Source organism: Lissotriton helveticus, chromosome 1_1 (assembly GCF_964261635.1).
Source record: "Lissotriton helveticus chromosome 1_1, aLisHel1.1, whole genome shotgun sequence".
NCBI classification, from domain to species: Eukaryota; Metazoa; Chordata; class Amphibia; order Caudata; family Salamandridae; genus Lissotriton; species Lissotriton helveticus.
In genome coordinates this window covers 72,665,666-72,923,437 of record NC_136057.1, presented here as the reverse complement: position 1 = coordinate 72,923,437, position 257,772 = coordinate 72,665,666, and the positions used below count along the sequence as shown (strand labels likewise).

The window sequence follows — 257,772 nt, the reverse complement described above, 5'->3', positions numbered from 1 at the left end:
AGAGCCCAAGACCCCGCCAAGTAGTCGCTGCTGCTCTGGGGGAGGAACAGATCTCAGAGGAACAAGAAGAATATGAACAGGACCACCAAGAATGGGAGCCAGCCGCCATGGCTCTCGCCTGCCTAGGGGGGAGAGACATGGTCCCGCGGGTCCCCCTACCCGCTAATACCCAGAAGTACAGCCAATGGGTGGGCATCAATGGACGCCGGGCTGAAGCCCTTCGTGACACTGGGGCCAGTATAACAGCCGTCCGCTGTCACCTGGTGACCCCCGAACAATACTTACCAAACATTCTCTGCCCTGTACGTTCAGCCGATAACTCAGAAAGCCTGTGTCGGATGGCCTGCGTCCCCTTCGAATGGGGAGGGGTCTCCGGCATGTTGAAGGTGACGGTCCGAGATGATGCCCCCGTAGACTGCCTCCTGGGTAATGACCTGGAAAGCTCTCCATGGGCAGCAGTCGAACGAAAAGAGCACCTGGGGATGCTGGGCGTCCCGGACTGGGCGTGCGTCACCACCCGGTCCATGACCGCCCGTGCCAACACCCGCCCAGAGGAACTCGAATGGCCGGCGCCACCGCCTCCGGTCGCCCCCGCCGAAACCACTGACCGTGACGTCCCCCCCGAACCAGCTCAACCTCCAGACCTCGCTAACCTCGACCAGTGGCCTCAAGAGGGGGGGCCCACGCAAGAACAATTTCGCCAAGAACAAAAGACCTGTCCCTCCCTCGAGGGACTCCGCCAGCAAGCGCTAGCCCAAAGCGCAGGGGATACCTCCGGAACTCACTGGGTCTACTGGGACAATGATCTGCTGTACAGTGAGCAAAGAATCGCGGAGCTGGGGGCCAGCCGAGTCCTAGTGGTACCCCTCCGTTTTAGAGACTTTCTGCTAAACCTGGCCCACGATGTCCCCCTGGCAGGACACTTGGGTCAAGACAAAACCTATAGCCGCCTGGTGACCCACTTCTTCTGGCCCAAAATGAGGGACAATGTACACCAGCATTGCCGATCTTGCCCCACGTGCCAAGCCAGTGGGAAGAGCGGCCGCAAACTGAAAGCCCCCCTGCAACCGTTTCCCGTGGTCACCACCCCGTTCGAGAGGGTCGGAATCGATATCGTAGGGCCCCTGGACCCGCGCACAAAACAAGGCCATCGATTCATCCTGGTGCTAGTGGACCACGCCACCCGCTACCCGGAGGCTGTTCCCCTGCGGACTGTGACAGCCCCGGTAGTCGGCCGGGCTCTGATGGGGATCTTCTCCCGGGTGGGCTTCCCCCGGGAGGTCGTCAGTGACAGGGGCACGAACTTTATTTCGAAATATATGAAATCTCTCTGGCAACAGTGCGGGGTTACCTACCGGTTCACGACCCCCTATCACCCTCAAGGAAACGGCCTCGTTGAGCGGTTCAACCGCACGCTCAAAGGGATGATCGGGGGGTTGGAAGAGCCCCTCCGTCGCCAGTGGGATGTGCTGCTGCCGTGCCTCCTCTTCGCATATCGAGAGGTTCCCCAGAAGTCCCTGGGCTTCAGCCCATTTGAACTGCTCTATGGACACCCCGTGCGCGGGCCGCTCAGCCTAGTTAAGGAAGGCTGGGAGATGCCCCCTCTAAAGAACCCACCAGATGTTTTCCGCTACCTCCTAACACTCCGCAACCAGACCCGGCGATTCCGAGAACTAGCAAAAGCCAACCTAGAGGCCAGTCAAGAGGACATGAAAAGGTGGTATGACCGGAATGCCTCCTCCATCGAATTTGAACCTGGGCAACAGGTATGGGTGATGTCCCCCACCGAACCCTGCGCCCTACAAGACAAGTGGACCGGGCCCTTCAAAGTGGTTGAGCGCAAGGGTCCGGCTACCTATCTCATCGACTTGGAATCTTCCCGGAACCCCCTCCGGGTCCTCCACGCTAACAGACTGAAACCGCACTTTGTACGGACAGAACTCAGCCTCCTGATGGCCACAGACAATGGGGCTGAAGAGGACTCCGAGCCCCTCCCGGACCTCCTACGAACGCGGGAGAAAGATGGTTCCGTAGAGGGGGTCCGACTCTCAGAGGCCCTCACCCGAGAGCAACGCCAGGAGTGCCAAGTTCTCCTGTCACAATTCGCCAGCCTGTTCTCCCTCACCCCAGGTGTCACTTCCTGGTGTACGCACGATGTGGACACGGGGGACAGCCCCCCTATCCGCCACCGGGCCTACCGCGTGCCAGATCGGGTACGGGCCTGCATCCAGGAGGAAGTAGCCAAAATGCTCACGCTCGGGGTCATCGAGCCCTCAGACAGCCCCTGGGCCAGCCCTGTAGTACTGGTCCCCAAAGCAGCTGCCCCCGGCACCACACCAGAACTCCGGTTCTGCGTCGACTACCGGGGCTTGAATGCGGTCACCAGGACAGACGCACATCCCATCCCCCGGGCAGATGAACTAATCGACCGCATGGGAGCTGCCCGCTACCTCAGTATCTTCGACCTAACGGCGGGCTACTGGCAAATCGGCCTCACACCCCGGGCACAAGAACGTTCTGCCTTCTCCACTCCCGATGGCCATTTCCATTTCACAGTCATGCCCTTCGGCATGAAGAATGCCCCAGCAACATTCCAACGACTCGTCAATCGGGTCCTGGCGGGGCTCGAAGGATTCAGCGCCGCCTACCTAGACGACATCGCTGTATACAGCAACCAGTGGTCCGAGCACCTCCGCCACCTCCGAGCAGTGCTGCACGCCCTTCAGCAAGCTGGCCTCACGATCAAGGCCAGCAAATGTCAAATTGGGCAAGGGTCTGTAACCTACCTCGGGCACCAGGTGGGAAGCGGCCTGGTGGCCCCTCTGCAGCTAAAAATTGCCGCCATCCAGTCCTGGCAGCCCCCCATTACCCAGACCGAGGTACGGGCCTTCCTGGGCCTCACGGGCTATTACCGAAGGTTCGTGAAAGACTATGGTACTATCGTGAGGCCCCTCACAGAGCTCACGTCAAAAAATCAGCCCCAGAAAGTCAACTGGACCCCAGAGTGTCAAGCTGCATTTGAACAATTGAAAGCCGCCATGTGCTCCGCCCCTGTGCTCCAGGCCCCCGACTACAGCCGGGAGTTCATCGTCCAGACGGATGCCTCCGACCATGGCATTGGGGCAGTCCTGTCTCAAGTGAACACCGAAGGCCGTGATCAGCCGGTGGCCTTCATCAGCCGGCGACTCCTACCACGGGAACAACGCTGGAGCACCATAGAGAGGGAGGCCTTTGCAGTGGTATGGGCCCTCAAGAAGCTCCGGCCCTACCTTTTTGGCACACCCTTTCGGGTACAGACCGACCACCGACCCCTGCAGTGGCTGATGCAGATGCGGGGGGAAAACCCGAAGTTACTACGCTGGTCCATCTCCCTACAAGGGATGGACTTCACCGTTGAGCATCGGCCTGGGCCAGATCACGCCAACGCAGATGGCCTGTCCCGGTTCTTCCGCCTCGACGAAAAGAGTCCCCAAGAGAATGGGTAACTCTCCCCGCCTTCAGCTGGGGGGGACGCATGTTGGACAGGCCACATGAAGGGCCGCTCTCCCCCGGCCCAACCAGGCCCGAACCAGCCACGCAAGTACCACACACCACCATTACACGTCCACCGTCCCCGCAGGGACCCCTACACTCGAACCTGTGGACCGCGTAGGCCGACCCACTACCGGCCTGCGCGCCCATCCTGGGCGCCATCTTGGACACTCCACCACGAGGCCGCCTGGCCCCCGATCGACCTCAACCCTGGGCCCGGCCAGGCCTCAGACATTCCGGCACCAACATCCACCCAGGAGGTGAGCGGGCTACTTGGTCAGTCAATGGGAGCAAGAGGTGTCGATGGCTCCCCCCCGCCAAGTACCGCTCGCCCATCGCCTCCCCGGGCGCTGGCTCCACCCCCCTGCTGGGTGTCTGAACCCTCTCATCCCGGACCTCCCGACCTCCAAGTGCGAGGGTCCGGACATCAAAGCACACCAGCCCTATAACTGGGGCAGCTCCAGAGCCGGACGGGAGTTGTATCTTGGAGTCGAGAGACGCAAAGAAGAACTCATCCTTGACGGACTACTGGCGCTGCCGTAGCTCTGTCTTGTGCACCTTCGTCTTGCCTGCTGGCGCTGCCGCGGCTTTGGGAACCACCCTATCCTTCGTAGTCGTCGGGACCTGCTGGCGTGGCCGCGGACCGTTTGTAACCACCACCTTCATCGGGACCTGCTGGCTCTGCCGCGGACTGTCGTCTTCCTTCATCCATCTCGGGCCCTGCTGGCTCCGCCGCGGCCCGTTCATCTACACCACCGAGCTCGAGGATTGAGAGCTATTTCCATCTCTTTGGTAACAAGACTGTCCCGCTACCCTTTTCCTAAACAGAGACCAGAATAGAGGGGACCCCTGAGTCCAGACCTCCTTGTACCATTCTACCGTACTTGAAGAATTACCTATAAAGTATCGTTGAACGTTATCATTGTGTGGTGTCCGTCTGTGGGGGGGGGAGTTACTTGTCTGTACGATTCACTGGAGACGGCTCTCCCCGGAGACCTCTCCCCTTATCCTCGGCCGACCCTCCCGGTCCGTCTAACAGTGCCTATAGCACATGTGTCAGTAATTTAGTGAGAGAACAGCAGGCTGGGGGTCTGATCAGCAGGCCCACAGCCTCAGTAGTCGAAAACCAGTGAAGCAAAAAGCAAAAATTTGGGGTGACCATAGGATAGCAGACCCTACTCTCCTACACAACCCCCCCCCAAACGCAGGGACATTAAACTAACCTTGACCAGATAAGTCTTCATGTTCTAAGTGGAAGTACCGGGAGAGACCATCTGCATTACCATGGTCAGTCCCTGGGCGGTGCTCCACTGTACAGTCCATCCCCTGTAGGGAAATGGACCACCTGAGCAGTTTGGGATTTTCACCCTTCATCTGATTAAGCCACAAGAGGGGCTTATGGTCTGTTTGCACCAGGAAGTGAGTTCCAAACAAGTAGGACCTCAACTTCTTTAATGCCCAAACCACAGCAAAGGCCTCCCTCTCAATGGCTGACGTTTTTCTCTTGGGGTCAGCCTCCTGCTAATGAAAGCAATAGGCTGGTCTTGACCATCTTGATTAAGTTGTGAGAGCACAGCTCCCACCCCCAACTCAGAAGCATCTGTCTGTACAATGAACTGTTTGGAGTAGTCAGGACTCTTTAGGATAGGTGCAGAGCACATGGCCTTCTTCAGGTCTTCAAATGCCTTCTGACAGCTAACTGTCCACTGAACCTTCTTTGGCATCTTCTTGGATGTCAAGTCATTTAATGGTGTCACTATAGACCCATAGTTCTTCACAAACTTCCTGTAATACCCAGTCAGGCCCAAGAAGGCTCTGACTTGTGTCTGGGTAACTGGAGGAGCCCAGTCCTGTATGGCCTGGATTTTGCTCTCCAGTGGCTGAACCTGGCCTCCACCTACTAGATGGCCCAGGTATACAACCTTACTCTGCCCTATCTGGCACTTAGTGGCCTTGATAGTTAGGCCTGCTTTCTGCAGGGCCTCCAAAACTCTCTTCAGGTGGATCAGGTGATCCTCCCAGGTGGAGCTAAAGACAGCAATATCATCCAGATAAGCTGCACAAAAGTCATCCAACCCAGTAAGGACTTGGTTCACCAACCTTTGGAAAGTGGCAGGTGCATTCTTCAAACCAAAGGGCATTACCACAAACTGATAATGTCCACTAGGGGTAGAGAATGCTGTTTTGGCTTTTGACTCCTCAGCTAGTCTGATTTGCCAGTAGCCAGCTGTCAGATCGAATGTGCTCAGAAACTTGGCAGAAGCCAATCTGTCAATGAGCTCATCTGCTCTTGGAATGGGGTGAGCATCTGTCCTAGTGACAGCATTGAGACCCCTGTAATCCACGCAAAACCTCATTTCTCTCTTTCCATCTTGGGTATGAGGTTTTGGCACCAGGACTACTGGGCTGGCCCATGGGCTCTCTGATGGCTCAATCACTCCAAGCTCTAACATCTTTTGCACCTCAGCCTTGATGCAATCCCTGACAGGGTCAGGTTGCCTGTAGATCTTATTCTTGACAGGCAGACTGTCACCAGTGTCCACTACATGGGTACACCAGTCAGTCTGGCTGGGTGTGAGTGAAAACAAATGCCTGTGGGCCTGCAAAACTTGTCTGCAGTCCAACTGTTGCTGGTCAGTGAGGCTGCCTGCCAAGGCTACTCCATCAACTGAACCATCATCAGGGTTCTGAGAAAGCAGGTCTGGGAGAGGGTCACTCTCTTCCTCCTGTTCCCCATCTGTGGCCATGAGCAAGCTCATGTCCTCCCTGTCCACAAATGCTTTCAAGCGATTCACATGGATTACCCTGTGAGGGCTCCTGGGTGTTCCAAAGTCCACCAAGTATGTGACTTCTCCCTTCTTTGCAATAATAGGATAGGGTCCACTCCATTTGTCTTGGAGTGCTGCTGGAGCCACTGGCTCCAGCACCCATACCTTCTGTCCTGGTTGGAACTCTACCAGCACAGCCTTTTGGTCATGCCAAGCTTTCTGTAATTCTTGGCTGGCCTCCAGGTTTTTAGATGCTCTTTCCATGTACTCAGCCATCCTGGAGCGGAGACCAAGTACATAGTCCACTATGTCTAGTTTGGGTTGTTTGAGAGGTAACTCCCATCCTTCTTTCACCAAACACAATGGACCTCTCACAGGGTGGCCAAACAAAAGTTCAAAAGGGCTGTAGCCAACCCCCTTCTGTGGGACCTCTCTGTAAGCAAAGAGCAGGCAGGGTAAAAGAATGTCCCATTTCCGCCTGAGCTTCTCTGGTAATCCTTTTATCATGCCTTTAAGGGTCTTGTTAAATCTCTCCACAAGCCCATTGCACTGTGGATGATATGGGGTGGTAAACTTATAGTTTACTCCACATTCCTTCCACATTGCTTTCAGATAGCTAGACATAAAATTCGTGCCTCTATCTGATAGTACCTCCTTAGGAAAGCCCACTCTTGAGAAAACTGCAATGAGGGCCTTTGCCACCACAGGTGCTGTGGTGGTCCTTAGGGGAATAGCCTCTGGATACCTGGTGGCATGATCCACTACCACCAGTATGAATCTGTTCCCAGATGCTGTTTGGGGGTCCATTGGACCCACAATATCAATTCCAACTCTCTCAAAGGGGACCCCCACCACAGGTAGTGGTATTAGGGGGGCCTTTGTTGTGCCACCTGACTTACCACTGGCTTGGCAAGTGACACAGGAGCGACAAAACTCCTTGACATTCTCTGACATGTGAGGCCAGTGAAAGTGTGAGACAAGCCTGTCCCACGTCTTGTTCTGGCCTAAGTGTCCTGCAAGGGGAATATCATGGGCCAAGGTAAGAAGGAACCCCCTAAACTGCAGAGGTATAACCAACCTCCTGGTCATGCCAGGCTTGGGGTCTCTAGCCTCTGAGTAAAGGAGTCCATCATCCCAATACACAGTATGGGTACCTTGGGCATCCCCAGCAGCCTCAGCAGCAGCCTGCTGTCTGAGGGGTTCAAGGGAAGGGCAATCTAATTGAGCCTGCCTCAGGTCTGCCCTTGAGGGTCCCCCTGTCCCCAGAAACTCAACCTGGTCAGGTTCAAGCTCCTCAGAGACAGTCTCCTCTTGGACTGCAGAATCAGTTTCCTCTGAAACTTGATCCTCAACCTGGGGCAAGGTGGAAGGCTCAGCCTTTCCTCTCTTGCTCCTTCTCTTGGGTTGTGGATGGTCTATTGTTCCAAGATCCACCACTGGTTCAGGAAGGCACTTCTTAGCCTGAGCCCTTGTCATGGCAAGGACATGCTCTGAAATCCCTAGCATTTCTGCATGAGTCCTGTACTCCACTTCTGACCATGCTGAGCTTTCAAGGTCATTGCCTAACAGACAGTCTACTGGTAGGTCTGCACTCACCACAACCTTCTTTAGGCCATCAACTCCTCCCCTGGAGAAGTTCACAACTGCCACACTATGGGAAGTAGTGGAGTTGCTTGCATTGGTTACTAGGTAGCTCTCTCCTAGTACAATCTGTCCAGGGTCCACAAAGTCAGGTGTCACCATTGTGACACTGGCACATGTGTCCCTGTAGGCTTGAGCCAGTTTCTCATTAATTAAGGGAGTCTGCCTGTATTTGCCCAGGTTAGTGGGGCTTACTGCAGTGGGCAACTCAATGTCCACATCATACAGGAGAACTGCCTGTGTAGGGATTCTGACTAGGCCAGATCCTACTTCAATACCCAGGGTCAACCCAGCTACACCCTTGGACTGTGTTCCACCACTGCTTACTGTACTTGGGGTTGCAGTTGCTTTAGGAGCTGTAGTGGTGGGAACTGGATTTGCCTTGGTGCACTCACTGCCCCAGTGTGAAACTGATTTGCAGGTATTACACCAAGGTGTCTTTGGACCTTTGTTCTTCTTCTTCTTGTTACCATTTTGGGAACCACCCTCCTTACTATTAGTTTGGGGGCCTGAAGACTTCTGGTCTTTTTCTTTATCTTTCTGATTCTGATTACCACCCTTCTGGTCTGTTTTCTTCTGGTCACCACCTTGGTTCTGGGGTTTCTGCTTAATCCTTGTTCTGACCCATTTGTCTGCCTTCTTTCCCAATTCTTGGGGAGAGGTCAGATCAGAGTCAATAAGGTATTGATGCAACAGCTGGTTTTGTACAGTTATTAAGGATCTGTTCTCTCATTATAAGATTGTACAATCCTGTATAGTCTGAAACTTTACTTCCCTGCAACCAACCCTCCAAAGCCTTAGTGGCACACTCAACGAAATCAGTCCAGTCTTGAGTCTGTGCTTTTTGGGTGTCTCTGAACAACAACCTGTATTGCTCAGTGGTTAGGCCATACCCTTCAATAAGAGCACTCTTCAAAACAGAGTAGTTTTTGGCATCCTCAGGTCTAAGAAGACAATTTCTTTACCTCCAGTGGACATTTAAGCATTCTAGTTCCTGGTATATATATGTAACTTTGTATCAGTACATTTTTGTCATTCTACATTGAAACATATTATTTGTAGTTGCAGTAGCCTAGGTTTTACCATAGGTCCTGAAGAAAGCTGGCTAGATGCCTCTAAAGCTGAAACATGTCGACCACACTACGCAGCGCCATAGAGTAGTAACACTACTCGGCGTGTTTTTTAATCTTTGACACTTGGACTTCTATTCTAATGCTCTTTGGAGTCCAGGTAGCCAATTTTACTTATCACACATTCTTTTGAGCACTGCACTGTTTTCATCTACACAACTTGAGGGTGTCACATTGAGACTATGTCACTGACAACCTTTCCCACATCGACACTACATGGTCGGAATTGGGAAGGTAAGATCAGTAATTCCCACGTGACGTGAAATCCACCACATGGGTGGTCTGATGGGAATTTCTACAGCCCTTTGTGACCTATAGTCTCTACAACTTTGCAACCCTATGTCTTATGCACTCACCGTCAGTACCTCACGGTCGCCTTTGCAGTTACACACCATTCAGAGACCTGGTCTGCTCCTTTGTGTGTTTTGTACTTTGGTATAGGGGAGCGAGCAGAAAGGTCGTTAAATATTCCCCCCCGACCCTCCACACACCCGTTGTTTTTCTAGTATTCAGTGCAGCTTTCGAGTTGCGGGTCGTTTTTGAATAGGATGCAAACGTAGTCAGGTTTGCTCCACATAGCTCATCCAACATAATTGTGTTTGTTGCTTCCGTCCACCCTCACTGACACCCAAAGACCATCAGACCCCCCTCCATTACTGTTGAACAATAATTACTCCCTTAATGAGGTCCTGTAACTTGGTGATTACACAGTACCTATGGAGGCGCTCATGCCCCCTAATTAAACTCAGTCTTCTTTTCTGCTTCAGACACGCCTGTCTGCCTACCGATAATTGGAGAGCTGAGAAGTTATTTTTTAGGGTATGTTCCATCTTGTATCATACCTATACTCCACCCCCCTCCCCCTTTATTTGTTGTAGCCCTCCATCTAGGATAAATATCTCTTATGCGGAGGTCACTACTTTATACTGAAGAGATGGAGGATATCTCCTTTATTTCCATCTAACATCAGGTTCTCAACCACGAGAGCCCGGGGTTATTAGTCTCTCCGGTCCGTTATTAGGGAAACAGTGCCTTCCGTGAAGGTATATGATCCGGATCCTGAGATGTCTGAGCCCTACCCCCGCATCAGCTCTCATTCTTATGTGGGAATGTTGATCGGTGTCGCCTTCACTGTTTGGTGACGCCGGGATACCACGCATGCGTCAGTAAGCAGCGCTCGGAACTCTGTAAACATGCGCAATAACAGAGGAGCCTTCTCCATTCTACACGCATGCGCCAGAAAGTAGTACCTTTCCTCACGCGTTTGTTCGCGACTATGTGGATTCAGCACTTTATGGCAGATCTACCTATTTAAAGAGGAGGGGCGGCATTAATTTCACCTCCACTTCCGCTCGTGTCAGAAGCATAGGTACCGACGGACAGGTGAGTTGCAGAATACCTGTACTTCATTTTAATATGGGCCTGTTTAAGATACTGGATTATCTATCCCTCGTGGAGGTAGACAGCTCAGAAGGAATCGGTATGATCCCGAGTTTCTGCCTCTTTCCATTTTCACTCAGTGCCAGAATAGCTCTTCTGTTGCTATTTAAATACAGGGTGGGAGCCTTTGAACATGGTGACTTGGGTAACAATCCAGGGGTTTGATTTACCGACTCCCCACCATTGCATAAGCGCTGCAGCCTATATTAGGTCTTCAGTGTACCCTCCCTAGAAATACACCTAGCCTTTAAAGAAAGCCTCTAGGTAAAGATTTAGGATATACGTTATCCCTCATAAAGTCATTGAGAGACACACAGTAATGTCAGTAACCAGGGCATGTTTAGGATCGCAAGCCATGGGATTTCTAAGTACCCTGTATGAATCTTTGTGGTGACCGGTGTTGGGTGTTACGGTTTGCTAGCTACCACACGTCTGTTGGATTAAATGTGTAGAACCATTGGGTCAGGCACAGGGAAGTTGTGTGCTCACTGTGCCTTTTATTTTTATTTCTACACTCTAGAGCGGGGCCTTACACTCCCGAGCGGTCGCCGGGTGAGGTGAGGCCATCACCCACACAAAGCTGGGTGAGTATCACTTAGAGGAAATGCCTCAATGTGATCAAGCTATTATGCTTTTCAGAATGCAGAATGTAAATTATTCTTGCAGGTGTGTCTGCACGGTCTCTGTGTGTGCACGTAGGTGGGTGTGTTTGACAGTGGTATTGTTTGACCTATTGCTTTTCTGTTTTTGTCTCTTGATAGGAAGAAGACAATTTCTTTACCTCCAGTGGACATTTAAGCATTCTAGTTCCTGGTATATATATGTAACTTTGTATCAGTACATTTTTGTCATTCTACATTGAAACATATTATTTGTAGTTGCAGTAGCCTAGGTTTTACCATAGGTCCTGAAGAAAGCTGGCTAGATGCCTCTAAAGCTGAAACATGTCGACCACACTACGCAGCGCCATAGAGTAGTAACACTACTCGGCGTGTTTTTTAATCTTTGACACTTGGACTTCTATTCTAATGCTCTTTGGAGTCCAGGTAGCCAATTTTACTTATCACACATTCTTTTGAGCACTGCACTGTTTTCATCTACACAACTTGAGGGTGTCACATTGAGACTATGTCACTGACAACCTTTCCCACATCGACACTACATGGTCGGAATTGGGAAGGTAAGATCAGTAATTCCCACGTGACGTGAAATCCACCACATGGGTGGTCTGATGGGAATTTCTACAGCCCTTTGTGACCTATAGTCTCTACAACTTTGCAACCCTATGTCTTATGCACTCACCGTCAGTACCTCACGGTCGCCTTTGCAGTTACACACCATTCAGAGACCTGGTCTGCTCCTTTGTGTGTTTTGTACTTTGGTATAGGGGAGCGAGCAGAAAGGTCGTTAAATATTCCCCCCCGACCCTCCACACACCCGTTGTTTTTCTAGTATTCAGTGCAGCTTTCGAGTTGCGGGTCGTTTTTAAATAGGATGCAAACGTAGTCAGGTTTGCTCCACATAGCTCATCCAACATAATTGTGTTTGTTGCTTCCGTCCACCCTCACTGACACCCAAAGACCATCAGACCCCCCTCCATTACTGTTGAACAATAATTACTCCCTTAATGAGGTCCTGTAACTTGGTGATTACACAGTACCTATGGAGGCGCTCATGCCCCCTAATTAAACTCAGTCTTCTTTTCTGCTTCAGACACGCCTGTCTGCCTACCGATAATTGGAGAGCTGAGAAGTTATTTTTTAGGGTATGTTCCATCTTGTATCATACCTATACTCCACCCCCCTCCCCCTTTATTTGTTGTAGCCCTCCATCTAGGATAAATATCTCTTATGCGGAGGTCACTACTTTATACTGAAGAGATGGAGGATATCTCCTTTATTTCCATCTAACATCAGGTTCTCAACCACGAGAGCCCGGGGTTATTAGTCTCTCCGGTCCGTTATTAGGGAAACAGTGCCTTCCGTGAAGGTATATGATCCGGATCCTGAGATGTCTGAGCCCTACCCCCGCATCAGCTCTCATTCTTATGTGGGAATGTTGATCGGTGTCGCCTTCACTGTTTGGTGACGCCGGGATACCACGCATGCGTCAGTAAGCAGCGCTCGGAACTCTGTAAACATGCGCAATAACAGAGGAGCCTTCTCCATTCTACACGCATGCGCCAGAAAGTAGTACCTTTCCTCACGCGTTTGTTCGCGACTATGTGGATTCAGCACTTTATGGCAGATCTACCTATTTAAAGAGGAGGGGCGGCATTAATTTCACCTCCACTTCCGCTCGTGTCAGAAGCATAGGTACCGACGGACAGGTGAGTTGCAGAATACCTGTACTTCATTTTAATATGGGCCTGTTTAAGATACTGGATTATCTATCCCTCGTGGAGGTAGACAGCTCAGAAGGAATCGGTATGATCCCGAGTTTCTGCCTCTTTCCATTTTCACTCAGTGCCAGAATAGCTCTTCTGTTGCTATTTAAATACAGGGTGGGAGCCTTTGAACATGGTGACTTGGGTAACAATCCAGGGGTTTGATTTACCGACTCCCCACCATTGCATAAGCGCTGCAGCCTATATTAGGTCTTCAGTGTACCCTCCCTAGAAATACACCTAGCCTTTAAAGAAAGCCTCTAGGTAAAGATTTAGGATATACGTTATCCCTCATAAAGTCATTGAGAGACACACAGTAATGTCAGTAACCAGGGCATGTTTAGGATCGCAAGCCATGGGATTTCTAAGTACCCTGTATGAATCTTTGTGGTGACCGGTGTTGGGTGTTACGGTTTGCTAGCTACCACACGTCTGTTGGATTAAATGTGTAGAACCATTGGGTCAGGCACAGGGAAGTTGTGTGCTCACTGTGCCTTTTATTTTTATTTTTATTTCTACACTCTAGAGCGGGGCCTTACACTCCCGAGCGGTCGCCGGGTGAGGTGAGGCCATCACCCACACAAAGCTGGGTGAGTATCACTTAGAGGAAATGCCTCAATGTGATCAAGCTATTATGCTTTTCAGAATGCAGAATGTAAATTATTCTTGCAGGTGTGTCTGCACGGTCTCTGTGTGTGCACGTAGGTGGGTGTGTTTGACAGTGGTATTGTTTGACCTATTGCTTTTCTGTTTTTGTCTCTTGATAGGAAGAAGACAATTTCTTTACCTCCAGTGGACATTTAAGCATTCTAGTTCCTGGTATATATATGTAACTTTGTATCAGTACATTTTTGTCATTCTACATTGAAACATATTATTTGTAGTTGCAGTAGCCTAGGTTTTACCATAGGTCCTGAAGAAAGCTGGCTAGATGCCTCTAAAGCTGAAACATGTCGACCACACTACGCAGCGCCATAGAGTAGTAACACTACTCGGCGTGTTTTTTAATCTTTGACACTTGGACTTCTATTCTAATGCTCTTTGGAGTCCAGGTAGCCAATTTTACTTATCACACATTCTTTTGAGCACTGCACTGTTTTCATCTACACAACTTGAGGGTGTCACATTGAGACTATGTCACTGACAACCTTTCCCACATCGACACTACATGGTCGGAATTGGGAAGGTAAGATCAGTAATTCCCACGTGACGTGAAATCCACCACATGGGTGGTCTGATGGGAATTTCTACAGCCCTTTGTGACCTATAGTCTCTACAACTTTGCAACCCTATGTCTTATGCACTCACCGTCAGTACCTCACGGTCGCCTTTGCAGTTACACACCATTCAGAGACCTGGTCTGCTCCTTTGTGTGTTTTGTCTCTGAACAACAACCTGTATTGCTCAGTGGTTAGGCCAAACCCTTCAATAAGAGCACTCTTCAAAACAGAGTAGTTTTTGGCATCCTCAGGTCTAACTGTGAGGAGCCTGTCCCTCCCTTTCTCAGAAAAGGAGTACCATAAAATTGCAGCCCACTGATCTTGAGGAACCTGCTGTACCATGCAGGCTCTCTCCAGAGCAGTCATCCATTTGTGGATGTCATCCCCTTCTTTAAAGGGGGGCACAATTTTTGTCAGGTTTCTATTGTCATAGCCCCTGTCTTTTTCTCTTGGAAAATTGCTGCCACCAGTGGCATCTAAGCCACTTAATTTCTGCTCTCTTGCCAAGGTAAGTCTAGCTTGAGCCAAGGTAAGTTTAGCTTGAGCCAGGGCTACCTCCTCCCTCTCTATTTGGAGTCTGACAGCCCTCATTCTGGCCCTATGCTCAGTCTTTTGAGAGGCAGTCATAGCTCTCTCAGATTCTCTGGAGGCACTAGAAATATGAGAGTCCCCTGAGGGAGATCTCACTCTTCTGTTGCCTGGGAGAATAAGACTGTGGGATCTGGGGAGGTGCTGGCCCTCTCCATTTCCCAGTAGGTTTAAATTGGCCTGGCTAAGCCTGGCAAATCCAACCTGGCTACCCTCCTGTCCCTGGCCTTCTGTGTCCTCAATCTCTGAGTCCTCATCCACCTCTTCTCCTTCTTCCTCCTGAGGGGTACCAGTTACAGGGGGTTTCTCTCCACTTCCTGACTGTAAGGGAATTCCATTCACCTTGTCTAAGTCATCCTGTTCTAGGATATCTATCAGGATTTGGCAGGTGGGACTTCTGCCCCTTTTTAACCCTCTTGATTTGCACAAGGCAATCAAGTCCCTTCGGGTTAGTTTGTCATAGCTGGAAGTTGCCTGGGTAAGGTCAACTGTCACAGGAGCAGACCCTGAGGCTTTTCCTGTGTCAGACATGACTCTAGTGTGGTGTAAGTGATGCACCTACCTACACTAAGTGTTTTCCTACTGTACCTTACTAGTGAGTTGTAGTCAGGGTGTGCTAATCCCTTCAACCTACAACTACTAAGTTCAGTAGAACTTAATATGCTAAGCTTTTGATTTATATGTACCTAGAGGTACTTGATGTGATCTTTCAATTTGATACAAAGATTGCAATGGTAAAACAACAGCAAGCTCAAATCCGCACCGCTGCTCACCAATGTGAGAAGTTGGCCTGATAGGTGATGTTTCCAATTCTGGAACCACCTATTATCAGACCAAACAATCCCTTATGGTGTCTGGTTGTAAGTCAACCTTATTAGACAAGCTATCCTAGGGGTAGCATGGACTAAGCAGCCTAAAGGCTTAACTTAAGAGGTCGTGTTAAGCGAGCTGTTTTACCACATACAATCCTGTAATACCAAATGAAAGGACACCACACAAGTATATATTATAAAAATATATGTATTTATTACTAAAAACAATCCCCAGTATTCTTTATGAATAAAGGGGCACAAGCGTTAAATCAAAAGCACTGTTTAAACATACAAAGTTGCACAATTATGGATGAGGGCAGGGGGCCACTCAAACCATATACTAAACAAGTGGTATAAGAGATGCCACTCGAGCAGTGGTTAGGCCTAGGGCCTAGGGAATCGCTGGGAGCAGTCAGGACAAGCAATGCTGAAGTCGGGAATGGCCCTCGGGATTCGGGAGATGTGCGGAAAGCGCACGCACGCACCAATGTTAACCAATGGTGCGTAAAAGTCATAAAGTTAAAGTTAAAGGACACTTCCGCTGAACCTAGAGGAACAAAACTTAACACACAGACCCTAGAGGTGTGCACCAGTGTGGGAACACCGGCGGAGCAAAGTTACCTCACCCACAGGAAGTGGGTGCACAGGGTCGAAGTGGCGTCGGGTTCTGACACGCAGGCTCTTGGTGCTTGAAGCTGAAAGGGCTGCAGGCGGGTTAAAGATGAAGTGTCCGGTGGAGTCCAAGGGTGGACTCAAGTTGTAGAGTACCTGAAAGCAGAGGGGACAGAGTCTGGGTCACTCAGCAGTGACCAGGGTGGAACCAGGACGGAACCAGGCAATGTCGGGCGCAATCAGGTGGTCGTCGAGGAGCTTCTCTCCGCTGTCACGTGGGCTCTGGGGCATCTGCGACGTCCAGGAGCAGATCACGATCTGTCCCACGCAGGCTCTCACCGTCGGTGCAGTCGGCTTCAAGTTTGGAGCAAACAAGCCTTGGCAAGAGCAATCCACGCGGGATCGGAAGATTGCTTCTCACTCGGACCAGGAAGGTCAGAGTCGGGGCTCCTTTTCAGGGGAGCTGATGTGGATCTGGAGCAACCAGATTCACGAGTCTTCTTAGTCGTTTCGTCGGCACAGGGACCACTAGCCAGCTGGCAAGTGACCGGGCCAACGCGTTGAGCCAAATAGAGCAGAAGGGCCCCACGCAGCACTCGTCGAGTGTGGAGGGCTCAACTTCGGCTCAGGAGTAGCTCAGGGTGGGGGCTTCTCAAACCCCGGTGCACAGCTTCGAGGATCACTCGTGGGCTGCACGGTCAGCGTCTCGTGGTCAATTCAAGACGGCGTGTTCCACGCTTCCGGTCGCCTCCACGGGTCTCAGCTTTGCAGGGACTGTGGATCGGGCTGTTAGAAGGCAGGCAGGCTTGATCTCGTCGATCTCAGTCGCTCGAGTTCCGGCGGGAACTGCAACTAAGTAGACGTTGAGGGCTGGATGGTGCCTGCTGCTGCAGGGTGGTCACTCCTTGACCACAAGGGAGATTCTTCGGGCTTCCACATTGAGATGGAGGGCGAAGGGTCCAGAATTTCGTTTCAAATGTTTCTTCCAGGAAATCTGATGTGCATTGGCACTGCTCCCACTCTTATTCGAATCTGGGGGGCGTGATTACCTGCTAGGTCCTCCCCTATGGGTGGGACCCAGGAAGTGGGTGGATACACCCCCTTCCTTTGATCCAGGCCGCCCTGGCACGAGGGCTGGAGTGCCCCAGAACCGGTTTGGCCGGATTATGCAAGGGGCAGCCTTGTGCGCCCCAGGCAGTGTCTGGTTTCTTTCAAACCTCCCTGCTACAATCCACTATCTCCTGTCTGGAGGGCGGTGACACCCTCCTGTGACAGGAAACCCTTTGTCCAGGACCCCTTTGGCTGAGTTTCGGTCAGCTACAGGGGTCCAGACATTTGTCTGTGGCAGAGGCATCCATTTTGTGGATCTAAGGTCTTTGGAGAAATTAACCGCGTTTCAGTAAAGCAACATGTCTTACCCCTCTAGAGGGGTGGAATGCCATCCCCGTCGCCAGAACTGGTGAGGGGATGGTATTCCAAATCGTATGACACCTTACACGACATGTTTTGATAAAGCCAAACCAAAGTTGCTATTTAACCGCGAGGATTATAAGGCACTTAAGAGTATATGGTATGGCATTATCCTGAAACAGCTTAGGGAGTGGTTCCCGACAGCTGCAGACAGGCTCAGCTCATGCTAGAGCTCCATCTCACATAAAACCACGCACTCTGCCTCCAGGATTGATGAGGCCTTCCATAGGAGTGGCTCACAGGTTTACATGTGTCCAGATATAGGTTTAGATATAGGTATACTATATCTAAGCAAGGGGTGTTTACACCACCTTACCCCAGCTGAGTGATCAGCCAGTTGTGTCAATTTAAGAACCAGCCAGGGGTGGCAAAAGATATGCTGCAGCCCCTGGTAGGCCTTGGTGGCCCCTATGCCCTGTGCACCTATAGTGCATTATACAGGGGCTGACAAGGAGTCCATTTCCAATTGGTATGTGCCTATAGCACATGTGTCAGTAATTTAGTGAGAGAACAGCAGGCTGGGGGTCTGATCAGCAGGCCCACAGCCTCAGTAGTCGAAAACCAGAGAAGCAAAAAGCAAAAATTTGGGGTGACCATAGGATAGCAGACCCTACTCTCCTACACTGTGCTAGACTCGCTCTCTCCTGTCAGCACTGAGTGTGCGGGCCTGGTGCTAGACTCAATTTCTCCCGTCACGTTTGAGTGTACGTGCCCGATGCTAGACTCGCTCTCATCCATCAACACTGATTGTGTGGGCCTGGTGATAGACTTGCACTCTCCTGTCAGCACTGAGTGTGCGTGCCTGATGCTAGAATAGATTTCTCCCATCAGGATTGAGTGTGCGTGCCTGGTGATAGACTCGCTCTCTCCCGCCAATGGTGAGTATGCGTGCCTGGTGATAGACTCGCTCTCTCCCATCAGCACTGAACGTGCGTGCCTGGTGCTAGACTACTTCTCTCCCATCAGCACTGAGTGTGTGTGCCCGGAGCCTGACTTGCTCTCTCCTGCCAGTGCTCAGTGTGCATGCCTGGTGCTAGACTCGCTCTTTCCCGCCAGCGCTGAGTGTGCGTGCCTGGTGCTAGACTCGCTCTTTCCCGTCAGCATTGAGTGTGCGTGCCTGGTGCTAGACTTGCTCTCTCCCGTCAGCGCTGAGTGTGCGTGCCTGGTTCTAGACTCGATACCACCTGCCAGCGCTGAGTGTGCGTGCCTGGTGCTAGACTCGCTCTTTCCCGCCAGCGCTGAGTGTGCGTGCCTGGTGCTAGACTCGCTCTTTCCCGTCAGCATTGAGTGTGCGTGCCTGGTGCTAGACTTGCTCTCTCCCGTCAGCGCTGAGTGTGCGTGCCTGGTTCTAGACTCGATACCACCTGCCAGCGCTGAGTGTGCGTGCCTGGTGCTAGACTCGCTCTCTCCCGCCAGCAATGAGTGTGAGTGCCTGGTGCTAGACTTGCTCTCTCCCACTACTGCTGAGTGTGCATGTCTGGTGCTAGACTCTATCTCCTATCAGCACTGAGTGTGCGTGTCTGGTGCTAGACTCGCTCTCTCCCATCAGCGCTGAGTGCGCATGCCTGGTGCTAGACTCACTCTCCCATCAGCACTGAGTGTGCGTGCCTGGTGCTAGACTCGCTCTCGCCCGTCAGCACTGAATGTGCAGGCCTGGCACTAGACTCACTCTCGCCCATCAGCACTGAGTGTGCGTCCCTGGTGCTAGACTGGCTCTCTCCTGCCAGCACTGAGTGTGCATGCCTAGTGCTAGACTCGCTCTCTCCCGCCAGCACTGAGTGTGCGTCCCTGGTGCTAGACTGGCTCTCTCCTGCCAGCACTGAGTGTGCGTCCCTGGTGCTAGACTGGCTCTCTCCTGCCAGCACTGAGTGTGCATGCCTGGTGCTAGACTCGCTCTCTCCCGCCAGCACTGAGTGTGCATGCCTGGTGCTAGACTCGCTCTCTCCCGCCAGCACTGAGTGTGCATGCCTGGTGCTAGACTCGCTCTCTCCCGCCAGCACTGAGTGTGCTTGCCTGGTGCTAGAACCACTCTCTCCCGCCAGCACTGAGTGTGAATGCCTGCTTCTAGACCCGCTCTCTGCCTTCAGCACTGAGTATGCGTGCCTGGTGCTAGACCCGCTCTCTCCCGCCAGTACTCAGTGTGCGTGCCTGGTGCTAGACTCGCTGTCTCCAATCAGCGCTGAGTGTGCGTGCCTGATGCTAGACTCGCTGTCTCTCATCAGCACTGAGTGTGCGTGCCTGGTGCTAGACTCGCTTTCCGGTCAGTGCTGAGTGTGCGTGCCCCATGCTAGACTCTATCTCTCCTGTCTGCACTGAGTTTGCGGGCTTGGTGCTAGACCCGCTCTCTCCGTTAGCGCTGAGGTAGGGGCAAAAATGACGTATTGCTGGAGTGTGTCACGAAAGTGATGCAACTCCAGCAATGGGTCATTTCACATGGGGCAAGCGCTATGTTAAAGGGCCTGCGTCAGTCTTACGCCTGCTGAGAGGCAGGCGTAAGATATTGACACATTGCGTCCTAAAAGTGGCACAGTGAAATCTTTTAGATTTCACTGCGTCACTTCTATGACCCTTTCTTGCATCAGAACGCTCCCTCCTGCATACATTATACCCGGCGTAGGTATAATGTCGCACAGGGGTTTACAAAGTGACTCATCTATCGGATTTTGTTTTTGATTAATGTATATTTCAAACATTGCCTCACCATATGTACTAAAATACAGTAACATAAAATGTAACATTCACTTCAATATACAGTTTTACGAGTTTTCAGTTGGAATATCACCCTCATCATGTCTTAACTAAAAAGTGCGTTATTAAAAGTAGCCAGCATTGTTTCCACCCTCCCCCCTATACTTTTTAAAGCATTGGTGGCGCAGACATTATCCCATGAGTGTGATGGATATAAAGTCACACGTGCACAGTATGTGTCTTCTGTGCTCATGCTTTGCTATAACATGCAGCTGCCTGAACAACTGCTCACCCCCCCCCCCCATCCCTGCCCGAGAGAGCCTTGCCCTGGCACCATCACACTCAGTACAATATACCCAGGGCATCCCGGGCCCGAGGGAGCCTCGCCTGGCACCATCACACACAGTACAATATACCCAGGCATCCCGGGCCAGAGGGAGCCTCGCCTGGCACCATCACACTCAGTACAATATACCCAGGGCATCCCAGCCAGAGGGAGCCTCGTCTGGCACCATCACACTCAGTACAATATACCCAGGCATCCCGAGCCAGAGGGAGCCTCGCCTGGCACCATCACACTCAGTACAATATACCCAGGCATCCCGAGCCAGAGGGAGCCTCGTCTGGCACCATCACACTCAGTACAATATACCCATGGCATCCCAGCCAGAGGGAGCCTCGTCTGGCACCATCACACTCAGTACAATATACCCAGGGCATCCCTGCCCGAGGGAGCCTCGCCTGGCACCATCACACTCAGTACAATATACCCAGGGCATCCCAGCCAGAGGGAGCCTCGTCTGGCACCATCACACTCAGTACAATATACCCAGGGCATCCCAGGCCAGAGGGAGCCTCGTCTGGCACCATCACACTCAGTACAATATACCCAGGGCATCCCAGCCAGAGGGAGCCTCGCCTGGCACCACCACACTCAGTACAATATACCCAGGGCATCCCGGGCCAGAGGGAGCCTCGCCTCTCGCCTGGCACCATCACACTCAGTACAATATACCCAGGCATCCTGGGCCAGAGGGAGCCTCGCCTGGCACCATCACACTCACTACAATATACCCAGGCATCCCGGGCCAGAGGGAGCCTCGCCTGGCACCATCACAGTCAGTACAATATACCCAGGTCATCCCGGGCCAGAGGGAGCCTCGCCTGGCACCATCACACTCAGTACAATATACCCAGGGCATCCCGGGCCAGTGGGAGCCTCGCCAGTCACCATCACACTCAGTACAATATACCCAGGGCATCCCTGCCCGAGGGAGCCTCACCTGGTACCATCACACTCAGTACAATATACCCAGGGCATCCCGGGTCAGAGGGAGCCTCGCCTACCACCATCACACTCAGTATAATATACCCAGGGCATCCTAGGTCCGAGGGAGCCTCGCCTGGCACCATCACACTCAGTACAATATACCCACGTCATTTCCGGACCCTTTATTCTCAGACATCTGTTGTTCCTCATTTTACTCACATCAAGAGGCGGTTGTGATATCCTCAGCTCTGCTGAAGTTGTGGCTCTAACAGCAGATCTCCCTTCATCCCATCATTCCCTCCACGCTGCAGCGCCTCGAGGTCCATCAGCATCCCTCCCTCCTTGAGGATGAAAGGCAGAGACTTCTCTAAACGCCACTTCCGGTGCAGACCCACTTCACCGCAGCAGATGCTCCACCAACCGTCCGAGGGAAGTGACACTTCTGCCTTTCTGAGGCCTTCCTTCCTCTGCTTCAAACATTAAGAACAGCTGCCTCACTCACTTAGTTTGTTTCTGGTCTTTAGAAATATTGGAATGGACGAATGATAGATAATGACTTGAACCTCAAGGCATGTCTTACCGTCCCCCTGGCAGCAAGCAGTGAAGTCGATTTGGAAACCTTTCAAACAAGTTTTGTGATTCTTTATAGATTGCCGAGTTTGGTCGGTGTGAAGTCTTGTGAGCAGTTGAATATGCAGATGAGTCAGTGTTTGGATGAACAGATGTGTGAGTGAGAGGATAGATGAGTAATGAATGGGTGCATAACTGCATGTGGATATGGATGAATGAGTGATTGCATAGATGGGCAAGTGCATGGGTGCTGAGGTGAGTGGATGCATGGTTGAATGAGTCATTGCATAGAGGGGCGAGAGCGTGGGTGCTGAGGTGAGTGGATACATGGTTGAATGAGTCATTGCATAGAGGGGCGAGTGCATGGGTGCTGAGGTGAGTGGATGGATGGTTGAATGAGTCATTGCATAGATGAGCGAGTGCATGGGTGCTGAGGTGAGTGGATGGATGGTTGAATGAGTCATTGCATAGAGGGGTGAGTGCATGGGTGCTGAGGTGAGTGGATGCATGGTTGAATGAGTCATTGCATAAATGGCCAAGTGCATGGGTGGTTAGGTGAGTGGATGCATGGTTGTATGAGTCATTGCATAGATGGACAAGTGCATGGGTGGTGAGATGAGTGGATGCATGGTTGAAAGAGTCATTGAATAGATGGGCGAGAGCATGGGGGTTAGGTGAGTGGATGCATGGTTGAATGAGTCATTGCATAGATGAGCGAGTGCATGGGTGCTGAGGTGAGTGGATGCATGGTTGAATGAGTCATTGCATAGATGGGCGAGTGCATGGGTGCTGAGGTGAGTGGATGCATGGTTGAATGAGCCATTGCATAGATGGGCGAGTGCATGGGTGCTGAGGTGAGTGCATGCATGGTTGAATGAGCCATTGCATAGATGGGCGAGTGCATGGGTGGTGAGGTGAGTGGATGGATGGTTGAATGAGTCATTGCATAGATGAGCGAGTGCATGGGTGCTGAGGTGAGTGGATGGATGGTTGAATGAGTCATTGCATAGATGAGCGAGTGCATGGGTGCTGAGGTGAGTGGATGCATGGTTGAATGAGTCATTGCATAGATGGGCGAGTGCATGGGTGCTGAGGTGAGTGGATGCATGGTTGAATGAGTCATTGCATAGAGGGGCGAGTGCATGGGTGCTGAGGTGAGGGGATGCATGGTTGAATGAGTCATTGCATAGAGGGGTGAGTGCATGGGTGCTGAGGTGAGTGGATGCATGGTTGAATGAGTCATTGCATAAATGGGCGAGTGCATGGGTGCTGAGGTGAGTGGGTGCATGGTTGAATGAGTCATTGCATAGAGGGGTGAGTGCATGGGTGCTGAGGTGAGTGGATGCATGGTTGAATGAGTCATTGCATAGAGGGGCGAGTGCATGGGTGCTGAGGTGAGTGGATGCATGGTTGAATGAGTCATTGCATAGATGGGCGAGTGCATGGGTGGTGAGGTGAGTGGATGCATGGTTGAATGAGTCATTGCATGGATGGACGAGTGCATGGGTGCTGAGGTGAGTGGATGCATGATTGAATGAGTCATTGCATAGAGGGGTGAGTGCATGGGTGCTGAGGTGAGTGGATGCATGGTTGAATGAGTCATTTCATAGATGAGGGAGTGCATGGGTGCTGAGGTGAGTGGATGCATGGTTGAATGAGTCATTGCATAGAAGAGCGAGTGCATGGGTGCTGAGGTGAGTGAATGCATGGTTGAATGAGTCATTGCATAGAGGGGCGAGTGCATGGGTGCTGAGGTGAGTGGATGCATGGTTGAATGAGTCATTGCATAGAGGGGTGAGTGCATGGGTGCTGAGGCGAGTGGATGCATGGTTGAATGAGTCATTGCATAGAGGGGCGAGTGCATGGGTGGTTAGGTGAGTGGATGCATGGTTGAATGAGTCATTGCATAGAGGGGCGAGTGCATGGGTGCTGAGGTGAGTGGATGCATGGTTGAATCAGTCATTGCATAGATGGGTGAGTGCATGGGTGCTGAGGTGAGTGGATGCATGGTTGAATGAGTCATTGCATAGAGGGCTGAGTGCATGGGTGCTGACGTGAGTGGATGCATGGTTGAATGAGTCATTGCATAGAGGGGTGAGTGCATGGGTGCTGAGGTGAGTGGATGCATGGTTGAATGAGTCATTGCATAGATGGGCGAGTGCATAGGTGCTGAGGTGAGTGGATGCATGGTTGAATGAGTCATTGCATAGAGGGGCGAGTGCATGGGTGCTGAGGTGAGTGGATGCATGGTTGAATGAGTCATTGCATAGATGGGCGAGTGCATGGGTGCTGAGGTGAGTGGATGCATGGTTGAATGAGTCATTGCATAGATGGGCGAGTGCATGGGTGCTGAAGTGAGTGGATGCATGGTTGAATGAGACATGTAGACCATGCATTGATGGCTGAATGGGAGAGTGCATTAATGCTTGAATAGCAAGTGAGTACAGGGAGGGCTGGGGAAGGGGTTAACCATATACCCACACCTATCACTCATCACCCAGTTGATCTGATCATCCACTTACACTCATCCTTTCATCTACCCATACATTCTTCTATTCATCCGTGTGTCCCACTGTACCATTCATTTAAGCATTCATTTATCCACCTGCAGCTACATTCATCCAGCCATCCTTGCATTTATGCACTCATTGATCATTCACCCATTCATGCATTACCTGCCTTCCTGTGTGAGCAAGGAGCCCTTGTACACTCTGTATATGTGTCTGCAAGTGTGTGTTCTGTTTGCATGGGTGTCTGTATGTCTATTAGTAGTAGTGTACTTGACACTTGTTGCTGGGTAACCAAACAAGCATTGGCATAGCCAATAGGTCTTGCCTTTGGGACTTTATAAGTATTTAGTTATCCAGCGCAATATCCTTGGTGCAACAACATCAAGTGTTGCATGGCTAAACACTTATAAGGTCCCAAAGGCGAGACCTATTGGCTGTGCCAATGCTTGTTCTTTTTTAAATGCATCCCATTTTCCTTTAAAGAAAACAGGCTGCATTTTTTTAAAAAACAGCTTTATTTAAAAAGCAGTCCCAGACATGGAGGTCTGCTGAGAGTGACGGCCATTCCCAATGGGGTCACAAATCGCACTTGCCTCATAAATATCAGTGAGGTATGCATTTTGCGACCCTATTGGGAGTCTGAGACACTGTTGTACATTGCATTTTACGAGTTATGGGTCGAAAATGCAAGCGTCGTACATCTGGCCCTTCGTCTTAAATTTTGGATCAACTCGCTGTCATGTTTCATTTGAAACTTTCAGCTAATAGTCTTCATTCCATCGTCCCGCTATCTTGGATATACTACTGACCTTGACATAAGAGCGACTCTCATTTGTTAGAAACATCCTTAGTCAAATCAAATCCTCAAACTAATGCGGATCTAATCACAGCTACCAGTAATTACCATCCGTGGATTGACTCCAACCGTAAACCGTCTTGCCCCGCTTAAAGTATATACAAATCATAGAGCCTTGCCCTAAGAACCTTGGTTCAATGAAAACTTAGACTATAAGGACAAAGCTGCTGAAGGCTAGATAGGAAATGGCGCATCAACTAGACCCCATAGAGAAAGAATTCTACAGATGGGCCATTTCAGTGAAAGAGGTGTGGCTCAGCGGCCAGGGAGCCTGACTCCAGACCACTGGGTTCACGGTTCGATCCCCGGCAGCAATTTAGCCCAGCACCCAGCTGGGCTAACCTGCCGCCGGGATCGAACCGTGAACCCAGTGGTCCGGAGTTAGGCTCCCTGGCCCAGCTTAATCTTACCAACGGCCCCCAGCGCCAGGACACCTCTCCGGAGGTAGCTGTGTGCTTTACAACTGATGGTATTTCATTTCATTTCAGCCTATAAAGTAACAATCTTAGAAGCAACATCTGACAACCTTTTCTCCTTTAACCACAGATTTTGATCAAACTCTACTTAGGCACCCTTAGATGGGAAACATCCTATACCACGCAACCATTACAACGTGCTATGGTTACCTCGTGGTTTTCACAACGCAAGTCCTTACATCGACTTGCACTGGAGGGCGCTCTAGACTAAGGAATAGTCTGGCACATGCATCAACTTAGGCTTTTACTATTCCTAAATAGCGATTTTTAAGGAATCGCTATTTAGGAATCGCAAAAGCCTATGCCTGTAGGAATCGCTATAAAAATAGCAATTCCTAAACATTCCTTAATTGCTACTCGCACATTGCAAGTCGCAATTAAGGAATGCTGTCCCATTAATTCCTATGGGCCTGCAGGCCCATAGGAATCAATTGGAGATTGCATGTGCAATTTGCGAGTACCAGTAGGTATTCGCAAATTGCTCATGCAATTTCAAGGGTGCAAGGGTGACACCCTGTTCAACCCCTGAAATTGATCTGTGCACATATGTTGCACACACACATGCCCTAAGGCTGGCGTAAACATGTCAGGAAGTGTCAGGTAGGCGTGAACAAGTCAATAATCACACCAATGCTTGGTAGGTTTCTGGAACCCTCTAAAGGGTCTCCTGTGTGAATGTATTAATACAACCGCCACCGCCATCAATGAGGATTTATTAAGAGCGGATATTTGTTACTGTGTACTCTCCATGGCTTCCTTCGGCAATTACAATATCTCAGAAAGGACTGGAGCTTGTAGAGGCATATCCGCTCATGAAGGTATGCCCACACATTGAATATGTGCACCCAGCCTCAGGGTTAAAGGCCTGCAGTAGGGGTGACTTACCGATACCTCGTGCAGTGTATGGAAGGCATGGCACACAAGACTGTCTGTTGGACCCGGCCTCGTGGTGTGGTCCTACCCCTCCCGCATGGTAGAACATCGCCCTGGCAACGACCACGCCAACGCTGATGGCCTGTCCCGCTTCTTCCGCCTCGGCGAGGAGAACCCCCAAGGAGATGGGTGACTCTCCCTGCCTTCAGCTGGAGGGGACGTGTGTTGGACCCGGCCTCGTGGCGTGGTCCTACCCCTCCCGCATAGCGGGCCCGGGATGACATCGGCCCTCCATCAACCCGCTGTCGCCCCCCCTGACACGAACCTTCACGAACACTCGACGAGAGCAACCCCCCTTGACAACCCACGGCTCTCCCCCCTGAAACCCAGCGGACCCTGCTCGCCCCAACTCTGCCGGCCCGGCTGCCATGCCAGGCCACCATCTCCGGCCCGACTCCATCTTGGGCCCATCACGCCCCGAGCACGTGGCCTCAGCCCGGCCCCAGCAAAACCCCGACATCGAGGCACCAAGGTCCCCCCAGGTGGTAGAGTGGCCACTTGATGGATCCCGGAGGAGGGGAGTTTCGATGGCCCTCCAGCCGTCCCCGGACGCCTGGTATCGATCGCCCTCCTGCCTCCCTGGGCGCTGGCTCCACCCCCCTGCTGGGTGTCTGGACACCTTCATCCCGGCCCCTCTGACCCCCAGGCGCGAGGGTCCGGACATCAAAGGACTCCAGACCTATATCTGGGCCAGCCCTGGATTAGGACTCTAGTTGTATCTTGGAGTCGAAGCCCTGCTGACCTCGTCGCGGCTGATCCTGATCCGAACTCTTGTACCCGGAACCTTCGAGGCCCTGCTGACGCTGTCGCGGCCTGGCCAAGCTGAACTATCTTCGAGGCCCTGCTGACGCTGTCGCGGCCTGACCGAGCTGAACCATCTTCGAGGCCCTGCTGACGCTGTCGCGGCCTGACCGAGCTGAACCATCTTCGAGGCCCTGCTGACGCTGTCGCGGCCTGACCGAGCTGAACCATCTTCGAGGCCCTGCTGATGCTGTCGCAGCCTGACCAAGCTGAACTATCTTCGAGGCCCTGCTGACGCTGTCGCGGCCTGACCGAGCTGAACCATCTTCGAGGCCCTGCTGACGCTGTCGCGGCCTGACCAAGCTGAACTATCTACGAGGCCCTGCTGACGCTGTCGCGGCCTGACCGAGCTGAACCATCTTCGAGGCCCTGCTGACGCTGTCGCGGCCTGACCGAGCGGAACCATCTTCGAGGCCCTGCTGACGCTGTCGCGGCCTGACCGAGCGGAACCATCTTCGAGGCCCTGCTGACGCTGTCGCGGCCTGACCAAACTGAACTATCTTCGAGGCCCTGCTGACGCTGTCGCGGCCCACCTCCTCGAACTACCTACACGCCAGTTGGCGCTAAGACTGTCCCGCTAGCCACTTTTGCCCGAGACCAAGACTTTAAGGATCCCTCGATCCCTTTGTATGTACTGCTACGAGAACGTTCCTTCATTCCGTATATAAAGATTCTTGAGAATACCTTCGTGTGGTGTCCGTCTGTGGTAGTGTGATTGCTCGGCTGTTACGATTGTAAGAGAGGAGCCTCGCCCAGGAGGCCTCTCGACGGCGCTCGGCCTATTCCATAAAGAGAGGTGGGTCTCGGGGAGAGCAGCCAGACATCTTCTGTCTCCCCTTGGATCGCCTTTCTAACATTGGTGGCAGGCAACGGGATCCGAGCCGACGCGAATCGTACAGCTAGTAACTCGCCACTACTAACAGAGACCCGCAACAACCATGACTACTAAAGAAGCCGGAACGACCGCAGAATTCCAGAAGGAACTATTAGAGGATTACACCCATAAAGAACTTAAACAATTTTGCAAAGCCTTAGGTATCGCTACCACTGGACTAAGCACCAAAGAAGATTTTAAAGAAGCACTGCAAACGTGGGTGGAGACCTGAACGACCCCACCCCAAACTAACGGTGACATTGTCCTCGAAGCACCCCCGAGATCAGTCATAGCCCCAGTGGAAGAAAGAACTGCCAACAGAGAACCGGGCCTCTCCCACGAGGATGCCCGGGAGCGAGAGAAAAACCGACTCCATGAACTGGAGCTCGCCCGACTCCGGCTGGACGAAGAACTCCAATTAGCAGAAAAGAAAATGGCTATTGAGCAACTACGATTACAGGGAGATCTGGAGGAGAGGCGGAGACAAAGAGAATTGGAAGAAAAGAAGCTCACGTACGAACACGAGCGTGGCCTCAAAGAACTAGAGATCAAAGCCAAGAGCGAAGAGGCCGGCGCCGCGGTAACCCGGGACCCCCCACCTCCTGCCGACCTGAAGGTCCACATTCCCAAGGATATCGTCAAGGAATACTATAAGAATGACGACATCCAGCAATGGTTTAAGGCCTATGAAGTTGCCAAGACCACGCACCGCATACCACGGAAAGATTGGGGTGCCAGCTTATGGGGGAGGTTTGTCAGCGAAGGAAGAGACACCCTGCTAGAACTGGCCGAAGACGTAATGTCCTCCTATGACCACATGAAGGACACCCTGCTCAACCGTTATGGTCTCACCCCTGAGATGTACCCGCAGAGATTCAGAGACTGCAAAAAGATCCCCGGTACCACATGGATGGAGTACGTGAACTTTTATAGCCGGGCCCTGGAAGGGTGGATCAAGGGCAGCAAGGTGTCCACCTACGAGCAGCTGTTCGACCTCATCATTTGGGAGCACCTCTCCAACAACTGCTTTGTCGAGCTCAGGCAGCATCTCCTCAACAGCAAGCTGACCGAGCCCCAAAAACTCGCCGTCGAGGCTGATCGATGGGTGAGCACCCGGGTCCCCCGGACCCCGAACCCCGATAGGAGAAGCAGGACGGAACGGCCAGGGTCACCCCCGCCAGCGAGGCGGCGGAGGAGGCCAGAACAGGAGCCAAGACTTCCCATCAGCTCCGCCCCGGGGGTCACCCCAGAATAACACTTTGCCATCCCTGACCAGAAGAGGGCCCCCCCAGCACGGCCGGGGCCCCGCCCGAACATTACTTGCCACAGATGCCAGCGGCCCGGTCACTTTGCCAGTGACCCCTTCTGCCCCATGAACCAGCGTCCCGGCACCACCGGGCCTCCGAACCGCCAGATCGCTGCCGCAGCCCTGGAGGAAGGAGGAGAGGAAGACGAGGAGGCCTACAACGAGGATCAGACCGAATGGGAGCCGGCTGCCATGGCCCTAGTCTGTCTGGGTGAAAGAGACATGGTCCCCCAGACTCCACTCCCGAGCAACACCCAAAAATACCGTCAGTGGGTCAACATTAATGGGCGACGGGCCGAAGCACTCCGTGACACTGGAGCCAGTGTGACGGCCGTCCGCTGCCACTTGGTGACTCCCGAACAGATCATACCGAACGTACGATGCCCGGTGCGGGCCGCCGACAATTCCGAGACCCTGTGCCAGATGGCCCTAACCCCTTAGAGTGGGGGGGGGGGGTCGGGCACCCTCAAAGTGACCGTCCGGGACGACGCTCCCGTGGACTGCCTCCTCGGAAACGACCTCGAGAGTTCCCCCTGGGCCCAAGTCGAGCGAAGAGAACATCTGGGGATGATGGGACTTCCCGAGTGGGTCTGCGCGACAACCAGATCTATGACAGCCCGGGCCCCGGCGGCGACCGAGGCCGCCCCGACCGAAGAGCCGGAATGGCCCGCGCCACCACCGCCCGCCATCAGTGAAGAATACGACCCTGAACCCGGGCCAGCGGAGCCCGACCGCGCAGACAGTGCCGAGCTCAGCGACATCCCCGAACTAGCCCAATGGCGCCAGGAGGGTGGTCCCACCCGAGAACAATTCCGGCAGGAGCAGAAGGCCTGCCCCTCCCTCGAGGGGACCCGTCAGCAAGCCACAACCCAAGCTGCCGGGGACACCTCGGGGTCCCACTGGGTCTACTGGGACCACGGCCTCCTATACAGCGAACATAAAGTTGCCGAACTAGGGGCCAGCCGAGTGTTGGGAGTCCCCCTACGATTCAGGGACTTCCTCTTGAACCTGGCACACGACGTGCCCCTAGCCGGGCACCTGGGGCAGGACAAAACGTACAGCCGCCTGGTGACCCATTTCTACTGGCCGAAAATGAGAAACGATGTGCACAACCACTGCCGCACCTGCCCGACCTGTCAAGCCAGCGGGAAGAGCGGGGGGAAAGTCAAGGCCCCGCTTCAACCCTTTCCCGTAGTGACCACCCCCTTTGAGCGAGTGGGGATCGACATCGTGGAGCCCCTGGACCCCCGAACCTCGCAAGGACATCGCTTCATACTCGTCCTGGTGGACCATGCCACCCGCTACCCAGAAGCTATCCCCCTCCGGACCATAACGGCCCCCGTGGTGGGCCGAGCGCTAATGGGGATCTTCTCCAGAGTGGGGTTCCCCCGAGAGGTCGTGAGTGATCGGGGCACAAACTTTATATCGAAATATATGCGGTCCCTGTGGCAACAGTGCGGGGTCACGTATAAGTTCACGACCCCGTATCACCCCCAAGGGAATGGACTTGTGGAGCGGTTTAACCGAATACTCAAGGGGATGATCAAGGGCTTGGAAGAGCCCCTCCGCCGCAAATGGGATGTCCTGCTGCCCTGCCTCCTGTTCGCCTATCGAGAAGTACCACAAAAGTCCCTGGGCTTCAGCCCTTTTGAATTCTTGTACGGGCACCCTGTCCGAGGTCCCCTCAGCCTGGTCAAAGAAGGTTGGGAAACTACAGTCCAAGTCGCACCGCCGGATGTCTACCGGTACCTCCTGGCCCTCCGAAACCAGACCCGGAAGTTCCGGGCCCTTGCCAAGACCAACCTTGAGGCCAGTCAGGAGGAGATGAAGCGCTGGTATGACCAGAACACCTCGTCCATCGAATTCAAGGCGGGCCAGCAGGTCTGGGTCATGTCCCCGGTCGAACCTTGTGCCCTCAAGGACACATGGACGGGCCCCTTCAAAGTGGTAGAGTGCAAGAGCCCCGTCACCTATCTGATAGTCATGGAGTCCCCCCGAAACCCCCTCCGGGTTCTGCACGCCAACCGGCTCAAGCCTCACTTTGCCCGCACGGAGCTGAGCCTGCTGTTAGCTACGGATGATGGGGCCGAAGACGACTCCGAGCCCCTGCCCGACCTCCTGAAGTGCTCTGAGAAAGACGGCTCCATCGAGGGAATCTCCCTCTCCTTCGACCTGACCCCCGCACAGCGCCAGGACTGCCAAGAGCTGTTGGGGCAGTTTGCGGACCTGTTTTAACTCACCCCCGGGGTCACCCAGTGGTGTGTCCATGATGTAGACACCGGGGACAGCCCACCAGTACGACACCGGGCCTACCGAGTTCCCGACCGAGTTCGGGCCTGCATCCAGTCCGAAGTTGCCAAGATGTTGGCCCTGGGGGTGGTCGAGCCCTCCGACAGTCCCTGGGCCAGCCCAGTTGTCCTGGTCCCTAAAACCGCCGCACCTGGCGCCCCTACAGAACTCAGGTTTTGTGTCGACTACCGGGGATTGAATGCCGTCACCAGGACCGACGCCCATCCCATCCCCCGGGCTGATGAACTAATCGACCGCCTGGGAGCCGCCAGGTACCTCAGCACCTTTGACCTCACGGCCGGGTACTGGCAGATCGGCCTCACCCCTGGTGCCCAAGAGCGATCTGCCTTCTCGACCCCTGATGGCCACTACCATTTCAAAGTGATGCCCTTCGGCATGAAAAACGCCCCAGCCACCTTCCAGAGACTAGTGAACAAAGTGCTGGCGGGGCTAGAATCCCCCAGGAAGTGGGAGCACACCCAGGAATCTGGGTGGGTTTACTTTTGGAGCTCAGGTGGACCCTGGCCTATCCAGGTCCCCATCACCAAATAATCTTGTTTATGAGACTGGCATGGGGTTTGCCAACTTCTCTGATTGCCCAAATACCTTGAGCAAGTATAGACAAGAGCCCATCATCAATGGTTTGAAAGTTGAAGCTTTTAGAGACACAGGGGCTAGCATCACCATGGTGGCTGACTGTATAGTCCCCTCTAAACAACTTTTACCTGGTGCCACATACCAGGTGACAAACATTGATGGCCTCAAAACAAATCATCCCATGGCAGTAGTGAGTCTCAGCTGGGGAGGTGTCATTGGCCCAAAGAGAGTGGCAGTGTCATCAAACTTGCCTGTAGACTGCCTACTTGGTAGTGATTTGGAAATCTCAGCCTGGGCTGAGGTTGAACAGGAAACCCATTCTAGAATGGTAAATTCCAATGGAAAGGTTAGGGGGGCTGTAATGGCTACAGCCCCAATCCAAGATGTCCTTCCTGAAAAGGTTGGTAGGGCTGAGAAACTCTCTGCCCCATCTTTAGCAAAAGCTCTTCCTGAACAGAATAGCAAAGCTGTTATGATAACAGCAGAAACCCAAACTGAGTCTCCTCCTGAAAAGGTTGGTGGGGCTGTGATGGCCACAGCCCAAACTCAAACTGATATGTGTGTTGTGAAGCCTGAAATGATGGATAACTCCACACAAACTGAGAGCATGGAGGAGGAAAAGAAATCTCCCCCTCACCAGACTTTAGGACAGGATCAGCCTCCTCAGGGAACTGATCTTACCCCTGATGAAGGAACTGCCCCAGAGGTGGTTGGGCCTAGCCTGACAGAACCCCTGATGTCAGTGGACCCTTCTCAGGTGGGACCCAGTCTGGAGCAGGTAACCTGCCCCTCTCCACCTTGCCTTAGTCAGCCCAGGGCTGCAGAGGACAAGAAGGACAGTGAGACCCAGAGGGCCCCCTGTCAAATAAAGCACCCCCATCAACAGATTAGGGGCACCAAAACTAGTAGCCCTAGTGAGGGAGCCCCCTTAAAAACAGTTAGGGACCTCCCACAGATGGATTCTGTTGGGCGCAGCCAAACCTGGGACCCAAAGGGCCCAAACCTGAACTGTCCCTCCAGCAAGCCAAACAGAGGGACCCAGCCTCCAGCTTTAGGTAGCCAGAGGCTGACCCTGAGAGCACAGTGCAACTCAGTTAAAGAAAGAAAGGCACACATGGTAGAAGATAATTGGAGGAATCTGAGCCCTAAATTAGTGGAGCCTCACTTCAATACTCCATATCCAAACCAGCCTTTAACTTTGCATAAACACACCCAAGGTAGTGATTCCCTATGGTGGAGACCCTCTAATAACCCGAAGGTGAGGGACTGCTTAGTGGACCATGAGACAGGGGGTACCCATGCTAGTGCAGGTACTTCCTTATATGGCCACTCAGGCAATATAGGCTTACCTGGCCAAGGATAGCCTTATCTCCTTTCGTTTGGGGGGGGGGGGGGGGGGGTTATGTAGGAAGGTGGCTACCTGACTATGGTTACCCCAGATTTTTTGCCTGTGTTTAGCTGGTTTTTTGACTTAGTTGACCTGGTTTCCTGCTAATCAGGGCCCCAGGCCATCTGCTCTCTCTGTAAAATGGATTCCATGTACCCTAGGTACATACCACAATTGGAAATGGACTCCTTGTCAGCCCCTGTATAATGCACTATAGGTGCCCAGGGCATAGGAACAACCAAGGCCTCCCAGGGGCTGCAGCATATCTTTTGCCACTCCTGGCTGGTTCTTAAATTGACACAACTGGCTGATCACTCAGCTGGGGTAAGGTGGTGTAAACACCCCTTACTTAGATATAGTATACCTATATCTAAACCTATATCTGGACACATATAAACCTGTGAGCCACTCCTATGGAAGGCCTCATCAATCCTGGAGGCAGAGTGCGTGGTTTAATGTGTGATGGAGCTCTAGCATGAGCTGAGCCTGTCTGCAGCCGTCGGGAACAACTCCCTAAGCTGTTTCAGGATAAGGCCATACCATATACTCTTAAGTGCCTTATAATCCTCGCGGTTATATAGCAACTTTGGTTTGGCTTTATCAAAACATGTCGTGTAAGGTGTCATACGATTTGGAATACTATCCCCTCGCCAGTTCTGGCGACGGGGATAGAATTCCACCCCTCTAGAGGGGTAAGACATGTTACTTTACTTAAATGCGGTTAATTTCTAAGAAGGCCTTAGATCCACAAAATGGATGCCTCTGCCACAGACAAGAGTCTGACCCCCTGCAGCTGACCGAAACTCAGCCAAATGGGGCCTGGACAAAGGGTTTCCTGTCGCAGGAGGGTGTTACCACCCTCCAGACAGGAGATAGTGGATTGTAGCAGGGAGGTTTGAAAGAAACCAGACACTGCTTGGGGCGCACAAGGCTGCCCCTTGCATAACCCGGCCAAACCGGTTCTGGGGCACTCCAGCCCTCGTGCCAGGGCAGCCTGGATCAAAGGAAAGGGGTCTATCCACCCCCTTCCTGGGTCCCACCCATAGGAGGGGACATAGCAGGTAATCCAGCCCCCCGATTCGAATAAGAGTGGGAGCAGTGCCAAGACACTTCAGATTATCCTGATGAAACATAAGAAACGAAACTCTGGACCCTTCGACATCCTACTCGACGTAGAAGCCCGAAGAATCTCCCTTGTGGTCAAGGAGTGACCACCCTGTGCAAACAGGCACCATCCAGCCATCGACGTCTGCTTTGTCGCAGTTCCCGCCGGAACTCGAGCGACTGAGATCGACGAGATCAAGCTTGCCTACCTTCCAACAGCCCGATCCACAGTCCCTGCAGAGCTGAGACCCGAGGAGGCGACCGGAAGCGTTGGGCACGCCATCTTGAAAAGACCACGAGACGCTGACCGTGCAGCCCCCGAGTGACCCTCGAAGCTGTACACCGGGGTTTGAGAAGCCCCAACCCTGAGCCACTCTTGCACCGAAGCTCACCCCTCTACACTCATCGAGTGCTGCGTGGAGCCCTTCTGCTACTTTTGGCTCAACGTGTTGGCCCGGTCACTTGCCAGCCGGCTAGTGGCCCCTGTGCCGACGAACTTTGAAATTCGACCTGTGAATCTGGTTGCTCCAGATCTGCACCAGCTCCCCTGAAAAGGAGCCCCCACTCTGACCCTCCTGGTTCGAGTGAGAAGCAATCTCCCAGTTCCGCGTGGATTGCTTTTGCCAAGTGTTGTTCACTCCAATCTTGAAGCCGACAGCGCCGACGGCGAGAGCCTGCGTGGGACAGATCGTGACCCGCTCCTGGACATCGTAGATGCCCCAGAGCCCACGTGACAGCGGAGAGAAGCTCCTCGACGACCACCTGATTGCGCCCGACATTGCCTGGTTCCATCCTGGTTCCACCCTGGTCACTGCTGAGTGACCCAGACTCTGTCCCCTCTGCTTTCAGGTACTTTTCGACTTGAGTCCACCCTTGGACTCCACCGGACACTTCTCCTTCACCCCGCCTGCAGCCCTTTCAGCTTCAAGCACCAAGAGCCTGCGTGACGAAACCCGACTCAACTTCGACCCTGTGCACCCGCTTCCTGTGGGTGAGGTAACTTTGCTCCGCCGGTGTTCCCACACTGGTACACATCTCTAGGGTCTGTGTCTTAAGTTTTGTTCCTCTAGGTTCAGCGGAAGTGTCCTTAAACTTTAACTTTACAACTTTTACGCACCATTGGTTAACATTGGTGCATGCGTGCGCTTTCCGCACTGCTCCCGAATCCCGTGGGCCTCTCCCGACTTCAGCATTGCTTGTCCCGACTGCTCCCAGCGATTCCCTAGGCCCTAGGCCTAACCACTGTTCGATTGGTATCTCTTATACCACTTGTTTAGTATATGGTTTGAGTGGCCCCCCGCCCTCATCCATAATTGTGCAACTTTGTATGTTTAAACTGTGCTTTTGATTTAACGCTTGTGCCCCTTTATTCATAAAGAATACTGGGGATTGTTTTTAGTAATAAATACATATATTTTTATAATATATACTTGTGTGGTGTCCTTTCATTTGATATTACAGGATTGTATGTGGTAAAACAGCTCGCTTAACACGACCTCTTAAGTTAAGCCTTTAGGCTGCTTAGTCCATGCTACCCCTAGGATAGCTTGTCTAATAAGGTTGACTTACAACCAGACACCATAAGGGATTGTTTGGTCTGATAACAGGTGGTTCCAGAATTGGAAACATCACCTATCAGGCCAACTTCTCACACTGGGGCTCACTGGATATTATCGGCGCTTCGTAAAAGACTATGGGAGCATTCTGGGGCCCCTCACTGAACTGACCTCCAAAAAACACCCACAGAAGGTGCACTGGACCCCCGAGTGTCAGACGGCCTTCGAGACTTTGAAAACAGCCATGTGCACCGCCCCTGTGCTCCAGGCCCCCGACTACAGCCGGGAGTTCGTGGTCCAGACCGATGCCTCGGAGCACGGCATTGGGGCGGTCCTATCGCAAGTTGACCCTGAGGGGATTAACCACCCTGTGGCCTTCATCAGCCGGCGGCTGCTGGCCAGAGAACAGCAATGGAGCACCATCGAAAGAGAGGCCTTTGCCGTCGTGTGGGCCCTCAAGAAACTCCGGCCCTACCTCTTCGGCACCCACTTCCGGGTGCAGACCGACCACCGGCCCCTACGGTGGCTGATGCAGATGCGTGGCGAGAACCCGAAGCTGATGCGATGGTCCATCTCCCTGCAAGGGATGGACTTCACTGTAGAACATCGCCCTGGCAACGACCACGCCAACGCTGATGGCCTGTCCCGCTTCTTCCGCCTCGGCGAGGAGAACCCCCAAGGAGATGGGTGACTCTCCCTGCCTTCAGCTGGAGGGGACGTGTGGGACCCGGCCTCGTGGCGTGGTCCTACCCCTCCCGCATAGCGGGCCCGGGATGACATCGGCCCTCCATCAACCCACTGTCGCCCCCCCCTGACACGAACCTTCACGAACACTCGATGAGAGCAACCCCCCTTGACAACCCACGGCTCTCCCCCCTGAAACCCGGCGGACCCTGCTCGCCCCAACTCTGCCAGCCCGGCTGCCATGCCAGGCCACCATCTCCGGCCCGACTCCATCTTGGGCCCATCACGCCCAGAGCACGTGGCCTCAGCCCGGCCCCGGCCCCAGCAAAACCCCGACATCGAGGCACCAAGGTCCCCCCAGGTGGTAGAGTGGCCACTCGACGGATCCCGGAGGAGGGGAGTTTCGATGGCCCTCCAGCCATCCCCGGACGCCTGGTATTGATCGCACTCCTGCCTCCCTGGGCGCTGGCTCCACCCCCCTGCTGGGTGTCTGGACACCTTCATCCCGGCCCCTCTGACCCCCAGGCGCGAGGGTCCGGACATCAAAGGACTCCAGACCTATATCTGGGCCAGCCCTGGATTAGGACTCTAGTTGTATCTCGGAGTCGAAGCCCTGCTGACCTCGTCGCGGCTGATCATGTTCCGAACTCTTGCACCCGGAACCTTCGAGGCCCTGCTGACGCTGTCGCGGCCTGACCAAGCTGAACTATCTTCAAGGCCCTGCTGACGCTGTCGCGGCCTGACCGAGCTGAACCATCTTCGAGGCCCTGCTGACGCTGTCGCGGCCTGACCAAGCTGAACTATCTTCGAGGCCCTGCTGACGCTGTCGCGGCCTGACCGAGCTGAACCATCTTCGAGGCCCTGCTGACGCTGTCGCGGCCTGACCGAGCGGAACCATCTTCGAGGCCCTGCTGACGCTGTCGCGCCCTGACCAAACTGAACTATCTTCGAGGCCCTGCTGACGCTGTCGCGGCCCACCTCCTCGAACTACCTACACGCCAGTTGGCGCTAAGACTGTCCCGCTACCCCCTTTTGCCCGAGACCAAGACTTTAAGGATCCCTCGATCCCTTTGTATGTACTGCTACGAGAACGTGCCTTCATTCCGTATATAAAGATTCTTGAGAATACCTTCGTGTGGTGTTCGTCTGTGGTAGTGTGATTGCTCGGCTGTTACGGTTGTAAGAGAGGAGCCTCGCCCAGGAGGCCTCTCGACGGCGCTCGGCCTATTCCATAAAGAGAGGTGGGTCTCGGGGAGAGCAGTCAGACATCTTCTGTCTCCCCTGGGATCGCCTTCTAACACTGTCTGCCATGTTGACTCTTAAGATTTCTCTTCACAAAGTCACACAGCCTGCAATGGCAGAGGGCATGGTCTTGGTGAGGGGTCCCAGGGGTGGCACAGTCAGTGCTGCAGCCAGAGGACCCTCTTCAATACCCATGCCCCAGGCACCAGGGGTACCATTTATTATCAGGGACCTACAGGGGCTACTGAAGTGGTGTCAATAGTGGTGCAGTTTTATGGAAAGAAGACGGAAGAGAAGGTAGTTGTGTGAGAGTCAAGGAGGAACAAACCCTGAGGTCAATAGAACTCCCGAATCAGGGGGAGAAAAGTGTAAATACCATAGACCCATCAGCAACGGGTGAGGCCAGAGTAAATGAGCCTACTTCAGTAAGAGGGAAAGAGAATATGGCTGGATTGGCTGTGTTATCTTGGAATATAGCAGGCCTGGAAGCGAAACTTAAAAACAAGGAGTGGGAAGAATTCATAAGGTGCTTTCATGTTATAGCTCTCCAAGAAACATGGGCACGTAATTCTGACCTCTGCCAATTGGATGGCTATAAGTGTTTTTTCAGACCTGCCCAAAAGACAAATTCTGGGAGAGCAAAAGGAGGCTTAGCAATATATGTAGATTTAGATCTAAAGGGCACCTGGTCACAGTCAGACTGGGCGTCAGATACCCTACAGGCAGTCTCACTACAGCACAAGGGGCAGAGATTATTATTGCTAAACTTCTATAACTCTGGGCCGGTTGATGGGAATCTCCCTATAATATTAGAGCTGGAGAGTAGGATAAATGAGGAGTTGGTCTGGAGGATGAAGGGATCTGAACCAACTGTTTTATTGATGGGGGATTTTCATTGTCATTTGTGCCCCAAATTGATTCCTACTTCTGTTGACTGGTCTTCCTGCCCGCTAGAAAAGGGACCACATTTTGAACATAATAAAGAAGGCACAGCCCTGATGAAGCTCTTAGATAACTTTGCGCTCACCCATGTTATGGATTTAGCTGCTATGGAACCAGGGGAGACCCCTATACCCACATTTAAAGGGAGAGGTGGTGGGTCGATAATAGATTTCATAATGATTTCTGCGTGCTCTAAAGAGCAGATCATTAGAACAAGTACGGAATGGAGTCCATTCAGTGATCACAACCCCATTTCCCTAGAAATTAATTATAATGTTTTACCGGGAGAAAACTTAGGGGGAGCCTCTGAGACCCAAATCCAAGCAACAGATCAAGGGAGACGCATAAAGTGGACAATGATTAACCCACAAGATTTTTACACTAAGCTAGTGGGTGAAGGGAAAGAGCACATAGAGACCTGTCTAGACCCCACAATAGAGGGCAGAGGAGTGGTTGTGGCATTCGAAATTTTAACTAAAATAATAGAAGGGTTACTGATAACTAAGAAGCCTGTAAAGCAATCTTCTTCCCCTAGATGGTTCGACACCAATTGCTCAAGAGCACTAAGAGATCTAAAACAGAGTCTAAAAAAGGTGCCGAGGGATAAATTGGAAATTTCCCGATGCAGATTGAATTACAAAACCCAGATTAAGAGAAGAAAGAGTGCTCTTCAAAAAGAAGTTTGGGCAGATCTTAGGGAAGCAGGAGAAAACAGGGACTATGCCCAGTTTTGGAGAATCATAAACAGACCCTGCTTTCATGACTCAAGTTCCCAAGTTATTAGCTCCAATATATTACCAGAACAGTGGACTAACCACTTTAAATCTCTGTATAATCAGCAGGAGGTAGAGATTGGAGACGGAATCTGGAAGGGGCCCAGGGCAGAACAACTAGAATTATCTCTGGAGGAAGTTCTAAAAGCAATTCTAGGGCTGACACGAAATAAAGCCCCTGGCCCCGATGGTACCCCACCAGATTTATTTTTAAGTAACACTGACCTATGGGCACCAATAGTAACAAGAGCACTTAACGCAGCAATCAAAACGGGTCTCCCGCGTTCTTGGTCCACTGCAGTGATTGTCCCAATTTATAAGAAAGGTTGTAGGGACAGCCCGCAGTGTTACAGACCAATCTCGCTGATTGATGTCTCTGCTAAAGTACTAGGGAGGGCACTGCTCAACCGCCTAATAGAGTGGACTGATACTCATAACATCTTGGTGGCCACCCAGTACGGGTTTCGAACAGGCAGGTCAACTAGTGACCAATGCCTCAATCTATACCTCCTCGCTGCTAAATATACTAAGACGGCTGATGGGACCATGTACATGGGATTTATGGACCTAGCAGCAGCTTTTGACAACGTTAATAGAGACAAATTGTGGTCGCTTATGTACAATTTGGGAATTGACTCAGATCTTATTAACATTCTTAGGGAACTGCACTCGAACACCACTGCCAAGGTCCGCTATAGCACGGGGGGGTGAGCACTGATCCCTTCCCGTGCTCTGGCGGGGTGAGGCAGGGGTATATCTTGGCGCCTTTTTTGTTTTCTCTCTACATAAACGGCCTGGAGAATGCCTTATTGGCACTTGGGACTGACTGCCCAAAGGTAGGACCGCGTCATATTCCGGTACTTTTGTACGCGGATGACGCGGTCCTCCTCGCACGAACTGCAGTCAGTCTCCAACGCCTAATTAGAGGTTTTGCTGACTTTATGAAGAATTTGGACCTTTCCGTCAATTTGACAAAATCTTTCATCATGGTAGTAGGAAAGAAATCGAATAGGAGATTTGTGTTCAAATTGGGGGAACATGTTTTGGACACTGTGACCACTTTCCCGTACTTGGATCTCCTGTTCGATGAAAAAATTAATTTTGCCCCAGTGATTGAGGAGAGGTCCAGGAAACTAGTCTCAGCAAATGGGGCTATACTAAATTTTGCCCGGCGAATGGGACGTTGGTCCCCCGAGCAGGTGATGACATTATATAGATCGGTCAGTACTTCGAAGGCTATCTATGGAGCAGAGGTGTGGGGTTTTAGGGATGCACTACAGATACAAAGTGAGGAAGACAAATTCTTTAAAAAACTCTTAAAGCTTCCCCCGAGCATCCCAGCAGCAATAACACACAAAGAGCTGGGTACCCCGTACATATCTGACCTGATTAGAATGAGACCAATACTGACCTGGTTCAAGATCTGGTTAAACCCTAATGCGGAATTATCCAGACAGATCATACAGGATTGCTTACAGAGAGATAGATGGCCCCAAATTCCTTGGTTGAAATATATTAAAGAAACACTAGGGGCTATTGAACAGCAAAGCTTATTCTTGGACCCCTCAAAAGTGGATAGCCTTTGTAAAAACCTTGTACAAAAGCAACTACAGGAAAAATTTGATTGTAGAAGAATGGAACTCGACTCTATTAAATCCTCTGTAGTTGCTCACTCGCTGGTGTGCAATGAAATGGGCATGGAACCGTATCTCTTTTTATTGTATAGTCAACATGAGAGGTTTTTAATGACTCGTTTTAGGCTCAATTTGTTGCACAATCTTTTAGCTGATCCTCCTGGTTTCACGCAAACAATTGAGCAGAAGGGTGCCTGCGGCTGCGACAATAGGTCTCCGCAGGACACCCTTCATTTTGTATTGCTTTGGCCCTATTTTAAAATTCCGCGCCAGAGATTTCTGGTGGACATTTTAAAGGATTCAAAAATTGTCCATGCCAAATCTGCTTTATTATTTCTGCAAAGAGCAACTGAAATACGGACCTTGTGTGCTATTATGAGTTTTCTAAAAATTGTTATTAAATTAAGAAATACAAGGGGTTGACGGTTGAAGAAAGGGGGGGAAATGCTAAGGGGCTGTTGGTGGTTGCAAGGGGTGGAAATGAAATGAAATTTGCTGCTCACTTTTTGCACATATTTACTGTAAAATTGTTTTTTTTAACTCGTTCCTCTTTTTAAAATTATCTCTTGATGTTCAGTACGTTTTTATATGGATATGTATTAATATGCATTTTTTTATGATGGTTTTTAACCTTCGAAACAAATAAAGAACTGAACTGAACTGAACACTGGTACTGGGGACCTGATTAGCAGGGGCCCAGTACACCGCAGTCAAAGTTGCATCAAAAACCAGGCTAAAAGTGTCTGTGTGTGGGGGGGGAGTACTGCAACAACACCCAGGTTTTCACACAAGAGTAGGGAGAGTGAGGGAAAGAGACATTTCTCAAACTTCACTTTATACAACAGCTTTTACCTGAGTCCCCCACAGGGCCTTTAGCCCACCGAATTTGACTGAAAATAGACAACCTGTTTTTTTGCATTGTGTGCATTTATTATTACACTTCATCTAAATAACATGTTTTGTTGGACACAATTATTTTCATCAGCATGGCATCAATAAATTAATGCCAAGCCAGGGACAATAATGCAATCAAATAATACATTTTTTAGAGCAACTGTACCCAAAAACACTTGCAAATTTCATATTACATGTCATTACGCACAATATGACACAATTTACATAAGAAAACACCAGTTTACTGAATCACAGATGTTATAATGACTTTCAGAAGGGAAACACATCTTTGACACTTCAGTGTTATTGTAGCTCATTGCTTCAAAGAGAAAGAAATATCATTTTCTGAACTCAAAGTGGCACTTTGCATCAATTTCTTAACCCCCAGGGCCCACTTATGAAATATCCAAAGGTCACATGCGAAGGGCATCAGAGGAGACATCCTGTACCCTCACCCGCCCTCCCCCAACTCATCAAAAATACGAGGAAAAAAGCAATTGAAGACAGAATCTCCACTCATGCACACAACAGCAAAGAACTCTTCAACATGATCAAAGAGTTTTCACAACCCACCAGTGAGTCCACCAACATCCCTCTACACAAGACCTCTATGACAAACTCAGCACCTTTTTCCACCACAAAATCAAGAGCATCTATGACAACTTCGACGAAGATAACCAACACACTGAACACTCACCAACCACCCCTGACACCCTGAATCCAGCGATCGACAACTGGACAGCCCTCCACTGAAGACACACTGAAGACAATGAAGTAAATCCACTCCGGGGCCCCCACTGACCCCTGCCACCACCACATTTTCAACAGAGCCACCGACACCATCGTACCCATGCTCTGCCACACCATCAACCACTCCCTGGCAACAGCATTGTTGCCTGATGACTGGAAACAGGCTGGGATCAACCCCCTTCTGAATAAACCCTCAGCAGACCCCATTGACCTCAATAACTACAGACCCATCTCCCTGCTCCCCTTTCCCAGCGATAGAGAAAGCCATCAGCCAACTTGCCACATTCATCGAAGAGCACAACATCCTTGACTCCTCCCTATCCGGATTCAGAAAAAAACACAGTACACACACTGCCCTCCAGACGACATCTGCACCCTACTGGACAAAGGAGAAACAGCAGACCTCATCCTCCACAATCTCTCAGCTGTTCGACACAGTCTCTTAACGTACCCTAATATGCAGAGTCCACGACGAAGGGATCCAAGACAAGGCTTTCAACTGGATCTGCTCCTTCCTCTCCAGCAGAACACAGAGGGTCAGACTCCCCCCTTTACTCTCAGATCCTACACCAACCACCTGCAGAGTCCCCTAGGGGTCCTCCCTCAGCCCTACACTCTTCAACATCTATATGGCTCTGCTGGCCCCCATCACCAGAACCTACTAACTCAACATTGTGTCAAACGCAGACGACACCCAACTCATCGTCTCCCTATGCAACGAACCCAACACCGCCAGACACAACTTTCGAGAAGGCATGGAAGCCGTCGCCAAATGGATAAAAAACAGCTACCTACAACTAAGCACCATCAAAACAGAAGTACTCATCATGTACCCTCACCTGCTATCCCATACGAAGGACATCAGAAGAAGACATCATGTACCCTCACCTGTTGCCACAAGAGTAGGGCATTCAAAGGGCACATCCTGTACCCTCACCTGCTGTCAGATGCGAAGGGCATCAGAATAAGAAATCCTGTACCCTCACCCGCTGTCAACTGAGAAGAGTAAGGAGAGTCAGTAGGAAACCCAAATGCGGAAGGCGTAATTGGCATATCGCACTTAGACTGAGTTACTGGCGCATAAGTGTCTCCCGTTAGATATACAGAATAAAGAGAAACAGACAGGAGTGTGGGGAAAATGTGCTCTTCCCTGGGGCCTGCAAGTCCCAAGTCAAATGATCAGGTAAGAAGAACGGGCTGAGCTATGTTGGAGTCGTGTATGTTTATGTCCATTTAATATGACTCATACAATTTTGTGCTAAATCTCAGGGTTTTGTCTGGATTTCACTTGTACTTTCTCTTACTATTACTTTATTAATAACTATCTGTTCTCAGTCATCTGGCGGTGAAGCCTCACAACACAAGACAGAGAACACAAAACACAAATAGGAACTTCTCTTCCCACAATTATTCCTATTCCCTGAAAATCTTTCTCTCAAGTCAGGACCAAGACTTAAGATCCCAATATTTTTTTGCCGCTTCCCATTGTCCCCAAATGTGACTCTCAAACGGGCTGCGTCATTGAGAGGATGCACAATGCGGCCACATTTTTGCCTTTATCCTGGTTCCATGGACAGAAGAACGGGCGCAGGACAGGGGGAAAGGAGCACCCAGAGAAGGTGAAGAGCAGAGATCTATCCTGCACATTGTACATCAAGAGCTTGCCAGCCTCATAGTCCACAAAGATGCCTACTGCCCTGAGAGGCTGGCATGGCCTCAGTGTGGTCCAGAGGGGGGCGGTGGAAGCCAAGTATACACCATCCAGAAGAGACACCATCCAGTATCCCTGGTCCAGTGATGCTGTTTCCTCACTCTTCCGTCTCACAGACTCATCGCACACCCCCAGACTCCAGCGGGTCTTGTCACCAACCCTGACTTCCCAGTAATGTCTGCCTGAGTTGAGTCTCTGTCTCCCCAGCACAAAGGGGAAAAACTCAAATGCTTGTAGATTATAGGACAGATCCTGAGCGGTGCCTCCATAGCTGACGCTTCTTCCATCAGCCGACACGATGAGATGGGGATTGGCAGTGCCAGGATCCAGAGTCACCGGACCTGAAACAGGGAAGTACAGCTGAGAAGTCGTCCAATCACAGCACCACCAACAGCACATCACCCAATCATTGAGGTCTACAGCCAGCCAATCATAGCAGCTGGAAAACATTAAACGAATTGTAAAACAGTAACACCCAGCCATTAACAGTGGCATTACCTCCTTGCCCAGTCTCTGAGCGTGCTAGTCCCATTTCACATGTGATTTAATTTAGAGGGATGAACGTCCTTGGGTGGCAAATAAAGCTTTTCCTCTTACATCTTTTTCAAACTTTTAGCACCTTTCAATTCCATAAAACCCTATGGGTATAAATGAGTTCAACAAATGATAAATAACATAACAGAATGAGGCTTAATGGCATCTAAATCCATAGGTCAAAGATTGTATGGTTCTGAGGACATATGAGATGGATGGATGTATGATTTTGCTTATGGCGATGCATGATGTAAATTGTGTGGACATATGATGGTTGGTGTGTTGCCATATTATATTTGTTAGACTGGTCAGTCTTCCTTTCACTTTGTTTGCTGAAGAGCCCTTTTCATCTTTGAAGTCTTCCACGTTCCTCCTGAGACAGCAGGGCCAACCTGGCCTTTGGAAGGTGAGTTTATCATTCACCATATTTGTGCAATAGTATTAGTCAAGATATTAGTTACATATTTCTTGTTTGAAGCCGTCCTGTGTATCACCAAACTCTCTAATGCTTTCCTCGCCATGCGGTTCTTGCAGAGACTACAAGTAGAACGGCAGTTCTGGTTTGTATACCCTCCTTGCTGGCTTCTTCGCAATTAGCTTCGGAGAGTTATTACTTTCTCACAAAACAGCCAGACCTATTATCTTTGCCTATGGTTGTTTGATTTTATTGTCTTTCGAAGATCCTTGTATGTTATATTTTAGATTTCAGTTGTGTTAGACGTGACATAATTGGTGTGGTATTCCCCCAAACATGTTGCCTTTACCCCTCGGATTTTTCAAACTTTGTTTGGTTAGGCCTCAGCACTCTGTGCACTTTGCCACTGCTAACAAGTGCTAAAGTGACTGTGCTCACTCCCTAAAACATAGTAACATTGGCTTACACCTGATTGGCATATTTAATTTAATTATAAGTTCCTAGTAAAGTGGTATACAATTAAGCATGGGCGAAATTTGCGAATTAGCATTCCACGAATTCGTGGATTTCCCAGCGAAATCGCAGAAAAAAATCTGCGAATTTTCCCGCGAAATCGCAGATTTTTTGGGGATTTGCCCTGGAGTACTTTCTACTGGCTAATCCAGTAAGTGCTCTCTCATTGAGTAAATGTATAGTGCTTTTACTACACTGCAGCTGCGTAAAGGGCCAGAAGATGTGTCTCCAGTGACCATGTGTGCCTGTAACACAGGCACAGGCACACATGGTCACTGGAGACACATCTTCTGGCCCTTTACGCAGCTACAGTGTAGTAAAAGCACTATGGGGCAGATTTACAAGCCGATTGCGCCTCTTTTGCGCCACAGATGCGTCACTTTTGTGACACAGCGGCAGCACAAAAGATGCGCCATGGTGCTGGGTATTAACAACGTGACGCATCTGAGAGATGCGTCACGTTGTAAAGCCCTGCGCCATCAGGAGGCGTTCTGGCGCAGGGGAGGGCGTTCCTGCGCAGGAACGCCTCCTAAAAGTGGCTGAGTGAAATCTACAAGATTTCACTCAGTCACTTTTAGGCCAATGCTGCGTCAAAACCCTGCGCCTGCTTGAAGCAGACGCAAGGCTTGACGCAGCATTGGGGAGATAGGGCCCCCCAGAGCATTGCTGGAGCTGCATCGCGCTTGTGATGCAGCTCCAGCAATGCTCTGCTTTTACGGCACAGATGCGTGATGCATCTGTGCCGTTTTTGCCACATGGTGCGCCGCATTGTAAATGCGGCACACCATGGGTGGCGGAGCTGCGACGCACAATAACTGGCGCATCCCTGAGGATGCGCCAGTTATTGTAAATCGGCCCCTATACATTTAGCCAACGAGGGAGCACTTACTGATTAGACAGTAGAAAGTACTCCAGTTGAGTAGAGGTATTGCACAAAAAGGTGGCATCTTCGGGGACAAACACGCAGGGCGGGATTCATTCTGCCCCCTGTTAGACTCGTTTTTTCTGCCCTTCTGCCCTGTGTTAGACTCGTTTTTCCCTTGTTTTTCTGCCCTTCTGCCCCGTTAGACTAGTTTTTGTGCCCTTCTGCCCTCTGTTAGACTCATTTTTCCCTTGTTTTTCTGCCCTTCTGCCCTTTGTTAGACTCGTTTTTTGTGCCCTTCTGCCCTCTGTTATTCCCTTGTTTTTTGTGCCCTTCTGCCCTGTTAGACTCGTTTTTGTGCCTTTCTGCCCCCTGTTAGACTAGTTTTTTGTGCCCTTCTGCCCTCTGTTAAACTCGTTTTTCCCTTGTTTTTCTGCCCTTCTGTCCTCTGTTAGACTGGTTTTTTGTGCCCTTCTACCCTCTGTTAGACTCGTTTTTCCCTTGTTTTTCTGCCCTTTGTTAGACTGCTTTTTGTGCCTTTCTGCCCTCTGCATCACCACATCATCACTCAGCGCTACCCCAGCATCACTCAGCATCACCCCTTTATCACTCAGCACCACCACATTATCACTCAGCACCACCACAGCACCACTCAGCACCACCACAGCATCACTCAGTACCACCACAGCATCACTCAGCACCACCACAGCATCACTTAGCACCACCACAGCACCACTCAGCACCACCACAGCATCACTCAGCACCACCACAGCATCACTCAGCACCACCACAGCATCACTCAGCACCACAACAGGACCACTCAGCACCACCACAGCACCACTCAGCGCCACCACAGCATCACTCAGCGCCACCACATTATCACTCAGCGCCACCACAGCACCACTCAGCACCACCACAGCATCACTCAGCACCACCACAGCACAAATCAGCAACACCACAGCACCACTCAGCGCCACCACAGCATCACTCAGCACCACCACAGCATCACTCAGTACCCCCACAGCATCACTCAGCACCACCACAGCATCACTCAGCACTACCACAGCACCACTCAGCACCACCACAGCATCACTCAGCACCACAACAGCACCACTCAGCACCACCACAGCACCACTCAGCGCCACTACAGCACCACTTAGCGCCACCACAGCATCACTCAGCACCACCACATTATCACTCAGCACCACCACAGCACCACTCAGCACCACCACAGCACCACTCAGCACCACCACAGCACCACTCAGCACCACCCCAGCATCACTCCGCAACATCCCAGTATCACTCAGCACCACCACAGCACCGCTCAGCATCACCACAGCACCACTCAGCACCACCACAGCACCACTCATCGCCACCCCAGCATCAATCTGCGCAACCATTCAACAACAACTGGTTCAAATATGTTCTCTCAATGTTTCAAGCTTTATTACAAATGTCACAAAAAGATGTTCATATTTCACTTCTGTTCTTGGATTTTCGTCACAATAAAATACACTGAACATAATCTTCACAAATGTTATTTACAAAAGTTTAAGCTATTGCCATTATAAATTAAAATCACTTTTATTTAAGTATTAATTATTTAAAAAAATTAAAAGCCATTGTAATTTGTAATATCAATATATCTAAGTCACGTAAATACAAAACATGTTGCATTACAAATGCTATAGGTGTCACATTTGCGAAAGTTATAACTATTGGCATTGTAAATGACAAAGCTATTAATTTAGCTATTTTCAAAACCAACACATAAATTAAAAAAATTGTCATTTACAAGACCAATAGCTCAAACTTTCCTAATGCGAGACCTATTGCATTGCAAATGCTTGTTTTTATATCTGGCAGTGCTTCCTGTTGATGTTTAATTTTCGGGACAGGCGCCTCATTGCCTACTTGTAACTATTCTCTGACCCTGCTTCAAGGGTCAGAGCAGGGTCAGAGAATAGTTGCAAGTAGGCAACGAGGCGCCAGGAAGCACTTACAGCAGCAGGTGCCCAAGTTGAAGTTAATTTCTTTGTAACCCTTTTGTAAAAGGTTACAAAAAATTAGCTTCAACTTTTGCACCTGCTGCTGTAACCCTGTAAGTGCTTGGCTGAAAATTCGACCCCCCTGATTAGCGGATTTTACCGCGATTTCACGAGCTCCGCAGATCGCAAAATCGCGGAAAATCCGCAAATTCCGCGAGCGGAACAAATTTTCAGCCCATGCTTATAATCCAGGGCTGGTAATTTAAATGCTGTAAGTGGGCCAGCAGCACCTATTGTGCCATCTACTTAAGTAGCCCCATGAAAAACTTCCCAGGGCTGACATTGCAGTCTGATGTTAGTGTTGAACTACCAATTTGACTTGGCAAAATAACCCTCTTGCCAGGCCTAAAACTCCCTTTTTATTAAGTATTAGTCATCGCAAGAGTAGACCCTAGACAGCCTATAGGGTAGGGTGTATTGTAATTAAAGACTTGGCCATGCACTTTTAAGTTTTACATGTCCTGGTAGTGAAAAACAAACCAACTCATTTGTTCCTGTGAGGCCTGCCTCGCCCATACAATAATACTGGATTTCTTTATTAGATTTAATGAGTGATAACGTTTTGATTGGGGGCAGATAGAAAAGTCATTTTTGGTATCTGCGGAATTGTAATCCTCTTTAATGGTAAAGTCAGATATGAAGTCACAATTATGAAAATGTCACTTTTAGAAAGTTGGCATTTTCCTATCCTAAACATTTGGTGCCTGCAGCCTGTTAATGGGTCACGGGACTGCATGTAGATGTCAATTGTCCTTTGTGAATTCTTCTCAGACAGCCACACAGTAGAGGGACTACGAATGTCTGGATGATCCATCACAGGCAGGATGGGAGGGCGGAGGTGTGCACAGCCCCATTTACATCTGAATAGCTTGTGCTCTGCCTCCACACAAAGGACCTAACAGCCCTGTATTGTCACTGCAGGCAGCTTGGAGCCAAAGGGTAATCAGGAAATTCCATGCACTTAAAAGAACCTTACCAGAACCTTCTCTACATTCCAGAAGGACACCAGGGTATATAAATAGGACCTTCAGACCCACTCTTTTGTTCATTACTAGACCTGCAGAAGAACTCTTAAAGAACTGCCTGCTGCTGTGACATGCTGTGTACTCTGCCAGACTGCTGCTGTACCTGGAAGTACTGCTTTGTTGCCGGAGTCTGCCTTGAACCCTCAGAGGCCAGCCCTGCTATTGAGCCCTGAATCTTCACCTGTACCCAGCACTACACGAAGTGACTCAAAGGGATAGTTTGCTGGCCTCCTGTTCAAAGCCACAGGACATAAAAGGCTCTCACCATTTTGAACCCAGACCTGAGCCCTTAGCCCCCAAGAGGTGTCCCACCAGCCCTGGATCATTGGTTGTGGTGCTCAAGGTGCCTAGATGATCAGTTCCCTAAACTGAGGACTTTAGACAAAATTTGGCCAAAAAGCTGCTTTGAGAACCAGGAGAAGACTTGGACCCATCTGCTTGCTTATCCGCCCAAGGTGCATTGTCAGTCTGATTGACTTCACAGTTTCCCCGCTGTGTTCTTCTCCAAAGCAGCAAATCCTCTTTAGCAGTCCCTATTCAGAGGGGTATTCAACTTATTGGAACAGACTTTGGCTACAGCTCTCTGCCTTGTCCTGCTGGAGTTTTTTTACTCCTGTGGGAATTGGAACTTCCTGGTTGGCTGGGCCGATGCCCTAGCCAGGCAGACCCTACCACTCTTATCAAGAGTGTGTGATTACATTCGTTCTATAACCTGTGCTCGCCCTAGGGTAGCTTGGCACTGAGCAATCAAGCTTATCACAGAGGCAATGTGTAAAGCAACGGCATACCACTCACAATAAATATATGAGGTAAGGCCAATGTCATAAGCAATGTTCTTCTGGCAAGTAAGCAACATGTAACACAACACTGCTGGCCAGTGTCAAGAATCACAGGCAGTCTGCTGACTGTCACTCCCACACACACACTCACTCAACATAAATACATGGTGCAACGGATAGCAGGAAATTTTGAATAGAGTGAGCTTGCACACATACATACACAGCACCGTAACATGGTGCAACTGATATCCACCCGGTCAATTGGTAACACACTGCTTACGTTATGGTCCCAAGCCTCCCTCCACCCTCCAACTCACCCCGGCTACCCTAAGCCCACAGATTGAAGCTAACCAGACCTCCCACAGGTACTAGGGCGCATGTAGCCAAAGTCACACTTAGTCAGGGTCACTGGGAAGAAGTTGGGGGTACAAAGTAGGACTAAATAGCTGGCAAATGTCAAATATGGGGTTTGGTCACCATTTGAGAAGTTCACCCACAGGATGTGGTGCAGAAGTGGGCTGAGAGTAATAGTCGACCACTCAAAAGGATTCCACCAAGGGCCTTCTAGCACCGACCCAGTTCTACGAAGCACAGTCGGGAGGAGTTATGGAGTCTCTTGACCCGCTTCCGATCATTCTCAGAAGCATACCTTTGATCTCGTCAGTCACTCTCAATACTCAGGCCGGTTAAGGGAACAATACCTGGCCACACAATGTTATGTGGGCCTAGTGGAGGAGAGCGCAGTTGGTACGCCTAACTGATGGCCAAAAGGGAGCAAGCAATGGATGGGGAATTTAGCTGGGAAGCCTCTCGGAAGGATGAGGCACCACACCCAGCACACGTCGATCAGAGTCGCACCCAGGAAATCTGGGCACAACGTCTCATGCGCAGTGATATGAACTTCACCAGGCAATTCTGGTCTCACACAATGGAGAGTTGCAAATTCCCTACCTCACTGGAAATGAGGCAAAGCATCCGGTGCACGTTGATATGGGGTGCACAAGATGATACCATCAACACACAACAAAGAGTTGCAAATTTCGTATCTCCCTGGAAATTAGGCACAAGACCTGGTGCACGTTGAAACTGGCCAATCAGACAATACCGGTAATGCACAATAAAGAGTTGTAAATTTTGTACCTCCATGGAAAACAGGCACAACTCCTGGTGTGCGTTGATACTGGTTGCACTGTGCAATTCCGAACACACACACAGATGCAAGTTCAGCAGTGCCACACGAGGTAGAATGCAGCAATTGTAGAGGCACACCCTCACTTCCGAGGGTTGCACCATGTGAATTGGACACTACATGCAATGAGCATGCAGTTGGTGTGTCACACGAGAGAGATGCAGCACGATTGATGAGCAGGCCACCCTGGATCCCACAACAGGATCCACTCATCACCAACAAAACTGTTGTGTGTTGAGGTCCCTACGATGCTGGGGCCCCACTCCTTAGAAGCTGGCAATGCTTTTCGGGCTCTGCACAAGGTAATCCGGTCTCCAAATCCAATTTTTAGTTCCACACTCACACCGCACTATCAGCTGGGATACAACAGAGGATGTAGGCAATTAAGAGGGCACCTCTATCCAGGTGACATAAGTGGACAGTGTGGGTCCCTCATGGGAGGACTTTGATGTCCATGAGAAATTCACAAGAGAACAGGGTGCAAACCAACAAGGCCCTTGGACAGCACTCTTTGGGGTGCCACACAGCAACAGGTAGTCAGCCCAGGCCAGTTACTATTCAGGAAGGGCACACGGTCCCTTTCAATGGCAGTAATCCTCTTTGTGCACCACACAGGTCCAGGTTATCAGGTCCCACATCGCCACAGGTGTATCTCTGCCCTGCTGAAGTATTGCACTAGCAGTTGTACTGTATTGTGCCTTTGAATTTGGATTTGGGGGTGGTTGAGAGTAGGCCTGTGTGGAGCTCTCGGAGTTTCACTCTGTGGAATTCCGCAGAGTCCCTGAAATACTCCAACAAATTCAGAGAAGAAAATCTTTACCAAGGAAAATCCTGTACAATGCATATTACCCTCACCAACACCTTACTGAATCCCCCATGCCAGCCAGGTGCAAGTTTAGAAACATTGTTGTCAAGCCACAAAAAATAATTTAAATGCATATCTCCAAATCAGTTAATATCTAAGCCTTAGGTAGTTGGCAATGCATACAATATCTTGAACTTACTCTAAAGAACTGTGAGAAACTGGGTTCTTGTTGCAGTCCCCCCTTCACAACTTTTGCTGGCTTCTGATGCCACTTTGTCTGAGGTGAACTGGGGCCCTGCTAACCAGGTTCCTAGTACCATACTCTTACCCTAAAAATATAAACAATTAGCGCAACTTCAGGCACCTCTGGTAGACCTTAATAAAAGGCACCCCCGGTACCTAGAGCATGTATACTGAAGAGGGTCCCCTGGGGATGCAGTACTGGTTGTGCTATCCCTAGTACGCCTCACCAAGGCTATGCCCGCTGCCACTGCAGGCTGTGCGTCCTGCTGCAGAGAAATCTGAAGAGTCAATAGGGCACACAACCCAGTGTGCCATGGAACTGATATACTGTAGGAGATGTAAATTAAATTGAATGAAATAAAACGATAATTTGTAATGTGCACTAATACACAAGGGTGTCTAGGCGCAGAAGATCTGAGTTTTGAAAGGGACTAACAGGAAATGGAAAAGGTTAGTTGAGGGCCTCATTCTATTTGTTAAACAGCCAGGTCTTTAAAAGTTTGCATAAATCGAGAAGATTGTTTTCTTTCTTACGTGCCAAAGGCAAAGAATTCCACAAGCTGACTGTGCCTGCCACACAACCTCTTCTTTCCCCAAGATGCAGCTTTTACCCTTGAAGTTACAAGATTAAAAGATGTTGCCAAATGACGCTTGTAGGAGAGTAGGGTCTGCTATCCTATGGTCACCCCAATTTTTGCTTTTTGCTTCACTGGTTTTCGACTTAATGTGGCTGTGGGCCTGCTAATCAGACCCACAGCCTGCTGTTCTCTCTCTAAATTCACATACATGTACTATAGGTACATCACCAATTTGGTACTGGACACCTTGTCAGCCCCTGTACAGTGCACTATAGGTGCCCAGGGCATAGGTGCATCCAAAGCCTACCAGGGGCTGCAGCATATCTTTTGCCACCCCTGGCTGGTACTTAAATCGACACAACTGGCTGATCACTCAGCTGGGGCAAGGTGGTGTACTCACCCCTTGCTTAGATATAGTATACCTATGTCTAAACCTATATCTGGACACATATATACCTATAAGTCACTCCTATGGCAGGCCTTAACAATCCTGGAGGCAGAGTGCTTGGTTTTATGTGAGATGGTGCTCTAGCATGAGCTGAGCCTGTCTGCAGTGGTCGGAACCATTTCCGTACTGCTGTTCCAGTGATACTGCCATACCATATACTCTTAAGTGCATTATAATCCTCACGGTTAATGCTAACTTTGGTTTGGCTTTATCAAAACATGTCGTGTTTGGTGTCATACACTTTGGAATACTACCCCCTCGCCAGTTCTGGCGACGGGGGTAGCATTCCACCCTTCTAGAGGGAGAAGACATGTTACTTTACTTAAAACGCGGTTAATCCTAACCAGAGCCCCAGCATCACAAAATGGATGCTGCTGCCACAGACACATGTCTGACCTCCTGCTGCTGACCGAAACTTGGCAGGGGAGGCCTGGACAAAGGGTTTCCTGTCACAGGGAGGTGTCACACCACCCCAGACAGGAGATAGTGGATTGTAGCAGGGAGGGATGAAAGAAACTAGACACTGCCTGGGGCGCACAAGGTGTCCCCAGGCAAAAGCCAGTCAAACCGGATCTGGGGCACTCCAGCCCCAGCTCTGGCGCGAAACTGGACAAAGGAAAAGGGGTGTAACCACCCCCTTCCTGGGTCCCACCCATAGGAGGGACCTAGCAGGTAATCCAGCCCCTTGATTTGGAATAAAGGTAGGAGCTGTGAAGATGCACATCAGATTATCCTGACTGAAACTTATGAAACGAAACTCTGGACCCTTTGGCATCCCACTCGACATGGAAGACTGAAGAATCTCCCTTGTGGTCAAGGAGTGACCACCCTGTGCAAACAGGCACCATCCAGCACCTCAACGTTTGCTTTGTTGCAGTTCCCGCCAGAACTCGAGCAACAGAGATCAACAAGAGCCAGCGTTCCTGCCTTCCAACAGCCAGATCCACAGTCTATGCAGAGCTGAGACTATGGAGGTGACCTGAAGCGTGGGGCCGGCCATCTTGGAAAAACTACGAAGCGCTGACCGTGCAGCATCCGAGGCTCCCTTGAAACTGTGCATTGAAATTTGAGAAGGTCCAGCCCGAGCAGTTTTTGCACCGAAGCTCACCCCTCCACACTCATCGAGTGCTGCGTGGGGCTTTTTTGCATTTTCTTGCTTGACGCATTGGTCCAGTCGCTTGCCCATTGGCTAGCGGCCCCAGTACTGACGAACCTTTAAATTTGCTCTGCTAGTCTGGTTGCTCCAGACTGGCCCTCGCTCCCCTGAAAAGGAGCACCTGCTCAGACCTTGCTGGTCCGAGTAAGAAGCGATCTTTGAATCCTGCGTGGGTTGCACTTGCCAAGGCTTGTTAACTCTGATCCAGAAGTCGACACCGCCGACAGCGAGAGCCTTTGTGGGACAGCTCGTGATCCACTCCAGGACATCCTCGGTGCCCCAGAGTCCACGTGGCAGCGGAGACAAGCTTCACGACAAGCACCTGATTGCGCCCGACATTGCCTGGTTCCTTCCTGGTCACTGGCTAGTGACCCAGACTCTGTCCCCTCTGCTTACAGGTACTCTACATCTTCGATCCACCCTTGGATCACACCGGACACTTCTCTTCTGGACGCCTGCAGCATCTTCATCTCCAGGCACCATAGAACTGCGTGACAAAACTCGACACATCTTTGCACCTGTGCACCCGCTTCCTGTGGGTGAGGTATCTCTTGAACGCCGGTACTCCTGTAGTGGTTTACACCTCTAGTGTCTAAGTCTAAAGTTTTGTCCTTCTAGGCCAGTCGGAAGACTCTTGAAACTGTTACTCGATAACTTTTACGCACCATTGACTTTGCATTGGTGCATTCGTGCGCTTTAAGCGCTGCACCCGAATCCCGCGGGCTACTCCCATCCTAACTGCCAACTTGGACCTACATGGAAATGGAGAGGGCCAGCCCCTTCCCAGAGTACATAACAGAGTTCTCCCAGGCAATAGAAGGGAGAGATCTCTTTCAAGAGATTCTCACATTTCTAGTGCCTCAAGAGAATCTCAGAGGAGAATGACTTCTCCCCAGAGAAAAGAGCATAAGGCCAGGATGAGAGCTGTTAATCTCCAAATAGAGAGGGAGGAAGTAGCCCTGGCCCAAGCTAGACTTGCTTTAGCAAAAGAACAGAAGTTGAGTGGGGAGATACCCACTGGCGGCAGCACTATCCCTAAGGATAAAGATAGGTCCTATGAACATAGAAACCTGAGTAAGATTGTGCCCCCCTACAGAGATGGGGGATGATATCCACAAATGGATAACTGCTCTGGAGAGGGCCTGCATGGTACAGCAGGTCCCTCAAGATCAGTGGGCAGCAATCTTGTGGCTCTCCTTTTCTGATAAAGGGAGCGATAAGCTCCTCACTGTTAGACCTGAGGATGCTTAAAACTACTCTGTCTTGAAGAGTGCTCTTATTGAAGGGTTTGGCCTAACCACTGAGCAATACAGGTTGTTGTTCAGAGACACCCAAAAAGCACAGATTCAAGACTGGACTGATTTTGTTGATTGTGCCACTAAGGCTCTGGAGGGTTGGCTGCAGGAAAGTAAAGTCTCAAACTATACAGGATTGTACAATTTTATAATGAGAGAACAGATCCTTAATAACTGTCAGAACCTGCAATTGCATCAACACCTTATTGACTCAGATCTGACCTCTCCCCAAGAATTGGGAAAGAAGGCAGACAAATGGGTCAGAACAAGGGTTAAGCAGAAACCCCAGAACCAAGGAAGTGATCAGAAGAAAACAGACCAGAAGGGTGGAGATAAGAAAGAAAAAGATCAGAAGTCTTCTACAGGCCCCCAAAATAGTAATAAGGAGGGTGGTTCCCAAAATGGTAACAAGAAAAAGAAGAATGATGGCCCAAAGAAACCTTGGTGCAATACTTGTAAGTCCACTTCCCACTGGGGGAGTGAATGCACCAAGAAAAATCCAGTTCCTACCACTGCAGCCCCTAAGGCAACTGCACCCCCTAGTACAGTCAGCAGTGATGGTACACAACCCAAGGCTATAGTGGGGTTAACCCTGGGTACTGAGATGGAGTCTGGCTTAGACAAATCATACTAGGTGAGAACCACCTAGTGACCAATGCTAGCAATGCCACTACTACACATAGTGTGGCTGTTGTTAAATTCTCCTGGGGAGGGGTAACTGGCCTCAGGAAAGTTGTTGTTAGTGCAGACCTCCCAGTAGACTGACTTTTGAGCAATGATCTAGAGGAATCATTATGGTCAGAAGTGGAGTACAGGACTCATGCAGAAATGCTAGGGATTTCAGCCCATGTCCTTGCTGTAACCAGGTCCCAGGCCAAGAAGTGCCTACCTGAACCTGTGGTGGATCTTGAAACAATAGACCATCCACAACCCAAGAGAAGGAGCAAGAGGGGTAAGGCAGAGCCTTCCCACTTGCCCCAGGTTGAGGATCAGAACTCACAGGAGGGTGATTCTGTGATCCAAGAGGAGACTATCCTGGAAGAGCTTGAACCTGATCAGGTTGAGTTTCTGGGGACATGGGGACCCTCAAGGGCAGACCTGGGGCAGGCTCAGTTGACGTGCCCTTCACTTGAACCCCTCAGACAGCAAGCTGTTGCTGAGGCTGCTGGGAATGCTCAAGGTACCCATAAACTGTATTGGGATGATGGGCTCCTTTATTCAGAGGCTAGAGACCCCAAGCCTGGTGCAACCAGGAGGTTGGTTATACCTCTGCAATTTAGGGGCTTCCTTCTAACCTTGGCCCATGATATTCCCCTTGCAGGACACTTAGGCCAGAACAAGACATTGGACAGGCTTGTCCCTCACTTTCACTGGCCTCATATGTCAGAAGATACCAAGGAGTTTTGTCGCTCCTGTGTCACCTGCCAAGCCAGTGGCAAATCAGGTGGCACCACAAAGGCCCCCCTTATACCTCTACCTGTGGTGGGGGTGCCCTTTGAGAGAGTTGGGATTGACATTGTTGGACCAATGGATCCCCAAACAGCATCTGGGCACAGATTTATCCTGGTGATAGTGGATCATGCCACCAGGTACCCAGAGGCGATTCCCCTGAGGACCACAACAGCGCCTGTTGTGGCAAAGGCCCTACTTGGAGTTTTCTCCAGAGTGGGCTTTCCAAAGGAGGTACTTTCAGACAGGGGTACAAACTTTATGTCTGGATACTTAAAGGCAATGTGGAAGGAGTATGGAGTGAATACAAGTTCACCACACCCTATCACCCACAGTGCAATGGGCTTGTGGAGAGATTTAACAAGACCCTAAAGGGAATGATAAAAGGGTTACCAGAAAAGCTTAGGCGAAGATGGGACATCCTTTTACCCTGCTTGCTCTTTGCTTACAGAGAGGTCCCACAGAAGGGGGCTGGCTACAGCCCTTTTGAACTTTTGTTTGGCCACCCTGTGAGGGGTCTTTGTGTCTTGTGAAGGAAGGATGGGAGTTACCTCTCAAAAAGCCTAAGCTTGATATTGTGGACTATGTACTTGGTCTCCGCTCCAGGATGGCTCTGTACATGGAGAGAGCATCCAAAAACCTGGAGCCAGCCAAGAATTACAGAAAGCTTGGCATGACCATAAGGCTAACCTGACTGAGTACCAGCCAGGGCAGAAGGTGTGGGTGTTGGAGCCAGCGGCCCCAGCAGCTCTCCAAGACAAATGGTCTGGACCCTACACCATACTTGAAAAGAAGAGAGAGGTCTCCTACTTGGTGGACCTTGGCACCCCTAGGAGCCACCACAGGGTGCTCCATGTAAACAGGTTGAAAGCATTTGTTGACAGGGAAGACATGGGCTTGCTCATGGCTACAGATGGGGAACAGGAGAAAGAGAGTGACCCTCTCCCAGACCTGCTTTCCCAAAACCCTGATGATGGCTCAGTAGATGGAGTAGCCTTGGCAGGCAGCCTCACTGACCAGCAACAGATGGACTGCAGACAGGTTTTGCAAGCCCGTAGACACATGTTTTCACTTACACCCAGTCAAACTAATTGGTGCACCCCTGAGGTGGACACTGGTGACAGTCTGCCTGTGAAGAATAAAATCTACAGGCAACCTGACCATGTCAGGGATTGTATAAAGGCTGAGGTGCAGAAAATTTTAGAACTTGGAGTGATTGAGCCATCAGAGAGCCCCTGGGCCAGCCCAGTAGTCCTTGTGCCAAATCCTCATACCCAATATGGAAAGAGAGAAATTAGATTTTGTGTGGACTATAGAGGTCTCAATGCTGTCACTAGGACAGATGCTCATCCCATTCCAAGGGCAGATGAGCTCATTGATAAGTTGGCTTCATTTGATTTGACAGCTGGCTATTGGCAAATCAGACTAGCTGAAGAGTCTAAAGCCAAAACAGCATTCTCTACCCCCAGTGGACATTATCAGTTTGTGGTAATGCCCTTTGGTTTGAAGAATGTACCTGCCACTTTCCAAAGGTTGGTGAACCAAGTCCTTGCTGGGTTGGATGACTTTTGTGCAGCATATCTAGATGATATTGCTGTCTTCAGCTCCACCTGGGAGGATCACCTGATCCACCTGAAGAAGGTTCTGGAGGCCCTGAAAAAGGCAGGCCTGACTATCAAGGCTACCAAGTGCCAGATAGGGCAGAGTAAGGTTGTGTACCTGGGCCACCTAGTAGGTGAGGGTCAGGTTCAACCATTGGAGAGCAAAATCCAGGCCATACAGGACTGGGCTCCTCCAACTACCCAGACACAAGTCAGAGCCTTCTTGCGCCTGACTGGGTATTACAGGAAATTTGTAAAGAATTATGGATCCATTGTGACTCCATTAAATGATTTGACATCCAAGAAGATGCCCAAAAAGGTTCAGTGGACAGTTAGCTGTCAAAAGGCATTTGATGACCTGAAGAAGGCCATGTGCTCTGCACCTATCCTGAAGAGTCCTGACTACTCCAAAGAGTTCATTGTCCAAACAGATGCTTCTGAGTTGGGGGTGGGAGCTGTGCTTTCACAACTTAACGTAGATGGTCAAGACCAGCCCATTGCTTTCATTAGGAGAAGGCTGACCCCTAGAGAGAAACGTTGGTCAGCCATTGAGAGGGAGGCCTTTGCTGTGGTTTGGGCCCTGAAGAACATGAAGACTTATCTGGTCAAGGTTAAGTTTAATGTCCCTGCGTTTGGGGGGGGGTTGTGTAGGAGAGTAGGGTCTGCTATCCTATGGTCACCCCAATTTTTTGCTTTTGTTTCACTGGTTTTCGACTTAATGTGGCTGTGGGCCTGCTAATCAGACCCACAGCCTGCTGTTCTCTCTCTAAATTCACATACATGTACTATAGGTACATCACCAATTTGGTACTGGACACCTGGTCAGCCCCTGTACAGTGCACTATAGGTGCCCAGGGCATAGGTGCATCCAAGGCCTACCAGGGGCTGCAGCATATCTTTTGCCACCCCTGGCTGGTACTTAAATCGACACAACTGGCTGATCACTCAGCTGGGGCAAGGTGGTGTACTCACCCCTTGCTTAGATATAGTATACCTATGTCTAAACCTATATCTGGACACATATATACCTATAAGTCACTCCTATGGCAGGCCTTAACAATCCTGGAGGCAGAGTGCTTGGTTTTATGTGAGATGGTGCTCTAGCATGAGCTGAGCCTGTCTGCAGTGGTCGGAACCATTTCCGTACTGCTGTTCCAGTGATACTGCCATACCATATACTCTTAAGTGCATTATAACCCTCGCGGTTAATGCTAACTTTGGTTTGGCTTTATCAAAACATGTCGTGTTTGGTGTCATACACTTTGGAATACTACCCCCTCGCCAGTTCTGGTGACGGGGGTAGCATTCCACCCTTCTAGAGGGAGAAGACATGTTACTTTACTTAAAACGCGGTTAATCCTAACCGGAGCCCCAGCATCACAAAATGGATGCTGCTGCCACAGACACATGTCTGACCTCTTGCTGCTGACCGAAACTTGGCAGGGGAGGCCTGGACAAAGGGTTTTCTGTCACAGGGAGGTGTCACACCACCCCAGACAGGAGATAGTGGATTGTAGCAGGGAGGGTTGAAAGAAACTAGACACTGCCTGGGGCGCACAAGGTGTCCCCAGGCAAAAGCCAGTCAAACCGGTTCTGGGGCACTCCAGCCCCAGCTCTGGCGCGAAACTGGACAAAGGAAAAGGGGTGTAACCACCCCCTTCCTGGGTCCCACCCATAGGAGGGACCGAGCAGGTAATCCAGCCCCTTGATTTGGAATAAAGGTAGGAGCTGTGAAGATGCACATCAGATTATCCTGACTGAAACTTATGAAATGAAACTCTGGACCCTTTGACATCCCACTCGACGTGGAAGACTGAAGAATCTCCCTTGTGGTCAAGGAGTGACCACCCTGTGCAAACAGGCACCATCCAGCACCTCGACGTTTGCTTTGTTGCAGTTCCCGCCAGAACTCGAGCAACAGAGATCAACAAGAGCCAGCGTTCCTGCCTTCCAACAGCCCGATCCACAGTCTATGCAGAGCTGAGACCCGTGGAGGTCACCTGAAGCGTGGGGCCGGCCATCTTGGAAAAACTACAAAGCGCTGACCGTACAGCATCCGAGGCTCCCTCGAAGCTGTGCATTGGAGTTTGAGAAGGTCCAGCCCCGAGCAGCTTTTGCACCGAAGCTCACCCCTCCACACTCATTGAGTGCTGCGTGGGGCCCTTTTGCATTTTCCTGCTTGACGCATTGGTCCAGTCGCTTGCCCGTTGGCTAGCGGCCCCAGTACTGACGAACCTTTGAATTTGCTCTGCTAGTCTAGTTGCTCCAGACTGGCCCTCGCTCCCCTGAAAAGGAGCACCTGCTCAGACCTTGCTGGTCCGAGTAAGAAGCGATCTTCGAATCCTGCGTGGGTTGCACTTGCCAAGGCTTGTTAACTCTGATCCGGAAGCCGACACCGCCGCCAGCGAGAGCCTTTGTGGGACTGCTCGTGATCCACTCCAGGACATCCTCGGTGCCCCAGAGTCTACGTGGCAGCGGAGACAAGCTTCATGACAAGCACCTGATTGCGCCCGACATTGCCTGGTTCCTTCCTGGTCACTGGCTAGTGACCCAGACCCTGTCCCCTCTGCTTTCAGGTACTCTACATCTTCGATCCACCTTGGATCACACCGGACACTTCTCTTCTGGACGCCTGCAGCATCTTCATCTCCAGGCACCATAGAACTGTGTGACGAAACCCGACACATCTTTGCACCTGTGCACCCGCTTCCTGTGGGTGAGGTAACTCTTGAACGCCGGTGCTCCTGTAGTGATTTACACCTCTAGTGTCTAAGTCTAAAGTTTTGTCCTTCTAGTCTAGTCAAAAGACTCTTAAAACTGTAACTCGATAACTTTTACGCACCATTGACTTTGCATTGGTGCATGCGTGCGCTTTAAGCGCTGCACCCGAATCCCGCGGGCTACTCCCGTCCTAACTGCTGTCAGTCCAGTGTAGTCCAAGCGATTCCCAAGGCCCTAGGCCCTACCACTGATCGATTAGTGATTGTTACACCACTTTTTTGATAAATGGTTTCAGTGGCCACCGGCCTCATCCATAATTGTGCAACTTTCATATGTTATATTGTGCTTTTGTTTAAACGCTTGTGCTTCATTGCTCATAAAGAGTAGTGGGGAATATTCTGAGAATAAATACATATATTTTTATAATATATAACTTCTGTGGTGTCCTTTCATTTGGTATTACAGGATTGCATATGGTAAAACAGATGGCTTCACATGCCCTCTTGAGTTAAGCCTTTAAGGCTGCTTAGTCCATGCTACCCCAGGATAGCTTGTCTATAAGGTTGACTTACAACCACCACCATAAGGGATTGTTTGGACTGATACAAGGTGCCCACAGAACTGTGGACATCATATACCAGGCCAACTTCTCACAACGCTGCCTTTCTAGAACATACCACATAAATCTATATGTAAAATAATCAGGACCAAGCCCATGTAGTTCTTTAAAGGCAATGCAGAGGGGCTTAAATTCAATTTGCCTTCTAACTGGCAGCCAATACAATATTGGCGGGGCTATTAGCCACCAATTGATATTTAGGGATGTGTCACGCCCAAATAGAAGCATATCAGTTTTTCCTACATTCAGCTTGAGACAGTTTTTGGACATCCATTTTCCAACTTCCTGTATACAGCCAAGAAATCTAGTGGCAGTGGAAACTTCAAGAAAACATGGAGCCTGGCTGCAGAGGGTTAGCACCGCTTGCCCGTACACTACCTCCAGATGCAAGCTTCAAGTACTCAAGGGACCTTTCTGTGGAGAGGATAGTACTGCCTGCCTGGTACTCCACCATTGGGTGCAAGGTTCATGCACTCAGGGTCTGGGTTCGGAGGGGGTTGTACCGCCCCAGTACACTACCATTAGCAATAAGCTTCACACACTCAAGCGTTCTTAGTGCAGTGGGCTAGTACTGCAGCCCATTGCAACACCACCAGGTGCAAGTTGTTATAGTTATCCATAGTCCTTAGGTGCAGTCTAAGGCAAATATTGCACGTTACTACATGTGCTTTTATTATGCGTTATTTAACAACGCAGTTGTTACAATGACCACTTTGTTACAACGTGATGCCATTACTAAGCAAGTCATTAAATCGACTTGCAGTAGACGGCGCCATAACATTAGGAATGTATAATTTACTATTCCAACTCCAGCCTACATAACAGTAGGGAAGGTGTTGGAATAGTAAATTATACTATTCCTTATGTTAGAGCGCCATCTACTGCAAGTCAATGTATTGACTTGCATAGTAATGACATCGCATTGTAACAACGCGGTCGTTGTAATCACCACCCTGTACAGGCATCGCGGTCTAATGACCGCGATGTAAGGAAAATGCTACTTACCAGTATGCATCTGTTCTTGGCATGTAGGGCTGCTGACATTCATATCTTAGCATAGATCGCCGCCTAGTGTTGGGTCCGGATGATTGCACCCTGTTGTCCTGGAAGAGTCTTCGAAGTATCACGAGATAGGTGACTCCTCCCCTGGATTACAGTGCGCATGGGCATCTTCTCCATCCTTAGATCGTTTTTCGCCATTGTGGCAAAGATGGAGTATAGTAAAGTAAGAGATGGCCATGCAAAAAAGAATCCTGCAGCTGAGACAGGCACCGGGGAGGAGGGTGGGCGATATGAATGTCAGCAGCCCTACATGCCAAGAACAGATGCATACTGGTAAGTAGCATTTTCCGTTCGAGGCATGTGGGCTGCTGAATTGATATCTTAGCATAGACTGTATAGCAGTATCTCCTCTAGCGGTGGTCACCTGGTCCAGCTGCAGCAGTCTGAAAACGAGTTTTAAGAACAGCCTGGCCTACAGCAGCTTGCTGCTTTGTTTGCACGTTTACACAATAGTGTTTAGTGAAAGTGTGTATGGTAGACCATTTAGCTGCCCTACATATGTCTTCAAGAGGAATATTCCCTAGGAAAGCCATGGATGCCCCCAGTTTACGCGTAGAGTGTGCTTTTGGGGGAACTGTTAGAGTGCGTTTAGCTTTTTGATAGCATATTTGAATGCATTTAACTATCATCTGGCTATTCCGGATTTTGAGATGGGATTACCTTTATATTGTGGGGAAAAAGCAACAAACAGTTGCTTTGTTTTCCTAAATGATTTTGTCCTGTCAACGTAATATAGCAGAGCTCTCCTTACATCTAGTGTGTGCAGGGCTCTTTCAGCCACTGACTGTGGGTTTTGGAAGAAAACTGGCAATTCTATGGATTGATTGATATGGAAAGTGGATATGACTTTTGGCATGAACTTAGGTTTAGTCCGAAGTGCTACCTTATTTGCATGTATTTGCATGAAAGGTTCTTGAATGGTTAGTGCCTGTAGCTCACTCACTCGCCTGAGGGAGGTAATGGCAATCAAGAATGCCACCTTCCATGTTAGAAATTGTAATTCACATGAATGGAGTAGTTCGAAAGGAGGTCCCATAAGTCTGGTAAGTACTATATTTAGGTTCCAGACTGGTGAAGGTGGGTGCTTTGGAGGGATTATCCTTTTAAGACCTTCCATAAACGCTTTGATTGGGGGTACTCTAAACAGGGACAGGTGTTGTCTGTTCTGGAGATATGCTGCTATAGCAGCAAGATGTAGCCTTATGGAGGAGTATGCTAGATTGCATCTTTGGAGATGCAAGAGGTAACAGATAATGTTTTGGATGGAAGCATTTAATGGATTGATTTGGTTATTATTGCAATAAATTACAAATCTTTTCCATTTAGCTGCATAGCATGCTCTAGTAGTTGACCGTCTTGCCTCCATGATAATGTTCATGCAATCAGGAGGCAAGTTAAGGTATCCGAACTCTAAGACTTCAGGAGCCAGATCGCTAGGTTAATCTGATTGGGATCTGGATGCCTGATTTCTCCATGGTTCCGAGTTAAAAGATGGGACGAGAGGCGCAGTCTTTGGTGGGGAACTACTGAAAATTCTAGGAACGTTGTGTACCATGGCTGTCTTGCCCATGTGGGAGCAACCAGGATCATTGTGAGTGACTGCTGGCGTAGTTTGTGTGCCACCAGCGGGATCAGTGGGGCTGGTGGAAAAGCGTACGCAAATCTGCCTGACCAGTTCATCCATATCGCATTGCCCTGTGACAACGGATGTGGGAACCTGCCGGCAAAGTACTGGCATTTTGAGGTTTTATTTGTGGCAAACAGATCTATCTCTGGATGCCCCCATTCTTGGAAGAATGGTTGGAGAACTTGAGGGTGAATCTCCCATTCGTGTAGCTGTTGGCTGTATCTGCTTAGTAGATCTGCCATTTGATTGTCTATTCCTGGGAGGCGTTCTGCTAGAAGAAAGATGTTTTTTGGAATTGCCCACCTCCATGTGCTCTGTGCTAGGTGAGACAGCTGAGGAGAGTGTGTCCCTCCCTGTTTCTGGATGTAGTACGTGGCTGTCATGTTGTCCGTCCGAATCAACACAGCCTTGTTGTACAAGTATTTCTGGAATGCTTTCAGTGTCAGAAATATTGCTAGCAACTCCAAGTGGTTGATATGCAGTGTCTTTTGTTTGATTGTCCAGAGCCCTTGGACTGTGTATTGAAGTAAGTGGGCTCCCCAACCTGTTAGTGATGCGTCCGCTGTTAGTACTACTTGTGGAACCGGCTCTTGGAACAGTCGCCCCTTGGAAAAGTTGTGTGGGTTCCACCACTGTAGAGAGTTGTAAGCGCGACTGTTTACCAACACTAGGTATTTTGGTTGTCCTTGAGTTTGGTTCCACTGTCGTGCTAGGCATTCTTTGAATGGACGAATTTGAAGTCGGGAATGAGGGACAATGAATATGCAGGAGGCCATCATGCCTATGAGCTGCATGAACACTCCAGCTGGCAAAGAGTGTTGTGGCTGAAACTTTTGAATGAGAGTCTGCATGTTGGCTATCCTGGCTGGATTTGGATATGCCTTTGCTACTGAGGTATCTATTGTAGCTCCCAGATATTGCTGTATGTGGGAGGGCTGTAGATGTGATTTGGGGTAATTTATTGAAAAACCCAGACTGTGCAGCAGCTGAAGTGCCTGAGCCGTATGGCTTGCACACTGCGCATACGAGTTGGCCTTTATGAGCCAATCGTCGAGGTATGGTAACACGTGGATGTGTTGCCTTCTGAGGTGTGCTGCTGCTACCGCTAGAAAGTTTGTGAAAACCCTTGGGGCTGTAGTCACCCCAAAGGGGAGAACTTTGAATTGATAATGTTGACCTTCTATTGTGAACCGGAGGTATTTCCTGTGAGCTGGATGTATAGGTATGTGAAAATATGCATCTTTGAGGTTTAATGTAGCAAGGAAGTCGCCTTGCTGGAGAAACGGGAGTACTTGTTGTAGAGTAATCATATGGAAATGCTCTGACAGTATGTACTGATTTAGCGTTCTGAGGTCTAGTATGGGTCTGAGGGATCCATGGGAATTAGGAACTATAGAGAGTATACCCCTGTTCCCTGGTGTTGAAAAGGGACTGGTTCTATTGCTCCTTTTTGTAGCATGGACGCGACCTCTTGTTGTAACAGTGTGATGTGTTCTTTGGACATAGGACGGTGTTTGGGTGGTATGTTGGGAGGAGTAGAAGTGAGTTCAGGTGATAACCATACTGGATAATTTGCCTCACCCACCTGTCTGTGGTAATGGAGTTCCAGACTGGTAGGAACTGTTTGACTCTGCCTCCGACTGGTGTTGGATGGTCTGGAGGGAGTGTGATGAAGTCACTGCTTGGCGGCAGTGGAGGCTCTGATGTTATTGCCGCCACAAGCACTGCCCTTGTTATTGTTGCCCCTATAACCTCCTCTGTTGGAGTCTTTATTAAAGTAACTTTGGGTGTTGCTTTTGTATGTAGAGGAAGTTTGTGATGTGTTGCCTCTTGCGGAGTCTCTGTAGGAGGAGCGATGAAAGGAACCTCTATGTTGTTGAAACTGAAGTGCGCCCATAGACTTAGCAGTTTCGGTATCTTTTTTCATTTTGTCTAAGATGGTATCTACTGCAGGGCCAAACAGGAAGTCTTGGTTAACTGGTTGGTTGAGGATGGTGAATTGCACCTCATTTTTAAAACCAGAGATGCGTAGCCACGCATGTCTGCGTAGTAATACGCTAGTATTAATGGACTTGGCTGATGTGTCAGCTGCGTCAAGCGGACATTTAATGGAAGCATTGGTTATGAATTTGCCTTCCTGTATGAGGTCGTTAGCCTGAGATTTAAAAGGTTCTGGCAGGTGTTACAGTAAACTTTCAAGTTGATTGTAATGTGCTCTATCATAGCGTGCTAGTAGAGCTTGTGTGTTCGCAATCCTCCATGAATTAGCAGCTTGTGAGGCTACTCTTTTGCCTGAGGCTTCTAATATCTTAGACTCTTTGTCAGGAGGGGAGCATCACCTGTGGTTTTTGAGTTAGCTCTCTTTCGAGCGTTCGCTACTACTAGTGACTCTAAAGGCAAATGGGATTTAATATAAGTAGGGTCTGTAGGGGCCGCTTTATATTTCTTCTCAATCGTGGGATTGAGTACACATGCTCTGGTTGTATCTTTGAATATGTCTGGTGCGTGTTTTAGTACCCCTTTTAACATAGGAAGTGTCCTGACAATTTTCTCAGAAGTAGGAAAAGTGTCAAATAGAAAATCTTCTTCTATTGGGTCAGTGTGCATGTCGACATTGTGGTATTTTGCTGCCCTATCCAGCAGTTGGTTACAAACAATGGTGTTGTCAGTAGGCGACGGCTTTGTAGAGTATGGGGGGGGTGTCTGTGATGGTTTGTGGGTCAAATGAATCAAAATGGTCATCCCATGTGTCATCCTGTGCATCAGGATCCTCTGGTTCATTAAAATTATCCTGAGGCTCTTCCCCCATGTTATCTCCATCATTATAATCTGAATGTGTAGGAGAGTAGGGCACAAAAGACATATTAGGAAAGAAAGGAGGAGGAGTAAAAGGCCTTAAGGGAGATGTCCCGGAGTCTTTTTTCTTTGGAGAAACCGGGGAAGGAGTGTCCGTGTCCAATGGTCTCTTTTTCAGGTGGCAAACTGTAACGTGTCCTGTTTCAGGGTCTATATACAGTTTAGGTTGTTCCTCACTCACTGGATCAGGATGGAAGAATTCTTCCTCGACTGTCCATGGCTTTGGTGCCGATGTTTTTGGCTTAGTGACTTGTTTGTGAGTCTTTGACTCGAGGGCCTTTGGTTGTGGAGCTTTTTTCGGCTCGGCAGTTGCTTTCGGGTCGGTAACCTTTCTCGGTTCGACTTCCTTTGTTGGTTTAACAGTCTATTTAGGTTCGGCGACCTTTTTTGGCTGGACAACCTGTTTTGGATCGACCGGAGCTGTTGGTTCGATATGTTTTTTATGCTAGACGGCCTTTTTCGGCTCAGTGTTTTTGGTCGAGTTAATGGCTTTTTTCGGCTCGCGGGCTTTGTAGTGTGATCCTGTTTTTGTTGATCAACACTCTTTTTAGGATCGACGTCCTTCTTTGTGTCGGGTGTTCTTTTTGGATCGATGACCCATTTTGGTTCGAGGCTCTTCTTTGGCTTGATAGCTTTCGGCTCGAGAACCTTTTTGGGTTGGACGACTTTCTTTGGTTCGACCACCTTCTTCGGTTCGACGACCTTTGGTTCAACAACCTTCGTCGGTTCGACGACCTTTGGTTCGTCGACCTTTTTTGGTTCGACGACCTTTGGTTCGACAACCATCTTGGGGTCAACAACCTTCTCGGGGAAAGTGGTCCTCGGTCCTGGGCTATCAGAAGGCCTGGTTTTGGGCTTCGGAGCCGAGCCGGAAGGTGGGGCTTCTGAAGGAGCTTGTCGATCTCGGCTAAGGCCTTTAGGCGATGCTTCGAACGGAGCCTTATCTTGTGGGATAAGCGGTGTTGGGGGCTGGGCACTCACGTTTTGCCCCGGCGTGATCTGGTCATCGGAGTCCGACTGGTCCTCAACGGTGACAATTTCTAGATCCGAGTCTGCCGCTTCTGGGAGGTCGTGTTCATCATCAAAGATGTTCTCCGGTTCCGGTGCTGGCCGCTGCATCTCTTGCCTAGCGCCCCGTCGATTCCGGATGGTCTTCTTCGAACAGAATTGGGTACACGCTGGGCAATTTTCTACATTGTGCTCCCTTGATAAGCACTTGTTGCATACTGTATGTTTGTCAGTATGCGAGAATTTGGAGTGGCATTGTGGGCACCTTTTGAACCGGCTCCTTTCCATTGACAGCAGACCCACGTGGCATCGAAAGGCCCAACGGCCCGGATCGAGATGGAAAGTTTGGTCGAGTCAAGAAGTACCAAACGAGAACAATTCCGTCGAAGTAGAAGGCCTTTTGGCCTTAGAAAGTAGTTTAGTTTCGGTTCCAAAGTAGGAGTAGAGGAATAACATCCGAACCCAATGGCGGAAAAAAACAATCTAAGGATGGAGAAGATGCCCAAGCTCACTGTAGTCCAGGGGAGGAGTCACCTATCTCGTGATACTTTGAAGACTCTTCCAGGACAACAAGGTGCAATCATCCGGACCCAACACTAGGCGGCGATCTATGCTAAGATATGAATTCAGCAGCCCACATGCCTCGAACAGTTTGTTTCCCGTCTAAGGCAGTACCGCCAAGTTACTATCCACCCAGCATTTCAACAGTTGGGAAAGCTTCACGTACTGAGCATGTACAGTTGAAGGCAGTGAATAATGGTGGTCAAACACCTTTGGAGGGTGGGGCACTAAACCTGCCAGAATCCAGGCACTGCACCGCACTCATGCCTTAGACAACTTTTAGACAAGTTATCTAACCCCTACTGAAGACAATGAAAGGTTGTCCACTGTGAAGGTTAAACACTCATGAAAGATGGTTGGAAGGGACAGGCAAAAGGTGACACCCTTCACCCCACCGTCTACTGTGGTAAACCAAAGACTGCCCGTGGAAGCTGGTGCTGAGAGCCTGGCCTGTGAGGCCCTGCAGGCTGTCTCTACTATGTGCAGCCAAAGGAAATACACAGTGCAGATTATCTGTTGTGGTAGGTTTGAGAACAGCTTCTGTATAGAAAACACCTAGAGAGTTGGGTTTCAGGGGCTTGCCATGGAAACATGAAATGGAGTCGGCCCTGATACTTACAAGCTATGTCCTGTAATGGTGAAGTTGTTTACAAAGGTTTTCCACTGAGTCATCATCAATGATGTCATTAGTTTTGTCATCAATGATGTCATATTACATGCCATGAGTGATGTACTATTTGAGGCCATAAGCAGTGGGAGTGCAAGTTGTGGTTCGTTCGTTGCACCATAAGTGGCAAAATTTCAAGACTTGCATTTGTGAAGACATATGGATTTTCCTAAACCTACTAAAAATATATGTGTAATATACTGATTTAAAAGGGGCTTTAAGACTTCTTTCTTCATCCATTGGTCTGTTGTTGTGTCATTCCTATTTTGCTTCCACTCACTACAGCACAGAGCACGGAGCAATTAGCCTACTTCAGTCCCCGGCAAACTTCACTTTGAGGGACCACATTTTGCTCCTTCAGACGGAGCACCTCCGCACTCAAGGTAGTTCCCTTCGATGCCAGTGTTTTTGGTTTTACTTTATTATAATGAAGTGGATAAAAACAGGTCTCTAATTTCTCTATAATTTGCGATACGTGACTCAACCTGTCGCCGATTATAAAGAAATAATATCAGCACAAAGCTGTAATAACTTATTACAGTTGAGTTCTGATCTCAATATGGCTGCTGCCAGATTCAGCAGTCGAGGGCAAAGGCAGGTTGGCTCATGAAGCATAATTAAGGCAGCTGTTTAAAGACATATAAAATGTTGTTGTTTTTCTAGCTTGCAGTGACAAGCAGAAAGGAGATATTTATGGCAACATATTTGTTTTTTGTACTCCTTATATAATCATAAAAAAGTTAGAATTTTATTGCATGTTTCTACACATTCCGAGCTACTACTGTTTTTTTTTTATCGTTTTAAGACTTGTAACAAACCGATTTTAATGTCTTTTCCAACAAATATCTAATAGCTTTTCTAGTGAGTATAATTTTGCACTAGAGATTCAGGGCTAGATTTCCTACCATTGTGTGTCGTGGAAGGGCCACTTTTTAGGCGCAGCCATGGCGCAAAATGCTATTTATGATGTACAAAGCCACGCAAATCAGATTTCCATTGCGTGGGATTTTCCTAAAGAAGTCACAGGCTGCCGATCATAGCACGGTCGTGTGGTACTTTGCATCAGAGAGGCGTTCGATTGGTCAAACCTCGGCGCTCCTACACAAACTCATGGATTTTGACGTAATTCCAGATTTACTAAGGTGAGGAAACCTGGGATTGTACCAAAATGCTACGCGTCCCTGAAATAGGCATAATGAGGAGAAATATCTTTAAGGAGTGTTTTTGAGCAGGAAAGTGTCTCTTCCTGCACAAAAAACAATCCTGCCGGTGATGGCGTAGGGCAGGATTGCAGCAGCACTAGGGGATATCATAAATGTGTCATATTTGAGTTAATATGGGGCATTTCTGCTGTCTCCCTTTTAGGCAACTTTGCATTGCATTACAAATTAGTAAATATCCCCCTCTAATTTGTATTCTGTATATTTGCAAACATACTCTCTCTTTTATATGAGAGAGCTATGCTATAAGTATTTATGTAGTTTGTGAGAAAGGAGATGGTGTGACAGTGTATTATATAGATAATGTACCCCTTTGCATATATGAAAGGATATTGCAAGTCATATCTTGTTCCATACCCTTATAAAGGTACTGGGTCTTCGGCCTCATTCCTCTATATAGTCATCAAACTCCTTCGTGAATTATAGTATCCTTATAAAGTAAGGCAGGGTGTACTTTATCCCATATATTACTTAAATGTTGACTTTGAGATAGAAGGACACTTTCTATCAGCTCTTCATGTGAGCACAGTGCATGCTCTAGCTTTATCGTTCATGTCTTTATCGCTAATGGTGTAGTACATTCCTTTTGGATTGGCCTTTGTTTATTTGCTTGCTGCTATTTCACAGCAAACCAAGTTGTGTCCATTTGAAACTGTTCTTTATAAAGTTATATTTTCATCTTGCAAGCAATGATGTGTATTTATAACTGCACTCATGTATGTCATGCTGGTATGTATTTTAATTGGGTTCTACCGTTATAATTATAAACCAATTTATTCTGTATCCTGTTTGTATAGCTTTCTAGTTTGCTTTCAATGCTCTTGTATGTCATGCTTATATAGCCATTTAATTATTATATTTTTTAGGTGAAATTATCTATCTATTTTTCTATCCAATCCTCTCTATTTATTAATGCAACCATCTCTATCTATGCAACCGTCTATCTATCTATGCAATACTATCTATTTAAACAAACCTCTCTATCAATCTAACTTTGCAAGCCTCTCTATTCATCTATTCAACCTAGATAAAACATTATAGCAAAAAGCTTTGGCAAAGGCAAGACGCTGGCAGCCAATGCCAGAGCAGTTAGCTTTTTTAGGTCTTGCGGTGGCCAAGACCTTTTGGTTTTAATAACGTTTTTTGAATAGCACAATTGTTTTTAGAGATATTCGGCCAGACTACATCCATTCGACCGATGTTGTCATTTACATTTGTCTTCCACCCACTCCAGCAGGCATCATTTGTCGATAGGCCAGCCCACATAAGCAACTGGGTAACTTCACTGTAAGTTACAAGTAGAACAGATGATGGACGAAATGCTCAGCAAAGTAAACATTCACCCCCAATCACAGATCTGGGTTTAATCCATTGTTTGTTTGCTCACTGCACCACTCCAGTTTGGACCCACCCATATGCAAATCAGTCTTGACCCTGTGTCCAATGGGAACAGTCCAGACCGAACTGCCAGGCAATGTCCTCCATTGACCGGAAACAAATATCTTGGGACCAGTTTCGGGGTAACAACCTTCATCAGCCTGGATAGCTTGAATTCAGTGGCACGGTGTGCCCAGGACCCATTTTTGGTCATACCTTTCCCACTTAGGGAAACAAAAGAAAAAAGAACAGATGATGAATGGAATGCTGGACATTCAATCCAAGTCACAGATCTGAGGTTTAATCCATCGTTTTTATGCTCACCACGCTACCCAGTTTGGACCCAGCCATATGAAAATCAGTCTTGACCTTAATTGTAGGAAAGTGGGTTTCTGTTGCAGTACCCTCCCCCGACCTTTAGCTTGGCTTTTGATGCAACGTTGAGTGTAGAGTACTGGGTCCCTGCTAGCTAGATTCCCAATACCATTGTTTTTTCCGTAAACCTATTCCACAATTGGCACCCCTGTAACTCACATATAAGTTCCTAGTAAAAGTTACCTCTGTTGTCAAGGGCCTTCAGGTTAAAAAGATTCTCTAAGGATTCAGCACAAATTGTGCCACCCTAAGGGACGCCTCACCAAGTACAGGCACACGGCCACTGTAGCCGGCGTGTCTTGGTGCAGACAAAACTGAAGAGTCGACATGGCACACATCTCTGTGTGTCAGGAAATTGATAACATGCATTCCTATTTTTCTCAATGTAAACAACTTTTTAAGGACGCTTAGTGCCAAACGTTTACGTGCTAGCTTGAAGTGTGATATGCCCCGGTAGCACAAATAAATGATTTCAAAGGTGTCTGGTGCCTTGTCACCATTTATGATCAAGTGGCACAGCCATGTAAAGAATTGCAGAAATCAAGAAGCAAGAATCCAATATTTCAGTCATAATCATTATGTTAATGCATTTTCTCCATGTTTTTCACGTTCATATTAGGAACAGCATCATTCCTGTCTTTACAAGTCAAAAAATGCCCATCTAGGACTTTTTCATGGCATATCGGAATTAGCTGAACATCCTGGGTAACCCAATGCATATAGGCATACATAGCCCTTCATCAGGGGTAACTAAAGCACATGTTTGCTTTGTTCGCCCTAAGTGTGGCAGGGTATGCTCAGACGTGAGTCTCTTGCTCACTTGGCCACTGGATTCAAGCTAGCCTGGCTGATGAGGAGTATTACCCCAAAACCGGTCCCAGGCTGCTTGTTTCTGGTCCAGGGAAAACATGGCTTGGCAGTTCGGGCTAGACTCTTCCCATGAGGAGTCAAGACTGATTTTCATATACCTGGGTCTGAACTGAAGTGGCGAAGTGAGCTAAAGAATGATGATGGATTCAACCCTGATCTGTGACTGGGGGTGAGTGTCTGAAAAGTGTCAGCGTTCCGTCCATCATCTCCTTGTGTTTGCTTTGTTCACCCTAAGTTGGCAGGGTATGCCCAGACATGGGTCCCTTGCTCACTTTGCCACTGGATTCAAGCTAGCCTGGCTGATGAAGGCTGTTATCCCGAAAACTGGTCCCAGGATGCTTATTTCCACTTGGCACAGGGTCAAGACTGATTTGCATATAGCTGGGTCTGAACCGGTGTGGCAAAAGGAGCTAAAGAAAGATGATGGATTCAACCCAGATCTGTGACTGGGTGGTGAGTGTCTGAAAAGTTTCAGCACTCCGTCCATCATCTTGTGTTTGCTTTGCTCACCCTAAGTTGGCAGGGTATGTCCAGATGTGGGTCCCTTGCTCATGTTGCCACTGGATTCAAGCTAGCCTGGCTGATGAGGGCTGTTAGCCTCTAAACTGGTCCCAGGAGGCTTCTTACCGGTCCATGGAAGATATGGCTTTGCAGTGCGGGCTGGACTTTTCCCATGAGCCACAGGGTCAAGAATAATATGCATATAGCTGTGTCTGAACTAGGGTGGTAAAGTGAACTGAAGAATGATGATGGATTCAACCTAGATCTGTGACTGGGGTGAGTGTCTGAAAAGTTTGTCAAAGTCATCAATGCCCATGCTGTGCAGCATTAACAAAAGGCATTAGCAGAGCTAATAGTCTGAAAGGCGAGACCTATTGGCATTGCCAATGCTTGTTACAAGGGGAGTTGTCACCTCCCTGTCAGTGTAGGTGATCTATGTGAGTTATCTGCCCTTCCTGTTATTGTGTGAGCTAGAGGTGGCACCACCCTGAAAGATCAAGTCGGGCTCGAGCCAGATGCCTTTTGTTAATGCTGCACAGCATGGGCATTGTTGACTTTGACAATGATTTGCAGCATGGCTACAAATAATTAAAGCAAACACAAGGAGATGATGGACAGAGCGCTGAAACTTTAATGACATTTTCATCTGAGAGCGGATTGTGGGGGGGATGCTTCTAAGTTCATGTTTGAAAACTATTTCAAAAAAACATAATTCTGAATGTAGTGATAAAATCTGGTATACTAAGGATAAACGCTTCCTTATTATTTTTAAATCTTAAAGAAAGTTTATTGTAATTTTATATGATGTTTGTCCCATGATTTATATGACCAATATTTTCAAGGCTTGGTTGAGGAACGTGCTCTTGCAGCCATGGCAGAGCTTTGGCTCGGCTCTCTCTGTTCATTGGTCTGGTGTGAGCCTGGTGAGTCGTGTCGCCTTCTTGTGACGGTGAGCTGCATCATGTGACCTCTCCAGCAGTGAGCGACGCCTCCCCCTGGTACGTCACAGCAACAGAAAGGCCCTTGGAAGGACCAGAGTTTGAGATTGCTGAATCTTGGGGGCATATTTACAAACCCCTAACGCCTCAGGCACATCACTTTTAGTGGCGTTCCTACGGCGATTTGTGCTTCACCATATTTACAAGCCAGCTATAAGCCACTTAACGTGGATCAACGCTGCCTTGTAAATAAGGCCCCCTTTCATGCTGTACTTAGAGTGAAAGGAGGGCAATTGGTGTTGCGGTGGGATTTAGACCGCAAAAACCCATTGATTTTGACGCTGACCCCTATTTACAAGGGTGGCATAAATATAAGGCAGCGCCAAAATTAAGACCAGGGAAAACCTGGTCTTAAATAGGTGAAACGAGGAGAAATGTTTAATGTCTCCTCGTTTTTGCTGTTTCCATGTGTGCTGCGTTGTGCAGCACACATAGAAACAGCAAAAGGCCATTGAATATTTATGTGCAGGAAGGAGTCCCTTTGTGCACATAAACAATCATTAAAAGAAATTACATTTTGTAACTTCCATATGTGCTGCATTAAGCAGCACACATAGAAATTGCAAAACACCATTTAAAGATTGTTTTTGTGCAGGAAGGGGGACCTTCCTGAACATAAACAATCTTCCCCTCAAAGCAGATACCCTTGCACCAGGGTTCAAGGGTTCCTGCGTTGGCGCTAAGCTGCTAAATTTAGCGCCAGCACAGGGGGAAATGCAGAGCTGCACTATGCTTTTGTAAATATGGTGCAACCCTGCGTTTCTGAAGTGGAGTAGCACGCCATGAAGCCAAGGAGGCTAAAGCCACGCTCCACACTTCGAGGCATATTATCAAGCCCAATTTCGCTGCTTTAGCTGTCGTTTTTGGCCCAAAAGTGGTGATTCAAATATTGCTCTATTATCAAGGACCAGCTAACGCGTGTTTCCTTGAGTTAGCAGCCGCCTTTTCTCCACTTTGCATGTCAGCGATTATTATCGTTAATGACATTCAAAGTGGGCGTTCCTCCGTAAACCTACATGGAAACAGTCGCTGACACAAGTACTCACTATTTACAATGCAAGCCCGGACCCGCAACGCGATAAAAAAATTGCGCCAAGTGGGGTTATCGCAGGATTTTAACACCAGCTTTATTCTTGACTTAACCATTATTTGCATGGGAGGTGGATTGAATGATTAAGTGCACATTTGCCTATTACCACGCTGTTCAGTAGTGATGTACAATTATCACTGCATTTCCAATGTTGTTGCCGGTTATCGCCGCCTAAAGCAGGATTTTACATCGCCCGCGAGCTAAGCATTGCTGATACGCCGCTAACACGGTGATGTATTCCAGCGATAAACGGCGATAATGAAAAACGTGCTAAGCGCGTTTAGCGATAATTATCGCTTGTCCTTGGTAATATGCCCCCTCGTTGTAAAGATGCCCCTTAGTTTATCCATCTTTATGGAATGATGCAATGGCATCTAATCCAGTCAAAAGCCATAGCCAGCCATAGAAGCAGATTTGATGAACTGAATAAAAACACAAGTACAAAGTAGACCCCACCCTGCTACTTATTATGATCATCACATCAGTTACCGGTTCCCTCTTCAGCCTCTATTGTTTTACTTACATTCAAAGCATTTGACGCGTTCGTAAAATTCTAAAGTGAAACAGAAATTATGAAGTTAGAAACAACTTTGAGAAAAATAAATCATGTGAAATCTTTATTTATTGGATTTATGTAACTTACCTAAGTCAGCAAGGAACGTTTCTGTGTTAAAGAAGAAAAAACAAAGACATGCGTTAGGGCCGGTGAGTAGCAGAGACAACCGTAAGACTCGGCCTTGTACCAAGGACTCTTTAATCCAGACATTCATCCCGCCCTCCATCCATGACCCATCCAGGGCTGCATTTACAACAATGTTACACATGGCAGCGCTGTACGTCGCTTTGCTGTTGTAACAAGCTTTATTTCGATATCATATATCTTAAAAAGCAGTACAAAATTAGATAAAAACAGTAAAAGGTTCAGTGCATAAATATTAACATATATTTCATAGTAAACAAGGAAAAATTTTGCACATGAAGACAAGCTAAAATAGGTACTTAAGCGAGGTACAGAAGCCTAGAAGATCTAAGACGCCAAGCCCAACCTAAAAATTTGGCCAGGCCACATGCAAACAGCGGACGAGGATCAGATCTTAGGATTCGTAATGCTTCTTTATGTGATCTAGTACCAAGACTCCTACAGAGCGGTTTCAGCCATTTGGCACGTGGAGCTGCATAGGCGGGGCATTCAAATAGTAGGTGGGGGACTGACTCGGTCCTGTTCACACAGAAGGGGCAATAAGAAGTCGTCTGTGCAGGAACCTTCCAACTGGCAGTTATTTTACCCACTGGAAGTAAGCCCACCCTGAATTTAAAGTATAACGCCCTGTCCCAAGGTTTTGAGATCGTATCCATGTATGGTTCACATAGGGGCACCTCCTTGACCATCAAAAATTCCACACTTGTTTTGCAAAGATTGACCTTACTATTTCTGCCATTAGTCACCCAGGTCCAGTATGGCTTCTTCAGGATTAACTTGGGCGGGGCAGATCTGCTGAGCCAAGCATCTTCGAGACCCAGGTCACAAAGGAGGCGCTTGATCTCCTTTAGCCAACGCACCTTGGGCCAACCTGGTGAGGAAAGGAGATCATTAAGGCCCTCTGCATAACTGGACAATTCTGGGACCCTCCAAATTCGTGCCCACAGAAGAAGGGGGCGCAGTCTCGCCAGATCACTAATGGGCCGAGTACCTGCATCTAAGAGGAGTGGGAAGGACGGTGTACTATACAGGAGACCCATAAGGTATTTGTGGAATTTATTTTCTGATCTGGACAGGGAGTCTACGTTCTGCACACCCCACAGCTCTGCCCCATACAAAGCTGCGCTCACCGCTCTGGCCCTATAGATGTCGAGTACTGGAGCAATGGGTTTTAGAGATGAAGCGCGTTGTTCCTTGAGGAGGGTCCCCGCCACCCTCTTGTGAGTCAGCAGCATTTTTTGGCGGTGGGGTTTCCAACTCATGGAATCACAAAGACGAATGCCTAAGTAGTTGAACTCCTTAACCCTCTCAAGTGGGACAGAGTCCAAGGAGGGTGGGTTGATAGACTTCTTTGGCGGGTTTAAGACCAAGAATTTAGTTTTCTCTGCGTTAATAACAAGTCCCCTTAAGTCACAAAAGGCCTTAAAATTAGTTAGAAGACTTTGTAGGCCTACTGGAATTTTGGAGATATCATCTACAAATAGTAGGGTGGGTATTTTCCTGCCCGCCAGTGAGGGTGCATCTGCTGGATATTTTAACAGGTGCTCCACCACTCCGTTGACATATAAAGAGAACAGAGTAGGGGCTAGCACACAACCCTGGTGGACACCCCTATTTACAGGAATACGTGGCGTTTTTTGACCCTGGTTACCCCACCTGATCTGCGCGAAGTTGTCTTCGTGGAGCTTTATAAGAAGATTAAGTAAATAATGAGGAATGCCCAGGGCATCAAGAACACTCCAAAGTTGGGTACGTGGGACCAGGTCAAAGGCAGTCCGCAAATCTATAAAAGCAAGGTACAGACTGCCCTTGCCCAGTACAACCACTTTCCAGTAGATCATCAATAGCCGGAATGACTGTTCGATGGTCCCCATGCCGGATCTGAAACCAGCCTGAAAGTCTGAGAGAATTTGCTTCTCCTCTATCCACTGTGTGACCCTTCCCAGAACTACCTTACCGGCCACCTTCTGGGTAGAGTCTAGGAGACTTATGGGGCGATAATTAGCAGGGTCGTCCCGACTTCCTTTCTTGAAAATCGGGACGACCTCTGCGCCCTTCCGTGAGTCCGGGAGGTTCCCCCGTTCAAGCCATTGTTCAAGAGGGAAGCAATAAGTATCCCCCACTCAGCTGGATTGACCCGAAGCAGATCACCTGGGATGCCGTCAGGTCCCGCGGCCTTATTTAAGACCAGGCGCTTGATCGCTCCCATTACTTCCTTAGGCGAGAAAAGGTTGACCTCGTAGGGTTCTGTATAGTCGCTAAGGGACTGTGACAGCATGCTATTAGTCGGGCCCATTGATTGAGAATAGAGCCCGGAAAAGTGGTTAAACCATACTTCACCAGTTATATTACAAGTTAGCAGAGAGTCTATGGGTTTGTCCCTTGCTCTCAGCAAGTCCCAAAAACCTTTGGGGTCTTTCCTAGAGCTAGCCAACTTTAGGTCATTCCAAAGTTGTGTCTCGTGGTTGCCCCTTGCCTGCAGTATAGCCCTTCTGTAGTTTTTTCTCGCAAGTCTAATTCGGGCAGGATCCTTAGCTTTCACTGCATTAATTAAGTCCCGTTTAGAAGAGCGGCAAGCAGAAGAAAACCATCCTGCATTGCCTGTAGGCCCAGCTCTTAGGTTACCCCTCAAGCGTGCTGGGCGAACCATGAACAATTCACCCAGTGCGCCTGTAGTTTCAGAAAACAAGGTTGGAACATCAAGCTTGCTATGGCCCTTAAGGTCTAACTGCAACAAGGCGTTTGACATTATGGATTTTATTTCAGAGATCTTTCCCTCGTCGACAGCAACTTTGTTCCATTTCAGCCGCCTACTGCAGTTGGAGGGGCGTACTTCGTGCGTTGTTTTCCAAGCATGTGGGGTGAGGGCTGGAGCCTTAACATACCAAGGTGTAGACAGGGACAATGCTAAGGGATTGTGGTCACTGTCAATAGTTGGCAAGACCACCATATCAATCAGGTAAGCCCAAAGTCTGAAAGTCAGGAGTATGTAATCAATGCGTGAAGAGTCGCTCACTCTGTTAAAAGTGTGTGCCCCAAGGGGATCAGACTGAGATCTACCGTTGGTTGCCCTAAGACCGTGTTCCAAACAAAGGGCATTAAGGTCTATGGCGCTTTGGGTCCAACATCTGATGGGTGCAAGGGTGAGGGGGGTAATACCTCTCCTAACATCATCTTCCCCGGTGCCCAGTATATCATCACTAGCAAGTGGTTCAAATGAGCAGTTAAGATCCCCTGCGAGTAAAACAAGGGAATCTGCTTTACAGGATCCAAGTTCCTCATCGATTCCTGTGAGTGGAAGCAATCAATGAGCCACCCCTAGCCCCTCTAACATAAATGTTGAAAACTTCTAGCTTCGTACCTCCAGGCCCTTTAATTGAAATTCTCTGAAGGTCAGGAGATTTAGTGGGTATAGTCCTGATGTTCAGACCCAGGGAAATACTAGCCCAAATTAGCAAACCACCAGACGGACGGCCTTTACCCCCAAGTGAATGGACCGCGGGCACAAAGAAGGTGGAATATCCCACCATGTGCCGCGGTTCCAGACACCACGTTTCCTGAAATAAGCAAATCCCGAAGTATTCAACGAAAGAATTCCATTCGGGTATATCGATGTTTCGTGCAAGGCCCGCTACGTTCCAGCTGACCACCTTCAGTGCTGCACCGCCAACGTCCCATATTACTGGGCCAGAGGCGGCCGCTAATGGGTAAGGAGTGCAACTAGAGACCCCAGCCATAGCCGAGGTTAGCGAATCCCCCTTGGTCACCAACGGGGAGGTATGGGTAATCTCTGCCCCTGGGAATGGCCTCAATGACAAATCGAGACTACCCACAGGGGTACCTTTATTACGAGTTGCAAGTTCCAATGGTACAGTCGCCCGACTAGTCTCTGGCAAGGTATATGATACATTGGCCACAACTTGAGAACGGTCAGTGGTCACATTAATAAAATGGTTTGGGGGAGAGCTAAAATCCAAAATGGCCTCCCTATACCCGGTCCTGGGCTTACAGGTGGGTTGTTCTGTATGGTACACCTAGATGACATAGAATCGGTACTCAAAAAAGGGGAATGAATTCAGGGCCAAATGCGGGTGCCTCTTTCATAGGGAGTCAATCTACCTCATCTAGACAACCAAACCTGTTAAAGGTTGGTGCCCCTTCCCACCAGCAATTAGAGCCTAACCATCCATCTCTTCGCCCATCCCCACGCAGGGTTTCGAGCCAGTGACCAATTCCCCCCAAGGTTTGAACTTGACCGTGGGGGATAGAAAAAGGTGAGTGGACTAACTACGATAGACGAATTCTCACCACGTGCATCCCATGAGCATAAGTGTTGTGCCGTAAGAGAGTCTTCAAATGAGACGACAATGCAGTCGCCTGGGATGGATTTGGGTGATGGACCTACCCACGGGACCCTTCGTACCATTAAGATGTTACTTCTTAAGTGATTAGGTAATGGCCTATTTGTATTTAGCCAATGGATTACCTTGTTTTTAAGTGACCAGAAGTTTTCTTGGGATTGGGTCTCCATTGCAGGCACTCCAGCTAACACCACAACATAGGGCCCTTGCATCAGGGGGAAGATCTATAAAGCCCCCACGGAAGTTCTGTACACTTGGAGGTCCCTGTGGGTTTATTCGATGGGTCATGGTGTTTTTTATTCTCGGGGCAGCAACTTCTTTTAGAGATGGCATTCGTTGTGCAGGATGTTGTGTTGGGGCCTTAACTGGGGGATTGGTGGCTATGGGATCGTAAGCCTTTGAGCGTGGTTTGGGTATTGGTTTAGTCGGGGGCTGAACTGGTGGAGCTACAATTGGTATCTGTGCAATTTTCTCTACTCACGCCAAGATATTAGATTCGTTTTGCTTTAAACTAAGACTAGCTAGCGTTACAATGGTCTTATCCATCTCGAGAAGATGATTTTCTATGCGTGAAAGTCTGAGTTCAAGGGGGGTTAAGAGCTTTTTCAGAGTCTCCCATACTATTTTTAGAAATTCCACATCGCTTCCCTCTAGCTCGCGCGCGGGTCCCCCGATACTCCCCGCATGGAGATGTGGACGAGTCTCCCCATCTGTGATATCTAGCTCGACTTTATCTATGATCGAGCAGTTCTCCTCGCCACGTAAGCATGCATCGGCTTGGGGTACGTCTCCACCCACCCCGCTTAGTACAGAGAGCCTTCTATTATTAAAGAATTGTGCCCTAGCAATTTTGGCCTTCTTCCTGGCATAGGCAGATCTTGCGATGCGTTTCCTTTTTTGGACTACATCCCTATGGTTTACAAACACATTCTTCTTATTCGCCTCAGGGGTTTTGGGGATACCAAAATCTAAGGCAGGAGCATTCATCAAGGGGCTCTGGTTAGGATTAAGAGAAGCCAGCTCTGGGGTAGTGGCTTGCGCAGATGGAGTTATGACTGTAGTATGGTGGATATCCGGCTTTGTAATTAATGGCCGAGGGCCAGCCAAGCGCTCGGGGGTTTTGGCAGATGCAATATTGCCTAGGGATGACTTTTTCGACATAGCTAGATCCTGGGATAATCTTCTAGCTGCATCTAGCTTTATAGAGACTCTGTGTTGCATTTTGGTGATTTTAATGTCAATGGCTGTGTTGGTCCTAGTTATGAAATCATCAAGGGTCCCATTCAACATTTTCCCTCCTTTGGCAGTCCTGCTAAGGCTTGCGTGTGAACACATAGTCTCTCTAGGGACCGTTACTAGCAGGTGGGAAAACAAACTATGTCAAGGCAGCAGGGATGGCAACAAGGGGGGAGGCCCAGTCCAGTCCTTACCGTCCTCGAACGGCCTCAAACGGCCCGCTCTTTGCCCGGTCTTAGCCCCGGGCTGAGTCCCGCGCGCATCCCGCGTGCGCGGGTATTACTATGATTATATGCGGGTGTGCTGTGGGCGTGCCTTGCAGGGAGAGCAGGCCAGGTGGTGGTAATCGGCCTCGCGGGGACTCCTGGTTGCTGGAGTCCCCCGCGACACGCTCGCAGCCCTGTACGCCTCGCACACAACACGCAGGTGAAGCCCAGATGAAGCGGGACCCGCGGAGCGGGTCCGGCGAACAGTTTCCTTCACAGGCTGGCCGGTTTGACAGAGTAGTCAGGAACACACCCTCCGTTGTTTGCACTGCGACAAGAGTCTCATCCGGTCCAAGGGAAAGGCAAGTTTTCAATGATCCGGTGTGCTGTGGGCGTGCCTTGCAGGGAGAGCGGGCCAGGTGGTGGTAATCGGCCTCGCGGGGACTCCTGGTTGCTGGAGTCCCTCGCGTCACGCTCGCAGCCCTGTACGCCTCGCACACAACACGCAGGTGAAGCCCAGATGAATCGCAGTTTCCCTTCACAGGCTGGCCGGTTTGACAGAGTAGTCAGGAACACACCCTCCGTTGTTTGCACTGTGGCTGCTGTTGAAACTAATTGGGGGGCACTACCAACCAGAATATAAGATCCTTAAGTATTGCCCGGCGGTGTCGCCTCTTGAACCCACAAAGAAGTTAAACTATTGAAGAGGCAGGCGCTGGAGACTGGAAGGCAGGAAACAAGGTTTTTATTCTCTCCGGAGGAGAACACAACGAAACGGACAGAAGGTATCGTTCTGAGGTGCTCTAACTGCATCCCTGAGGCCTGGCCTCTTATACACAAGTTTATGACTTTATTGTACATTACACATTCATGTTAAAGCTTTGATGTATGAAAAAGACATTCCCGGAACTCCCTTTGAGCCCGTTCCCACACACATTTACAGTCGAAGTCCCCACCCTAGTCACAACAGGTGATGAGTATCACGCAGCTGGATATTCCGCCGATTCACGGAATGTGGGGGTTTGATCGGATCTCATGGAGTGGGGGCTTTTGATCAACCCGGGGATCCTTTGATGGGGGAAGCTTTCTATTGTACGGGGAGGGGCAAGGGATGGTATCGGCAGAGCTGGGTGTCGGCCTGGGAACGGGGAAGACAAAACGGGCACACAGTGAAAAAGGGGGTTTGCATCTAAGGGCCGGAGATCATGAAAGGGAAGCAGGGAGGTGTCGCGCTGGGAACAGGATGAGGGCCTGGGGCAGAGCAGCGCCGAAGAGGGGTTTATGACTCAAGGCAGGTGCAAGCAGGGGGTGGTCAGCGTGCAGGCTTAGTGAAGGCGAAAGGCTATGTCAGGGGCCAGCGGCATGCAAAAGGGTTCGTTCTGATCGGGGCATCTAACAAAATGGCGGGCGCGCACGACAAAAGTGTGGCATCAGGGGGAGAGGCAAGATGGCGCAGATAATGTTCACCGAAACGTACTAATTTTCAACAGTCCTCCCTTTAACATATTCAAGACATCTTGCTGGTTCATTTTCTACTCGGTTCTATTGTGGTGGGCATGAGAAAGAAAACGGTAGGAACCCTAGATGAAAAGAGTCGTAAACAATACATTTTAACATTTCTAGTTTTTAGGAGGTGGGCCTATTTGATAAACTTTGATCAATTTGTCTAGCAGGAAAGTCATAGAAATGCAATACAAAAACGATTCTGTAGCGTGAGCAGCAAGTACCTTTCATACTGGCAGGTGATTACATATATATCAGGTTCGGATTGGAGCATGATCAATACAAGGGCGGCTGGGAGAGAAATGAGGTCTAGCAGAAACGGCGATTGGGGATGTCAAATGTTCTTTGCTGCCTTTCGTTGGCGCTGTTGAGCACCGGCGGTGGAGCTACGAGTCCAGCTCGGTTCTAAGTTCTGCGTTGCAGGGCACGACCCTTTCCTCGCGTTCCTGGTCGGAAAGGTCCCTTTCGCCCTGTGTCCTTTGAGGTGATTGTCAGAAAGTTCAGATGGAAGAAGAGCGTTCGAAACAGTCCATAGGGTAGGTCAGAGGAAAAGGGGGATGGAGCAAGGCCAAATTAGGAACAAACTAGGGGAACGAGAGACTTCCAATAGGCGAGCGTGTGACCGAATTCAGAGAGCGGGGACTTGTCGACAGACACTGGACATCGAGCAGGGGCATCAGGTCGACCCTTTCTTCTCATGTTGTCGAAAACAGTGCCTCGTCCTGCAGCTCTTTTCTGTCGTGGTCTCGCCTTGGCTAATGTCGCAGGTGTTCCTTAGTCTGCAGTCAGGCCTCGTGCTCCCACATCCGGTCCTTCTCTCCTCCAACAGTAGTACCCTTAAACAAGTTTGAAAAGACAGTCTTTAGAGAATTTGCAGATGAAGATAATCAAAAAGTCTATTTCTCTCCCAGCTCCAGGCAAAGAATGAAAAAATGCCCGTTACATTAGTGTTCACAACTGGCATATGAATGACCGGTGACGGGCCTGTTGGATTTACTATGACTTTCCTTTACAATTATTTATCACAGTCACGACAGTTCATCTGATAGTGACCCACCTTCGTGAGACGAACCTGGCAAAGATATGCCGTTCTCTAGAGTTTTATATTTACAAAGGGTACTGAGAGTCGTCAACATAGTACTACACAGGTGTTTTGCTGAGAGACGAACATGGCTAAACATTTCCTTTCTATCGATGCATCCTGCCTTTCAACTACTACGGGGTTCATTTCGATGATTTCTTTACCTTGGACTAGTCTGTTAACCTTGTAAAACATCACTCTGGATCCTACGTAACCTTTTACAGCCCGATTACTTAATTAGGAGGGACAGGGGTTTTATGGGGAACAACCAGGGACATAGGAAACTTGTGGTAAGGGCATAAATCGACCCATCTCTCACAACCGGAAATGAGGGGTAGTTTCATAATTCCAGTTTTTGGGCGGCTGATATAGGGGGGGTAACAGGGGTGATCATTTTTCTGGTTTGGGTATTGCGACAATTCGGGGAGGGGAGGGTCGCGTATTCTGAGGTCCTTGTTTTATACCATAGGAGCCGTCGACATGTAGTTCCCTTATTTCGGGCCAGATTAGGGAACCTCTGTCGTCTTACCTGTCCTTTCCCTTACGGCCCAACCTCGGTTTATTGACTTCTAGCGGAAAAGGAGAGGTAATGACGCGGCCTCAGGGTGATTGTATTAAAGACAAGTTTTTGTGCAAATACTGACGGTATTTGAAGCCAATTAGGTGGTGTGCTAGGGGTGGCAGTCTGCCAATTTCGGGGTTAATCACTCGGAAGAGTGGGAGTGCAAAAATAGAGGGAGAGAGAGAGAGAGAGAGAGAGAGAGAGAGAGAGAGAGAGAGAGAGAGAGAGAGAGAGAGAGAGAGAGAGAGAGAGAGAGAGAGAGAGAGAGAGAGAGAGAGAGCGCAACGGCAGGCTAAATAGTACACGTGCAACAGAGAGGGTGGCAGTGTATTCAAGAAAGGCTATTTAGTGCATTACACAGTAAAGGGCATTCACGGGTCTGCGTTAGAATCTTGTAATCATGCAGTTTGAGCATTAGACAAGGTAGAGGGGACGTGCCTTGAGAAAAAGGAAAGAAGAAAGGAGGTACCATTTTGTCGCACTTTCTCGCATTCTCGGTCCTTCGACCAGTTGGGTCAACGCCTCAGTCACACACACACATTCCCTCACAGTTTCGCATCATACGTGACATGGGTTCATTCGTCCGGTCTGGTTTAAGGGTGATCACTTTTTATCAGGTTGTGCTAATTTTTCGGGTTTGTTCGATACGTGAGTAGTTTGCAGGCGTGCTTAGACACCACCTTGCGGCGCTAGTCCGCTTCGTGTATTAGACATGGCAAGGCTTCGGATCTTCGCCACACCTCGGCTGTAATTTCTGATGTAACCTGCAGAGGGAGGAAAAAAGGGGGTGGGGGAGACAGCGTTCGCGCACATTCAAATACATGGATTCATAAGTCCTTTACTTACCTCTTACTCGTCTTTCCTCCTCGGGGCAGGGTCCCCGGGGATATGGTTTCTGGAGTCGGGGGGGTAGTGTGTCCATATAGGTCGTGGGCGGGGAAACGTAAAAAAAGGAAACCAGAGGTGCTTAGTGCGAGGTATCTAGTCAAAGGATGTATCTCACTATCGGGATCCTTAAACCTCTTTCAACGCTGTGGCGTTCTAAGGTTCTTCGGTTCTTGGGTCAGCTCCGTTCCCTGGTACTTTGGAACGTTGTACTTTATAACATTTACATTATTTCATTTCACCCTCCCTTTACATTCCTTCATTTACACCGTTCGTTTTACCCATCCTTGGAAGTCAAGGTCTTCCCCTACGCGAGAGTTCATGGGTCAGTCGCGTACTTTGAAGGCGGAGTGTCGTGTTGTCGATCCGATCCGTCCTCCAGGGCTGGGCAACCAGCTTCTTTTAACCTTAAAGAGAGAGCAGAGTAGGGTGCACAGAAAAGAACTTTCCCACCGATCCCACATTTTTTTAAAATAAAGCATGCAATACCCGTCCATAGTTTCAAAAACTTTATTTTGCAAAATCATTTCAGCATGTGGATTATGAGGGTGCGGTCGTATTTGGCCGGTCGTGGCAATGGCTAAAGTGCGTACAGTGGGGGGTGTCGTTTGCGGCAATAAAAACATCGGAAAGTTTGACTCATTCATTTGTAAGAAACTAAAACGTCTATTAATTGGCTGGGGGTTCGGGGGCATTTATTTTCATAATTTAGAAGCATAATCATAATGGTTGTAATCAGATTTCCTATATGCATACCGTACGTGTACGTCGTAAATGAGGTTTACATCAGTTATAAAAAATATAATACATTTGTACATTTGTAATCAACATTTGTAACGGGGATCCTTTCATACTGTTCGTCGAGTGAGTTCTCCTTGTCTTTTCTAGCCAAGTGTACAAAGGATCATATAAAATCTCAGAACATCAAGTTTATATCAGTGCGAAGGAACACCACGAGGTGTTCGTAAGTTCCGATTGATACCAGCGCCATTTTGGGCGGGGCCGGCTCAGTCCGGAAGCAGCATCAGGGGGAAATGTTTCCCATTACTGGCAGTTTGGACCAGAGTCCTTTTCGGCAGTTCTAGAATTCATGCTAACAGAAGGAGTGGCAATGTCATGTTTGTTTCGTTGGCGATCAAGGCAGCCGTCCCTTACCGGAAGCCTGCAAAGGCCGAAGGTTCCGCCGGGGACCTTTGTAGGATCTTCAAGGCTGTGGAGATGCTGTCGGAGATGGGGGCTCGTGCTCCAGGGGGCAAATGTTCGAGTTATGTTGCTGGTCAAAGTTACTCTAGTGGCCGGGGCCCGCCTTCCAGCGGACCCAGACGCCATTTTGAGGCCCTACAGGGGCCACTCTCGTCGAGTTTGCAAGAGTGGGAGAGATCCTTCGGAGTGAAAGGAAGAGGTCTCTGTTTTGTGAAAGCGGGACGTTCGGCTGGGGTGCAGCTGTGACGCCCCCACCTGGGGGGCGAGGGAGACTGGTTCGCATCGTCTCCTTCTCCCGGTGCACTCCAGGCCGCTCCTTTTCATCGCCCCGCATGAAGGTTTCTCCACATCCGGTGTTCCCCAAGACCTGTGCTCGGTGCTGTGGGAGTATGGCCACCATTGCACGTTCGGTGCTGCGCAAGTACTGGGGTGCCACCATGGTGTGTTCGGTGCTGTGGAAGTATTGGCACCATCGTGTTCGGCGTCGGGCCGGGGGCTGGGAAACCTCCTATCGGTGGAGGTGGGAGAGGCTCGTCCGCGTCGCCTCTCCCTCCCAGTCCAACTTGGACAAATTGTTGTGGAGGTACGTGCAGGACATCCCGCCGTCCGGGGCTGCTGCGGCTGTGACGGAAGAGAAAAGGAAGAGGTGCCTCGTTCTTCTCTGGACATGTGGCGGGACTGCTTAAGTCTATCCAGGCCCGTTGCGGCTGGCCGAGGAGACATGTGGCGGAACTACCTACAACTGCCCAGGCTGCTGGCTCCTGCCTCTCCTCCGGCTCCCCCATACGTTAAGATCTCCTGACCAAGAGTTGGCGGCCGGGCCCGCCTTATATGGGTTGCCGTTGGTTGGGCGTAGCCGTAACCCTGCCCTACTTTGGAAGGTTCCAGAATGGGGGGGGCGAATGTTCTGTTTGACTTTCATTTTCTACAGTTTACCGTTATTATTCCTTGTTTGTTGTGTTAAATTAAAAGTTCAAGTTCATTAATGGTCTACGGATTTTGTTTTACCATTTCTTTCTTTTCAGGTTGCTTTTATGCTAAGTTTCTGCTAACAGAGGTTGAGTAACACGGAAACACGTGTAGAGGGATGACGCAGATTTGTACATTACATACACACAAACTCAGACGGGGGACAGTACAAGTACGACATACAAAGACCCAAGACGAATATAAAACAGTTATTGGTCAGAATTATCTCTTTCCGTCTGTGAATTTGAAACGAGGCTGGGTTCCCGTCTTGACGTTGCCCGACCTAGGAGAACTTGAGCATGCCGCTGAAATTGTCCTGGCGAAATCTGTGCCATCGGGCATAATCAAACGTGGTGGTTCTGTCTGGTCTGTCTATGTAAGTCGGGTTCTTCTTTGTCTCGCGCTTTTTCTTGTACTGCCGGTCTGTCGTTCCTGTCGGCCCTTTGCCTTTACTCACGCTCAGTAGAGTCGGGCATTGGGCTTTCCAGTGTCCGACATACCTACAAAAAGCGCATTGGGCTGGTCCTAAGTCTGGTCGTCTTTTGCATAGTGTCGGGGGATAAGTTGTGGGTAGCGATGTCCTGGGGTTGTCCTGTCGGTATATTTCTCTATTTGGTTTGTCCTCGTCTTTTCTCTGTCGTTGCATAGCCTCTCTGCGCCACATACCGAGACTGTCGAGCATAATTGGCGTTGTCTTATTATTTCGAAGGGCTATTTCTAACGTTTCTATTTTATCAAGGTCAAAGGATCCTGCCAGTGGCCACTGTTTGTCTTGACTATCTTCGGTATACCTGTGCCACAATTTATTATAGGCTATGGTGACTAATCCATAGTTTATGAACATGTCCTTATTAGGGGTGCCTTCTAGTGGAGCTATATGGTCCACCTCTAATACACGGTCCGGGCTAAACAGGCTATTAATCAGTGGGGAGAAGACAGACATGACGGCTCGTAACGAGGGACTAAAAAGTCAGCACTGCCTATCTTATCACTAGGTGCAAAGACCGGACAGAATATTTCTATTCAACGTTGTTTGCAGGCAGTGAATACCTCATGGATCAAAAATAATAAAAAGACCAATAAATAACAATGGGGAGAATGAGTAGGTCCGCAAAGATCTGCGTTACCTACCCTTTTCACTATCTGCAAAAAGGGTGGTCTCTTCCCTGTTTGCAGACAGGGAATCTCCAGGAAACAATAGTTTGCGAACAACAGTTCAGTTTCAAGTGATTATTGAGTGGGGGAGAAAAAATAAGCACGGCTGTTGCCCTACCTATCCTCCACTGCTTGCAAAGAGAGAGCCCGTTGTTTCTCCGTTTGTAGACAGTGAATCTCCAAATAAATAAAGAGCAATACTAGTATTTTTAAACAATCAAACAATCAAGCAATTATTTCGCAACTTGTCGTGATTACACGACCTTACCCGGACCATATGGACAGTTTCTTGTCTTCCGAATCCAGCGCCCGATCGTCCTCTTTTTCTCGTATTTCTCACGGCACTCCTGATGGTCCCCAGTCAGGACCGTAGATCACTCGAGAGAGGTCTGTTCGGAACTAGTGAAGTTCGGATGATCGGCTGCCAGACGAGGGTCTATTGGGCAAGAGCTCTCCCGATCGTTGCAGTCGTTCACTCTGTCGTCGGGACCTCTCCCACTGGATCCACGAGTCGCTGATGGGCCCCACGCTTGGGACGCCAATTGTTGAAACTAATTGGGGGGCACTACCAACCAGAATATAAGATCCTTAAGTATTGCCCGGCGGTGTCGCCTCTTGAACCCACAAAGAAGTTAAACTATTGAAGAGGCAGGCGCTGGAGACTGGAAGGCAGGAAACAAGGTTTTTATTCTCTCCGGAGGAGAACACAACGAAACGGACAGAAGGTATCGTTCTGAGGTGCTCTAACTGCATCCCTGAGGCCTGGCCTCTTATACACAAGTTTATGACTTTATTGTACATTACACATTCATGTTAAAGCTTTGATGTATGAAAAAGACATTCCCGGAACTCCCTTTGAGCCCGTTCCCACACACATTTACAGTCGAAGTCCCCACCCTAGTCACAACAGGTGATGAGTATCACGCAGCTGGATATTTCGCCGATTCACGGAATGTGGGGGTTTGATCGGATCTCATGGAGTGGGGGCTTTTGATCAACCCGGGGATCCTTTGATGGGGGAAGCTTTCTATTGTACGGGGAGGGGCAAGGGATGGTATCGGCAGAGCTGGGTGTCGGCCTGGGAACGGGGAAGACAAAACGGGCACACGGTGAAAAAGGGGGTTTGCATCTAAGGGCCGGAGATCATGAAAGGGAAGCAGGGAGGTGTCGCGCTGGGAACAGGATGAGGGCCTGGGGCAGAGCAGCGCCGAAGAGGGGTTTATGACTCAAGGCAGGTGCAAGCAGGGGGTGGTCAGCGTGCAGGCTTAGTGAAGGCGAAAGGCTATGTCAGGGGCCAGCGGCATGCAAAAGGGTTCGTTCTGATCGGGGCATCTAACAAAATGGCGGGCGCGCACGACAAAAGTGTGGCATCAGGGGGAGAGGCAAGATGGCGCAGATAATGTTCACCGAAACGTACTAATTTTCAACACTGCGCTGCCCCACATCAAAAGAAAAGAGCAGGAATAGCCATATCGATGAGATCCAGCGCACTCCTTGCCTCTATAACTGCGCTGGCACAAATGCAGTCATGCACCAATGTGTTGAAATCAGGTTGTTTTTGTGCACAAAGGAAGACCTTCCTGCACCAAAACAACCCTAACATCACCCCTGGGGAGGCATAGGCTTACTCCGTATTCCCAGATTTATGTTATGTTGTAAATCTGTGAATGCGGCACGTGCCATGGATGTTACATGGGAACACCCATCATAACGCCCACGGCACGCCTCCCTTACTCCTTACCTACGAGGCATTGTAAAGCCATGCAGGGTTGCTTTCCTTGGCCTCATAGATGTGATTGTGAAGCCTGCGCCAACGGAGCGTCATTAAAAGTCACGCTCCAGCGGCACAAGCCTCTTGTAAATGAGGCCCTCGGTGTGTCGTTTATTAGACCCCACAGACCAACAGCTTTAACTCTATCTCACAGACAAGAGGTGGTAGGCCACGTGTTTTGCACAGTAGGACAGGTAGGTCGCATGAAGGGAGCCTCAAAACCCATGGGTGCTGTGTGGGAACAACCACAGCAGCACTTATGGAGATTTTCTTCGACTCAGAGAAAAGCAAGGCAGAGACTTGCATTCTTACTCCATATCTACGAGGCCATGTAAAGCCACGCAGGATGGCTTTGCATGACCTTGTAAGTTTTTTTAGTTTTTTTAGAGTTTTATATTGCGCATACTCGACCCAAAGATATCAGGTATCAAGATATTAGGTATCAGAGCGCTTTGTAAAGAACCATATACGTTACAGATGGACACATTCATTTTTGATATATTCTCTCCCCTAAGTATGGGTCTGTACACTGTGCCTTAGGAGTGTCATAAAAGTAACGCTCTGTGTTAGAAATTGGGATTTATGGTTGGCTAAGGCTTGCGCCAAAGCCAGGCAGAAACCACCACTCTAGTCAGGGCAAGGAAGTCACCCGCCAAGATACCCCCTGCTCACCCCCTTGGTAGCTTGGCACGAGCAGTCAGGCTTATCCCGGAGCGATGTGTGAAGCGTTTGCGCGTGCACCCAGCAACAACACCCCAGGCCCACCACAAAGGAAACTCCACACAAGGTTATATTTAAAAATAGCCTTTGTATTATACCAAACACATTAGATAATAAACACACAGTTTACACTGTGCCACTGGCACGGGCAGAATTTACAGGGGATTATATACACCGGACAGGGCCACATGGACCACTGTCAGGAATAACCACTTGGTAGAACTAGCACTTTGTAGAAATAGCACTTTGTAGAACAGAGAACTTAGAACATAGAATAATTGTAGCACCAAATAGCAACTGTAGCACACAACCAGTAACCGCTGGTAAAAGGTAAGTACACACTACGCAATCCTAAACCTTAGGCATATATCACGCAGGGAACCATGAATTCACGAGGAGAACCTGTATTAGGAAAAACAGCCTCCTACGCATAAACATACAATTAGAGGTATAGGCAATAAGGCATTTGCATATTAATCAGAAATGACATTTGTGCCAAAATATCACAGAACTGACCCCAGGCCAACATGGCCTCTCAGGGGCTCACAGGCCCAATGTCCAGAATGTCTGGGCTGGCTGCGCAGGCAGCCAAAGAAGAATGTGCAAGGGCCTAAATGAAGCAGCTGCCCACTAAGTGCTGGGCAGCTGTGGAACGGATCCTGGCACCAGCGTGCCTCCTGGCGCTCCTTCTGGGGCTCTGAATAACACTGGTGCCCAAAACAATCGTGGGGGCCTCATGAGCTCTGAAATAACTGTGCCCCACACTGGGAGAGCGGCCCGCTGCCAACCGGGGCCGCTCTACCCTCTGTAATGCCCTGAAAACGACGTTGGAGTCCTGTTCGGGGGACTCGTGAAATAACCAAATGCCCCCTGGTGGTTGGAGCCTCGTGGGCTCTGAAATAATTGCATGCCCTTCTGTTGGAGTCTCATGGGCTCTAAAAATGCCCTTAAGACGTTGGAGCGGCCTGCTGCCTTCCAGGGCCGCTCTATCGCCAAGTACAGTAACGCCCGCACTCACCGGCAGACCATGGGGCTCTGGACACTGCAGTGGGGGCAGGCACCGGGCGAATCAGGCAGCGTGTGGGGCTCTCCTTCCGCACAGGAGCCCTGCCTGCCTCGTCCCCTTCCCTGCTCTTTACTGCCGCACTCCGGTTGTCTGGGGGTTCTAGCAGCTTCTTCCTTGTGCTGCTGGGATCTCCAGGGGCAGGCTTGGCAGTGTCCGGGGCGAGCGTTGAGGCCGGGCCACCCAGCGCCTTCCATTCTCTGAAGGCTTCCTCCGGTCGAGCCCCTTGTGTTGCTAGGCAGCGCCCGCGGCTGGGACCAATCCCAGCGCAGCGGCGTTTGACGTCAGGGTAGCTGCGAGGCTGGAAGAAGGGAGATCCCCGGGCCAGCGGCGGTGATTCTCCGGGGCAACACGGGGTAGGTTCCCGTTTAACTACAATATCCCAGGTCGGGTGGGCACCCGTCAGGGGTCAAAGATCAAGTCCAAATGAGCGGGGTGGCACCCGTGAGAATGCAGGAGTCCCTGGCAGGGTGGGCACCCGTCAGGGGTAATAAATAGGACAAATGCTCGGGGTAGGCACCCGCCTAACTCCACGAAGGACTGCAATGTGCGGGGTGGCACCCTCGCCGAAAAGGAAGACAAGGGGGGGATCCCCACACTGGGGAATCCCTCAAGGAAGGACGTTCGCAGCTCCGTGCTGCGGTAAAAGCAGAAGCGCTCCCCTGGAGGAGAACAAAGCGCTGTAAAGCAATAAAGGCAAAGCGCTCCCAAGCGCTTGAGGTGCACAAAAGAAGTCCAGGGAAAGTCTTAGAAGAAATGTAGGCAAAGGTGGGTGAGGGGGGCAAAGGCTGGGCCCAGGGGCCAGCTCACAGGGCCCAGGGGCCAGCTCACAGGGCCCTCCAGGCAGGGAGGCAGTCCCCAGTGGTGGTCCTCCTGGCTCCCAGCAGCAGCAGCAGGCCCCCTCAAGATAAGATCAGGAAGAACATTTTACATGGGGTCACAGCTTCTTCTTATACACAGATTCTCTTTGTCTCTAGCTGCAGGGTTAAGGGAAAACCAGACGCAGCTGGTTGTGCTCAGCCCCTCTCCCCATTCAGAGGACAGGCTAGGGTCATCATTCGCACCACAGGGGGCGGAGCCAGCATTGTGTAGTGAAAGCCCAGCCCTATTCAGGTCCCAGGTGCACTCCTCCCTGACATCAATATGCAGATCTCTCCACTCCCCACCGGGGCAGACCCATCCTGACTGCTGGAGCCAGGCACACCAGCCAGCTCCAGCCAATCACAAGCCAGACAGTCACTTCATAGTTATTACACAGACATGCCAACTTCTAGAAGTGGCACTTCCACACTAGACACATTAAAGCCGCACACATCGCGCAGCATTTACTCTCACGAGTTCGCACATACCAAACTCAACCCTGCACTCCCCACACATCAAGAACTAACATGGACACATCCATTCCCCATGCATTCCTATGGGAGGGCAGGTCAATCTCACCACATGTACGCACTTTACACTGGGACACAGTATAAAAGTGCGCAGAAGCCAAAAATCACTAGCACCAGGTCACCATTAAAAGCAAAAAGTTTAGGGGTGAACCTGCCAGAAAGGCCAAGTCCAACACTCCGGAGGTTCAATTGTACCACAAGGGGGGTGCAAATATGACCTTAATTGTATAAGATTCCTACAATAGTCTCAAATGTCTTAAATCGACATATAACTGTGATGCGACGAGGTGGAATCTCCGATTCTCCCGACAGCTTGTTGCACCCTCTGAAGCAACCCACATCAATAGCAGACTTGCTTTTAATCAATCAATCAATCAATACATTTGTAGAGCATGCTACTCACCCGTGAGGGTCTCAAGGCACTGGGGGGGGGGGGGAGGGAGTGCTGCTACTGCTCGAAGAGCCAGGTCTTGAGGTGTTTTCTGAATGTAAGGTGGTCCTGGGTCAGTTGTAGGTGGGCGGGGAGGGAGTTCCATGTCTTGGCTGCCAGGTAGGAGAATGATCTTCCTACGGCGGTGGTTCTGCGGATCCGTGGTCCGGTGGCGAGGGCGAGGCTGGCGGAGCGGAGTTTGCGTGTTGGAGTGTAAAACGTGAGGCAGTTGTTGAAGTATTCGGGACCTATGTCGTGGAGCGCTTTGTGTGTGTGGGTGAGGAGCCTGAACGTGATCCTTTTGTTGACGGGGAGCCAGTGCAGGTCTCTCAGGTGGGCTGCTATGTGGCTGTGGCGGGGATGTCGAGGATGAGTTGTGCGGATGCGTTCTGTATGCATTGGAGTCTTTTCTGAAGTTTGACTGTGGCTCCTGCATATAGGGTGTTCCCGTAGTCTAGTCGGCTGGTGACGAGGGCCTGGGTAACCGTCTTTCTAGTTCAAGTAGGGATCCACAAGAAGATCTTACGGAGCATACGCAGGTTGTTGAAGCATAAAGATGAGATGGCGTTGACTTGCTTGGTCATCGTGAGAGAGGAGTCCAGGATGAATCCCAGGTTGCGTGCGTGGTCAGTGGGTGTCGGTGCAGTGCCCAGTTCTGAGGGCCACCAGGAGTCATCCCAGGCAGATGGGGATGGTCCGAGGAGGAGGACCTCCGTCTTGTCTGAGTTCAGTTTCAGATGGCTGAGTTTCATCCATTCAGCAACGTTTTTGATTCCTTCCTGGAGGTTGTGTTTGGCGGTGGCTGGGTGTTTGGTGAGGGAGAGTATCAGCTGGGTGTCGTCAGCATATGAGATAATGTTGAGGTTGTGTTTGCGTGCGATGGTGGCGAGGAGGCTCATGTAGATATTGAAGAGGGTTGGGCTGAGCGATGAGCCTTGGGGGACGCCGCAGATGATCTCAGTGGCCGCGGAAGGGAGGTAGGCGGACTCTCTGGGTTCTGTCGGAGAGGAACGAGGTGATCCAGTCCAGGGCTTTACCTTGGATCCCAGCGTTGTGGAGGCGGGTTATTAGGGTGCGATGGCAGACTGTATCAAAGGCGGCTAAGAGGTCTAGGAGGATGAGGGCGGTAGTTTCCCCATTGTCGAGTAGGGTCCTGATGTCGTCGGTGGCTGTGATGAGGGCGGTCTCGGTGCTGTGGTTGGCTCGAAATCTGGACTGGGATGGGTAGAGAGATCCATTGGCCTCGAGGAATGCGGTCAGCTGCTTATTGACGGTCTTCTCAATCACTTTTGCCGGGAAGGGAAGAAGAGAGATGGGGCGGAGGTTTATGAGGTCTTTAGGGTCCGCTGTGGGTTTCTTCAGTAGGGCGTTGATCTCTGCGTGCTTCCAGCTCTCTGGGAAGGTGGTGGACGCGAGGCAGTTGTTTATGACGTTCCGTAGGTGGGGAGCAAGGAAAGTGTCGGCTTTCTTGAAGATATGGTGAGGGCATGGGTCGAAAGGAGAGCCAGAGTGGATGGTGTTCATAGCGTGGGTGGTGTCTTCGGTGCTGATGGGAGTCCAAGCGCTGAGGGTGGTTGTAGGGGCCGTTGGTTCGGTGGCTGGGGGCGGAGTCTGGGTGCCGAAGCTGTTGCGGATATCAGCGATCTTGAGGTGAAAGAACGCGGCAAGGGAGTTGTAGAGGTCTTGCGATGGTGTGATGTTGTTGCTGTTGGCGTTGGGATTGGAGAGCTCTTTTACGATGCTGAAGAGTTCCTTGCTGTTGTGTGTGTTGTTGTCCAGCCGTTCTTTGAGCGATGTCTTTTTGGCGGTGCGGAACAGCTGGTGGTGTTTGCGGGTTACGTTCTTGAGTGCTGTCATGTTTTCTGTGGTCTGTCCGTGGTGCCAGGTTTTCGAGGGTTCGGTAGGATTAATTCAATTCTTTGAGGTCGTTGGTGAACCATGTTGTTTTCCTGTTGCCGGGCTTGCCTGGAGGGTTCTTCAGTGGTGCAAGGGCATCGGCGCAGTTGACGATCCACTGTGTGAGGTTGCGGGCTGCCTTCACTTTAGCTGTGCCCTCCAAACCATTCTACCCTTCCTCCACTCCTCTGACCTACCCTCTCCTTCCATTAACTCAACGCAGTCGCAGTCTTCATAGCCCTTCCCTACCTCAAGCCTCTCCAACATGACCAAGGTGTTCCATCCTGCCGCACTTTACTTGCACAAGAGTATCTCGATGACCCTTCCTAACGGTAACGGGCCGATTCACTTTTATCAAACAATCAACCTTAATGAGTTTTTCTCCACTTACATAGAACCACTTATTAAACCACTTCTTTTGCTTCAACTCACTAATTCATTTCTGCTTGAAAATCAACTTCCTTACAAAACCATGGTAGAATGGTGCTCTGGTTACTAACCGGTAATCTTCATTGTCCGTAGTCCTCGTCACAGTCAATTACTCGTGAGGGGCGCCCACCTCGTAGACAAGTCCAAAACCAGGAAGTAGGAGCAGACCTGCACTAATCTCACCCATTTAGAGTAGTAAAAGACCTGGTCATACCCCTTCCATGTCCTGACGTGCCAAGCCATCTGAGGCCAGTAAATTCATGGAGGGAGGGAGGGCTGTATCGACTGTGACAAAGACTACGGACTAAGGATAATGAAGATCACTTTATTTATTTAATGTGATTTTATATAGCACAAACATTACACGACGGTGTCAGAGCGCTTTACAAAAGAACCAGCTGTGTTACATAAGGACTGTGGATTACATGAATTTCATAAGAGATATAAACAGGAAAAGAATTGCAAATGTACAAGTTGTAAAGTCACTTCAGGAAAAGATACAAACAGAACAACACTGGCAAGCAACCAGAACATTATCCCTACGTCCTACGTCCTTGTAACAGTCAATTACCCGTGAGGATACCAAAGCCAAGACTGGCCAAAGAATCACAGTAATCAGACAAAAATGGAGAAGCCTCTCATGAAATACAAAAAGAACAATTGATGGACAGAATGCAGAACAATGTCATACATTCACTCTATTACAGAGATCTGGGTCTAAACCCATCGTTTTGCTCACCATGCCATTCCAGTTTGGATCCAGCCATATGCAAATCAGTCTTGACCCTGCGCCCAAATGGGAACAGTCCAGCTTAAACTGCCAGGCCAGGTCCTCCCTGGACTGGAAACAAGCATCCTAGGACCGGTTTTGGGCTTTCAGCCCTCATCAGCCAGGATAGCTTGACTCCAGTGGCATGGAGAGTAGGGGGCTCACGTCTGAGCATACCCATCCCACTCGGGGTGACAAATGCAGAATGAACAAGTGATGGACAGAATGCAGAACAATGCCTTACATTCACCCCAGCACAGAGATCTGGGCCTAAACCCATCGTTTTTTTGCTCACCATGCCATTCCAGTTTGGATCCAGCCATATGCAAATCAGTCTTGACCCTGCGCCCAATGGGAACTGTCCAGCCCAAACTGCCAGGCCAGGTCCTCCCTGGACTGTAAACAAGCATCCTAGGACCGGTTTCAGGCTTTCAGCCCTCATAAGCCAGGATAGCTTGATTCCAGTGGCATGGAGAGCACGGGACTCACGTCTGAGAATGCCCGTCCCACTCGGGGTGACAAATGCAAAAAGAAAGTTTTGATTTGTTCTGCATTCCGTCCATCAATTGTGTGTCTTTTGCAGTATCGCCATAAGTGCGCCAGGTATGCCCAGACGTGGGTCCCGGGCTCACTGTGCCATTGGAATCAAGCTATCCTGGATTTCATTAAGCTCTCTTGACTGGAGGTTTTGATTTGTTCTGCATTCCGTCCATCAATTGTGTGTCTTTTGCTCTCATGAAATACAGAAAACAAAATGATTCCAACACTTTGTGATCAAAGGAATGTGTACCAATCCCTACTCTTTCAATCTTGCAGCTGCGTAAGAAAGTATGCGGAGTGGGCAGGTGCCTTCACAGCAAATCTCCTGCAAAGAAACACCTTTGAAATGAGCCCGCGAGGCTGCCACCGCTCCACTGGAGCATCCTTGAATAGAGGCCGGAGGGCAAACTTTTGTGGACTCATATGCTACAGAAATAGCCTCTCCGATCCATCGACTAATTGAGAAACCTTTCAGCCTCACAAGAAGAATTTGGGAAACTGGAGGGGGAAAGAATGTCCTGCTCCCTATGAGACAGAGAAGAAACTTTAGGTAGAAAAACTGGATATGTTCTCAAAATGCCCCCATCCTCCAAATTCTGTAAACCAGTAGATTTATACAATAAAGCCACTAATACCACTAAATGCCTAGCTGAGATAATTGTAACCAAAAAGACAACCCTTAGAGTCAGCCACTTTAATTCCACTGAAGACAGAGGTTCAAAGGGAAATCCTTGAAGAGAATGGAGAACCAACTGCAAATCCCAAGTATGAAAAATAGAGCCTATTACATCTCTGGAAAGAGAGAAACCTTTGAAAAGCCTGTAAACCAAAGCCACATCATCTGGGAATTCGCCATTGGGACTAAGACAAGCAGTGCATTGAGATCATGACTTTGCCACTGAAAGGACCTTATTAAAAAAGTCCAGAACAAATTACAACACTGCCTGCAATTCAGAAGCAGAAGGAGAACAATGATTCCCCTCACACATCTGTGAAAGTTATTCCAATGACTAGGATAGCAAGATAGGGCAGAGGTATGCCTGGACTGTAGTACTACAGCTGCCAGGCGATCAGGGACTCCCTCGATTCCTTAACCGCCCCCCCTTCCAATTTGCAGGCCGAAAGAGAGATGAGTCAGAGGTAAAGCCCCCCAGGACACCAGAGAAGGAGGGAACAGTGGCATTTTTCATTGACGCAGAAGAGACATCGAAAGAAGCAGAGGAAACCACTCTCTCTGGACCAAAAAGATGCCAACACTACTATCTCAGTTCTTCCCTCCAAATCTTTATCAGCAACTTTGGAATAGCAGTGAACTGAGGGAAGGCATACAGAAGCGTGTGAGGCCATGGCATGGACAATGCATCCACCCCCCCATACCCCCGGTGTAGGATCGTATCAGCTGTGTGTATCCTACGGAGACAAGCAAGTCTAGAAGACGATCTCTGAACTGGTGAGATATCTCCTGAAACACTGTCTGTGTCAGGCTGAGACCCCCAGATGTGACCGATGCACTGGCGAGGAATGTCTGACAAAAAATTGAAAGACAGAATATCAATATACAAAAATATCGAAACAAAAATATCGATGTCAACAATATCGACATTCTATCTACAACATGGTAAGTACAAAAATATGTAAAAAAATGTATTGATGTCAAAAATTATTTAAAAAAATATGTAAAAAAAATAAATAATACTTATAAATATAATAAACATAGGTAAAAATATTTAATAATATTTTAAATCATTAACTAATATGCATAATTTAATAAATAATTAATTAAATAGAATATATATTATGTGTACTTACTTAATAATTAACTTTTAATAATTATTTTAATAACGTATGAATAATTACAAATTAAAAATACATTTATACACATAAAATAATAACAAATAAAAATTAAATATGTAAAACAAATTTAAAAAAGTAATTTATTTTTAATATTTTTAAATTTAATTATATACTACATTAGCTAAAATAACACAAAACGTATTAAATAGCAGAGGGAATAAAACTACTATTCCAACTCCAAAAAAAACAACAGTAAGGAAAATGTTGGATAGCGTTTGGATAAAAATTACTATTCCAACTCCAGAGAGTGCAACAGTAGAGAAAGTGTTGGATAGTGTAGGGGTAAAAATTACTATTCCAACTCCAGACAGTGCAACAGTAGGGTAAGTGTTTCATAGAGTAGGGGTAAAAATTACGATTCCCACTCCAGAGAGTGCAACAGTAGGGAAAGTTTTGGATAGCGTAGGGGTAAAAATTACTATCAGAGAGTGCAACAGTAGGGAAAGCGTTGGATAGCGTAGAAGTTAAAAATAACATACTTACAAATAAATTAATATTTTAAAATATATAAATTAATTATTAAATACATCTAAACTATTTACAACCCCCAATAAATAATTATTAAATAACAAACTCGAATAATAAAATACACTTAACATAATTATTAATCAATTAATTAAAATTAATTACCAATTAAAAAAGTAATTACCAATTAATAATTAATTAACAATAATATAATTAGCAATACCAATTAATGAAAATAAATTACTACTTAATTACATTTAAATTACTTCCCACCCTATTCCCCCATAAACCCAGAACCCGCTACAGAACTTACACACAAAAATTAATTAAAATTAATTAGTAATTCCCAAAAATGTAATAATTAATTTACTATAATTAAATTACTTCCCACCCTATTCTCCTATAAACCCACAACCCGCTACGGTACTAAAATACAAAATTAACTTAAATAATATTTTTTTTTTAAATAACACATACATATTAAATACATACTAATATACATAACAAGCATTTGCAATGCAATATGTCTCGGATTTGTAAGAGTTAGACCTATTGGCGTTGTACATGACAAAGTATTTTACCCATGTGTTTTGATTTTGAGTGGTGTGGAGTGGAATTATGTGGGTTGGATTGGAATTATTAGTTGTGGAATTGTGTGTGGTGGAATTGCGTGGTATGGAGTGGATCGGTGTCGTAGAATTATGTAGCATGGTGTGCAGTGGAATTATGTGGATAGTAGTAATGTGGGATTGTGTGGAATGGTATTTAGTGGAGTGGTATGTGGTGAAGTTTAATTATGTGGTATGCTGTTGAATTTTGTGGCATGATGTGAAATTCTATGGTGTGGATTGGATGTATTTGTGTTGAATTATGTGGTTTGTTTTTGAATTATGTGGTGTCGAATGGAAATATTTAGAGTTGAATTGTGTGATGCGTAAGTGTGTGGGTTGAGTGAAATTATGCTGATTGGAATTATGTGGCAAGATGTGGAGTGTATTTTTGTGGATTGTGTTACCAAGTGTAAAAATGATCAAACAATTACATAGAAAGGAGGCCTTTCATTGTGCACAAATTCACAAAATAAGCTAGATGTCAAGGTTGAAAGACACGCTAAACACTGGTGAAAAGAAACACTTCACTTCACTTTCACTATAACCTTCATTTAGTAACTGCGTCTGGAGATTTGCAGACGGATGGCTGAAATGAAACAACCCAGAAATGAGTTAAAGAAATAAGTTATGAAAAGGCTTCAGTGCTATGAAGAGATGTTGAATAAATGCTCCCTTTATTTTAAAAGGCATGATCTGCATTTTTTTGTGCGTGCGCCATGAAATGCCACAGCTTAAACGTTTAAAAAAATGAAAAACGATTTAAAATAAATCATTTAGCAGCAGGTGGAGGGCAGCTCTAAAGAATAGTTTAAGATTTGGGAAAGGAGGCATAATTAGGGCAAATTAATGACTTCTGTTATATTGTGTATTCAACATTGCTCTCTGGCATGTACATTCTTCTCCCACGTAAGCAAGTCCTTAACGTGACCTACCAAAGGTAATTGAGTGCAAGTCAGAGTTTGTGTGCTTTAATATATACGTTTCTATATACTTTTCTATGGATTTTTTGCAGAGTGTCATGGTGGATGGGTTGCTTTCGAGCTGGCAGCGAGTTTGTAATGCAGTTGACAAACCTATTGTGCATTTTGTCAATCAAAGCAATTGTGCACACAAAGGGTGCCACTGCACCGTGAGCATGCCCCACCGAGCAGTTGAGATGAATGCACTGCTAAGATAGCTCGGTGGGTACGTGTACCTTTGTCAGCGGTTAACTGTAGTACTGCAGCGTGTTCATTTTTGCATCGCGCGATGCTAAAATATACACGCTGCTATGTGCGTAATGGCGACAGATTGTTATTAAATATTATTGTTAGCAAAAAAGAGAACCTGCGAGCTGCTTTTATGCAACGAGAAACGCTAATTTGAAGCGCTCCATCACTTGTCACCATGAACGTGCCATGTTGTGTGGCAGAGTAGCCTGGGCATGCCGCCACACAATATCTAGAAGGAGAGTCACTAATGCCTGCCTTACATTTTTCCGTCTCTTATTTAATTTCCATTCGGCCAGGTGCACTTCAATGTGGAAAATGACCGTGCTTTACTTATTGTACCTTATCTCCTAGGCTTCTGTGTTGTGCATGTTTTGGATCATGGGGTGTACGCACCGTACCTCATGATCGCAGGGTGTACGCACCGTACACCTTGTGATCATGGGGTACGCACCGTACACCCTGCAATCATGGTGTACGGTGCGTACACCCCATAATCGGAGGGGGACCGCACTGTACCACTGCAATCATGGGGTGTACGTACCGTACCCAGGGGGGTCCGTTCCGTTGCTGTTTCGAGGCATACTCTCCTTTTCTGACAGTTTTCAGCTCCCGTAGGAAAAGAGTCGTACGGAGAGTCGGCGGGATGAATCGTACTTGCTGGGTCAGGAAAACCTGCTTCAAACCATACAAACGTCGCTTGCTGCGTGTTCCGGCGGCGATTCATACAGGAATTTGAGTCGTACGGTTCCTGGTACGATCCGTATGGGGAGCTGCATTGGGTGAGAATCGTACTATATCGTATGTACGGGGACGTTGCAGGGTACGATTCGTACGGGAAAAAGACTCCGTACGGCTATTCAGAGTACTTTTTCCCGAATCGTAATCGGGCCCTTTGTGTTAAAAAATAGGGAGACTTTTCAAACATGAATGCTTTTCACTATACTATTCACCAATAATCCTTTATGGGTTCCGGAGTAGCGTGGCACTCACCGAAAAAGCGCTACGATGCCTAGTAAGCGCTATACAAATGCAATTACAATACAATGTTTCAATACATGTAGTATATTTTATTAAAGACCGCGTCCTTTGTTTTTATAATTCACATGTGTCTTTCCTTCAGGATGCGATGTCCCGGGACCTGGCACAGGGCCTTAAAGCTGGAAGCCAGGGCTTACTCCATAGTTGTCACACCTCACAACATAGGCAGACCTATTCATCCAGACCACTACACCTCATGCTAGGAATTTCGAGCCCTTGCGTACATTATATATAAAGCGAAGCCTTATGTCAGACTAGCACACTAGAATTCCATCGAAGCCGACGATTGCTCCCAATGCCCCACCACCACGGAAGCCGCCAGAAAATATAAATCTTGGCAACTGCTGTAGCGACAGGGAAAGGGGAAGTGGACAGAGAGAGAGAGACAACCAGGTAGAGAATACGATTCTCTGGTCTTCTATCTTCGCTGGTGTAGTACAACTGCACCTGTAGAAAGACAACACTTAACACCTGCACTTTACGTAATACTTAATAGTTATACCCAATGAGAACTGGTGTTACCTGCAATGCCTGACTTGTAGCTTCTCTCCCATGTAGTCTAGACTGACTTCTATACTCAATTGTTTGTGATATTCTGCGTCTGTAAATACACATGAGGGTTATCTAAATGAGCTGTACTACAACGTCACTAACCCCCCCTCAACCCAGGAACCCTGACTTACCAATTAGGTCTAGACTTTTGCAGCATATAATGATCCAGTAGAATGCTTCTTCTACTACTGAAAATGTTCAACTGAAAATACTGTTGCTGCGGTCACAAAATGATAACACACCAGATAGCTAAGATGCATGAAAATGTCTGTGAAAAAATTATCTTCTGAATAACTCTTACAAATGAACAAAGTCTTATTACAGACTAATGAAGTTCAGTACTGAACGCCAACTAGACGGCAAACTCACGGTTTTCTCAAATTGCTTCTTGACTCTAAGAACTCGTTCGTTGACAGCTCTTACTCCCTCGTTGCGCATGCGATAATTCTCTGAAGAAAAACGAATTGACTCCGTACGAAAATGTTCCACTCTGCTCAGAGTTCAAAATGCTCCAACAAGAACCGCAGACTTCAATAACGCACACTCCGGGTGCGTATTTCAGTTGAAGTGCGCAGTTCCTAATTGCTCCTCAGTTCTTAAGCGGATCGGCAGTCGCGCGACCACAACCGCTAGACTGCGACTTTTGAATAGCGTGTTCTGGACATTTGGCGGCCATGCTGGTGGTGATCACCAGTTACCGCAGACACTGCCTAAACATGAATTTGGACACTATAAACCTTTTCTTCCAGCGTGGCAACACTCTTACCCCTCTAGCTCTTGGGCGCTTAACCTGTGCCTTAAACTTTAGCCTAATGGCTGCAATGTGGTTCCTGACACCTTATGCCCCTGTAAGCAACTAGATGCTGACTAAAAAGTCAGGCTCTGCGTCCAATTTCATCTATATGCTGCATGTGTCCTCCTTAAACGCGGAGAAGGCACTTCTAAAGAAGAGAGATTTGTCTCCAAAGGTCAGATGCCATTTAGGAGGCAGGGTTTACTTTGAAAGACTTCCTGTAACAGTAAATCATTGTGCATCCATCAAAGACAGAAAGAAGCCACGAAGGCGCCGGAGGCAGTTTTGGACATATTCTTTAGTTTTGCTTTTATTTTTTAAGGAGAGGACACGTGGCACAGCTGCCGACTTGGGAACTGGAGAGTTTAGTTCGAATCCTGACCTCGAATCCTGTGAAGATGGGCACCTCACTTTGCCCCCCCTCTCCCTCCATTAACACAAAAAAAGTGTAACTTCCTTTTCTCGAGTAATACGCTCCTAGGCCAAGTCCGCCCATATACACTGGAAATTATGATAATAAATAAAAGCAACAAGTATCTGCAACGAAGCCTGCGGCAAAGACTGGAACGTTTTCTGTCAAAAGAATGACAAAAATCCCAAAATAGCAAGTCTGCCATACTAAAAGATGAAAGCGTGACGTCCGCAAAGCAGACACTGCGCTGATCAAGGAAATCATGGTAGAGGTGACACAGACATGCAAGTAGCGTGCGCATATTGAAGGTGGGGGCCTGACACAGACATGCAAGTAGCGTGCGCATGTTGAAGGTGGGGGCATGACACAGACATGCAAGTAACGCACGCATGTTGAAGGTGGGGGCATGACACAGACATGCAAGTAGCGCGCGCATATTGAAGGTGGGGGCATGACACAGACATGCAAGTAGCGTGCGCATGTTGAAGGTGGGGGCACAACACAGACATGCAAGTAGCGCGCACATATTGAAGGTGGGGGCATGACACAGATGTGCAAGTAACGCGCGCATGTTAATGCGCACTATTTCATAAAATAACAATTACGCTATATAAGGGTAATGAGACTGTAGTGGGGCGGTGCTGCTACCAGTAGAAACGGAAGTTACGTGTTGGATCGAGATCCTATAAGAAGCATCCTAATATAAAAAATGGCAAAGTCCACAAATAGCAAGTGGCGAGAAATTACTCTGCAATAGGCGGAGTTTCACCACCAATATAGATTACTAAATGTCTCGGAGAGACAACGCTTTCGCGTTGTCAAACTGAGACCTAAAAATCATATAAAAATTGATATTAGTAACATTGTAGTAACAACGATATTACTGACATCGATATTAGTAACATTGATATTACTTACATCGATATTAATAAAATCGATATTACTTACCTTCGAATTTCAGTCCCTTCGATATTAAAAAAAATCGATACAACTTACCTTCTATATTCTGTCCCTTCAATATTATTACATCAATATTACTGTAGGATGATATTTAAATTTCAATATTTTGGCTACTCTCCCTGGCGAGAGTGTAGGCACGAATGTTAACCTCCCTCTGATGTGAGTGACTTCTAGAGATAGAAGACATTCCTCCGTCCGATTCCCTATCTTCATGGCCACAAGATTGAGCGAGGAGGCCTTGACCCTGCCTGCCTGTTGATATGTCATACCCACACGGATGTCCCCCTCACCAACACATGATTCACCAGCTGTTGTTTGAAATCTTAGGGCTAGCCATATATTGCTGAGAGTTCTCCCCAATGGGATGACCAACGCCTCTGAACTCGAGCCCAAAGCCTTAAGGTGAGAAGTCCCCCAGAGTCGCACCCCATCCCAGCAGACCAGCCTCTGGCATCGGGGTGAGAGGAGGATGTGGCGAGGGGGAAACCCCCCGAGAAGGAATAGCTCCTTCAGTCTCCTTCAGCGAGAGCTCTAACTTGAACCGGAGTCTCGCATTCCTAGTTTCACGTTTCCAAAATTTGAGGAGATGTGCTAAGAGAGGTCTCATATGTAACCGTGCCCAGCGCACGAGGAACACACGACGCCATGTGCCCTTGGACTCTCGTCAGGGCCTTGCTGGCATTGTGTCAGGGTTCTGGTGAAGAGAAGTGAGAGCCACAGACAGTGAGGAGCCAGGGTTCAGGTGAAGAGAAGTGAGGTAAGTGAGAGCCACAGACAGTGAGGGGCCAGGGTACAGGAGATAAGTGAGAGCCACAGACAGTGAGGGGCCAGGGTTCAGGAGATAAGTGAGAGCCACAGACAGTGAGGGGCTAGGGTTCAGGAGATAAGTGAGAGCCACAGACAGTGAGGGGCCAGGGTTCATGTGAAGTGAGAGCCACAGACAGTGAGGGGCCAGGGTTCAGGAGGTAAGTGAGAGCCACAGACAGTGAGGGGCCAGGGTTCAGGAGGTAAGTGAGAGCCACAGACAGTGAGGGGCCAGGGTTCAGGAGATAAGTGAGAGCCTCAGACAGTGAGGGGCCAGGGTTCAGGAGATAAGTGAGAGCCACAGACAGTGAGGGGCCAGGGTTCAGGAGATAAGTGAGAGCCACAGACAGTGAGGGGCCATGGTTCAGGAGATAAGTGAGAGCCACAGACAGTGAGGGGCCAGGGTTCAGGTGAAGAGAAGTGAGAGCCACAGACAGTGAGGGGCCAGGGTTCAGGAGGTAAGTGAGAGCCACAGACAGTGAGGGGCCAGGGTTCAGGAGGTAAGTGAGAGCCACAGACAGTGAGGGGCCAGGGTTCAGGAGATAAGTGAGAGCCACAGACAGTGAGGGGCCAGGGTTAAGGAGATAAGTGAGAGCCACAGACAGTGAGGAATCAAGGTTCAGGAGATAAGTGAGAGCCACAGACAGTGAGGGGCCAGGGTTCAGGTGAAGAGAAGTGAGAGCCACAGACAGTGAGGGGCCAGGGTTCAGGAGGTAAGTGAGAGCCACAGACAGTGAGGGGCCAGGGTTCAGGAGGTAAGTGAGAGCCACAGACAGTGAGGGGCCAGGGTTAAGGACATAAGTGAGAGCCACAGACAGTGAGGAATCAAGGTTCAGGAGATAAGTGAGAGCCACAGACAGTGAGGGGCCAGGGTTCAGGAGATAAGTGAGAGCCACAGACAGTGAGGGGCCAGGGTTCATGTGAAGTGAGAGCCACAGACAGTGAGGGGCCAGGGTACAGGAGATAAGTGAGAGCCACAGACAGTGAGGGGCCAGGGTACAGGAGATAAGTGAGAGCCACAGACAGTGAGGGGCCAGGGTTCAGGAGATAAGTGAGAGCCACAGACAGTGAGGGGCCAGGGTTCAGGAGATAAGTGAGAGTCACAGACAGTGAGGGGCCAGGGTTCAGGAGATGAGTGAGAGCCACAGACGGTGAGGGGCCAGGGTTCAGGTGAAGAGAAGTGAGAGCCACAGACAGTGAGGGACCAGGGTTCAGGTGAGAGCTACTTTTAGAATTGGGAGTCTCTGGTTGGCACAGGTATGCTCTTGTGACAAGCAGGGACCCTCTCCTCTAGTCAGGGCAAAGGACTACTCCTAGAAATAACCCCTGCTCACCCTCTAGGCGGCGTGGCGTGAGCAGACAAGGCTAATCCCTAGAGCATATATGGTTAAAAATTTGTAATAACACACACAGTAATTTATCAATCCACCACACAGAGACACAAGGCTGTTATTCTGTAAAATACTCTCTTTACAAGCAGGCTTTAGATACAGGTTTAAATGACTTAAAATGGTTCCAGTACTTTTAAAATGACGCCACAATCCTTAAAGCAAGACTTTGGTCGCAATGTTCACACAGACTGTGCGCTTCGTAGTGCTCTTGTACACTCCATATTTGTTCCACAAGTAATGCCCAGCTGAGTCTCACGCGCCTCGCGTTGCGACGCCTACGGCGTGGCTGGCGTTCACAAGGAGGTACGAGTCGTAGCACTCTCGTGCGACCTGTACCTTGATTGACAAAAAGCGGCTTTCAAAGGAACACGCGTCTCGCGGACACTCGTAGTCCATGGTGCAGCATACGCTACAAACGTACAAACGAGGCGGTGCGGGTCGTTGGATGAAGCAAGACCTGCACAGCGTACAGTTCGCGGCTACCAGTTCACAGTATCTTCTTGTTTGTTCGGTACGGACGGGAGAGGAGATCCGACGTCCCACGCAGCGGTGCCTTCCGCCGTCGATGCGAGCTACGGATCAATGGCTGAGCAGGCTCTTTACCGGGAGGTCAGCGTTGCGTTGTGAGGCAGGCTCTTGACTTTGGCGTACGCTTCGATCTTAAAGAGGGAAGAGGCGGATGGTGAAGCAGGGTGCGGTGCGATCCCAAGTACGGGACAGCCAGCCACCGCACTACTTGCCGCAGCTGCTCAGACGCAGCAGCGGGGCACGATCAGCAGGACGCCACACAGAGAGTGAACACAGGCCGGCGTCAGTATCTATGATGCGAGCTACGGCTCGGGGGCCACAGGGTCGTGGTGCTCGGACCGGACGGGTCCTTTGCTTTGCGTTGCGAGCTACGGCTCGGAGGAGCACAGTCACGGCACTCGGGTCAGGCGGGGCTGACCTTTACTTTGCGAGCTGCGGCTCGGCGGGCAGAAGTCACGGTGTTTGGCAGGACAGAGGGTTGCACAGGCTCTTCAGAGTGCGCGATGGCGGGGCACAGCACACTCAACTTTCCGTGGGCAGCGCTAGAGGGACAGGCAACACCAACCGCAGTTCAGGGGGCAGGCTCACACGCAAGCCCTTGGAGACAGTTCACAAAAATGGACAAGTCTTTATCAGTCTTTGTCTTCTCTCCTTCTTGCAGCAAGGCACCCACCACAGGTCAGTCTCAGGCTAGAGACAGTAGTCCTCCATGCAGCTTTCCCAGGTCCTTCTCTTCGGGCAGAGTTTCTTCTTGGCGTAAACAGGATCTGATTTCTTTAGAGCAGGGCTCCTACATTTATTCTGAACATTCTTTGTTCTTGCAGGCCAGGGGCCTGAGCCTGGTTCAGCCCAGTTTTGGAGCACTTTGTTTTGGTGACTCTGGCTTCTTCTTTCAGTGAGCAGGGCAGAGACATCAGACGCTCCGCAGGAGGTGGAGCCAGCATTGTGGTGGCAGACCACAGCCCTATTCAGAGTCAAGGAGCACTCCTCCCACCCATCCTGGTGTAATCTCTTTATTAACCACCTGGCAGCCCAGACTGTCCCCTGGAATTCCCCAGCCCTGTCACTCACAGAAACCAGACAGCAGATACACATCCTAGCAGAGGTGGGCTGAAATGGTCAGGCAAGCAAATGCTAACTTTCTAAAAGTAGCATTTGCAAACACAGGATATTAAAATAAACTTTACTAAAAGAAGTATTTTATTATTCTGAGTTCAGGCATACTAAACTTGACTTTCTACCTTGTTCCCTGAGCCTGCTGGGATTATAGTGTGTAATAATTCCAGCAGCCCATTCTGGCCTATGAGAACAGGTAGCTTTACAATGGTGAAAAACGAAAATGGCGGTAATTCCCTATTAGGACATGTCACTCACATCAGGGCTTGTCCTACCTTATGATTACAATGCACCCTGCCCTTGGGCCTACCATAGGGGTGACTCACATGAAGTAAAGGGAAGGTTTAGGGGCCGGCAAGTGTGTGCACTTGCCCAGCCAGCATGACAGTACCAGACTGCAAGCAGGTTCTGCAATGGTAGACCTTAGACACATTTTACTAGGCTGCTTCCTTGGGTGGAACAACAAGTGCTGCAGGCCCACCAGCGGCATTTGTATTTACAAGCTCTGGCACTCCTGGTGCACTTTACTGGGGTCTGACAGTAAACCAAGTAAGCCAAACATGGAATCCAATCACATATAGCAATTTACAGTAGGGATAGCATATGCACTTTAGCACTTTAGCAGTGGTAAAGTGCCCAGAGTCATTAAACCAACACAAACAGGTCAGAGAGAATATTGGAGGAAGGCAAAAAGTTCAGGGATGATCCTGCAGAGAGGGCCAAGTCCAACAAAAGGCATTTGATGACCTGAAGCAGGCCATGTGCACTGCACCTATTCTGAAAAGTCCAGACTACTCCAAGGAATTCATTGTCCAAACAGATGCTTCTGAGTTGGGTGTAAGCGCTGTTCTTTCACAACTGAATAAAGATGGCCAAGACCAGCCAATAGCTCTTATTAGCAGAAGGCTGACCCCTAGAGAGAAACGTGAAGCTGAGACCATACTTGTTTGGTACTCACTTCAAGATTCAGACTGACCCCCCTCTTGTGGCTAAATCAGATGAAGGGTGAAAATCCTAAACTGCTCAGGTGGTCCATTTCCCTACAGGGGATGGACTTTACAGTGGAACATAGACCTGGGACTGACCATGGCAATGCAGATGGACTCTCCAGATATTTCCACTTAGAACATGAAGACTCAACTGGTCAAGGTTAGTTTAATGCCCCTGTGTTTGGGGGTGTTGTGTAGGAGAGTAGGGTCTACTTCCTATGGTCACCCCCACTTTTTGCTGTGATTTTCTGGTTTTTCGACTTTAGTGTGGCTGTGGGCCTGCTAATCAGGCCCACAGCCTAGCTGTTCCCCCTCTAAATTGATACCATGTACTTTAGGTACATACCTGATTGGTTATTGGGTCACCTTTGTGAGCCCCTGTATAGTGTACCATAGGTACCCAGGGCATAGGTGCATTCAAGGCCTACCAGGCGCTGCAGCATGTATTATGCCACACCTGGCTGGCCATCCAAACTGACACCACAGGCTGATCACTCCGCCTGGGTAAGGTGGTGTAATCACCCCTTACTTAGATATAGTATACCTATATCTACCCATATATATATATAGACACATATGCACCTATAAGTCACTCCATTGGCAGGCCTTGACAATCCTGAAGGCAGAGTGCTTGGTTTTATGTGAGAAGGAGCTCTAGCATGAGCTGAGCCCCTCTGCAGCTTTCGTAACCATCTGCTTATAGCTGTTCTATGATATAGCCATACCATATACTCTTAAGTGCATTATAATCCTCGCGGTTAATGCTAACTTTGGTTTGGCTTTATCAAAACATGTTGTGTAAGGTGTCAAACACTTTGGAATACTACCCCCCGCCAGTTCTGGCCGCGGGGGTAACATTTCACTCTTCTAGAGAGAAAAAAAATGTAGTTACTGCTTTACCCGGTTAAAGTTAAACAGAGCCTCAGCATCACAAAATGGATGCTGCTGCCACAGACACGAGTCTGACCTCCTGCTGCTAGGGGAAACTCTAGCAAGGGAGGCCTGGACTATAGTTTTCTTGTCTAGGGAGGTGCTAGCAAATCCATAGACAGCCTGTAGTGTATTGGGGCAGGGTGGGTTGAATGGAAAGATGCTTTTCCAGACACTGCCTGGGGCACACAAGGTGCTCCATGCATAGCCCGGTTCAAACCAGTTGCTGGGGCACTCCAGCCCCGCTGTGGTGCAAAACTGGACAAAGGGAAAGGTGTAACCACCCTCTTCTCAGGTCCACCCATAGGAGGGACCTAGGCAGGTAATCCAGCCCCTTAGCTTAGTATAAGTATAGGGGCTGTGTCCCCAGTACTATAGATTATCCTGGAAAGAAACTTTGATCCAGAACTCTTGGACCTTCGACATTCTATTCTGACTAGAAGATGGAAGACATCTCCATTGTGGTCAAGGAGTGACCACCCTGTGCAAACAGGCACCACCAGTAACTTGCCGGTCTGCTTTGTTGATGCTCCCACCAGAACCCGAAGACTCAGTGACACAGGAACTGGACTCTCAGACTTCTCTAACTCCGACCCACATCCACAGCAAAGCTGATACCCGTGGCAAACACGAGAGACGTGGGACCGGACACCCTGGACATCATGCATTTTGCTAACAGCTCGACTACCGAGGTACCCTCGCAATTTTGCATTGGGGTACGAGAAGCCTCAGACTGAGCACCATTTGCACTGAAGCTCAGCCCTCCACACTCCATGAATGCCGCGTGGGGCCCGCTCTTGCATTTCAGCTCGACGCGTCTTCCCAGTTCCTTGCCCATTGGCTAGTGAGCCCCCTGAAGACTTTCCTTTTGAACTAAACTGCTTTCCTGGTTGCTCCAGGCACGCTCCAGCTTTCCTTCAAAGGAGAAGTGCCACAGACCTTGCTGGTCTGCAACAGAGCCAATCTCGACATCTTGTGTGTGTTGCGGTTGCCAAGGCTTGTTGGGTCCAATCTGGATACCGACACCGCAGTCAACTAGATCCTTTATGGGACAGTTCGAATCCACCGCCTGGTCATCGTCGATGCCTCCTGGACCTCGTGGCTGAAGAGACAAGCTCACCTTCTTCACCTTCAAGCATGCGACATCGCCTGGTTCCTTCCTGGTCACTGGCTAGTGACCCAGACTCTGTCCCCTCTGCTTTCAGGTTCTTCACATCGTCGATCCACCCTTGGATCCACCCGGCCACTTTTCCTCTTGTCGCCTGCAGCACTTCTTTGCAGATCTCTATAGAAAACGATGACGAAAACCGACACCTAAAGGCACCTATGCACCCTGCTTCCCTGGGTGAGGTAACACGAGTACTCCGGTGCTCCCGTGGGTCTTGACTATCGAAGTGTCCTATTCTAAAGGGGTTTTATTGTAGTCCATCCGGAAGTGTCCTAAAACAGTAACTTTGTAACTTCTTTGTTTCTTATTATAAGTCAATGGTAACTCACAACTGTGTTTGGACACTGCACGGGTCTCCCGTGGGCCTCTTACTTCCTAACCTTCGGTTGTTTAGTGTAGTCCCAGGGATTCCGCAGGCCGTAGGCCTGCTGTATAACTCTCATGTGGTTCTTATACCACTTCCTTAGTATATGGTTTGTGAGGCCCCTAGGGCATAACTGTATTTGTGCAACTTATCGTATGCTAAATGAGTAACTTGTGATGTACTTTTCCCTCTGACCTCATAAAGAGTGCAGAGGGGTTGTGTTTAGAATAAATACATATATATTTGATATATACCTTTTGTGGTGTCCTTTCATTTAGTATTCAAGGGATTATAATTGGTAAAACCGCTTGCTTCACATGCTCTCTGAAGTCTTAGCCTAAGACTGCTGGTCCATGCTACCACTAGGATAGCCTGTCTATAAGGTTGACTTTACAACCACCATCAATAAGGGTCGATTAGACTGGTGCAAGGTGCCCACTAGAATAGTGGACATCATTTACCAGGCTAACTTCTCACAGGGTTCAGGTAGAAGAAGTGAGAGCCACAGGCAGCGAGAGACCAGGATTCAGGTGAGGAGAAGTGAGAGCTATAGACAGTGAGGGACCAGGGTTCAGGTGAAGAGAAGTGAGAGCCACAGACAGTGAGAGGCCAGGGTTCAGGTGAAGAGAAGTGAGAGCTATAGACAGTGAGGGGCCAGGGTTCAGGTGAAGAGAAGTGAGAGCCACAGACAGTGAGAGGCCAGGGTTCAGGTGAAGAGAAATGAGAGCTATAGACAGTGAGGGGCCAGGGTTCAGGTGAAGAGAAGTGAGAGCTACAGACAGTGAGGGGCCAGGGTTCAGGTGAAGAGAAGCGAGATCTACAGACAGTGACTTGAGGACCCCTATCTTGCACTTTTCCTGCCTGGGTGAGTGCGAGACCTGGCACCATTTGCATGGGTCTCCCTTCCATTTTTGATGTTGCCTCATGTGTTGTTGCTGGTGTTTGATGATGCTTTGGGCACTGTACCACTGTTGTCAGGTGCCACAGTGCAAGTGCTATGTAAATGTATTTAATAATTGGTGATTCCATGCTTGACTGGTTTGGTTTACCTGTCAGACCCTATTAGAGTGCGCTGAGTGTGTCCAGGGCTTGTAAACCAATTGCTGCTAGTGGGGCTGGCAGCACTGGTTGTGCCACCCACAGAAGCAGCCTGTAAAAGTGTATCTAAGGCCTGCCATTGCAGAGCTTATGGGCAGTCTTGTACTGCCATATTGACTGGGCAAGTGCACCAATTTGGCAGTCCCGACAGCTACCATTTTCTTCATATCAGACACCCATATGGTAGGCCCAAGGGCAGGGTGCATTGTAAGTATAAGGTAGGACAATCCCTGATGTGTGTAGCATGTCCTAATAGTGAATTACAGCCATTTCTGTTTCTCACTATTGCAAGGCTACCTATTCCCCATAGGCCAGAATAGGCAGTTAGATTATTACATTTTATAATCCTAACTGAATGAGGCAACTAGGTAGAAATTCGAGATTAGTATGCCTGAACTCAGATTGATAAAATACATCTTTTAGTTAAGTGGGTTTTAACTTTCTGTGTTTGAAAATACCACTTTTAGAAAGTAGGTATTTTCTTGTCAAACTGTCCAAGCCTGCCTCTGCTAGGTTGTGTATTCCTTGTCTGGAGTTTGAGTGACAGGGGCTGGGGAATTCCAAGAGACTGGTTCAGTCAGCCCAGTGCTGAATAGAGAGATCTGCATCTACATGGGAGGGAGGATTTGCACCTGGGACCTGAATAGGGCTGTGCCTTCCCTCCACAATGCCGGCTCCACCTCCTGGAGTGCGGCTGATGTCCCTGCCTGTTAGAAAGGCGATCCCGGGGGAGGCAGAAGATGTCTGACTGACCACCCCTAGGTCCACCCCTCCGTCGAGAAGTAGCCGAGCGTTAGCGAGAGGCCTCCTGGGTGAGGGTCCTCTCCTAGGTTCGTACAGCAGAGTAATCACACCACTACAAATGGACACCACACAAGAGGATAAGTTCTTAGGGTTTATCAAGATAAAATGTTGCTTGTCTTCAGCGATATGTACAGGCAGATCGGGGGATCTGTAAAGTCTTGTAATTAAGGGACAGGGTAGCGGGACAGTCTTAGCACGGGTGAAGGAGGGGATACCCTGCGCAGAGCTCTCAATCCTCGAGCCGGGGGGTTCCGAGAGGTCGGGCCGCGGCAGCGCCAGCAGGCCTCAAGGTGGTTACGGCGAGGATGGGCCGCGGCAGCGCCAGCAGGCTCCAAAGATGGTTCAGCGAATATATGGACCGCGGCAGGGCCAGCAGGTTACAAAGATAGTTCAGCGAAGATGGACCGCGGGGGCGCCAGCAGGTTCCAAAGAGGGTTCAGCGAAGATGGACCGCGGCAGCGCCAGCAGGCTCCAAAGATGGTTCAGCGAAGATGGACCGCGGCAGCGCCAGCAGGCTCCAAAGATGGTTCGGCGAAGATGGACCGCGGCAGCGCCAGCAGGCTCCAAAGATGGTTCAGCGAATATGGACCGCGGCAGCGCCAGCAGGCTCCAACGATGGCTGCAGGTTTCAGGGAAATGAGTTCGTCTCGGGGTCAGGCGCGACAGCGTCAGCAGGGCTCTCGACTCCAGGATACAACTGCCGTCCTACTCCGGGGCTGGCCCAGATATAGGACTGGAGTCCTTTGATGTCCGGACCCTCACGCCTGGGGGTCAGAGGGGCAGGGATGATGGTGTCCAGACACCCAGCAGGGGGGTGGAGCCAGCGCCCCGGGAGGCCGGAGGGCGATCGATACCAGGCGTCCGGGGACGACTGGATGGCCATCGAAACTTCCCTCCTCTAGGATCTGTTGAGTGGCCACTCTACCACCCAGGGGGATCTTGGTGCCTCGATGTCGGGGCTTCGCTGGGGCCTTGGCCGGGGCCGAGGCCACGTGCTCGGACGTGATGGGCCCAAGATGGAGTCGGGTGAGGCCTCGTGCTCGTAACGTGATGGGCCCAAGATGGACTCGGGCCTGTAGGGGTGGTCCGGAGTGGTAACCGGACCGGCAGGGTTGGGGGCGTGCAGGGTCCGCCATGTTCCAGGGAGGAGAGCCGGGGTGTGTCAGGGGGGTTGCTCTCGCCGGTAGTTCGGGTAGGGTCGGGCCAAGGGGGCGCCCGTTGCCCAATGGAGGGCCGATGTCGTCCTGGGCCCGCCATGCGGGAGGGGTAGGACCACGCCATGAGTCCGGGTCCAACACTGCCCTTCACTATGAAAGAAGAGAAGGAATCATATTAAGTTTAAGTTTAAGTTTAAAATATTTATTGAGCGCAACATACACCTAGACGGTTTCTTGGCGCTAAAGTAGGAGAGCGACCCACTGAGCGGGGACAGTCACTGAAGCAATGGCTGGAAACTAAACAATAACCTAAGGAAGAGCCTGGGGAAATAAAAAGGTCTTCAAAGCTTTACGGAAGGCGGAATAGTCAGTGAGGGACCTAAGGTGAAAAGGAAGCGAATTCCAAAACAAGGGGGCAAGAGTGGAAAATTTAGAACCACCCTGTTTCTTTCTCCGGTAGCGGGGCACCGCTAGGAGAAGTTGGGCTGAGGAACGGAGGTCTCTGCCAGGGACATAAGCCTTGATGGCCGATGATATGAACAGGGGGGCCAGACCAGTCCTGGCCTGGAACACCATGCAGCCTAGTTTAAACAAGGCACGTTCCCGCACCGGGAGCCAGTGAAGAGTTCTTAAGAGGGGGGAGGAGTGATGGAATTTAGGGAGACCAAAGGCAAGACGAGCAGCCTGGTTTTGCACTAATTGCAATTTACGGAGGCTGTACTGAGGGATGCCATTATACAGAATATTCCCGTAGTCCAGGCGGGACAGGACCAGTGCGGACATAATTAACTTGAGTGCCGGAAAGGAAAAGAAACGGGAGATAGAACGAATGGTGCGGAGAGTGAAAAAGCAGGAAGAAACCACAGAACCAATCTGGGAGTGCATAGTGAGTTGATTATTGAGCTTAATACCAAGAGTCTTGACAGAGGAAACCGGAGTAGGGGAAGAACCAAACGAGGGGGGCCAGAAAAGTGAATTCCAGGGACTGGAACAACCACCCGTCACCACAAGTTCCGTTTTATCGGGATTGAGTTTCAGGTGGTTGAGGTTCATCCAGTCCCTGATGAAAGATAGAGTAGATTGGAAATTGGAAATAGAATCAGGTGTAGAAGAGAGGTTAAAGATGAGCTGGAGGTCGTCGGCATAATTAAATACCGAGACCTCCAGGTGCTGTAGCGAAAAGATGAGCGGAGCAATGTAAAGATTAAAAAGTAAAGGAGAGAGAGAGGAACCCTGGGGAACACCGCACTGGACCTGGCAGGGGGTAGCTGAAAACTCCCCGAGATGGACTGCCTGGGTCCGGTCCCTCAGAAAGGACAAGAGCCAGATGAGGGCTGATCCTCCTATGCCCGCCGCCCTGACACGGGAAAGCAAGATGGAATGGTCCACCGTGTCAAAGGCGGCGGACAAATCAAGAAGGACCAGCGCCTGAGGTCTACCGGAGTCCATGCCCTCTCTGAGGGTGTCTGATACTGACACCACCACTGACTCAGTCGAGTGCCTTGGCGGAAAACCCGCCTGACAGGGGGCCAACCTCCCATTCTCCTCGGCGAAGGCGCTGAGTGCAGATGTCACATGCCGCTCCTGCACCTTCGCCAAGAAAGGGAGAAGGGAGATGGGGCGATAGTTAGCCATCACAGAAGGGTCAGCTCCCGGCTTCTTCAGGATGGAAACAATAGAGGCGGCTTTTAACGATGGGGTAACGACCCCACGGGCTAACGAATCGTTAAGGAAGCCCAGGGGAGGCGATGGGCAGACCGTGTAAATCTGCCGTAGAATATGAGCCGGACATATATCAGATGGAGAGCCGGACTTGATTTTCGGAAGGAGGGACAAGAAGAGTTCCTCAGAGAGTGGAGGAAAGGAATTGAGGGTGGCTGGGGACGGGTGAAGGATGGGGTCAACATAAGAGGAAGAAGGGGGAGGGATATTAGATTTAATTGTCGAGATTTTGTCGATGAAATAACAGTTCAATGAATCGCAGAGTTTCTGGGAAGGGGGGGGCTTCAGTGAGGTCCGGTCCGAGAACGCCAAGTCATGAGTGATGGTAAAAATCTCCTTTGGTTGGTTCTCGGCCGCTAAGATTTTCGCCGAGAAATACGCTTTCTTGGCCTCAATGATTTTTTGTTTATAGGTCCCCATAAGGTGAGCGTAGTGGGTCCTGGCATTCGGGGAGTAATCCAGTCTCCACTTGCGTTCAGCCCTTCGAACGGTGAGCTTCAGTTCCTTCAGCTCGGTGTTAAACCACCGATTGGCGTCTTTAGGGCGCCTAATCGAGGTACGCCGGAGGGGGGCTAAACGATCGCTTCCCTCCGTGAGCCACGCGTCAATGGCCAAGGCTTGAGCTGCGGAATCCGGTCCCGATAGGGGGGGAAGAGAGGCCAGGAGTGTGGCCGAAAGATCGGGCAGGTTGACCTTGCCCCAGTTACGGGCCCAAGAGTTTTTAATGTGCACAGGGGACTTAGTTACTAAAAGACTAAGGGAGAACGAAATAATAAAGTGATCAGACCAGGTACAGGGGGCAACAACCAGCGTGGAGAGGGTGCAGTTAAGGGACCAGACCTGGTCGAGGATGTGCCCGTGAATATGAGTAGGGGAGTGGACAAAAGAAGCAAAGTTAAGGGAGAGAAGGGTTTCTGAAAATTCCTTGGATGACGCGCACTCCTTAGGGTCCGAAGGCCAGTAATTAAAATCCCCGAGGACTAAAACCGAGGCGTAATTGACCGACAGGGTGCCAAGTAGGTCATATCAACAAAGTGCTCCAGGACTGCGCTTTCCCTCCACAATGCTGGCTCCACCTCCTGTGGGGTGTCTGATGTTTCTGCCCTGCACTGTGAAAGGAAAGAAGGAGTCATGTCAACAGAGTGCTTCAGAACTGGTTTGGACTGGGCAAAGGCCCCTCTGCCCTCAGAGGACAAAGGATTTTGGGGTATAAATATCGGGACCCTGATCCCAAGAAATTAGATGAAGTGTTGCTTGGGGAGTTGGCTTGCAGTGGTTACCTGACTGCCAAAGAGAGGAGAAAGGGACTTTGTGTACATTCATCAACTTGTAAGGATCTCCAAGGGCTTGGAACAAAGCTTGCCTCCAGCTGAAGTCTCAGGGAGAACAGACTTCAACCCCCAGCTCCTCAGAGTTCTTTGGAAGTGCCTGCTGCTGTTTTGGGCCTTCTGAGGGACTGCGTGTCGCAAGGAGTAGGAAGCGTGACTCAAGAAAAAGAAGCGTGTTACCATCCCTGCGGCTGCTAATGCATCGTGGATGTCGCCGCTGTAGCTGTCGTATTGCACCTCATCGAGAGAAGCGTCTCGCTACGAAGTTGAATCGTGTCATCATCACTGCTGCTGCCTCAAATCTTGGATGTCGCCACTGTAGCTGTCGTATTGCACCGCATCAAAAAAAGCGCCTCGCATCCAAGGAGAAGAGTGCCGCCATCGGTACTGCTGCTATCACATCATGAATGTCGCTGCTGTAGTTGTCGCATTGAGCGGAAGCTTTCCGCAACGTCGGAGATGAGTGTTGCAGACGAAGCTGTTGTTGTCGTACCGCGGAACAAGGGTGTGGCCGCTGCAGCTGAAGCATCGAATCGAGACTTCTTGCATCATCCAAGAAGCGTGCCACATCTGGAAGATCTTCACGTCTTTATTTCTTTGCACCAGAACTTTGCCGCATTTCCATCGCTGCAACACTTTTGTTGTGGAAGCGCAACTCATCGTAAGGTACATTGACTCAAAGTGTTGCATTTTAAGAACTGAACAGAACTAAGCTAAAACTACCATTTTTAAGTACAGTGTTGAGGATTTTTGTTGTTTATGGTCTTGTGTTAAATCTATATAAAGAATACTTATTTTTGATATAAAACCTGTGTGATGTCCATCTGTAGTGTTATCACTTGATTACTGTATGTGGTCACAAATGCTTTACACACTGCCTCTGAGATAAGCCTCTGTGCTCGTGCCAAGCTACCAAGGGGGTGAGCAGGGGTTATTTTAGGAGTGTACCCCCTTAGCCTGACTAGAGGCAAGGGTCCCTATTTGTCACAAGTACCTACCTGTGCCAACTAGAGACCCCCAAATCTAACAGTGAGGATGAAGGGGGAAACCCAAGGCCATTAGCTCAGTGTCTGTAATTAATTCTGCTCCATGTATGAACCCCCTGCCCCTCAGCTGTGACGGCCTCGGGGCTGGACTCACTCACCTTTGATCTTCTTCACTCTTTCCATCAGGTAGGAGTGCTGCGAGCAGAACCTCTTCACGATATGTTTACGTACAGCAGCATCATCCTTTGGCTTACAGATTGTCAAATGTTTAGTCCTGAGAACGAGATAAGAGTCAGAGCAGAGATAAGAGGCATACAGGCAAGAGGTGTCAGGCAGAGGCATGAGGTGTCAGCCAGAGGCAAGAGGTGTCAGCCAGAGGCAAGAGGTGTCAGCCAGAGGCAAGAGGTGTCAGCCAGAGGCAAGAGGTGTCAGCCAGAGGCAAGAGGTGTCAGCCAGAGGCAAGAGGTGTCAGGCAGAGGCAAGAGGTGTCAGGCAGAGGCAAGAGGTGTCAGGGAGAGGCAAGAGGTGTCAGGCAGAGGCAAGAGGTGTCAGGCAGAGGCAAGAGGTGTCAGGCAGAGGCAAGAGGTGTCAGGCAGAAGCAAGAGGTGTCAGGCAGAAGCAAGAGATGTCAGGCAGAGGCAAGAGGTGTCAGGCAGAGGCAAGAGGTGTCAGGCAGAGGCAAGAGGTGTCAGGCACAGGCAAGAGGTGTCAGGCACAGGCAAGAGGTGCCAGGCACAGGCAAGAGGTGCCAAGCACAGGCAAGAGGTGCCAGGCACAGGCAAGAGATGTCAGGCAGAGGCAAGAGGTGTCAGGCACAGGCAAGCGGTGTCAGGCAGAGGTAAGAGGTGTCAGGAAGAGAACCAAGAGGTGTCAGGCACAGGCAAGAGGTGTCAGGCAGAGGCAAGGGGTGCCAGGTAGAGGCAAGCGGGGTCAGGCACAGGCAAGAGATGTCAGGCACATGCAAGAGATGTCAGGCACAGGCAAGCGGGGTCAGGCACAGGCAAGCGGGGTCAGGCACAGGCAAGCGGGGTCAGGCACAGGCAAGAGGTGTCAGGCACAGGCAAGAGGTGTCAGGCAGAGGCAAGAGGTGCCAGGTAGAGGCAAGCGGGGTCAGGCAGAGGCAAGAGGGGTCAGGCAGAGGCAAGAGGTGTCAGGCAGAGGCAAGAGGTGTCAGGCAGAGGCAAGAGGTGTCAGGCAGAGGCAAGAGGTGTCAGGCAGAGGCAAGAGGTGTCAGGCAGAGGCAAAGGGTGTCAGGCAGAGTTAAGAGGTGTCAGGCAGAGTTAAGAAGTGTCAGGCAGAGTTAAGAGGTGTCAGGCAGAGGCAAGAGGTGCCAGGCAGAGGCAAGCGGGGTCAGGCAGAAGCAAGAGGTGTCAGGCAGAGGCAAGAGGTGTCAGGCAGAGGCAAGAGGTGTCAGGCAGAGGCAAGAGGTGTCAGGCAGAGGCAAGAGGTGTCAGGCAGAAGCAAGAGGTGTCAGGCAGAGGCAAGAGGTGTCAGGCAGAGGCAAGAGGTGTCAGGCAGAGGCAAGAGGTGTCAGGCAGAGGCAAGAGGTGTCAGGCAGAGGCAAGAGGTGTCAGGCAGAGGCAAGAGGTGTCAGGCAGAGGCAAGAGGTGTCAGGCAGAGGCAAAAGACGTCAGGCAGAGGCAAGAGGTGTCAGGCAGAGGCAAGAGACGTCAGGCAGAGGCAAGAGACGTCAGGCAGAGGCAAGAGACGTCAGGCAGAGGCAAGAGGTGTCAGGCAGAGGCAAGAGGTGTCAGGCAGAGGCAAGAGGTGTCAGGCACAGGAAAGAGGTGTCAGGCACATGCAAGAGGTGTCAGGCAGAGGCAAGAGGTGTCAGGCAGAGGCAAGAGGTGTCAGGCAGAGGCAAGAGGTGTCAGGCAGAGGCAAGAGGTGTCAGGCAGAGGCAAGAGGTCTCAGGCACATGCAAGAGGTCTTAGGCACATGCAAGAGGTGTCAGGCAGAGGCAAGAGGTGTCAGGCAGAGGCAAGAGGTATCAGGCACAGGCACGAGGTGTCAGGCACAGGCACGAGGTGTCAGGCACAGGCAAGAGGTGTCAGGCACAGGCAAGAGGTGTCAGGCAGAGGCAAGAGGTGTCAGGCAGAGGCAAGAGGTGTCAGGCAGAGGCAAGAGGTGTCAGGCACAGGCAAGAGGTGTCAGGCACAGGCAAGAGGTGTCAGGCACAGGCAAGAGGTGTCAGGCACAGGCAAGAGGTGTCAGGCACAGGCAAGAGGTGTCAGGCAGAGGCAAGAGGTGTCAGGCACAGGCAGGTGTCAGGCACAGGCAAGAGGTGTCAGGCACAGACAAGAGGTGTCAGGCACAGGCAAGAGGTGTCAGGCAGAGGCAAGAGGTGTCAGGCAGAGGCAAGAGGTGTCAGGCAGAGGCAAGAGGTGTCAGGCAGAGGCAAGAGGTGTCAGGCAGAGGCAAGAGGTGTCAGGCAGAAGCAAGAGATGTCAGGCAGAGGCAAGAGGTGTCAGGCAGAGGCAAGAGGTGTCAGGCACAGGCAAGAGGTGTCAGGCACAGGCAAGAGGTGTCAGGCACAGGCAAGAGGTGCCAGGCACAGGCAAGAGGTGCCAGGCACAGGCAAGAGGTGCCAGGCAGAGGCAAGAGATGTCAGGCAGAGGCAAGAGGTGTCAGGCACAGGCAAGAGGTGTCAGGCAGAGGTAAGAGGTGTCAGGAAGAGAAACAAGAGGTGTCAGGCACAGGCTAGAGGTGTCAGGCAGAGGCAAGAGGTGCCAGGTAGAGGCAAGCGGGGTCAGGCACAGGCAAGAGGTGTCAGGCACAGGCAAGAGATGTCAGGCAGAGGCAAGCGGGGTCAGGCAGAGGCAAGAGGTGTCAGGCAGAGGCAAGAGGTGTCAGGCAGAGGCAAGAGGTGCCAGGTAGAGGCAAGAGGTGCCAGGTAGAGGCAAGAGGTGCCAGGTAGAGGCAAGAGGTGCCAGGTAGAGGCAAGAGGGGTCAGGCAGAGGCAAGAGGTGTCAGGCAGAGGCAAGAGGTGTCAGGCAGAGGCAAGAGGTGTCAGGCAGAGGCAAGAGGTGTCAGGCAGAGGCAAGAGGTGTCAGGCAGAGGCAAGAGGTGTCAGGCAGAGGCAAGAGGTGTCAGGCAGAGGCAAGAGGTGTCAGGCAGAGTTAAGAGGTGTCAGGCAGAGTTAAGAGGTGTCAGGCAGAGGCAAGAGGTGCCAGGTAGAGGCAAGCGGGGTCAGGCAGAAGCAAGAGGTGTCAGGCAGAGGCAAGAGGTGTCAGGCAGAGGCAAGAGGTGTCAGGCAGAGGCAAGAGGTGTCAGGCAGAGGCAAGCGGGGTCAGGCAGAAGCAAGAGGTGTCAGGCAGAGGCAAGCGGGGTCAGGCACAGGCAAGAGGTGTCAGGCACAGGCAAGAGGTGTCAGGCAGAGGCAAGAGGTGCCAGGTAGAGGCAAGAGGGGTCACGCAGAGGCAAGAGGTGTCAGGCAGAGGCAAGAGGTGTCAGGCAGAGGCAAGAGGTGTCAGGCAGAGGCAAGAGGTGTCAGGCAGAGGCAAGAGGTGTCAGGCAGAGGCAAGAGGTGTCAGGCAGAGTTAAGAGGTGTCAGGCAGAGGCAAGAGGTGCCAGGTAGAGGCAAGAGGTGTCAGGCAGAAGCAAGAGATGTCAGGCACAGGCAAGAGGTGTCAGGCAGAGGCAAGAGGTGTCAGGCAGAGGCAAGAGGTGTCAGGCAGAGGCAAGAGGTGTCAGGCAGAGGCAAGAGGTGTCAGGCAGAGGCAAGAGGTGTCAGGCAGAGGCAAGAGGTGTCAGGCAGAGGCAAGAGGTGTCAGGCAGAGGCAAGAGACGTCAGGCAGAGGCAAGAGGTGTCAGGCAGAGGCAAGAGGTGTCAGGCAGAGGCAAGAGGTGTCAGGCAGAGGCAAGAGGTGTCAGGCACAGGAAAGAGGTGTCAGGCAGAGGCAAGAGGTGTCAGGCAGAGGCAAGAGGTGTCAGGCAGAGGCAAGAGGTGTCAGGCAGAGGCAACAGGTGTCAGGCATGAGGTCTCAGGCACATGCAAGAGGTGTCAGGCAGAGGCAAGAGGTGTCAGGCAGAGGCAAGAGGTATCAGGCACAGGCACGAGGTGTCAGGCACAGGCACGAGGTGTCAGGCACGGGCAAGAGGTGTCAGGCACAGGCAAGAGGTGTCAGGCAGAGGCAAGAGGTGTCAGGCAGAGGCAAGAGGTGTCAGGCAGAGGCAAGAGGTGTCAGGCACAGGCAAGAGGTGTCAGGCACAGGCAAGAGGTGTCAGGCAGAGGCAAGAGGTGTCAGGCAGAGGCAAGAGGTATCAGGCACAGGCAGGTGTCAGGCACAGGCAAGAGGTGTCAGGCACAGACAAGAGGTGTCAGGCACAGGCAAGAGGTGTCAGGCAGAGGCAAGAGGTGTCAGGCAGAGGCAAGAGGTGTCAGGCAGAGGCAAGAGGTGTCAGGCACAGGCAAGAGGTATCAAGCAAGAGGTGTCAGGCAGAGGCAAGAGGTGTCAGGCAGAGGCAAGAGGTGTCAGGCAGAGTTAAGAGGTGTCGGGCAGAGTTAAGAGGTGTCGGGCAGAGTTAAGAGGTGCCAGGTAGAGGCAAGCGGGGTCAGGCAGAGGCAAGAGGGGTCAGGCAGAGGCAAGAGGGGTCAGGCAGAGGCAAGAGGGGTCAGGCAGAGGCAAGAGGGGTCAGGCAGAGGCAAGAGGGGTCAGGCAGAGGCAAGAGGTGTCAGGCAGAGGCAAGAGGTGTCAGGCAGAGGCAAGAGGTGTCAGGCAGAGGCAAGAGGTGTCAGGCACAGGCAAGAGGTATCAAGCAAGAGGTGTCAGGCAGAGGCAAGAGGTGTCAGGCAGAGGCAAGAGGTGTCAGGCAGAGGCAAGTGGTGTCAGGCAGAGGCAAGAGTTGTCAGGTAGAGGCAAGAGGTGTCAGGCAGAGGCAAGAGGTGTCAGGCAGAGGCATGAGGTGTCAAGCAAGAGACGTCAGGCAGAGGCAAGAGGCATCAGGCAGAGGCAAGAGGCGTCAGGCACAGGCAAGAGGTGTCAGGCACAGGCAAGAGGTGTCAGGCATAGGCAAGAGGTGTCAGGCATAGGCAAGAGGTGTCAGGCACATGCAAGAGGTGTCAGGCAGAGGCAAGAGGTGTCAGGCAGAGGAAAGAGGTGTCAGGCAGAGGCAAGAGGTGTCAGGCAGAGGCAAGAGGTGTCAGGCAGAGGCAAGAGGTGTCAGGCAGAGGCAAGAGGTGTCAGGCAGTAGCAAGAGGTGTCAGGCAGAGGCAAGAGGTGTCAGGCACAGGATGAGATTATTCCTAGCGCAGCTTTGAAAGGAAGAAGAGACGGTAATAGTTTGACGCCAAACTGTACTTTATGCCCTCCAATAGCCTCATCCAGTGCTGCATACGAGACATCTCGCAGTGGCTTAGAGCTAATTTCCTCAGGTTTAACAGGGATAAGACTGAGGTAGCTGCTTCTCGGGGTCTCCTCCATGCCTTCTTGTAGTGGCTTTTTGGCCGTTGGACCATAACTTACAATTAATTAATTGCGTTGATTGTTTGGAACTGGAAGTTTATATGGACAATCATCTATCCCTCTATACTCATGTTCATGAAACTTTCTTCCACTTGTTTGGACTGATGAGGCTCTACGTAAAAGAGTGTCACTGTTGTCCACACACTCTCTCTCTTGTGGTGCAGAGCATTATTTTGAGTAGGTGCGACTATGGTCCACCTTGTTTTTAGGCGCTTCAAGCTATCTTGTTCACCGCCTGCATTGTAGACACACTGGTGGCCGCATCAAACCTTGCACTCGCTCTGCCGCGTTATCCTTCTACCTCTGAGGCCATGGACTCTCTCCATTGGCTCCCAGTGACCAAGCAAATTCAGTTTGAATCACTGTCTATAGTACATAGGAACTTCCACCATATTGGACCGTACCCTCTTCAACACAAATTACAACCTTACATTCCACCTATACAGTTGCATTCACCTAATGCTAAATTGTTGAAGGTTCCCAAATTTAGGAAAGCCTGTACTGGAGGTAGAGCATCCTACAGGCAGACTTCCTTTAACTACCCAAGGAACCTTCACGCTTTAGAAAGCTTTCAAGGCCTGCCTGTATGAGCAGTTACATTTACTACTTTGTTGCAGAAATATTTTACCTGAGAGCAAGAACATACCTGGCGATGGAGTTCTGTGCAACCTAGAGAGAGAAAGAACAAGAGAAAGTCAATATGAATACCCCTGGCATCATTGTGTTAGTTGGTTTAGATGTTGAGGAGACACAGACTTGTCCTTTTAGGAGATGCTCTGTGCTATGCCTGCTCTCCCAGAGTCATCTGACTCTGCCTGCCTGGATGATGTCAGGTTACTGAGAAGGTGTCATCAAAAGGCAGCGGAATGTTAGTCTGGAGTGCTCCAACGCTGCCTGCTGGTGGGGGGGGAGATGTCTCTCCGGAATGGTCTGATATACTTTCTTAATGCTCCCGGTGAGCTATAGATTGGAGCTAGGACAGGCTGAAAATGTGTGGTGTTACTTGGTACTTGGAAAATACTTATGTTACCTACACCTGGTATAGGATCATTTGGGATAATTCCAATATTCTGCATTAAAATCTAATCGAAGACTTGTCCAGTCAGTTACTGACCCACTCAGAGCTGTAGTGAGTTATTCTGAGTTTGATACAGTGGGAGCCTCTCCATACAATGCTGACACTCACACGTCACCAGCCTGCTGGTTGCTCCACTCAGTTTAGAGTGGGGAGAAACAAGTGGGGCAGATTTATCATTTTTGGATGTAACACAGCACCGCAAGACAGCTCGCTGCGCTGCGTGGAATGGACAGGGCAGGCAACACAGAGAAACTGCCCTGATTCTGTAGAGGGGTTAAGGGGGAGGGGTGTTACAAGAAATGAAAGTGTCAGAATGCCTCCACTTTTAGATTTTAAGATCATGGTGGCCATAACAGGAAGCTGGCCTTGTGGTGGAAGGACCCACACCTGTCTATCAAAGAATTGACCGTGTGGTGCAATAAAGAGGTGAGAATTGAGTGCAGTGGAAGCATATGAGGTTATGATCTTCAACTAGAGGCCAGCGTGAGAGCCCCAAGTAACTTTATAAACAAACAGAATGTGTGCTGCTCTCAAAAGGTATGATGTTGTAGGTAATAGTTTTTAGTGTTTTTTTTTAAATCAGCAGAAAAATAAATGTAGAAATATTGGAAGCTGAGACAAAGACAAATAATACACGAGTCCTAGAAGTAAGCAGACACTAAAGAGCCCTAAAAATGAGGCACATGCCAATCCGACCAAAATAACCAGCGTTTTATACTCAGTATCCCATCAAAACAAACTACACTCTCCACTCATCATCACTCCTTTCAAACCAGACAAGCACAAGAAAAATGAAAAATCAACATCAAACAGCAACCCCAGTCAACCCCACAATGATCCACACTAAAGTGTAGCACCTGCTGCATTGACCCTTCCATCTAAACTGGAACTTTGCAGGTCTCCACCCTAAGATACACCTCCCGGAGCTGCAGCTTTTCATGGGGAGCTATGGAATTCTGATGCCGCAGGAAACCTGGCATCTCCAGCCTCTTGTGTAAACCTGGTGTCTCCACCCTCTTGTGTAAACCTGGCATCTCATGCCTCTTGTGTAAACGTGTCATCGCCAGCATCTTGTGTGAACCAGGAGTCTCCAGCCTCTTGTGTAAACTTGGCATCTCCAGCCTCTTGAGTGAACTTGGCATCTCCAGCCTCTTGTGTAAACCTGGCGTCTCAAGCCTCTTGTGTAAACCTGGCATCTCCAGCCTCTTGTGTAAACCTGGCATCTCCAGCCTCTTGTGTAAACCTGGCATCTCCAGCCTCTTGTGTACACCTAGCGGTACAAAAGGGGGTGGTGATGGACGGAGCATATGAATCAATCAAACACTCACACCCAGTCAACAGATCTGGGTTTAATACATCACCGTTCTTTAGCCCACTCTGCCACCCCAGTTCAGACATGGCCATATGCAAATCAGTCGGACCCTGTGCCTCATGGGAATAGTCCAGCCCGAACTGCCAAGCCATTCCTTCCCTGGACCGGAAACAAGCTTACTAGTACCGGTTTCTGGCATTTCAGTCGTCTTCAGCCCGGCTTGCTTGAATCCAGTAGCAAAGTGAGCAAGGGACTCATGTCTGAGCATACCCTGCCAACTTATGGCAAACAAAGCGGTACAAAAAGGGGGTGGGGGTGGTGATGGACGGAGCATCTGAACCAATCAAACACTCAAGCAAACAGGTCTGGGTTTAATCCTTCACTGTTCATTATCCCACTCTGCCACCCCAGTTCAGACATGGCCATATGCAAATCAGTCTGACCCTGTGCCTCATGGGAACAGTCCAGCCCGAACTGCCAAGCCATGCCTTCCCTGGACCGGAAATAAGCCTAGGACCGGTTTCTGGCATTACAGCCCTCTTCAGCCAGGCTTGCTTGAATCCAGTGGCAAAGTGAGCAAGGGACTCACGTCTGAGCATACCCTGCCAACTTATGGCGAACCTGGCATCTCCAGCCTCTTGTGTAAACCTGCCATCTCCAGCCTCTTGGTTAAACCTGGCATCTCCAGCCTCTTGTGTAAACCTGGCATCTCCAGCCTCTTGTGTAAACCTGCCATCTCCAGCCTCTTGGTTAAACCTGGCATCTCCAGCCTCTTGTGTAAACCTGCCATCTCCATCCTCTTGGTTAAACCTGGCATCTCCAGCCTCTTGTGTAAACCTGGCATCTCCAGACTCTTGTGTAAACCAGGGATCTACAGCCTCTAGTGTAAACCAGGGATCTACAGCCTCTAGTGTAAACCAGGTGTTTACAGCCTCTTGTGCAAACCAGGCATCTACAGCCTCTTGTGTAAACCAGGCGTCTACAGCCTCTAATGCAAAACAGGCGTCTACAGCCTCTTGTGTAAATCAGGTGTCTACAGCCTCTTGTGTAAACCAGGCGTCTATTTATTTATTTATTTTTTGGATTTGTAAAGCGCGTAGCTGCCTCAGCAACGAGGTGTCCCAGCGCTATCAGAAACCCCCAAAAATCCGGGCCGATCAGTAAACGACAACAGATTAGACTACTTACAAGGGAAGAGCCAGGTCTTTAAGGCTCTATGAAATGCCAGATGATTCGGCATTACTCTCAAAGTGAGAGGGAGTGTATTACAAAGTTTCGCGGCCAAATAACCGAAGGAGCGACCACCGGCCCTCGCTCTCCAGGCGCGTGGGACACGGACCAATGCAAGGTCAGCGATCGAAGCAGGCGACCCGGCTCATAGTACTCCAGCAAGTGGAATAGCCCTGGAGGGGCCTGTCATGACAAAATCTTGTGAGAGTAACAAAGTGCCTTAAACTCAATACGACGATCAACTGGCAGCCAATGGGGCCTAGGAAGCACATGGGCAACTGAGTGAGATCTAGGCAGAGCAACCAAAAGCCGAGCCGCGCATTCTGACCCCTCTGAAGGCGTTTAATGCTCGCTTTGTTGACGCCCAGGTAAAGACAGTTGGCGTAGTCCAATCTGGACACGATAGATGCCTGGATGATAGTCTGTTGCACCTTAGAGGGAAAGAAACCAAGCAGTGGCCTGAGACCGCGCAATAGTCCAAAGCAAGTCCCCGCAACGGACTTCAACTGTTTATCAAAGGTCAGGTTGCTGTCGAACCACACGCCCAGGTTTTTCACCGCCTCTTTGGGGCGGGGGGCGGGTTTAAGGCGATCCGGCCAGCACTGGTCAGACCACAGCTCACGATCCCTGCCAAAGAGGAGAATCTCCGACTTGCTGGCGTTCAACTGTAAGCAGTTAGCCACCATCCAGTCCGAGATAGCCAAGAGGTCGTCCTGAAACTTACCCAAATTGGTGTCGCACTTCTTCAAGAAAGCAAACACCAATTGGGTTTTGTCGGCGTAAGACACCAGGGACAGCCCCCTGCTCTTAGCCACCTCTGCCAAGGGTCTGACATACAGATTGAACAAAAGAGGACTCAGAACGGAGCCCTGAGGGACTCCCCGATGTAGAACAGCCTCCCGAGAGTGGTATGGAGGAACAAGGACCTGAAAGGACCTGTCTTCAAGAAAGGACTGAAACCAGGTCAATGTCACGTCTCTCAGTCCCACTTCCTTGAGGCGTTTCAGAAGGATATCATGGGAAACCGTATCGAAGGCGGCACTTAGGTCCAGAAGGACCCCACATCCAGACTGCCTCGGATGTTCTCTAACACAGTGAGTAGAGCAGACTCGGTACTGTGCCGTGGCCGAAAACCATGCTTAGTTGTATCAAGAATAGCATTCTGCTCAAGGAACTTGGCCAGGATAGAGTTCACATGAGATTCCACCAACTTGGCCAGAAATGGGAGCTGGGAAATCGGTCGATAATTCCCAGGGTCACTAGGGTCCAGTGAAGACTTTTGGAGTAATGGAACTACTTTAGCATGCTTCCATGCCCAAGGAACGGAAGCTGAGCACAAGGACAGATAGGCCAGATCGAGACATAGCGGGGAAATTGAGGAGTGTAGCTGGCGGAGGAGGGCAGGTGGCAAAGGGTCCACCGGGGAGCCAGATCCGATTTTAGAACACAAAGCCTCGTATCCTGACAGGGTCAGAGGAGGGAAAGAGGACAGGCTGACTACCCCTGGGTTGCCAGATGTGTCTAACACCCCTCCTTCCAAAGGGGAGGATGTCGTTGGTAGACCCCTGTAGATCTGCTCAACTTTATTGGATGGATGGATGGATGGATGGGTTTTTATATAGCGCAATATCCCCGCCAGGTCTCAAAGCGCTTTGCATTGGGAACCCGTCCTGGTTTTTCCCTGTGAGATAGCCCCTTACTGGGTATCCCCAAGGTGAAAGCCAGGCATCCCGCCGCGGGGGGGCCGTAGTGGAGATTAAGCAAGCTATTGCCCAGAGTTGCAGAGTGTGAACCTGTGATTCAAGTAGGCACCGAAGTGAGAATTACCGAGTCCGTGGACATTTTGGGCTCAAGACCCTGCCGCGTAAGGGAATTGAACCCTGGTCCCGGGTCTGATCTCAGCGTCCGGGTCTGCCTCCTCTAACCAGTGAGCCACACTTCTCCACTCTATTCAAACAGTACTGTGCAAGCTCATCGCAATGTTGGTTAGAGCTGATAGAAGAAGCCCTCTTGAGGCCCGCACTCTTCATACCATTAAGCAGAGAAAAAATAGTCTTGGCAGGGTTTGAACTGGTTAAGATTTTATTGGCCTCATAATCAGCACGGGCTCTGCGGATGCCTTTGTGGCACTGTTTGATAGCTGCCCGATACTGCCTCTTGTGTAAACCTGGAGTCTCCAGCCTCTTGTGTAATCCTGAGGGTTCCGGTCTTTTGAGTGTCTGTTTTGATCACCACGGGGGATAGGTCCAAATTGGGCCGGGTTCAGGTAGGGCCATTTTTAAAGTACAAACACGAAAAATCAACTGGCCCCGTTCTGCTTTGTGCTCTTTAATTTTACAAGCTACAACCAGACAACCACTATATCTGTTTGAATGGACTGTTTATTTATCCACTTCTGTTTAAATTGTTTTCTTGGAAAAGATTTTTTTTCAAAAGATTCAATGTACAGAAAAGAAAATGCCTCAAATTCAAATACCTTTTCTCATCAACCATCAAATGGATTATTATCAACACAAATTACATTAATACAGATGATAATTCACAACCAACACTCACTCATTTCACACATGAACATCATCCACCCTACAACTAAGGCTAATCTATCAAACGTCATCCACTCACTCTATCACACACGGGGAAATATTCTTCAATGCAACTGAGAGATACACCTCATCACCATCCCTCTCAGAATGCACAAATGAATTCGTTAAAAAAAAAAAACTCCTCAGTGGAAAGTTTGCCAACGCGTTTCGAGATCCGGGCAACAGCAGCCGGGACTCTCCCCTGGGCTGCATCTAAGTGGAAGTCAACGCTTTCTGGAAACAGGCCTTGGGGTCCGAATCCAAAATTCTTTACAAAGATCAAGACTTTTTAGAAGCTATTCGTCAAGCTGCATTTTGAACCTGGCATCTCCAGCTTCTTGTGTAAACCTGGCATCTCCAGCCTCTTGTGTAAACGTGGGATCTCCAGCCTCTTGTGTAAACGTGGGATCTCCAGCCTCTTGTGTAAACCTGGGATCTCCAGCCTCTTGTGTAAACCTGGGATCTCCAGCCTCTTGTGTAAACCTGGGATCCGGTAGTTCGGGAGAGTAGAGCAGAGACACGCCTGCTTGCTAGCAACTCTCCAGACCAAGGTCCTGGTGCACCCAACTGGACCTCTTGTGTAATCCTGGGATCTCCCGTCTCTTGTGTAAACCTGGGATCTCCAGCCTCTTGTGTAAACCTGGCATCTCCAGCCTCTTGTGTAAACCTGGGATCTCCAGCCTCTTGTGTAAACCTGACATCTCCGGCCTCTTGTGTAAACCTGGCATCCAGCCTCTTGTGTAAACCTGGGATCTCCAGCCTCTTGTGTAAACCTGGCATCCAGCCTCTTGTGTAAAGATAGCATTTTCAACCTCTTGTGTAAACCTGGCATCTCCAGCCTCTTGTGTAAACCTGGCATCTCCAGCCTCTTGTGTAAACCTGGCATCTCCAGCCTCTTGTGTAAACCTGGAATGGAGCCTCTTGTGTAAACCTGGCATCCAGCCTCGTGTAAACCTGGCATCTCCAGCCTCTTGTGTAAACCAGGCGTCTACAGCCTCTTGTGTAAACCTGGGATCTCCAGCCTCTTGTGTAAACCTTTCATCTCCAGTCTCTTGTGTAAAGCTTGCGTCTCCAGCCTCTTGTGTAAACCTTTCATCTCCACCCTCTTGTGTAAACCTGGCATCCAGCCTCTTGTGTAAACTTGGCATCCAGCCTCGTGTAAACCTGACATCCAGCCTCGTGTAAACCTGACATCTCCAGCCTCTTGTGTAAACCTGACATCTTCAGCCTCTTGTGTAAACCTTTCATCTCCAGTCTCTTGTGTAAAGCTTGCGTCTCCATGCTCTTGTGTAAACCTGGCATCTCCAGCCTCTTGTGTAAACCTGGGGTCTCCAGCCTCTTGTGTAAACCTGGCGTCTCCAGCCTCTTGTGTAAACCTGGCGTCTCCAGCCTCTCTTGTGTAAACCAGGGGTCTCCAGCCTCTTGCGTAAACCTGGCGTCTCCAGCCTCTTGCGTAAACCTGGCGTCTCCAGCCTCTTGCGTAAACCTGGCGTCTCCAGCCTCTTGCGTAAACCTGGCATCTCCAGCCTCTTGCGTAAACCTGGCATCTCCAGTCTCTTATGTAAACCAGGCATCTCCAGCCTCTTGTGTACACCAGGCATCTCCAGCCTCTTGTGTAAAGCTTGCGTCTCCAGCCTCTTGTGTAAACCTGGCGTCTCCATCCTCTTGTGTAAACCAGGGGTCTCCAGGCTCTTGTGTAAACCTGGTGTCTCCAGCCTCTTGTGTAAACCTGGGGTCTCCAGCCTCTTGTGTAAACCTTGCGTCTCCAGCCTCTTGTGTAAATCTGGCGTCTCCAGCCTCTTGTGTAAACCTGGCATCTCCTGCCTCTTGTGTAAACCTGGGATCCGGTAGTTTGGGAGAGTAGAGCAGAGTCACGCCTGCTTGCTAGCAACTCTCCAGACCAAGGTCCTAGTGCACCCAAGTGGTGCCTGTGGTCGGGCTCGGAGGAGACATTAAATTGTTTCTTCGGTTGGCTCAACTGTAGGCACCCAGACATCAAATTCAGTTGTACAAAAAGCAAAACTAGACTGACCTTCCTGGATGTGGAGGTGGTCCTTAAAGATAAAGCCCTCACAGTAGTCTTACATAGGAAAGAGACTGACAAAAACTCCATACTTCATTATCGAAGTGCTCATCCTAAGAGCTTAAAAGACAATTTGCCCTACGGACAGCTATTACGTATCCATAGCAATTGTACAGATAAGGCAGATTTCGAGAGTCATGCTACGAATTTTTGTGAACAGATGGCCGAAAGAGGCTATGCTAGGAAAATGCTAAAGCACGCTAAAAAGCGTGCTTGGTTTACTCCTCGAGAAATTCTACTTGCTAAAAGGAATAAACCACCTCTAGAGAGACTTGTATGTGTCTCCACCTTTGGACCCGACAGCAACAAATTCAAGCAGCTAGTGTTGAAAAATTGGAGCTTCTTGAGAATCTGGAGGGCGGGTTTGCTAAACCATTATTTGCCATGAGAAAGAACAGGAGCATTGGCCAAGAAATTATCAGGTCTGATATATTTCCGAAGGGAGCTAAGAAGGACCTTCGAAGCCAGCTTGGGCTCAAACCAATTGAAGGGCACCACAGATGCGGAAACTGTATTGTATGTGACTATACGATGGAGGGAACAGAATTCCAGCATAATGGTGTAAAATGGAAACATAAAAACTTCAGTAACTGCAAGACCAAAAACGTGATCTATGCAGTAATCTGCCCCTGTGCTAAACTGTATATAGGCAAAACTTAGAAAAGAGCAGCGCTGGGTGTACCGTCTTGGCACGAACTTGACAGGCCTGAACGATGACATCCCATGGAATACTGTCCTGGGATAATATGACCGTCTCATACAATTATACAATTAATCAATTTAATTAACTTTGTGTCACTGCCCATTACCTTACTGTTTTATGGTATTTTAAACAATATGAGCACGTGTGAACAATATTAATGACCCACATTGATTTGCTTCACCTCTGAGGTTTCCTCCCGTGGTAAGCGCTTGTTGTATTAACCATCTAAATCCTAACCACTCAGGTTCTCAGATTGCCTGATAACCACAATGACTGGTGCTCACACCATTAATTTTCATGCGTGCTAAATCACATAAGAGCATTAACGTGGGTGGTATGACTCCCCTTATGCCCACGCTCTGTGTATATTAGTGACGCTTTATTCAGCGGTGGTCATGAACCAACGAAGGTAGCGTGATTAACTTTCGAAACCAAGCCTCTCCTTGGGGCTCGTCTGGCCCTGTCTCTAGGGACTGACACGCTCCCTTAGTTACGGAAAGCTTCTCTGGAGGCGCGTCATGCTCAGTCTCCAGGGCCCTACGCGCTTCCTTAGTAACAGCTATCTTACAACAACCAAGCCTCTTCTTGAGTCCCGCCACGCCCAGTCTCCAAGGGCCGACGCGTACCAAGCCTCTATCTGAAACCGGACACGCCCATCCAGGAAGAGCGTCGCCCGGTGAAAACATTTATCTCAGTTACCGGCCCCGCTCCCCATCGTCGGGGTCCGGTTCTGAGGATATGCTAGGTGGCAGACGTGGGCTGAGAGCGTTGAGGGCGATGTGCCAGGTACGCTCCAACCCCCCTCCCGAGACCCATGGTGCAAAAAGCACCATCGTATAAAGTGAGATATTCATCATACCCTCAAGGATAACGGTTGGGTCACAGACCTTTGGTCCATTGATCCCTCCCTTTGGAGTGTTTTAATATGTTTTTAACCCCTTCTAGTCCCACCATTTGCTATAGGCACAAGATTCTCCACTTCACCTACCCAGAGCTAGTAGTAATATCCCAGCTGGTTTATATGGATGGTGTTAATTTTAGTGTCTAAATTTTCAACACTATCTATGCCACTACTATGGAGCACTTTGGATAAATGCTATGACATATACATTCAAATAATTAAATGTGTGTATGTCTTTGTGTTTGTCTGTATCGTTTCATTTACAGGTGCAGATACTCTCCTGACTTTGGAGAATTTTTGGAATGAGCTAATCGCTCTTCCACATTTTTTATGCACTTTATCACACCCTTTTTTTTTATTTTTCACTTTCACGTCCCCAGGTTAGGGTGGACGATTAGAGAGTCCATACCGCCGGGGTTTATCTAGTCCTGACGAATGCCTAGGTAAATTTAAACCACTGTAAAGGCAGAAACATGTTGACTGACTAATTTAAAGAACTCTGAATTAACCAAACCATTACCTTGGCAAAACCATTCAGACACATAGTTCTTTTTTCACCTTTGGTCGTGTCTTAGGGATCACACATTAAAATAATTTTTTAGATACCCTTTTGGCACTTTTAATATATACCTCACTGCACGCCCTTCACACACAACCAGCTCTGCAGTCTCCTGGCGTCGTAGCACACCGAAGAGGCACTCGGCCTCTTTGGTGGGGCCCGATGATGAAGCATGACACCAACCAGGTCGGTGTGTTGAGGGCCTTCTTAACTACCCATAGCGGGCTTTGCTCCTTCTCTGTGGCTTATGAAGCTCACATAACCTCTCTTCTTTTGTTGATTTATAGGCAAAACCTGCCAGCAAATCAACCAAAGAATTACCGAACATAAATCCAGACTTAAGAAAAAGATCTTGACTGCACCTATGGTGGAACACTATGTTGATGCTGGACACACAGAGAGGGACCTAAGGTGGACTGTTCTATGGTCAATGAACACGGCAAGTAAGATTGCTGATGTAGAGACTTTTTTGCTCAAAAAAGAAGCATACTTGATCATGAAATATGACACTGTGTTGACCGGGCTAAATGAAATGTCCGAAATATCGCGGATCTGAGAGGAGAAATGCCCAGAGATGCCCAGAGCTTATCTTGTTTTTATCTTGGTAAAATGAAAAAATCGCTGCGTTTAGTAATGGGTGTGAGGAATAGCCCGGTCAATGACAAATCTATAAAAAGGTTCAAAAGAAAAAAACAATTCCACTTCGGATTAGAGGCGGCTCAACACGCAGCGTCGCCACAATATGCTGCGTGTTTCATTTTATTTTCCTTAGTTTCCGCATAAAAACTACAATCCCCAAAATGAGGCGAGGGAGAACTACATTTCCCAGATGCACAGGCGTCCACACGAATACAGCGCCCTGACCGCGACGTGACGCTGATCCACGTTACGTGGCTGAGAATGAAAGAAGAATTGTTGGACCCGTCGACCGGTGAGTCGTAGAGACGCGGGCTAAACTGAAATTAACATTCATATTTAGCTTGGAAGACATGATTTAGAATATTCGTCATGTTTGTGTTGTAGGAACCGAACAAAACAAAGAAAAAAAGCAGTTAGAAAAACCGATTCCCACCGCAACAGGCAGGAGAGTAAACAGACGCCTGAAGGTAGGATGGGGCTAACACATAGCGCTAGTGTAATTCAAGCGTAACAAATGAATTTCAAACACAGCAATCTGGTATACATCCTCTATCTCCCTCTTTGCCCACTGGTAGGAATCAAAGAAGATGAAGATTAAAAGTACCCTACCCAGATTTACAACATAGTGAAAACACAGGTATGTTGTAAGAAATGAGTAGCGGGTCTTTTTGTTTAGAAAACAAGGAAATAGAACATAACAGTAAATCGACCTCCCCATTCTTCACAGATTATTTCCTTTTAAAATCCGGAGACAGCGCTCCAGAAAATCCAAGCTAAATAACGCCTTACCACATAGGCAGGTAGGCATTTTCACAGAGCATGTGATACAAGCTGTGTAAATTATGTATATATTCAAGACGAGTGACAGGTGTTTTTATTGTTTTGTATTTCTTAGATACATCGAAATGTGGATAAATAAGATGCCCTGATGAGAGCACACTAAAGTATAAGTGTGTCTCGAAACGCGTCGGCACAGCGAGAATACCGCTGAGTTGTACTAGTGTACTGAGTTGTACTAGAAACACTTAAATTTGGTGTAAAATTGTGTAGATTTGCAGTCCAATTGTTTTAGCCTGACATATATACCTGCAGTACAATTAATTTTCGTTTGCGGAGTTTAAAGTTGTGTAGACCTGCAGTTCAATTGGTTTTGTCTGCTGAAAATAATTCTTTATTCCACATTGCATTTTTCGTAATCGTGAAAGTTATGTTGTGATTTGTAGCATTGAATTTTGCTAATTGTATGATCAAAGTGTTAATTGTATGTGAAAGGTATATGTATTTGTAAATGTCTGTTGACAAATTCTATGTGCGTATCTGTGGAGAACAGTTGCCCCTTACATGTTAAATGAATGAATTTATATTTTGGGCAAAATAAATAACCCAGCCACCAACAGAAAATAGTGTGGTTTTTCTCCTTGAAAATAAATAGGAGGTTAAATTGATACAGGAACCTAGGTTTTTTTGTGGTGTAAAGTCTTGTGTAAACCTGGCGTCTCCAGCCTCTTGTGTAAACCTGGCGTCTCCAGCCTCTTGTGTAAACCAGGGGTCTCCAGCCTCTTGTGTAAACCAGGGGTCTCTAGCCTCTTGTGTAAACCTGACATCTCCAGCCTCTTGTGTAAACCTGGTGTCTCCAGCGTCTTGTGTAAACCTGGCGTCTCCAGCCTCTTGTGTAAACCTGGCCTCTCCTGCCTCTTGTGTAAACCAGGTGTCTCCAGCCTCTTGTGTAAACCTGGCATCTCCTGCCTCTTGTGTAAACCAGGGGTCTCCAGCCTCTTGTGGAAACCTGGCATCTCCAGCCTCTTGTGGAAACCTGGGATCCGGTAGTTTGGGAGAGTAGAGCAGAGTCACGCCTGCTTGCTAGCAACTCTCCAGACCAAGGTCCTAGTGCACCCACTGGATCTATAATATGAGAGCGGCGACGTGGCTCTGTCAACAGAAACTGTGGGAGCAATAAGGGGTGCACTACCTCCCTCCCGATGAACCATTGGGGACTAGCCCGAGGCCCGTGTAACCACTGGCATGCATGCATCTGTTGAGCAGGACAATAGTATATTTCAAAATCTGGTGCGTTAAGTCCGCCTGCAGATTATGGTTTGGATAACACATCCCAATTTGCTCGTGGCGGTTTTCCGGCCCATACCTGCCGGATCAGGAGCGTTCGCAGTGTGCAGAAGAAGGAGTTTGGCAGTAATAATGGGATATTAACAAATAAAACCAGAAACTGAGGTAGTACGATCATTTTCAATAGCGATACTCAACCCACCTTGACCCATTTCTCAATGGATTTGGTGAGTTTCTGTATCGCTCACCCGTAGTTTTCACGGACCACAATGTCCGGGTCATTATGCACCTGCACTCCAAGGTAGCGGGTCGGCTCGGTGGTCCACTCGAGGGGATTACCAATCACCACTGGGTGAGTGGAAGAGGTCAGTGGGAACACAATGGATTTCAGTGGCGGCTGGTGACATTTGAAAGTGGTGCGGCATAAAACAATTGCCGTACAGCACTGTAGCATGCGAGAGTAGCGAGCGAACCTGAACCACCTTGGGGTGGTTCTCCCCCCAAGAAAAGTTTGAAAAAAGAGTGGGCAAATGGTGCATTGTCAAGCACATTTGAGAAAGCAGGAACGTGACTGACGACCACATAACCTAAGTGCACAAATATTCTTTTTAGCGCACTGTGTGAATGACACAGATAAGGATAACTTTTCCAACATCCACAACGAGTCAAATTTAGAAGTACAGAGATTAACGTTACAGAGCTTCCTCAAAATTCCATACAATCAAACCTGCAATCTAAGTATTGTATTGTATTATGGATTTGTGTAGCGCAAAACTGTCACCCTATGGGTATCCTGGCACTGCTACTCGTCAAGTTGTCACCAGGCAGAACAGATATCCTATAGCTGATTTGGAGTAGCCCAACTGTGCTCTGCTGAGATTTTGCAAGGTTATAGGCATCAGTAGTGTGTCAGGCCTGCTTGCTGTGAGCTTCTCTCATTACACACCAGACCCTCTTCCATTATCATTTAAGCTGCTTGCCCCTTAATTTTATATGCTGGGCTCGTTTTATTTTAAAAGTCGACTTTTAAAGAATTCTTTGTTTGAGAAATATGATAAAATATTTTTTCGCAATTCAGTCTGGCAAGCTGAGACTGAATATACTTATGCGAAAAGTTGCACTGCCAAAAACTATTTTATGCAGACGTGTGAAGCCACATTCGAGTTGGTGTAGAGCAAATGGTTGGTTTCCCTACCAGGCTTTGTCATGTTGATTCTCGACTTCCTTGGCGGTCTCACACAGGCCCTGTGAAGCCGAATTGCAACAACTCTACACAGAGTGCCTGTGGGCACAGGCTGCTGCACAACGCATTCAGTTATCTGTCATGTTTGGAAGGTTAAGATATGAATACATTTTTTTTGCATCTGATCCAAGTAAATGAGCCAGCTAGTCCGGAACTGCATTGCTGAATCAGCAAAGAAAGACAGTTGTCAAGGTAACCTGTATGTAATCTAGTTAACTGGCTCCCAAAACACCAATCAAGGTCAGATCTGGCACTCGGGCACCATATGAACACACTCATACCGCATAAAGCTTTGTATCAAGACAGCAGGGAGGAAAAACCTCATTAGGAAGTAGAGAGAGGGAAAAAAACAAATTCAGTTTTGAAAAGTGTTAATTGGGAAGTTACCAGTGTGAGGAAAGTATGCCACCACCCTGAGCGTGTCCTTTCCGGGCAAGAAGTCATTTCAGATGAATCTTGCCTAAAAAATAACATGGCCAACACTATCAAAAGGAAACGTGGACCGCTGTAAATAATAAATTATTAACTCGATGCAAGGGCCATTCGCGGCCGGCATGACGGGCGGGTGGGGGGTAGAAATGGGGGTGTCCTGCAGCAGCTCTCATCGTCATCACAGGAACGGCAGCCTCTCTCCCTCCCCTCCGCCAATCACAACGCTGCTTTGCAGCGTTGTGATTGGTGAGGCACAGCGGAGAGCACCCCAGTCGGGCTATTTTACGCAGCAGCCAACATAGAGAACAAGCAATTTCAATGCAAGAGGTTTCGCATTTACGCGAGTTTGAGCTATTGACATTGCAAATAACAATGCCTTTTATTTTTGTTTTAAAAACATAATAAAAAAGGCATTGTTATTTACAATGCCAATAGCTCAAGCTCGTGTAACTGCAAGACCTATTGCATTGCAAAGGCTTGTTGTATCAGGGTTTGAACCTCTGATCTGGAGGTCTTGATAGCGTTGTGCAGATGGGACATTAACATTAGGGTGACCAACCGTCCGTAAATTTCATGGACAGTCTGTCAATTGGACCTCGCGTCCGTTGTCCGTGAGGATCCTTTTTACGGACTCCTTTTGTCCGTAATTTTAGGCATTGCCGGGAACAGATCTGTTCCCCTGTGACAGGCCTTAGCTCCCTGATGGGGGTGCCTTGCACTCCTCTGAGCGCAAGAGGAGCCCCACCCTGTCCATTGTCACTCTGTGTGGGGCTGATTGCCCCATACAGAATGACAATGGGGCAGTCTGGGCTGGCACAGCATGTGGTGGCCTCATCCAGCCTTGGTCTAGGGCAGGACATTCCGTAACATGGAAGTGAAAGAACGCCCATGCTGCTGCTAGGTGAGAATCCAGTTAATGGAAGGAAGGGGGTGAAGGAAGTTGAAAGGAAAGGATTATAGTTATAGTACAGCACTCATGGTTCCTGCTTTTTTATTTTATTCAACTAGCAACCATTGGCAAAGCCAATAGTTCTGGCTTGTGTCGGTGTAACGTTACTTGTTGTATTATATATCTGGATGCAATGACAGAAGCAACAAAAATACCAGTCGGGCGGCACATTATATTAAGCACAGATTTTTAGCTCATGTGTTTTAAGGCACACATTTTATTACATTAAACACCCTTTTGGAGAGACCCCCCTAGTTTTTACATCCCACTTAAAGCTCTGGAAACAACACCATGTCACAGCCGCCCCATGTCCAGGCACTGTGCATCAAGCATGACGCGTGTCTTCCACTTTTTTAGATTGCCTATGTGCAGCGGGATAGTGAAACCTGCCTCACCCCACCCCTTACTTTAGGAACTACAGCGAGGGTGGGGTCCTTGAGGGATCTCATAATTAATGAGAAAAGATGAGTGAGTAGGTAAGTGAAGGGATGGGTGGATGGATGGCTGGATGGATGAGAGAAATGATGGATTGATTGATGAATTGATAAGTGAAAGGGTGAATGGATGGACAGATGAGTGAAAGGGAAGGTAGAGGGACAAAAGGATGGATAGATGAGTGAAGGAGTGAAAGATGGATGAGAGAAAGATGGATGAGTGATAGGGTCAATGGATGGATTCATGAGTGGATGAGTAGATGGATTGGTGGGTGGATGGAAGGATGGAGGCTAAGTGAAAGGGGAATTGAAAGAGAAAGGGGGATGGGTAAATGGATGACTGAACGGGTAATGGGTGGAAGGATGAGTGACTGGATGGATGCATGAGTAAGTGAAAGGATGGTTGGATAGGTAAATGGCTGGATGGATGTGTGAATGGATGGATGGGTGGAAGAGTGGACGGATGAGTGGACGGATGGATAGGGTGGATGGATGATTGATGAGTAAAAGGGTGGATTGAGGGATGGATGAGTGATATGATGGATGGAAGAATACGTGATGGATAGGTTTGTAAATGGATGAATATGGACATGGATTGGAACACAGATGGAAGGACAGAATGAATCGTGAAAGACTGAATGATGGATGAAAGTATCATTACACCTTGTAAGCCCCATTATCTTAAGTAACATTTCCTATACATTGACTTTCACAATTATATGAGTGATTGTCTCTATATAATATGTGTGTGTTGTAACGCACTCCAACACCCTGCCATACATACTTGGGATGAGTAGCACTATACAAGAAATTAAATACACACGAGAGATGGTCTATGTGAAGATGAGGGACGCCATTGGGGGGGTAGCAAGGCCAGACTGGCCGGGCATCAGGCGTTTCCTCCGGGTGCTGGAGAGGTGGGGGCGGTTTTGTTACCACAAAAACACCTGCACATTTGCTTAACCCCTTGGACGCTCATGACGAGCTGAGCTCGTCATGAGGCACGGTGCTCCGGTGCTCATGACGAGCTCAGCTCGTCATGGCCCGTGGAACGCTCAGGTGCTGGGAGAATTCCCCTGCTGTGCTGAGCGTCTCACGGGAGGCAATACACCTGTGACGAGCTGAGCTCGTCATGAGCACAGGAGCGCCGTAGCTCATGACGAGCTCAGCTCGTCATGAGCATGCGGGTGCTGTGCACGCCCCCCTCCCCCCCAGCACAGCGGGGAATAACCCCCGCAGAGAAGCGGTTAAAGCTGCGCGCACACTGACAAACCATGAGTGCACAATTGTCTCAACCTAATATAAACTTATTTTCACTTGTACTTTAGTAGTTGTCTATTTACTTACTTATATACTATTGTGCAACCTTCTCTGACGTGTCTGTAAAACTTACCTTTTGTCCTGAATTTTGACCCTTTGTCTGGAATGTTTACACTCACTGTCCTGAATTTTCACCCATGCCAGTTGGTCACCCTAATTAACATTGCTTCTAAACTGCACAGGTCTTTTAACAGGTTGCATGTAAAATTACTGAATATAAATGCATGTACATGCACACACACTGAACAGTGGAAATCCCCAAGGTGCGCTTATGGTTACGATTCATTTTCCACTGAAAATGCATGTTTTGACTTACGTATAACATTGGCCCCTTTGGACAGACCTGCAACAAAATTCGCAATTGCTTACCGCAGACAGATAAGGTCTAGCATGTCAATTCCGTGCAGTTTATCGTGCACGTGAAAAAAAGTGAACAAGTGGTGGGGGGGAACAGTGCTTTCTTATTGTAGCTCCCCTAGGACATGTTGCTCGCAAAAAACGTCAAATTTGGCGTGAGAGTTAAACTTTACTCCGAAAGTGTGCTTTCACTGGTTTGAAATCGGTTTAGAAGTTTTGGAGACATAAGCGTTTAAAGAAGTATCCAAACGGACTTTAATAGAAGCTGAACACTTTTGTATATCTCTGCCGCATAAAACTGCAAATCTTGAAAATCGCAAGTCCTGTCGCATTAATTTTTTTTCTTAAATGCGGATAGCTGATAAAAGGGGATTTTTTTCTTCTATTTCATGAAAATGACATTTTTTGTAAAACAAATCCGCACTTTTAACAATAAGGATTTCAAAAATATATATTATTACTAAACACAGCAAACATTTGCAATTGATGGAGTTTTGTTGTGTGTGCTGTTAAACATTACTTATGTCTCCTGACATGCTCAAAAGAATTATTTGCCAATGGCACAGGAGCACAAATGCAGTCTAGCAAGAGGAACCACTGGGGCTGACGAGAGCTATTCACCTTCGTAGTGTGCATCTGAAACCATACTGGTCAATTTCAGCAGTTTAACATAATTGAGCAAAAACAACAACTGTTTCTAAATATGTTTTTTCAATAAATATATTCGAGAAAGAAAGGACTCATTGTGTCCTTTGGGATCTGGACTTTTGCCTTGGCTGGCTGTTATTTTCCTGAAATATATATTTTGAGACCAACCCAGGAGGGCATCCGCGTTCCAGCAGGAGCCTGGGCAGGACTTCTTCAAGCCCATTTTTTGCCCAGGGAGAAATAGAAGTATTCATCTACCGACATTCAGAAAGCAGCATCACTTCCAAGCAAGTCTTGTGGCGGTGGAGCTCTGTGCTTTACAGGATGCACACACTTAGGGCCTCATTTATGAGGCCGTGCGTCACTCTTACGCCGCTGGTGCGTCACTTTTTGTGACGCACCAGTGGCGTAAAAAAAGCGCCTTGTTGCACCATATTTACAAAGTGACGCATCTAGGTAGATGCAACACTTTGTAATCCCTTGCGTCACATTATACCTGCGCCAGGTATAATGTATGCAAGGGGGGCGTTTTGTCGCAAGAAAGGGTCATGGGAGTGACGCAGTGAAATCTATAAGATTTCACTGCACCATTTCTTGGCCGCTAATGCGTAAAAATCTTACGTCTGCTTCATGGCAGGCATAAGACAGACGCAGGCACTAACAACATGGGGCTTGCCCATGTGAAAGTGCACATTGCTGGAGTTGCGTCACTTTTGCGCCTACAGATACGTCCGTATTTCTGACGTATCTGTAACTCCTTGCGACAGGATGTGTCATATTATAAATATGACGCATCAATCATGACGCAAGGAGTGCGCACTGAGAAGTGACGCATCGCTGCTTTACACTTTTTCCAGGCAGCCGCTCGAAGGGGGACAGAGAAGAGAGATAACACTTGAGAGTGCCCAGAGCACAGTCCTGCAGGCAAGGGTACAAACGAAGAGAAGAAGATCAGAAAGAGAAGCAGAAAGAGGGTTGATAGACTTTTTTGGACAAAATGTTATACATTTTGCCAATGGTGGGTGTACACGGTTTTGGTGGAGGCCGCCTGGCCGCAAAGAAAACATTACACACTTTGGGAGGAAGGTCAGAAGCTATCAACTTTCACTGCTCAATCTCCATGCAAGGAGGTGGAGAGTTGACAGGTTCAGGAGGAGGACCGTCCCCTTCTGCTCTGACAGAAAATCCTCCCGAAGGGGCAGTCTGATCGGAGGATTGATGCTAATTTTCGGAAGCATGGGATACCAGACTATCTGTGCCCCATCTGGATGCACAAGAATGACTTTTGCCTGTAATTATTGATCTATTTGAGAACTCTAGGCAGAAGTGGTATGGGAGGAAAGGCGTACAAGAGGTCGGAGCTCCACTTTTGATAAAAATCATGTTCTGAGCAATAGCCGTCTTGGAAACTCCAGTACGCAATACTGCTGCCATTGCACAGTCTCTTCAGAGGCAAACAGATCTAACCAAGGCTCTCCCCAGTGCTGAAATATTCATTGTGCCACCACGGAACGGAGACACCACTCCTGATCCACTAGGCATTAATGGCTGAGTTTGTCTGCCCTGGCATTCAGAGAACCTGCCAGGTGTTGAATCACCAAGGCTATGCCCTGCTGTTTCAGCCATGTCCAGAGGCTCAGGGCCTCGTGACGAAGGATCTATGACCCCATCCCGCCCGGATTGTTGGAGTACCACATGGCAGTGGTTTTGTCTGTAAACATTTGCACTAACTTTATCCTTGACAAAGGGAAGAAATGCTTTCAATGCTAGTCGGATCGCCATGAGCTCCAGCAAGTTGATATGTAGTCTGGATTCTACCGGAGCCCAGAGTTCGTCCCATCCCAGGTGTGACTCATCTGTCACTAACTTCATGTCTGGTTGGTGAAGTGAGAAGATTTTGCCTTTGATCCAATCGTGGTTTATAAGCTACCACTGTAGGTCTTTTGCAGTTTACTCTGAGATCTGGACGATTTCAGAGAGTTCCTTTGATGCTGCACCCTTTGAAACTTCAGGTCCTACTGCAGAGCTCACATATTGTAGGAGAGTAGGGTCTGCTATCCTATGGTCACCCCAAATTTTTGCTTTTTGCTTCACTGGTTTTCGACTACTGAGGCTGTGGGCCTGCTGATCAGACCCCCAGCCTGCTGTTCTCTCACTAAATTACTGACACATGTGCTATAGGCACATACCAATTGGAAATGGACTCCTTGTCAGCCCCTGTATAATGCACTATAGGTGCACAGGGCATAGGGGCCACCAAGGCCTACCAGGGGCTGCAGCATATCTTTTGCCACCCCTGGCTGGTTCTTAAATTGACACAACTGGCTGATCACTCAGCTGGGGTAAGGTGGTGTAAACACCCCTTGCTTAGATATAGTATACCTATATCTAAACCTATATCTGGACACATGTAAACCTGTGAGCCACTCCTATGGAAGGCCTCATCAATCCTGGAGGCAGAGTGCGTGGTTTTATGTGAGATGGAGCTCTAGCATGAGCTGAGCCTGTCTGCAGCTGTCGGGAACCACTCCCTAAGCTGTTTCAGGATAATGCCATACCATATACTCTTAAGTGCCTTATAATCCTCGCGGTTAAATAGCAACTTTGGTTTGGCTTTATCAAAACATGTCGTGTAAGGTGTCATACGATTTGGAATACCATCCCCTCGCCAGTTCTGGCGACGGGGATGGCATTCCACCCCTCTAGAGGGGTAAGACATGTTGCTTTACTGAAACGCGGTTAATTTCTCCAAAGACCTTAGATCCACAAAATGGATGCCTCTGCCACAGACAAATGTCTGGACCCCTGTAGCTGACCGAAACTCAGCCAAAGGGGTCCTGGACAAAGGGTTTCCTGTCACAGGAGGGTGTCACCGCCCTCCAGACAGGAGATAGTGGATTGTAGCAGGGAGGTTTGAAAGAAACCAGACACTGCCTGGGGCGCACAAGGCTGCCCCTTGCATAATCCGGCCAAACCGGTTCTGGGGCACTCCAGCCCTCGTGCCAGGGCGGCCTGGATCAAAGGAAGGGGGTGTATCCACCCACTTCCTGGGTCCCACCCATAGGGGAGGACCTAGCAGGTAATCACGCCCCCCAGATTCGAATAAGAGTGGGAGCAGTGCCAATGCACATCAGATTTCCTGGAAGAAACATTTGAAACGAAATTCTGGACCCTTCGCCCTCCATCTCAACGTGGAAGCCCGAAGAATCTCCCTTGTGGTCAAGGAGTGACCACCCTGCAGCAGCAGGCACCATCCAGCCCTCGACGTCTACTTAGTTGCAGTTCCTGCCGGAACTTGAGCGACTGAGATCGACGAGATCAAGCCTGCCTGCCTTCTAACAGCCCGATCCACAGTCCCTGCAAAAATGAGACCCGTGGAGGCGACCGGAAGCGTGGGGCACGCCATCTTGAATTGACCACGAGACGCTGACCGTGCAGCCCACGAGTGACCCTCGCAGCTGTACACCGGGGTTTGAGAAGCCCCCACCCTGAGCTACTCCTGAGCCGAAGTTCAGCCCTCCACACTCGACGAGTGCTGCGTGGGGCCCTTCTGCTCTATTTGGCTCAACGCGTTGGCCCGGTCACTTGCCAGCTGGCTAGTGGTCCCTGTGCCGACGAACTGACTAAGAAGACTCGTGAATCTGGTTGCTCCAGATCCACACCAGCTCCCCTGAAAAGGAGCCCCGACTCTGACCTTCCTGGTCCGAGTGAGAAGCAATCTTCCGATCCCGCGTGGATTGCTCTTGCCAAGGCTTGTTTGCTCCAAACTTGAAGCCGACTGCACCGACGGTGAGAGCCTGCGTGGGACAGATCGTGACCTGCTCCTGGACGTCGCAGATGCCCCAGAGCCCACGTGACAGCGGAGAGAAGCTCCTCGACGACCACCTGATTGCGCCCGACATTGCCTGGTTCCGTCCTAGTTCCACCCTGGTCACTGCTGAGTGACCCAGACTCTGTCCCCTCTGCTTTCAGGTACCCTTCGACTTGAGTCCACCCTTGGACTCCACCGGACACTTCATCTTTAACCCGCCTGCAGCCCTTTCAGCTTCAAGCACCAAGAGCCTGCGTGTCAGAACCCGACGCCACTTCGACCCTGTGCACCCACTTCCTGTGGGTGAGGTAACTTTGCTCCGCCGGTGTTCCCACACTGGTGCACATCTCTAGGGTCTGTGTGTTAAGTTTTGTTCCTCTAGGTTCAGCGGAAGTGTCCTTAAACTTTAACTTTACAACTTTTACGCACCATTGGTTAACATTGGTGCATGCGTGCGCTTTCCGCACATCTCCCGAATCCCGAGGGCCATTCCCGACTTCAGCATTGCTTGTCCTGACTGCTCCCAGCGATTCCCTAGGCCCTAGGCCTAACCACTGCACGAGTGGCATCTCTTATACCACTTGTTTAGTATATGGTTTGAGTGGCCCCCTGCCCTCATCCATAATTGTGCAACTTTGTATGTTTAAACAGTGCTTTTGATTTAACGCTTGTGCCCCTTTATTCATAAAGAATACTGGGGATTGTTTTTAGTAATAAATACATATATTTTTATAATATATACTTGTGTGGTGTCCTTTCATTTGGTACTACAGGATTGTATGTGGTAAAACAGCTCGCTTAACACGACCTCTTAAGTTAAGCCTTTAGGCTGCTTAGTCCATGCTACCCCTAGGATAGCTTGTCTAATAAGGTTGACTTACAACCAGACACCATAAGGGATTGTTTGGTCTGATAACAGGTGGTTCCAGAATTGGAAACATCACCTATCAGGCCAACTTCTCACATTGGTGAGCAGCGGTGCGGATTTGAGCTTGCTGTTGTTTTACCATTGCAATCTTTGTATCAAATTGAAAGATCACATCAAGTACCTCTAGGTACATATAAATCAAAAGCTTAGCATATTAAGTTCTACTGAACTTAGTAGTTGTAGATTAAAGGGATTAGCACACCCTGACTACAACTCACTAGCAAGGTACAGTAGGAAAACACTTAGTGTAGGTAAGTGCACCACTTACACCTCACTAGTAACCATGTCTGACACAGGAAAAGCCTCAGGGTCTACTCCTGCGACAGTTGACCTTACCCAGGCAACTTTTGGATATGACAAGTTAACCCGTAGAGACTTGATTGCCTTGTGCAAAGCAAGAGGGTTAAAAAGGGGCAGAAGCCCCACCTGCCTAATCCTGGTAGAAATCCTAGAACAGGATGACTTAGAAAAGGCGAAGCAAGCTTCCCTAGAAACAGGAAATGGAGGGAACCCCCCTGTAACTGACCCCCCTCAGGAGGAGGATGAAGATGAAGAAGAGGAGGAGGAGGACTCAGAAGTTGAGGACTTAGATGATCAGGATCAGAGGGGTAGCCAGGTTCCAGTTGCCAGGCTTAGCCAGGCCAACTTGGACCTACTGGGGAATGGAGAGGGCCAGCACCTCCCCAGAACCCACCATGTTATTCTCCCAGGCAACAGAAGAGTGAGATCTCCCTCAGGGGACTCTCATGTTTCTAGTGTCTCCAGAGAATCGTAGAGAGGCATGAGTGCTTCTCAAAAGCTAGAGCATAGGGCCAGAATGAGGGCTGTCAAACTCCAGATAGAGAGGGAGGAGGTAGCCTTGGCTCAAGCTAGACTTGCCTTGGCAAGAGAGCAGAAATTAAGTGGCTTAGATGTCACTGGTGGCAGCAATTTTCCAAGAGAAAAAGACAGGGGCTATGACAATAGAAACCTGACTAAAATTGTGGCCCCCTTCAAAGAAGGGGATGACATCCACAAATTGATGACTGCTCTTGAGAGAGCCGGCATGGTACAGCAGGTTCCTGAGGAACAGTGGGCTGCAATTTTGTGGTACTCCTTTTCTGAGAAAGGGAGGGACAGGCTCCTCACAGTTAGACCTGAGGATGCCAAAAACTACTCTGTTTTGAAGAGTGCTCTTATTGATGGGTTTGGCCTAACCACTGAGCAATACAGGTTGTTGTTCAGAGACACCCAAAAAGCACAGACTCAAGACTGGACTGATTTTGTTGAGTGTGCCACTAAGGCTTTGGAGGGTTGGTTGCAGGGAAGTAAAGTTTCAGACTATACAGGATTGTACAATCTTATGATGAGAGAACAGATCCTTAATAACTGCACAAACCAGCTGTTGCATCAATACCTTATTGACTCTGATCTGACCTCTCCCCAAGAATTGGGAAAGAAGGCGGACAAATGGGTCAGAACAAGGATTAAGCAGAAACCCCAGAACCAAGGTGGTGACCAGAAGAAAACAGACCAGAAGGGTGGTAATCAGAATCAGAAAGATAAAGAAAAAGACCAGAAGTCTTCAGGCCCCCAAACTAATAGTAAGGAGGGTGGTTCCCAAAATGGTAACAAGAAGAAGAAGAACAAAGGTCCAAAGACACCTTGGTGTAATACCTGCAAATCAGTTTCACACTGGGGCAGTGAGTGCACCAAGGCAAATCCAGTTCCCACCACTACAGCTCCTAAAGCAACTGCAACCCCAAGTACAGTAAGCAGTGGTGGAACACAGTCCAAGGGTGTAGCTGGGTAGACCCTGGGTATTGAAGTAGGATCTGGCCTAGTCAGAATCCCTACACAGGCAGTTCTCCTGTATGATGTGGACATTGAGTTGCCCACTGCAGTAAGCCCCAGTAACCTGGGCAAATACAGGCAGACTCCCTTAATTAATGAGAAACTGGCTCAAGCCTACAGGGACACATGTGCCAGTGTTACAATGGTGACACCTGACTTTGTGGACCCTGGACAGATTGTACTAGGAGAGAGCTACCTAGTAACCAATGCAAGCAACTCCACTACTTCCCATAGTGTGGCAGTTGTGAACTTCTCCTGGGGAGGAGTTGATGGCCTAAAGAAGGTTGTGGTGAGTGCAGACCTACCAGTAGACTGTCTGTTAGGCAATGACCTTGAAAGCTCAGCATGGTCAGAAGTGGAGTACAGGACTCATGCAGAAATGCTAGGGATTTCAGAGCATGTCCTTGCCATGACAAGGGCTCAGGCTAAGAAGTGCCTTCCTGAACCAGTGGTGGATCTTGGAACAATAGACCATCCACAACCCAAGAGAAGGAGCAAGAGAGGAAAGGCTGAGCCTTCCACCTTGCCCCAGGTTGAGGATCAAGTTTCAGAGGAAACTGATTCTGCAGTCCAAGAGGAGACTGTCTCTGAGGAGCTTGAACCTGACCAGGTTGAGTTTCTGGGGACAGGGGGACCCTCAAGGGCAGACCTGAGGCAGGCTCAATTAGATTGCCCTTCCCTTGAACCCCTCAGACAGCAGGCTGCTGCTGAGGCTGCTGGGGATGCCCAAGGTACCCATACTGTGTATTGGGATGATGGACTCCTTTACTCAGAGGCTAGAGACCCCAAGCCTGGCATGACCAGGAGGTTGGTTATACCACTGCAGTTTAGGGGGTTCCTTCTTACCTTGGCCCATGATATTCCCCTTGCAGGACACTTAGGCCAGAACAAGACGTGGGACAGGCTTGTCTCACACTTTCACTGGCCTCACATGTCAGAGAATGTCAAGGAGTTTTGTCGCTCCTGTGTCACTTGCCAAGCCAGTGGTAAGTCAGGTGGCACAACAAAGGCCCCCCTAATACCACTACCTGTGGTGGGGGTCCCCTTTGAGAGAGTTGGAATTTTATAGTGTGGGTCCAATGGACCCCCAAACAGCATCTGGGAACAGATTCATACTGGTGGTAGTGGATCATGCCACCAGGTATCCAGAGGCTATTCCCCTAAGGACCACCACAGCACCTGTGGTGGCAAAGGCCCTCATTGCAGTTTTCTCAAGAGTGGGCTTTCCTAAGGAGGTACTATCAGATAGAGGCACGAATTTTATGTCTAGCTATCTGAAAGCAATGTGGAAGGAATGTGGAGTAAACTATAAGTTTACCACCCCATATCATCCACAGTGCAATGGGCTTGTGGAGAGATTTAACAAGACCCTTAAAGGCATGATAAAAGGATTACCAGAGAAGCTCAGGCGGAAATGGGACATTCTTTTACCCTGCCTGCTCTTTGCTTACAGAGAGGTCCCACAGAAGGGGGTTGGCTACAGCCCTTTTGAACTTTTGTTTGGCCACCCTGTGAGAGGTCCATTGTGTTTGGTGAAAGAAGGATGGGAGTTACCTCTCAAACAACCCAAACTAGACATAGTGGACTATGTACTTGGTCTCCGCTCCAGGATGGCTGAGTACATGGAAAGAGCATCTAAAAACCTGGAGGCTAGCCAAGAATTACAGAAAGCTTGGCATGACCAAAAGGCTGTGCTGGTAGAGTTCCAACCAGGACAGAAGGTATGGGTACTGGAGCCAGTGGCTCCAGCAGCACTCCAAGACAAATGGAGTGGACCCTATCCTATTATTGCAAAGAAGGGAGAAGTCACCTACTTGGTGGACTTTGGAACACCCAGGAGCCCTCACAGGGTAATCCATGTGAATCGCTTGAAAGCATTTGTGGACAGGGAGGACATGAGCTTGCTCATGGCCACAGATGGGGAACAGGAGGAAGAGAGTGACCCTCTCCCAGACCTGCTTTCTCAGAACCCTGATGATGGTTCAGTTGATGGAGTAGCCTTGGCAGGCAGCCTCACTGACCAGCAACAGATGGACTGCAGACAAGTTTTGCAGGCCCACAGGCATTTGTTTTCACTCACACCCAGCCAGACTGACTGGTGTACCCATGTAGTGGACACTGGTGACAGTCTGCCTGTCAAGAATAAGATCTACAGGCAACCTGACCATGTCAGGGATTGCATCAAGGCTGAGGTGCAAAAGATGTTAGAGCTTGGAGTGATTGAGCAATCAGAGAGCCCATGGGCCAGCCCAGTAGTCCTGGTGCCAAAACCTCATACCCAAGATGGAAAGAGAGAAATGAGGTTTTGCGTGGATTACAGGGGTCTCAATGCTGTCGCTAGGACAGATGCTCACCCCATTCCAAGAGCAGATGAACTCATTGACAGATTGGCTTCTGCCAAGTTTCTGAGCACATTCGATCTGACAGCTGGCTACTGGCAAATCAGACTAGCTGAGGAGTCAAAAGCCAAAACAGCATTCTCTACCCCTAGTGGACATTATCAGTTTGTGGTAATGCCCTTTGGTTTGAAGAATGCACCTGCCACTTTCCAAAGGTTGGTGAACCAAGTCCTTACTGGGTTGGATGACTTTTGTGCAGCTTATCTGGATGATATTGCTGTCTTTAGCTCCACCTGGGAGGATCACCTGATCCACCTGAAGAGAGTTTTGGAGGCCCTGCAGAAGGCAGGCCTAACTATCAAGGCCACTAAGTGCCAGATAGGGCAGAGTAAGGTTGTATACCTGGGCCATCTAGGAGGTGGAGGCCAGGTTCAGCCACTGGAGAGCAAAATCCAGGCCATACAGGACTGGGCTCCTCCAGTTACCCAGACACAAGTCAGAGCCTTCTTGGGCCTGACTGGGTATTACAGGAAGTTTGTGAAGAACTATGGGTCTATAGTGACACCATTAAATGACTTGACATCCAAGAAGATGCCAAAAAAGGTTCAGTGGACAGTTAGCTGTCAGAAGGCATTTGAAGACCTGAAGAAGGCCATGTGCTCTGCACCTATCCTGAAGAGTCCTGACTACTCCAAACAGTTCATTGTACAGACAGATGCTTCTGAGTTGGGGGTGGGAGCTGTGCTCTCACAACTTAATCAAGATGGTCAAGACCAGCCTATTGCTTTCATTAGCAGGAGGCTGACCCCAAGAGAAAAACGTTGGTCAGCCATTGAGAGGGAGGCCTTTGCTGTGGTTTGGGCATTAAAGAAGTTGAGGTCCTACTTGTTTGGAACTCACTTCCTGGTGCAAACAGACCATAAGCCCCTCTTATGGCTTAATCAGATGAAGGGTGAAAATCCCAAACTGCTCAGGTGGTCCATTTCCCTACAGGGGATGGACTTTACAGTGGAGCACCGCCCAGGGACTGACCATGGTAATGCAGATGGTCTCTCCCGGTACTTCCACTTAGAACATGAAGACTTATCTGGTCAAGATTAGTTTAATGTCCCTGCGTTTGGGGGGGGGGTTGTGTAGGAGAGTAGGGTCTGCTATCCTATGGTCACCCCAAATTTATGCTTTTTGCTTCACTGGTTTTCGACTACTGAGGCTGTGGGCCTGCTGATCAGACCCCCAGCCTGCTGTTCTCTCACTAAATTCACATACATGTACTATAGGTACATCACCAATTTGGTACTGGACACCTTGTCAGCCCCTGTACAGTGCACTATAGGTGCCCAGGGCATAGGTGCATCCAAGGCCTACCAGGGGCTGCAGCATATCTTTTGCCACCCCTGGCTGGTTCTTAAATTGACACAACTGGCTGATCACTCAGCTGGGGTAAGGTGGTGTAAACACCCCTTGCTTAGATATAGTATACCTATATCTAAACCTATATCTGGACACATGTAAACCTGTGAGCCACTCCTATGGAAGGCCTCATCAATCCTGGAGGCAGAGTGCGTGGTTTTATGTGAGATGGAGCTCTAGCATGAGCTGAGCCTGTCTGCAGCTGTCGGGAACAACTCCCTAAGCTGTTTCAGGATAATGCCATACCATATACTCTTAAGTGCCTTATAATCCTCGCGGTTAAATAGCAACTTTGGTTTGGCTTTATCAAAACATGTCGTGTAAGGTGTCATACGATTTGGAATACCATCCCCTCGCCAGTTCTGGCGACGGGGATGGCATTCCACCCCTCTAGAGGGGTAAGACATGTTGCTTTACTGAAACGCGGTTAATTTCTCCAAAGACCTTAGATCCACAAAATGGATGCCTCTGCCACAGACAAATGTCTGGACCCCTGTAGCTGACCGAAACTCAGCCAAAGGGGTCCTGGACAAAGGGTTTCCTGTCACAGGAGGTTGTCACCGCCCTCCAGACAGGAGATAGTGGATTGTAGCAGGGAGGTTTGAAAGAAACCAGACACTGCCTGGGGCGCACAAGGCTGCCCCTTGCATAATCCGGCCAAACCGGTTCTGGGGCACTCCAGCCCTCGTGCCAGGGCGGCCTGGATCAAAGGAAGGGGGTGTATCCACCCACTTCCTGGGTCCCACCCATAGGGGAGGACCTAGCAGGTAATCACGCCCCCCAGATTCGAATAAGAGTGGGAGCAGTGCCAATGCACATCAGATTTCCTGGAAGAAACATTTGAAACGAAATTCTGGACCCTTCGCCCTCCATCTCAACGTGGAAGCCCGAAGAATCTCCCTTGTGGTCAAGGAGTGACCACCCTGCAGCAGCAGGCACCATCCAGCCCTCGACGTCTACCTAGTTGCAGTTCCCGCCGGAACTCGAGCGACTGAGATCGACGAGATCAAGCCTGCCTGCCTTCTAACAGCCCGATCCACAGTCCCTGCAAAGCTGAGACCCGTGGAGGCGACCGGAAGCGTGGGGCACGCCATCTTGAATTGACCACGAGACGCTGACCCTGCAGCCCACGAGTGACCCTCGCAGCTGTACACCGGGGTTTGAGAAGCCCCCACCCTGAGCTACTCCTGAGCCGAAGTTCAGCCCTCCACACTCGACGAGTGCTGCGTGGGGCCCTTCTGCTCTATTTGGCTCAACGCGTTGGCCCGGTCACTTGCCAGCTGGCTAGTGGTCCCTGTGCCGATGAACTGACTAAGAAGACTCGTGAATCTGGTTGCTCCAGATCCACACCAGCTCCCCTGAAAAGGAGCCCCGACTCTGACCTTCCTGGTCCGAGTGAGAAGCAATCTTCCGATCCCGCGTGGATTGCTCTTGCCAAGGCTTGTTTGCTCCAAACTTGAAGCCGACTGCACCGACGGTGAGAGCCTGCGTGGGACAGATCGTGACCTGCTCCTGGACGTCGCAGATGCCCCAGAGCCCACGTGACAGCGGAGAGAAGCTCCTCGACGACCACCTGATTGCGCCCGACATTGCCTGGTTCCGTCCTGGTTCCACCCTGGTCACTGCTGAGTGACCCAGACTCTGTCCCCTCTGCTTTCAGGTACCCTTCGACTTGAGTCCACCCTTGGACTCCACCGGACACTTCATCTTTAACCCGCCTGCAGCCCTTTCAGCTTCAAGCACCAAGAGCCTGCGTGTCAGAACCCGACGCCACTTCGACCCTGTGCACCCACTTCCTGTGGGTGAGGTAACTTTGCTCCGCCAGTGTTCCCACACTGGTGCACATCTCTAGGGTCTGTGTGTTAAGTTTTGTTCCTCTAGGTTCAGCGGAAGTGTCCTTAAACTTTAACTTTACAACTTTTACGCACCATTGGTTAACATTGGTGCATGCGTGCGCTTTCCGCACATCTCCCGAATCCCGAGGGCCATTCCCGACTTCAGCATTGCTTGTCCTGACTGCTCCCAGCGATTCCCTAGGCCCTAGGCCTAACCACTGCACGAGTGGCATCTCTTATACCACTTGTTTAGTATATGGTTTGAGTGGCCCCCTGCCCTCATCCATAATTGTGCAACTTTGTATGTTTAAACAGTGCTTTTGATTTAACGCTTGTGCCCCTTTATTCATAAAGAATACTGGGGATTGTTTTTAGTAATAAATACATATATTTTTATAATATATACTTGTGTGGTGTCCTTTCATTTGGTACTACAGGATTGTATGTGGTAAAACAGCTCGCTTAACACGACCTCTTAAGTTAAGCCTTTAGGCTGCTTAGTCCATGCTACCCCTAGGATAGCTTGTCTAATAAGGTTGACTTACAACCAGACACCATAAGGGATTGTTTGGTCTGATAACAGGTGGTTCCAGAATTGGAAACATCACCTATCAGGCCAACTTCTCACACATATGCTATCTGGCATGATTTGTAAATGTAAATGTAAATGTGTGCGACTTGTAAAGCGCACAGCTGCCCGTAAGCGTCCCGGCGCTGAAGACCGCTGGGGAACCCATCCTGGCTTTCCCTGTGAGATGGTCCCTTCTGGGTATCTCCAAGGTGAAACTAGGCATCCCCGGCGTCTGTGGGGGCCGTTGTAGAGATGAGACAAGCTTACTACCCAGAGTGTGATCCCTGGTTAGAGTAGGCACCGAGGCGAGAATTATCGAGTCCGCTGACCCTGGTCCACGACCCTGCCGCGTCGGGAATTGAACCCTGGTCCCGGGCCGTTCGTCGGGAATTGAACCCTGGTCCCGGGCCGTTCTCTGCTTCCGGGTCTGCCACCTCTAACCAGTGAGCCACACCACTCACTGACATTTACCGTCAGGATGCAGGAAGCCATGAAGCCCAGCAGCCTTAGAGTCATTATCACCGAAATCCGCGATAGAGGCTGAACCATCGGTATCATAACCTGAATATCCTGGACTCGCTGCTGAGTTCCCAGAAGGACATCAGTGAGATCCTCATTGTACGGCAATAGGGATTAAGATGAAGAAGCCCAAGGCTGAAGCCCTTCATCAGCATTGCATAGGAATCTCTCTCCTCCATAGCTACGGTAGGTGGAGAGAGCAAACCAGTATCTGGAGAGGTGTCCAGTTCATTGGCTTCTCCAAGATCCTCATACCAGTCCAAAGTGTCACTAGGGGTGTACAACTGGTGTTTTTGAAGAGTCCCAGTGACCCCACACGCTCTTGTTTCCAGGGAAGAGAATGGGGCTGGTGCCGCAATTGGGCACCAGTAGCACCGGGAGGACTGACATCGGTACCAGCACAGGATAAAGTCACAGTGGCACAACCGGCATTGATCCAAGATTGGAACCATGAGACTCCATCGGAGCAGAGGACAGAGCCATTGGTGCATAACCTGATGGAGCCTCCCTCCCCGATGCCACGGGTCACAAAGTAAGTCCGGAGGGGTCAGCCCACTCGAATACTTAGCGCATAGCCTTGTAAAACTCCTATTTGAGTAGAGATCAATCTGGCTCCCAGAAACAGGGGAGGCGCAAACTACGACCTGGCAACATCTTTGCAGAACCATGCCTGAAACGTTCATGTTCCCCACTGGTCTTGTCAATTGACAGATGAGGTGAAGTCATGTCTGTTTAGACATCATCTTCTTCTTGTGCCTCTTCCCCGAGTGTCCTGAGGACCTTGAGTCTGAAGAAGAGGACTTGTAGTTCCTGTAGTGGTCCTGCGACCTTCTTCCTGATCAATACCGAGTCCTCCTAGGAGTTGCGCTAGATGGTGTCGACGGTAAGGCCGTAAGCATCTTTAAGGTTCGCTCCCTCAAAGCTTTTGGCGCCATGGTCCGGCAGTCCAAAAAACTTTGAGTCGTGGTCATGCTTTAGACACCATAAGCACACATGGTGCAGGTTGGTAATTGAAATGGTGCGTTGACAGGCAGCACACGCCAGAACCCTATTTTCCTGAAGGACATTCCTTGACACACAAGCAAATAATTTTTGACAAAATATCAAGAAAAATCTGTCAAAAAGCGACAGAGTGGTAGCTCTTCTCCAGATCTGCCCCGATCCCCTACTTAATCCATGACTGGCTTGACGCGAAGCGGACGGGTGCAGCGGGCGCGCCTAAGGCAAGCCTGTCTGCGCCTGGACGTCGCCGGGAGCCGGAACCCCTGTTAGTTTTTTCTCAGATAGTGCCTACCCTAAGGATTACCGCTGCTCATATACACGAGACGATTTATTAAAGATAAAATACAAATTTTACTAACCCCTGTGAGCACTTAGCATACCCCACCCCTTCTCTTCCCACAAAGCCAGAAGGGCTTTTCACATGCAGAAACTGTAGGTTTCAGAGCATTGCCCTAAAAGATTCTCCAGCGCACTGTGCACCTCCCGACCCGATAATGAGATCTAGACTCTGCGTGAGTACTCCACGAGGTCCTGACCAGACCCAGCCTACAAATTTAAGTTGGCACTGTTTGTTGGTCAATGTAAGATTCCTCCCTAAAGACGCTGTTGACATTTGGGATCTACTGTCCGAAAACAAACATCAAATTGGGTTTTTGACCGAAACCTGGACCAAACCCTCCTTTAACCCCGTAATCACAGTAGCACTCCCAGGGGGCTATAGAATCCAAAAACTCGACAGGCCAGGAAGGATGGGGGGAGGTATAGCCATTATTCACAAGGATTCTATCACTATCTCCATTCTAGATCCGATGTGTAAGGGAACTCTAGAGGGTATAGTTTTTAGACTTGACTTGGACACTCAGCATAGTTGGAAAGGTGCATTTGTATACAGACCTCTGGGCCCATTAACAGACTTTACTAATCTACTGCTGGAATTTATCTCCCCATACATTATCTCAACCAAAAAACGTTCTACTCTTGGGTGATTTCAACATCCATAGTGAAAATGCCGACAACATCAACGCCTCAGCTTGTCCGGTAGATCTGGCCAACCTTGAACTCTTGAACATCAACCATGTCCCTATGCACTTAGCAGAACATACCTTAGACCTAATATTAATTCCTCCAATATCATCTGTGGGATAACTCATCCTCTAACTTGGACAGACCATTCCTTGATGGACTTTCAAATTATGAATCCTAGAATTCATTCAACCCCCATAACCCGCACCACGCAATGTTATAGACAATGGCACAAACTTATCCCTGGCCAGTTCTAGACTCCTTTACGCTCCTAGAACAGTGATACGGACATAGGTAGTGTTGAAGAACAGCTAGCCAACTTTAACTCTATCCTACAATCCAATGTTGGTAACCTAGCGCCTCTGAAACTACAGACCCACCCTCCCAAACACTCTCAATCCAGTTGGTATTCCCAGCTCCTGCGGACAGAAAAGAGCCAATGTAAAAAATCAGAACGTAAATCGCGACCCTCGCACCATGCACAGGATAAAGAGAATCAAGGCTGCACTATCCTTGTACCATAAAAAATCTAAGTCTGCACGCGAGCTGTACATCGCCAACCAATTAGTGCAGGCCGGCAACAACTCAAAGACTCTATACCAAATTCTGAAGTCCTTTACACACCCCAAGGCATGCGATACTGTAGAGGCCTCTTCTCAAAACCTATGTGACAATGTAGCAGCCTATGTCATCCAGAAAATTAACACTATCTACCACAAAATAACCACAGCTAGTGATGTTTATATTACCTCCCTTACAGAACCCCTACCAACTTCTGCCAACACCGTACAACTGCTTAACTTTCAATCACTTATCCCTGAAGAGGTAGAGTCTCTGCTTACTAAGGTCAAATCAGGGTCCCCCTTAGATGTAATCCCAGCAAAGACCACCTCCCGACTTGCTTAACAACTCGCTACTCCTATCTGTACCATCCTCAATAGTTCCTCAAGGATGGCAGACTCCCTCCCGAATGGAAAGCTGCACAAGTTGTTCCAATCCGTAAAGACCTCAAAGCTCCCATAGATGAACTGTCCAACTACCGCCCCACTTCTCTGCTCTCCCTGCAAAGTAAGTTGCTAAAAAAACACATGAACAGGTACCTCTCTGAGTTTGTAGAATCTGCACATTGCCTAGATGTCTCCCAGTCAGTCTTCCGGGCCAAGCACAGTACAGAGTCTGTCTTGACAGAGATAACTGATAACATCAGAACGGCACTGGACAAGGGTCAAGCAGCACTCCTAGTGCGGCTTGACCTATCGGCGGCGTTTGGCACCATCTCGCACCAAATCCTACTGGAGAGACTTCAGGACATTGGGGTTCAAGGGGCTGCATTGAAATGGCTGGCAGACTTCCTAACGGACAGAATTCAAACAGTCACTATGGGCACTTTCAGATCCAAGACCACCAAAGTAACCAAGGGAGTACAGCAGGGCTCATGTTTGAACCCTACCCTTTTTACCATACATGTCACTCCCTTGGAGTGACTATTGAAGACTCTAGGGTTTAGTCCCATTTCTCACGCGGACGACACCCAGCCATATTTTCATTTGATAAAACCAGCCATAACACCCAACTCATCTTTTCAGAAGGCTTGAAGACCGTTGCCGCATGGATGAGGGCCAACCGCCTCCAACTGAATGCTGAGAAATCGGAAATTATGTTGTTTGGAGGCGTGGCAATTAGCTGGTCACCTAGTTGTTGGCCGGAGGAACTTGGCCCGGCACCCTCCCCGAAAACAGTGGTCAAGAATCTGGGAATTCGCATCGTCCCGAAACTTACGCTAGAAGCACACGCCACCACGACTGCAGGTACATGCTTCCACATGCTCAGCCTTCTTAGTAGAGTGTTCCCTCTACTACCACCTTCCACATGAAAAACACTGATGCAAGCTCTGGTGCTAAGCCGACTGGACCACTGCAATGCATTCTTTGGGCTCTGCCAATCAGGCCTCCCTGGACAAATTGCAAGTGGTCCAGAACACCGTGGCCCGATTAGTTGTGAATGCCCCTCTCAGAACAGCGTTGATTCTGCTTCTAAACAAACTCCACTGGCTTCCAGTGAGAAAATGAGTGAAATTAAAGATCAGTTGCACCGTTTTCAAAGCTCTTAATGGGCTGGTACCCCCTTAACTGTCCGACAAACTGTCAAGGTACACTCCCCCTAAGCCTCCTCGGTCAGGATCCAAGTCACTTCTCTGCACTCTGAGAATTAAAAAAGCTCACAAGGGTGGCAGGGCGTTTACTTATCATGCCCCTACTCTTTGGTACAAACTTCCCTGCCAATTACGAGAATGCCAGAACCTCCTACATTTCAGGAAGCTGCTGAAAACCTCTCTCTTCTGAGGTGTGTTCGTTCTGGCTGAAGCACGATGCTCCAGCACGGAGATAACTCTGTCGGGGTGATTTGAGCGCTATATAAATTCATAAATATCAAATATCAGATATCAAATATCGGGGATTATTGACGCAGAAAGAAAATAACTGATGTCCGCACAACAACAACGCCAATGGCACCACATGGAACAGAACGAAGCCACCGACGGCGCACAAGGGTGCTGCTCATAGAAACGTTTTCTGATCCAGTCTGATCGATGGGAATTTCAAAGGTAAGGAATATGCAGCTAGAAGTCTCTATCAGATTAGGGAGCGCAGTAAGTACAGTGGGGTGATACAGTCTGCAGTCATAGACTAAGAGATTGATTTAGATCTTGGTGGATCAGGCTACACTGCTTCTTTTTGGATGGCTTCACCGCCCGCCTACTTGGCAGTCCGCCTGCTGTATAGCCTGCAAGTCTACGGAGAAAGAACTACCACAGTCCCGCCAACTCTGCCAGGATTTTTCGCCTGCATCAATGCAAATGGCATCATAGGTAGAAGCGGCTATCAGCGAAACTCTAGCCAAGGTTACTGCTGAGCCAATCACAATTTGCCTTTTCATTGAGTCAACTGTGGCAGGAATCCCGCCTAATCTGAGTTGGCGGAATCAAAGGAAATTAGGTAAAAACTTACCTTTTTTCGTGCTTCCATTTCTGTCTTGTACCCCATCATCTAGGTACCTCCTTTGCTGCTCCAACTCAACCACGATGGCAAATTACTTCTTTGTCTCTGAGATCTACTTGTACAAATATCCTATGTATCATGTGTTGACAATTGTACTAGTCTCGTGTATTTCTGCATTGCTCTTAAATACTATATTTTTCTTAGGTGTAATGCAATAGTCTTATTTTTCCTACTTTTTTCGGACACCTGTATTGACACTGATTTTTTTTTTTGCTGTTGTGGTGCTAGTGGTGCCTGTGGATGGGCATTCAATAGTGTGTTTATGTTGTGTAAGTGGAATCCACTATGTAACAAAAAGGTACAAAAGAGATTGCCTACATATGGTTTTCCTTCAAACATCAGCAAAAAATAGAAGCAAAAGAGGGAATATAACGAGGTCACCCTCCACTCATGGAATCCATACAAAAATAACCTGGTTAGACAAAAGGGAAGAGGAGTTGGCCTAACGGCTAGGGTGGCCGACCTCGAATCTCAGGAACTGGGTTTGAGTCTCGGCAAAGATGTCGAACATTCTGTGATTCTGGGCAAATCACTTAATCTCCCCATGCTTAAATAAACGTGTCCTCATGTAACACAACTGGTGCTCATGTAAAGCGCTCTGACAGAAGATACCTTCACGTCAAGTTCACTCTATATAAAATTTGTTAAAAAAACACTTAACTTTTTTTAACTTGTACTAAGCTGGTAATGTGAACTCCCAGGTATGGCTATGCTAAATAATCTAGTCATGCCTACCTCTAAGTGTTTTTCATTTAAAATTGTTTATGAACCATCCATAGATAATCTCACATCCACCAAAGAACAAAATGTGAGAGAAGTCAGAAAGTTCCTCACGTAAGCACCGTCCATGGAGCTAACGGTTGGTACTCACCGGTTTCCACTTTCTGTCATCATTGGCAACTTTCTGACAGAAAGAAAAGAAGTGTAACCTAATTCTTAGGCTCGCTTGAAGTGGTGAGAAAACATAATAACGTGTAGATAATGGTGTCATCTATCGAATGTCTAAGCCCTGTAGTGTAAAGGAAAGTGAATAAATCTCTAAATTAAAAAGGAGTTGTGAACAACTATGCCACCCATTCTTTATTTTAATAGTGTCCACACTCAGTTAAAAGAAACTGTATGTTTAGACCATTTTAACTTGAACGGCCGACATGTTTTATTGTCCACACAATTTCCGTCAATTTCATCAGGACACGGGGACGCATGTCCACCTCACTGATGCTTTGAATCTGTAATAGTTAATAAAAACAATGGGGGAGAGAATGGTAGTGCCAGAGACAGGGTAAAACAAAAATTGCAGACAATTATCAAGTGTTGACACTTTCAGGTTGCAGCACAACTCATATTATGAGTTATCACAGAATTACAATTATGGTGTGGTTGCCAGGTGGACTCCTAACAGCAACTCACCGAGGGGGCTAAAACGTTGCCTCCCCCGCAGGGTACACTGCTGCAAAACAACAGCGTACCTGTGAATGGACATAATTACCACTTCACCATCCTCCTCGTGATAAAGTAATGGTGAAAAGTCTTAGTATTATTAAACCTCCAACATCATTTGATTGAGAAGAGTTAGAGGTGTATTTAAATTTGTACTCCATCTAAATCTCAAAAGGACATTTCTTCAAAATTCGGGGGGAAACGGGCCAGGTCTGTTTACTGACGCATATTACTCAGGATTCCCTGTTGATTGTCCCGCTGTTAAATACAGAAAGCGTCCCACTTACCCACTGGCTGTAACGAGACCCTGAGCCTCGTATTCGTATCCACATGAGATTACAGCCAGCCCCCGCAATCAAGAAAACCCCTCCTCACTGCTACGCTGGCGGTCCTTGCTCCAGTGCTCCACAGGCACCAAAGATTCGAGCACCCTGTGAAGTTCCGGACCACGACCCGGAGTCGGAGGCAGGTTCCTGATTCTCTGTCAGGACCGGAGGCTTCTGATTATGCAGTCTCAATTTCTTTACTGAACTCACAGCAGCCAATTAAAAGTAAACTACACAAAGGAAAAACATCATATCCCATGAGGCTTTGAACCACGCCTCCTCATAACAGCCAAAGGCAACATGAAAAGTATACAAAACAGAGAGACACCATCTTGGCCTCCTCTTTCTTTGCTGCTCCCGCAGTAAAGATAAGTGTCTCTCTGCTTTGTCTATTTTGATTTTGCCTTTATTGCTATTCACTTGTTGATGCCTATATTCAGATTGTATGATTTATAAATGTGAAGTTTTATCGTTGTAGGCGACCCGCGTTGTGCAGCGTGATTATTGCTTGGTAAGTTTGGGCGGTGAAACGCTCCGTTTCCTGCGTGCGTTCTGCTTTACATACTTCCTGAGTTCTGATCGCGTGTTGTGCTTTAGGTTCTGCCCCATTTCGTGACTTCGCTGCCGCCGGGGCTGCTGACTTTTACCACTCGCTGATTGTGTACGGAGCGGATTGGCCCCCATCGCTGGGAGCGAGACACACACAGGAGCCCGACCGGAGCAAGCGCCTGTGTTTATGCACAGCTCTCTTGTTTCATTGCCAGACCAGCGCCCTGCCCCAGGCTGAACAGGGGAGCTACGCAGCAGGCTCTGGAGCCATAACGGGTCATTTTCCTCAAGCTAAGGCAGCGCTTAAGCTCAGCTCTCACTAGACATTAACCCTTTAAATTCCAGGACAGCTGGAAATTTTTTTTTGGCACCTCTGCTCTGCACAGGCAGGTGGGGGTTTACTCCCTCCATTAGTCCTGGGCTCTACTTCTTATTGGTGCCTGTTATAATAGTTTCATTGGCTCCTTTGCCCCAGCATTGCTCCCTACCGACGCCCTACTCTACTTGTGTGGGCTGATAATTGTGCTTCCCTCTGGAGGTTTGTGACTGAATATTATCAATATTCACCTTGAGGATGGCAGAATGTGAATTCCACCAAGAGGAGGTAGCTGCGTGTGAGGACCAGGGTGATGGAGATTATTATTATGATAAGTAAATGGAGGATATTATTGTCAAAAAGTTGGATGCCAAGCAAGAGAATGCACTCTCCTCTGCCTTACTTCCTATAGCCCAGTAACTAGAACTTCCTGATCCCTCTAACCCCTCTCCCTCAGGGCCTTCCTCTGTCCCAGCGCCACTTCCCACACCAGAACCCCCTGGTCTTCCCTGGCCACATGTCCCCACAAATTCGAAGCTCTACAAGTCTAAAGAGCAGGCACAGGATGGTGCCCCAGCCCTCCCCTCTTCTTCTCCTATCCATATTCCTGTTACCACTACCGATACAGACACCGACACAGACTCATCCTAGAAGTCTAGACCTCGCAGATGCGCTAAGAAGCGCAAACACTCATCTTCCTCCGTCCAGCCCTCTCCCTTTATGTTTGACATTGTCCACCCACGTTCAGATGATTGTTTCCCTCCCCCTGCAGTCGCAGACTACATGCAAACACATTTACGTAGGAGTTTTGATAAGGACACGAGGGCTTGCTTGTAATCTGAATGCCCCCGTCCAGACTTAACTCATAAGGTGGGGCTCACTCCGGACATAGACTCTATGACCACCTTCTTGAAGAAATACAAAAAGGATCCGTAGAAAGGGATCGATCGCGCCCTTCGGGCGTGTCAGGATAAGGTGCTAGACCTTTCAGGTCCTCTTGCCAAAATTCTTGAGTTGGCCCTCCAGGCACAGGAGACAGGGGCCACTATTCACCCCGAAGTCCTGGCTGGATGGGCGCAAAGAGCGATCTGTATGCTAGGTAATGCTAACTGCGCCTTGGCTTCCAAACGTTGTAAGTCTGTCCTGCTTAGAATTGATCCTCAATTGGTGGAGTTGGCCTTGTCCGAACCGGACCCTCGGGCTGAAGGACAACTTTTTGGCGAGAAGTTTGTAACAGACATTGCCAAACTTGTGAGCACCTTCGCCTCCCTGGATAAGTTGCAGTCCTCATTGGTAGGGCCGGGCGTGGCAGAGGATGCTCGACCACCCGCTACATTAACCCCAGTCCTCAGAGAGGTTTTGCACCCAGACGCAGGGGTTACGCCCAAGAGCCGGACGAGGCCGGCTTCTATCCTTCCTGGTCTCGAGGCTACAGGGGCCGCTTCAACAGAGGTGTTAACCGAGGCTACAATAATTTAGACACCCAATCTTCTGGTAAGTCCTGTGTGTCCAATGATTCCCCTAGGGGGCAGATTGTTACATTTTGTTGTAAATTGGACGCACCTCACCACAGATGTGTGGATTCTTCAAACTGTTCAGGGTTATCAGATAGCCCTCCTCGGCCTCTCCTTTTTTCCCTTCAAGAACAGATTTTTATAGACTCAGAACTGCAAGAGCTTTTGGACAACAGGCTATTGCCGCAGGATCCTTCATTCCCGGAGGATTTTGCAGCAACGTCTTCCTGGTACAATAGAAAGGAGGAGGTCAGAGATTAGTCTTAAATCTCACAGAGTTCAATCCCTTTGTAGTCTACAGGCATTTCAAGATGGAGGACATCCATCTTCTGAGAGATCTCCTGCTGGAGAAGGACTGGATGGTCCGTTTAGACCTGAAAGATGCCTATCCCACGGTCCCAATTTGCCCCTCTCATCAGAAATTCCTTCAATTCCAATGGCGAGGAAATCAATACCGTTATCGCACATTCCCCTTTGGCCTGTCGTCAGCCCCGTGGGTTTTCACCAAACTCTTGAAACCAGTTGTTTCCCGCCTTCTTGTAATGGGAGTGTGCATGATTGTCTACCTCGACGTTATGCTGATCCTGGTTCAGGATCGAACTCTCCTCCTCACTCATTTGGAGTGGACGATGTCCCTTTTACAGGATCTGGGCTTCGTCATAAACATTAAAAAGTCAATGATAATTCTGAGCCAACAGATAGATTTCCTGTGTTTTCAAATAGACTCAGTCTCTGTGCAACTACTTCTCCCATTGACCAAGATCAGGTCTATCAGAAGGGAAAACAAAACCACTCGGTCCAAACAAATGATTTCACTGAGAGTACTGGTGAGAATAGTGGGCCTTCTAGCTTCCTCCATTCAGGCCATCTTCCCAGACCCTCTGCACTATCTGGCTTTCAGAGCCTCAAGATTTTCTACATTCAGAAGAGGTTTCATTATGATCATCTCATTCCTTTGTCTCGAGAAGAGCTTCTTTCAGTGGCTGGGACACATGACGGCTTGGAATGTAAGGGCGATATTTGGAGCATCCCCGGACGTCATTTTCGAGTCCGACGCCAGCCGCTGGGGCGCTCGATGTGGAGACTTTGCCACAGGCGGACATTGGTCTGCAGATGAGTTAAAGTTGCACATCAACTGCCTCAAGCTTCTAGCAGGCTCATTTGTGATAAGGTCAATATCTCCTCTGAAGAGCAATTGTTGGCTCCTCCTCCAGATGGACAATGTGTCGCGGTGAGATATCAATTGCCTAGGGGGAACAACGTCACGTATGTTGGTCAACATAGTGAAGGAGTTCTGGCACTTCTGCCTAGATCACAAGATCACTCATAGCAGAGTACTTGCCGGCTAAGCTCAACCAGGTTGATTGGAACTCCAGGTTCCTCGGGGACTACAGCGACTGGAGGCTTCACCCCATGTTGTTTGCAGAGATTATGAGTATGCAAGGCATCTGCAAGATAGATCAATTTGCCTCTCGCCTCAATGCTCAGCTCCCGTCGTTCTTCAGCTGGAGACCAGACCCGATGGCGATGGGTACGGACGCGTTCCTTCACCTTTTGGGATGTGCAGGAATTATGCGTTTCCTCCTTTTTCCTGGATCCAGAGAGTGGCGACCTTCGTCCGTCATCAGACGGCATCAATAGTGTTGGTGACACCATTGTGGAAGACTCAGTAGTGGTTTCACACACTATTGGAGTGGTCTGTGGATCTTCCTTTTTAACTTCCAATATTCCCGATGCTTCTCCAGGACCAAGTGGGAGCTTGCCATCTGCTGGTCCTGCAGAACCAACTATCTCTCATGGTGTGGACTCTCTCAGGAGACATGAGAGCATTGAAGGCCTTTCACAGGCAGCTGCCGGCTTTAGACAACAAGCTTGGGCTCCATCCACCCGGAAACGATATTCAGCTTCCTGGAAGTGATGGGTGGGTTGGTGCCTTCAAAGGCATGTGGATCCCGTGGGATCAGATGTAACAGAGATTTTGAACTTTCTGTCTGATTGTGCAGAATCGGGCCTTGCCTACAGGTTGGTTAATAACTTCAGGTCTGCAATTTCGGCAGGCCATGATTCCATTGATGGCAAACCTGTGGGGATGCAACCCCTGGTATGCAAACTACTTAAGTGTGTCAGTGTGGCTAATCCCCTCGTCCCAAATATTTAACCTTATGGGATGTTTCTAAGGTTCTCTCATTACTTGAGTCTTGGCCAGATAATTTAGACCTTTCCTTGAAACAGTTATCTGCCAAACTCACCATGTTGTTATGTTTAATCTCCTGTTGCAGAATGTCGGATGTACGTGCTCTGGATCTGGCAGGCAGAATGTTTTCTCCACAGGGTGTCTCTTATATCATCACGAAACGGACAAAAAACATGTCACGTTCGGTAGAGTATCCTGCTTTCACTAATAAAAATAAATGATGTGTTTTGCATTGTTTGAAATGTTATGAGGAACGCACTCTTGCACACAGGTCTGTTGAGTCAGTTACTATTAGCGATTCAGAAACCTTTCAGACCGTTATCAGCTGCCACCTTGGCTAGGTGGGTCAGATGGGTGATGTCAGAAGCTGGCATTGATATCTCTGTGTATGGTGCTCATTCCGCTAGAGGAGCTATGGCCTCTAAGGCTTACATGTTGGGATCTCGTTTTAGAGGATATCCTGAAAGTGGCAGACTGGTCTGCTGATTCTATGTTTAAAGTATTTTATTACAAGCCTATTTCTCATGTTTCTTCTGTTGTTATGGATGAGCTTTGAACCAGCATAATCAGAAGCCTCCGGTCCTGAAACAGAATACAAAATTTTCCAGCTATTGCAACAAGAATTTTAGATTCTATTAATGAAGCGAGGCGAGGATTATCCCACCCGTTGGGACAGTTTATTTCAACTGTTAAGTTGTAAGTTGTAATATTGTTGTATTCATAACAGTATTAAATACCCACCCTAAAAGAATCAAGTTTGTGGGTTCCCTATATTTCAACCTTGTTTCTATTTTCAGGAAATGACTAACAAGAACTGAAGTGATACTCCGGCTGGAGATGGATCACCTCCTTGTGAGAAGATGTTTATCACATGACTTGTGGATTATATTCTCCATATGAGAAGGAACTGTTTATCTCTCCGTTGAGAGTTGGGACTGTGTTTTTCGTTCGTATTTATGGACTGGTTTTTCGCAAAGAAAGAGGAACCCAAGATGGTGTTTCTCTGTTTTGTATACTTTGACATGTTGCCATTGGCTGTTATGAGGAGGCGTGGTTCAAAGCCTCATGGGATATGATGTTTTTCATTTGTGTAGTTTACTTTTAATTGGCTGCTACGAGTTCAGTATAGAAATTGAGACAGCATAATCCTTGCCTCCGTGTCCTTAATAGAATCTAAAATTCTTGTTGCGATAGCTCGAAAATTTTGTACTATCCTCCGGGTGCTAAGGAGCAGCATAGCAGCTGATTGGCGACTGCGGGCCTCTGGGAAGTGGTTCTTCATGCTCCGAGATCACCAAAAAGTTCACGGGAGGCCACGGACTCCTGGGGGGTTATTCCAACCACATCCAAGCCACAACATTCGGTCGCAGCGGGGGCCATCTCCCAATAGTGCCTATTTATATACACAGCATATCATGTTGCCTACAAACACTTTGCGCTTTTATCAAAACATGCATTTTGAAGGGGCAAGAATAAGTGACGGACGATCTATTAGCCCACTTATGGCCTTTTGAAAAAGCTTTGCATCTGAAGCCCTAGATCCCTGAATATGCATAATAACACCCCCACACACACAGTGAACCAAGATTGCACTTATACCACTCAGGGTCCAACCCTTCTGAGATGAAATTCATCCCGCCAGCGCCAGGGGTAGGCCGCCATTACTTCCTTGCTTCTTATTTATGGACCTGTTTTGTGCCACATGTTGGCCCATATTAGCGATAGCTGGCTGGTCAATTTTACTGATGGTGCCCACGCAGGTAAATGTATTTCACCTCCTTACAGTATGTCTCGAGTAGTGAGGCTGGGGTCATCTGCATACCCTATTCCAGTCACTGGAGTCAATTAGACCCACCTGATCTACTTTTTCAGAAAACATCTAAACATGCAAACATCACATACATGTGTATAGACACATCAATAAGTTGTACTCACCAGTCTCCACTGCACTAGGAACTCACTCAGTCAGCAAACCGCAGCCAGGACACCGCCAGCACAACAGGACTTCTAAATCGACTTGGCACAAACCTGATGGCCTGACGGCAAGGGAGTACTTTTAACCAGCACAGAAGAGCACTGCTGTGGTGGTCTCCTATCTATTGCTGCAACATCTAAATACAGCGGGATGACCGCTGTCAGCTTGACGGATCACTTGGAGCCGCAGTGCGATGGCAGTAGTCCAACCAAGATCTAAATCAAGTGTAAATGTCTTATGTTGTCAACGACTGGCACCAACAGTCAGTTGTGCCATGGCCTGCTCAATGGGGTGGCTGGAACCAATCACAATCGAGAACAACACTTGATGGATCCTTCAGGACCCAGAGCCTTGAACCCTGTTGGAAGCAGCGAGCAAAGTCATGTGAAGCACTTGTAATGGGGACTCCGGCCCAAGGCTCTTCCACAAGAAAGAATACGAGGTGAACCAGCCAAGTGGATTGAGGCGCGGGGTGGCACATGGGGGATCAGGCCAGCCACAGCAACTGTGAAGGTTGTGCATGGTACTTCGCCTATTTCATGGCAAAAAAAACACACTTGTCCCCTTCCTTTAGTTACTCCATGTTCAGTGCTAGGATACATCTGAAGGATGATAGAGCGCTCTACAATACACAGGGCATATTAACAAGGGACTTATAATATGATCGCCCTATCTACATGGGGATGCTAACATGCATTAGCGCATGTTAGCAGCCATTTTCCCAATGCCTCGATTTGCATCTCTAATGAGATGCAATGTGGGCGTCACTGGGCAGTACTGCTTGTAAATTATCGCTGATGTGCACATCGCAATATTTACAAGGAGGCCCACGTATTTTAGCAGGCATTAGTTTGTGGCGAAAACCGCGGTTTTCGACAAAAACTAACGCATGCTAAAATGCTGACTTAGGTATACTTACCATTGGGGGCAGATTATGCTGATACAAGCACAGGGTCGTATCAGCAAGGTTATCGCCGTTTTCAATGGAACCAGTGATGTTCCATGGAAAACAACGCTTTCGCTGGATTAATTATCACCATTGCGCTATGCGTTGTTAATACAGCGCTAGCATGGTGATAATTATTAGCGATAGCTGGCGTTAAACATTTTCTCGCTGATGGCGGACAGAGATAATTATCGCTGGCAGTTGATAATATGCCCCCACATAACATAACAAAGATTCGCTGCATTCTGCCACTGTGGTCAAGTTCTTCAGGATGCAATTTCTGCCAACTCCCCCTTAATGACAGAGTTGTGGGAGTGCCCCCTAGAATTAAAGATTAACCATCTAGGGCCAGATGTAGATAATCCCAGATTACCGATTCTTAAATACCGAATCATACCGATTCGGTATTTAAGAACTGGCAATCGGGATGTAGGTATTTTTACCGATTCAATTACCGAATCAGTAAGATTCGGTAATTACCGAATCGGTAGTTACCGATTCGGTAATTGCCATTGATTCCTATGGGCTTTGAGGCCCACAGGAATCAATGTCAATTATCGAATCGGTAAATACCGATTCGGTAAAATTACCGAATTTACAAGGGGGACAGGGTGTCACTTTGACACCCTGTTGCACCCCTGATTCTGGCTTGTGTGCAATGTGACACACATACATGGCCTTAGGGCATGTATGTGTGCCACATGGCACCGGTGTACATGTACAGATGTGCATGTACACAGAAATTCATTATTTACCACCAATTATTATTTGGTGGTAAATAACGAATTCCTAAGGGCCTGTGGCACTGTTTTCAGTGCCACCTACATCTGGATTTACAGAATCGGTAAATTTACCGATTCGGTATTTTACCAAATCGGTAAATATACCGAATCTGTAACTTTACCGATTCTGTAAATTTAGGCCCCCTATATCTCAATATTCAAATACCGGTCGGTAACAGCCGAAATCGGCAGTTACCGACCGGTATTTGGCGACCTACATCTGGCCCCTAGTTTCTTACTTCTGAGCCCTTCTCACCTTCAGGAAATCGATGTCCGGCAGGAGGCACCGCTCTTCTATTTCTGTCAGGAGTTTGGTGAAGAAGTCCTGTTGCTTCTCCAAAGCTGCCACTTTCCCCTGATTCGTCTTGTGGGTCTCCAGATGTTCCTTCTCCAAGTGGGTGAAGAGGCGATGCTGCTCCTTTTCAAGAAACTGATTCAGATCCATAAACGGGAGCAATATTTTCACTTGCTGGCTTCTGAATATTCCCTTTAAGAAAAAAGAAGTAAAGAGATATAAATGCAAATATTTCTGAGTTGTAATTATTTAAAGTACATTTATAGCTCTTGTACTGACATGGTTAGTAATTGCGGGTCTCAACTGTCCTAGAGACAGCAGCTCCCTTCTCACTCAAACATTAGGGTGCATATTTATGAGAAAATGATGCCAAAACTTCGCACAATTCTAACGACACATAAATACATTTTGGTAAATCAATATAAACTGCAAACACAATTCTGAATTGGTGCTTTCCTGCCACCAGGGGTGTGATAGCCAAAACCAAGGAGGGCCTGGTCGGCATGCAAACATCAAATAAAACACAGGACCCGATTCACAGAATGAACTTAAGACTCAATCCTAAACTTACTACTATTTTGGTATTCACAGAATGAACTTACTACTTTTGGTATTCACAGAAGTTAGGATTTTGTCTTACGTTTGTCTTAAGACAAACTTAAGACAGACTTAAGACAGACTTAAGACAAAATCCTAACTTCTGTGAATACCAAGAGCAGTAAGTTCATTCTGTGAATACCAAAATAGTAGTACGTTTAGAATTGAGTCTTAAGTTCATCCTGTGAATCGGGCCCTCCGAACCATGCAAGGGAGTGCACAAGAATAACATGCACCCTTTGACCTGGATGTTATCTCCAGGACAGACAGGCTCCTGCCTCCAGCCTCTTCCGTTGCCTCATCATGGAGGTTGGAAACACAGGTCTGTCCCAGAGAGGCGCTTCCTGCCTGTGCTGTCACCATCATTGCCGCCACCATCACTGCCGCCACCATCACTGCCGCCACCATCACTGCCGCCACCATCACTGCCGCCACCATCACTGCCGCCTCCATCACTGCCGCCTCCATCACTGCCGCCTCCATCACTGCCGCCTCCATCACTGCCGCCTCCATCACTGCCGCCACCGTCACTGCCGCCACCGTCACTGCCGCCACCGTCACTGCCGCCACCGTCACTGCCGCCACCGTCACTGCCGCCACCGTCACTGCCGCCACCGTCACTGCCGCCACCGTCACTGCCGCCACCGTCACTGCCGCCACCGTCACTGCCGCCACCGTCACTGCCGCCACCGTCACTGCCGCCACCATCACTGCCGCCACCATCACTGCTGCCACCATCACTGCCGCCACAATCACTGCCGCCACCATCACTGCCGCCACCATCACTGCCGCCACCATCACTGCTGCCACCATCACTGCTGCTTGACAATATCCTTTCAGCCTTAAGAAAGTCTTCTGACGTGTTAGCTGCCTGTCTGTATGTGGGATAGCATCCTGATCAAAAAATGGGAATAACTGTGGAAAGTATAAATCACATACAACCTCAATTTTACAAAAGGAGATGTTTTTTTCATTCGAATGCATTAGATACTTTTGGACTCTCTTGTGTGCTTCGGTATTTACAAGAAAGTTGTAGAGCGCAGCAAGCCACCTTGCGGCACTGCTTGACGGGTAAAGGGCAGCAATGCGCTGTATTCAAAAGGATACGGCACATTCCTGCCTTTGTCCCTGCACTGGTTCCATTTTGGCTGCCTAGCGCCAACGCTGGCAGACTTGGGCAATGATGCATAGTCTGGTTATAGCTGAATAAACAGACGGCGCGTTATTAGGAATGAAAATGCAGCAACTAGATCCGATGACTCTACATGCTCCCCCTCTATCGGCCAGTATGACGTCAAGAACGAGACGATTTTGGAGCACGACAAATCTCATAGCAGATTGCTCTTCAGTTAAGTTACCTAGAGCAGAAGTAGTCTCATTTACTACAGCTTCAAGGGTTCTGGTTAACCTACGTATTAACTTACTATTCTGGACAGGTCCTATAAAGAAAAAGAAACCTTTATTAAAGTCTTGATATTGTTCTAGAGTAGTTTCAGTTTGATCGACAATTGGGGACTCGATCTCCCTTCTATGTCTGACGTGTACTAGATGTGTATTTCTGTGATAATCAGATGGGGCTAGAAAAACTGGTGGCAGTAGGAAGGCAATGTAACATGTTCCATCCCAATCGAGGGGCAGACGAACATATGCGGTCTGACCACAAACAAAATAAGAATGACGTGAGGCTTTGAAGATAGATTTCCCACTGTCACTATACTCGACAGTAGTAGTACAATCACTATGTCCTACATGTGCGGAACCATTCTTTCTGACACATAATTCGCCTTTGACTGGTAGTACTGAAATAGCAGGCAAATCTGGAGTAGTATCGGACTGAACATTCAGGACCATGAAATTCGAAGAATAATTACCTAAATCATATACTTCATTTTCTAGATCTAACCCTGTTCTATGGGAAACACCTTGCTTGTCTGGGAAACATGTTCGATTCAGAAGGGACATATCATTTGAGGATGACGTTAACGTGGACCATGCTCCACACGAACCATTATGTGAAAACGGATAAGGAAAGAGTGGCAGAACTCCCTTCGGTATCTGGAAAGGGGGGAGTCGACCACACACCCAACAATTAGTGGCATTGCTGGTTTGGTGTGAATAGTGTAACATTCGGATGAATGTATTATTACGCATAGCGAGACGATAGGATAGCTCGTGAGGAGGCAGATCACTAAATGTGTGCTCTACTGTAGCATTAGAAAACATATGTACATGTGAAATTGGAAAACATAAATGTAAAGCATAACTTGTGCAGGTAATCATAAGACTCAAAAATAACAAGAAGAATCGTATCGTATCGTAAGGGGTGCTTATAAAGCGCACTGACACCATGGGTTTCCTGGCGCTGGTCAGAAGTGAAGGGGGACAGAGAGACTAACCAGATTGGGGGAAAAGCCAAGTTTTTAGAGATTTACGAAAAAGAGTCAAAGAATTAGAAGTTTTAAGAGAAAGAGGGAAAGAGTTCCAGAGCTTGGGGGCCAGGTAGGCAAATCTCCGGCCTCCAGATCTGCAGAGCTTATAAGAGGGGACAGTCAAGAAGTGGAGGTGAGAGGATCTCAAGTTGCGGGATGGACAGTAGGGTCTGATGAGGGATTTCACAAAGGCAGGGCAGGGGCCAGCTAATGACTTAAAGGTAGGGCAGCCGATCTTGAAGGCTGCCCTAGAGATGACAGGGAGCCAGTGGAGTTTGACAAGGAGGGGCCTGGCGGATTGCCACTTCGGAATCCCTAAGGCCAATCTCGCCGCCTGATTTTGGACCACTTGCAGTCTAGCCATCGATGTTTTAGGCAGACCATGGTAGATCGCATTAGAAAAATCTAGGCGGGAGAGGACGAGGGCCATGATAACCTGCAGGAGGGCATCAGGTGTAAGGAGGTATGCCACTTTCCTGATCCTGCGCAGTTGGTAGATACAGGACGAGACCACGGTCCCCACCTGCGGCCCTAGGCATAAGGCGGAATCAATGGTGACCCCCAGACTCTTCACCGAAGCTACCGGGGTGGGAGAGGGGCCCAGTTCCGCCGGCCAGAATTGAGGCCCCCAGAAGGTGGCGCTCCTACCGGGAAGGAGGAGCTCCGTCTTACCGGGGTTCAACTTTAACTGGTTGTGGCCCATCCACTGGAGAATGTGGGACATGACTGCCTGAAAGTTGGGGATAGCAGAGGGGGAGTTGAGAGAAAAGATGAGTTGCAGGTCGTCCGCGTAATTAAATACGGTAACGTCCCACTGCCTCAAAGAAAAGAGAAGGGGGCGAAGATAGAGGTTAAAAAGAAGAGGGGACAAAGAAGAACCCTGGGGGACCCCACAGAGCGAGTGCTCTCTAGGAGCCCTGAAGGCGCCCAGACTGAGGGTCTGAGACCTGCCAGTCAGGAAGGATCTGACCCAGGCCAACGCCAGGCCCTGGATGCCAGCCTGCTCGACACGGCGGAGAAGGATGTTATGATCCACCGTGTCGAAGGCGGCTGACAGGTCTAGTAGTACCAGGGCCTGGGGGGCACCCTTGTCAACACCGTCTCTCAGGGCATCCAGCACGGCCAAGATCACTGTCTCCGTAGAGTGGCCGGGTCTGAAGCCCACCTGATTGACCTCGAGAAAGTTGGAACTCTCGATGAACTGTGAGAGACAGGTGGTGACGTGGGCTTCCAGGATTTTTGAGAAGAAAGGTAAGAGGGAGATAGGACGGTAGTTAGCCGGGACAGCGGGGTCAGCCCCCGGCTTCTTCAGGAGGGGCACCAACACCGCCTCCTTAAAGGAGCCCGGCACCGTACCAGAGTAGAGAGAAGAGTTTAGCAGAGGGAGAATGCAGTCGGGTAGAGAGTGGCAGATGTCCCGGAGTATAGAGGGGGGGCAACAGTCATCTGGAGATCCCGACTTGATGCGGGTAGCAAGAGTGGCCAAGGAAGTTGAGTCTAGAAGAGGAAATTGTGTAAAAGAGGAAGTATTGTGAGGGGGGGAAACGGATCCAGCGCCAGGAGACATAACAGGGATGGTGTCCTTAATCAATACGATTTTTTCGATGAAAAAGGTACTAAGGGTGTTACATGCTTCCTGTGTGGGGGCCTGGGTAGGGAGCGTCCTGGAGTCGGAGGTAAATTCATTAAGAACCTTAAAAATTTCCTTAGACTGGCAGGGGGCAGATAGGATTTTACCTGAGGCATACTTTTTTTGGCAGCCAAGATGGCAAGTTTATACCTATTGCGGGCAGCCACATAGGCGTCTCTGCTAGAAGGGCAGTAGTCCCTCCTCCACTTGCGCTCAAGCTGGCGGAGTTCCAAGTGGAGAGCTTTTAGGTGGGGGGTAAACCATTTATGGGAATTGCTGTGCCGGGATTGGGGGAACTTAGTGAGGGGGGCAAAGATGTCACTGGCTGTGGTAAGCCAGTCTGCCACAAGCCCATGGAGCTCGTCGGTGCCAGTGTCATTGGGTAACAGGGGATAAGTTTGGGACAGATGAGCCAATAGTTTGGAGGAATCGACAGCCTTCCACTTGCGAGCCGAGCCGCCCTCCCGTGGGGGGACCTTGATCTGGCCAACCGCCGAAAATGTGGTGTCGATCAGATAGTGGTCTGACCACACACAGGGTGTTATTAATGGGCGAGAGGACGTGACTCCATGGGTCCAAATATGATCGAGGATGTGGCCACCCTTATGGGTGGCGGACCTGACAAGTTGGATAAAATTCAGGCTCGTAAGACCCTCGAACAATTCGGAGGCATGAGGGCCAGCGTCCTCGTGCTGAAACCAGTAATTAAAGTCACCGATGATGACAATACGGGGGGAGCTGGTAGCAATGTTGGTCAGCTGATCGATAAAGGAAGAGGGGAAAGACGGCATAGAGTGGGGGGGGCGGTATAGTAGCACAAGAGTGACTGCACCTACCTTAGTCCCCAGGCTGAGGACCAGGGTATCTACTTCCGGTAGGGTCATGGCCGCAGAGGCAATGATCTTAAGATCCTTGCGTATTACCGCCGCCACCCCTCCCCCGATGCGACCCCCTAATCGATTAGAGTTCAGCAGGAAATAATCGGGGGGTAGCGCGGCCAAGATGTCTGGGAGAGAGTCGTCGGTAAGCCAAGTCTCTGATAACAATAGGACATCGGGACTTTCAGACATGAGTAAGTACAGGATGTCAACTTGGTGCTTGACCATTGAACGAGTGTTTAGGTATAGAACCCGAATTAACGACTCGATAGGAGCCAGAGCGGGAAGTGATGGAGTCGGCGCAAGAATAGGGGTAGAAATGCCTGCAATGCCGAGTGATGTGATGCGAGCCCAGGTGTCGGGGGGGAGAGGGCTGGCCGAGGCATGTAGGCACTTAAGGGCAGGGGACGAGTAAGATATAGAAGAAACAGCGTCCCTAGCCCCTGGTCCCGTCCGGCCGCGGACGGGCGCAGACGGGCTTAACTCAGGCGCAAGAATAGAACAACAATACATCTTTTAGAGTTTTGACTAACTCTCTCACTATGTGGGTCTGTCTCATACATGTCAGGAACCTGTCTAACCGTTTCACCCGAGAGGGACTTAGACAATTAAACTGGCTGACTTATTTTACTAGACCTGAGTTTATCTTTATACTCCTGCTGCAGAGTTTTCTCTAACAGGGGAGGCTTGAGTTCAGAGTCTGTTTTTAGGCAGTCTTTAGGAATAAGGCAGTCCTTAACAAATGTCTTTTGTTGTAATCCATGGAACTTCTTTATATGGCTGAGGTGGACCCACCCCTTTCTGCCTTCAAGTTTCACCGCGGTCCTTGTTGTTAACAACACCATGCGAGGCTCCTTCCAACGGGGCTCCAGCGGACTTGAACGATCAAAATTTCGGACCAATACGTGATCACCGGGAACGACTTCATGCGGTTTCACCTCGGTGTTGTCTGGAAATGCGGCGGCTACCTGTGAACGACAAGAGTGTAGGGCAGACATCAAGGAAGCTAGGTAATCTGTCAGCATATTACTGGAAACATCTGTAATACTGCGGGGTCTAGGTGTACCCCACATGTTTGGGGGGCGGCCGAATACGACCTCATACGGGGACAGACCGGATCTGGAATGTGCAACCATCCTCATATAGAACAGAGCAACTGGCAGAGCTACTAGCCAGTCTACACCTTTTTCTCTACATACTTTTGCAATGCGGATTTTCAAAGTCTGATTATGTCTCTCTACGAGACCGGCTGCTTCAGGATGGCGCACACAATGGAACTTCCACTGGTACCCTAACAGAAGGGAAACATGTTTCATGAGCTCAGATGAGAATGGCTGGCCGTTATCTGAATACACGACCCTAGGGAGTCCATAGCGGGGAAAGAACTCACGAACCAACTGCCTGGCAGTGGTCGCGGCTGTATAATCTGGAACTGGATATGCTTCTGTCCACCTGGACAAAGCGCATACAACTACGAGGACATACCTGAAACCTCGACATCGCTCCATCTGAATATAATCCATCTGGAGGACTTCAAAAGGGTGGTCAGGAGGCTGGAATCCGCCTTGTTCCACCGGGACGCTTTTACCTGGATTGAACTGACAACATATCATACAGGTACGTACTTTCTGCTTGGCTGCTGCTCGTAAATGCTTGTTGAACCAAAGGTTCTGGATACTGTCTAACATAGCTTTTTCTCCTAGATGTGCTGGACTATGTGCGGTATTAATAATGACTTGAACCATAGAGTCGGGGAGAAACCATGTGGCTTTTCCCTTCGTCAACCATCCTTGATCTGTCTGGACCCCTCCTTGTTCGGACCATTTCTTTATTTCTTCAGGAGTAGCATGTAACTGTATGTCTATGACATCTTGTGTAGGGTCCTTAACTGTCATACAAGTAGTCTGATCTGGAGTAAGTGTCTGTGTCGTGTTAACTGGAATGTCTGGAGTCTGAGCTGTAAGCTTGGCTGTTCGATCTGCTAGATCGTTACCCTGGGAAATGATGTCAGTGGCTTTCGTATGTGCTTTGCACTTCATGATAGCGATAGCTGTCGGTAAATGTATTGCATCTAACAGAGCTTGAATGAGGAGACAATGCTGAATCTTGGTTCCATGAGACGTCATGAAACCTCTCTCCTGCCAGAGCACTCCAAAGTCATGTACGACTCCGAATGCATAACGTGAATCTGTGTATATGTTTACTTTCAGGTTCTTGGCACGTATGCAGGCTTGGGTCAGAGCAACTAGCTCTGCTGCTTGAGCAGACAGAGTGTCAATACGATGTGTTTCTATAACTTCAGTGTCAGTAGTCACTGCATACGCGGCTACTAGTTCTCCTGTACTTGTTCTCATACATGAACCATCCACATAAAGTGTCAGGTCGGGATCAGGTAATGCAATATCTGTCAAGTCTTGTCTTGGCTTTGTCATGGTGTTAACAACTTCCACACAGTCATGCGTGGCAGGATTTGAAGTAACTGACGGTAACAGTGTAGCAGGATTTAGAATGTTGCAGCGTCTGATTTCTATGTGTGGCTGGAACAGTGTCAGTTCATAACCTGTTAAACGTGCAATTGTCAAGTGCTGAGTCTGTGTTCGGTTTAAAAGAACTTCCACGGAGTGTGGAACTTGTACTGTCAGGGAGTGTCCTAACACTATGGAATCACTTTGTCTGATAGCTAGAGCTGTGGCTGCAACTGACTTGAGGCACGCAGGCAGAGCCTGGGCTACCGGATCTAATGTGCTAGAAAAATAAGCACAGGGCTTGTATTGTCCTGCTTGATCTTGTGTGAGAACAGATAATGCAGTACCATCACGTTCAGTAACAAAAAGTGTAAAAGGCTTACTGTAGTTCGGTGTTGCTAGAACGGGTGCTTGGCATAAGGCTTTCTTTAATTCATTAAAAACAAGTGTATGTTCCTGGGTCCAAGGGAGGACAGTCGATACGGCTGCCTCCTGTGTCGTTAACTGTATCAGTGGCTTGGCTAGAAATGCATACTGAGGAATCAATTGTCTGCAGTAAGAAGTAAGGCCGATAAAAGCTCGTACCTCCTTCTGTGTCTTGGGCTGTGGAAGACTCGCTATTAACTGGATACGATCAGGTGTCAACTGCCTACCCCACTTGGACAGCAAGTGTCCCAAGTATACCACTTGCTGGACACAGAATTGTAATTTAGAAGGGGACACCTTGTGCCCCTGCTCGGCTAGAAAATACAGAACCGTAAGTGACGCACGCTCGCTGTCACGTTCAGAACGGGCTGTGATCAGTAGATCATCGACATACTGGAGCAGGGCAGTGTCAGTTGGCATGCGGATATTGTCTAGTTGTCTCTTAAGTGCTTGACTGTAAATACTAGGACTTTCTGTGAAACCTTGAGGAGCTCGCGTGAATTTATAGCTCCTTCCATTTAAACAAAAACCGAAAAGGTACTGGCAGTCTGGATGAATGGGGACACTGAAAAATGCGTTCTTGAGATCGATAACTGTGAAGAACGTAGCTTCAGAATCAATGGCGGTCAAAAGGGATGAAATATCTGGGACTACTGGGTACTGGGGTATGATACATTTATTAAGTTCTCGGAGGTCAATCACTAATCGATATACTGGAGGTGCATTTGGATCAGTACGTTTCAGGACTGGAATGATAGGAGAATTACATACATTGGAGTCAGTTTCTACAACCACTCCTTGAGCAATAAGTTCATCAATAATTCTGGATAAGGCTGCTACAGCCTGAGGTGGCAATTTGTACTGTCTGATTCGTGGTAAAACTACACCTTGCTTCAGAGTCACACGATGGGGTGTGATATGCATACAACCTACATCAGTTGGACCTTGCGCCCATAAATGCTGTGGTACATTCAATAATCTCGGATCAAAATCACGTAATACATAATGACCTTTGAAGTCTCTCAGAAACAATCGGACCCCTTCTGGGGAGCAGCAAATTACTGCTCCTAATTCTTTCAATGTTTTAATGCCTAACAAATTTTCTGGACAAGATTTTGTGAGTAACAAATCAGTAGTTCGGGACAATGGACCAACTTCTAGAGTAACTGGTTTCGAAATATCATTAACAATTGGCTTTCCTGAAAATCCAAGGGAAACATTTTTAGAGCCTGAGAGCGGAGCCCTTGGAACCTCGTCATGACTGATGGTAGTCCTACTTGCCCCTGTATCAATCAAAAACTTTCTGTCTTTCCCTAATACTTGACTGTGTACATAGGGACCCTCTTGATCTACAGGTATCTCGATGAGAGGCAAGCCTACCTCCCTCTCTAGGCTGTTTCATGAATACTGTTGATACTCTGGATACTCTGACTGTGCGTACTGATACATCTGCTGTGTAACGTGCTGTGTGGCAGCTATAGGCTGCGGTGCTGTAACTGTCTGTTGTGCATTCTGTGGTGACTGAGAAGTCTGTGAAACTTGTTCTTGTCTAGGCGGACGTGGTCTCTCTTTAGTCTTACCAGTAGCTATGTTGTGTTTCAGAACTGCACACTCGTTTATAAAATGACCTGGCTGTTTACAGTAATTGCAAGTCCCTTTAACGGGAGCTGCAGGATGACTGGCTTGATTCGGACCCCTCTTCTGATTGTCTTGTGGAACAGATTGTGCAACTAGTACTTTCATTTTCGTGTCTTTCATACGTCTCCTTTCGTGTTCTTGCTCTTCCCTGATTCTGTTCCGGTGATACTGGAGCATTTGTAACATTTGGGACGGAGTATTAGCTTGCCAGGTACTTTCGACTTTCAATACTCGATTTTTAACTTGTGGTAAAGAATTCTCGACTAGTTTGGTAACAAAAAGATGAGGGTACGATTCACTACTTGTTTTCAGACCACTGTTAATAATAAAACATTTTTCAAATCTAGAATAGAAATCACTAGTATCTTCATCTTGTTTCTGTTTACAGGCTGAGATTGCATCCCAATCTTCCTTTTTCGTGGCTAGTAATCTTGGCAAAACTTGTATCAATAACTCGGGCAATTCTTTAACTTTACCCCCAAGACCGGTACCTGGTACTCGTGAATTATCTTCAGCTTCTAGAGCTGTCCAATCAATCTTTTTCTCTCCCACCTCCCATTCTTTTTCCTTGAGTTTTTCATATACCCCTGCGGGCAACAGAACTTTTAACATTTTAATGATATCAGGATACGTGTATTCTCCCATACGGAGCATGTCTTTTAATTCTCGATGGAACCCTGCTGGATCTTTGTCGTGACAGGGAATTAACTTTTTCATCTCTAAGAGTTCCATCTTTGTGATAGGGGTGTAAACAAATACTCGTTCTAGTTCACCACCCGTTCCTCTAACTGGGTGTACTTCTCGTAACGGATGCTGTCTATCTATGTAAAATGATTTACTTTCTGGAGGTGAGACGTGAACAAAATGCGGATTCAGAAACGTTCGATATTTGTGGCGCTGTTCTAGAATGACGCTAATTAAATCGGTACCTAGACCTCTCCATCTATACTGGAGTAACTCGCTCAAAACATCATGTAGTGGACCTGGATCAGAATGCTGTCCCTCATACAGTGTAATGAGGTGCTGGATCATATACATACCCACCAGTCGCTGCTCGGCTGGGGGCAGTTTCAGAAACATTTGTGCCACTATTTCGTCTGGAAAAGTGGTAGAATCAGTAGTCCACCGGACTGCTGATCGGGCTAGTTCTTGTTCATGCATGGTACTAAGTTCACTATAACCGATTCGTGATTTCAGAATGTGATCGGTAGCTTGGAATACTTGCTCAAGAGAACCTTGTTCTGGTGCTGGAGGAGGGAAAACTTTCTTGTGATCTAGGCGTGAATGTCGGTCGGGAAGTCTAGTTCTACCTACATACGCTATTCTGGAAGGATTCTCGTCGTCTAGTTCTTCATTATCAGAGTCGTCTTCTTTCTCGGTTACTTGTGCTGCTTCTCGTTTCTCGTGTAACTTTATTATTTCCCTACGGATTTTCTTGTACATACTCTCTATACAGTTCTGTGTCTTGTGTCTTCCCTCGGCTATATGGTCACTCCACCTGGTCAGAACTTTCATTTCTTCCGGATCTTTATCCGGATAATCTTGTTCTCTTATTAAACAATTAATTAGAAACTTTAAAAGCATGAGCTGAATCTCGACTTTTCTTTGAATCATGGCGTCGCGAACACTTTCTGGATCGACTCCGGTACGGATAAAACGATATATTCTGTCTAGATATTCTTTCATATTGGGCAGGGTGTCCAAATATTCGGTCACCCGTCTTACACGCAATGAATATATGACCATATTACCATCGCCTGAAACTGGATCATAACGGCATTCAGTAAGTGCTCGCTTGATATCTGCAAATGTCTGAATTTTTGGCGAACGCTGTAACGCTCGTTCATGTAGCTCAAGTATCGTCATACGTCTGTGTTGAGGCGGGGTTCCAGGAGGACTTCCCCCCGTGGCTCCTAAACTAGAATCGTCGGTGTGTACTGTACGTGCTGGTAGAGTGACTGATGTGGCGGGTACATGTACTGAAGGCTGGACCGGGGGTGCCGTGACAGATGCTGCAACGGGTGCCCCGGTGGCTGGAGGAACAGGAATTACATTATTTACAGGAGCAGGCGGAACAGGATTTGCATATTCCAGGACTGTATCGTCCAAATAGGACGAGAGAAATATATCAGCTGCGGTCGGTTTGTGACGTAGCTTGATCGGGACTAAGGGCGGCGGAAAATTACATAGTGCTTCCGGGGTTGCTTTTGGCAAGCCCTCGGCAAGAAGAGGATACATACCCTTAATAAGGGCATTTCTCTGTCTGTCTGACTGTTCTGCTTTAACTCGTTCACCTACTTCGATTAATTCCCTTTCTTGGGCTCTTTCTGAGGATTCCCTACTTAATTCTGTTTTTCTGATTTCTTTTTCTGTTCTTTTATGAGATTCTTTGCGCCATAACTCGATGGCATCTTTCTGGGACTGTCTGGATTTCTTTTTCCATAATGCTTCTTCTACTCGCATGATGCACTCGGCATCCCACGTACCTGATACGGGCCATCTATATTTCTCTTCTAATTCCTTGGTGTAATCCACCCATAAGTCTAGATATAATATGGCACTTAAGCCATGCTTATGATACATAAAATGACCTGGACTGTCCCTAGGCGGGACAGGAACTGCTTCCTCGAGCAGCCCTTTTCTGGTTTTTAACTGACGTAACTTAGAGAATAGAGGCATTGTAAACTTGAATCTGAACACAATACAATACACGATAAACACAATAATGACTGGAAAAACAAATCATTCATACCACGACATTGAAAACACATTAAACGACATTTAAAATAACAGTTCGGACAGAATATTACCTGATATACTGAGAACAGAACACATGAATTTCTCGAGAACGGAACTTACTAGAATTACTAGATGCACTGCTAAAACAGTACGAAACTTACCGGTCCCATAAAGAGACACGTCAGGACCCGCGTCCACCTAGGTGAACACTTCGTGTTGGATCTGTGTACCCAAACCCACGGACCAGAGACAAATTAATTGACCCTGTCTAGATACTACCCCAGCAACGGTACTCACCGGGCAGCAAGAACGGAAGGCCTCGGACTGGACTGGACTGCTACGACGACGGACTACGAGCTTCGGACTTCAGTTACAGGTGGGCCTCCGGATACCTCGGACCTTGGACTCTCGGCTTGGGCTCTGGTCGGGACTCGCCGCGTTCCTCACCGCCTCGTCTGGATGCTGGACCGCAACCTCCGTCTCCTCCGTGGGCCTGAGGGATACTTGAAGCAGAAATATCTGCACGTGCACGGTATGGTTCCGTCACGGCTGCAGAGGATCAGGGGGCCTGCGTGGCTTCGCCGGCGCGTGGGGAAAGGGCAAGTCCCTATTCGGGCGCCATTATGTGGTAAATAAATAATTAATTACCGGTTCTATTTTTTAATACAGTGAATGAAACAGATAGCTCAATAAATAAGAGTCAGGATTCGAGGTATCTTGAGTCTACAGGCTTTAATCAGGCATAAGGGAAGGGACAGAACAGCCTGGAAGCACGGGACGGCAGCTGCCAGGGAAGGGACAAGGGAAACTGGGTAACTTTTTGTAACAGTCCACAGTATATATATTAAAACAATTGCATTACATTCAATACAGTAGGCGTAACAGTAGGCGTGACTCGCAGCAGTCGCGAAAGATAAGGGAAAAATTATGTAACAAGTAGGCGTGTACAGGGCGTATACATAGACATGTGATGCAAACGTAACAGAAATGTCATGAACGGGGCGGAAACATGGAGGGGGCTACCTGAGCAGCTGGGACCTCTAACCTAGTGGTGCGCGCAAAACGGGCAATGACGTGTTACCAGGGAGAACTGGGGGCTATGACTTCTGCGCTAAAAGAGGAGACTAAAGTCTGGAGTGTCAGAGCGACATGTACCTAAGGCATATCTGGTATCTGGTGTTTGGAGTACATATTGATAGAATCCAAAAGTTATCAGGGCAAAGGCTACTAGACACTAAGACTGGTGCGTGCATAACTTTACATGTATTGCGTGTACGAGGAATATTCTATGAATATTAATACAGTATTTCTCTTACATGGAGACATAAAGGCTAGACCATGACGGAAACTATTGATGCGATGCAGTAGCTTAGGAATGCAGAGAAGGAGGGCTGGACTGATAACTAGAAGCATAACATATTCTTGGCAGACTGGCAGGCAGAGCCAGGCCGAGCCGGGCACTGTGAGGCATGAAGTAAGCGAAGGGTCAGGGATGCAGGTGGGGGCTGTATCGCTCCTCGGAGAGGGTTCAGGAGACAGGAGCTGAATCTGGTGTCCGGGCCTTTGAGGCCTAGAAACGGGGACAATTCAATGAGTTAACGTGCACACCGTAAAATGTGGCAACATAGGTTTACATAAGCCTAATATTCGTTGTTTTCACGAGGACTGGAAACTGGCATACTAGAGATGGACACAACTGTAATTGCGTCTTTAATTGATCACAGGGGGATACATGCATATCGATCATGCACATATAGCATAATATGGGGAACACGTAGGCACATATAACATGGCAAAATTTACTTTTCCACATTGGTGCATGCGTGCGCTTTCCGCACTGCACCCGAATCCCGTGGGCCTCTCCCGACTTCAGCATTGCTTGTCCCGACTGCTCCCAGCGATTCCCTAGGCCCTAGGCCTAACCACTGTTCGATTGGTATCTCTTATACCACTTGTTTAGTATATGGTTTGAGTGGCCACCCGCCCTCATCCATAATTGTGCAACTTTGTATGTTTAAACTGTGCTTTTGGTTTAACGCTTGTGCCCCTTTATTCATAAAGAATACTGGGGATTGTTTTTAGTAATAAACACATATATTTTTATAATATATACTTGTGTGGTGTCCTTTCATTTGATATTACAGGATTGTATGTGGTAAAACAGCTCGCTTAACACGACCTCTTAAGTTAAGCCTTTAGGCTGCTTAGTCCATGCTACCCCTAGGATAGCTTGTCTAATAAGGTTGACTTACAACCAGACACCATAAGGGATTGTTTGGTCTGATAACAGGTGGTTCCAGAATTGGAAACATCACCTATCAGGCCAACTTCTCACATTGGTGAGCAGCGGTGCGGATTTGAGCTTGCTGTTGTTTTACCATTGCAATCTTTTATCAAATTGAAAGATCACATCAAGTACCTCTAGGTACATATAAATCAAAAGCTTAGCATATTTAAGTTCTACTGAACTTAGTAGTTGTAGATTAAAGGAATTAGCACACCCTGACTACAACTCACTAGCAAGGTACAGTAGGGAAACACTTAGTGTAGGTAGGTGCATCACTTACACCACACTAGAGTCATGTCTGACACAGGAAAAGCCTCAGGGTCTGCTCCTGTGACAGTTGACCTTACCAAGGCAACTTCCAGCTATGACAAATTAACCCGAAAGGACTTGATTGCCTTGTGCATATCAAGAGGGTTAAAAAGGGGCAGAAGTCCCACCTGCCCAATCCTGATAGCCATTCTAGAACAGGATGACTTAGAGAAGGCGAATGAAGTTCCCTTAGAGTCAGGAGATGGAGTGAAACCCCCTGTAACTGATACCACTCCAGAGGAGGAAGAAGAAGAGGAGGAAGATGGTTCAGACATAGATGGACCTGAAGATCAGGAGCTAGGGGTTAACCAAGGTAAAGTTGCCAGGCTTAGCCAGGCCAACTTAGACCTACTGGGAAATGGAGAGGGCCAGCACCTCCCCAGATCCTACCATGACATTCTCCCAGGCAACAGAAGAGTGAGATCTCCCTCAGGGGACTCTCATATTTCTAGTGCCTCAAGAGAATCTCAGAGAGGTATGACTGCCTCTCAGAAGATAGAGCATAGGGCCAGAATGAGGGCTGTCAAACTCCAAATAGAGAGGGAGGAGGTAGCCTTGGCTCAAGCTAGACGTGCCTTGGCAAGAGAGCAAAAATTGTGTGGCTTAGATGCCACTGGTGGCAGCAATATTCCTAAAGAGAAACCCAGGTCCTATGATAGTAGAAACCTGACAAAGATTGTGCCCCCCTACAAGGAAGGGGATGACATCCACAAGTGGATAACTGCTCTTGAGAGAGCCTGCATGGTACAGCAGGTTCCTGAGGAACAGTGGGCAGCAATCTTATGGTACTCCTTTTCAGAGAAAGGGAGAGATAAGCTCCTCACTGTCAGACATGAGGATGCAAACAATTACAAAGTCCTGAAGAGTGTCCTAATAGATGGGTTTGGCTTAACCACTGAACAGTACAGGTTGAAGTCCAGAGACACCCAGAAGACACAAACTCAGGACTGGACTGATTTTGTTGATTGTGCAACTAAGGCTCTGGAGGGTTGGCTACATGGCAGCAAAGTACATGACTTTACAGGATTGTATAATTTGATTATGAGGGAGCAGATCCTAAGTAATTGTCAGAACCAGCTCTTACACCAGCACCTGGTGGACTCTGATCTGACCTCTCCCCAAGAATTGGGAAAGAAGGCAGACAAGTGGGTCAGAACCAGGATTAGGCCTAAGAATCAGGACAGTAACCAGAAGAAGGAGTCTACCAAGCCTCAAGATAAGGGTGGGGATAAAAATAAAGAAAAGACTTCCCCAGGGCCCCAAAACTCCAAGAATGGGGGTGGGTCCCAAGACACTTCTTCAACAGAGAAAAAGCCTTATTGTTATGCCTGTAAACAGGTTGGGCATTACAAAACAGACAACTGTTGTCCCAAGAATAACAATAAAGAGAATATACCTCCAAAGCCAGCTCCAGCGCCTCCTGTTACTGTCAGCAGTAATCCCCCAGGAAGTGGGAGCACACCCAGGAATCTGGGTGGGTTTACTTTTGGAGCCCAGGAGGACCCTGGCCTATCCAGGTCCCCCTCCCCCAATAATCTGGTTTATGAGACTGGCATGGGGTTTGCCAACTTCTCTGATTGCCCAAATACTTTGAGCAAATATAGACAAGAACCCATCATCAATGGTTTGAAAGTTGAAGCTTTTAGAGACACAGGGGCTAGCATCACCATGGTGGCTGATGGTGTAGTCCCCTCTAAGCAACTTTTACCTGGTGCCACATACCAGGTAACAAACATTGATGGCATCAAAACAAATCATCCCATGGCAGTGGTAAGTCTCAGCTGGGGAGGTGTCATTGGCCCAAAGAGAGTGGCAGTGTCATCAAACTTGCCTGTAGACTGCCTACTTGGTAATGATTTGGAAATCTCAGCCTGGGCTGAGGTTGAACAGGAAACCCATTCTAGAATGGTAAATTCCAATGGAAAGGTTAGTGGGGCTGTAATGGCTACAGCCCCAATTCAAGATGTCCTTCCTGAAAAGGTTGGTAGGGCTGAGAAACTCTCTGCCCCATCTTTAGCAAAAGCTCTTCCTGAACAGAATAGCAAAGCTGTTATGATAACAGCAGAAACCCAAACTGAGTCTCCTCCTGAAAAGGTTGGTGGGGCTATGATGGCCACAGCCCAAACTCAAACTGATATATGTGTTGTGAAACCTGAAACGATGGATAACTCCACACAAACTGAGAGCATGGAGGAGGAAGAGAAATCTCCCCCTCACCAGACTTTAGGACAGGATCAGCCTCCTCAGGGAACTGATCTTACCCCTGATGAAGGAACTGCCCCAGAGGTGGTTGGGCCTAGCCTGACAGAACCTCTGATGTCAGTGGACCCTTCTCAGGTGGGACCCAGTCTGGAGCAGGTAACCTGCCCCTCTCTCCCTTGCCTTAGCCAGCCCAGGGCTGCAGAGGACAAGAAGGACAGTGAGACCCAGAGGGCCCCCTGTCAAATAAAGCACCCCCATCAACAGATTAGGGGCACCAAAACTAGTAGCCCTAGTGAGGTGAAAACTTTAAAAACTCCTGAGGGAGTCCCCTTAAAAACAGTTAGGGACCTCCCACAGATGGATTCTGTTGGGCACAGCCAAACCTGGGACCCAAAGGGCCCAAACCTGAACTGTCCCTCCAGCAAGCCAAACAGAGGGACCCAGCCTCCAGCTTTAGGTAGCCAGAGGTTGACCCTGAGAGCACAGTGCAACTCAGTTAAAGAAAGAAAGGCACCCCTGGTGGAAGATAATCGGAGGAAGCTGAGCCCTAAATTAGTGGAGCCTCACTTCAATACTCCATATCCAAACCAGCCTTTAACTTTACATAAACACACCCAAGGTAGTGATTCCCCATGGTGGAGACCCTCTAATAACCCAAGGGTGAGGGACTGCTTAGTGGACCATAAGACAGGGGGTACCCATGCTAGTGCAGGTACTTCCTTATATGGCCACTCAGGCAATATAGGCTTACCTGGCCAAGGATAGCCTTATCTCCTTTCGTTTGGGGGGGGGGTTATGTAGGAAGGTGGCTACCTGACTATGGTTACCCCAGATTTTTTGCCTGTGTTTAGCTGGTTTTTTTGACTTAGTTGACCTGGTTCCCTGCTAATCAGGGCCCCAGGCCATCTGCTCTCTCTGTAAAATGGATTCCATGTACCCTAGGTACATACCACAATTGGAAATGGACTCCTTGTCAGCCCCTGTATAATGCACTATAGGTGCCCAGGGCATAGGGGCCACCAAGGCCTACCAGGGGCTGCAGCATATCTTTTGCCACCCCTGGCTGGTTCTTAAATTGACACAACTGGCTGATCACTCAGCTGGGGTAAGGTGGTGTAACCACCCCTTACTTAGATATAGTATACCTATATCTAAACCTATATCTGGACACATATAAACCTGTGAGCCACTCCTATGGAAGGCCTCATCAATCCTGGAGGCAGAGTGCGTGGTTTAATGTGAGATGGAGCTCTAGCATGCGCTGAGCCTGTCTGCAGCTGTCGGGAACCACTCCCTAAGCTGTTTCAGGATAATGCCATACCATATACTCTTAAGTGCCTTATAATCCTCGCGGTTATATAGCAACTTGGGTTTGGCTTTATCAAAACATGTCGTGTAAGGTGTCATACGATTTGGAATACTATCCCCTCGCCAGTTCTGGCGACGGGGATAGCATTCCACCCCTCTAGAGGGGTAAGACATGTTACTTTACTTAAATGCTGTTAATTTCTAAAAGGACCTTAGATCCACAAAATGGATGCCTCTGCCACAGACAGGAGTCTGACCCCCTGCAGCTGACCGAAACTCAGCCAAATGGGGCCTGGACAAAGGGTTTCCTGTCGCAGGGGAGTGTTACCACCCTCCAGACAGGAGATAGTGGATTGTAGCAGGGAGGTTTGAAAGAAACCAGACACTGCTTGGGGCGCACAAGGCTGCCCCTTGCATAATCCGGCCAAACCGGTTCTGGGGCACTCCAGCCCTCGTGCCAGGGCGGCCTGGATCAAAGGAAGGGGGTGTATCCACCCACTTCCTGGGTCCCACCCATAGGAGGGGACCTAGCAGGTAATCCAGCCCCCAAAATTAGTATAAGACTGGGAGCAGTGCCAATGCACTTCAGATTATCCTGATGAAACGTAAGAAACGAAACTCTGGACCCTTCGACATCCTACTCAACGCGGAAGCCCGAAGAATCTCCCTTGTGGTCAAGGAGTGACCACCCTGTGCAAACAGGCACCATCCAGCCATCGACGTCTGCTTTGTCGCAGTTCCCGCCGGAACTCGAGCGACAGAGATCGACGAGATCAAGCTTGCCTGCCTTCCAACAGCCCGATCCACAGTCCCTGCAGAGCTGAGACCCGTGGAGGCGACCGGAAGCGTGGGGCACGCCATCTTGAAAAGACCACGAGACGCTGACCGTGCAGCCCACGAGTGACCCTCGAAGCTGTACACCGGGGTTTGAGAAGCCCCAACCCTGAGCCACTCTTGCACCGAAGTTCAGCCCTCCACACTCGACGAGTGTTGCGTGGGGCCCTTCTGCTCCATTTGGCTCAACGCGTTGGCCCGGTCACTTGCCAGCCGGCTAGTGGCCCCTGTGCCGACGAACATTGAAATTCGACCTGCGAATCTGGTTGCTCCAGATCTGCACCAGCTCCCCTGAAAAGGAGCCCCCACTCTGACCCTCCTGGTTCGAGTGAGAAGCAATCTCCCGGTTCCGCATGGATTGCTCTTGCCAAGTGTTGTTTGCTCCAAACTTGAAGCCGACTGCGCCGACGGTGAGAGCCCTCGTGGGACAGATCGTGACCCGCTCCTGGACGTCGCAGATGCCCCAGAGCCCACGTGACAGCGGAGAGAAGCTCCTCGACGACCACCTGATTGCGCCCGACGTTGCCTGGTTCCGTCCTGGTTCCACCCTGGTCACTGCTGAGTGACCCAGACTCTGTCCCCTCTGCTTTCAGGTACTTTTCGACTTGAGTCCACCCTTGGACTCCACCGGACACTTCTTTCACCCCGCCTGCAGCCCTTTCAGCTTCAAGCACCAAGAGCCTGCGTGACGAAACCCGACTCAACTTCGACCCTGTGCACCCGCTTCCTGTGGGTAAGGTAACTTTGCTCCGCCGGTGTTCCCACACTGGTACACATCTCTAGGGTCTGTGTCTTAAGTTTTGTTCCTCTAGGTTCAACGGAAGTGTCCTTAAACTTTAACTTTACAACTTTTACGCACCATTGGTTAACATTGGTGCATGCGTGCGCTTTCCGCACTGCACCCGAATCCCGTGGGCCTCTCCCGACTTCAGCATTGCTTGTCCCGACTGCTCCCAGCGATTCCCTAGGCCCTAGGCCTAACCACTGTTCGATTGGTATCTCTTATACCACTTGTTTAGTATATGGTTTGAGTGGCCACCCGCCCTCATCCATAATTGTGCAACTTTGTATGTTTAAACTGTGCTTTTGATTTAACGCTTGTGCCCCTTTATTCATAAAGAATACTGGGGATTGTTTTTAGTAATAAATACATATATTTTTATAATATATACTTGTGTGGTGTCCTTTCATTTGATATTACAGGATTGTATGTGGTAAAACAGCTCGCTTAACACGACCTCTTAAGTTAAGCCTTTAGGCTGCTTAGTCCATGCTACCCCTAGGATAGCTTGTCTAATAAGGTTGGCTTACAACCAGACACCATAAGGGATTGTTTGGTCTGATAACAGGTGGTTCCAGAATTGGAAACATCACCTATCAGGCCAACTTCTCACACCCATGTAGAAACGTCTGCTACCCCAATTAATTCTTTTGAATGTAGGTACCACCAAAGTTCTGGAGTTAGAAGTTTTAAGTGATCTACTAGGTGTGTACCATCTGAATTTCTGGTTTAATTCTTGTGGTCCTTGTTTGTGCAGTGTTATGTACACAATGAACAGAGCTTTGAATTGTATCTTCACCGGCAGCCAGTGTAGTTGTTTGATAGTTTTCCTAACTGATACCTACTTATGGGTACGGGAGATAACTCTGAAGGCTGCGTTTTGCAGTACCTGAAGTTTCCTTAGCATTGAAATTATTACATCAAGCTGCAGTTCAACTAGTCGTTGCTAGGTGCCCCTCAAGTCAAATGCTTTTGCATTTGACTCATGAGGGACACCTAGTAACGACTAGTGGAACTGCAGCTTCATGAAAGGGTTTCAATGCTTTTGCATTTGATTCGTGAGGGGCACCTAGTAACGACTAGTGGAACTGCAGCTTGATGGAATAATTTCAATGCTTTCGCATTTGACTCGTGAGTGATACCTAGTAACAACTAGTTGAACTGCAGCTCTTTGTAGAATTATTTTGATATTGGATACTATAATATTCACTGCCCACTGCTAATCTCTTCCCACAATGCTTTGCAGGGCCTTTAGCTGGGATTGTTATGCAAGATGTGCTCTTTTTTTCAAGGCATCTGCTTGGTACTCCCCCTAGGTTAGGGAGGATCCCAAAATCATCACCTCTCTCACTGCATGCTAAATTTTCATTTTCACTTTTGTGAAATTACTACATGCATTATAGCATGTAAAGTCAGAGATACTTGTTATTTAACCAAAAGTATATGAAGTTTCTGTTTTATTAATTGGGAGTCCAACGGAGCGAAGTTGCGGAATCGGAATTCACTGAGCTTTTGTTTAACTTCTTGGAATTCCGCGTAGTAGTACTCCGACAACTTCGCCCACCACTAGTTATTAGTAGGTTTACAACTGCAGGGACTCCGCAGTTGGAGCAGAGAGCTCCACACATAAAAAGATAGTAGGGAAAGGAGCGTCGCGCGCATCCAGGATGGCCGCGTGAGCACAGGGCTCCCGAGACCCCGTAGCCCCCGAATATATCCTGCCACTAATCCTGTCTACTGTGGAGTGCTTCTAGCAGTGGAACCGAAGGTGTGTCGAATACTGAAAATCGCATCCCGAATGGACCCCGGAAACCAGAGTTAGAGGATCGGAGAGTTTGCGGCCTGGGTGCCCTTCTGTGATAGGACGCCCCAGTTGGTGTCAGTGTGCCATGCAGTGAGGGCATTTTACTAGTTTGGAGGCCTAAGGACTTGAAAACTAGGGTTTTGGCCGCGTATCGTGCAGATGTGGCTTCCGCGATTGGGTCTCTCTGTGGCTTGATGGGCGCTGTGGTACCACGGATGGCTGACCAACTATCCTAAAGGTTCAGAAGACAAGGAGACTCGATACGGTCCTTCAACGGCGAGTCCCGAGTGCCACCTCCCCGAATAGGATGGCGAATAAGGATTGTCCCAAAATGGCGACCAAGCCCGAGAGGGACAAACAGAAATCGAAGGCCACTAGAGGGGGAAGGTACACCCAATGTAAATATAAATGTAAATATCGGAATTTGTAAAGCACAGCTACCTCCACCGGAGGTGTCCCGGCGCTGTCCGTATACCGCTTAGGAACCCTTCCTGGCTTCCCTGGGAAATGTCCACTCCTGGGCACCCCCCAGGTGCAGCCAGGCATCCCAGCGCTTTTGGGGCCATTGTGGAGATTAAGCAAGCTATTGCCCAGAGTTGCAGAGTGGGACCCATGATTAGAATAGGCACCGAGGCGAGAATTATCCGGTCCGAGGAAATTGAGCCCAAGACTTGCCGAGACGGGAATTGGACCCTGGTCCCGGGCCAGACCTCTTCATCAGGGTCTGCCGCTCTAACCATTGAGCCACACTTCTCCAATCAAACAACATGGACCAATACGTGCAAATTAAGGGATCGCCTAGTGGACCGGGAAGGTCACAAGAAGGAGTAAAAGACGCCTCTGCCCTGGAAGTTGAGCCGACATTGCAAGACGCGATGGCCGCCATTGATGGGATCAAGTCCTCTCTTGGGCAGAAGATGGAGACCCTTGCTCATAAAATGGACACTGTGTCCATTGAGGTTAACTTGATTCGAACTGACCTCTCGAAAACTAGTGAGAAAGTGAAGTCTTTGGACATTAAAATGGCTAGTCTTACGGATGACGTCAGAGAATTACAGTCTGAAGTTCGGAACCTGAGGGCCTCTAATGAACTCGTTGTTCGTCGACTGGAGGATTTCGAAGGGCGGGCCCGGAGGAATAACGTACGTATCATCGGGGTGCCGGAAAAAGCGGAAGGGCAAGCGGCTGACCTCTTTGTTGAGGGTCTGGTAATCAATCACCTTGGACCTAAAGGCCTGGACAAGTTCTTTACTGTCGAGCGGGCACACAGAATTCCTGGAGGTAGACCGCGTGTCGGTGCCCCGCCCCGACCCTTGATAGCAAGAATATTTAATTTCAGAGACAGAGACATAATCTTCCAGGCTTCTAGATCGGGGAGCCCCTGGAAGTTTGAAAACTCGTCCATCAGTTTCTTTCCGGACTTTACGCAGGCAGTCCAGAAGCAGAGACTGAGTTTTATGGGGGTGAAAAGAAGGCTTTGTGATGTGGGACTTAAATACGGCATGCTCTACCCGGCTAAGCTGAGTATCGAACATGAAGAGAGAGTTTATTTCTTTGATAAGCTGGAGATCGCTGCCGACTGGTTGGACACTTTATCTGCCCCGCGAGAGCCCCAGAGACAGAGTGGAGAAGAAGAAGGGGGTTCGCAGGAGCAAGAATGAGTACTATTGTCCTGGTAGCTGGGGAAAACTAGAGAACGGTCTATTGTTGTAATATTGTAAGGTTCTGGATCAAAGGCTTAATGCAGTACATATGGGGGGGGTCAATGGGCTGTCGGTGGGTCTCTTTCCTCCTCAGACTTACTTTTTGTAGTTTAGTCTAGATGTGGGGGCGACAGGCACACTGCAAGTTGGGGAGGCTCTATAGTCGTAAGCAGGGGTGCAGGGAGGGGGTTAGTGTAACGGGATGTTTGGGGGGTGGTGGGGGTGAAATGTTCATTTGTTGTGTTTAGTTCATGTTTCTGCAAGACACTGTATTTAAAGATTGCTTCTATATAGTGCGGGACCCGGAGGAGGGTTGGGTCTTCTTTCTGTTTCATGATGGGGGTAGGGGGTAGAGGATATTGAGCTGGAATGTGAATGGGTTGGGGGATAAAATCAAACGCAGTGTGGTTTTACAATTCCTCAAAAGTCATTCCCCCGATGTGGTCCTACTTCAGGAAACTCACTTGGTAGGGAATGTATGTAAGGCGATGAATTGGAAAGGCTATCGGCTGGTAGCTCATGCTGGTTTCACTTCCGGGTCCCGAGGAGTCGGGATCCTTCTCAAGAATTCTCTCCCATTAGTAGTGGAATCTGTTGTTACAGACGAGAGGGGACGATATGATGCTGCTTCAGGACGTTGGGAGGGACACACTCTCTCCTTGGTTTCAATTTATGTCCCTTCGGGTCTGCAGACTACGACTTTTATTGATTTGGGGAAGATTGTGTTGGACCTCCCTAGTGGATCATTGATCTTGGGTGGTGACTTCAACGCTGTAGTCTCTGGCACTCAAGACAGGTATCCGTCACGAGACGTGAGGAGGGCCCATAGATGGCTGCCAGATTTTATTGAGGCATTGGGTCTGGCTGATAGCTGGAGATTATTTCATTCTAGTCAGCGGCAGTATACCTTCCACTCTGGCGCTCATGGTAGTCTCTCTCGGATAGACTATGTTCTGGTGCCTGCAGCCCAGGCATCGTATATTGCTGAAGTAAAGCATCTGGCCAGAGATATTTCGCATCACTCGCCGCTCTGGCTTAGATTTGAACTGACTCCTGGTTCGGGTGGTAGAGTAGCCCCCATGAATCCCTGGTACCTTCATAATCCTAAAATTCGCAATGATTTGTTGAAAGCATTGGAGTATTATTTCCAGGAAAATGAGGGTTCCGTTTCCTCGTCGATCTCGTTGTGGGAGGCTTTTAAGACAGTGCTCAGGGGTCAGGCTTTATCCCTGATCACAGGAGTCAAAAAGCAGAAAGAGGAGGAAGTAGTGAGAGTTGAGGCCGAAATAGCGAACATAGAAATGGACCTGGAACAGGAGGTGACCCGCGCTAGATTGCATGTCTTACAACTTAAGCAGCTTGAGTACAGGACACTGGTTACGGACAGTGCTAGAGCCCTGAGTCGAGAACAACAGGGGCGTCTCTATGACGTTGGGGACAAGGCTGGTAAATTGATTGCCTGGTTGGATAAGAAATATAGAGCTGATCGGGTGGTTCCAGAGGTTGAGGCGAATGGTGGTACTTGTATAACTGACCCACAGGGGATACTGGACTGTTTCGCTGATTATTTTCGTACTATTTACACTTCCGTCTCAGAGAGACCAGAGGAATATTCGTGTCTACTATTGAGGCATATTAAGCTTCCTTGCCTGACTAAGGAAGATCGTGAACTCATGGATGGTAAACTTACCGCAGATGAGGTACCTTGGCGGTGCGCTCCCTAAATTCGGGCAAAGCGATGGGTCCCAATGGTCTTCCTATTGAGTTGTACAAACTTCGACCAGAAAAGATTGCCCCCTATTTGAGAGATATGTTCTTGGAATCCCGAGATTGTGGTATACTCCCCCAAGACCAGAGACTGGCATCGATAGTGGTGATACATAAGGAGGGGAAGCCTAGAAACAGATGCGCTTCATATAGGCCTATTTCATTGTTGAATTCAGAACCCAAGATATTCGCTAAAATATTATCCAATAGATTGATCAAAGTCATTAATGAGCTTGTACATCCCGACCAGTCGGGATTCATTCCGCATAGAAACACGGCTTTGAACCTGAGGCGGTTACATGGGGTTCTCGCGAGGGCGGATACCTTGTGAGAGCCGGCAATAATAGCGTCGCTTGACGCGACGATGGCTTTTGACACAATGGAATGGCCATATCTGTGGGCTGTTCTGTCGAAATTTGGTTTTGGTCCGGAGTTCATTAGCTGGGTGCGTCTATTATATACTGAGCCTCTCGTGCAGATTGTTGTTAACGGTCGTGTCTCGGCGCCATTTTGTCTTAGGCGGGGCACTCGGCAGGGCTGCCCGCTTTCCCCCTTTTGTTTTCGTTGGCCCTCGAACCTCTCGCGGCCTGGCTTTGTTGGAAGCCTTCGATCAAGGGTATTCGTTGGTCTCCGTAGTTTGAAGATCGGATTTCTTTATATGCGGACAACATATTACTCTATCTGTCCTCTCCTAGGAAGTCCCTTATTGTGCTCGATGATGTTTTGGCCTCCTATGGTAGAAATTCTGGATTGATAATAAATTGGGCGAAATCCTATCTGTACGTTTTATGTGGTGACGTCCCCATTCTGCCTCGGAATTGTCCCATTCAAATTGCAAAGGAAGGGTTTAAGTATCTTGGGGTTTATATCTCCATGGATCCCACAGTTCGGTATGAGAAAAACCTTCTCCCTCCATTGGCTCGGCTGAAAAGTGATGTTGCGGGCTGGAAGAAACTTCCGCTCTCAATGCTAGGACAGGCGGCCCTCTTTAAAATGATGTCTCTCCCGCGTTTTCTTTATGCCCTCCAAAATACTCTAGATGTGGTACCGGCTAGCTATTTTCGAGAAGTAGAGGGTCTGCAGCGTGCTTTGCTGTGGGATGGTAGACCACCTATTGCGTTAGCTAAGCTGACGCTCCCGTGGTACGACGGAGGGATTGCAAAAAAAAATATATAATGTATTGTGTGGAGTTCTCTGCCCTGAAAGCAGTCTCCACAGTTGTGAACTTTTTTATAAACTCAAGTTTGTGAATAGCAAAAAAATAGTGAACTTACACAAAATGTTACTTTAGTGAATCAAGCCCTTTCTTTTTTGAATGCAGCAGGAAAAAAGTATACTTTATTGAAGGCCGTTACAGACATGGTGGTCTGCTGAGCTCTCAGGCCAACATCCATGTGAGGGCCACCAATCACAGTAAGTAGCAATTTGTGGCCTAAATCATGAATATTATGGCAGTAGTGTAGGTTATGTGACCTATTAGTACATAGGCTGTTTCATAAAATTTAGTACTGGTCCCAAGTTGCTGCCAGTGCTTTGGACTAGTATTTAGCAGGCCGGGCCCCGCGTGCTGTCAAAGATGCTCTGGCGTAGTGTTGACCAGTTTAGTGGCGATGGGGAATGGTGCAGTTTGGCCTTATACATCTTGCTACTCTTTTTTCCTTGCTTTCTGAGTTGGGATTCTGTGTCAGAATCCTAAAAAGGCTTCCCTGTCCCTTTGCTGTTGTTCTAGCGTTGAAGGAATAAACTTATGCCATGAGCTGAAGCAGAAGCATTTATTAATAGGATGACTATGCAGGGCCTAGAAGACTAATGTATGGCTTGTGAGCAGCACAGAAGGGGGTTGGTGTCATGAAAGTCATGCTAACTTCAACGTATGACATGCTATGGCGTCTTTAGTAGACCAGTAACCCGGAGCTCTCACTTAGCAGCGTGAAGGTGTTTGTATCCTGGTACCTGTAGGGCCTTGTTTTGAGTAAAGGCTTCAGAAGGGGACTAGCTTGGACTCCTGCATAAGACCCTAGTCTAAAAACTTCTCCATTTTGGTATACAAGTGTGTGCTGTGCTCGCCTCTTTGCCAATGCTTGTTATGTGGAAGTCAAATTAAAATAATAGCAATCAGCACATATGATCGATAAAATGTATTATAGAAGACAAGGTAATGCAAATACGTGCAGCATGGAGACAGTCAACATAGCCTCCGAGTATCCAACAAGGAGGAGTCTTCCAAAGCTATTTATTGGTGAAAACCACAAGAGGAAAATAGTCACTATTCATGCAAATATGTTCAGTAAAGTACAGGATTATGACACTTCTTAAGAAATTAAGCAAAGGGGGCGGCTCCTGCCCATCAATAGCCTCCGCAAGTTACACAAGTATAGAACACTAGGCCAATCAGAAGAGGCTAACACTGCATGATACCTGCCTGGTCTGAGGTGCTGTGCCTTGTTGCTACCCACGTGATCTTTGTTTGTGACATTTTGGGGCTGTCTAAGCTAATGCAATGTACCAGTAACGGTAATTTCTACAGAGGTGACTTTGCAACATCTGGTCTAGTGACGTGCACGTAGACTGTGCTATTTCTCATACTGTGTGCCCAAGCTCTTGTGGCTAAGCTCGCATCATGTACTGTCTGAGTGTAGTTCTTGAACAAGCCTTGTGTTACAAAAGCAGCTTGACTGAGCCGTGGAAAGGTACGTGCATTTGTCTGGTGATTTTATGTCAACTTTGCAAGGGCCTGAAAAGAAAGACATTTGGTATCAAAGATGGTTTCCACAGTCACGATCTGAGCTGTTTTTTTTTAATAATTGCATTTTGCAGACCCGCCCTAAAGGCAAGGCGCTGCAGTTATTTAACAGTAACCTGTAGTAATCTGCTTCTCATGTAATGCATCTCCCTGGCCCTGGTTCTCTGCCTGAAGCTCTAGCTATGTGATGTCATTTGGAATGTTATGGGATGTTTGTACTTGAAGAGAGAGCTGTTAGAGAAGATGGGCTGAGTAGCCAGGAGGCCGCTCCTGATGGGGCTTATATTAGGAACTTATATTAAGACTTACATTGGAATTTACTAAGCTGTAACTTAAGGAATATACTACAACTACAAGAACTGTCTACCAGACTTCATTGATTTCTACATTGGCGACGATTTAAAAGGAAAGGAACTTACGCGTGGTGAAAAGAGGCTACTGGAACTGAAGGTACATTATTACTAAAGACTTTGCACTATTTAAGCTATCTGGCACCTGCCCCACCAGTGACCCTGACAACGGTCGCCCTAAATAATAGTCCTGTTTTAAAACTGTAAAGCACAATGAAGATGTATGTGCTAAATCAACCTCAATGTGTTGAAATGGACTGTGATGTAGTGATGTCGGGGCACACATCGAGCTCCGGTAGGGGCGAAGGTCATGCCCCGGTGTTGAATGCTGACATGGCTCCGGTGTGTCCTGATGAGAAGTGGCTGCACATGGTAGAAAATAATTGGGGGCAGATTTTGATCACATGCCTTTAAAGAATCATCAAGCCCCGCTGTTAACAATGTTGATTTCTACATAACCGCTCGGAATCCTCTCACCTCCCACTCAGCAGATATGGCTTCCTTCTCGCTTTTCCAGTTTTGAAGCGTTGCCAGGGCACCTTTCAGGCTTGGCAGGATGTTCTTAAGAGGAACCTAAAACTAAACACATACAATGTTACAAAATAATGATCCAATGAACATTCATCAATGATTAATTAATCAGCAAAAACCTGATTGTTCCAATTTCCAATTAGGCACACCCTGACACCTCTCAGGATATTACACAGTACCTGTCAGAGTCCGCCCCAGAACCATGAAGGCCCATGTGCCTATAACATTAACATCAACATGCCACATTCACCACAGCCCCATGAAACTCTTCGGCCGAGCAAGTCATTCACCTACTGCACCACAGAAGACAAACGGTTAACTTGAAAACCATTCCCTGAAAGAAACCTGCCTCAAAACACACCTTGTGCTCTCAGACAGCTCCTCGAAGGGCTCACAGTGCCAGGAGTGTGACCCCACACTTGTCACATACACACCTTGTGCTCCCAGACAGCTCCTCGAGGGGCTCACAGTGCCAGGAGTGTGACCCCACGCTTGTCACATACACACCTTGTGCTCTTCGGCAGCTTCTCGAGGGGCTCACAGAGCCAGGAGTATGACTCCATGCTTGTCACATACACACCTTGTGCTCTCAGACAGCTCCTAGAGGGGCTCACAGTGCCAGGAGTGTGACCTCACATGTGTCACATACACACCTTGTGCTCTCAGACAGCTCCTAGAGGGGCTCACAGTGCCAGGAGTGTGACCCCACACTTGTCACATACACACCTTGTGCTCTCAGACAGCTCCTCGAGGGGCTCACAGTGCCCGGAGTGTGACCCCACGCTTGTCACATACACACCTTGTGCTCTTCGGCAGCTTCTCGAGGGGCTCACAGAGCCAGGAGTATGACTCCATGCTTGTCACATACACACCTTGTGCTCTCAGACAGCTCCTAGAGGGGCTCACAGTGCCAGGAGTGTGACCTCACATGTGTCACATACACACCTTGTGCTCTCAGACAGCTCCTAGAGGGGCTCACAGTGCCAGGAGTGTGACCCCACACTTGTCACATACACACCTTGTGCTCTCAGACAGCTCCTAGAGGGGCTCACAGTGCCAGGAGTGTGACCCCACACTTGTCACATACACACCTTGTGCTCTTCGGCAGCTTCTTGAGGGGCTCACAGTGCCAGGAGTGTGACCCCATGCTTGTCACATACACACCTTGTGCTCTTCGGCAGCTCCTCGAGGGGCTCACAGAGCCAGGAGTGTGACCCCACACTTGTCACATACACACCTTGTGCTCTCAGACAGCTCCTCAAGGGGCCCACAGTGCCAGGAGTGTGACCCCACGCTTGTCACATACACACCTTGTGCTCTTCGGCAGCTTCTCGATGGGCTCACAGTGCCAGGAGTGTGACCCCACACTTGTCACATACACACCTTGTGCTCTCAGACAGCTCCTCGAGGGGCTCACAGTGCCAGGAGTGTGACCCCACGCTTGTCACATACACACCTTGTGCTCTTCGGCAGCTCCTCGAAGGGCTCACAGTGCCAGGAGTGTGACCCCACGCTTGTCACATACACACCTTGTGCTCTCAGACAGCTCCTCGAGGGGCTCACAGTGCCCGGAGTGTGACCCCATGCTTGTCACATACACACCTTGTGCTCTTCGGCAGCTTCTCGAGGGGCTCACAGAGCCAGGAGTGTGACCCCACGCTCGTCACATACACACTTTGTGCTCTCAGACAGCTCCTCGAAGGGCTCACAGTGCCAGGAGTGTGACCCCACACTTGTCACATACACACCTTGTGCTCTCAGACAGCTCCTCGAGGGGCTCACAGTGCCCGGAGTGTGACCCCACACTTGTCACATACACACCTTGTGCTCCCAGACAGCTCCTCGAGGGGCTCACAGTGCCAGGAGTGTGACCCCACACTTGTCACATACACACCTTGTGCTCCCAGACAGCTCCTCGAGGGGCTCACAGTGCCAGGAGTGTGACCCCACGCTTGTCACATACACACCTTGTGCTCCCAGACAGCTCCTCGAGGGGCTCACAGTGCCAGGAGTGTGACCCCACACTTGTCACATACACACCTTGTGCTCTCAGACAGCTCCTCGAGGGGCTCACAGTGCCCGGAGTGTGACCCCACGCTTGTCACATACACACTTTGTGCTCTCAGACAGCTCCTCGAGGGGCTCACAGTGCCCGGAGTGTGACCCCACACTTGTCACATACACACCTTGTGCTCTCAGACAGCTCCTCGAGGGGCTCACAGTACCAGGAGTGTGACCCCACGCTTGTCACATACACACTTTGTGCTCTCAGACAGCTTCCCGAGGGGCTCACAGTGCCAGGAGTGTGACCCCACACTTGTCACATACACACCTTGTGCTCTCAGACAGCTCCTCGAGGGGCTCACAGTACCAGGAGTGTGACCCCACGCTTGTCACATACACACTTTGTGCTCTCAGACAGCTTCCCGAGGGGCTCACAGTGCCAGGAGTGTGACCCCACACTTGTCACATACACACCTTGTGCTCTCAGACAGCTCCTCGAAGGGCTCACAGTGCCAGGAGTGTGACCCCATGCTTGTCACATACACACCTTGTGCTCTTCGGCAGCTCCTCGAAGGGCTCACAGTGCCAGGAGTGTGACCCCACACTTGTCACATACACACCTTGTGCTCTCAGACAGCTCCTCGAGGGGCTCACAGTGCCAGGAGTGTGACCCCACGCTCGTCACATATCAATCAATCAATCAATCAGAGCATTTGTATAGCACACTACTCACCCGGAGGGTCTCAAGGCGCTGGGGGGACGGGGTCCGCTACTGCTCGAACAGCCAGGTCTTGAGCTGCTTCCTGAAGGCGAGGTGGTCCTGGGTCAGGCGGAGGTGGGTCGGAAGGGAGTTCCAAGTCTTGGCGGCCAGGTAGGAGAAGGACCTTCCTCCTGTGGTGGCTCTTCGGATGCGGGGGACGGCGGCGAGGGCGTGGCTGGTCGATCGAAGCTGGCGTTTGGGAGCGTAGAAGTTGAGGCGGCTGTTGAGGTATCCTGGTCCTTGGTTGTGTAGGGCTTTGTGTGCGTGGGTGAGGAGCCGGAAGGTGATTCTCTTGTTGACCGGGAGCCAGTGCAGGTCTCTCAGGTGTCCGGAGATGTGGCTGCGGCGGGGGATGTCCAGGATGAGTCGTGCTGAGGTGTTCTGGATCCGCTGGAGTCTCTTCTGGAGTTTGGCGGTGGTTCCGGCATAGAGGGAGTTGCCGTAGTCCAGACGGCTGGTGACGAGGGCCTGGGTGACCGTCTTCCTGGTCTCGGTGGGGATCCACCGGAAGATCTTACGTAGCATGCGAAGGATGTTGAAGCACGAAGAGGAGACGGCGTTGACTTGTCTGGTCATGGAGAGGGAGGAGTCCAGGATGAAGCCCAGGTTGCGTGCGTGGTCAGTTGGTTTGGGTGCGCTGCCCAGGGCGGGGGGCCACCAGGAGTCGTCCCAGGCGGAGGGTGAGGATCCCAGGATGAGGACTTCCGTCTTGTCCGAGTTCAGTTTCAGGCGGCTGTTCGACATCCATTTGGCTACGTCTGTCATCCCTTCGTGCAGGTTGGCTCTGGCGGTGGCGGGGTCGTTGGTGAGGGAGAGGATCAGCTGGGTGGCGTCGGCGTAGGAGATGATGTTCAGGTTGTGCTGGCGTGCGATGGCTGCGAGGGGGCTCATGTAGACGTTGAAGAGTGTTGGGCTGAGCGAGGAGCCTTGAGGAACGCCGCAGATGACTTTGGTGGCCTCCGATCTGAACGGGGGAGGCGGACTCTCTGTGTCCTTCCGGCGAGGAAGGAGGTGATCCACTCCAGTGCCTTTTCCTGGATTCTGACGTTGCTGAGGCGCTGTACTAGGGTACGGTGGCAGACAGTGTCGAAGGCCGCGGAGAGGTCCAGGAGGATGAGGGCCGCTGTTTCTCCGTTGTCGAGCAGGGCTCGGATGTCATCGGTAGCTGCGATCAGGGCGGTCTCGGTGCTGTGGTTGTCCCGGAAGCCAGACTGCGAGATGTCGAGGGATCCGTTCGTCTCGAGGAAGGCGGCCAGTTGCTTGTTGACGGTCTTCTCGATGACTTTTGCCGGAAACGGGAGCAGCGAAATGGGGCGGTAGTTCTTGAGGTCGGTAGGGTCTGCTGATGGTTTCTTGAGTAGAGCGCTGAGTTCGGCGTGCTTACAGCTCTCCGGGAAGGTGGCGATGTCGAAGGAGGTGTTGATGATGTCCCGCAGGTGGGGTGCGATGACCACGTCGGCCTTGTTGAAGACGTGGTGAGGGCAGGGGTCTGTCGGAGATCCGGAGTGGATGGAGTTAATCGTGCGGATGGTGTCTTCGGTGCTGATCGGGGTCCAGGCGCGGAGGGTGGGGGTGGGGGGCGGTGGTTCGGTCGTGGCGTGCGTTGGTTGAGTGCTGAAGCTGTTGTGTATGTCCGCGATCTTGTTGTGGAAGTAGGAGGCGAGGGAGTTGCAGAGGTCTTGCGAAGGGGTGATGTCGTTGTTTCCGGCGTTGGGGTTGGAGAGCTCTTTCACGATGTTGAAGAGTTCCTTGCTGTTGTGTGCGTTGTTGTCCAGTCGTTCCTGGAATGCGGTTTTCTTGGTGGCGTGGATCAGCTGGTGGTGTTTTCGGGTGGCGAGCTTGAGGGCGGTCATGTTGTCCGGTGTTGGGTCTCTGCGCCAGGTTTTCTCGAGTGCTCTGCAGTTCTTCTTGGAGCTCTTGAGTTCGTCATTAAACCATGGGGCTTTCTTGCTGCCGGGTCTGCTCGGCGGGGTCTTCGGCGGGGCGAGGTCGTCTGCGCAGTCGCTGATCCATTTCGTGAGGGTGGTGGCTGCTTGGCTGGGGTTCGTTGTGCTGGTGGGAGGGTTCTTGCTCAGGGAAGTAGTGAGCTGGTCTGCCGTGATCTTGTTCCAGCTTCTGCGGGGAGCCTGTTGCTGGTGATGGTGGAGCGTGGTCCTTCTGTAGCTGAAGTGGACGCAGCTGTGGTCCGTCCATTGGAGTCCCGTGGCGTGGCTGAAGGCGATGTCCTTGCTGGAAGAGAAGATCGGGTCGAGTGTGTGTCCGGCGTAGTGGGTGGGGGTGGTCACCAGTTGCTTGAGTCCGAGGTTGGCGAGGTTGTCCAGCAGGGTGGTGGTGTTGCGGTCGTTGTTGTTCTCCAGGTGGAAGTTGAGGTCCCCGAGGAGGATGTAGTCAGCGGAGGGGAGGGCGAGCGGGCTGACGAAGTCGGCGATGTCCTCGCTGAATTGTGTGCGTGGTCCCGGGGATCTGTAGATGAGGGTGCCTCTGAGGGTGGTCTTGGGGTTGACGTGGATCTGGAAGTGCAGGTGTTCGGCGGGTGCGAGGTTGTCGTCGGTGTTGGTCGTGTTGCGGATGGTGTTCCTGTGGATGATGGCGATGCCTCCTCCTGTCTGGTTGACGCGGTCCCTCCGGATGATCTTGTAGCCGTCCGGGATGGCGATGGCGATGGCGATGGCGATGTCGGGCGCTGAGGAGGCGTTCATCCAGGTTTCCGTGAGGAAGGCGACGTCTGGGTCTGTGGTGTCGAGCAGGTTCCAGAGCTCGATGGCGTGTCTGTGGACGGAGCGGGTGTTGAGCAGGATGCACTTCAGGTGGGTGCTGCTGGAGTTCGGCTTGGTGGGTGCTGGTGTAGCGTGGGTCCGGTTGCAGGTGAACTTGCAGGAGTGGCAGCTGAAGGGTCCGTGGGTGCGTCTCGGTGTGGCTCGGTAGCAGCCCGGGGTTCGGCCGGTGTTGAGTGCGTTGAGTTCGGTGGAGTCGTAGGTTCGTCGGGTCGGCTTCCGGCGGTGGGGGCCAGGGGTCCTGGCACTGGGCACGGTCCAGGCGCGGACGGGCGCAGACGGGCTTACCTTTGGCGCACCTTCGGCGCTCAATCGGTGCTCCCGCTGCGCGCGTCCGCTGCGCGGTCGCTCTGGGGGCGTCATAAGAAGGGGGACGGGAGGGTGGGTCTGCTGGGCTGGGCGAGCGTCAGGGCCAATGGGCCTGTGGTGGGCGGGGCCGCAGGGGGCCAGCGGCGGGAAGAGTGGCGAGCGGGCGGCTCAGCTGTGGCTGGGCCGCTCGGGGGTGCTGGGGGGGCGACGGTGGCGGCAGGCAGGCAGGAGGCTGGCAAGGAGGCTGGCAATCAGGATCAGCGGGCGAGGGAGCAAGGGGGTGACCCGGCCTCATTAAAAAAGATCCAAGAACCCCTTTGTCCAACAATGTCAGGGCTACCAGCTACAAATGCCACCGAAATGTTGCAGCTGCCCACTAAGTGCTGGGCAGCTGTGGAAACTGAGCCTGGCACCAGCGGGCCTCTGGGCTCTCCTCTGGGGCTCCTAAAGAGAACAAGAGTGCCCCCAAAACAACGTTGGAGCCTCCTGGGCTCTACCTACAAGAAATGCCCCTGTGTGCATGGGAGCCACGTGGGCTCTAAAACAAATATGCCCCAAATCACGTTGGAGCCACGGGGCTCTGAACCATCAAGAAATGCCCCCATGGGTGTGGGAGCCACGTGGGCTTTAAGTTACAAAATGCCCCCTAATACACGTTGGAGCCTCATGGCCTCTAAAGTACCAGAAAAAAATGCTGCCACACTGTGGGAACGGCCCGCTGCCAACCGGGGCTGCTCTACCACCTGAAATACCCCTTCAGCGTTGGACCCTCGTGGGCTCTAGGACCAAAATGCCCGCCTGTGGGACCCACGGGACTCTCGACACAACAAATACAGCAATAGTAGTAGGAGCGGCCCTCTGACATCTGGGGCCGCTCTGGAGGTACACTTCGACGGTGCCTCGCTCAGGCACCAACCCTTCCCCTACACGGAGCCCGCACTCACCGGCTACTATGGCAGGGGCTCCTCATTGTCCGGTCCGCAGGAGAGCTCCCGCTCCTCAGACTCTCCCTCCACACTCCCCAGCTGCACTCCAGGGCTCTCCCTTGCTCTTGAGAGCCCCGGGGGAGATACGCCGGCTTCCTCTGGTCGCGTCGGGTGGAGGCGGGTTGAGCTCCCATCTTCCGACTGCACTTCCCACCGTTGCCACACAGAAGCGCGGGGTGGGCACCCGTCCGCTTCCTGTTTCGAGTAACTGCTTCAGAGGTCGTCGCAGGCAGCGCGGCGGCCCATGGGAGCGCCTCAAGGCGGTGATCCGGGTTAGGCTCCCAGTTAGAAGCAAAAGTCCCTGGCGGGGTAGGCACCCGCTAGGGGGATCTGAATAGCGGCAAGGTCCCAGGCAGGTGGGCACCGCTAGGGATTCAAACTACGGCAATTAAGCGGGGTGGGCATCCGCGCCGAAAATCACACAGGCAGGGGGATCCTCACACTGGGAAATCCCTCAAGGTAGGGATCGCCGCTATGGCGGTGCAAAAGCGCCATTTAGCAAGGGGAGGCCAGCGCTTCCCAGGCGCTGGCAGCGAAAGTCCAGAAGTCTTTCAGTAGGCAGGGGGGCAAAGGCTTGGCCCAGGGGCCAGCTCACAGGGCCCTCCAGCAGGGAGGTAGCACCCAGTGGCGGTTCCTCCTGGACCCCAGCAGCAGCAGCAGGCCTCCCTTCAAGGCAGGATCAGAGAACAACTTGCTTGGGATCACAGCCCCTTTTTATACACATTTTTCCTTTGTCTTAGGCTGCAGGGGCAGGGGGGAGAACCAGACACAGCTGGTTCAGGAGCACTTTGTTGTGCTCAGCCCCTCTCCCCATTCACAGGACAGGCTATGGACATCAGTCGCACCACAGGGGGCAGAGCCAGCATTTTGTAGGGAAGGCCCAGCCCTATTCAGGTCCCAGGTGCACTCCTCCCTCCCATCAACATGCAGAACACTCCATTCACCACCGGGGCAGACCCATCCTGACTCCTGGAGCTAGGCACACCAGCCAGCTCCAGCCAATCACAAGCCAGACAGTCAATTCACATTTACTACACAGACATGCCAACTTCTAGAAGTGGCACTTCTACACTAGACACATTAAATCTGCTGTAGTGTAGTTCCTATATTCCCAATAGGCTCTGCGCATTGGAATAACAAACGATAGTTTAGACGTAGAACTGAGGTCGACTAGGTCTCTATTGAATATGTAGACTTAATTATGAATGCCAGCTTGCTCGGAAGTCACTAGAAGCTTTCTCGAATTCACAAGAAGGGATTAGTTTCTGACAACCGCATAAGCATGACAACTTTGCTCCCCTAGCACAAGGAGGATATCTCCAGAGTCGCGGAAACAATAGATAGCTATTTCACTTAGTCAATCGTGCATGCTTAGTTTCACCAGGAGTGCAGAGAAATAGAGAGACGGGCGTTTTCAATAAAAGTGGTTATTTATTGAGCAGTCTTCTTTCTCATGCAAGAGAAGTGAATTGCCACAATTCCAATATTTGTTATAAAGTAAAGTGCGTACAGTAAAAGGAGTATTATGAAATAATACTGTACAAGCATTTATATGGTTTCTAAGCCATAAGATACTTAAAACGGATAACATACATACAATGATAAAAGTTGACTACACGTACTCAACTGGTGCTTCTAAAATACGCCTACCCCGGTGTACCTAACCTAAGCCTAGTACATGGGAAGGAGTAAATAAATTGTATTTTTAGTTAAGATAGTTTTTGCCAAGAATCTGAATCAAGAATTCTCTAAGGGTCTAATCAGCTCAGTACCTTGGTTATAGAATGAAGGAGGTCTTGTATATCTCTCTCAGGACTCGATCTCCCAGCAACCCGCAAGGGTGACAGGGAAACACTGGAGCTGGATTTCTCGGCAGGAGAAAAGACAGAGTCTCTCTCAGTACGTCAATGGGAGGGTCGGCTTCCTTCGGCACTCGTTTCAGCAGGGCGTCGGGCAAGTAGATAGCCGATCTGGACCAAACCACCGTGTGTTTTGCCAGGGCAGATGCTGGTATATTTATACCTGGAAGGTGCCGGGTTTGACGTAAGGTTGGACATAAGACGTCACTAAGAACTCGCAGTTCTTTCAGGACTCCTGGAGTTCTAGGACAAATCAATACAGAAGCAGGGGGAATTCCCGGGCTGCTGGAGGCTTGGTTTGTTTAAGAACCCGTTGTACTTTCTAGGAGTCTATGGGAGTAGCCTTGCCGTATTTGGACTGCATTGGCTATGACTTAATATGGGTAGGATTCTTATGCCTTTATAAGGATATGATTTGATATAACCAAATAAGGGCATTAATCGGGAATAATTAAATAGGGTCCTAGATTCGTCTACAAGACCCACTTCACGTATAATGTCCATCATTACTAAATACTAAGCAATTCTAAACATTTCTATGCATGTGTTTTCCAGCCCACCCCAAAATACATAAAATGCATTTGAAATGGTACATACACGAAAAAAATGAGTAATATACTGTACGTTTTGCAAGCAGTGGTATCATTCAGAAAATATATTTTTAGTGCATTGTAATCTTGACTGAATGAATCACGAAATTTACATTTATGAAATGGCTCTTAATACAGAAGAGAAGGTCGAGACCATTTTATCACATATTTATACAAGACTGTACATGTGCTAGAGTCAAAATATTGTCTCTAGAGTTTCTAAGAATAGTTCTACTTTAAGCAGAGTATCATGTGCCAAAAAGGTAAATATTTTTGGAACGGAAAAAATTATTTCGCTTTCAGGGAGAAGAGAAAAATAGTTCCAGTGTCTTTTAGAAATTCTGTTTATCAAAACTGAAGGCCGAATTCACAGTTCAGGGAATGCTGTGTGCTCGTTTTTCATAAGTTATTCTCGTTCTTAGGAGAGAACATTAACTCAGATAGGCTGGCAAAGAATTAGTCTACAACAGTTGGTTGAAAGTTGGACCAAGTCCGAAAAAGTAGAAATAGTGCTTATGTGAGAAGCATTGCCGTCATCGGTATCTAGATCAGCAATGGTACCAGAAGGTTATACCTGTGTGCTGCTTTCATCTCGTACCTCACCGCCACCTAATCGTAATGGTGAGGTCTCAACGAATGCCGTCATCAGAGTAGGTAGCCGCTGGGGACAACACGTTGCATGAGCCGTTACCGAACCAAGCAAAGTATCGATATCCATAGGTACTGCTGATGGAAGTGTGAGACAGATGTCTAACATGCATTCTTCTCCGCAGAGCAGGCATCGTAGAATAGGTAAGATGCAATCTTGCCAGATTGGTCTGAATGAAAGAAACCAGGTAGTATTCAGATATCTTAGCTGAGCCAAGCGGAGGACTTTAGTAATCCGCTCTCTGTATCGCATTGCTAGGATCGTTTCTTCCATTGTAGCCCGAGTTTTGTCTGTGACTGGACTTGCCATATCGGAGCAGAAGGAACAAAAATTTGATTCCTGCTACTAGTCCCAAGATGAGAGGCAGGCTGCCGAACACAGAGTGCACAAAATTTTTGAAGATGCTCAGGACTGCTTCAAAGGGTGCTAGCAGTCCCGAAAAAATTGTCTTAAATACATGTGCGATGCCACTGGTATCTGACATGTTTAAGATTTGGCTTAACATTTCTACAAAATGCACGGGGCGATTTGTCGATAATAATGCATATTTCTCTACTGCTGTCCTTGCAACTTGCAGATCATACGTTTCTCTAGACGAGGTTAAAGGCACAGTTGTTTGTAAAAGAATAGATTTTATTCTGCTTAAAGTATCAATTTGAATAGAAGAGATATTCAGAGAAGGCCATAATGGTGCCTCCTTGTCCGGCTTGCTGTTTGGATACAATACTTGCATACAGCATGTGACCCTGAAAGTAACGCTCACGAGATATGCCGTTCCTGGCACCATGCCACAACAGCTGTGGTCACTTATTATAACGTAACTGCCGTTGGAAAGTTGTCTTAAAAAAGGCTCTATCTGTGTAGCAGGGGTGCCGTGCAGGTGACATGAAAGGTTATTTGATGAACCTTCGCAGGCTCCATGCAAGTTAATACCTTGACACAGAAGTGTACCGCTTAGTGAATTTTTACAGTTGTTACCACTAAGAAATACCTCCTTTTCCCCTTCACTATAACATCTATGTGTATAAGGTAAATTCCAGGTTGACTTGATGTATCCTTTACCCAACCTTTCATACAGGCCCGCTGGTATATACTTATGGCAGTATTGAAAGTGAAAAGTCGTTATTGGAATTGTAATGGTACCATGTATTATCCATTCAATGACAGGTCTTTCAATGCTCAGCACCGTATAGTCTGCTCCTTTTTGTGCCAAAGAGATTTGTTTATCTGTAAGATTAGAGATAGAAAATAATGACGTTGTGTTGATTAGACGCCATGGCACGTAGCCTGAACGGAGATTGTGTAACGTCCAGCCTAACTGTCCAATAGAACGTAATTGGGACTGGCCATGTTGTAACATTAGTATATCCTGTTCTATTATATCAATAGCAGATGATACAATGCTGTCCAGTGAATAAATTCTGGAGGACAGAGTCGTTAACCCATTGTCCACTACTGACAGTGTTTTTTCCAAATTAATACGATCAATTTCTCGTATTTTTTCAGCAGTTTCAGTTTGCGTTACTTTCCAAGCTTCGTTGTAAGCAGCGTATATGAAATGTTTTTGACGCTGTTTGCGAGGTCCCAGTAAGAAATCTCGCAAGTCAGCACCTTCTTTAAGTAAAGTCAAGTGTTGCTTAATTTCAGGTAGTATATATTTTTGTAGCCATTCGAGGCATGGTTTTCCTACACTGTATGTTGTTATTATCCCTGGATGTTGTCTCTGGGAATATCTTGGGTCTGGCCTATTCTGTTTGAACCCCTGTGTTTTATTTAGGAATCTATCTTGACAGTTATTTGTGTCTGTGGGCCAGATCAACCATTTTTTCCAATCAGGATTTGTTCTGTTTTGGTGTAAAATATGGGATACGTCTATCTCCACATCTGTAGTGCTATTACTATCAGGTATGGGCTTTGGAATAGACGGTTTGTTTAAGTCTTATATGTTGGCTAGACCAAGACAGGTTGTTTGTTGAATGGTGTCATTCAGGAATATTATCTGTTCTGGGATCATGCAGACTCTGAATAATGATTCTAAACCTTGTACCTGCCAGTCTTTTGTACCCCAGACAGTTTTAGTCTCAATGTTGTTTTTCCAAAATTTAAAACCAAATGTAGACATTTTTTCATAAAATTTTTCAGAATAAATCAGTTTAGTATTTGTCAACATGTTTTTCATTCCTGTCTTATTCATAATTTTAAAATAAAACGTTTCTGGATTTGAGTTATTAAACCCTAAGAAGTATAGGAATTTCTCATAAAATGTTTTCAAACTGCCTTTTGGCGGTGTTGGACAATGCTCCCATTGATTATAAGTAAAAACATTTCTGGGATTAGCAGATTTATGCAAATAGTGATGCCCATAATGATTAAAGCAATACATTTCTTCATAATCTGATGAACCTTGTAAATAATCATGTTCTGTAAATTTTGCTGACATTTCTAAATCTGACATCATATTATTCATATTTTCAAAGTCCCAATCATCAGAGAAAGTCCTAGGTGATACAAAGTCACTTAAAGAAACCTTGAACTGGTGTGGATATTTCAAGAGTTCAACCGGGCCATAGATTTCGTAATCAGTTGTGTCCCATGCTACACCACATGACAGTTCTCTTTTTTCGATGTGAGAAGATCTGTGAGGTTTTAGAACCAAGTTTATGTTCTGACTTGCTTTGTCCATTGTACTGTATTTCCCAGCACCATGGTGCAGGGTATTAACAATGTGACGCATCTCCCAGATGCATCACATTGTAAAGCCCTGCGCCAGAAGAGGCGTACCATCGCAGGGGGAGGCGTTCCGGCGCAGGAACGCCTCCCAAAAGTGGCTGAGCGAAATCTACAAGATTTCGCTCAGTCACTTTTGGGCCCATGCTGCGTCCAAACCCTGCATGTGCTTGAAGCAGGTGTAAGGATTGACGCAGCATTGTACACATAGGCCCCCCCTGATCATTGCTGGAGCTGCGTCGCGCTTGCGACGCAACTCAAGCAATGCGCCGCTATTACGGCACAGATGCGTCACGCATCTGTGCCGTTTTTGCCCCATGGTGCGCCGCATTGTAAATGCGGCGCATCATGGGTGGCGGAGGCGTGGCACACAATTACTGGCGCATCCTTGCCGATATGCAGGGATGCGCCAGTAATTGTAAATCTGCCCCTTCGTTTTTAACAGACTATTCACATTTGTAAGAGCCCTTTTAAGGGATAAATATGTTTCTATACCAAACCACTTTTCGAGTTCACTCACTTCTCTCCTGCCGGTGCTTTGTAGTCAGTCTTCCTGTTCTCTGCCCTCGTTTGCGCCGCCGCTGCTGTCCTCCGTGGTCTTGCTGCCTCTTTTTGGGTCCCACAACCACCCATGCACAAACCTGTTCTATAACCGCACTGTCCATTAAAGCATATAAAACGTGGCCAGGTAAGTGTGAGCCCAGCGCACTGTTGGCCAAATACTGACATTAGTCTTTTTTCTATCTTTTCAAAGTCCTTCCTATCCTCTGTTAATTGTACCTTCCTGACTTTGGGCCAGATTCACAGAACTAACTTAAGACAAAATCCTAAACGTACTACTATTTTGGTATTCACAGAATGCACTTACTACTTTTGGTATTCACAGAAGTTAGGATTTTGTCTTAAGTCTGTCTTAAGTCTGTCTTAAGACAAACTTAAGACAAAATCCTAACTTCTGTGAATACCAAAAGTAGTAAGTTTAGGATGTTGTCTTAAGTTAGTTCTGTGAATCGGGCCCTGCATAGCTTCCGAGCCTCGAGGCTGCTCATCTACGGAGTAATCTCTCTCTCTGCTTATGACTTTTCTCTTTTATTTCTGGCAACATGGTGAATCGTTAATCAGTATTACACCTCGGGCGAGACATGCCTGCTCTCACATAGGATCAGTATTGTTAAACAGCTGAGAAATGCTGCTGTCCGTATGTCATGGCTAAGGTAGCCCGACAGAAACACGTGTGTATTTCCAACCTATTCTTGAATTGCCGATGCTTGTATCAATTCAGTGTTGCAACAGTGCCGCAAAATGCATTTTAAAAAACGGGTTGACCAATACAGTTACTCATATTATCGCAGCGTGGATGAAAATGGAGACTTGCTTATTTTTCTTTCTTCTTCATTCTCTCCCATTTGGCGCTTATCATCCAACCGCTCTACCCTTTTAGCCTATGGCGCCTACACCCGCCCCTGCCTCCCCTGTGCCGAGCTACTGCTAGAAAATTTCTCAGCTCTGGAATCTCGGCAAAAGCTGGAAACGCGTAACAAGCAGGGCTTTAAGTGGGCCGGGTCTCAAGGGGACTGAGCACCGGCAGTTTTTTTCAGGGGGCCTCGAAACGGGTCTCTATCGGGCTCTGTTTTGAGCCCTGGAACAGGCGGGCCGTTTTTTCCCCCGGACTGCAGTGACAGCTGCTACTGCAGTCTGGAAAAAAGTGTCAGGGTGCCAGAGCCCGATAGAGACCCGTTTCGAGACAGCAGGCACACCGATGTGCGCTGCCCACACTGCTCACTTCTCAACTAGTGGAGAAGTGACGATATGACGTCACACCAGGTGAGCGTTGTGGGGGAAGGGAAATCCTTAAAGAGAGTCATTTTCTCTCTGGATTTCCCTTCTCTTTTTGAAACTCAGGAGCAGCAACATTGGGTTAGGGTCACCAGGGCTTTAAGTGGAAGTGTTTTCAATATTATATGTAACACGTAATAGTTGCTGCTTATTTATCTTATGCAACTAATAACCATTGACAAAGCCAATACTCCTGACTTGTTGTAGGTATGATGTTACTTGTTGTATCTTATATCTGGATGCAATGACAGAAACAGCAAAATACATGTTGGGCGGCTCACTTTGCTAAGCACCGATTTTGAACATAAGTGTTTTAAAGCCACGCCCCGAATTACATTGGCCACGCCCCTTTGAGAGACCCCCCAATTTTTTCATCCCACTTAAAGCCCTGGCAACAAGCATTAAAGAAATATTTTTTTTAATCTGTCTTGTGGTTTGTTTCTGATGCCTGGAGACATGCACGTTAGAAGCCGACAATATGACTAATTTTGTTTATTTTCCTGCCATGCATAATCCACATGCCTGGCATGACGCACAGCTTGCTGTATGATGGGGAACATTATCATGTGTCGGAAATGTATGTTGCTATTCAATGGTTATTTATTAACTTTAATCAGCCAACACATTGGTTAAGACTTTGGTTATGAGTGACTTTTATTGACGAGTGCAGAGCAGGAGCTAGTCTCAAGGCTTTATTGTTAACTACTGCAATACCTTGTTTTGATTGTTTTCTATGCAGCCGTAAACGCTGATCTTTAATAAGGGATCAAACAGTGCATTTCTAGTCAGCCTGAGACTTGCTACCTATCACGTTTTTTACACTAGTGCACCATGTTTAATAACACTGAAGGACAGATTTTCTGTCGAGGTCCAGATTTTCTGGTTCATCAGTGGATTTGAGTTTGGGAAAAAACATTAAACTCAATCATTTGTATAGTGCGCTTATCACCCAGGGAAGGGCATTAAAAAAGTTGTACATCCCATCATACTCCACAACACAAAATACCATTCCACATAATTACACCCCATGCCACATAAATCCAGTACACTCAATACAACATAATTACTATCCACGTCATTCCACTGCACACTATGCCACGTAATTCCACTCCACAATGCCATGCCACACAATTACACAACAAAAAAATCCAATCCAACCCACATATTTCCACTTCAGATCACATACATGCACTCCATAACAATTTACAATGCCAATGGCTCTAACTCAAACAAATGCGAGACCTATTGCATTTCCAATGCTTGTTAGGGGCAGGTAGTGGTCCCTGGGAGCACTGCCTGCCCTTAAAAAATATTTTCCAACATTCCCACTAAGGGGAAAGGGTCCCCTGGGGACCCCTTCCTGTTTGCGACTCCATTTCCACCCTCTTAAAGAGGGTGGTAATTTGCGAGTATTTTGCGCCCACAATTGCAGTCGCAAAACATTGCTACATGGCTTTGCGGTCGTTATTAGGAAATGAACGCCCCTTCCTAATAGCGAGTTGCAAAACCTATTTAGCGAGTTGCAAATAAATTGCGACTCAGTAAATAGGCTTTGTACATGGCCCTGTAGGTTTTTACATGCGCAAACGGGTCGTACATCTGGCCCGGTGTGTGCCAAAAGGGAGAGGATGTGGCCTAAGGACTAGAACTGCCGACCTTTGAGATAGGGAACCAGGTTCGAGTTTCCTATCATTCTGGGAAAATCACTGAAACTTCCCACGCCTACTAAAAATGAATGTGCCCTTGTGTAAGGTAACCGGTGCTCATTTAAAACCGCTCCAATAGCTTCGGGTCGAGTTCGCGCTACAGAAATCTGAAAACAAAAAAAACTGCCACGGACTGAGGCAGGCGAATGCCGCTTATCTTACACCTGGCTCTGACGTCACCGCAGTCAGAGTTAGCACCCTACCCTCCAAACACCAACATAAATACCTTTCTCTACAGAGCCCCAAAAATTAAAAGCACATGTTTATTGATAGACTCTGTTGAGCCTTGAACTGGCAAATGGCCTCTTGCCTGCAGAAGCAGGCGTTCCTAGCACAGAGGCCAAGGAGTGAATGGGCATGCAGACAGTTAGTGTAAGTACGCCCAGGAATGACAGACGAGGGATGGAATGGAATGAAGTGGGGGGGGGGGGGGGAGGGTCCCCGCACTTCATCAGGCGCTGTTGTTCTCGCAGGGAGAGTTCAAAGGTTGAAAGTTTAAGGCACCTTCAAACAGGCACCCCCAAGCCCCGCGCGCGCGCGCAAGTGGCGTCAACATATAGCCCAGGGGAGGAAGAGGCCTGCAGACTGCCCAAACCATCCCATAAACCAATGCAGGCCGTCTCGGCCGAGAGGCCCTGTAATGAATGGGAATGCGGGTGAATTGGTCCTATTTCAACAAACAGCGTTGTCAGAGATGCCAAGGAATGGATGGGCAAGCAGATTACGCCTTCTACCGGTCTGCTCGCTTGGGCTTGTGGGACAGCGTAGCGCAGTGTGAGGAAACGTGTCTGGGGGGATGTTAAGCTCCGGTGCACCTGGCTGAAAAGCTAAAAGCGTTGAATACACACCCTACACGTATCTGTGAGCTCTTGTAGTTTGGGCCCACCCTTCCCCGTACTTGGGTGGGCTCCCTCTCCAAGACCCCCTGTCTCAACCTTCCCTTATACTAGGGTGGGCTCCCCCCCCACCCCCCCAGGACCTCCAGTCCTGGGCCCTCGCAGCTCAAGCAGGGGCTCCAGGTGCCCAGGTGTTGCTGAGTCCCAGCGCGCCCTCACCTACCCTGTGCTCCTCGGCAGCCTCCTGGGCGGGAACGACGGCGTGGCCCCGGTGCTCCCTGGACCGGTCGCACACCACGCAGATGGGGGTCCGGTCCGTGGTGCAGAACATGAGCAGCCGCTCCCCGTGGGCCCCGCACAGGTGTCTGTCCGGCTCCGGGAGGCCTCTCACCCTCTCCACGAGATTCCCCAGCTGCCTGTTGGGGCGCAGGAGGCTCCAGGGGGCCACGGCCCTGCACTCGGGGCAGGGGAAGCCCTGCTGCCCCCCTCTGGACTGGGTGATGCAGGGGCGGCAGAAGTTGTGTCCACACTCGAGGGCCACGGGGTCCCGGAAGAGGCCCAGGCAGATGGAGCAGGTGGCCTCGTCCCTCAGGGCCTGGAGCTGGGCCGCCGTCGCCATGGCCGGGAAGTCCAGGAGGTAAGTTTCGTTTCTGACGTGCTGGGTGTGTCCTCCTGCGAACACGTCTGACTCGTGTCTGTGTGTCCAGACTGGGAGTGTCCCTGCCCCGCCCATCCACCGACCCAGGGACACCTGAAGGGTACTCGGGCCCCTGCCCCGCCCAGGCACCGACCCAGGGACACCTGAAAGGCTCTGGGGCCCCTGCCCCGCCCAGGCACCGACCCAGGGACACCTGAAGGTTCTGGGGCCCCTCCTCCTATTATCAGCACCGACCCAGGGACACCTGAAGGGTTCTGGGGCCCCTCCTCCTATTATCAACACCGACCCAGGGACACCTGAAGGTTCTGGGGCCCCTCCTCCTATTACCAGCACCGACCCAGGGACACCTGAAGGTTCTGGGGCCCCTCCTCCTATTATCAGCACCGACCCAGGGACACCTGAAGGGTTCTGGGGCCCCTCCTCCTATTATCAGCACCGACCCAGGGACACCTGAAGGGTACTCGGGCCCCTGCCCCGCCCAGGCACCGACCCAGGGACACCTGAAAGGCTCTGGGGCCCCTGCCCCGCCCAGGCACCGACCCAGGGACACCTGAAGGTTCTGGGGCCCCTCCTCCTATTATCAGCACCGACCCAGGGACACCTGAAGGGTTCTGGGGCCCCTCCTCCTATTATCAACACCGACCCAGGGACACCTGAAGGTTCTGGGGCCCCTCCTCCTATTACCAGCACCGACCCAGGGACACCTGAAGGTTCTGGGGCCCCTCCTCCTATTATCAGCACCGACCCAGGGACACCTGAAGGGTTCTGGGGCCCCTCCTCCTATTATCAACACCGACCCAGGGACACCTGATGAGTTCTGGGGCCCCTCCTATTATCAGCACCGACCCAGGGACACCTGAAGGGTTCTGGGGCCCCTACTCCTATTATCAGCTCCGACCCAGGGACACCTGAAGGGCTCTGGGGCCCCTCCTCCTATTATCAGCACCGACCGGGGACACCTGAAGGGCTCTGGGGCCCCCAGGGACACCTTAAGGGCTCTGGGGCCCCTCCTCCGACCCAGGGACACCTGAAGGGCTCTGGGGCCCCTCCTCCTATTATCAGCACCGACCCAGGGACACTTGAAGGGTTCTGGGGCCCCTCCTCCTATTATCAGCACCGACCCAGGGACACCTGAAGGGCTCTGGGGCCCCTCCTCCTATTATCAACACCGACCCTGGGACACCTGAAGGATTCTGGGGCCCCTCCTCCTATTATCAACACCGACCCAGGGACACCTGATGAGTTCTGGGGCCCCTCCTATTATCAGCACCGACCCAGGGACACCTGAAGGGTTCTGGGGCCCCTACTCCTATTATCAGCTCCGACCCAGGGACACCTGAAGGGCTCTGGGGCCCCTCCTCCTATTATCAGCACCGACCCGGGGACACCTGAAGGGTTCTGGGGCCCCTCCTCCTATTATCAGCACCGACCCAGGGACACTTGAAGGGTTCTGGGGCCCCTCCTCCTATTATCAGCACCGACCCAGGGACACCTGAAGGGCTCTGGGGCCCCTCCTCCGACCCAGGGACACCTAAAGGGCTCTGGGGCCCCTCCTCCTATTATCAGCACCGACCCAGGGACACCTGAAGGTTCTGGGGCCCCTCCTCCTATTATCAGCACCGACCCAAGGACACCTGAAGGGCTCTGGGGCCCCTCCTCCTATTATTAGCACCGACCCAGGGACACCTTAAGGGCTCTGGGGCCCCTCCTCCGACCCAGGGACACCTAAAGGGTTCTGGGGCCCCTCCTCCTATTATCAGCTTCGACCCGAGGACACCTGAAGGGCTCTGGGGCCCCTCCTCCTATTATCAGCTCCGACCCAGGGACACCTGAAGGGCTCTGGGGCCCCTCATCCTATTATCAGCACCGACCCGAGGACACCTGAAGGGCTCTGGGGCCCCTCCTCCTATTATCAGCACCGACCCAGGGACACCTGAAGGGTTCTGGGGCCCCTGCCCCGCCCAGGCACCGACCCATGGACACCTGAAGGGCTCTGGGGCCCCTCCTCCTATTATCAGCACCGACCCAGGGACACCTGAAGGGTTCTGGGGCCCCTAGGGACACCTGAAGGGTCTGGGGCCCCTAGGGACACCTGAAGAGCTCTGGGGCCCCGCCCAGGCACCGACCCATGGACACCTGAAGGGTTCTGGGGCCCCTCCTCCTATTATCAGCTCCGACCCAGGGACACCTGAAGGGCTCTGGGGCCCCTCCTCCTATTATCAGCTCCGACCCAGGGACACCTGAAGGGCTCTGGGGCCCCTCCTCCTATTATCAGCACCGACCCAGGGACACCTGAAGGGCTCTGGGGCTCCTCCTCCTATTATCAGCACCGACCCGGGGACACCTGAAGGGCTCTGGGGCCCCTCCTCCTATTATCAGCACCGACCCAGGGACACCTGAAGGGTTCTGGGGCCCCTCCTCCTATTATCAGCACTGACCCAGGGACACCTGAAGGGCTCTGGGGCCCCTCCTCCTATTATCAGCACCGACCCAGGGACACCTGAAGGGTTCTGGGGCCCCTCCTCCGACCCAGGGACACCTGAAGGGCTCTGGGGCCCCTCCTCCTATTATCAGCACCGACCCAGGGACACCTGAAGGTTCTGGGGCCCCTCCTCCTATTATCAGCACCGACCCAGGGACACCTGAAGGGTTCTGGGGCCCCTCCTCCTATTATCAGCTCCGACCCAGGGACACCTGAAGGGCTCTGGGGCCCCTCCTCCGACCCAGGGACACCTGAAGGGCTCTGGGGCCCCTCCTCCTATTATCAGCACCGACCCAGGGACACCTGAAGGGTTCTGGGGCCCCTCCTCCTATTATCAGCACCGACCCAGGGACACCTGAAGGGCTCTGGGGCCCCTCCTCCTATTATCAGCTCCGACCCAGGGACACCTGAAGGGCTCTGGGGCCCCTCCTCCTATTATCAGCACCGACCCAGGGACACCTGAAGGGTTCTGGGGCCCCTCCTCCTATTATCAGCACCGACCCAGGGACACCTGAAGGGCTCTCGGTCCCCCGGGGACACCTGAAGGGTTCTGGGGCCCCTCCTCCTATTATCAACACCGACCCAGGGACACCTGAAGGGCTCTGGGGCCCCTCCTCCTATTATCAGCTCCGACCCAGGGACACCTAAAGGGCTCTGGGGCCCCTCCTCCTATTATCAGCTCCAACCCAGGGACATCTGAAGGGCTCTGGGGCCCCTCCTCCTATTATCAGCACCGACCCAGGGACACCTGAAGGGCTCTGGGGCCCCTCCTCCGACCCAGGGACACCTGAAGGGCTCTGGGGCCCCTCCTCCTATTATCAGCTCCGACCCAGGGACACCTGAAGGGCTCTGGGGCCCCCAGGGACACCTGAAGGGTTCTGGGGCCCCTCCTCCTATTATGAGCTCCGACCCAGGGACACCTGAAGGGCTCTGGGGCCCCTCCTCCGACCCAGGGACACCTGGAGGGCTCTGGGGCCCCTCCTCCTATTATCAGCTCCGACCCAGGGACACCTGAAGGGCTCTGGGGCCCCTCCTCCTATTATCAGCTCCGACCCAGGGACACCTGAAGGGCTCTGGGGCCCCTCCTCCTATTATCAACACCGACCCAGGGACACCTGAAGGGCTCTGGGGCCCCTCCTCCTATTATTAGCACCGACCCGGGGACACCTGAAGGGCTCTGGGGCCCCTCCTCCTATTATCAGCTCCGACCCAGGGACACCTGAAGGGCTCTGGGGCCCCTCCTCCTATTATCAGCCCCGACCCAGGGACACATGAAGGGCTCTGGGGCCCCTCCTCCTATTATCAGCACCGACCCGGGGACACCTGAAGGGCTCTGGGGCCCCTCCTCCTATTATCAGCACCGACCCAGGGACACCTGAAGGGCTCTGGGGTCCCTCCTCCGACCCAGGGACACCTAAAGGGCTCTGGGGCCCCTCCTCCTATTATTAGCACCGACCCAGGGACACCTGAAGGGCTCTGGGGCCACTCATCCTATTATCAGCACCGACCCGAGGACACCTGAAGGGCTCTGGGGCCCCTCCTCCTATTATCAGCTCCGACCCAGGGACGCCTGAAGGACTCTGGGGCCCCTCCTCCTATTATCAGCACCGACCCAGGGACACCTGAAGGTTCTGGGGCCCCTCCTCCTATTATCAGCACCGACCCAGGGACACCTGAAGGTTCTGGGGCCCCTCCTCCTATTATCAGCACCGACCCAGGGACACCTGAAGGGTTCTTGGGCCCCTCCTCCTATTATCAACACCGACCCAGGGACACCTGAAGGTTCTGGGGCCCCTCCTCCTATTATCAACACCGACCCAGGGACACCTGAAGGGCTCTGGGGCCCCTCCTCCTATTATCAGCACCGACCCAGGGACACCTGAAGGGCTCTGGGGCCCCTCCTCCTATTATCATCTCCGACCCGGGGACACCTGAAGGGCTCTGGGGCTCCTCATCCTATTATCAGCACCGACCCAGGGACACCTGAAGGGCTCTGGGGCCCCTCCTCCTATTATCAGCACCGACCCAGGGACACCTGAAGGGCTCTGGGGCCCCTCATCCTATTATCAGCTCCGACCCAGGGACACCTAAAGGGTTCTGGGGCCCCTCCTCCTATTATCAGCTTCGACCCGAGGACACCTGAAGGGCTCTGGGGCCCCTCCTCCTATTATCAGCTCCGACCCAGGGACACCTGAAGGGCTCTGGGGCCCCTCATCCTATTATCAGCTCCGACCCAGGGACACCTAAAGGGTTCTGGGGCCCCTCCTCCTATTATCAGCACCGACCCGGGGACACCTGAAGGGCTCTGGGGCCCCTCCTCCTATTATCAGCACCGACCCAGGGACACCTGAAGGGCTCTGGGGTCCCTCCTCCGACCCAGGGACACCTAAAGGGCTCTGGGGCCCCTCCTCCTATTATTAGCACCGACCCAGGGACACCTGAAGGGCTCTGGGGCCACTCATCCTATTATCAGCACCGACCCGAGGACACCTGAAGGGCTCTGGGGCCCCTCCTCCTATTATCAGCTCCGACCCAGGGACGCCTGAAGGACTCTGGGGCCCCTCCTCCTATTATCAGCACCGACCCAGGGACACCTGAAGGTTCTGGGGCCCCTCCTCCTATTATCAGCACCGACCCAGGGACACCTGAAGGTTCTGGGGCCCCTCCTCCTATTATCAGCACCGACCCAGGGACACCTGAAGGGTTCTTGGGCCCCTCCTCCTATTATCAACACCGACCCAGGGACACCTGAAGGTTCTGGGGCCCCTCCTCCTATTATCAACACCGACCCAGGGACACCTGAAGGGCTCTGGGGCCCCTCCTCCTATTATCAGCACCGACCCAGGGACACCTGAAGGGCTCTGGGGCCCCTCCTCCTATTATCATCTCCGACCCGGGGACACCTGAAGGGCTCTGGGGCTCCTCATCCTATTATCAGCACCGACCCAGGGACACCTGAAGGGCTCTGGGGCCCCTCCTCCTATTATCAGCACCGACCCAGGGACACCTGAAGGGCTCTGGGGCCCCTCATCCTATTATCAGCTCCGACCCAGGGACACCTAAAGGGTTCTGCGGCCCCTCCTCCTATTATCAGCTTCGACCCGAGGACACCTGAAGGGCTCTGGGGCCCCTCCTCCTATTATCAGCTCCGACCCAGGGACACCTGAAGGGCTCTGGGGCCCCTCATCCTATTATCAGCACCGACCCGAGGACACCTGAAGGGCTCTGAGGCCCCTCCTCCTATTATCAGCACCGACCCAGGGACACCTGAAGGGTTCTGGGGCCCCTGCCCCGCCCAGGCACCGACCCATGGACACCTGAAGGGCTCTGGGGCCCCTCCTCCTATTATCAGCACCGACCCAGGGACACCTGAAGGGTTCTGGGGCCCCTAGGGACACCTGAAGGGTCTGGGGCCCCTAGGGACACCTGAAGGGCTCTGGGGCCCCGCCCAGGCACCGACCCATGGACACCTGAAGGGTTCTGGGGCCCCTCCTCCTATTATCAGCTCCGACCCAGGGACACCTGAAGGGCTCTGGGGCCCCTCCTCCTATTATCAGCACCGACCCAGGGACACCTGAAGGGCTCTGGGGCCCCTCCTCCTATTATCAGCACCGACCCGGGGACACCTGAAGGGCTCTGGGGCCCCTCCTCCTATTATCAGCACCGACCCAGGGACACCTGAAGGGTTCTGGGGCCCCTCCTCCTATTATCAGCACCGACCCAGGGACACCTGAAGGGCTCTGGGGCCCCTCCTCCTATTATCAGCACCGACCCAGGGACACCTGAAGGGTTCTGGGGCCCCTCCTCCGACCCTGGGACACCTGAAGGGCTCTGGGGCCCCTCCTCCTATTATCAGCACCGACCCAGGGACACCTGAAGGTTCTGGGGCCCCTCCTCCTATTATCAGCACCGACCCAGGGACACCTGAAGGGTTCTGGGGCCCCTCCTCCTATTATCAGCTCCGACCCAGGGACACCTGAAGGGCTCTGGGGCCCCTCCTCCGACCCAGGGACACCTGAAGGTTCTGGGGCCCCTCCTCCTATTATCAGCACCGACCCAGGGACACCTGAAGGGTTCTGGGGCCCCTCCTCCTATTATCAGCTCCGACCCAGGGACACCTGAAGGGCTCTGGGGCCCCTCCTCCGACCCAGGGACACCTGAAGGGCTCTGGGGCCCCTCCTCCTATTATCAGCACCGACCCAGGGACACCTGAAGGGTTCTGGGGCCCCTCCTCCTATTATCAGCACCGACCCAGGGACACCTGAAGGGCTCTGGGGCCCCTCCTCCTATTATCAGCTCCGACCCAGGGACACCTGAAGGGCTCTGGGGCCCCTCCTCCTATTATCAGCACCGACCCAGGGACACCTGAAGGGTTCTGGGGCCCCTCCTCCTATTATCAGCACCGACCCAGGGACACCTGAAGGGCTCTGGGGCCCCCGGGGACACCTGAAGGGTTCTGGGGCCCCTCCTCCTATTATCAACACCGACCCAGGGACACCTGAAGGGCTCTGGGGCCCCTCCTCCTATTATCAGCTCCGACCCAGGGACACCTAAAGGGCTCTGGGGCCCCTCCTCCTATTATCAGCTCCAACCTAGGGACATCTGAAGGGCTCTGGGGCCCCTCCTCCTATTATCAGCACCGACCCAGGGACACCTGAAGGGCTCTGGGGCCCCTCCTCCGACCCAGGGACACCTGAAGGGCTCTGGGGCCCCTCCTCCTATTATCAGCTCCGACCCAGGGACACCTGAAGGGCTCTGGGGCCCCCAGGGACACCTGAAGGGTTCTGGGGCCCCTCCTCCTATTATCAGCTCCGACCCAGGGACACCTGAAGGGCTCTGGGGCCCCTCCTCCTATTATCAGCTCCGACCCAGGGACACCTGAAGGGCGCTGGGGCCCCTCCTCCTATTATCAGCTCTGACCCAGGGACACCTGAAGGGCTCTGGGGCCTCTCCTCCTATTATCAACACCGACCCAGGGACACCTGAAGGGCTCTGGGGCCCCTCCTCCTATTATTAGCACCGACCCGGGGACACCTGAAGGGCTCTGGGGCCCCTCCTCCTATTATCAGCTCCGACCCAGGGACACCTGAAGGGCTCTGGGGCTCCTCCTCCTATTATCAGCCCCGACCCAGGGACACATGAAGGGCTCTGGGGCCCCTCCTCCTATTATCAGCACCGACCCGGGGACACCTGAAGGGCTCTGGGGCCCCTCCTCCTATTATCAGCACCGACCCAGGGACACCTGAAGGGCTCTGGGGTCCCTCCTCCGACCCAGGGACACCTAAAGGGCTCTGGGGCCCCTCCTCCTATTATTAGCACCGACCCAGGGACACCTGAAGGGCTCTGGGGCCCCTCATCCTATTATCAGCACCGACCCGAGGACACCTGAAGGGCTCTGGGGCCCCTCCTCCTATTATCAGCTCCGACCCAGGGACGCCTGAAGGACTCTGGGGCCCCTCCTCCTATTATCAGCACCGACCCAGGGACACCTGAAGGTTCTAGGGCCCCTCCTCCTATTATCAGCACCGACCCAGGGACACCTGAAGGTTCTGGGGCCCCTCCTCCTATTATCAGCACCGACCCAGGGACACCTGAAGGGTTCTTGGGCCCCTCCTCCTATTATCAACACCGACCCAGGGACACCTGAAGGTTCTGGGGCCCCTCCTCCTATTATCAACACCGACCCAGGGACACCTGAAGGGCTCTGGGGCCCCTCCTCCTATTATCAGCACCGACCCAGGGACACCTGAAGGGTTCTGGGGCCCCTCCTCCTATTATCAGCACCGACCCAGGGACACCTGAAGGGTTCTGGGGCCCCTCCTCCTATTATCAGCACCGAACCGGGGACACCTGAAGGTTCTGGGGCCCCTCCTCCTATTATCAGCACCGACCCAGGGACACCTGAAGGGTTCTGGGGCCCCTCCTCCTATTATCAGCACCGACCCGGGGACACCTGAAGGGCTCTGGGGCCCCTCCTCCTATTATCAGCACCGACCCGGGGACACCTGAAGGGCTCTGGGGCCCCTCCTCCTATTATCAGCTCCGACCCGGGGACACCTGAAGGGCTCTGGGGCTCCTCATCCTATTATCAGCACCGACCCAGGGACACCTGAAGGGCTCTGGGGCCCCTCCTCCTATTATCAGCACCGACCCAGGGACACCTGAAGGGCTCTGGGGCCCCTCATCCTATTATCAGCTCCGACCCAGGGACACCTGAAGGGCTCTGGGGCCCCTCATCCTATTATCAGCACCGACCCAGGGACACCTGAAGGGTTCTGGGGCCCCTCCTCCTATTATTAGCACCGACCCAGGGACACCTAAAGGGCTCTGGGGCCCCTCCTCCGACCCGGGGACACCTGAAGGGCTCTGGGGCCCCTCCTCCTATTATCAGCTCCGACCCAGGGACACCTGAAGGGCTCTGGGTCCCCTCCTACTGTTATCAGCTCCGACCCAGGGACACCTGAAGGGTTCTGGGGCCCCTCCTCCGACCCAGGGACACCTGAAGGGCTCTGGGGCCCCTCCTCCTATTATCAGCACCGACCCAGGGACACCTGAAGGGCTCTGGGGCTCCTCCTCCTATTATCAACACCGACCCAGGGACACCTGAAGGGCTCTGGGGCCCCTCCTCCTATTATCAGCCCCGACCCAGGGACACCTGAAGGGCTCTGGGGCTCCTCATCCTATTATCAGCACCGACCCAGGGACAACTGAAGGTTCTGGGGCCCCTCCTCCTATTATCAGCACCGACCCAGGGACACCTGAAGGGCTCTGGGGCCCCTCCTCCTATTATCAGCACCGACCCAGGGACACCTGAAGGGCTCTGGGGCCCCCAGGGACACCTTAAGGGCTCTGGGGCCCCTCCTCCGACCCAGGGACACCTAAAGGGCTCTGGGGCCCCTCCTCCTATTATTAGCACCGACCCAGGGACACCTTAAGGGCTCTGGGGCCCCTCCTCCTATTATCAGCACCGACCCGGGGACACCTGAAGGGCTCTGGGGCCCCTCCTCCTATTATCAGCACCGACCCAGGGACACCTGAAGGGCTCTGGGGCCCCTCCTCCTATTATCAGCACCGACCCAGGGACACCTGAAGGGCTCTGGGGCCCCTCATCCTATTATCAGCATCGACCCGAGGACACCTGAAGGGCTCTGGGTCCCCTCCTCCTATTATCAGCTCCGACCCAGGGACACCTGAAGGGCTCTGGGGCCCCTCCTCCTATTATCAGCTCCGACCCGGGGACACCTGAAGGGTTCTGGGGCCCCTCCTCCTATTATCAGCTCCGACCCAGGGACACCTGAAGGGCTCTGGGGCCCCTCCTCCTATTATCAGCACCGACCCAGGGACACCTGAAGGGCTCTGGGGCCCCCAGGGACACCTTAAGGGCTCTGGGGCCCCTCCTCCGACCCAGGGACACCTAAAGGGCTCTGGGGCCCCTCCTCCTATTATTAGCACCGACCCAGGGACACCTTAAGGGCTCTGGGGCCCCTCCTCCTATTATCAGCACCGACCCGGGGACACCTGAAGGGCTCTGGGGCCCCTCCTCCTATTATCTGCACCGACCCAGGGACACCTGAAGGACTCTGGGGCCCCTCCTCCTATTATCAGCACCGACCCAGGGACACCTGAAGGACTCTGGGGCCCCTCCTCCTATTATCTGCACCGACCCAGGGACACCTGAAGGACTCTGGGGCCCCTCCTCCTATTATCAGCCCCGACCCAGGGACACCTGAAGGGCTCTGGGGCCCCTCCTCCTATTATCATCCTTGGAATGCATTGTTCTGTACATTTAAACACCAACATGGGAAAAAAAACACTGGAGGGTTTTTGAGATATGAATTATACAAGAATTAATACATCAAAGAGGAAGTAGGCACAGGAACACAGATAAGAGAAAAGGGCTTAATTTAGTATTTGTGGCTGAGCCACCGAGCAGAGCAGCAAGCAGGAACCGGGGAAACTGTCACCTGGCAGACTGGGACCTCCCAGGCAGTAAGAGTCCGTAACCTGGACATTCCATAATAAGCACAAAACACGACATTGGTCTGCATAAACTCTGGGCAAACGAAGACCTACCAGGACGCCTTCAGAACTGGGCCATTTTCTTACATCCTCGGAGCCTTGGGGATGCTTGCCAACGGTCCCCCCCCCCACCGCCGCTGCCTTCCTAGACCACAGTGTGCAGCCGCCGAGGGGGGGGGACTACATCCCCCAGGTATCCTTGGGGCCGGACACCGCACACGCCGATTTCGCGCCAGGCCGGTGAAGTTCCCACATCGCGGGACGCGCTCGGGCGATGCCGGGCAAAGCCCGGGCAAAAGGCGGGCCCGTTTTAGCCCGTTAGAGCCCGGAAGAGGACGGGACGGGCCTCCCTCTAACATTTACAGATCTAAGGTTAGTGCATCTAAATTACAACGCTGCATTTCGCTTGGCCGGTATCCTTAGTGTCACCCATCCAGAGAGTTACCTGCTCTGTAGTCTCTGTTATGGCTACCAATGTTGAACTGAAGGGGAGGAAGTCTAACATTGGTGGCTCCCTTGTGAGACGTTGGATCGTTTTATTACCAGGGCATCATCTGCCCTTTCTCGTGAAATTGAACTGACTGAAAAAAGATTGTCATTGGACCCAGCTTTTGATAAACGTTCATCTCTGGGCCCATTATTGTATGTAGTGTCCCCAAATCACCAATCTGGGACTGGTACAGGCCTAACAAGATTGAGCAGTGAGGGGGGAAATCTACAACTACAAGGTACTGAAGATCTGGCACCTCACTAGACGGCATGAACACTGCACCAGCCAGTACAAGTACACTTGACCTCAATCATGAAGAATCAGGTCCGCCAAACCTTAGATCTAAAAAGAGATCTTTAAAGAATTCTAAAATTGAGGCTACAAAGGTGGTAGCAGATCCGGTGGTGAAAAGGAAGCGGAGCGGTGCCCCTCTAACAAATAAAAAAGCGAAGATTAAAAAAAGGAATGACAAGAGTGAGGGACCAAGTATAAGATCTCCAAATACCCCAGCCACAAGCGCACACCCTATTCATATGGCTACTGCTACTACAAACTTCAGAGATGTGGACCCGGCAGACTTGGGAACTGCATTCTGGGGAAATTATCTTTACAAGGACTTGTCTCCCCATATATGACAGACTCGCCCAGATTGAAAACAGGCTCCTGCATTTAGAGTCACGGCCTGATCATGTCCAGGTACAGGTAGATCCGCAAGTTATAGGGGGTGATGGTGCCTGTGATAGAGAGCAGCAATTCGGAAATGATGAAGCCAATTCCAATAATTTGCCCACTAGTAAGAATACACCTGCTGCACCACCGTTGGTGGTAAATTATAATCCCCCCACCAATGTTGTCCGTCAACCAGTAAGGGAAAGAAATGTAGTTAACAGCAACGCTCTACCTAGAAGAGTGGCATCAGTGGGGGCATGAGGGCACGCGGATCAACAATTTCAAACCAGTACAAATATTGCTGAGGATGAGCACGTAAAAGCCCTACCATGTATCGATCTCCCCCCAGCGTCACTGCCGGGGTTCCAGCTTTAGGCAAGGGGAAAAATGAGGAGTACACCAAACTTAAAAATAAATGTATACATTGGCTTAATTGAACAAGCCTCTTCCCCCACAGGTCTCGGCTGAAATAATCTTTGCTAGACGGGTTGACTGGGTAGGGACCAGGCCAAAAACTATTCCAGGAAATTGTGTAATAATTAACATCAGGAACATCCGTGATGTGGAGTATATCTGCAATGGGGTCCCAGTCTGGTCTAAAACACAAATCTTACCCCTACATTTATCCTATTTTTATCCTGCTCCTCAGGGGGGGTCTCAATCAAGTTGGAGGTGGGCAGCAGTGGGGTGCTCAGAACATACCACTACCTAGAGATCAAGAGGGGGCAATACATTTGAAGGGCCCACAATCAACTACCCCTTTACTTTCATTGTTTCCCCAAAGCAGCAGGTTTAGTATTTTAGACCTAGTGGATTGACGCCCTGAGACCCACTGGCCCTTACCCTTAACAGTTAGCGAATTAGGCCCCCAAGCAGAGAGAGCGGGGAGTAATGATGATGCTAACACTCTTTGTGCCCCGAATATTAGCCAAATAGAGGGTGCGGGGTGCTGGGTGCTAACTGGAGTTAATGTGGAACAGAATATGGGGAGGGACCACGGGCCTGTAGATTCTGATGTTTTAACGCCAGAGATGCAGGCGGATGCATCTGGCCCTGTTGTTGAGCAGCCAATGGATGAAGAAATAGAACGAAGGCAAGTGACTGAGAGGCCAATGTGCCCTAGTGGGGTAATAACCGGTGATCACTGCCAAGTTGAAGATCTAGGCCCAGCCAGTATTGGGGTAATTGATGGTAGTATCAAAGTCCTGTCCTGGAATTTGGCAGGGATGAGAAATAAATTATCTTTGCCTGAGTGGGGCCTCTTTATAGAAAATCATGATATCAGCTTGATGCAGGAGATGTGGGCGTTAGAAGAGATTGCGAGGGCTGGTTTCGCCACTTTTGATATCTTGGCTACAACCCGGAGTAGGGGGAGACCCTCGGGCGAGCTGTCGATTTGGGTGGGTACGCACTAGGGTGCTAAAGCAGTCCACATTCCAACTAACTCTCTCGATGTTCAATGTGTCCTTTTAACACTCCCTGATTCCACCCAGGTTGCCTTACTCAACATCTATTCTAGGCCTATGCAGGGTGGGCAAGAATCTGGTACCATTGACACATTAAGGCAGTTTATTCCTTCCCTTGACCCAGCAGTGGCCCTATTAGTTGGAGGTGATTTTAATAGCCAGTTTGAACCTCTTGCCAGCTCAGAAATGGGTGAATTAGATGATGAGGATCATTACTGGCGTATCCCTAAGCCGCGGATAGCCGACTTCAGAGCTTGCACCCCTCTGGTTCTCCAAATTAAATAGTTTTCCCTTACAGCGTCTTTGCGGGCGTGTAATGGGAGGGTGGAACCAGATAGACCGGGCTCATCTACCTTCAACAGAATAGGGCAAAACTCCATTATTGATTATATAATGGTTGAAACTAGACACTGGGACAGGGTTTTGGATTTTAGAGTCTGCCCGAGGAACGATAGTGACCACAATGCCCTGGTTCTGACACTGAAACCAGGGAGCTTCGGGATGCCTAACCCCACCCCTGAGCCTAATGTTGGTCAACCGCCTTTTTTATTATCTAACAATAGGCGGCAAATTAATTGGTCCAAATTTCAGAGTTCCTCGACCAAACTTGCAGGAATATATCAGCTGGCATTACCGCAGCTGATAGAAATGGCTAAGATGGGAGAAAAGGATTTTGACCGAGAATCCTGGACTAGGACTTTAAAAATCCACAAGCAGTTGATTGCTAAATTATCCAATGTGTTCTACCCTTGTGGTAGAATGAAGGTTACCCCAGTCCAAACTAATCCCATGTATGATGCATCCTGTCGGAAAGCAAAAAAAGACCTGCTAGCCGCAATAAAAGATAAGGATAGAACTAGTAAAAAGCAATCTCGGCTCAGGAATAAACAGGTTATTATCAGGAAAAAGAAAGCCTGGGAGGAGAACAGAAGAATTAAGATTAGCACTTCTATGCAAGGATTCCAAGACATTTTGGGCCATTGTTAACACTGGGACGCGGGGTGGTGGACCATCACCCATACGGAATATAGCACCTGTAGTTTTGGAAGCCCATTTTGGGGCACTATATGCTATTCCCGCTGAAGAGACATCTTTACTCCCTACCTTCGGACCCCTCCAGGAGTATAGATTGGAGGGGCCGACTGTTCCTGTGATGGGAGATGAGGAAGAGACCCCCCTGCTCTTTACCCCAGGACCCCTCCATGAGCATCGATTGGCGGGGCCCTTGGACACTGAGCGGGGCCAGGTGTTAGTGGTCCCCCTGTGTGAGTATCGATGTAAAAAAAGGGTCAGGGACAACCAATAAACAAAGATCCTTAAGTATTGCCCGGCGGTGTCGCCTCTTTAACCCACAAAATATTAATCAATGAAGAGGCAGGCGCTGGAGACTGGAAGGCAGGAAACAAGGGTTTATTCTCTCCGGAGGAGAACACATCAGTTCGGACAGCAAGTATCGTCACGAGGTGCTCTAACCGCATCTCTGAGGCCTGGCCTCTTATACACAGGTTTATGATCTTTATTGCAGGTAACACATTCTTCCAATGCTTTGAAGTATGAAAGGACATCCTCGGAATCTCCCCTTCAGGCCCATTCCCACACACATTTACAGTTGAAGTCCCCACCCCGGTCACAACAGGTGATGATTATCGCGCAGCTGGACATTCCGCCGATTCACGGGATGTGTGGGGTTGATCGGATCTCATAGGGAGGGGGCTTTGATCAATTCGAGGGTCCTTTAATGGAGGAAGCTTCCTACTGTACGGGGGGGGGCAATAAACAGTATCAGCAGGGCCAGGAGGCGGCCTGGGAACGAGGAAGACAAACGGGCACACAGGAAAAAGGGGGGGTTTGTATCAAAGGACCTGGGACCATGAAAGGAATGAAGGGAGGTGTCGCGCTGGGAACAGGATGGGATTCCGAGGCAGAGCTGCGCTGAAGAGGGGTTTACGACCCAAGGCATGTGAGAGCGGGGGGGTTGTCAGCGTGCGGGGGGATGCCTGCGAGGTTGAGAGCTGTGCTGGGGGTTAGTGGCGTGCAGAGGGTGGTTCTGATCGAGGCACCTAAAATGGCGGGTGCGCACGACAAAAAGTGTGGCATCAGGGGAAAAGGCAAGATGGCGCAGATAATGTTTACCAAACCGTACTAATTTTCCACAGCCCTCCCTTTAACATTCCCAAGACATCTTGCTGGCCTTTTTCCTATCCATGTCTACTGTGGCGGTCATAAGTAAAGAAGTAGGAACCCAGGTGAAGGAGCTGTAAACATTACATTTAAAATCTTTCATCCTAGGAGGCGGGCCTATCGTTAAGCTTGTTGCAGGAAAGTCATAGTAATGCAATATCGGACAAAAACGATTCTGTAGTGAGAGCGTTGGGTACATTTCATAGATGCTTATAGTCATTCGGAATATGAACTGATAGGTTATTAGATATGTAAGTTCATTTCGTATTCGGTTGGAGCATAATCAATACAATGGTGGCTGGGAGAGAAATGAGACGTAGTAAAAACGATAATCAGGGGTGTCACTGTTCGAAGGGGAAGTCTTATTGTCGTGGACCATCATTAGTGAGTTCTCAGCATTCTTTGTCGTCTTCTGTTGGCACTGTTGAGCACCGGCGGTGGAGCTATGTGTCCAGCTCTATTCTAGGTCCTGCGTTGCAGGGCATGACCTTTTCCTCGCTTTCCTGGTCAAAAATGTCCTTTTTCGCCCTGTGTCCTAACTATTCTTTCATGGGTACCTTAGACAGGGCACCCAAGTTTCATTTTAGTTTGCAACAAAACCCTATTCTATCTAACCGCAGTTTTTCTTTTTCGAGTCGATTGTCAAAGAGTTCAGGTGGAAGAAGGGGGTGTGTGAGTAGTCCTAAGGGTAGGTCGGAGGAAAAGGGGATGGAGCAGGGCCAGATCGGGAACAGACCAGGGGGACGGAAAACTTCAGGTAGGCGGGCCCATGACCGAATTCAGAGGGCGGGGACTTTTCGGCACATGTTGATCATCGAGCAGGGGCATCAGGTCAGCCCTTTCCTTTAATTTTGTTGGAAACAGTGCCTCGTCCTGCGACTCCTTACTGTTGCGGTCTCGCCTTGGCCAATGTCGCAGATGTTCCACGATCTGCAGTCAGGCCGCGTGCTCCCACATCCGGTCTCTCTCTCCTCCGACAGTGGTACCCTTAAATGAGTTTGAAAAGACAGTCTTTAGAGAATTGGCAGAGGAAGGTAATCACATAAGTCTATTTCTCTCCCAACTCCAAGCAACTGGGAAACATCCGTTACATTGGGGTTTACAACCAACATATAAATAATTGATGATGGGTTTGCTGGATTTCTTTGGTGTTTGTTGGTATTACATTCATTGTCGTGGTACGAGATCTGATACCTATTCATTGCATTTGTTTATTACAGTCACGTCAGTTCTTCTGGCAGAGACCCACTTTCCTAGTACGAGCCTTACGAAGCTATACCGCTCTTCAGGGCTTTGTATTTTTACGAAAAAGTGCAACGTGCTATCACCATGGTCTGATAGGTATCTTTCTGAGGAATGAACATAGGCTAAACAATTTTCCATTATATCAATGCATCCCATCTTTCAGCTAAACATTTTACTTTCAACAGGGTTTACTGCAACAATTTCTTCATTTCGGTCTAATCTTAACTTCGCAAACATCATTCTAATTTCTACATAGTCTCTTACAACCTGACTACTTCATTAAAAACCGGGGGGCTTGCGATAACTATTCGACTCATCCTTGGGGTGACCGGGGTCTTATGGAAAACAACTAGGAACATAGTAAACTGGGGTGAGGGACTATCGTCTTGCTTTGTGTCATGAGGGCGTTATCTAGCAGAAGGCCACAGTTCAGTTGGTAAGCGTTCAGTGACATTTCTCGAATTCTAAACTCTGTAGCTTGCTCATCAGCAAATCATTTCTAGGAACAACGGCTGGCCTGTGTCAGTTGTAAGTCGACCCATCTCTTACAACCGGGGGTGAGGGATATTTTTTTTAAACTCTCGTCTGGGGCAGCTGATACAAAACTGGGGGCGTTCTGGGAAGACGGGGATGCTTCGATCACTTTTACTGTTTGGGTATTGAGACAATTCGGGACGGGGAAGGTCGCGTTACCTGAGGCATTTTTTTTTTTTTTATCATAGAAGCCACTGACATGTAGTTCCCTTATTACGGGTCAGATTAGGGAACCTCAGTCGTCTTACCTGTCCTTTCCTTTTTGGCCAATTCTAAGTTTCATCAATATTTAGCAGAAAGGAGAGGTAGTAACATGGCATCAAGGTGATTTTATTTAAGACAAATTTGTGCAAATACTTGCGGTATTTGGAGCCAATTGGGTGGTGCACCAGGGGTGGTGGTTTGCCAATTAGGTGCCAGTCGTTAGGAAGAGTGAGAGTGTGGAGGAGAGAGAGAGAGAGAGAGAGAGAGAGAGAGAGAGAGAGAGAGAGAGAGAGAGAGAGAGAGGTGTGCAACAATAGGCTAAATAGTACACGTGCGACATGGGGAGTGGCCGTGTATTAAGATAGGCTATTCAGCGCATTACACAACATTGAGACATTATGGGTCTGTGTTAGAATTTCGAAAGCATGCAGTTTGGGACGGACGAGCATTAGGCCGGGTACAAAGGGACATGCATTGAGTAAAAGGCACCATTGTGTCGCACTTCTCGCACTCTCGGTCCTTTGACTAGTTAAGTCAATGCTTCAGTCGCATAAAAAAAACATTTTCTCATAGTTTCAGACATACGTGACATGTGCTCATTCACGCAACACGGATTAGGGGTGATCGTGTTTCATCATATCATACAACTTATTGGCTCTTTCGTTACAAGAGTAGTTTGTGGCTGTCCTTAGGTGCCACCTTGCAGCGTTAGTCCGCTTCATGTATCAGACATGGCGAGGCTTCAGATCTTCACCATACCTCAGTCGTGATTCCAATGTAACCTGTAGAGGGAGGAAAAGAGGGGAAGGGAGGGGGGACAACATTCGAGCATATCAAATGCACGGGCACGAAAGTCCTTTACTTACCACATACTCGTCTTATCTCCTCGGGATATAATCCCTGGGGTCTTGGTTTCTGAAGTCAGGGGGGCGGGCAGTGTGGCAAGGATGGCGAGCGATAGGTTGTTCACGAGGGAGACGGTCCGAGTGTGGCATTATAGGCCGTGTGTAGGGAAACGTTAAAAATCAGAGGCGCTTAGTGCGAGGTATCTAGTTTGTAGATGTATCTAGCTATCGGGGTCCTTAAATCTTTTCCAACGCTGTGATGTACTAAGGCATATCAGCTCTTCGGCCAACCCTGTTCCCTAGTACCTTTGAGTACCATACCTTTATAACATTCTATCATTTACACCGCTTCACTTTACCCGTCCTCAGAAGTCGAGGTCCTTCTCCATGCGTTAGTTCCTGAGCCAGTCGCATATTTGGAGGCAGAGTATCGTGCCTTAGATTCGATCCTCAATCCGGGGCTGAGCAACCATCTTCTAATAACCTTAAAGAGAGAACAAAGCAGAGCGCACAAAAAAACTCTCCCGCTGATCCCACATTTTACAAAAGCATGCAATACCTGTTCATAGTTTGGAAAACCTTTATTTGCACAATCGTTCAGCATGTAGATATGAGAGTGCAATCGTATTTGGCCGGACACGGCGATGGCTGAAGCGCGTACAGTAGGGGGGGCTATTTTGCAGCATATTAAAAAAACATTTTAAAAGGGTTTATTTAGTCATTTGCAAGAAACTAAAAACGTCTATCAATAGTTGAGGGATCAAGGGGCATTCATAATTGGAAGCACAGTCAGACTAGTTGCAATCAAATTTCCTAGATGCATACCGTGGGCGTGTGTCATAAGCGAGGTTATGTATCAGTTACAATAATATCATAATAAATCGTACATTGAAACCAACATTTTAACGGGATCCTTTTACATGTTCTCCAAGTGAACCCTCCCTCCTTTTCGTCAAGTGTACAAAGGATCATATACATATCTCAGAACATCAAGTCTTATTAGCTAAAAACACCACGAGGTGTTCGTAAGTTCCTATTGACACCGGCGCCATTTTGGGCGAGGCCGGGTTAGTCCGGAAGTAGCATCAGGGACAAAATGTTTCCCACAACCGGCGGTTGGACCAGAGTCCCTTTCGGCAGTTCAAAAAGACTTGTGCTAACAGAAGGGGTGGCTATGTCGTGGTTATTTCGTTAGCGATCAAGGCAGTTGTTCCTCACCGGAAGCCTGCAGGGGCCGAGGGCTCCGGGGACTTTTGTAGAATCTTCAAGGCTGTGGGGATGCTGTCGGAGGTGGGGGCTCGTGCCCCGGTGGGCAAGCGTCCGAGTTACATTGCTGGTCAAAGTTACTCTAGCGGCCTAGACCCGCCTTCCAGGGGGCCCAGACGCCATTTCGAGACCCCACAGCGGCCGCCCTTCGTCGTGTCTGCAAGAGTGGAAGAGACTTCTTGGGGCGAAAAAATGGAACACCGTGCCGTAGGAGCAGGACATCCGGCTCGGGCGCTAGGGTGCAGCTGTGGCGCCCCCACCTGGGGGGGCGAGGGAGACTCGTTCGCGCCGCCTCCCTCCCTCAGTGCACCCCACGCTGCCCCTTTTCACGGGTATACATGGTGGCCACCCCACATCCCGTGCTCCGCAAGTACACTTGAGGGCCATCGTATGTCTTGTGCTGCGCAAGTATGGTTGCTGGCCATTCTATGTCCTGTGCTGCGGAAGTATGATCGCTGGCCATCCTATGTCCTGTGCTGCGGAAGTATGATCGCTGGCCATCCTATGTCCTGTGCTGCGGAAGTATGGTCGCTGGCCCGGCTGGAGGATTTCGGCGCCGGGCCGGGGCTGGGAAACCTCCTACCCGGGGAGGTGGGAGAGGCTCGTTCGCGTCGCCTCTCCTTCCCAGCCCACCCTGTACCAATTCTTCAGCGGAGGTATTTGTGATGGCCGGACCAGGAGATACGAGGGAGGGGGTCATCTGCATCCGCCCCCTCCCTACTCGTGGCCCGGGGGACGCCGCCCCAGGAAGAAGAGGATGGGAAGGCCATTACAAGTCGGGCCCGTGGTGCCTCCTGGACATCCCACTGGCGATCTTTTCGATCGATGGCTGTCAGCAGGCCCCGCCCCACACGTGCTGTGTGTTTCACCTTCCGGATGGGCGTGACCGGTGACCTGCTGCATTTCGGGAACTTCCGGAGTGGGGGTAGGTATTTTGTTTGGACAGGCATGTCTGGGTAATGGGGGGGGTTGTCTATGCAGGCCTGTAATTGCTTTTTTTTTTTCACAGAGTGGGGGGGCAACAGAGAGTAATCAGTCCCATTGCACTCGGAGTTTGAGTTCATTAATGGAATGTATACTAATCTGTCCGAGACTACTCTGTGTATTGTTTCTGTATGTTATCCGAAAGGGTGGCTTTTGTGTTCGGGAACAGTAGCGGTAGTACGGGGTTCGTCACCGGGTAACTTAGAGCTAGACTGGGTTTCCCATCTTAGCGTTGTTCGATCTATGAGGACTCAAACATGTCGCTGAAATCGGTCTGGCGAAATCTGTGCCATCGGGCGTAATCAAACGCGGTGGTTCTATCCGGCCTGTCTGTGCCAGTCTGATTCATCTTTGTCTCACGCCTTTTCCCTTTCTGCCGGCCTGTTATTTCTGTCGGCCCTCTGCTCTTACCCGTGTTCAGTAGAGTCGGGCATTGGGCTTTCCAGTGCCCGGAATATTTACAAAAAGCACATTGGTTTTGCCCTAAGTCTGGTCGTCCTGCGCGTAGTGTCGGGGGATTACTTTCGGGTCGTCGTGTCTTGGGGTTGTCCTGTCGGTATATCCCTTTACACCGTTCCCTTCCTGCGTTTACTCCTTGGAACCGTGTTGCCGCTATCCCTTCCTTTTGCCTACCAGATGCTTGGAAGGTTGTCTGCCACGTTTCTTTACCTACTCTGACTTCGTCTCTTTTCTTTCGTTGCATTGCTTCTTTGCGCCACATACCGAGACTGTCGAGCATAATAGGCGTTGTCTTACTACTACAAAGGGCTATTTCTAACGTTTCTATTTTATCAAGATCGAAGGATCCTATCAGTGGCCACTGTTTCTCTTGATTTTCTTTGGTATACTTGTGCCACAGCTTACTATAGGCTATGGTAACTAATCCATACTTTGTGAACATGTCTTTATTAAGGGTGCCTTCCAGCGGAGCTAGATGGTCCACCTCTAATAAACGGTCCGGGTTGAACCAATTACCAATCAGTGAGGAGAAGATAGGCATGACGGATTACAATGGGGCCAAAAGTCAGCACTACCTACCTTATCACTGCGTGCAAAGACTAGACAGAATATTTCTATTCTACGTTGTTTGCAGGCAGCGAATACCTCATGAACCAATATCGAACAGTCAATGTTCGGTCAATCAAACAATCAGTGGGGAGAATAAGTAGGCCCGCAAAGGTCTGCGTCCTCTACCCTTTCACTATCTGCAAAGAGGAACCTGTTCTTTCCTGTTTGCAGACAGAGAATCTCCAGAAAACAATCCGCGAACAGTAGTTCGGGGTCAAAACAATTAATCAGTGTGGGAGAGGGAAATCTCCCGAGAACAATCCACGAACCGTAGTTCGGGTTCAAACAATCAATCAGTGGGGGAGAAAGATAGGCACGACGGCTGCGTTACCTATCCTTCACTGTTTGCAAAGAGAGAGAGCCTGTTGTTTCTCCGTTTGCAGACAGCGAATCTCCAAACAAATCAACAAAGAGTAATACTAGTATTTTCCAAACAATCAAACAATCATTTCGCAATTCGTCGTGTTTACACGACCTTACCCGGACCGTATGGACAGTTTCTTGTCTTCCGAATCCAGCGCCCGATCGTCCTCTTTTCCTCGTATTCCTCGCGGCACTCCTGATGGTTCCCAGTCAGGACCGTAGATCACTCGAGAGAGGTCTGTTCGGAACCAGTGAAGTTCGGATGATCGGCTGCCAGACGAGGGTCTATTGGGCAGGAGCTCTCCCGATCGTTGCAGTCGTTCACTCTGTCGTCAGGACCCCTCCCACTGGACCACGTGTCGCTGATGGGCCCCACGTTGAGCGCCAATTGTAAAAAAAGGGTCAGGGACAACCAATAAACAAAGATCCTTAAGTATTGCCCAGCGGTGTCGCCTCTTTAACCCACAAAATATTAATCAATGAAGAGGCAGGTGCTGGAGACTGGAAGGCAGGAAACAAGGGTTTATTCTCTCCGGAGGAGAACACATCAGTTCGGACAGCAAGTATCGTCACGAGGTGCTCTAACCGCATCTCTGAGGCCTGGCCTCTTATACACAGGTTTATGATCTTTATTGCAGGTAACACATTCTTGCAATGCTTTGAAGTATGAAAGGACATCCTCGGAATCTCCCCTTCAGGCCCATTCCCACACACATTTACAGTTGAAGTCCCCACCCCGGTCACAACAGGTGATGATTATCGCGCAGCTGGACATTCCGCCGATTCACGGGATGTGTGGGGTTGATCGGATCTCATAGGGAGGGGGCTTTGATCAATTCGAGGGTCCTTTAATGGAGGAAGCTTCCTACTGTATGGGGGGGGGCAATAAACAGTATCCGCAGGGCCAGGTGGCGGCCTGGGAACGAGGAAGACAAACGGGCACACAGGAAAAAGGGGGGGTTTGTATCAAAGGACCTGGGACCATGAAAGGAATGAAGGGAGGTGTCGCGCTGGGAACAGGATGGGATTCCGAGGCAGAGCTGCGCTGAAGAGGGGTTTACGACCCAAGGCATGTGAGAGCGGGGGGGTTGTCAGCGTGCGGGGGGGATGCCTGCGAGGTTGAGAGCTGTGCTGGGGGTTAGTGGCGTGCAGAGGGTGGTTCTGATCGAGGCACCTAAAATGGCGGGTGCGCACGACAAAAAGTGTGGCATCAGGGGAAAAGGCAAGATGGCGCAGATAATGTTTACCAAACCGTACTAATTTTCCACATCGATTGGGTGGGCTCCTGGACATCACGCTCATTGAGGTTGAGACCGCAATAGCTAAACTCCTACCTAACAAGGCCCCTGGCTTGGATAAGCTGCCTGGGGACTTATTTCGATCACAACCTAAAATTTGGGCACCTTATTTGGTTGTTTTATTTAACGCAATACTTAAGGGGAATGAACCGCCAGATACCTGGCTCGGAGCAGAGATTGTCCCTATCCACAAAAAAGGTTGTCCGCTAACCCTGTCTAATTACAAGCCCATCAGCTTGATAGATACTACACAAAACTGATGGGCAGGATTATTTTAGACAGAATCCAGGGGTGGATAGAGGAAAACAAGATTTTAACCATACTCCAAGCCGGGTTTAGAACGGGCATTTCCACAATAGACCACATTTTTTGTCTCCAGGTACTATTTTGGAAAACGGTGAGAGTGGAGGGTGGCAGCCTCTACCTCATCTTTGTGGACCTTCGGGCCGCATTTGACTTAGTGCCGAGGGAAAAGCTGTGGGGAGTATTGAGAGATTTGGGCCTGCCCACTTATATGTTGGATATCCTCAATAGACTCCACTAGAATAACTATGCTCAAGTTAGTTGTGGGAGGCATGGGGAATTGTCGGCTCGCTTCCCAGTGAAGAAGGGTGTACACCAGGGGTGCATCCTGGCCCCAACCTTATTTTGTCTCTATATAAATGGGCTAGTGGATCAACTGCTTAAAGTAAAAGATAATGATGCCCCAAGGTTGGTGACCGGGCGGGTGCCCGCTCTGATGTTTGCAGACGACACTTTGTTGTTGTCCAAAACATCAACGGGCATCCAGCGCACCCTGGACGGTTTCGTATATTTCTGCGCACTGCGTGGGCTAGAGATAAACCTGGATAAGACCAAGTTTATGATTTTTAATCCCCCTAAACAGACTCGCCCTAACCCCCTTCTTAATGGTACTCATCTGGAAAAAGTTAAGACTTTTGAGTACCTGGGTATTACCTTAACCGAAAACTTTGATTGGGGATCTCACATAGCAAAGGCGTCTCTTAGGCTATCTCAAATGGTGGGCGGAATCAGTAAGCTCCATAGAATTTCGAACTTTAAGCCTGCGGCCCCAGTCGTAGAAATTCATAGACTTCAGGCCAGAACGGCTTCCATGTACGGAGCAGAACTACGGGGATACAAATGCATAACCAACCTCATGAGGGTAGAACATGCCTTTATGCGGAATCTATTTGGCCTACCAGCAAGTACACCGCTTAACCCCCTGCGTAAGGACTTTGGCCTAGAACCTATAGAGGAGAAAGCAGCAGCACGGCCGATGATGTATTGGAAGAGGCTCTGGTCCGTACCTGAATTAGCTTCCTATAAAGAAGAATTTATAGAGGTGTGGGCTACTCTAAAAAGTAAGAACATTCCTTGGCTCTCGCACATTAGGGCACTCTGTGATCGTGTTGGTTTATCTGAGTTGTGGGAGAATCCTGAAGAAAGCTTCCTAGGGACAACTAAATCTGAGCTGCGGTGTCATCTAAGGTATCAGAACTTAAGATCTTTGCAGAGATGTACGACTGTGGAAAGACTGACGGTGGAGTTCCTCCAAATAAAAACTGAATCTAGAATGGAGGATTTTCTGGACTTAATCTATCCTTCTCTTGGGAGGAAACTCTACATTCAGTTTAGGATTGGCAGCCTCCCACTTAGGGCATTAACCTGCAAATGGGCTAACACAGAGAATATCGCATGCCCGGCATGTAATTATAAGCAAGAAGATGTATGCCATGTTTTTCATCTTCTGCCCTGCCTATCAGGCAATAAGGAAATGTTGGTTAATACCACTTTGTCGGAACCTAAGTTTTAGTCAATGTGCCCAAGCCTGCAGGGTCCTAAGATATGATACCCACCCCCCTATCGTCTTTGCTGTATCACAGTTTGTTTTAGGTATGTGGCGTAGACGGAGACGTTTTTTATAATATTAGTGTCCTCTTATTCAGTGTATTGTACAGTCTGATAACAATAAAGTTTAATTCAATTTTAGATCTAATTTTTTACTGGATCTGTAATTTATTGTTTTATTATTCCTGTGCTTTTATGCATGTATTTTATCTGCACTTTATGGTCTGTGGTGACCGAAATAAAGTTATCAATGAACATTGGTCTTCCCTAAAGAATACCTAAACAACCAAAAATAGGTAAGAAAGAAGAAAGGTCAGTGAGAGAGAAAAGAGAAAAAAAAGAAAAAAAAAGATAAGACCAAGAACAAGAAACAAAACAGTGCATGGAAACAAAAGAGGTCATAGAATGAGAAACAACATCTATTTCCTATAACGTAAGGGTAAAAACTTAGCTCGAGCACTGCGCCTCAATTGAAACTGGCCCACACAATCTCCAACTCCATCATGAGATTCGATCTTAATATTACTACTGTCATTCTTCTCTGTATCCTTGACAACTGTACGATATTTAACAAGAAGGCACTTGTTCCACCATTGTCCATTAGCTAGCTAAATAGCATCCCCATTGACACCAACGACTCTCACCGGGGAACGGAAAAAATGTCCTATCAGCCTAATTCTGTGAAATGTGTGGTTGATGCAGGAATGACTAGTATTGATGAGGAATCTGTAGTTAGAGATCTCAGTGAATTGGTTGTAGTTGTGCATGATGAGGGGGTTATTGTTGGAAACCCAGAACTATGTAAAGACCCTTATGTAGAAATTCTGTTGGGAGATCAGGTACTCAAACTCTTAGTGGACTCTGGAGCACGTATCTCCATGATCGCTTTAGAATTATACGATGCTACATGGTCAGATAGACCCCTTCTAGCACCCGACAGCAAGGCCGTTTCTTATGAGGGTCGTGAAATAAACCTTTCAGGGTTCATTGAAGATGTGATGGAATTCAAAGGAAGAAGAATTGCAGGGAAACTGTATGTAGCTCACAAAGGGTTAAATATTTTAGGATGGTTTCATCAGGGTTTATTTGGGATGGTGCTCAGACCTGGGACTGCTGAACAGGTTCTAGCTCTAAGAGATTGCCCTGACATTGAAAGTTTAGTTAACCATTTCCCACATGTTTTCTCTGGGGAACCTGGGAAGATAAAAGGTTTTCAACATAAGATCATTATGAAAGATAATGCCAGGCCTGTCAAACACAAACTAAGAAATGTTTCGTTTAGTGTTAGACAAGACCTTGAGAAAGAGCTGGACTCATTATATTCTAAGCGGATCATTGTGCCGGTGGAGTCGTCACTCTGGTTGTCTCCACTGGTAGTAGCATGGAGGCAGAATGGTGAGCTAGGGTATGTGTTGACCTTCGCTGCCTCAATAATGAAATCTGGGTGGACTCCCATCCTCTCCCAAATATCAATGAATTGTTGGCTGGTTTGAAAGATGCTAAGGTGTTCACAAAACTTGACCTAGCGTCTGCCTACCATCAGGTAGAGTTGTCCAAAGAATCGAGACATCGCACAGCTTTTATTTCCCCTTTTGGAACATACCAGTATGTCCGCAAGCCATTTGGACTATCTTCAGCGGCCTCTGTGTTTCAGCATCTCATGTCCAATATGTTGAAGGTAATTGATGAAATTTCCGTTTTCCAGGATGATGTCCTTGTTTTTGCTCCCGATGATTACGCCCATGATTCCATTCTCAAAGACAATTTGTCTAGTTTTTAGAAAAATGGGGTGGTGTTACGCAGGGATAAATGTGTCTTTTGGACAAAAAGAGGTCCAATATTTAGGTCATGTTGTTAATGAACATGGTATTCTACCCAAAAATAGTTTAGTTGACTCCATTGTCAAATCCAAACCCCCATCTGACAAAGCAAGTCTCATGTCTTTTCTTGTTTTGTGTGAATTTTATTTGCATTTCATACAGTACTTTGCGAGCAAATTAGGACCGTTATCATGTATGCTGATGAAAGGTGTCATTTTTGAGTGGAATAATGAATGTCCGAAGGTCTTTGAGTGGGGGAAGCAACAACTGCCAGAAGATGAAGTAGGCAAAGGAACACAGGTAAGACGAAAGTGCTTTATTTAGTATTTGTGGCTGAGCCACCGAGCAGAGCAGCAAGCAGGAACCAGGGAAACTGTCAACTGGCAGTATTGGAACACCTGACTCGGAACTCCCACGCAGTGAGATTCTGTAATCTGGACATTCCATAATAAGCACAAACCACTACACAAAGGACTTTCACTAAACTACGAATAAGCCACAGCAAATTCAATGCATCTGACACAAACCTTTTCAAGGAAAACTTCTGTGAGTGTCAATGCAGTCTATAGTAGTACGTGGGGTGACCTGCTCCGGCAGGGACCAGCTCCGGCAGGGAGGTAGTCAGGGCGACCATCTCCAGCAGGGAGGTAGTCGGAGAGGACCAGCTCTGGCAGGCAGGTAGTCAGTGGGACCAGCTCCGGCAGGGAGGTAGTCAAGGGGACCAGCTCCGGCAGGGAGGTAGTCAGTGGGACCAGCTCCGGCAGCGAGGTAGTCAGAGGGGACCAGCTCTGGCAGGGAGGTAGTGTGGGGAACCAGATCTGGCAGGGAGGTAGTCAGGGGGACCAGCCTTGGCAGGGAGGTAGTCAGGAGGACCAGCTCAGGCAGGGAGGTAGTCAATGGGACCAGCTCTGGCAGGGAGGTAGTCAGGGTACCAGCTCTGGGAGGGAGGTAGTCAGGGGGAACCAGCTCCTGCAGGGAGGTATTCAAGGGGTATCAGCTCAGGCAGGGAGGTAGTCAGGGGACCAGCTCCGGCAGGGAGGTAGTCAGGGGGACCAGCTCCGCAAGAAGGTAGTCAGCGGGAACCAGCTCTGGCAGGGAGGTAGTCAGGGGAACCAGCTCCGGCAGGGAGGTAGTCAGTGGGAACCAGCTCCGGCAGGGAGGTAGTCAGTGGGAAACAGGTCTGGCTGGGAGGTAGTCAGGAGGAACCAGACCCAGCAGGGAGGTAGTCAGGAGGAACCAGCTCCGGCAGGGAGGTAGTCAGGGGGAACCAACTCAGGCAGGGAGGTAGTCAGTGGGACCAGCTCCGGCAGCAAGGTAGTCATTGGGACCAGCTCCGGCAGGGAGGTAGTCAGAGGGACCAGCTCCGTCAGGGTGGTAGTCAGAGGGGACCAGCTCCGGCAGGGAGGTAGTCAGGGGGACCCGCTCAGGCAGGGAGGTAGTCAGGGGGAACAAGCTCCGGCAGGGAGGTAGTCAGGGGTGACCAGCTCTGGCAGGGAGGTAGTCAGGGTAACAGCTCCGGCAGGGAGGTAGTCAGGGGGATCAGCTCGGCAGGGAGGTAGTCAGGGAGAACCAGCTCCGGCAGGGAGGTAGTCAGGAGGAACCAGCTCCGGCAGGGAGGTAGTGAGGGAACCATCTCTGGCACGGAGGTAGTCAGGGGGAGCCAGCTCTGGCAAGGAGGTAGTCAGGGTGAACCAGCTCCGGCAGAGAGGTAGTCAGGGGGGACCAGCTCCGGAAGAGAGGTAGTCATGGGGACCAGCTATGCAGGGAGGTAGTCAGGGGGACCAGCTCCGGCAGGGAGGTAGTCAGGGTGACGAGCTCTGGCAAGGAGGTAGTCAGGGGGACCAGCTTCGCCAAGGAGGTAGTCAGTGGGACCAGCTCCAGCAGGGAGGTAGTCAGAGGAAACCAGCTCCGGCAGGGGGGTAGTCAGGGGGAACCAGCTCCAGCAGGGAGGTAGTCAGGGGGAACCAGCTCCAGCAGGGAGGTAGTCAGGAGGAACCAGCTCCCACAGAGAGATAGTCAGGGGGACCAGCTCCGGCAGGGAGATAGTCAGTGGAACCAGCTCCGGCAGGGAGGTAGTCAGTGGGATCAGCTCCGGCTGTGATGTATTCAGGGGGACCAGCTCCGGCAGGGAGGTAGTCAGGGGGACCAGCTCAGGCAGGGAGGTAGTCAGGGGGACCTGCTCCAGTAGGGAGGTAGTCAGGAGGACCAGCTCCGGCAGGGAGGTAGTCATGGGGGACCAGCTCCGGCAGGGAGGTAGTCAGGGGGACCAGCTCTGGCAGGGGAGTAGTTGGGGGGACCAGCTCCAGCAGGGAGGTAGTCACGGGGACCAGCTCCAGCAGGGAGGTAGTCACAGGAACCAGCAAGGTCCTAAGAAACAGTTTCCGCCAAGCAGATCCGCATTGCAATCAAGTCAGATTGAGTGGCCCTGATGCAAGGGATGAAGGCTGCTTAGAATGCTCCAAAGATGCTGTAGGTGCAACATGATCGATAATGGTTTTCCTGCAGGGATTCCTCAGTCCATGAGGATGGGGAGTGGGTCCTCCTTCCAGGGACAATGTCCCATGAGATCCTCAAATGTTTGGCCGAATTCCAGTTGCCACTGGACATTCCATAATAAGCACAAACCACTACACAAAGGACTTTCACTAAACTACGAATAAGCCACAGCAAATTCAATGCATCTGACACAAACCTTTTCAAGGAAAACTTCTGTGAGTGTCAATGCAGTCTATAGTAGTACGTGGGGTGACCTGCTCCGGCAGGGACCAGCTCCGACAAGGAGGTAGTCAGGGCGACCATCTCCAGCAGGGAGGTAGTCGGAGAGGACCAGCTCTGGCAGGCAGGTAGTCAGTGGGACCAGCTCCGGCAGGGAGGTAGTCAAGAGGACCAGCTCCGGCAGGGAGGTAGTCAGTGGGACCAGCTCCGGCAGCGAGGTAGTCAGAGGGGACCAGCTCTGGCAGGGAGGTAGTGTGGGGAACCAGATCTGGCAGGGAGGTAGTCAGGGGGACCAGCCTTGGCAGGGAGGTAGTCAGGAGGACCAGCTCAGGCAGGGCGGTAGTCAGTGGGACCAGCTCTGGCAGGGAGGTAGTCAGGGTACCAGCTCTGGGAGGGAGGTAGTCAGGGGGAACCAGCTCCTGCAGGCAGGTATTCAAGGGGTATCAGCTCAGGCAGGGAGGTAGTCAGGGGACCAGCTCCGGCAGGGAGGTAGTCAGGGGGACCAGCTCCGCAAGAAGGTAGTCAGCAGGAACCAGCTCTGGCAGGGAGGTAGTCAGGGGAACCAGCTCCGGCAGGGAGGTAGTCAGTGGGAACAAGCTCCGGCAGGGAGGTAGTCAGTGGGAAACAGGTCTGGCAGGGAGGTAGTCAGGAGGAACCAGACCCAGCAGGGAGGTAGTCAGGAGGAACCAGCTCCGGCAGGGAGGTAGTCAGGGGGAACCAACTCAGGCAGGGAGGTAGTCAGTGGGACCAGCTCCGGCAGCAAGGTAGTCATTGGGACCAGCTCCGGCAGGGAGATAGTCAGAGGGACCAGCTCCGTCAGGGTGGTAGTCAGAGGGGACCAGCTCCGGCAGGGAAGTAGTCAGGGGGACCCGCTCAGGCAGGGAGGTAGTCAGGGGGAACAAGCTCCGGCAGGGAGGTAGCTCTGGCAGGGAGGTAGTCAGGGTAACAGCTCCGGCAGGGAGGTAGTCAGGGGGATCAGCTCGGCAGGGAGGTAGTCAGGGAGAACCAGCTCCGACAGGGAGGTAGTCAGGAGGAACCAGCTCCGGCAGGGAGGTAGTGAGGGAACCAGCTCTGGCACGGAGGTAGTCAGGGGGAGCCAGCTCTGGCAAGGAGGTAGTCACGGTGAACCAGCTCCGGCAGAGAGGTAGTCAGGGGGGACCAGCTCCGGAAGAGAGGTAGTCATGGGGACCAGCTATGCAGGGAGGTAGTCAGGGGGACCAGCTCCGGCAGGGAGGTAGTCAGGGGGACCAGCCCCGGCAGGGAGGTAGTCAGGGTGACGAGCTCTGGCAAGGAGGTAGTCAGGGGGACCAGCTCCGCCAAGGAGGTAGTCAGTGGGACCAGCTCCAGCAGGGAGGTAGTCAGAGGAAACCAGCTCCGGCAGGGGGGTAGTCAGGGGGAACCAGCTCCAGCAGGGAGGTAGTCAGGGGGAACCAGCTCCAGCAGGGAGGTAGTCAGGAGGAACCAGCTCCCACAGAGAGATAGTCAGGGGGACCAGCTCCGGCAGGGAGATAGTCAGTGGAACCAGCTCCGGCAGGGAGGTAGTCAGTGGGATCAGCTCCGGCTGTGATGTATTCAGGGGGACCGGCTCCGGCAGGCAGGTAGTCAGGGGGACCAGCTCAGGCAGGGAGGTAGTCAGGGGGACCTGCTCCAGTAGGGAGGTAGTCAGGAGGACCAGCTCCGGCAGGGAGGTAGTCATGGGGGACCAGCTCCGGCAGGGAGGTAGTCAGGGGGACCAGCTCTGGCAGGGGAGTAGTTGGGGGGACCAGCTCCAGCAGGGAGGTAGGCACGGGGACCAGCTCCAGCAGGGAGGTAGTCACAGGAACCAGCAAGGTCCTAAGAAACAGTTTCCGCCAAGCAGATCCGCATTGCAATCAAGTCAGATTGAGTGGCCCTGATGCAAGGGATGAAGGCTGCTTAGAATGCTCCAAAGATGCTGTAGGTGCAACATGATCGATAATGGTTTTCCTGCAGGGATTCCTCAGTCCATGAGGATGGGGAGTGGGTCCTCCTTCCAGGGACAATGTCCCATGAGATCCTCAAATGTTTGGCCGAATTCCAGTTGCCACTGGACTACTAAATGCCAGTTGTCGTGGTCACCGGCCAATCCTTCCTGGATCAATAACCTACCTTCGGAGGGTGCCAGCACATCTCGGCAGCACTGCTGCGTTCAGTGAACTCGGGTTCAGTCTGCACATCGGGTCTTGATCCTTGGTGCTGCACGGCCATGGTCGTAGCGGTTTGAAGACTTTGAGCTGCCAACTTACCCCTGCTTCTCTAGCTGTGGTGTCCCTGTGAACAGGATGCCAGTCGGCGGCCCTTGGAGGCCTCTTGGCTTGACTGGGCTCTGGAAAGGCTTCTCTTTCGAGCAGGATACATCAGGCGCAGTCCCTTCCTTCACTGGCCACCAGGTGCAGCAGGTGCAGTCCTCATCGTCCCAGCCTCATTTTGCGGGTCTCACATGGTGCAGCAGGTGTAGTCCTCATTGGTGCAGTCGTTCTATGCTGCTCCCTCAGGGCACCAGGTGCAGTCCTCATTGGTGCAGTCGCTCTATGCTGCTCCCTCAGTTTCAAAAAAACTTTTTCATAAAAATACAAGTGATCAATCACAAATGGTTTGTCCGCCTAGCAATTAATTATACTAGGTGTGCATTTGTTTGTATTCATTCAGACTGTCCGGCACTTTCTTTTGTTTGGTTTATAAGAGTGGTCCAAGCCGGTCAGAGACAGGACCCAGCCTTTCCCTCTTCCCTGCTCCCTCAGTGCAGCAGGTGCAGTCCTCTTCACCCCAGCCTCTCCTTGCGGGTCTCTCACTCGGTGCAGCAGGTGCAGTCCTCATTGGTGTAGTCGCTCTATACTGCTCCCTCAGTGCAGCAGGTGCAGTCCTCATCAGCCCAGCCTCTGTTTGCGGGTCTCTCACTCGGTGCAGCAGGTGCAGTCCTCTATGGTCCAACCTCTCTTTATGCGTTTTTCACGTGGTGCAGCAGGTGCAGTCCTCTTTGGTCCAGCCTCTCTTTGTGTGTCTCTCACGCGGTGCAGCAGGTGCAGTCCTCTTTGGCCTAGCCTCTCTTTGTGGGTCTCTCACATGGTGCAGCAGGTGCAGTCCTCTTCGGTCCAGCCTCTGTTTGCCCGTTTCTCACTCGGTGCAGCAGGTGCAGTCCTCTTCGGTCCAGCCTCTCTTTGCACATCTCTGACTCGGTGCAGCAGGTGCAGTCCTCTTTGGCCCAGCCTCTCTTTGTGGGTCACTTACTCGGTGCAGCAGGCACAGTCCTCATTGGTGCAGTCATTCTATGCTGCTCCCTCAGGACACCAGGTGCAGTCCTCATTCGTGCAGTCGCTCTATGCGGCTCCCTCAGGGCAGCAGGCGCAGTCCTCATTGGTGCAGTTGTTTTATGCTGCTCCCTCATGGCAGGAGGCGCAGTCCTCATTGGTGCAGTTGCTCTATGCTGCTCCTCAGGGCAGCAGGCACAGTCCTCATTGGTGCAGTCGCTCAATGCTGCTCGCCCAGGGCAGCAGGTGCAGTCCTCTTCAGCCCAGCCTATCTTTGCGGGTCTCTCACTCGGTGCAGCAGTTGCAGTCCTCATTGGTGCAGTCGCTCTATGCTGCTCCCTCAGGGCGGCAGGTGCAGTCGCTCTATGCTGCTCCCTCAGTGAAGCAGGGCAGCACTCCTTTGGTCCTTCTTCCAATTGATAGAGATCTGAGGTCTGTGTGGCCAGGGATGACCCTTTTATCCTCAGGGCAATACACGATTGATAGCAAATGAGTTACTATGTCCCATCCCACCTCGTGACCACTTCCTGTGGAATGTGGCATCCGGCTACCACAGGATGCACCACTCTGCCCAGTCCCAGTATGGTGAGACCCCTCTCTCGGTGTTCAGATCTCACCAGCCAACCCCTGGAGTGTGGTTACAGTTGGGATCTCTTATTTGCATCCATTCTGAGATGGGATCCTGTAAGACGTGATGTCTTGGAATGTATTGACTTGATCTAGGAACAGTCGGGGAGGTATACCTGTTCCTGCCTTGCTGCAGGTCATTTGCTAGGATACCGCTGGTGATCTGGACCTGCATGCCTGGCTCCCCACTCGACTATTGAAGATTTCTGTGTTGTGTGCCTGTCGAATTTGGACCTGATTGTGGCTGTGAATTTCCTCTCGTTGAGCTGTGCCCTGCTGTGTTTTTCTGTTGGTAACATTTTTGGGTGATATTTGTATCAGCGTTCCAGAGTTCCAGCTCGACTGTTTGTTTGGCCTCGCGTGTGTGTCTGGCTGTGGAGTGTGTTTTTTGCACTCCGCATCGTTGGACACTGTTCTCTCTGGAACATATCTGGAATAGTTTTCGGCAGGAACATATTTATGAGTCCCTTGTTATTTATTTTCACTGGGGAACTGGTTTATACTCACGTGATGAGTGCGAGGAAAGAAATGCTTGAGACGGGCAAGACGTGTGAGGCAAAACATGTCTGGCAACGTAACGTCTTCACAACGACGAGAGGAGTGCTTGAAAGGTTTGGTTTGGAGCTCATGTAAAGAGCGGGAGGAGAGGAGCACTTGAGAGGTTTAGTTTGGAGCTCGTGTGAAGAGCCAGGGGAGAGGAGCGTTTGGGAGGTCTTGTTTGGAGCTCCCTTGAAGAGTGTGAGGAGAGGAGCGCTTGAGATGTTTTGTTTGGCGCGCGTGTGAAGAGCGCAAGGAGGGGAGTGCTTGAGCGGTTTAGTTTGGAGCTCATGTGAAGAGCGCGAGGAGAGGAGTGCTTGAGAGGGTTGGTTTGGAGCTCGTGTGAAGAGTGTGAGGAGAGGAGCGCTTGAGAGGTTTGGTTTGGAGCTCGTGTGAAGAGCGAGAAGAGAAGAGCGCTTGAGAGGGTTGGTATGGAGCTCATGTGAAGAGCATGAGGAGAGGAGCGCTTGAGAGGGTTGGTTTGGAGCTCGTGTGAAGAGAGCGAGGAGAGGAGCGCTTGAGAGGTTTGGTTTAGAGCTCGTGTAGCGGAAAACAAGGAGAGGAGTGCTTGAGAGGTTTGGTTTAGAGCTCGTGTAGCGGAAAACAAGGAGAGGAGTGCTTGAAAGGTTTCATTTGGAGCACGTGTGAAGAGCGTGAGGAGAGGAGCAGGAAGAGAGGTTTGGTTTGGAGTTCATGTAGAGGAGCACAAGGAGAGGAATGCTTGAGAGGTTTAGTTTGGAGCTCGTGTGAAGAGCGCGAGGAGAGGAGCACTTGAGAGTTTTGGTTTGGAGCTCATGTGAAGAGCGTGAGGAGAGGAGCGCTTGAGAGGTTTGGAGCTCGTTTGAAGAGCGCGAGGAGAGGAGCGCTTGATAGGTTCGGTTTGGAGCTTGCGTAAAGAGTGTGAGGAGAGGAGCACTTGAGAGATTTGGTTTGGAGCTTGTGTGAACAGCGCGAGGAGAAGAGCACTTGAGAT

At 49.7% G+C, this 257,772-nt stretch overlaps 1 protein-coding gene across 1 annotated transcript; it reads right to left on the bottom strand.

Moving 5' to 3' along the window:
* Positions 1-44,828: 44,828 nt before the first annotated feature.
* LOC144767623 (E3 ubiquitin-protein ligase TRIM11-like) lies at positions 44,829-222,902 on the bottom strand. The gene is made up of 8 exons (XM_078651028.1): positions 222,435-222,902; positions 205,122-205,217; positions 175,716-175,946; positions 129,200-129,222; positions 123,247-123,362; positions 78,581-78,601; positions 78,461-78,490; positions 44,829-45,786 (listed from the first exon to the last, which is right to left on the bottom strand). Exons 1-8 carry the CDS (start codon positions 222,828-222,830, stop codon positions 45,239-45,241), a joined length of 1,461 nt encoding a protein of 486 aa, XP_078507154.1. The 5' UTR covers positions 222,831-222,902; the 3' UTR covers positions 44,829-45,238.
* Positions 222,903-257,772: the final 34,870 nt, after the last annotated feature.

Excerpts from the sequence above, each read along its gene's own strand:
- LOC144767623 (XM_078651028.1), bottom strand. The coding sequence starts at position 222,830 with ATGGCGACGGCGGCCCAGCTCCAGGCCCTGAGGGACGAGGCCACCTGC. Across the intron at positions 175,947-205,121 it reads CCATATCTGCTGAGTGGGAG|GGAATATTCAGAAGCCAGCA; the intron begins GTGAGAGGATTC and ends TTTTTCTTAAAG. Across the intron at positions 78,491-78,580 it reads AACGTTCCTTGCTGACTTAG|AATTTTACGAACGCGTCAAA; the intron begins GTAAGTTACATA and ends GTTTCACTTTAG.